Source organism: Neovison vison, chromosome 2 (assembly GCF_020171115.1).
Source record: "Neovison vison isolate M4711 chromosome 2, ASM_NN_V1, whole genome shotgun sequence".
NCBI lineage: Eukaryota > Metazoa > Chordata > Mammalia > Carnivora > Mustelidae > Neogale > Neogale vison.
The window spans coordinates 71392204-71680561 of record NC_058092.1 but is presented as its reverse complement, the minus strand read 5'-3'; the positions used below and the strand labels follow the sequence as shown (position 1 = coordinate 71680561).

The following is a 288358-nucleotide window of genomic DNA, read 5'->3' as shown; positions in this document are numbered from 1 at the left end:
GTCTGGAAAGTGATACTTGAACGTTGTGTTCATTTGTTTATCTTTGCATTATGCATCCTGTTTTAGAACATAAATAATTTGCACAACGGGTTTCCTTTCCGTAAGACGGGTTAATAATAGCTCTTACTTACGCGTGCGGTCATAAGAACAACAGAGGTGATGTATGTAAGCTAATCAGAACAGTGTTGGGCACACGGCTCCCACTCAAAGTCTCTTTTTCAATTGTAGTTACTATGCTGATGATGGTTGACACTGTTTGTGTGTGTTTGGTATGATATGTTTTCTTTCCTTTCAACATGAAGCTAATTCTTTTTCTAAGAACAAAAGTGACACAAGGAAAACAAAATGGAGACTAGCAATGAATCATATTAAACACTTTTAATACCTTGGCTAGATTATTTTAGATCCTTTCTGTATACATATGCACATACATACATGTAAAATGTATTTCCAGGGGAACCTGACTGGCTCAGTTGGAAAAGCATATGACTCTTGATCTCTGGTCATGAGTTTGAGTCCCACGTTGGGGGTAGAGAGAACTAAAAATAAAACTTTCCAAAAAAAAAATGTGTTTCCAAAACATTTTAAGCTACCAAGAATTTAACCCATGAAGTGTCGTTCATTTAGCCACTTGCTTAAACAACAGCTATTGTTGAGAATTGGTACGCCCAGCACTGCTTGGAGAAGGTATTGAGTGAGGCTGTACTGCCTTCTCAGAACTTTGAGACACTGGCTTGAAATGAGTGACTTTGAGAAGCTTATAGGATTTCTGTAAGAGAAACTTGGTTTGCCAACACCAGAATAGTCCTGTAGGCTCCTTCATTTGATCCTCCTCAAGAGCCTTAAGGACATCTGCCCCCACCCCCGATGTACTCCCATCTCAGCCCTCCCCTCCTCCCCAGACCCCATGCCCTCATACCTCAGACCTCCTACCCCCTTTCCCCTACACCTCAGCCCTTCCTTTCCGCCACCCCACCCATGCCCTCACACATCAGACCTCCCCTACCCCCTACCCCATGCCCCTACTCCTCAGCCCTCCCCTTCCTTGATCCCCCATGCCCTTACACCTCAGACCACCCCTCCCTCCTCCCCCTTTACTCCCACACCTCAGCCCTTCCCATCCTCCCTCCCATGCCCTCCCATGTCAGCCCTCTCCTCCTCCCCACCCCTCAAAGCACTTAGACCTTCCCTCCTCCCTCCCCTGCCCCACCTTCACACCTCTCTCCCCTCTCCCCAACACAGACTTTGGTCAAGGTGGTGGGGATGGCCACTATTCCAACTGACCTTCTGAGAAGATTCTTGGGTTGTATGAAAATCGAGATGTTAATTTTTATAGGGAAACATGATTGTCTCAGCAAAAAGCTGATATATTTATTCACTGATAAATATAAAAAGGGCACCAGCAGGACTAGTTGCTGTTTGCATTTAATCAGACTTCATCCATCCGGTGGTAAAGGCCGGCCCTCACACCCAGTGGTGTTCAGGGAGCCGTTTAGGCACTCGGAGCCACTGTGAAGACTGCCAGTAAACCCCGGCCAGATTGCCAGGGAAGGAGTAGTGGGTGTGTATTATTTATGTTCCCTTTTCAAAACAAGCCCAACAAAAGAACAAAGCTTTCCTTCTGCTGGCAATGTCAGCAGCTCCGGCATATGGCGCTCCCTGGCTCTCTCTGCTGAGGGGTGGGCGTCCAGGCTGCTGAAGGTACTGCCCGCAGCCATCTGCCAAGTGCCACCTCTTCCCTCGGAGAAGAAACCTGCCTGTGAAGCAGGACTTCGGGAGGGAGGCAGGCGGAGGAGAGCGGCTTGGAGAGAGGACAGGATCTGGTGACACAGGAAATGTGCTCGTCCAGATTGCTGCTCCTTGCGTGTGTGGTCCAAGTCCCATCTCCAGGAGAGGCGTGAGATGATGCCTGTGAGAGAAATGAAAATGAAGGGCAGGGGCAGGAAGAGAGGGGAGCAGGGAACAGGGAAGCTTAGGCACGTGAGGGAAGCTATTTGTAGGTTCCTGACCACAATTTCTCTCTCCAAGATATTTTGTTATTTCTAGCCTCTCTCACAGATGCTTATGAAAACAGTCACAATGAAACCACCCACAGGGGGTGAAAGCTCTGTTTGCAGAATTGACTTGGGCCACAAAATTAATGTGTCGTTCAATGTGGCATAACAATAATCCTTTTGTGCTCAGGGGTTCTGAATTGAAAGACGGGGAAAATCCAGGCAGAGCTTGTGGCATCAGTCTGGCCCTTTTTTGTGCAATAAACTTGACTTTTGTGTCCCCGTAATCAGACATGTAGCACAGGAGGAGGCAGTGGTAGAAGTCCCAGAGCATTGAGCCTGGGGCGGGACAGGTGCGGGGGTGCACACGTGCAATTGCTTGAGGCAATTACAAATACTTTCCATGTGTGATTTAGAACGTCACAGACTGCGTGCTGTTGGGCGCAGAGGGACTTGCCATTGTCTAGGCACACTGATGCTAAGGGACCTGCACAGATGCACACACATTTTAAAAACCAACACGAAACGCACATTTGTCCCTGGAGATGATATAATCCCCTGAAGACGGATGTTTTCTTGGCTTGAACTCTGAGCTGTGGAATTTATTACCTTAAGCTAAGATGAACTGGGCTGGGCCAGGTTTTCTTCCCCTTTGTTTCTCCTCCTCCCAGAGACCCAGGGGTCTCACCGACTTCCTGAAATGGCATCCTCACACCTGTGAGAGTCACAAGAGGAGCCCTTATCTTCTTGCCCCCAGCATGCCTGGAGACCAGAGCCTTTCAAGAGTTGCTAATCCCTCAGCAAAGAGATAGGCATCTCTTTAAGTTTAAAAAAAAAAAAAAATGAGAAAAAATTAGAGAAATTGGAGCACTTTCATTTTCTAAAGAGAATTTCTCTTCTAGGATAAAAATAACAAGATGTTCCCTGACTTTTGCCTCTCCATCCTTCCCTGGAGGAACCCTTTGGGGTAGTCCAAGGACCTTTGGCCTTTGTAGGTGGGATGCCCTGGGGAATATCCCACTGATGCTGATGTCAGGCAAAGTCTAGGATCTGTTACTACTATTTCTGATGCATCCTGTTCCTGATGTTTGCCTCATGGAGCTCTTTGCGTTGCCTTTCTTCCCAGCCAACAAATAAAATCTGAAAGTATCAAATTTAATTTGCAAGAAAGAGGAGAGGGGGAGGAAATGCAGTACTTGCTAGTTCGAACACGCATTCCTTAATACTAGCTCCAGGTTTGGCCCTGGTGATGCTCTGTCTCCTGCAGGGACCCTCTGCTCCACAGTGAGTGAGTTTTACCACGAGCCACTTGGATCGAAGCCACGTCTGAAAACAAGGCGTGCTTTGGATCCCAGCCCCTCGCAACTGGGGGAACTGCCATCCCTGAGGGCTGGGCTCAGCACACACTTCCTGTAGAGGACCTGATAGTAAGCACTTTAGGCTCGACAAGCCAAGAAGCAAAATTTAGCAACTGTTCTCACTGCAAAGCTAACAGACCTTTGGACATTTTACAATTTACATTTTCAAATGTAAAGACCATTTTTAGCTCTTGGGCTCTACGGAAGGTGAAGGAAGCCAACACATGCTGCCCCTTGGCAGGCTCCCCAGAAGTGGCTGTGCTTACCTCCGAGCCAGAGGACACCCCTCGCCTCTCGGAGTCCCCTGATCCGTTTGAAGGCCACAAAAGTTTTGAAAGAACCTGTCTTTAGGTTGAACTACACTTTGCCTTCCTGTAGTTATTCCTGAAGAATACTTTAAGAACTGGTTTAAATCCTTTTCAGAGCTGATTTAAGTGTCTAGAAGTCTCTTTCGGTGGAAATGCTCCTCTGTTGCTCATTCCCCTTCTTTGCAGCCACGATGAAAGCGTCTGTGAATGTGCTGGAGTCCTCACGGGAATAAACGCTTGTGTTGTGCTGTGAGGCAAAGAAACGGTGAGGAGGCCCTGGGGTTTGGTGGGGGGCGCTCTAGGCCCTACACGAAGTGTCCCTGTGTGGCACTGCCCATGAATTCCTGGTTCTTCTTCCATGTTTTCAGCCCGATCCCTTTTCCCAGGAACGTCACCCATGCCGGTTCTCCTTGTCTGCCCACCCCCTGAACCAGCTCAACCCCCTCTTGGAATTCAACGCTTCTGAGCTTCCAGTGGGCTGGAAACCTGGCTGCCGAGAGAACACAGACCCCAGGAGCCTCGGGGGTGGGGGGGGCTTTGGTATTTGACTCAGATACTTTCTTCAATGACATATTTAAATCATTCGGAGGCAAATTCTCCCTCTTTCTCTATTCCTCTCTCCTTGCCTCCCACTCCCTCCTAAAAACCAGCTAGGTTTTTGAGGAATCCTGAATGCCTGCCAGGAGTGTGGCTTATCATTTGTGTCATTTACCGATTATAAATTCCTCAAGGGCAGTGGCTTTCTTAACATCTGAGCCTTAGATCCTGGTCCAGTGCTTTCCTGGTAGTAAGATTAAGATGCATAGATCATAGGGTTTAGTGACCAAAAGCAATCAAGCCTTAGGGATATGACAGAGGGAGCCAACTTCCCGTATGCTGTCTGTTTCCACAGATCAGTCACCGGCTGTCAAGTAACCTGGATGTCCGTGGTTTATGTAAATGTGAACAGTCTGTGTTCGTCCTGTTGCTCAGGTACGTGTGGGGCTCCGGGCTTGGCGGTGTGGACGTGGTCTCTGTTTGTAGCTCCAGATTCTGGGAGGTAACCATGAGCTTTAACTAATTATACCCTACATCACCCCCAGGAGGTAGGTAATGATTATAGATGTGCTGGGCTGAAGTAACTCAGAATGTCTTAATAATCACTTAATAGAATCTTATCATGAGAAGCAAATTGCATTAAATGGGCAAATGAAGTTGACTGTGAGAAGCAGAGTTAGGAAATAAAATGCTATGGGGGGTTTTATATGGGAAAAATCCAATTAACACCTTTTTAAAAGAGTTGGCCCCATGGCTTTTTCATATCCCTCGCAGTGCCTATCACAGGGTTATGCCCTGAATGAATACTTTCTCAATCAATGTGAAGGAAATTATGGGTAAAGGGGGGGGGTGCCTGTGAAGGGTACGTGGGGGGATGGGGAGGCAGGTGCAAAAGCCATCTGAGATCACAATTCCACTCAGCAGCAAATGGCAAAATGATTTGATTGTGAAGCCACTGGGACAAGCTTTACAAGGAAGACCCAATTTCCCCCTTCATTTTATTCTTAAGCAAAATGGCTGGTATGCAAAATGCCAACCAGGTATTGAGTATGCTCAATGGATGGGCACTCTGTTTATCCAAATCTGGGGAACCATAGTGTTGAAAGGGCCAAGCCTGGATGTTAAGGCAGCAAGATAACAAAGTTGGTGAGAGGAGGGGTCAGGTAGTGTAGGATCCATATAAACATCCTAGGTTTGATGGCTACAATTTTGTGTTAGCCGGGAAGATAGGGAGACACCATGGAAGCTGCTATGAAACTCTCACGACTCTGAAGACACGGAGGAGGCGTGCACAGAATCGAGAGAGCATGTCCAAGATCCACAGGTCCAGCACGATATGCAGGGCAATCAGCGTAAAGCGGCAGACCAAAGCAGCACCCAAAGGTGGATGCTTGTGCCTGAGACTCAAACTGGACCCCAGTTGGAGCAACAAGAAAAACTGTGCTTCAGAAATAGCACACAGGGGGCGCCTGGGTGGCTCAGTGGGTTAAGCCGCTGCCTTCAGCTCAGGTCATGATCTCAGGGTCCTGGGATCGAGTCCCGCATCCGGCTCTCTGCTCAGCAGGGAGCCTGCTTCCCTCTCTCTCTCTCTCTCTCTCTCTCTCTCTGCCTGCCTCTCTGTCTACCTGTGATCTCTGTCTGTCAAATAAACAAATAAAATCTTTTAAAAAAGAAAAAAAAGAAATAGCACACAGGATCATTGGGTCCTAAAGCTGAATCCCACAGCCAGAACACACACATATATGCACATATGTATATATACATTCATACAAATGGAAAACTCCCAACTAGCCCAAGAGGACCCCCTAAGGAGAGCTGAGTAGAAAGGGGAGAAGAGTGAGCCTTCACTTTTCCCACATACAGTTGTGTTACTTGATTTCTTCCTTTTTATAAGGAACATGCATCCAGGTAAAACAACTACCACATAATATGTTAAAAAATAAAATGGGAAGCTAGTAGAAGTGCATATCACTTAATGGAAAGGACACTGGGACTTTGGTGTTTGTGGAGAGAAATTGCCTCCCTTGTTACTTGAAAGATGGACCCTAAAGTTGTTTCATAATGTTTAAAGGGGTGCTGGGATTTATTTTTCTCACAACGAAAAAAAATTCTTTCTTCTGGATGCTCTTGTAGCTCCAACCATACTAGGAGCCTTTTTGTGACCACCGTTTGCCTGCATTTCCTTTACTTAGCACCTCACGTGCTTACTGCAGCGATGCCCTCCTGCACTGCGTGGGGTCCCTAAATCAGCCTCATTTTCCTGGTTCTGAGACCCAGGCACCGCTCTGGCCATTACCACCTAATGGCATGTTCTGTTGCTTATGTTTGTCTCATATCTGTGATGGGCAGACCTCGGGGATGCATTTTCACGTCATTCTAATTGAGCACGGAACATTCTGTTTTTCTGCCCTGTCTGGATGACTAATGAGAGAAAACAAGCAGGTGCAATGTGCGGTCAGGGTCATTTTCCTCCCGTCGAAGACCAGCAGCAGCAGAGGGCACAGCAGCAGAGAAAATGAAGAGGTGACGCACACTTGTCCAGCATCGCCCCAAAACTTGAGTTGCCTGCTGCGGCTTCCTGGACCAGGCTGGCTCTCCCCACAACATCTCCGCATTAATAACCTAATGGATTCTCCGAACTGTGCTCAGATGTGAATCGCCGATGCTTCCAGAATGCAGTTAGGTCTCTCAGCAGAACAGATTTCTGCTGACTCCTTGAGGAATTTTAATAACATGTCATTTAGCAAATTAGAAGGTGAAGCAAATTAAATACAGTAAATCAAAGCAAAGCTGGAAAAACAAAGTAGATGCAAGCAGATCTTTTCAAAGCATGCAGATTTGAAAATGTAAGGTTTCCAAAGGATTAGCAAAAAAAAAAGGGAAAAGTTACCATAGCAACTCCTGAAGTCCTCCTTGCTAGCTAGCCTCCTCGAGGTTTCAAACGCTCCGCCCCATCGAGGGGGAAAAAGTGGGACACGTTTAAGGACGGTTTAGGGTTGGGTTTGTTTGTTTTAAATAAGGGAGATAAAGAAACAAGCTTGCCTGTGGAGGATTACAGTTCACCTTTAAATGCCCTGAGCAGCTCTCTAATGTAGATTTCAGGAGAACAGAAATGCCTTCAGTAATGACGACTGATCACTAGGTGGCGCTGTTGTTCCGCTGCTGGGGCTTTCCCCTCGCTAGAGAAGCATTCTCCATACACAAGCAGGTGCTCTTCCCTGAGCCACCCTAACATCCATGTGTTCAAAGAAGTATCTATAAAGTATCTACCAAGTGGCAGAAACTTGTGGGTTTCTCAACTAAACAGGTGAACAGAACAGTCTGCGGAGCTCCGAGAGCAAGAGAGGCAAGTGATCAAATGCAATAATTACATGATGTGGTCAGATCAGGCTTCTGAAATAGAAAATAATGGTGGGCAACTGCCTTTACACAAACTGGTCAGGAAGACCTTTTTGCTGAGTTTTTAGGCTTCACTCCACCATCTCCCACACACAAAGAGATGGAGGATGAGGACCAAGCAAAGGGAGGGTGGGGGTCACCTTGGCCGGGGCACAAGCAAAGAAAAGAGGAGTGTAGGGAAGGATAAGCAGAGAAGGGCTGGATGGTACAGAAACTTGTAGTCATGGGAAGGCCTCAGTTCAGCTTTTGTTCTTAGGGCCAAGGGAAGCCTATGGAGAGTCTCAGTAGTAAAATGAGGTTATTCAACTGAAATAGTTTGCTTTTCACACAGTTTTAATTCCTGTTTTATCACCTTTATTTTAGATCTGTGGAAACACTTAGGAAAAAAAACACATTCAGGAGAACAATTTCACATTTTTATGCAGCTATGTTTTTTTAATAGTTATAAACTATAGGATATAAAGCTTAAAATTTTTGCTGGTGGGGAAGAGTTGAAGAAGTCGGAGAGAAGCACGCAAAATATTCAGTGAGAGAACACTAGGTTTTGATAAGTCAGAAAGCTGAATTTGGCAGCCCCTCCTCCTAGCACTTCATACTGTGTTGTCATTACTTTCTACCTTGTCTTCTGCCCCCACTAGACTCTGGGCTTGGAGGCAGGAGACACACTTTTAGAGATAAGGACTCTCTTGTCCTTCTGAGTAACAAATTATTAGCATAGGAAAACCGTAGACTCCAATGTTGGAGGGTTGGATGGATGGATGGAGGGATGGATAGATGGAGGGAAGAATGAAGGATGGAAGGAGGAATGGATGGGCAGGCAAAAGGTAAGAGGTGCCACAGCTGGATAAGTGACACTGACTTCAGCATTTTAGTGACACTTTCTCAAAGATAAATCATTTTCAACTTCCAAGTGTAAAACAAAACATTTCTCTGGCCTACTTGCAGATGTACCAAATATCAATTGAGCACCCCCTGTGTATTAGATCAGGTATACAAACATGAGTAAAACATTGCAACAATCCTCAAGCTACTTACGGCCAATAAAGAACATGAGACTGAGCATAACTGATCCACAGTTTATTTTTTTGAGATTTTATTTATTTGACAGAGAGTGAGAACTGGAGAGAGAGCGTACATACATAGAAGGAGAAGGAGAGAGAGAAGCAGACTCCCCGCCAAGCAGGGAGCCTGATGTGGGGCTCGATCCCAGGACCCTGGGATCATGACCTGAGCAGAAGGCAGATGCTTAACTGACTGAGCCACCCAGGTGCCCCAATCTACAGTTTGGAAAGTGTTACGCACACAAAATGAGGTGTGTGGTAGGTGTTGAGAAGAGGAAAACTTTCATAAAAGTGACATGCGAGGGTGCCTGGGTGGCTCAGTGGGTTAAGCCACTGCCTTGGGCTCAGGTCATGATCTCAGGGTCCTGGAATGGAGTCCCGTATCGGGCTCTCTGCTCAGCAGGGGGCCTGCTTCCCTCTCTCTCTCTGCCTGCCTCTCAGTCTACTTGTGATCTCTCTCTGTAAAATGAATAAATAAAATCTTTAAAAAAAAAAAAAGTGACATGCGAGGTCCATCTCAAAGAAGGGGAGCTTTCCTTCTGGGATGACAGAGCCCTGAGCCTCCACTGAAAGCTAGGAGTGGCGGCTTCTTCCTGAACAGGCCGTGCCTAAAGGAAAAGGAATGCAAAACCTTTTCCTACCCTCTCCCCATTTTGCGAGTCCAGGGTGCTTCCATCTCCCAGGGCATCTAGACAGCCCACCTTCCCAGACCACAAGCTGTAGGCCACCATTGAGTATGTTCTGAAAGAATGTTTTTGTTTTTCTGCCCTGTCAGGGTGACTTTCTGTCAATGCTCTGAAGAACGTCCCTCATCAGGTAGGAAAATACAGGTCAAAATACCCCAAAATGTTTGGGTCAGGGAGTCAGCCAGAGCTTCACAAAGCCACGGGGCCTTTTTAAGGGCCTCCATTTTGTTAGAATTGTTTACAAACATGTGATTTCCACCGATAATAGATTTTAGTCCGATTCTGTTTTCTACCTTATTGATGGTTTATGGAAGATTTCAAATGCAGGTTTTGAAATCCATATGGATGGAACCAAGTGGTGGATGGAAGCAAGCGGTGTATAGCTTGTCATCTAGAGCTCGAGTCGCACTCAGAACTCTGCAAGGTTTCCTTTTTAGGATGGGACTGTGGAGAATAACACATTGAGAACAAAGAACGAAACTCCTCCTTTCTGAACCGATTGAAGGCATTTTAATGATTGCACCCCAGCCTCAGCCTCCTCAGCCGGGCAGGTAAAAAGTGATTGCCCCTCCTCTAAAGAAGATCCGAACCAGCCTCTAAAATGAAGCAAAATACCCTGTATGCTGTGTGAAACACAGTAGAGAATCCGGAATGCAGGTGAGCCCCGGCGCAAGTGTGCCCAGAAATGGCAAATCATCCCTCTCCCTACGGTTCTGAACTTGTTTCCACAAATTGCAGGCACCTCGCCGCCAGTAAGATTCCAAAGGAAAGAATGGAGATTTTGTCTGTTCGCCAGTGGTCAGGGACAGCAAGAAACAAGCTGGTGACGTCGGTTCAAATGCACATTCGGTCACTTCTTCACATGCTCAGATTTCCTAGATTTGGTATTCCAGCTACACCAGCGCTTCCGGACACCGCCGCCCCAGCCGAGCAGCCTACAGAAGGGGAAGCGTGGGGCGTTATGTAGTTGTAGGTACGGCAGCCGCAAGGATTAGGTTAGAACCTCTCGCAGTGGGTCAGGTCAGGGCTGGAGGCTGGGGAGAAGCCATAGCTGCTAGGCCATGTCAACCCACCTGGAAGACTCTGTCCTCCACCAGCAGCCAAGGCCACCTCTGTTCCAAGATTCCTGAGACTTTCTGTAGGAGATTTAGGGAATAGTTGAGTCTCAAGCCTTGGGTCTTAGCAAACACCAGCACCACTTGGCTTCATCACAGAGGACCTCTGGCTCGCCTGCTTACGACTCACCATCCCCAGAATTCTCAGGAGCAGAGCTGACCTAGAGAGAATCCATTCTTGGGCCATGGCCACAAGTCTCCATCTGGATCTATTCATGGCCGGAGTGGGGGGGAAGGGGGGGGGTTGATGGTGGTGGTAGAAGCCCACTGCGCTCAGCAGGTAAGGCAACCTGACTCATTCTAGGCTATCTTGCATCCAAGAGCCTTGGGAAAGTGAGTATGAGCAATGAAGAAGTCCGTGTTCTCCCTCCTGCTTCACAGAAGAAAGTGTTTTCTTGTCCTTCGTGAGTAGGATTGCCTATGTAAATATCCAGAAATGAAACCACAGGTAACCAAGCAGTGCTGACCCGCCTGCTGACAGCCTCTTCCAGGACTGGAACAAACTCGTGCATTCCCAGTAAACTGTCAGTCAAGCCAAAACATTTAAGATTTTATTTTTAAGTAATCTCTACAACGAGCGTGGGCCTTGAACTCACAACCCTGAGATGAAGGGTCCCACGGTTGTCAGAGCCAGCCAGGTGCTCCAGGTTAATTGTTACAAAACTTAAGCTGAGTAAATAAAAACTGAATGAACCGCAGCTGACTGAATGGAAACAAGGGTTGTTCGCCCTGTGTGATGGTGTTCCCCTGTGGATTCTCCTGTAACTCCTCTTTGAAATCGACCCTTGAAATGGACCATGTGAATATGTCACAACAGGATGCCCAAGGGGGGGAGGGGCTGACTGGCTTTTATCCCGGAGTGGGAAAGGAGGGCCATGTTCAGCACATGGTCACCGGTATAAATTCATGCTTTTCCCTCACTCCTTCACATTGTCAGCATGCTCCACATTGGTGCTTGCAGACAGCTGGGGCCTTTGTTTGCGGTGGGGGGTAGGGGGGCGCTAGCCAGGAGTCTCTTCCCAGGGTTTCTGCTGCTTAGGACAGTGTCCTGGCCTCAGCTGCTTGGGCCATGGGTGGGGCCGGATCATTCCAGATGGCAGCTACTGAGTGTCTGCACCCCAAAGCGGGTGGCAGGGGGCTGCCTCAGATGTGCTGGAGCTCAGGTTAGTCCAGGAGGTTCCTGGATTCACAGAATCCAACAGCAATAGGCTTATGTAGGGTTCTATTATAACACAATTTTTTCAATATCTCCATAGTTACTACCAGAAAATATTTACTGAGCTAATTTTGACTAAATACCAGGCACAGTGCCAGGCAACAAGTACAAAATCAGCAAGACAGATCTCAGCCCTAAGTGGAATGGAGAATGTAGATAAGTAAACGAATAAATAAAAAGATATTAGCACTGATGAAAATATTGGTATTAGAAGTGAAGGAGTTACTCATCAGTGCCTGTCTGAATTGGCCAATTTGAGCTCCGTTTTGAAGGGTAAGTCAGAGTTTTCCAAGTGAACCTGGCTGGAGACTCCAAGCAGAGAAATGAGAGTGTGGGTGAGTAGGTTGCCTTTGGAAAACTAGGTGCACTTGTTTCTATTCCTGCTTTTACAAATTACCATAAACTCAGCAGCATCAAACCACACCGTCGAGTTCTGGAGGTCAGAAGTCCAACATGAGCTAAAATCAAGGTGTTGCTTTCCTTTCTGGAAGCTCTAGGGAAGGGTCTGTTTCTTTGCCTGTTGTAGCTTCTAGCCACTGCCACGTTCTTCAGCTCATGGACCCTTATTCCATCTACAAAGCCAACAATGACAGTTTAAGTCTTCCGTATGTTCTCTTTTCTCCTCATTATGTCTCTCTCTGACCACAGCCAGAAAAAGTTCTCTGGTTTTAATGATTCATGAAATTAGGTTTAGCCCACATGAATAATCTAGGATAACCTCCCTATCTCCAGGTCCAAAACTTCAATCACATTTGCTAAGTCCCCTTTGCCATTTAAGGCAACATAGTCATAAATTCTGTGAATTTGGGGATTAGGGGGTACACGTCTCTGGGGGGGCCGTACTTCTGCCTCCCATACCGTGCATCAGTTTACCGAGTGACTTAAATGGGCCAGCATGATTAGAAAGGGTAAGTTGGAGTCCGATCATAAAAGGCCCCTATGTGTTGGTTTAAGAAGTACTCAATTTATCCTTTAAGGGACCAAGAGCCACTGAAGGCTGTAAGCTAGGGGTTTCCCTCTTAGAGATGTCTTTACTGTACTGGTTGGTCATAGGAATCAATGGAGGGATTGCTTGTTAGTAAGGCTGATATGCAGACTTGAGATTCTCATTGAGTAGGTCCAGGGTGAAGGTGCAGGGACTGGTTTATGACCAGTCGGCTTTCCAGTGCATGACTAGAGAAGGTAGTGGAGAATACGGCAAGTCTGGAGGTGAGAGACCAGAGAGGAGGCTGTGTCGTGGGTCCCAGCGAGAACTAATGAATGCCTAAACTAACATAGCAAACAGCTCTGTGGATGGAAACAAGTAGGCGGATTTCGGAACATTTAACAGGGAATTTTGGCAGAACCATTAGTGATCTATTGGATGCTGCGCTGGCAATGCATGTTGTAGAATCAGACAGATGTGAGTTCAAATCCTGACCCCGGGCATCCCCTATAAGCGAGTGGACTTTACTGAAATAGTATCACTGAATTCTAGGATCTTTGACTATTGCATGAGGATAATAGTATGAAATTTACAGAATTTATATGGATTAGCAAAAATCTGAGGCGCCTAAAATATAATAGGCACTCAGAAATGGCTGCCCCTCTTTTTTTTTTTTTTTTTTTTTTGACAGACAGAGATCACAAGTAGGCAGAGAGGCAGGCAGAGAGAGAGATGAAGCAGGTTCCCCGCTGAGCAGAGAGCCTGACTTGGGGCTCGATCCCAGGATCCCAGGATCATGACCTGAGCCAAAGGCAGGGGCTTTAACCCACCGAGCCACCCAGGCGCCCCATGACTGCCACTTTTATTATTGTTGTGGTCGTGTTTGATGTTGTTTTATGGTTATAAAAGGCGGTGGTGGCTGACAGAGAGGCTAAAGATAACTCTCGGGGTGCTGGGCTTGGACGGCCAGAGGACTGGAGGGGCCACTCACCCAGACAGAAAATCAAGGAGGGGGAGCAGACTGGGGGTGCAGGGCGATGAGTTTCGGTCCCGAACGAGCTGAGCGGGAGGTGCAGTGGGATTCCGGGTGGAGAGTCCAAAATGGAGGGAGATATACAGGTTTGGAGTCAGAAAAAAAGAAAATCTGGGTAAAAGCTACAGTGGTTTTTCCATGGATCCAAAACTTTTAAAAGATGTCTTTGAACATGAGCCGCAAAACTGTAGGAATCAAAAGAACTACTAATTCATCAAAGCCTTTTTACTGCTTAAATCACTTGGTGTGTTATAATAATGCAAAAGTAATTACCATGTTCCTGTTAACATAATAATACCCTGACAACCGAAAGGCGTGCTTAGACAACCACAAGGCCCTAAACATTCATTCTGAGCCCTCACAGAGCTGTTTGGTTTATGGTTTTACAAGTTTGCTGGAATCGGGGTCACGAGGAGGTTAATAGACGGAGCTAGGATTCCTCTGGGAGCATGGCGGCAGCCCAAGTGCAGTTCTCTGCAGCACCTGGTTCACTCTCTGGCTTTGTTAACCCAACCCTGGGCCACCTGTGAAAGGCCTGCCTGTATCGTTAGCGTGCCCACTTCGGGATCTGCTAATTTGGCTCTCCTTCCTGCTAGACCTTTAAGGCGTCCATTCCTTCTTGGGAATGGACTTGGGAAGAGGTCCAATTCCTGTTTCTCACTGGTACCTGAGGACCCAAGGGTGAAGCCTAGCTGCCTTGGGGTCCCCCAAATCTCTAAGACATATGATCCTTGTGACTTGGAGTTCATCTCTAGAACCTTCCTTTCAGAGTCAACGCTTTGGTAGTCTACAACTAAAATCACTTGGCAGATACCCTCATCTAGGTCCCCTTCCAATCCCTCTAACCCACAAGCAGAAGAGCTCGGGACTGGGAGTCAGGATTTCTAGGACAGAGTGCTGGGCTCCCCATCTTCCAGCTGGGTGACCTGGAACCAGACACGTAACCTCCCACTATAGCAAGATGTATCCATTCCATGTTTTCATTTTATTTTAAATACATATCCCTTGTTCAAATGAAATCTGAAGTAGAAGCCAAAAATACGAAGCAGGGAACAAGGCACTGTGCCGTAGAGGTGTGAGGATGGCAGTCCCAGCATCTGTTCACTTGCCCCCAGCAACCCAGCGGAGCCCCTGAGGCAGCCCTGGGCATCTTTACACAGTACACTGCAAGAGGTCCCTTAGTGTTCTCATGGTCTCCCCTTTAGAAGTTCTGCTCATTCCATCTCCTTACTGGAACCCGTCATTGGCTACCCAGGGGTCCAGAGATCGTGTCTAAACTCAATCTTTCATTTCAGGCTCCCCACAGCCTGACTTGGACTGACGCTTCTGACTTCAAATTCTACTACGTCCACCACTGTGACCCTCTGGTCTCATGATGGTCCCTGAATCATACTTACGTTGTCCTGCCCAACTTTTCTCCCTGACTTACACATGTATTAGTTGTCTGTTGCTGCTGCCCCACAAGACCATATCTCAGTGGCTTAAAAATATACATTTGTTATCTTACAGTTTGAGGTCCGAGGTCAGACACAAGTCTCTCAGGGATAAGTGCCAGTGTTGACACAGACTCCTTTCTCTTCCGGAGTCCTTTCTCTTCCAGAACCTGGTGTTGGCCCTTTCTCCATCTTCAAAGCCAGCAATGTTGGCATCTCTCTGGGCTTTTGTTCTGTAATCACACCTGCCTCTGCCTTCCCTCTTCTCCCTCCCTCTTCTACTTCTGTGGATCTTTGTGGTTACAGTGGGCCACCCAGATAATCCAGAATAATCACCCCACCTCGAGACCCTTAATCACATCTGTAGAGCTGTCTGATGTAATCACAGTTTCCAGAGCCTTGTACAGTTTTGAAGGCCACAGTTCTGCCCACCACACAGCCCCGTAGCCATCCATCCATGCCCTGTGTGAGCAGCAGACTTGACTGGGGAGTGAGGAAGATTGCAGGGATAAATTAATGCTTCATTACAGCCACCCAAACTACTGCAAAGGAACTCCCAGCCATAATCCTGTGGGTCTTCCCACCTCTGAGGGTGGTTCTCTGGCCATTTCCCACACAGAGAATGGTCACCTCATTCTGTTCCTCCCACTGCCTCTGCCCCCTCCCCCTTTTGCTTCTCCACTCTCTTCCTCTTCGCATGGATTGACACTGAGAATTCTAGGTTCTTCTCACTCTGTTACACAAAACACTTAAACTTCCTCCAGCCCTGGGCTTCCAACCTCGGCAACCTTGAAAGGGCTCAGCTGAACAAAATGGCCTCCGTCTAATGAGAGTTACCGCCTCAGAACGTGATTAGTGTTGTCAGTCTCAGTTTGTCCCTCATGGCGGTGACATGATAACATGGTGACTTGTCCACAAACATGGTGCCACTATCCACGTCAGTGCCACATTTATACATTTTCTCTATTTTAGATGAAGCTACCTCAGGAAAATGTTTTAGGAGTTATTGCCGGGTATGGCAAAAGAATGGAAGCTGGAGTTCATACTTTCCCTCTCATGAAAGTAGAGACAGTTGACATGAGTGATGACTCTAAATAAAAATGTGGACTTTTCAAAGACTGGTTAAAAACTGTAAGTTGCATCCCTCCATGGTACTCCAGGATGAACCCTGTCTGCATTTTAATTGATATAATTAATAGATGCAGTCTTAAAATCTATTATTTATTTTTTTCTTTTTTAATTTTTTATTTCTTTTCAACATAACAGTATTCATCTTGGTTAAGTCAGTATTCATCTTGGTTCTTTCCACAGTTTGGTGACCGTGGCCATTGCTGCTATAAACACTGGGGTACAGATGGCCCTTCTTTTCACTACATCTGTATCTTTGGGTTAAATACCTAGTAATGCAATGGCAGGGTCATAGGGAAGCTCTATTTTTAATTTCTTGAGGAATCTCCACACTGTTCTCCAAAGTGGCTGCACCATCTTGCATTCCCACCAACAGTGGAAGAGGGTTCCCCTTTCTCCACATCCCCTCCAACACATGTTGTTTCCCGTCTTGCTAATTTTGGCCATTCTAACTGGTGTAAGGTGGTATCTCAATGTGGTTTTAATTTGAATCTCCCTGATGAATAGTGATGATGAACATTTTTTCATGTATCTGATAGCCATGGCTCCCTTTTAAGCAAAACTCCCAAAAGAGAATTTCCCTTTCTGTATTTTCATTGTTAGTGTATAAGAAAGCCATTGATATCTGTACATTGACTTTGTATCCTGCCACGTTACTGAATTGCTGTATGAGTTCTAGTAGTTTGGGGGTGGAGTCTTTTGGGTTTTCCATATAAAGAATCATGTCATCTGTGAAGAGAGAGAATTTGACTTCTTCATTACCAATTTGGATACATTTTATTTCTCTTTGTTGTCTGATTGCTGTTGCTACGACTTCTAATACTATGTTGAACAAGAGTGGTGAGAGTGAGCATCCTTGTCATGTTCCTGATCTCAACGGGAAGGCTGCGAGCTTTTTCCTATTGAGGATGATATTTGCTGTGGGTCTTTCACAGGTAGATTTTATGAAGTTCAGGAATGTTCTCTCTATCCCTATACTTTGAAGCGTTTATTATTAACACTAATAAATAACCCCCCACACCCCTGCACATGTGGAGTCCTGTTTTTTAACTTGGAAAGGAGATTGCCTTTTCTTTATGTTCTGGGATATAGAGGGTGGGTTGTGTTTCCCACCACCAAGTGAGAATTGGTGTAAAGGGAGGTGAGTGAAATAATAGATATACCCTTTCACCCGGGATGTTGGAACAGAGCATTGGCATAATGGATGGAGTGTTTTAAAGCCACACATTAGTGTTAACATCTGTGCAAAAACAAGCTTTCAAACTGTGAACCAACAGGATTTACAGCAGACTATTAATTCTCATTCTGCTACTGAGTTGGATGTGTATTCTCAACAGTGAGTCACTCACAGACCCGAGTTCCAAGAAACAGCAATGTACAGTCCCTTCCCCCCAAGAAACACCGGGGAGACCTCTGAAAATTAATTCTCACTCTTGTAACTAATGACAGATCTTCCTCCACTTATGATGGGGTTACCAATAAACCCACCATAAGTTAAAAATACTGTACGTTGACAATACATTTAATACACTTAACCAACCCAACAAACATCATAGCTTAGCCTAGCCTACCTTAAACATGCTCAGGCCACTTAGCTCACAGTTGAGCAAAATTATCTCACACAACACCTATTTTATAATAAAGGATGGAATATCTCCTACACTTTATTGTATATTATACTGAAAGTGAAAAACAGAATGGCCGTATGCATAGAACGGTTGTAAGCATGTTGGTTATTTATCCCTGTGATCTGGGGCTGTCTGGGGGCTGTGGCTGCTGCCCAGCACCACAAAAGAATATTATGCATGTATGACCAAGGAAAAGATCAAAACTTTATAATTCAAAGTACAGTTTCTCCTGGAATACAAATCACTTTCCCATGGTCCCAAAGGAACCCAAAGGAAACAAACATTTTGTTTCCTATGGTTGGCAAATAGAACCCTTTTCCTATAAAGTTTGTAAACAAAATGTGAAACTTTCCTTTATATAGTGGGGACTACCAGAAGAGGCCGTCTGTGGAAATGTGAGAGTATTGTATACCTTTTCCAGTAAGACGTGCAGTGATTAGGAGGGCCCTGTTCATTGTGGTCAGGATATAGTGGAGAAACATGGAGAAAAACAAAAGCTTTCACTTCCAAGAGTACAGCTAACTAATCACTTTTTGTTAAGACAGAGGAAGGGTTAAGTCACTCAGTTCCGGGGTTCCGGGGTGGCTCAGTCTGTTTGGCATCTGACTCTTGATCCCAGCTCAAGTCATGATGTCAGGGTCATGACATCATGGCCCTGCGTCAGGCTCCACACTCAGTGGGGAGTCTGCTTCTCTCTCTCCCTACCCGCCACTGCCCCCCCCACCCTGCTCATGAGCACTTGCTCTCTGTCTCAAATAAATGAATAAATCTTAAAAAAAAAAATCTCCCAACTTCAAGAAGTGAATCAATTTCATACCTTTATCACTTCTGCCCACCCAAGCAAAATGAGTATCACCCATGCAATTTTGAATATCACCTTCATCCCTCAATAATTAGCTCGTCATTCATTCATCTGGCAAATACTCATCAGGCACCTACTGGCATTGTGGTTGGTGCAGTCACGGAGAAACATACTTGGCAAGGAGTACATCATTCAGGCCAGAGGGCAGGAAGGGGGAGGCATTCACTCAGGGAAGTGGCTATAGAGCTAGGCCTCAGGGGGAGTGGAGAAGCATTGGAAAGCAGGGGGGTGATTCCACACAGCAGGAGAAGGAGCCAATGGAAGGGGAGAGGTAGAAGGTACAGCGGAGAAAGAGCAATGGCAGGTAGAATTAGATCGGGAGAAGGCGGGGGAAGTTTGAGGTTAGGGACATAGGACGATTGATTAATAGTGAATGAAAGAAAATATTTTTTCTTAATCCTTTGACTCTAGTATAAAGATACCAAAAAGAAATATAATAACCAAAATGAAGGAGGGAACAGTTTTGGAAGAACCTTAGGAACTCCTGGGTCCCTGACAGAAGCAGTCTGGGGATATGGCGACAGGAGTTGGAGGAACACTTTGATAGAACCAGGCACCCAGCCTATAAAGAAGGGGATAGCTTAGCTAGCAAATTAGAGCACAAAATTTAGGGCTGATTTGGAAACCCCTGAACTGAATACTGTCCAGCTGAGGATATGGAGCTGGAGAAGCCAGGTACATTATCTGGAGCTCTGCCAGTCCTAGGGTCTCCAGGTCTTAGGTTCCCACACCTCCTCTCTGCTTAACCTCTTGGGAATTCCAACAACTGTCTTCTCCACCCCTACCCCAGTGATCTGGAGCACAAGGACTCCAGCAAGGGGTTCTGGTGACCTCAGTTCTGGTCCCAGCCTCTGACTTTCCTGTCATAGATTAGAAGTCAGGTTCTGAAGTCTCTTCTGGCCCCAGACTCTATCAGTCTTGTGTCCAGGACACCTCAGCTCCAAGATGGACCTTAATCTCTAGAGGAGTGAAGTGTGTAAACCTGGCGATTCACAGACCTGTACCCCTGGGGATGAAAATACATTATATGTTTATAAAAAATTTAAAAAAATCTCTAGAGGAGAATGTTCCAGCATGAGGATACATCTGAATTTATAGACCAGTGCATCCACAGAAGCATCCTGTGCTCCCCTGAGGGAGCCATGATGAAGCCCCATGACAACCATGTATGTCCGAGAGACTAATCTGTGGTGTTATGTAAAGCTATGGATTGTTTTTTCATTCCTGCTTAGTGTCCCATGGTGTGTATCTACCAGAATTCACCCATTCTTCAGGCGTTGGGTGTACAGTTGCATTGTTTCTATTTGGAGCTATTACAAATAATGCTGCTGTGAGAATTTTTCCATCTGCCATTGGACTCACTTGCATCAAATGTCTGTAGTGTGTCTGGTAGTGGAGTCACTGTCTCACAGGACATGTGTACATTAAGCTCTGGTAGATTTATACCGCCAGAGATGATTGTAAAGTGATTTCACCAATTCTACACTTTCATGAACAATACACTAGAGCTTCTGTACCTTCAACCAACATGCAGTATTGAGAGACTTAAATTTTTGCCCATCTGGTGACCTTGTGGTTTTCATTTTCATTTCCCAAATGAATTGATGCCCATCAGTTGCTTATTGGCACTCAGGACTTCCTCCTATGTGAAGTGACCATTCAAGTCTTGCCCATTTTCTAATTAATTTGTATGAGTTCTTTATATATTTTAGATACTAGTCCTTTGCGTATTTTTTTTTTTAATCTATTCCTTTGAGACAGAGAGAGAGAGAGCATGAGCAGGGGGAGAAGAGAGGAAGAGGGAGAAGCAGGCTCCCGGCTGAGCCAGGAGCCCAATGCAAGGCTCCATCCCAGGACCCTGCGATCATGACCAGAGTCGGAAGCAGACACTCAACCGTCTGAGCCACCCAGGCGCCCCTCCATTGTGTATTTTATATTGCAAATATTTTCTCCCATTCTGTTGCTTGTCTTTTCATTCTTAATGATGCTTTTTAATGAATGGAATTTTAAAATTTTAATGTGGTCTATATTTCAGGGCTTCTCAAATACCTGTGGCAGACCCATTTTGGGGGATGGGGAGACTTTAATTTCCAGTCAGCCATAGAGTGATGTTTCTATGAAATACAATACAAATCATCTAATATTCAACTTAAGTAGAAAACACATTAAAATATTTATTTATAAAAGGAATAAATATTTATATAAAAGGGGGGGGTAAGAGAATTAAGGGATGTGAAAGTTCCAAAGCCAAGTGAGTAGTTTCAAGCTCCTTCATAATTACCTTTGTCTGCACACAAACCCTAAGACCCATGGGCACACACTTCCCTGGTCTGGCAGCCACAGAGGTCGGGCCAGATCACAACCAGTCAGGGGGAGAGCAGCCCATGAAGGCTCTTGCCACCTCCTACCCTGGTTTAGTTCGCTGGACTTTCCACACCAACAATTCAGTCTCTACCTCAGATACCCATGGACCTTGCCAGGTAGCATCACTCAAACCTCCTTGCTAAGGCTGCCCTTTATTTGAGCCAAAAGAAATTGCCCGACTTTGAATTCCATGCCAGTTCTTTTTCTTTATTTAATTTTTTAAGGGGGGGGTGGCTGGAGGAGCAGAAGGAGAGAGAGAGAGAATCTTAAGCAGACTCCACTCTGAGTGCAGAGCCCAACACGGGGTTCAATCTCACAACCCTGAGATTATGACCTGAGCCAAAATCAAGAGTTGAGCACTTAACTGACCGAGCCACCCCCACACCCAGAATCCCATGCCAGTTCTCAGCAGATCTTGCCTGTGTGATGATCACAGTCTTAAGCAGGATAGTGATTTTAAACACATATCCTCCCGAGAGAGAAAGAACGAGGAGGTGTTACTGCCTCAGAGGATCACGCCTTTACAGCTTCCTCCTCTTTTTTTGATGGGCTTCTGGTGAGAAAGTATATTTCTCAGGCAGTTGTAAAGACAAAATGGAAGTATAGAGACAATTACTGTCAAAATTAAGCCAGTCCTTTCTGCTTTCTTCACTCCCCAAACAGGATTTAAGTACTGGCTTGGAGGACTATAGTGTATGCAGTCATTTCCCATAACCATGACAAATAACTACTATAAGGTCAACATTATTTGGGTTGTAAAGTAAAATTCCAGAGTGAGCATGAAACTTTATCTTCATAGCCCAGGCAAAGAAGCGAAGGCCCCAGAGGTTTAAATAATTTCATTCAATGAACAGTGATTTTTTTATAACTTTTTATCGTGAAATAAAACAAAAATACAGAAAACCACACAAAACAAATATATAGCTTAGTAAACTATCACCAGTCAAACCCTTGTCATCACCAGCCAGTTGAAGAAATAGAACTTCCCCAACACTTCGAAGATCCTTCCATGTGCTCTGACTTAAGTAAAGTTATAACTTTACATTTCTTCAAAAGTAACCATGCTGTTGATTTGTACAAATAATGAATGTCCTTATGGTTCTTTATGGTTTCACACCCAAATGCAGGTCCTTAGTGTAACTTAGTCTCACTCATTTAAAAGGTTTTGATAGATCTCTCTTAATCGATAGCTTCTCTTTCCCTTTTCTTTTCCTTACACTTCCATTAAAGAACCCCGGCCATTTGACTTAGGGCATTGGTTCTCAAACATAAACCTGCATCAGAATCACCTAGAGAGCTCATTACAGTATAGATTGCTGGACCTCACTTCAAGAATTTCTGATTCAAGGGGCATTAGAGAGGAGAAGGGAATTTGGGTAAATTGGAAGGGGAGGTGAACCATGAGAGACTATGGACTCTGAAAAACAATCTGAGGGGTTTGAAGCGGCGGGGGGGTGGGAGGTTGGGGTACCAGGAGGTGGGTATTATAGAGGGCACGGCTTGCATGGAGCACTGGGGGTGGTGAAAAAATAATGAATACTGTTTTTCTGAAAATAAATAAATTAAAAAAAAAAAAAGAATTTCTGATTCAGGGGCACCTGGGTGGCTCAGTGGATTAAGCCTCCGCCTTCCACTCAGGTCATGATCTCAGGGCTCTCTGCTCGATGGGGAGCCTGCTTCCTCCTCTTTATGTCTCTGCTGGCCTCTCCGCCTACTTGTGAATAAATAAATAAATAAATAAAATCTTTAAAAAAAAAAAAAAGAATTTCTGATTCAGTAGTTCAGGTTGGGGCTTGAGAATTTGCTTTTCTAGCAAGTTCCCAGGTGATGCAGGTGTGGCTGGTCTGGGACCACACACTGGGACCTGTGGAATTTTCCACAGTTATGGTTTTGCTGATTGCATCCTTAAGATGCATTCAATATGTCCCACTGTCCTCTGATTGGGAGCTGGATTCAGAGGCTTGACAAGATTCAAGTTCTCTTCCTTTGGGGAGAATAGATATCATGTGTTCTTTCATCAGGAGGCCCAGAAGGTGTGGATGGCTCTTTTTTATGATATTAACAGTGATGGATGTTCACTAGATACATTAATTCACTGGTAGTTGCAAATTAGTGACATTCAAATGATCTAATTTAGTTTTCATTTATTAGCTGGAATAATTTTATAAAGTGATACTCTCCTTTTCTACTCTTTGGTGACACAGTAGTAAAGTTCACATAGGAAAGGCAGGATGAACATTTGATTCTTTCCATTTATTTACCAGTTTTCAAGATAATTATAGTTTCCCTATTATTCTCCAAAGTTGACTACTTATTTTTATATTTTAAAAATATTATGAACTCATCAATTCAAGTGTATTTTATGTGATGCATTCATGGTAGTTATTGTCATTTACTGACCTCAAATTACTCCATCTTTGACCAAGGGAAACCTCTTCAAGATGGCCCTTGAGTTTTTTTTTAAGATTTTATTTATTTATTTGAGAGAGAGAGAGAGAGTACATGCATAAGCAGGGGAAGCTGCAGAGGGAGAGGAAGAAGCAGGTCCGCACTGAGAAGAGAGCCAAAGGCAGAAGTCAATCCCAGGACCCTGTGATCATGACCTGAGCTGAAGGTAGATACTTAACTGACTGAGCCACCAAGGCACCCTGGCCCTGAGTCTTTCTGACACAACGTTGTATTTTTGACAGTTTCCTTACCCTCTGGGATAACAGATATTCCAGGATCATTCCAGGCAGATATTTCTTGCCCCCATACCTGAAATCAGCCGTTTCTCCAAAAAAACAATAAGTCTTGGTTTTTTGAAATAGTGTTTCAAGATGATAGTCTGAACATTAGGGGTATTCATAGGTACCTGGGTTTGTCCCTGTTTCTAGAGCTTTTCTGTGAAGATATACAGATGTACACACACCCACACACATGCACACACACACACTTGTTTTTTAAAGATTTTATTTATTTATTTGATAGAGATCACATCTAGGCAGAGACGCAGAGAGAGAGAGGAAGAAGAAGGCTCCCTACTGAGCAGAAAGCCCAATGCAGGGCTCCATCCAATGCAGGGCTCGATCCCAGGACCCTGGGATCATGACCTGAGCCAAAGGCAGAGGCTTTAACCCACTGATCCATCCAGGCACCCCATACTTGTTTTTTTAAATACTTCATGTGTTCCTACTGACATTTCCATCCGCATATCAAAACTATAAATTTCAAGACTCTTTTCTTTCATATAAGAGCTCTGGGTCTCAGGGAACCTGCACAGCTCAGTTGTTAAGCATCTGACTTGGCTCAGATCATGCTCACAGGGTCCTGGGATGGAGAGTTGGGTTCCCTGCTCAGCAGGGAGCCTGCTTCTCACTCTCCTTTTGCTCATCCCCCAGCTCCCTGCCCGTGCTCGCTCTCTCTCTCTCTCTCAAATAAATAAGATCTAAAAACAAAAACAAAAAAAGGACTGATTCTCAAGAACACAGTGGGTGATAGGATTAGAATATCTCATCAGTATTCTCTCGCTTGATCCCACATTAGAGTCTCAGAATAACAAGACTGACGCTATCACCACGAATTATGATTACTGAAAATAGCTACCCATTTTTTGCAATGTTATCCTTCTTCTCCTTCTCGTTTTTTTTTTCCTTTTTTTTTTTTTTAAGTATAACTGCTTTACATCTACGTTGTCACACCGTACCACCCTGACATGCGGTGCTCTCTTCCTATCAGCCGGCAATCAGTCTCAGTTCAACAACGAACAACACCTTCAGTCCTCACCATCAGCCAATACTTCAAAGTCCCTGGAATCATTTTGGCTGTCTCAGGAAGGGCTCAGGGGGACAATATTCTCAGCCTTCTTGCATGCTGATAACAGGTTGTGCTTTTTATACTGGAAAGTCATTTTGTTGGATATAATATTCTTGACTCATTTTCTTTCTCTGAGCATCTAAGATATGTCATTATTCAAAATTCTACGGCATGGAGTGTTGCTGTTGAAAAGTCTGAAGACATTCTATTTTCATTCCTTTATGAGGCACTTGCTCTTCTTGCCTACATGTCCAAAGGCTTTTTTCTTTTCCTTTAAAATCCAGTAATTTTATATACAATGTTGGTCATCTTGGGTTGCTAGGGTTAGTTAAATGGTATCCTCTTTCATGATACACTTTCAAATCTTTTTTTTTTCCCGAGAATTTTTTTTCCTTGAATTACAGTTTTAAGTATTTTTTCTCTGGCATTTTTTTTCCCCTTCAGTGGCTTTTATTATCTGTACAGATTTTTTTGCATGTTTTAAGTATTTGTACTTTCTCTCAATATCATTTTGATTTTTAACATGTTTCTTTTTTTAGCATCAACTTCTCTTAAGACATATTTATTGTATTTATTCCCTTCTGTGTTCTTCATAGCTCAGATATCATATCGAAAATAACTTTTTCTTTCATTCTTCATACTGAGTTCTTGAGTTTTGTCATCTCATTCCTGTGTTTTATCAAATCTAATTTATGCTGTTTTCTCATGTATCTTCTTTTCTGGATGTATTTTAGCTTGCTTTGAAATAATAGGCTACCAATTTAATTTATTTTAAAGGCACTGTCTTTCTTGTGTGCTTTATTGACTGCAAGGGATAAATCTGTCCCTTATTCTCTTTGTAATTTTGACAACTTTCTTTGGGATTTGATCTTGATTCCTTTCTGCGGCTCATTTTTATTTAATATTCATTCAAGATAGCTTTTCTAACACCACAGAGCTCCCCCTTCTGTTTATTTGGTTTTTGTGTGTGTGTAGGTTTAGAAAATGTGAAGAAGTTGTTTTCTAAGATCTGGCAATTTCCTTCCACGACTTTTATGTGTACCTCTCTTTCCTCGATCTCTCTTGTCTGTGTCCTGCTCAACTTTTTGATTCCACTTCTGGAAGGTGTCCTCAGTTTGAGTTCCTATCCTAGGAAACCACTGAAAAGTTTGGAGCAAAAGAAGTGACACAATCTAACTTAAGTTTTACAAGGATCCCTCTGGCTGTTCTGTGAACAAAGACAGCAGGGAGAAAGCCAGAGGTAAACAGGGAGACCCATTAGGAAGCCATCCTACTACCAGAATTGACAAATTTTATGCCTGAGGAAAGCAAGACGCAGATGGTTACTCTTTACTCTGAGAGTGGAGCGTTCCTACCTTCCCTATGCCCAAATGGCACAGAGTGCAGAAATAGTGACCTTCGTTTATATGGAAACATTTTTTGAGTGTTCCCAGACCCTAAAACTAACCTCTCTTAGGCTTTTCTGATACTTCAGGACATATCTTGCTAACAGATGCACGAAAAAAATTGAGATAAAGCACAGAGGCTCGAAGACACAGTTCACAGCTGTGGGCTTCCGGCTGAGCTCCTGAGTATAGTTCCCAGTTGCTCGGGAAGGAGTTTAGTGGCCCTGCTCTGCTTCAGAGGCTGGGGGGAATGAGGGAGTTGGGGGGTGGGGACGGAGGGGACACGCTGCCTCTGGGACAGCCCACTGTGACCTCCCCACTTAATGCTGCTTTCACTTTTCACTTTGTGGTTGTAACCTAAACACGAAAATACTCTTCAGCTCTCTTTCCGTTAGCAGAAGCAGGTGCTAACGTAGGGCTTTCCTAAAAGCAAAGGGGTATAATGTGAACTTTCAAGAAGCAGGGAATGCCCCTGTAACTTTCCTGAGCCTCACAGCTGGCAAGCGGCAGACAATATTTTCAGACCCAGGCGCTTGGATTTCAGAATCTGTAGTAGACAGTTGCCACCTGAGGCTGCCCCCCATGTTTCAGACCTTCTCTACACATTTTTGTAGTTTTCCACGTTATAAGCCCCAAAGCAGCATTTCCCAGATTCCTTGGGGCTACAGGGCAGAGGCCTGTAACTTGGGTTTCACTCATCAGATGCACCCAGATTTAGCAAATACTTCAGGATGGTGCCTAGTTAAATTTTTCATTTGTTATTTTTTTTATTGTGATGTAATTCACATACCATAAAATTCACCCCTGTAAAGTACAGTAGCACTTTACAACGCAGTAGTTTTCAGTGTATTCATCATGCATGTGGCTACCACCAGTATCTAATTTGAGAATATTTTCATCACCTCCAAAGGAAACCCCATGCCCACTACCAGTCATGTTCCATTCTCCCCTTCCTCCCGTCCCTGGCAGGACTCATTTCCTTTCTCTCTTCCTGGTTTTGCCAGTTTGGACATTTCATGTTAATTACATAATATGTGGCCTTTTGTGTCTGGCTTCTTTCATCTTAGCAGAATGTTTTTAAGGTGCATTCATGTTACAGCATGAATCAGGCTTCATTCCTTTTTGTGACTGATAATACTCCATTGTATAGATGTACCAAATTTTGTTTATCCACTCATCTATTGATAGATAAGCAGGTTGTCTTTACTGTTTGGCTATTAAGAATAATGCTTCTAAGAGGGATGCCTGGATGGTTCAATCAGTTAAACACCTGCCTTCAGCTTAGGTCCTGATCCCAGGGTCCTGGGATTGAGTTCCCCATTGGGCTCCCTGCTCCGATGGGAGCCTGCTCCTCCCTCTGCCTGCTACTCCCTCTACTTGTGCTCTGTCTGTATCTCTCTGGCAAATGAATAAATAAAATCTTAAAACAAAAAAAGAATAATTCTACTATGGACATTCATGGGCAAGTTTTTGTATATTCACATAATTTTGACTCTCTTAAGTTAGATCTGAATTTCAGATAAATAATGAAAAATATTTTAATATAATTATAGCTCAAATATTGCATGTGGCAAACTTTTATTTTAAAATTATTTGCTATTTCTCTAAAATTCAATTTTAACCTGGAATTCCATATCTTATCTGTCAACCTTACCGAAGGGAGTCTTGGATAAAGAATGCAAGAGAAATGCAAAACAATGAGAAATGCAAAACAATGCTAACAGTGAATTCCATCAAATAATTAAGAAAGAAATGATACTAACTCTACATTATATCTTCTAGATAATTGAAGAGGGGGAGCACTTCCCAGCTCATTTTCTAAGGCCAGCGGCATTCAGACAAAGACATTATGAGCAAAGAAACTCTGGGCCAATATCCCTCCTAAGCATAGATGCAAAAGTTTTCCGCAAAAAATATTTGCAGCCTGCTCGCCCCCAACCCTGCCATGAGGATAGCTCTAGAAGCACTCTCTGAATTCAAGAGTATCCAGGATGGGTGGTACAAAAATCATTATTCTCGAGTTCACATTCTGCTCATAGATCAAGCTACAGAGAGTGACTTACTGAGATGAACTATTTTGTTCCTGTGTAGAACTCTTTCTTTGTTTTCCAGAATTAGTATTTTAAGATTCCCTATCATAAATGGTGGTATGTATGAAAATCATACATGTACATAAGATGTACACATTTCAGTAGGAATATTATCAAGGGTCTTATCCATGACATTTCATGTTTCTAGGAGACTCAGAATCAAGGAAGACTATATTCTTCTCTGGAATATTAAGTTTTCCTTTTACTTTATCTTATGGAACATTCTAAATCCTGTAATCAATTGGATTTCTCACTTCCTTTATCACTAGAAATACTAAAGCCAGATTTGTGGCTCATCTCCAACAAACAGAAAAGGACATTGTTAACATTTTGTGTGCTAATCTTACCTTTGGCTTTGCTATCCTCTTAACCTTAAGAGTGTCCTATTAAATTTTTTTTTTCAAAAGACATAATCTGTAACATATGTGTGTAAGGTGTTCCAAATTCCTTGTAGAACACTTGGTTCTGTTTCTGCGGGTAGACCAGCCAGGGTTTCTTTACAGTGTATGCTGATAACAGCAACTAGCAGGATCCTTGACAGCCTAGATTCAGAAAACTATATGATATTTTAAATTACTATTTTGAAGGGGGGGGGGAGATGTGTGGTGTGATTGAATTCCAGAATTAGAATGTCAGGCTTATAGCACAGAATTAAATCCTGGAGATCCCTGCTCGATTTCAAAGTAGGTGCTCTTCCTCTTGGTTAATTAGAATTCAATGGCAAATTCTGGTCCCTCTGGAATTTGCCATTTGAGCAGATTTGGGGGGGCAGGGCTTGAGAATTTCAATAAATGCAATTTTCCTGGAACTTCCATGTATCTCCCTTAACTTTTCCTTAAAGCCAGGAGTGATATGATTATTGTGGAGAGGTAGCTATGGATTTTGTATATTGTTTATATTTTTAAAGAGAAAAAAAAATAACCCCAGGGATTTGGCAAAGCCACAGATGCACATCCCATTTTTTTCCAGAGTCAGTCTGCTTTAAAAAATACACAAAAAATATAAACCCTGTGATGGTTAATACTATATGTCAACCTGGAGGATGTTTTTAGATGGGATTCAAGTTTAAATTGGTGAACTTTTGAAAGCAGATTGCCCTTCTTAATAGGGTAGGACCTCATCTAATCAGTTGAAGGGCCAACTAAAACAAAAGACCAACAACCACCTGAAGCAAGGGGGAGTTCTCCAGGCAGCCAGCCTCTGGACCTCAACAACGCATTGGCTCTCCCAGGACTACCAGCCCACACCGCAGATTTTGGGCTCGCTGGCCTCCGTTATTACATGAGCCAATTCCTCGTAATAAATCTCCTTCTCAACATATACACATAACTTATTTCTTCTCTTTCTTTAGAGAACCTTGAGTAAGACAAACCCACAAACCAACCAACCAAAGTCGTGTTCCTACTTCAGAAACAAGGAGTTATAAATTCTACTTTATGTCTATAAAACTGTGAGATATAGCACATTCAGATCTCTTTTTCACTTTGAGAGAAGAGAAAAATAAATTCTTTCAACATGCTTGCAAGACTCCACATGCTTTCAGAATAAACTCACAGAAATATTACTTAAATGCCACTGCAAGGAAAACAGGCAAGTTTTGTTTAAATAGCATGTCAGAGATTGTCAGCCTCTAAAAACAGTGGCTGAGGCCTATACAAAGGATGGAGAAGGCCACCAGGGACCTGGGTTCCTCTGGGCCTCAGCACCCACCACTTTCAGTATGCAACTGCCATGCTCATGAAGACGATGAAAGTTTCACAAGCTTCATACTAGAGAATGGTTAAGGTGAAAAGCTAAAACTGCCTAAACCACTTCCTTTTAAGAGCTGTCTAGGGATGGTGGCTCAGTCAGTTAAGTGTCTGACTCTTGATGTTGGCTCAGGTCTTGATCTTAGGGTTGTGAGATCCAGCCCCACAATGGGCTCCATGCTCCATGGGACATCTGCTTTAAATTCTCTCTCTCTCCCTTTCCTCCTGCCCTTCTCCCAACTTACACGTGTGCACTCTCTCTCAAATAAAGAAAGAAAATCTTTAAAAAAAAAAAAAAAAGAGCTTTCTAGAAGCCCTGCCCAGCAATTCTGCTTACAACTCCAGCCTAAGGCTAAAACCATGTCTCTTCATCACTGTTAGTTACACAGAAAATGCAGTTGGGCTCATTGTCACCTTGAGCAGAATTGGGAATCTCTTGGTCATAAAGAAGGGGAGAACTGATGCTAGGTAGGCAGTAGGAGTATCTGCTACTCGTAATTATGCTCAGGAACTATGAAGTCATTCCTGGGATTTCAACTGCTTGGGTGTCCCTGTGCCCTCTGAGTGTCCGGCAGGAAATTAGCTAAGAAAAAATTCAGCTTTTGTCAATTTCCTGGTTACCTTCCTGTGGACATAACAGTCCTGAGTGCACTGGTTAAGAAAACTGAAAGGTCACCCTAAACCATCAGAGAATCAGTGTTCTGTGCCTTGCTTCAGGATGCTCTGGCAGGAGGTGGCTAGGTGTGAGATGATGTGGGGTGAGGTGAGGTCCACTTCTTCAACATAGCTGTGGGATCCAGCTCGGCGGGCCAATGGATATATTCTGGAACATTTCTGAACTCTCTAATTTTTTTCTATTTTCATCTTAGTGATCCAAGAAGAATTTTTTTTGTATATTATATCAATAAAACTTCTATGATAATATATACTTGAACATTTTAATCGAATCAGACATTACTTAAGGAGGCATTTCTCAGCTTGGAGTTTGCAGACACATTCTTAGGGGCTGTAGCACTGTTTTCCTTCATGTTTCTGGTCAGTACTCAAGTTTGAGCAACCTGCTCCAGGGGCTTTGAGCAAAGGCTTTTGAAGAGAGACCTACCTGGCATCGCTAGTGTCCATTGGCAGCTTAGTTTCCTTGGAGGTGATGCTGAGACACTTGGTCCCGGCACTAAGGATCAAGCCCTTCTCACAACACTGAGTCAACAGGCACTTTAAGAGAATACCACGTAGGGAGAGGGTGGTGGGGTTATGGACACTGGGGAAGGTATGTGCTATGGTGAGTGCTGTGAAGCGTGTAAACCTGGCGATTCACAGACCTGTACCCGCGGGGCTAATAATACATTATGTGTTAATAAAAAATTAAAAATTAAAAAAAATAAAGACTATACCTCAATTTAAAAGGAAAAGAGAGAGAGGGAGAGAGAAAACTACCACGGATGGAAGCAGGATGTACCAGGCATTTGGGGGCGCTGCTCCTGCTAGCAGAGGGAGCTGCCTGGGACATCTTCTGCTCCTTGTGTCCGCTCTTGCTGAAGGGAGCCGCCAGGGGGCGCAACCTTGCTAACAGGAACAAACCAACCCGAGAGCACGGATAAAAAGGCAGGCTGGCTGCGAGAGGAACCCGTGGCGAGGTTACCCAGGACAAGGACCACGCTCGGTCTTATTAATTGTTGAAATCCCAATACTGGGCCACTGACCTGCTACACGTTATTGACTTAATAGTTTAAAGAACTGTATGCTTTCATACAATGAATAAATGTATGATTTACATCATGATGAATGTAATGAATGAGTACATTCATTCATTAATGTATAAATGAATGAATAAATGAATGGTGACCAGACAAAAATGATTAATATTTGGATTCACAATCATTTACTATCCCCTTTCCTGGGAATTTAGTTTTCTGCCTGCTTAGCTTCTCTGCCTCCCTTTCCACCTTCTGAAGAGACTTCTGTCTTCCATAAACTTGTTCTTTGGGCTTTTATGATGAAAAATAGAGAGACAGATGGGTTGGGGGGTGGAGTTTGGCTTTCTGGTGCACTGTATCAGCGCAATTCCCTCTGTTCTCCGTGGATCCTCCCACTTCCCCCATCAGAACCCACAGGGATGATCACGAACACAGAATTCTAAGGCTGAACACGGATTTCTTTGGCGGTTGTCCTCTATCCCCCAAATACGTCTCTGCATAGTAATAAATAGAGGAGACACTAGATCAAGAGCTGAAATAATCTAAATAATGTGGTACTGGCAGGTAGAGGAGTTATGAGGACAAGTTTGAGGAGAGAACCATGAGGCTTATGACAGAGTGTGGGAAAGGCTAGAAAAGGTGGGGATTTGAACAAGTGTCGACATTTGTTAGGATCCCATTTAACGTTCTTTCACAGATCTTCTCTTTTCAGAGATTTTCTTCACCTCCCAGAAAGCTGATAGAATTCCCTTTGGCAATGCTTCTTGAATGTTAAGGCTGCTATGATACTAGAGCGTACTAATCTCTGGGTTTAGAAGGATTGCAGAGTAAGTAAATGAAGAAACAAAAGGACAAATGAAGAATGATAATGTCTCTTCTTCTGTCTCACATTCTAGTGTGAGTCATCCTTGACTTAAGGAGGAAAATGGAGATTGTTAGCTTTCCCTATGGAGACAGGGTAAGTTTCTACCAGGTCACTGAGCTCCGGGAGCCCAAAGAAACTCTGGGAGAGATGCAAACCAGGTGTGGCAATCTTGAGTCACAACTTGGACCTTTCTCCCCACCGAAAACTAGCCAGAATGTATTCTGTTGCTTTTACTAAGAATGCTATTTAATTCAGGATAGATAAATACACAGAGATTATATATGTATCTATAAATACACGGATAGGCATCATTATAGCTAAACAGGTTAAAAAGAAAACCTCGATATGATAAACATGGTTTACTTACTTGAAAATATGCTCCTCTCAGTCATCCATTTTCCCCTCTTGTTCTTAACATAGCTAACTTCTAAAAATATCAGTGGGGGTGCCTGGGTGGCTCAGTGGATTAAAGCCTCTGCCTTCGGCTCAGGTCATGATCGTGTGGTCCTGGGATTGAGCCCCACATGGAGCTCTCTGCTCAGTGGGGAGCCTGCTTCCCCTCCTTTCTCTGCCTGTCTCTCTGCCTACTTGTAATCTCTCTCTGTCAAATAAATAAATTTTAAAAATAAAAATAAAAATATCAATGAAGGGTGCCTGGGTGGCTCAGTCATTAAGCATCTGCCTTCGGCTCAGGTTATGATCTCAGGGTCCTGGGATCCAGTCCCGCATCGGACTCCCTGCTCGGCAGGAAGCCTGCTTCTCCCTCTCCCACTGCCCCTGCTTGTGTTCCCTCTCTTGCTGTCTCTCTCTCTGTCAAATGAATAAATAAATAAATCTTAAAAAAAATCAATGAATAATATTTGAATAAGAAGATGAAGCACTGAACTTTATAAATTAAATGGGTTTGTTTGTTTTTAGTTTAAGTTAGTTTTAGCCACATCAAGAAGGGGCATGGCCAAGACAGTGGCTTATCCCTCCTGCCTCTGCCTGACATCCTGGCCACAGCCTGTTCATCAGGTTCAGGTCGGGGTTGTAAGGTCTGCTTCAGAATTCTCAGCTAGGCCTTTGAGTTAGGGTAGGGCGTGGGTGGGAAGGCAAGCCCTGAGACAGTTAAACTGCTCCCTAAAGCAAGTGATTATTTACTGAGAAAGGGTTGTCTTGGTCTAGTCAGTCTTGAGTTCCACAAGCCTAGCATGGAATAAAGAGGGAGAAGGAAAGAATGAAAGTCATTGCCAAGGCACTGTTGGCCAGGAGGAAAGCCAGAGAGGATTCACTTGTGGCTCTGACGCCCATCTTACCCCTCAGGATCCAGCCAAGCCCATCTTGGCAAGGGCAGCTTGGACAGCAACCACCAAACATGTCTTTGGCCTTCCTTCAACTCTTTCAGCATTTACAATTGTGTTAGAGGTGACCACTTAGTTCCCATTGCTCATATGCCCATAGAGGGAAAAGAATTTCCATTCTACTATCCAGAAGAAAAGAACACGATCAACTTCCTTCTGCCCCTTTGCTACCTCTTCCTCAGGGAATGAGGAGGACTTATCAAACCCATGAACTTGGTAGTGGAACTGAGCACACGTGATTTGCGCGCTCTCTCTCTCTTCTTCTGAGCTGTAAGCCTCCGAAGGCTATGTCTGTCAGCTCCACTATATGTCATAAGCTACAGGGCCTGTTCCTATTGTGGAAAGGTCGCATGTCCGAGCCGGTCCCTTGGTGGATAAACTTTTAGAAGAGGGAGAATTGGGGTAAATTCTACGAATCTAAAGCCACAGATCTAAAGCCATTTTTGTGTCATCTGTATCTTATTTCTTAATTCATTTGAACTTTGGCAGGACCTAATACAGTGACAGATGTGAGGAAGAGAGGAACAATAATAATTATACCACCCTCAGCAATGGCTCAACTTGGCCGACTCAATATCTCTTAACCCATGCTGTTCAAACTGACTAATAAGAGACCAGGTGGCATACGGTGGCTTGCCAGCGTTCGTGAAAAATGTGGGTATCTGATTACTTCCTCACAGATGAGAAAGGTGATGAGTGTTAACCTTTGAGTGGCCAGAATCTCTTACTCCAGTCAGTCACAGAACATGGCTTCCTGCACATCATCAGCTCTAAGGCAGTAGGACAAAACACCAGCCAACCACACTGAGAAGATCTAGAAACCATGGACGGCTACTTAGGGCCATATTTGTGGTTTATATTTGCAGGAATATAAACCTAGATTTTAGTGATGCATCAGTTCACAGAGTTTGGGAAAGATGACCACAGTGCACATGTTGGAAAACCAGGATGCCAGGTCTTTTTTGGCCCTATAAAGATATTCAATAGGAAGAAGAAGGGCATAAAGTCTAATCCTTCTCCAGTTAAGCCTGGGAAGATTAAAAGAGGAATTCCCAGCTATGAATTAAACTCTGAAAGATCACTGTCATTAGAATTTCATATTTGCTAGTCAGAAACATGAAGAGGATGAAGCGGGAGGCAGATTTGCTGCCATTTCAGGGAAAGAAGAGCCAACTGCCAAAAATGGAAGAAAGCCATAAATCTGGGCACTGGCCTAATTGGAAAGTAGAAAACAAAATAACCTATTGCAATTTAGTCTCTGGATGGAAGGCTCTGAAGATATCATAGTGTGCATTACCAACACTCTGTAAGAGAGTCACATGAGAGTGACCCAGTTTGACCTCCAGTGAAACCCTGGTCTTGGTGGAGAGGGACCCAATATGAGGCGGGGCAGGGGGTGGGGGGCACGCGCAGAGAATATGCTGAGTCAGCAATTCTCTTCACACATTGCCCCACCCCGCACTCCCAGCCCGCCTTCAGGCATTCTGTGTTTCCACCTATGAAGGCTGGGACATGGTTCCCTAATAACTTGCAAACACCATGGAAAGGGACTTTATGGTTCTTTGTCAAAGAAGCAGCTTCTTTCCTCAGTTATATTTTTTCCTAGGCTGAGGGGCATGGACACAGTTTTCATCTCAAATGAGATTTGAATAAAGTGTGTCTATAAAACAGCAGCAATCCTGACAGTATGACTAGGTATTTGACAAGAGGTATTTCTTGCTTTTGTTTTATATATTGAATACTCAAAATTACTAATCCCCACAAGAAAGCTCACCTTAATACCCACTTTGTTTAAATTTCATGTGGAAAGACCTTTGACCCTTAACTATTTGAACATTCGGCCGGCCGTAGCAAAACAAACAAACAAAAAACCCCTATAATTTCTATAAAAGGACCTTTCTTTTTAACCAATGACCTGATTCAACTCTGTAAACCCCATAGTTACCACTAATTCATAGAAATTTGACAAAGAAAGTTTCAGCTTTTCACGTTGGTGGAGAACATGGTGATCCGTAAGGGGAAAAAATAACATTATTCTTTACTTTCAGGGAGCTAGAACTTCTGGGAATATGTGAGATTGTAAAGTTAGGGAAATACGTGCCCTTTTGGTTCCTTAACTGCTAGAATACAATGAGTTCTTTTTCTCTTGGTCTTTAAGTTGGGTTAAGAACTATAGGTTCAGGGGCGCCTGGGTGGCTCAGTCATTAAGCGTCTGCCTTCGGCGGGCTCAGGTCATGATCCTAGGGTCCCGGGAATCAAGAGGCCCACACTGGGCTCCCTGCTCATCAGGAAGCCTGCTTCTCCCTCTCCCACACCCCCTGCTTGTGTTCCTTCTCTCACTAACTCTGTCAAATAAATAAATAAAATCTTAAAAAAAAAAAAAAAGGAACTATAGGTTCAAGGAGATGTTTATTTTGAGGAGGGAGTCTCTAATGAGTCCAGTTTAAGTGTATGCTGGTTTAGAAAGCGCCGTGGTAGTGGCAATGTTTTCAGCTGCGGCAGCAAAATTTCTTTATCTTTGTTGTTCACCGGATTTGCGTTAGAATGATACTTTGAAAATTCACTGGACCGGTGATAACACAATGGCATTTAACCTGATACTCAGAGGGCCCAATGCCTTCATGGCCCTGCTCTGTTCACACAGTTACACACCAATAAAGGGCCTTTTCATTCTATTCTTTGCCTGTTCCCTGAAAGCCACTGTTAAGGATTTTTTTTAGTCTCACGTCTCCTAACAACACATTTTTTTAGCCCATAATAACTGATGTTTCTGGCCAAAATCCTGGTTTAATCCTGATTTAATGGTTTTCGAAGTTCATATGCATAGACGGTCAGGTTGGATTAGGAGACAGCACAGCACGGATTGCTCGCTCCTGCTTGTGCCTGAGCTCCTAGTACAGGGCCTGGCACATAGATACTCACAGATCTCTATACAGACATGAAGGCATAAATTGGTAAAGCCACCAGCACGGTGGGATCGCCAAACCTACAGCAGGAGGAGATGACTCAGAACTAAAAGCACAAAATTTACTTTTACTAGCTTCTGTTGGGTTTTTCAAAAAAAGGCCTTCCTTGACACTTGCACCTCCCCCTAAAAATTCAAAGTATGCCAATCTGTGAATGCTATCTGCTTACATGTCTCCTGGTCTGCAGTTACTTGCTCTCACTGGTTCTGTTGGAAGAGGTTTTATGTCTTTGTGGAATCTAATGAGGCATAAATCTTTGTACCTGTAGGTCCACACTGAAGGATCCATCATTCCTTTGGGGACTGAGTTAAAGGTGGACATTCAATATGACCATCATTCTGGATGTTCTGAAACCTGGCCAAGGCTGTTTTAAAGCTAATTATGAGAATCTGTGACGGTTAAATCACTCAGCTATGTCTGTTTCCCATTCATGCCTCATTAGAATGGAAGCAAAAACAACTGAAACATTTATGGACGTATTCTCCATCATTTCCTCCCCTACCCCTTTCATCAGCTACTCTTTCTCTATCTTCTCAGAGAAGGACTATGATAGGAGGAAACAAAGAAGAGGGTACTTTTTCCAGTATGTGAGTTGTAAAATTGCACAGAAAAATATGGGAGGGACTATAGTTGCGGAAGAGCAAGTGTTCCCCAGGTTGCAAGAGAAAGCAGTGTTGGAAATGATAGCTCCCTGGGAAGTTGTCTTGGTAGGTCTTGGAGAAAGACCCTGAACCAGCTCCTGGGCTCATCCTGGACTGGGGAGTAGTGGAGAAGGATGAAGCTGGACAAAACCCCAACTATGATTGTAAGGTGCAGAAGATATTAGTCTTTTCTCTCCCAGGGAGAACCTCAGAAAATAAAAAAATCCCAGCGAAGAAATGGCCTTGGAGAAGCTCACAGATGGCCCACTGGGGTGGGCGCAGCAGTATGCATTCCAAGGACCTAAAACGGACCTAGAGGTAGGTTAGTGACCCACCCAACCTGAAGACAGGAGAAAGAGAGCGAATGCAAAGATGAGTGGGTCAAATGGGATGATGGATGTCTCAGCAGATGGTAAGTGCAAACAGAAGACTTGAGGATCAGATAGACCGTCCGCCACCCAAACCCCCAACTCCAACACTTGGATTTCTAGACACCTCTGCAATTTAGATGCAACTACAAGGAAAATTTGAGAGTATCTTAGAACTGACAGGTTTTTCTATTATCTTGCTAGAAAGCCATGTTAAAAGAGACATTAAAGAGGGCACGTGATGTAATGAGTACTGGGTATTATATAAGACTGATGAATCACTGAGCTCTACTTTTGAAACCGGTAATACACTATATGTTAATTAATTGAATTAAAAATTTTTTAAAAGTATTTAAAAAAGAGACATTATGTTTAGTTGTAGAAAAACAAAGCTGGGGGCACCTGAGTGACTCAGCTGTTAAGCGTCTGCCTTTGGCTCACATCATGATCCCAGCGTCCTGGGATCCAGCCACACTTAGGGCTCCCTGCTCAGTGGGAAGCCTGCTTTCCCTCTCCCTTGCTCATGTTCCTTCTCACTATCTCTCTCTGTCAAATAGATTAAAAAAAAAAAAAAAAAGCCTTAAAAAAAGCGCTGTTTCTTATACATTTGTATTTGTAGGCCAAGATTTAGACCCACAATATTTAAGAAAATTCGAGTTGGCTAACATTTATTGAACACTCATCAAGTGATGTACCTGGCATCGTTTTAAGTGCTTTATGCGTGTTCATTCATTTAGAAGAGAGCTCCTTTGTTTACGAAATTTGATTTGATTTTTACGATGTCCTTATATAAGATCACTTTAAAAAATACTGTAGTGCTGGAGCACCTGGATGCCACAGTCGGTTAAACATCCAACTCCTGAGCCCAGCTCAAGTCTTGATCTAAGGGTTGTGATTTCAAGCTCCATGCTGGGCATAAAGTCCACTTTAAAAAAATATACCGTAGCGTATTTCCTTTTTTAAAAATTTTATTATTTATTTGCTTATATATTTAAGTGGCCTCCGCACCCAAAGTGGGTCTCAAGCTCGAACTTGCACAAGCCAGTCTGGCACCGCACAATAGTGTATTTCTTTTTTCTTTTTTTTTTTTTTAAATATTTTATTTATTTATTTGGCAGACAGAGATCACAAGTAGGCAGAGAGGCAGGCAGAGAGAGAGGAAGGGAAGCAGGCTCCCCGCTGAGCAGAGAGCCCGACGTGGGGCTCGATCCCGGGACCCTGAGATCGTGACCCGAGCCGAAGGCAGAGGCTCTAACCCACTGAGCCACCCAGGCGCCCCCAATAGTGTATTTCTAACAAGAATCATTTCCATTTTACTATTTAGAACTGGATCATCTAAAAAGAGGTTTTTATTCTGGATAAATTCTAACAAATACAAAAGTAGAGAGGATAATATTACAGAACTCCATGTACCCACCTCCCAAGTTTTAGAATTATTAACCATGAATAACCAATCACATTTCCTATCTTGAACCAAATCTTAGAAATCATATCATTTTCTCTCTATATATTCAGTATGTGTCTCTAAAACATGAGGCTTCATTTCATGAAATATCCAGTGTTTGAATATCCCCCATTGTGTCAAGACTTTCTTTCAACATCATTAAAGTCAAGATCTAAACAAAGTCCACACATGACACTTGGTTGATAGGTCTCCTGTCTCTTTTATTCTTTAAGCTTCCCTCTCCTCTTTTATTTCTAACCTTGTATCTTATTTTTTGGAAAATCCGTGTCACCTGTCTTGTAGATTTTTCCACATTGTGGGTTTTGCTGATCTCGGCCTCATCATTTAGGATATTCCCACGGCTGTTGGTTCCTGCAGTGCTTGCTAATCTTGCTAATTTTTCTGACTCTACTCCATCCTTCCATCCTACAATGTAACAGAGCCCTGACTAAAAACAAAACCAATTTACAACGGAAGGTTTGATAGTGGGGGGACGTCATCTTTACTTTTAAGGATGCTGAAGCTTTCACCTGTGAAGTCTAAATCTCTCATGTTTTGCTGAATGAGAAATCCCCACTTCCACCCAACTCCGTAGTCTATCTGGACAGTGATTTGCAGATGACTCACCCCTTGTCTCCGAAATCTGCATTTAAACAAAGATAAACATTAACACACGTAAAGCATTAATTTGTCTTGGCTTTTGTGTCATACTCCTGTGTTTCTAATTTCATTTTGTTTACCAGACAATGTCTGGTGCCCTGGGATCTGTGATATGCTAATCTGCTCCCCATTCACTGTGGGATTGAGGTCATCCCTCCGGGAACAGGCTTTCATCTGATTAGACATATTGAATGGCTGATTTATTTCCATTCTGGCCTCTGTAGAGCAGACAGACAGCGGGCTCTCCCTTGGGAGAAGGTGGGCCTGGTTCTAGACAGCATTTGATATACTCGCAGCTGAGAACTCGGGAAAACAAAGCGGGGGCGGGTGGGGGGATGGGAGGAGGGAGGGTGTGTTGTCTTCAGAGCAGGTAGTTGGCAATTTGCTGATGAGAGAAGCCGTCCTCAGGTTGACATACTATAGTTGACATGTGTGAACTATTATTATTTTAGCTTTGACCTTGTGGGTGATAATAGCGTTGACTTTCATTCAGTCCCTCAGCTGGCCTCAGAGCTCTGCTATCGCTCATGCTCTTTAAAGGCTAACGGCCCTGTTAGGTAAGGCATACAGGTTCTAGGCGGCTAACCACATCCTTAACTTGACTTTGTTATAAATAATTCCCGCTTACATATAGCTTCCAGTCTATTTTATCTCTGGGGTGAATACAGTTATTTTTAATGCATCTGAGTTCTGGTTTATAACAAATGAATTTGCAAGCAGAAAAAAAGCTTAGAGAAATGAAAACCCAGAACCATATTACTGGAGAAAGCACCTCTTGTATTTGAATGTTCTCTTTTGAAGAAAGATATTGGTACACCCAGGAGTAGAAACTGGTGAACACTATTGGACCCACTAGGCCGGGAGGGATATCAGAAGCTTGTGAGTCCCCTTAAAACCGTGGTAAAAATGCCTTTAAAGATTGGAGGGAATGAAAAGGAGGCTGCTTGGGAGGTAGGGAATAATGCTTAACTTTACAGGCTTGGCAGTTTACAAAATACTCTGTCTTGCATTTTCTCATTTGAACTTCATGACAGCCTTGGGGAGTGGGATACTATGACCATTTTTCAGAAAATAAGTGAGGTAAAGGGAGAGTAAATGGATCACAGAGTCAATAAGTAGCGGCATATGAAAGGAGGTCTTTGGAGCCCCTCTGCACACCCCCACACTACAAGGCCTCTGCACTTCATGGGCTCAGCCTCCTTCCCCTCCCCCTGCCCTTCTCCTTGCTTGCCAGTGGGCTCTGAGCTGCTTCTTCTGGTTTCTGTAAGGATGACAGAAACTAGTTTCCAGTCCTCGTTTTCTCTCGAAATATACTGCTCGATATCAGTCTGTTGACTTAACAGGGTCTGCTTGGGCAAGTTGTTTTTCCTCACTGGGCTTCATTTCCTTAATCCTTAAGATTTCATTGTTAAATGCTTTAAGTTTTTAAAGGAAATCTTAAAACTTAAAGCAAATGAAAATATAGCTGCCATTCCTTGAGCACTATTTGGAAATAGGGACTGCATGGAATCTCTTACAGGTGTTGTTGTGAACCCAGAAAAGCCCTGCCATGTTGCTTATGGCTGCTCTCCCCAAACCCAGACACCCCCATCATCCTTCTCCTGAAGCATCACAGTAGCTTCTTCTTTTTTTTAAAAAATATTTTATTTTTTTATAAACATATATTTTTATCCCCAGGGGTACAGGTCTGTGAATCGCTAGATTTACACACTTCACAGCACTTACCATAGCGCAGTAGCTTCTTAATTGGTCTTTCTTCCTTTCCCATCCCTCTTAGCCAACCAAAGCTCAAACTCTCAAGCACTTTTTTCCTCCAGACTCTCTGGTAGTCAGAATAATGCCCCTTACCCTGGAAATGCCTATATTCTAATTCCTGGAGTCGATGAAATTGTTACCTTACATGGCAAAAGGGACTTTGTGGGGTTGATTAAATTAAGGAACTTGAGGTGGGGAATGGCCTTTTGGCTGATCACCCTGGATTATCTGAGTGGGTGCAACGTAGTCACAATGGTCCTTATAAGGAAAAGAAGGTCACGTGGTGAGGGTGGGGTGGAAGACAGGGAGAAGTCATGGAGGGATATGAAGATGCCAGGCTGCTGGCTTGGAAATACTGGCAGTCTCTAGAAGCTAGAAGGGGCAAGGAAATAGTCTCAATAAGTTTATGGAGGATGTATGGCCCTGCTGGCACCCTGCTTCTAGCTCCCTGAACCCATGTTGGATTTCTGCCTTCCATAATTGTAAGATAGTAAGTGTTTATTGTTGAAAGTCACTAAGATTCTAGTAATTGTTACAGCAGCGATAGGAAACTAATACATACTCTACATACTAATACATACGAACACGCCAAGCTTGTTCTGACTTTAGGGCCTTTGCATTTGTTCCCTCTGCCTGGAGTACTCTGTCCTAAGATTTTACAAGGACCATTCCACCTGAAGTATCCTGCCTGCCTGTCACTTTCTGTCACATACTTTATTTTATTTTTCTCATTTTATTAATACCATCTGAAGTTACCTTCTCGACTAATTTGTTTTCTTTTTGTTTCAGCCAACAGCAAGTATAAGGTCCCTGAGAGAAGTGTCTTATCTGGCACACTTTTGTTGCTAGGTCCTCGATGTTGGGGACAGTGTCACACAGTGTTCCTCTGTCTCACTGTAGTCAGACAGTAAGCAATTTCAGAGGAAGGTTAGGAAAAGAAGTAGCAGAACAGGTACACAGACTCGGGTCAGTTAATTTCTAAATATTTATAAGATGGATCTCTTTCTAAGCCACCTCCTCTCACTCTAGAAGGTTTTTTGCGGTACCTTGCTGGATTTGGAAATGAGTGAGAAGTGAAAATATCTCACCATGCCTTTCTCTTCATGGTTACCATTTTGTTAGTTTCCAAGTGAGGAAAAGAATGGATCCATTTTAGAGGTCCTTGTTGACTATGACACTCTAAGACCTTTACAATACCTGGGACATTTTTATTGTATACAGAGTAAATTCAATGTATATATTCTATTTTTGTAATTAGAAAACTCAAATGTCCATTTAGCTCCTTTCCAAGGGGCCAAATCTAAAGAATAATGAAATTTGAGTGATTCCTTACAAACAGAGATTTCTCTCCTCCCCCTACTTGTATGTGTATTAACAGAAACCGTAATGCCATGCATTTGCATGGGGTAACATGGATCTTCTAGAACATGTCTTTTGGCATTTGTCAGGGAAATATGGGTATCAGTGTTTCATAGATGTCAATGAATTGTCCTAGGGTATCTCAAAGAGCTAGGAAATGTTAATAAGTGGAAGGGTTGCTGAGCTCTGAGGGCCTAGGCAGAAGTCTGCAAAGGCATTCCCCAATCTCAGCATCACAGTGGTTGATGTAAGTGAGAGGTAGGGAGATGCAGAAGAGAAGGGGGAAATGACCCCAGGCATACCAGGCATATAGCACTCCCCATGGATAGCTTCCCAGGAGCAGGAGTACTGTCTCTTTCTGAGTCTCTCCATCCAGAATCCCATGAATGGATCTCACTGGGTTCTATGCCTGTCCCTTACCCAACTGCCGTGGCCAGAGGGCACAGTACTCTGTACTTGAGAGTACTGTGGAAGGCGGGAGCAAGGCTTTCTGAAGGGAAACAGGATGTTGTTACCAGAAAAAGAAATAGATGCTGGGCAGGCAAAAGCAACATATGTCCTCTACCTTCCCCAAATGCTGAAGGTGGAGTTTCAGGCACCAGGACTTGGATAAGGGAGATATTTCTGAAGTGCTTTTTTTGGGTCCTCAGATAACACCATGCTACCACCAACCTACTTAAAAAGCATTAAAGAGCCATCTGGCCTGGGCTTGACTATTCTATCCATATTGCTTGCAGTTCTAGCTTAAATCCCTTGGCTTGTAAATCAGGTAGCAGCATTGAAATACGCTGAATTCTGAAAATGTTGAGATTATAAATAGTTTATCCTATTTTATAAAGGCAAACAGCAATTCTGAGAACTCTAGCATCTCAAAGCCTCCAGCAGGGTTTCTGGGTGTCCCTGTCTTATTGTGTTTGTATTATATAGTTTAAAAAAGAGGACATTTTATTATCAAAAATTATTCTTACACTAAACAAACCCTATAGCAAAACTTTCTGTACAAGTAAAAACTCCAAATGCTTATTTCGGTCTCTTTCTGGTTTTTTACAGTAATCTCTACATCAAAGATGGGGCCCCAGCCCACGACCCCAACCAGCCAAGCACCCCTGCTTATTTTTGTTTGTTTCTTTTCTTTTCTTTTAAAGATGTTATTTGTATATTTGACAGAGATCACAAGTAGGCAGAGAGAAAGAGAGGGAAGCAGGCTCCCTGCTGAGCAGAAAGCCAAACTTGGGACTTGATCCCAGGACCCTGAGATCATGACACGAGCTGAAGGCAGAGGCTTTAACCCACTGAGCCACCCAGGAGCCCTTATTTTTGTTTCTTTTATTTTTTTTATTTTTTAATTTTTTATAAACATATTTTTATCCCCAGGGGTACAGGTCTGTGAATCGCCAGGTTTACACAGCACTCACCAAAGCACATACCCTCCCCAATGTCCATAACTCCACCCCCCTTCTCCCAACCCCCTCCCCCCTTTATTTTTGTTTCTTAAGACTATGTTCACTTGAATATTTCAGAACCGTACTCGTGTTTGTTTGTTTGTTTTTACTGCCTCTACTAGTTTTGTGGAAAGTGTGTTAAATTTAAAGTGAGTTAAATTTAAAGCGTTTTTTTTCTTAAGCAAATGAAAAGTGATGGGTATTAATTTTATTGCTCTGGTAGTGTCTCGTGTGTTGCTGATTTGCAACATATAGATTAGATTCCTCTTACCTTTTTCTAAATTTTACCTTACAGAGCCCTTGCTTAATATTATTTTATAATATTTTATTTCTCATTACTTATATTTTATACTTCGTAGATGATTGGACAAGGTATTGAAATTTATTTTACGGACTCTGGTGACAGAATAAATTTGTAATTTAAATATATTACAATCATGTCTTCTATGATTTGTCTGCCATCCACTTTTCCCAGTTCCTATTCCATCTTAAGAACTATATTACAGGGGGCACCTGGGTGGCTCAGTTGGTTAAAGCCTCTGCCTTCAGCTCAGGTCATGATCCCAGGGTCCTGGGATCGAGCCCCGCATCAGGTTCTCTGCTCAGCAGGGAGTCTGCTTCTCTCTCTCTGCCTGCCTCTCTGCCTGCTTGTGATCTCTGTCTGTCAAATAAATACATAAACTCTTTAAAAAAAAAAAAAGAACTATATTACAGGTATCTATTATTTTCATTTATCCTGCATCCCTTTTTCTTTGGTAAGAGCACCAGCCAATTTCACTGCTCCTCCTTTGTTCCACATGGTTCTGGGGGGACTGCTCATTGTGGTAACATTGACTCTGGTGGAGGATTTTAGTAGTGGTCCAGGCTGGCGTGGTTGAACTTGGTCCTTAGGACATAGTGATTGGTCCAAGGTGGGCACATCACCTAAGCTGAAACAAACAAAATCTCTTCCCAGAATTTTCTGAAATAGATACCATTCTCACCTCTTTTTGGTGGCAAGCAATAAGGAAGTGCCCAAGAGCTACCATTATCCATGTTCCCTACCTCGTGGAGAAATCTCGTCTACAGTGGAATAGAATGTGGTCAACTGTGCCAAGGGAGGAAGACGTGAGAGAAGGAGACAGAGAATGTAGGCAAATATTTTTTCAGGACAATATAATGGAAGAAGTAAAAGGCCAAGAGAGGTGAAAATATAGTTATTTTTAAAAATATTTTATTTATTTATTTGAGAGAGTGAGAGAGCAGGGGAGGAACAGAGGGAGAGGGACAAGCAGACTGTGCATTGAGCATGGAGCCTGATGCAGGGCTCGATCCCATGACCCTGAGATCATGATCTGAGCCAAAACCAAGAGTGGATTGACTCAGCCACCCAGGCGGCCAGAGAATATACATAAAGAAGTGCTTATAATGCAAGACCATGGACTCTAAGCTAGGTCAGGAGGGAATAAGAATCTGAGGAATAGAGACAAACAGAGTGAGGGGACAGTAGGGTCAAATGAACAAAGTGCCTAGAGGAGTAGAAGAATGATTTGAGCTGAGGTATAAGAAGGCAAGTGCAGGAAATATAGAAGTAATACACTTGAAACTGAGATAACTGAGGGGTACAGTTGTAAGTGACAGGGTCTAAGGATAACTGGGTTGGTGGCTGAAGGGGAGCAACAGAGGAAATGACCACTGCAAATAAAGAGGCTGAGGAATGGAGAGGCCATGATATTGGATGGACCATTCAGGTAGGAAAATGGAAGAGAGAAAGGGCATACCTGGTGTGGAAACGTCGAAGAACTGTGGGAGTGTCCTGGAAGATGGGAGAGGGCCACCACAAGAGGGTCTAAAGGGACGTGCAGTCTGATGGCCTCAGCTTCAAGGAAGCCCATGGGGGAGATCAAGGAAGAAACCATAGTTTGGAAGTGGCAGGGAGAAGAAAGAAGAGGACCTGTACCACCTTCTGGCCCGGTTGGTACATGGTGTGCGAGAGGAAATGGCTGCCACGCATGAGGGCTGCAGGGAATTCAGCGTCCTCGGGGAAAAGCCAGGTTTCCCTCTGAGCCAGAAGGTGAAGGGCCTGGTCAGAGAAGACAGTGGGTATAGGGCACTTTTCTGATGGCAGAGCCATGTAGGGATCGTGATTTGAGTGGTGAATTTGACTTGGGAAACTTGGGCTTCTTGAGGTCACCGAGATAAATCTCTAGACAAGACGGGGTACCCTGGTGGCAGCTTAAAGTGAGGGGATAATTAATTCTAATTATCCTCAGAACTTGACTCAGGCAACTCTTAGATGAGGAGAAAACAAGAATTAAATTCATTGGAATCCAGTTGATCCAATAAGCTGTCCATCTTTCTTCCTTAACAGCTGGAATTGGGCCCCTTCTTATCCCCACTGATTCTGTCCTGACTTAGGTCCTCATTACTTCTTCCCTGCATTATTATGGTTGCCTCCTAATGGGTTTCTCTTGCTGACCTTGCCTCTCTCTAATGCATCCTCTACCATCTCTGCCAGAGTGTTCTTTCTAAGTCACTCATTTAATCAGGCACTTTCTCTGTTGTGACCCCACTGAGGGCTGCTCTAAATGCTTCAAGATAAGATCCGAATGTCTGGAGGGGAATGGCCCTCAGTGAGCTGACCCTTGTTCTGTCCTGCAGCCTCCTGGAGCCCAACTCTCCCACAGGCTCAGGTTGTTCTCTTTGTCTGCAATGCTCAGCCCCCCTTTTTCACTTGATTACCTTTATATTCATTCTTTTAAAATAGAATTCAAATCTTTGAAAGAGTATACAAGAAAATGGCCAGCCTGGTTATGCTGAGGAGGGAAACTGGGCATCCTGGTGGGGTGGGGGTAGGAAGTACAAGGGGAACCTTTCATAACATGCTCCTTTGCACATTTTGGATTTTATGCCATATGAATGCGTTGCCTCATCTTTAAAAGTAATGAAATGTAAGAAAAAACTTAAAACATCAAATGGACCCAAAAAAAGATATATGTAACTGTTTCCTCCTCTCTCAAATCTTCCTCAACTGGACACTTCCCTCCATTGAGTTATCATTGTGCTTCCCATGTTCCTCTAGCACAGGGTTTATCATTTTATATTGTAATAATTGCAAACAGGTAAGCAGACTTCATACTATCATAGCCTAAAAACTCCTGGAGGAAAGAGACTCAGTCTTAACCATTTTTGACTCTCTGGCACCTTACCTCTAAGCTTTGGTACATAACAGGTGCTTGGTAAAAGTTTGTCAAATTAATGAATGAATAGAATTTCTGTGCAAAAGGGAAACAAAAGATGTGGAAATAATCCTGGTTATTTTTACAAATAATGAAATCAGGCCTAGAGATGTTATTTATTAAGGATTGGTAGCAGAATAAAACTAAGAATCAAAGTTCTCTGGAGTCTAATTCTAGCCCTAGAATAAATTATAAGACTTTCACTCTAGATAGCCAATATGGTGTGAATGGTTTCTACATATTTGACCCGAGGCCCTGGATTTTCAGGAAATTTCTGATTTTCAGTAAACTGCTGGTTTAACCTCCAAAGGACACTTTTATGTATCAGGTCATGGGTCCTAATTTGGCTTCAGAATCATATAACCTAGGTACCTCATAAATTTGACTTTAGAAATCATAAAACCTGGGGTGCCTGGGTGACTCCGTTGTTTGGGCGTCTGACTCTTGGATTTGGCTCAGGTTGGGATCTTAAGGTTGTGGGTTGGAGCCCTGGGTTGGGCTCTGGGCTTGGCAAGCGGTCTTGTTTGTTCTTCTCCCTCTGCTCCAGCCCCACTCACGCTCTCTCTCACTCAATAAATAAAATCTTAAAAAAAAAAAAAAAGAAATCATATAATCTAAGTAGCTCATAGAACAAGCTTATATTCACAGAACTCACAGGAAAATCTTGTAGTACAATTCTTTATCTTAAATGTGGTTTTAAAAGCTGTGTTTTATGTTACGTTTTCCTCAAACACACTGTGTGGTAGGCATAGCTATACACAGTGTCTGTAGGGATGAAAGAACAGCATAGGGAAAAGTGCCCACGTCCACTCGAAGTGGTATATTCAGTTCTCATTTGTCAGCATTTACTTGCGGTCTCTCCAGGGCATGAAAGCAGTGACTAATTTTATTTTATTTTACACAGAAGTCATGTTTTTATGCTTAAATGGTAGTGTTAGTGATTACCTGGGCTAGATTTTAATTGGCCAAGGAAGATCTTCTGGGACTTCATGATCACTGGTCTTCAAACTTTGTGCTTACACACCTCCCTAAAAGAATTTTGAAAAGAACTTGTATCCCTCCTATGTTTTTATGTTGCCACTTGTGATTTTCATCATAACTTCGCAATGGGTGTGATTTCTAGTGTATTGCAACTCTTGAGGTTTTAAAATAAAGTTGTTAGGTCTTTTTCTATGTATCCCAAAGAATTTAAATCCCACAGAAGTTGTTACCCAACATTACTCACTTAGATATATATAAACTAGCCTTTCTTTAAAACAGTCAGAAAATTTGTATTTTTCCTTCTTCTTGAGCTCATTTCTAATTTCCCCACAGAATGGCATTTCATTATATATTTTCATGCTTGAAACATTTTTATCGATCATTACCTCATTCTGTGTAGAGTGGACATTTTAACTACATATTTGCATGATTTTATTCCATGTGATTCTGGGTTCTAGGTGTTAAAAATGTCTCTGGATGAAGTTATCACTAAGATTATTTGTCGTACACAATTGATCAAATGGTGGCTATATTAAAAATTGATAACTACCTTGAAATATAAAATATAAGAACTTATTGGAAATGTATGTGTGACTGAAATGGAAGGGGCCTTTTCTTTTCCAGGGGATTTGTATATGAATATTATTTATATTCTGAGTGTATTACTGAGATCTGCTCCGATTCTTTTCATGCATTTGACACTGTTTGTATGGATAGAAATGTTGAGGTGCTTTGTTCACAAAAATAAGTAGATGGGAATGGGAGGAATTTGCTGTAGCAGTGTTCCTCAATTCTTTGAATTCTCCATTATGTGCCAAAAGTCATGTGATGATCTATCATTCGAATTATTTTTAAAGCTCTGTCAGGAGACAGTTCACCACTTATCATAGTCATCTCTTTCTCAGGACTAACACAGGCTTCTAATTTTCCGTGTTTTTTACACCTGGGTCAAATCACCAAAGGAAGGAGTGGGATCTGTGAGAACGACTTTCTTTTGCTAAGTAGAAAAATGGCAGTTGTGGAAAGGGGGTGGAAAAGAGACCGCAAACCTGTTCTCAGGCAGATACATTTTAGGAAATTGTAGAAATTGAGGCTGTGGAATTCTCTTCAAAATATACCCATGCTCTGTACCACTTGGAGAACCCCATGTACGTGGGCGGAGGGTAGTGAGCACATTTCAAAAATTACTCTTCACCAATCAGCAGGCATTTGAACAAAAATGATTGGACAGCACCAGAGATAAAGGCGGTCCTAAGAGGTTGGTGATGACAGGGTGGTTAAGGGAAGGGGCCCTGTGAGCTCCAGTTCTGAAAGGTACCTTTTGTGTGATTTTGCACCAATTATTTAACCTCTCCCTGCTTAAATCCTGACTTAGAAATAAACGCAATAATGATACCTGCCTTGTAGGGTTGTCGTGAGGATTAAATCAATTCATATGCAAGGCACCTAGAATGCTTGACCAGTAGTAACCACTCAGTACATCATCAGCCTTAATACTAGGAAATGATTAAATATGACACGAAAGTGAGGGCGATAACTCCTGAGGAAGTTAAAATTTACTACTACTTCACTATTACTGAAGTGAACAGGTGTAGTTGGTACATTAGTGAAAAGGGAGGTTTCCACTGCAAATATATGGCAGAGCGAATATTCTCGCCCGGGGTTTGCACTCTTAACCATCAGGCTACCCTGCCTTTCCAAACACAAGGGCAACAAAAATAAATGAAAAAGAAAGTGGATGAGTTGTAAAGTTGTTCTTCTGCAGTCAAAGAGCAGCCTTACGTTAGGCAAAACGTATAGTATGTTTATTTGCATCGCGGAATGAAAAGCGTTCAATATATTCTCTCCTCCTCTTCTGCAAGCACAGAAAAGTCCCATTATTTCCATCTAGGACACCGCCCCTCCCCCCTGCACATATACTTATTACTAAATATATCATCCAACTTTTGGTGCTTAGAGGTTTGGGGGTTTTGCCTTGCTACTGTCACTGGGGCCTCGGGCAGATCATGTTCATCAGTTTTATCTTTGTTAGATAAAAATTAGAGGTTTTTTCCCGATATTATTTTATTTCTTTGGTATTTCTAATTGTCCCCTCCCCCCACCCCATTCTAAATTTGGGTTTTATGTTTGCTAGCATATACCATAAATTGAAAAACACAACAAAGAGCTTGAAACCCCTCATTTGAATAACATCGACTTCAGGAACAGCTGCTAAGATAAAATAAATCCAAGAGAGCTCAGCAACCAAAATGCAATGGCTTTTCTTTTTAAAGGGACAGGCAGATTCACATGTGATTCTCTGTCTTAAGCTGTTACTTTAAATCAATACCATATTTTAATTGATATCGGAGTTTTTCAAATCTGAAATTTGATGTGGGCAGTTTAGCCAGCAGATAGTGGATTCTATTCCACAATATTTCAGCTTGAGCAATTATTTGATGACATCATTGATAGTGGTTTCTAAAGCAGGAAATAAAATCCATCAGGAACCAAGTCTCCAGATTTCTTCTTCACTGAGACTTCAGGAGAAGAAACTTTGCCTAGCAAGATATAAATAATGAAATCAAAAAGAAGTTTAAAAGTAATATAAAATAGAATAAAATAAATAAAAATTTATGAATAAATAAATAAAAAGAATAAAAAGATATGAAGTACTTTGTTGATTGCAACACTCAGCCTTTGGTATTATGATTCTTATTAGAAAAAACTCTTCATTAAAAGAGTTATATAAAAGTCTGGGTTATTATTTTTATTTTATTTTTTTAAAAAGATTTTATTTATTTATTTGTCAGAGAGAGAGGGAGAGAGAGCGAGCACAGGCAGACAGAGAGGCAGGCAGAGGCAGAGGGAGAAGCAGGCTCCCTGCCGAGCAAGGAGCCCGATGTGGGACTCGATCCCAGGACGCCGGGATCATGACCTGAGCCGAAGGCAGCTGCTTAACCAACTGAGCCACCCAGGCGTCCCTATTATTTTTATTTTTTAAAGGTTTTATTTATTAGGGAGAGAGAGAACATGAGTAGAAGGAAGGGCAGAGGGAGAGGGAGAAGCAGACTCCCTGCTGATCAGGGACCACCCCCCCACCCCCACCCACCCCCCGCCCTGCAACATGGAGGAGATCTTGACCTGAGCCGAAGGCAGACACTTAAGTGACTGAGCGACCCAGGGTCCCCAAGACTGGGTTTTAAATGATAAGTAAAAGCCTTCTAAGACTATCCAACATATTAAAATATCATCTTATAGAATGTATAATAATAAAGAGATCATTTATTCTATAAAGATGTCATTTGCTTACAAAAAGATTTATCATAGTTTTCTTTGAAACACCTGGTTTCACTAGAACCTTTAGAATATGATTTGATTTCTGAATGAATAATTTACACATGACTTTTTCTGAAGAATATCTATAACCTATAGAGCAACTACTAGGAAGAAAACGGTGGTATGGTCTAAAAATTTCAAATAGCAAATCATTTTGTGAACAGCTGTATTGAAATATGCTTTAATTTTTCTGTGGTTTCTGGCCTAGTTAAATTAGTAAAGAAAGAAAATATAATTCAGAAAAACAATGATATCTTAGCTATATACATATAACTCAAATTATAGAAACCATTCCACATTTTACCCACTTCTTTAATTATTCTACTCAATCAATCCTTTGTTAATAATCCCTATTCTTCATTTTTCATTTTTTGGCTCACTTGACTATTTCCACTTGTGAGACTTGACTATCATACCCTCTGGTCACTTTATTCAAGTACTATCATATAGGATGTTTTTGGCTGCAAGTAACAACCTAACCAGCAGTGACCACAAAGAATTTATTGTTTACTAAACTGAATGTCCATGGGAAAGGAAGCCTCAGGATGGTTTGGGAGCTCAGTAGGGTCAACATGGACCCAAGCAGCTGGGCTAGTCTTTCAGCCCAAGAAGTCTGACTCAAGAACCTTGGCTACACTCTACTTCTTCCCTAAAATACTTAGACTGTGACTGTTCTGTCTTCCTGGGAGATTCTGAGTTCCTGTTGTGAGCAGGGACCTTATATCCCTCAATGCTTGGCACATGGTAATCATTCAATAAATATTCATTGAACCATTGAGGAAAATTTCAAGTGGAGAGAGACTAGGACTATGTGAAATAAAAGGGTGCGTTGGGGCAGAATTAAATCAGTTACAACTATTCAATTTAATGCTGGACTTTTGTGCTCTGTGGTTTTTAAATAGGTTTCAGTATAACTAAAAAGGATTTGGGGTCATTTATAGCACCCCCCCCACGTCCTTGGAGGGTCTTTTGTTGACTGATCAGTGCTCTGGGTTTAAATTTGCAAGTTTAGAAGAGTAGAATGAGTCAAGTTGCTCAGAGAAAGGTTTAGAAGTCACTGTAGTCAGCAAGGTTAGTTTTATGCATGTGTTTGTGTATGTACTGGGGAGGGGTGAGGGTGGGGGATGGTGGTGGTGAGCAAAAACAAGGAGGCTGAAGGTGACACCCAATAGCAGATATGTATGATAGGTAACGTTTAATTTCTATATTTTATTATTTTTAAAATTCCAATATAGTTAACATACAGTGGTACATTGGTTTCAGGTGTACAATACAGTGATTCAACAATTCTATACATTACTCAGTGCTCATCACAACAGACACACTCATTAATTCCCTTCACCATTTCACCCATCCCTCCAGCCACCTCCTGGTAACCATCAGTTGTCTCCTATAGTTGAGAGTCTGTTTTTGGGTTTGTCTCTTTTTTACTTTGTTTTGTTTCTTAAATTCTATACGGGTATGAAATCATATGACGTTTGTCTTTCTCTGACTTATTTCAGTTAATCTCTTACTCTCTAGATTCATCTTTGTTGCAAATGGCAAGATTTTTTATGGCTGAGTAATAATCCAGTATATATGTGTCTATATAATTATATATTTATATCTATCTATCTATCTATCTATATGTCACATCTTCTTTATTGATTGGCAAGTTTTTAAAAAGTGAAGTGTTATACACTATGTGATGAGACCCCATAAGTTTTCAGTAAAAATATAAAAATCATATACTTAGTAACACTGGATACTAAGGGAGATGAGTTTGTGTCAACGACTTGTGTTAACATGCTCTATGTGTTTTATATCAGAATTCAGGACAGTCCCTCTTCATGTTCAAAATGCTCAAAATGATGGCCCAGTGTGTGTGTGTGTGTGCCCGTGTGTGTGTGTTACGTGTGTTTGCTGCATTTACCAAGGGAAGTACGCTTCTCTCCTGGAAAGGCAGGGTTTGAGAACTACTCTGGTTGATACCTTACCACCTTTCTATGATAGTATCTTATGATCGCTTGAGTGATTTATGCATAGTTGAGTTTTGCACCTCATATTTTAAAATTAACAAGTCAATCTGGGGACAAGTGGAGAGTTGGAAACCAAAGTGTGAGAACTTAATAAAATTCACCTGGCATTCTTGCTCAGAAAGAAACCTTACGAAAAAGAGAAATAGGAGAGCAAAAACCCTCAGCAGACCAGACAACAATCTAAAGCACTAAGAATGGGATGCCTGGAAGGTGATCAGGCCATTGTCTACTGTTCTGCCTGTGTTCCTAGGTGGCCCGGTGGGGTGGGGCAGGTCATGTGGAGGGATAGTTTTGTTTTGAAATCTTCTCCTCAGTGGAGATGAAAAGAAAAGGGAACCGCAGTGGTGGGTTTTTCTGCAAACCCAGTAACACTTTATAAGTGGCTCAGGACTGTCATTTCAAGCTGGATGACTGCTGGCCCAAATCCAGAGGGACTGGCCAGAAGTGAATCATCTTTGGAAATGTGGCACGATGCAGAGAGTCAGTCAGCTAGCGAGGGGAGTCCTGTCTAGCCAAGTGGAACGCCAACTTTTAGAAGTCAGAAAGCAGAGCTGGTGGTCTGGTCTCTGCCTTTTGCCAGCCTAGCGGAGGGAAGATGGCCCCAAGGCCTTACTCCAGCTCCTTGTCTCTGTGGAGTACTCCCTCACCACCCCAGCCCACAGGGAGGACTCTGAAGTCTCTTGGCTCTTGAAATCCATCCTAAACCTATTATGCAGTTAATTACAAACAGGCTTAAATTGATCTTGTAAATAAAATGAGGCCATGAATAAGAGAGTTATTAGTACAATATCCAGTAAGACCTTGTTTATCCATCATGCCACCCCTGGAAAGGTGGTCCTGGCCAGAACACAGAATTAATAAAAGTGTTGCCATTCAGGAGAAGTGACTCAGCCCATCTTCTCATCTGCTACAGCATACAGGCTCTGACAAGAAACATTCTCATCTCCATCCAGAAATTGTTGCGGTTATTGAAGTCATCCAGATGGTATGAATTGCCACAGAAAGCCTTTATAAGTTTGTTCATTACTCTCCAAATTTAAATATACACATCAGGAGAAGCTGTGGGACCTAAAATTTTCCTGTGCTATGTGAAACACTGGTTTCTAAGGCACACATATGAGTAAATAGGGAGTGGGTTATTAATACATGTACTAAAGTCAGAGGCTATTTCAGCAGAATGAAAATATTTTAAAATTACAGGAAGTCATGCTTGTAAAGATTCGTGTATAACAGAAGCTAATGAAATGTAAAGCAGATGTTCCTTCCCTCCTATCTCACTCCCTCCCAATCTCACAATTACTAGTTTGGTCAGCAACCCTTCCGTGCGGGCACGGAGGGGCTGGGGCTGTGGAGACAAGCACACCCAAAGTCTCTGTCTTCATGGGGCTTCCATTCTTGTGGGAGGAGACAGACCACAAATAAGGAAACAAGTCGACAAATAGAATCAAGCCTGGAAAGCTTACCTTATGTATGGAAGTGGGGTCTGAATGATGAAAAAGAATCAGAGTTTAAACCTCTGTGGGAAGAGCCTCCCAGGTGGACTGAATGGTAGGTTCAAAGGGGCCAGAGGACCGAGAAGGGGACCGCTGCATCTCTGGAACTTTGTGTGCCAGAGTGAGATTTCCAAGAGGGGGATGGGGGCCAGATCATGTGTGTACGATTGGGTAGGGAGTTTAATTTCATGCTAAGTACAATGAGAGGTCATTGAAGGTTTTTATTGGGGGTGGGGTGGTGGATTTTCATTTTTGAAAGACTCTGATGTTGAAGGCGCAAGAAGTCTGAAGACAGTTTGGAAGAGATTCGTTCATACACGTACATACCACACAAACATATATATATATGTATATATGTTTTATAAATACTTTAAAAATATATTTATGTATATATACTCATATATACACACATATTTTTTCTGCAACGTTACTGGTATGCATTTTTAAAACTCTTCCTCTTTGAAATTATGTTCAGAGTCAGTTTATTGTCTTAGAAAATCAAACACATCTTGTTTTTTGACCTTTCTCTATCTATCCAAATGTAGTTACTTCGTTGGAAAAACACACGTTTGGCACTTTAACATGGCTCCAGAATGTGTTCATTAGATTTGGCTCAGGATAACTTTTGGATTGTTCCAAAACTCAGATTGATTCTTAAAGAAAGAATTTGTTTCAACAAATTCAGTACCAACTGATGTGATACCTTTTGAGCAGCATCTATGGACTAGGTCATATATACAGCCCGCCAGGGTGATTACTTAGAAATGAAAAACCATTCATTTGAAGTTATGTTTCTTCATTTACCAGATAAGTACTGAGCACCAACCACCAAGTACCAGGTACTGTTTTAGGCACTGGGGATACATCATAACAAGCATGTGAGCAGTCTGGAGGAGATAGGCAGAGACAGGATAGGTTAACTCAGCCGCTCAGTGGTGTTTGGGTTCTGGGCTGCTTTTCCTGTATTTTTCTTTCTTTTCTCTCACTATTGTGGGATGAACCACAACAGCTCCAAACATGTCTTACTCACTGGAGGACGACAAAAGCAAGAGATGAAGAAAAGACTTTTCGGTTCTCAGGGATAAAACTCTTCCCCCAAAGTCCAATACCCTCCCACTTCATATTATATACTCCCCAGAATTAAGTCATATGCTCAGCTTCTAAACTGGTAGTCAGGGGGCACCTGGGTGACTCAGTGGGTTAAGCCTCTGCCTTCAGCTCTGCCTTCTGCTGTCATGATCTCAGGGTTCTGGGATTGAGCCCCACATCAGGCTCTTTGCTCAGCACAGAGCCTGTTTCCCCCTCTCTCTCTGCCTCCCTCTCTGCCTACTTGTGATTTCTCTCGTGTGTCTAATAAAATCTTTTTTTAAAAAAAAGAATAAACAAACTGGTGGTCAGCAAACAGGGACAGAGCATCAAGACAGGTTTAGACCAGTGGTTCTCAAAGTATAATCTTAGGAACCCTGAGGCAGGGGACATTGCCAACTCCCTTTCAGGGAGAATGCAGTCAAATCAATTTTAATTATAAAGCTAAAATGTTATTTGTCCTTTTTACTGCCATTCCTTTATGAGTGTAGAAGCCTGAAATAGTACAACAGACTGAATTCAGTGGATATAAAAATCAAACGACCTTCCATTAGACCAGACATTAAAGAAATCTACAAATTTTTTAAAATCATGACGCTCTTCACCTATAGGAGGAAACTAGTTATTTTCCATAAAAATGTGCCATTTATATTAAGATGTAATTTTTATTTTTTTAAGTAAGCATCTTAAATTTTAAAAATTTCTAATAGTGTAAACATCAATAGATGTAACCCATATAAACAAAAGCTCCTTGAGGCCCTCAATCATTTTTAGGAAAGGAAAGGGTCTCCTGAAACCAAAAAATTGAAAACTGCTATACAGAAAGATCAGACACATCCTTGGGGGTGGGGGCGGGTTGGAACTTTCCAGAGTTCACTTCAGCCTTACCCAAACGTTCTTAGAATCCAGCTCTGTTAGTGGTTAGATCACAAAAGTGTGTGCCAGGCACTACTTACTGAATTGATTGATCTCAACTCTTTTAGCTACCGAAGAGTGAGCACTCCCTTTTTCATTGTGGCGGGGGCGGGGTGGGGATTGGGGGGAGGATGGTCAAAATGAAGCCTTGTTATGTCAAGAAAAAACTGTGACGTGACATTAAGCTGTTTCCTAGGATGGGAAGAGGTGTGGAATTCTGCAGGCAGACAGTGGACATTTCAAAACCCCTTTTGGGAGCAGGAGTAACTCCCTTCCGCCCCCATCAGTATCCTAGGTTAGTGGGTTAGGTAATCACTGGTAGTGATTGGTTTCCTCTTCCCCATTAGCCCTGGGCTCATAGCGTTCTTAGGAAGATGGACCCTAACAGGCTCTTTGGGCGTCCTTCACCTATGCTTAACCAGCATCCAGCCAGTCTCCTGATGGCTTAGGCCAAAAGCAAAGAGGATTTCGTTGTGCTCGGAAGTTGTCACCACAGCGCGCTCATTTTCTTGTCTCAGTCTTTCATCCAGGATTGCGGGTCAGTGCGTGGCCACTGGAGGCGGGGGAGGTGGGAGCACTACTCCGGCCCTTGTTCCTCAGTGTTCATATTTCTTGTTTTTGTCTCATACTATTTAGGTTTCAAAGTGCTCTCAGAAGCCTCCTTAAAATACCAAACCTGTTTCTCCTCTCTTGAGTAAATTCACTGGCTTCACGAAAAACAAAATGCATCAAAGCACATCTTTGTGTTTATAACTCAACTCGTATGCCTGCGATTTCACCATCTGATCCCCTTTTTTTCTCTGGCCTCCTTTCCTCCCTGGAGAATTTTAGGCTGACATGGAATAGGGGAGGAGCGGATCTGACCCTGGCTACCGGTGCCGCACAGGCATTCATTCTCTCTGCACATATTTTGTCGAGTGGGTGTGGGACATTTCTGCATCAACTTGTAGTTCACGAGGGCCATCTGTTAGTACTCTCGCTCTCTTCTGCCCAGGTCCGTTTCTTTGCCCTAATTTTACATCTAATTTAACCTGGGTCGGGTTGTTTGCAACTACAATCCCCGACGCCTGACGCTCCCTTCCCCTGGGCCTGACCTAATTCTGGGTGCCGGCTGTTGTGTGGTTTATTTCTCCACTTTTGCCAGCGCACGTGGGTCTTCTGGGAGCCTCACTTTTGCTTCTCGGGTGGGTGCTGGGGTTCACTGAGGCTCGGAACACGCGCCTTAAAGCAACCACGACTCGCTTCGCCCACGGAGTCCAGGGGCCCCAGCTCTGCCGGCGTAAGGAGGGGGCGGGGAGCAGGACCCGGCCGGGTGAATCACAGGGCGTAACAGGTGCCGCAGCCGCAGCTGCGCCCGCATCCCGCTCCGGCTCTGGGGATAAGGTTTTCTTTTTCTCTAGGTTTTTTTGGAAAGGGGGGGGTGGGTAGGAGGCTCCGGGGGCCAATGCAGGCCGCGGTTGTTCATCGCCTAGCAACTGGCGGAGCCAATGGGAGGCGGCTGGGCCTGCGGCGCTGGCGGCGCGGGGGCGGGGTGGGAACCTTGCGAACCTGCCGATGCAGGGGGTGGCCGCGAGGGGCGGAGCGAAGCCGGGCCGGGGGCGGGGAAGGCGGGAGCCCGAGGCGGAGGCGGGGCCGCAGGCGCTGGGCGCTGCGTGCCGCCGCGCCTGTGCGGGCCCTCGGGGCTGCGCGAGCCGGTCTAGGTCGACGAGCGGTGCGTCCCCGCCACTCTCGGGGGCCGTGACGGTGAGCGATCCCCCTGCGACGGGGATTGTGACGCGCCCGCCCGTAGAGGGGCGGGGGCGCCGGCAGAGTCTGGGTCGGGCGCCGGCGGGGAGCCGGAGGGCGGGCGCGGAGGTGAGCGCCGGCACCTGGCTCGGCGCCCCGCTCCTCGGCGAGAGGCTCGGCGCGGCCGTTGGGGCCGTTGGAGGAGGCGGGCGAGCCTTGACCCCGGCAGTGCCTGGAGGAGGAGGTGGGAGGTAGGTGCCAGCTCGGGTCCGCTCCCGCAGGCGGTTGCCACACTGAGCCGGCGAGAGGGCTCTGGCCCGGGGATCCCAAAATCTTCTCTGGGATGGAGAGAGGGTGGCGCCTGGTGTGGGATGACGAGAGACGCGGGGACGTGGGGGAGGTGGGGGTGGCCAGTTTGGGGCTGCGGTGTGTCGCTCGCGGAGGCTGCGGAGTTTGCCGGCTTCGGGATTTGTTGGGGCGAGCCGCAAGAGGCAGTCCTTAGAATGAGTTACTGAGTGGCCCGTGGCCGCTGCAGGGGAAGAGATCTAGTTAAAAGTCAAGGGGAAGAGCTTACATCATCTGAACGGCAGGCAAGTGTGAAAATATTTTGGTATAGAATTTTATAGTCAAGAACGGTAAACCGAATTGTGAGCTCCCTGCCCGCTTTTGAGCCTATGCTGGTCGCCGTTTTGCAAGTCACTTGGGCCCAGAGATGGAATCAGCTAAATAATCTGTGTTTAGCACATGTAATGGGGGGAGGGATCTTTAGATTGTTACCTCATTCCAAGGTCCATAGTTGTGACTGCCAGAATGTCATCTTGCAACGCCGATGCGTTCTTGTTGAATCGTTGAGAATTGAGATCTCGCTCTGGGAGTGGGGAGCGCCATGGGGAGAGGATTAGAAGAGGCAGTCCTCCAAGAGTGGATCAAAAGTGTAAGTGGAAGCTACCTGCAGTTTGAGATTGTTGGGCTTCCCTGACAACACAGATTAGAGTCTGTCTCTGGAGTTGGTTGTGAATGTTGGATGCCTTGGAACATTGCGTGGCTTGGAAGAAAATTCTGGTAGCTTGATCCAGAACTGAAAGGTAGGTGTGACTTGACACATTTAAGAGACTGAATAAAATTTGAACGGGAGGAGCGATCTGGAGAGAAACAAAAATGCCGTTAGAGTTAAACTTTAAGTCAAGCTGTCTTGAAATTTAGAAGAAGTTAGAGGTAGATTTAGGAACTTGGATTCAGTCAGCAAAAGTTAATCCATCAGAACTCCTCTCCCAGAGCTATCATAACACAGAGGCCTGGGGAGCTTAGGTTATTCATTCACACTAAACAAGTAAAAGCTAATGACCAATCTGACCCTCTGTTGTGCTTGCTGTCAGTGAAAGTTCCTCAAACAAAATGGTTCTTTGAAAAGAGGATTAGCAGCGGGTGGTTAAAATGAAGGCTCTTTGGGGGACTTGTGGGGCCTCTTCAGCTAAGTCATTTTATCCCTTCCTTCCCTTCTCTTTCCCCATCTGTGCCATGAAGATAAAAAAGCCCCAGGATTAAGTAACATGGGTGCAGCAGCTTGAAGATAACTGCAGAGACTGTTATTGTAAGATGAAATGTGAAGATCTCCTCATAACACATCGTGCCTTGTGACAAGACTTGTTAAAGCACATTCCCTTCCAGACATGCTGAGGCGCTATATGAGAAACTACAGTGTTCCTTGTTCAGATGATTTGTCAAAAGTCTGAAGGCCACCACAAAGATGATATTCTTGGGTTCTCAATAAACCTGACCTCCTGCTCTTTGGCAAAGCTGGATATGACCCGGGTTTCATTAAAGTAGACATTTGAGTCTTCTGGGTAGTATGCACCTACAGATTAAAAGGTTGAAAGATACTGACCCAGAGTTGTGTGATTTTAATTGATTTCCCATCCTTAAATTGGAGACATTCCAAAGTGTTTTAAGTGATTGGGGGGTGTGTGTGTATCTTTTACAGTAGTTGTGAATATGTCTTATTGGTTTGACTCTTTGCTCAGGACACCAAGGATTTTGATTCTCTGAGGGCCTTTTTCGTGTCTTTAGTGATGGTGATTATGATTAGCTGGTAATGAATTCACAAGTTAATGAGATGAGCTAGAATAGAGAAGTGCACCATTCATTATTGCTAATGGAAAACAACCTGAAATCTTTACTTTTGATAGTGGGTCAACAGTATACATGGTACCAGCAGAAATACTGAATCCTGCTTTAATAAACGCTTTCAGAGCTGCTTCTTGCCAGGCCTGAAGAGAGAGAAAAGATGAGTGTTGCCTTGAGGAGTTTGTTTTAAGGAAATTAACAGTGCAGTAAGGGAGAGAGAGCAAAAATAGAAAATGAAAATTGCAAATATGACAAGACTTTAGGAAGGGAAATTTCAGCTGTGTCTTGACAGAAGAGAAGGAGTTCACCTGGTGAGTGCATGGTGTCAGGTTCTGCCGAATACACGGTTGAGGAAGTACTGGTGGATTGGTCCTTGGAGGCCCGTGCTGGGTGTGAGTGATGAGGTTAGAGAACAGGGCTGTGACCTTTGACCAGTAGGTGCTAGGGAACCTTTAAATGATAAATGATCCAGGGAAGGTCATTTGAATTTTTAGAAGGGTATTTCCACCAAAATCGGTGACTTGAATGATCTGAAAATGTTCTGAACACAGTCTAAGTAGCATCTAGGAGACATCAGTCCTACTCAGCAATTAAAAACTTGAAAGATATTTCACTGAAGCCCACAGAAACTTGAGGAAGGCAGAAATGATTATTCATACAACCAAGTTTTATTGAGTATGTTTTACTTTTAAGATTGGGGGAATAAGGATACAAAAATAAAAAAGATACAGCTCCATTTTCAAGCAACTTGCAATGTGGTAAGAGCTAATAAAATTATAATGCAGTACAGAATCTTTGTGTCCTAAGGGCCATAGGGAAAAAAAAAGATTCCAGCAGTGTAGGATTCTGAGATGAGAGAAGCCACAAACTCTCTTTCAAATTAAAAACAAGTTCTTAAGTAGAAATTAAACTACAACCAGTTAGCCAGTAATATTTACAGTTCTCATCTGTTAACTCTTGCTTCCCACAGTGCCCTCCCTCCCTCTAACTCTGCTGAGTCAGACTTTGGTTTTGACTATCATACTATTAACTACACAGTCTTAGGTTACTCTTAGAGCTTATTTTCTCTGTGCTTTAGTCTCATTTGTAAATTAGGAATAATAATATCTACTTCTTAGGGTTGTGATTAAATAAGAAAATATGTTAATATCCAGAATGGTGCCTGGAAAAATAAATTTATTGGGTATTTAATATTATTTATATTTGATATAAAAATGCTATAATTGAATAGGAATTAACTCAAGGACAGGTTTTTTTTTTTTTAGTTGCTAGTGAATACATGAGCATCTAATAAAACCTTTCTACATTTAAAGAAGTCTGTTTTCACATTCTGTGAAATGAAGCTTCGTGAGCAAATGATTTATTGTCTCCTTATTTGCTGATCATTTTTCTGAAATCCGATTTTCATTTCTACTGCTCAGCTTTGTCATAAAGTCACTAATTGCCAAATCCACTATATTTTTCTATTCAGATCTTGCTCTTTCATGGCATTTGCTGCTGTTCATCACCCCATCCTCTTTAAAAAAATTTTTTTCCCTTGGCTTTCCTAAAACCCACCCCTGTTTTTATCTCCTATATATCTAGGTCCCTTTGGCTCACCTGCTACATGTTGATGTTCTTTGGGGTTCTTTCTGCTGCCTCTTTTTTCTTTTTCTTTTTTTTTGCCACTTTTTTCTGTATGGATTCAACTACCCGCATATATGTTGATGACTCCCTAATTCTGCCCTGACGTCTTTTTGATCTCCAAGCCCTAGAGTTTTATCTCCATTTAAATATCTTATGAGGGCTTCTTAAACCCAGTAAGTTCTACACTGAGCTCATTATCATCACATACTTAAACAAACCCAATTTTATTAAACTTACTTTTCTGTTCTCTTTATCTAAGTGACTTTGTTCTCTGTCTACTACCAAAGACTGACTTTTACATGAGAGAATAAATGCCTCCCTTTTGTATATGTGCTGCTGAAGCGAGCACAAACCTCGCTTTTGTATACTTGTCATCATGTTTGTCAGTCCAACTTCTGAAGTATTTACCTGACCTTCACAATTCTCATTATCATGGCTAAGACTATCAGCCAGGCCCTGGCCATTAATTGCCTAATTAGGTATAATACTTTTGTGCCAGGGCTGCTAAAAATGGAACCTTAATGTTTTGGAAACATCAAGTTGGGAGAATATTGCTGTAAGTGTATTACTCTAAAGAAATCATGGCACTATAGATGAATTTAAAATCAGGTATAGAATTTAACAAGTGGCCAGTAGCTACCTACAATCCAAGATGGGTACCAGGCATTTCATCTGCTCTTTATCTGAGAGTTAGTCTATGTTATGAGGATCCCAGTCTTGAGTTTGTTGGTCCTTTGCCAGTAGATTTGCTTGTCTGTACTTTCCTATCTACAGGTTGTCATCTTCAACATTAATCTTTTATTCTGTATTCAAGTTCTAGAAATATCCTTGCACGTAAGATCTAAAATATAAACTCAAGAAGACATCCTAGAAATCTTCAATAAATGCAACCCATCACCAGCTGTGTTGTTTTGTAATGAAGAGTTGGGCCCAGAGAATTTATATCATTTACTTGGGATACTTGGTGAGAGTCAAGAGGAGGACAGGATCTGTGAGGCTTTGGAATCATAAATAGCTAGTTTTTATTCTTAGCTTCCATATTATTAAAAGCTAGGTTTTTATTTCCGCCCCCAGGTTTATAAGTAGACAAGTTACTTAATCTCTCTGAGTCTGATTCTTACCTCAGTAAAATGGTGTTCTGTGTCCTCCTTTCTGGGGCCATTGTAAGGATGGCATAGCTGATGACCCACATCAACTGAAAGTTGAGTGCCGCGCACCCCCCCAAGTTTCTTGTAATTAACTAGTACAGAAGTTTCAAGTCTTCCCTCCTTGTCCATGGATTCCATGTAGATCTGAATGGCTCCATAGTTGCTCTGAAACTATAGCCGAAACTGCTTGTTCTTATACTTTTAAGATGGGAGAGTCACTGGCTTGTGACCCCAAACAGGTTAGCCCCTGCCTTGCCAGTTGTCAGGCTGAGGACCCAGAGCTCTTAGTGTGTCATAGCCAGGACTGGGTAAAATTTAGAAGCGTTTGACATATTTGAGGAACAGTGTATATATATATATTTTTTTAATTTATTTTTTATTTTTTAAAAGATTATGAGACAGAGTGCACACACACGTGCATTTGTGCATGCACACGTGAATGGGGGTTTAGGGGTAGAGGAAGAGGGAGAAGCAGATTCCCTGCCAAGCAGGGAGCCCAATGTGGGGCTCAGTCCTGGGACCCTGAGATCATGACCTGAGCCAAAGGCAGCTGCTTAACTGACTGAGCCACCCAGGTGGTCCTTTATTTTTTATTTTGTTTTTTTAATGTAGGCTCCATTTGGAGCCCAGTGCAGGGCTTGAACTCATGACCCTGAGATCAGACCTGAGTTGAGATCAGGAATCAGATGCTTAACCAACTGAGGCTCACAGCCACTCCTATATTAAAAAAAAAGAAAAAAAGAAAGAGAAAGGAAGGAAGGACGGACAGACTTTCAGGTACAAAGAATTAGTTATATGGCTTGGCTTAGGACATATTTTTGTAACTGATCTGTTTACTTAGTTTTAATACTCAGTGCTAGCTACCATAAGTAGGACCTTGACAATAATCTCTATATGACCATTAGGGCCCATCCAACCCTTTGCCCTACTTGTCTCACCTGAGGCAACTGTTTACTGAATTTTTTTTTTTTTTTAAGATTTATTTATTTGAGAGAGAGAGAGGCAGAGTGTGAGTTGGGGAAGGAGCAGAAGGAGAGGGACAAGCTGACTTTGCTGAGCCCAGAGCTGGATGCAAGGCTTGTTTGTATGTTGCTGAGATCAAAACCTGAGCCAAAATCAAGAGTCAGTCACTCAACTTCCTGAGCCACCCAGGCACCCCCTGTATACTGAATCTTATAGCCATCATTCCTTTGGTATCTTTTAAAACATAGCTTTATTGCATCTCTGAGTTTTCCAAACACATTCACGATTAACACCTATGTCACATGCCCTGTCTTCTGAGGCGTTTTTTCACTTACTATAATGCTGAAATTCATCCACTTAGTATTTGCTGACAGTCCTCTAGATTGTGTGTCACTGCAGCTTCTGATTGTGGCATGAGATTCCATTTTGCATATGTGCCACAGTTTACTCATCCTCCTATGGAGGGGTGTTCACGTTGCTTCCAGGGTCATGCTCTTGTGCTCCTTGGCTCCTGTGAGGATGCCACTGTTGATGTTCCTGCCTCTTGGCACGCAAAGGCAAGAGTGTCTCTGAGATTTGTAGCTAGACGTGGACTTGCTGGGTTGTAGAGTGTGTGAATAGGATACATCAATCTCACCTGTCGAATTTGTTTTTGAGAGGTTCTCCCACCCACTGTGGTTTAGTAAGCCTTAGCCAGACACTCTCTAGGACTATTATGTTCAACCTCCACCGAGTACTCTGGAACATTTTTGCATTATTCCTGAAATCCATTCTGCAGCACCCTTAAGAAAGAATCCTTTCAGCATTCCATATTCTAAACTGCTTAAGTAGAATTCTAACTTCTTCTGAAGCACATTCTGTAGAGTAGAACCATGATCTCAAGTTTGATGCATCAGAATCCCATGGAGGTTCTGTTAGAACATTGATTTGTAGGTTCCACTCCCAGAGGTTCTGAATCTTTAGGCTTAGAATGGGACTTGAGAATTTGCATTTTTTTTTTTTTTTAAAGATGTTGTTTGAGAGAGACATTTTATTTGAGATCATGACCTGAGTTGAAGTCAGAAGCTTGACTGACTGAGCCACCCAGGTGCCTGGAGAATTTGCAATTTTTTTTTAAGATTTTATTTATGTATTTGACAGACCGAGATCACAAGTAGGCTGAGAGGCAAGCAGAGAGAGAGAGGAGAAAGCAGGCTCCCCGCTGAGCAGGGAGCCCGATGCGGTGCTCGATCCCAGGACCCTGAGATCGTGACCCAAGGCGAAGGCAGAGGCTCAACCCACTGAGCCACCCAGGTGCCCCGAGAATTTGCATTTTTAACAATTTCTATGTGCTATATTGATGCCACTAGTCCTGGGACCATAATTTGAGAACTGTAACTGATGACTGAATTTGAGCTGAGTCATTGTAAAAGCTACTACAGATACATGATTACAGTATTACAAATCCATGAATTATGGTAGGTTTTGTTGTTGTCATTATTGTTATTCCCATTGTCTTTAATACATTTAGGAATAAAATACCAATGAATGGTAACTTTTTTTACTTGATTTTTTAAAAGATTTTATTTATTTATTGACAGAGATCACAAGTAGGCAGAGAGGCAGGCAAAAAGAGAGGGTGAAGCAGGCTCCCTGCTGAGCAGAGAGCCCAATATGGTGCTCGATCCCAGGACCCTGAGATTATGACCTGAGCCGAAGGCAGAAGCTTAACCCACTAAGCCAGCCAGGCGCCCTTTTCACTTGATCTTATTGGCTACTTTTAACCTTACAAAGTAAAATAGATGTTAAAACAGTGCTTCTTTTTTGTTCTTAATCCTCTTGTAAGAATATGATGCTTTCTTACTTATACATTGGAAGAATTTGAAAGTGGTGGACTATCTCTAAACTGTCATGCTCTTGATTGATATACAGGGCCACCTTGCTGCTTCCCTGGCACCAGTCAAGACTGAATTGAACACCATTCCAAGGTGCAGCGTGGCTGAAGTGTGGATTCTTGTCTCTCACAGTATTAAAGGAGTATACCTCACACTAATACGTCATTGAACTTAGTTGACGTTTGTTCAGCGAATGTTTTACTGGATCCTACCATGGGTCATTTATGATAGTTCATGGCAAAGCAAAGTACAAACAGTACGATACCAGGCCTGTTGACCAGGAGCTCCGTTTAGGTGGTGGAAGAGAAGTTTCAGTACAGAGAGATCTACCTGAAAGCACAAATAGAAGGGAATGGCAGTTTGGGGAAAGCCTGGCAATTTGATGTCTCTATTCACTAGATTTTTTCAAAAATAATTTTTTTGAATTGCTATAACATCTAATGTTTTGTCTGCTCTTACGTAGTTCACATCCCTGTCACTCGTTTGGAATAAGGGTGATCTGATTTGTAATTTCATCTCAAGGTGACTTGGTAGAAAAGTGAGTACCTGTGTGTGTTCAGTTTGAAAAGCAACTCATGTACTATATATTCCCTCAACTCCTACAATAAAGACAGTAGGGTGTAATAGTTAAATGTGTTGGAATCTTGGCTTTGTCACATTCTAGCTGTATGACCTCAGGCAAGAAAGCTCTCTGATTCTCAGTTTTGTCCTCTGTAATGGGGTGGATAACTCTTTGGGCTATTGTGAGAGTAAATGAGTTAATACATGTAAAATGCTTTAAATTGTTCCTTGTAAATGGTTTATGCGTAATAAATTGTTATCAGGATTTGGTAGCATCTTGTTTGTTGAACAAATAGCTGTGAAGACCAGGTGTGCACATTGTTATAACAATGTAAAGAAGACATTTTGATATGAATAGCTCTACTCAATTCCATATGAAGTCCCATGAAAATGTAATAAACATAGATAATAGGCAAAAATTCTCTAATGATCTTCTAGTTCAACCTCCTTATTTTACAGGTGTGGAAACTGAAAATGAGAGAAATGGTGAGCAGCTCAGGGTTGCTCAGGAAATGCTAGAAGTGGCCCTGAGAACCCTAGGCCCTGCCACCTGGACTCATGCTCTTTCCCCATCCTGTGCGTCTTCCCTGATGTGACAGTGCCGTGAAAGACAAACAAAAAACGACAACTAACAAATCATTTGGGGAGCCACGACCAAAACAGATGAAAAGATTAGCAGTAGAAGTCAGTGTACAAAGAAGTATCAGATGGTGTGGCATAACTCTTAAGTACACACCTCTGTGACTTCATCAGCTGCTCTCTTGGAGAGAAATACACCTATCAGTTGCTTGAGTCATGGAAGGTTGGCAGAGTAAGAACATTATTTTTTGAAAAGAATCTCAATAGTTATAAATCAAAGTCAGTCTCTCCCCTCTTTTCTCCTACCAAGTTTAGATTAAAATAAACCAGAGGAACAGTTCCCCTTTGCCAGGTCTGCCAGTACTCTTTCTGTCTTTCCTCTTCACAGCCTTTGGGGTTCAGGGTGGGGAGATGGGGCGAGTCTTCCCTGATGGGCTAGATCCCCACAGATTATGCTCCGACAAAGCAGGGCCTCAGTGTGAAGACTTGTAGGCATGAATATGTGGGAATGGTGCTGGAAGTGTTAATTCATTGGTGGAAAGAATTTATCATTTGTCTAAGTTATTTCCACTAAAGGGTAAGGTTGCTACCATCTGGGATTGAGGTGGGAGTATTTCCACACACAGTATCTCATTAATTCTGCATGAATCCACTGCCTCTAAGAATTTTACAAAATAATCCATGCCCCTAAAACACTCCAGCTATATCAAAATGTACTATTGAAGAAGTGAATGTAGGTTAGGTCCACCCCTCCCTATACCCAGCCATCTCATGCCACAGGATTGTCATATGAGTAACAGTTTGTAACTTTTCTAGACCTTTCTCCTAAATTTAGGTAGTATTTAGATAGTATAATTTTAAAGGAAAATGGTGATCATACAATTCTTATTATCAATAACTTGTTTTTTTTCTTTCTATACATGCAGATCTGCCTTAATAATCCCAAAGTAGCCCATCTTTTAGCTCTACTATCCATATTGGCTTTTGACTATTTGTGGGTGACATTTAGATTGTCTCTAGTTCCTTGCCATTATGATTTGCTTGCTTATTTGTACGATGGGATATGTAGTAATAGATGCCCAAAAGTATAATTGATTAGTGGAAAGGTTTATAGATTGCAAATTTTTGTAGACTACTAGATTGCCATCTAAAACTACCAATTACTGACCGTTGCTAAACATTACTGACCACTGTTCTGTTGCCCTTTAATACTTGGGTATCTTAGTAGCTCTAGGACATTCGTATACTTTCTAACCAATTTTTGCCCAACAGAGCTGCAGATTGATTGGTTAATCTGGAAATAAATATTTCATACTTTTTGTTACTTATGCCATTCTACTGTTAATTTTGGTGGTTGAGAGTGATGCTGTTCACACCCATCGCATCTGCTTATCACTGTAATGGCTTTTTAAAAACATGGGTCCCCCCCCATTTTAAGATAAGCACATTCACTTATAGAAAATTTAGGAGACACAAAAAAGTAAGGATTACCCATGGTTATCTGTGTGTGGGGATTAGTATATAAAGAGATAAAGTTCTTTTTTTCTTAACAGATTGGTTTTGTTTTCTGTTTTTTCCTGTTCTTATATAAAGTTCTATGTGTGTAGAGCAGAATTTATACCTATGTGTATATACTCCTATAATTTGGGGGGTTTTTAATGACCAAATAAGGTCATGTTAGATAATCATTCTGTGACTTTTTTAAATTAATAAATACCAGGAAATGTTCCCAAGTTACTAAACTGTCTAATAATAGCTAACATTTATTGAGCACTTGCCATGTACCCAAGACCCTGTGTTAAGCCCTGTGGATGCATAAACCTATTTAATAAGATTATCAATTAAATTTTAAAACTCAGTGTGTTACTTAGCCATATGATAATCCTTTGAGACTAAAGACTGTTTTTACTCTCCTTTTGCAAATGAGGAAAATGAAGGCCAGAAATCGTTCAGGGCCACTTCATTTGTGGGTGGTGGAACTAGGGTTTGAAACCAGGTGGTCTGACTTTTAACCATGTGCTTTTTTTTTTTTTTTAATTTATTTATTTATTTATTTATTTATTTTCAGAAAAACAGTATTCATTATTTTTTCACCACACCCAGTGCTCCATGCAAGCCGTGCCCTCTATAATACCCACCGCCTGGTACCCCAACCTCCCACCCCCCCGCCACTTCAAACCCCTCAGATTGTTAACCATGTGTTTTTAACCATGATAGCATACTGGTTCTCATACTGCAGCAACAGTGGATTCCAGTGTGTGTTGGAAGCTTAACGTAGAGCTCCCAAAGCTACGAAGAGGGTGGCTTTCTAATGGCAGATTCTGGCCTGGAGATTCAGCAGGATTGTATGCCTCAACCCAAAGAGATGCACACGCAGTTTTTCCCATAATTTGTGTCTTCATGCCATCTCGTGTAGTCCTGGCCCAGCTGGAGGTACCGGTTAGGGAGTGATGGCCGTAAGGATCCAGGGGAGGAGTACTGCTTCCCGGGCCTCTCATCCACGGAAGCAACAGCAGCAGCAGCATGTGCTGGTGAAGAGGATGGGCCCTCGAGTCTGGGGAGGAGGCGGCTAGCCTCTCTGTGCCTTGATTTTCTTAACTGGAAAAAGGAGATAATGTAGGATTGTTGTGAGGATTGGCTTTGTAATACATGTAGAACATTGAGGACAGCATCTGGCACGTGTTTGTTCCATCAGTTCCCTCTCCCCAGGTCCGTGGTGCTTAGTTTTCACCTGTGACCTTGTTACATCCCCACAGCCACCCTCCAGAGAAGATGGTGTCATCCCATTTTCCAGGTGAGGACACCTGGTCACGCTGTGAGCCCAGCTCTGTGCATGCTGTACTCCTGGTTGTCAGTCCCTGGAGCCACAGACCCAGCCAAGAGGGACAGGTGGTGAAGGGAACACCGAGTTTTGAGTTTCAGCCATTCAGATATTTATTCAATTTTAAGTTAGGAGGAATTTGTTTCTGTGGGAAAGTACACTATTAAATTCTGCCACTCCAATGAATTCGTTTGGATTTTAAATTTGTAAAAGATGGTTTTCTCAGAAGTTGAATTAGTGTGTTTCTACACTGATGTGCACACCTGAATGGTTTTGTGTAAGGCAACAGCAGTATATTTAATGGAATTAAAATCTGTATTCTCCTTTGAACAGACATATAGATGGTGGTATTAATTTTTAAATCATATATTTGCTTTTTGAGAGTAATAACATCTATTTAAAATATGCTGATAACAATTTTTAATTTTTATGACATTTCTAAGATAGGAACACTATTTAAAGGTTTTGTTTTAATGATTTTATTTTCTTAGCCTAACAATTTGGTAACTCTGACTTTGTGAGATTTTGCCCAAACGTTTAATAGGTCACAAGTCTTGTACAATATTTAGAAACCTAGATGGTATACTGTTATTGCTTTCCTATATAATGAAAATCTTTTATTTCCTGACACTTGATTGAGGTTTTAGACTTCTGATTAGGTAGGCAGTTGTGCCTTCTCAAGTTTGAATATCAACTGAACTTGAAAAGAATACTTAAAATATTGTACTTGTGTGAAGGAAATCTTATAATCAAGACACTGCTTATGTTTCTGTTGAGCTCTCTCTCAGTTGGTAGATGTGTTAGAGATTTAGAAGATGAAGAAAGTAATACTTTCCTTTTAAGGACTCACATCTTCTGCCTCTTTTCCATTGCTGTTTTCCTTTATCTGCCGGTGCTTGCTGGAGTGAACATTTTGATTTACCTGAATTACTGAGTCTTGCTCTGTTAAGATTAGTGGAGGGAATACAGGAGTGTGAAATGTGCAGTACGTGAGAGTTTAGGAACGATGAAACAAATTAGTAGAGAATCAAGAGAACCTGTGTGGAGGGAATGATGGTGGTGGTTTTTCTGGGCTTGGAAAAAGTGTTAGATTTGGGTTAGGAGAAAGAGGAAAGCGCAGGCTGGAAGTGGGTGGGCCATATGTGGGACGCAGTTCATTTTATAAACATTTACTGAGCACCTGCTTTGTTTCAGACACTGTTTGTTTCAACAAAGATCCCTACCTTGTAGGAAAGCCCATAACTTCCTGTAGAATTTCATAAACCATTGAGGGAGGCATCCATCTATAATAATATAGAGTGATTAATTGTAGTACTGAGTGATATTGTCATAAAGCTGATTGTTGCACTTGTAGTATATGATGTCACTTTAGTTATATTTCAGCTAAAGACAGATGAATTATGGAAGGGACTCAGAAATGTATATATATTTTAAAAATCTTATCTTGGTTATCTATTGTTGCATAATAAATTACTCTAAAACTTTGCAGCTTGAAACACCAGTATTTATTTTCCAGTTTCTGTCAATCAGTAATCTGGGTGTGGCTTGTCTGGGTGCCTGTAGCTGAGGAGCTCTCACCAGGTGGTGGTTGAGGTGTTGGTCAAGGTTGCAGCCATTAAGGTCTAACTCCAGGAGAAAGAATACTTCTAAACTCACTCTGTGACTCTGGGCAGGCTCCAGGTCCTCACAGGCTGTTGTCTGGAGACATCCGTTAACCTTGCCCCACCAACCTGTCATGGGGCTGCTCTTTCATGACCGAAAGAGGGATCCGAGAGACAATGGATGATAAGTGATCCCTAAAGGAAGCTATGCCTTTTAATCACCTAAATTTGGAAAAGAAATCCTGTGACCTCTTGCTGTATTTGATTTGTTAGAAGCTAGCCACTAAATCCAGCCCACAGCCAGGGAGCAGAGGCACCCTAACATGTGTACACCAGTTAACAGGAATAGTTGGGAGCCATCTCAGAGGCTGCCTACCCCCAGATTTTACAAGTGATTGTTGTATATTGAGACCTTGAGACCCTCCTCCCCTCCACCCCCCCCCCCCGGGTCTTCTGGATAAAAGGAAGAGGAATAACTAGCCAAGGAACTTTTCTGATGGGGGGGGGGAGGTGTGATTAACCCGAACCACAAATATTTTTACTGAACATCTATAAACTTTTGAGTTTTGATTTGTTCTAAAATGGGAAGATGAGTTAGTTCACCCTCATTAAACTTTCTATAGAACTGATCTCCTTTCTGAGAATTGTTTTTAAACTTCTTCAAAGCATAGTGTTTCTAAGTGAGAAAAAAGCTGTTGTTTGTGGTGCAGCAGAGAAGTTTATAAGTATGCCTCAATTTAAGTAGTAGGCAAGTCCCCTTAAGGATTGTATGCTCTAATGAGTGGAATAATTTCAGGTGAACTGTGGGACTCATTCTTTTATTTATTTATTTTTTTAAAAGATTTTATTTATTTATTTGACAGACAGAGATCACAAGTAGGCAGAGAGGCAGACAGAGAGAGAGGAAGGGAAGCAGGCTCCCTGCCAAGCAGAGAGCCTGATGAGGGACTCATTCTTTTAAAGAAGTTTGATAGAAATCTTTAGTATTCTTTTAAATAGAGGTTTGCATGCAGTGTAGATATGTTACGTGGTGACAGAGTGATAAAAGCATTTTTGAAGAACAGATCGATGTCCAGGCTTCACAACCGATTAGAAATGGTGGCCTCAGGCAGTCCTGTTAGTGTCCCTGAGCCCAAGTTTTCTGTCTATAATATAGGAAAATATATATGAAAGAAAGTGTTTTGACATGAAGAATGGTAGATTTATGAAACTTATTAAAATCTTCATTTCAGAAAGGGTATAATTATATTAAGTTCAAATGTCTCACTACTTCCCAATTTTCTGTCAGGATTCTAACCTAGAAAATGCTGTTAGATAATTCTTAAGGTCTGCATAATCATTTTTTCCAGGAAAGACCACAGTGCCCTTGCTTATTTACACCTGAAATATGGCAACACATTAGGGAAACCGAAGTAGTTCCTCAGAAAATAGTAAGATAGCATTTTTACTGGAGTTATTGCAGGGTTTCTGCAATTAGTAAGATTTTCTGTTATGTAGCCTGACTGACTGGAATGTACATTGAGAAATTCTTGGGATCAAGGAAGTTTTTTAGGTGCCTCTGTACATGTTATCCTCTAGGGAGGAATAAATGCAAGTCTGTCTGACTTAAAGATTAGGGGGACGAATTCTTATGGATTACTTTATAGATTTTTTTCTTACTTTAAATTATTTCAGGGTTATCCCTCAACAATCTTAGATGAATAAAATGGCTTTTACAGGGTGGCCAAATTGTTTAATCTTCTGGTTTTGCTCATAAAATTCACTCCTGAAGGTGACCTGTCTTAGAATCTGGGTGGCTTCCCTAACCAATGATGTAAAGAGAGAAATGGGGGTTACTTGAACCAAAATGTGATTTACTGTCAGCTTCTTCCCTTTCTTCTTCTATAATGAAACCTGTAATAAAAATGCTAGTTATAACCAGGTTCGTTCTTGTATTACTTGTCATCAGTGTGCATGGTCCACTTTCAAATGCTTCGCTCTGACTTGATTAGTCTACACTGTGGAACTTCACTGTGTGCTCCAGCACTCAGCTTTAACAGAGTCCTTCTTGGCTGCTTTTGTAGCTTTCAGGTTGTAATGCACCTGTGACAGTATTAGGCTTATGCAAAGCAGAGTTGCTTCTGTTACCTTTTTCCTTTTGCTTTTGAAATTCATATTGATTATAATATCTTTATAAAATAGTTTGTAACCTTCAGCAGTGAAATTTGACTGTGCTTGAGCTAGAATAGAGTAACTTGCTTAAATTAGTTTCTCGGTTTTGTCTTGGATGTTATAGTCTGGTTAGGTAACTTTTATCACAAGCCCCCTCCTAATGTGTTATTATGGTGCATCATTGAATGGAAGAGAATTTGTAGAAACTGTAAGATTGTATGAAATCATATACTTTTGGTGACTTTTTTGTTTGTAGTGTAGTGCTTCAAAGTGGAGTTTTGGTTTTCATTATGAACATTTGACTAGACCTGAATATTTCAGAGTTGGTTGTTGTTTTTGTTTGTTTGTTTTTTGTTATTCTAATTAACAGGGCAGGGAACAATTCACTGCCTAAACCTGTAGATGTGGGAGAGCTGAATTCAGAGAGGAAGAGTAACTGACTGAAATTACAACTTTAAAGGATGGGTGTATAGTAGACATTTTGGTGGTTCATCTTTCTGTATGAGGAGAAAAGGCACTTAAGGCAGTGTTGTGTCTTATTTTAAAAAAAAAAAAAAAAAACAGGAGCAAGAAGGCCTTGGAAAAGTGGCTATTTGTATTTTCTTCTGATCCCATCCCTCCCCTCAACCTAACGAATACAGAGAATTAATCCCATGGCCTAACGTGTTTTTATGAGTATATCTGTCTCCACATTTTCTAAGGTGCTCAGCTTTTATTAAGAGCTTTTTGTTGCAGGTTTTGGAATTCTGTCATTTATACCAAACAGATCTGTATCCAGATGATGGTGGTGATGGTGGTGACGAAGACAACCAACTGACACTCATTTCGTGTGTCCCGTATGCCAGGCCGTGTGCTGAGTACTTCTTTATGTGCATGATCTCACTTAATCCTCTGGGGAAACTGTGCAGTGAAAGTCATTATTATGTCACCAGTGAGGAAACTAGGGCTTGGAAAGGTTGAGTAACTTAGCCAAAGTAGAGCTGGGTTAGAGTGGAGGGGTTTATTGTCCTGTAGATCCCGTTTTGTTTATGCCTGCTATCTCTGGAAGTGAAAAGGAAAATCATTGTCATTTCTTGGTACAGACTCAATCTTTATCCTGTTCCTCCTGTGGCTGAAGGCACCCATATAAGGACAGGGGGAAGAGTTCAGGGTACTCTCAATAAGGCACAAGAGTAAAAAATTATCAAGAGTCCATTACAGACTGGGTAACCCCCTGTATGTGTGTGACACTAACATGTAATACACCACACAGCAGCATTTGCACTAGTGTATGTGGCAGGCCATTCTGTGGCCTAGGAGGCATCTTTGATTTCTCTTTTGCCCATATTTCATTCCGTCTTCTAAGTTCTGAAGGTTCTATCTCCAGAACCCATTCCTGATTTATCCATCTGTGTCTGCTTCTGATCGAGCTGTAGTGAAAACTGGCCTTCTTGCCTGAACTATTGCAGTGGCCCAATATCTTCCAGCCTCCCACTGTCGCCCACCTATAATAAATATACGCAAGAGGGTAGAGGGTAGAGGATATTTTTCACACCCTAAAGATCCTGTTGGCTTTCCTGCCTAAAGTCCTTCACTAGCTTTTCATTGCAACTTAGAGAAAATTCAGCTTCCTGCCGTCTATCCTTGTGTTCTGTGCTCCAAAGGCACTGGCCTTCTTTATGGTTTTCATACTTACCAAGTTCGTTTCCATTTTGGGTCTTTGTACCTGCTGTTTCCTCTACCTGGGCTGCTCTGGTCATCAATCATCTTGTGGCTGACTGTATATTATCAAATATCCGCATCCCGGTGCAGCCGTCCTGGGTGAATCTGAATATCCCACTCCAGTACTCTCTCATGTCACTGTATTTTGTTTTCTTTATAGTTCCCATCACTCTCTGTTATGGTAATTTATTGCTTTGTTATCTATTTCCACCCCCCACTAGAATGTGAACTTGAGGGCAGGGCCTCCCCTGTGCCTAAAAGAGTGTGCCTGTCATGTAGCAGCACATTTAAAAATCTATCGAATGAATGAAAATTTTCATCTCACTTCAGCATTCCATTATGAATATTTCTACATAATCTCTTTAAAAAAGATTTATTTATTTATTTGAGAGAGGGAGCAAGCGACAGAAAGCATGAGCAGGGGCGGGAGAGGGTGAGGAGCAGACGGAGGGCGAGAAGCCGATTCTCCCACCTCAGAGCAGGGAGCCTGATGATGCCATGCGGGTCCTGACATCTGGGCTCTGAGCTGAAGGCAGACGCTTATCTGACTGAGCCACCCAGGCACCCCTATTTCTCCACAATCTTAAATATTCAGAATAGGGGTTGTGAAGTCTGATTCACAGTCCAGATCTGGCCTAAAGACTCATTTTACTTGGCTTATTAAAAAATGTTGTCGTTAGGGGCTCCTGAATGGCTTGGTCAGTTAAGTGGCTCCCTTAGGCTCAGGTCATGATTCTAGGGCCCTGGGATCCAGTCCCACATCGGGCTCCCTGCTCGGTGGAGAGCCTGCTTCTCCCTCTCCCTCTCCCTGCTGCCCCCCCGACTTGTGCGTACTCTCTCTCTCTGTGTCAAATAAATAGATAGAGTCTTTTAAAAAAAAATAGCCATTAGAAATATAATTTACATCCAGTCGAGTGCCCAGATCTTAAGTGTACAATATGGTGGCTTGTGCAGCCTTCCCTGAGCTCAAGATGCAAAAGGCTCTCTCACATCTTGCTTCCAGCTGCGTCCCCTTCCCATAGGGTACCTTGCATAATCTTTTTAAGTAGCTCCTCACCTTTACGAATTGCGAGATTTCACATAAAAATCCAGAATTCCAACATCCCTTGAATGATGGAAAGATAGCAACACATGATCTGCTTTCTCTTTTGGCCATTATATGGCCAAATATTATATGGCCATAATAATGTATTATAGCTGAGAAGCAGGTGTCCAAAGTGGTGGCACCAGTGCTCTCCAGTTTGCCTGTAGCCTTCAGTCCTCCTTCTATCCCTAACTTTGAAATCACTTTCCAGTTGCCATTTATAATTTCATTTGAATTTTTTTATAATGGAGAAATATTTATTTCTTCCATTTTCTCTCTAAAAAAGTAGAAAAGTGACAGTAGGCTAAAAATTTGTGTGAAATGGTTACATGGAAGGTTCTTAGACTTGGTCCACTTCATTCATATGTATCGGTTACCCACCCTAATTCCACATGGTTGTGTTTAAAGGTGATCTGTTGTATAAATGTGTCATTTATTTAACTAGGCTCCTGTGGAGCATGTAAGCTAGTTCCAGTTTTTTGACATTATCAAGAGCAATGTGTAGATGAATCTTTGTACAAATCATTTTTTCAAAAGGTTTTATTTATTTATTTGACAAAGAGATCACAAGTAGGCAGAGAGGCAGCCAGAGAGAGGGGGAAGCAGATTCCCTGCTGAGCAGAGAGACTGATGCAGCCCAGTCCCAGGACCTGAGATCATGACCTGAGCCAAAGGCAGAGGCTTAACCTACTGAGCCACCCAGGCGCCCCTGTACAAATCATTTTTTTTCTTTTCTAAGGTTTTATTTAGATTCCAGTTAGTTAACGTAACAGTGTAATATTGGTTTCAGGGTACGCTTCAGGAATTTGCATGTCATCATCCTTGTGCGGGGCCATGCTGATCTCTGTATTGTTCTGATTTTAGTGGATGTGTTGCCAAAGCAAGCACAAATCATTTTTTTCTTAGGATAAGATTTTAAAAGTGGTATTTCTGGGTCAAAATATATTTTGTTTGTAAGATGTGATACATATTGCCAAATTTCTGGTAGTGGTATGAATTGATGTGATCTGTCTGGAGAACAGTGTATGGAAGTGTGCTTTTTTCTATAGTAAATAAAAAAAAATTTTTCTGCTCATGTAGTTAGTAAAAACAAAAAATGAAAATGCTAGCCAAGAAGTTTTTCATCCTCTTAACTGTAGAAATAGCTTGTATTTTATTTTTAAGGATATATTGAAATCTTTTTTAGTACCATGTTTAGTACCATGTTGTACCTTAGATTTACATTGTGAGTCAAATCATGTACTATGTACTTTGTATATGAAGTAATGTGAATACCTTGGTAGAACTTGATAACCCTTTACTCCTGATCCTTAAACACACACACCACACACACACACATATACACATATACACACGGTTATAATGAGCTCTACCGTGCTCTGTATGGGAGTATATGGAAATAAATAATGCAAAATCCTTTTTATCCATTGATTTTATATTTGCTTTTATATTTTTGATTAAATGCTACTGTTTTACAATTTGTTTTTTAAGGAGATGCCTACATAGAAGGGTGACAGCAGCTGGACTGAATGTTTCACTGTTGAACTGGTTCCTCAGGTAGCCTGGCTCTGGTGACTGCTATGGGAGAGTGGATGACTGTTACAGACCCACATCTGTCTTCAGGTAATAGAGCCTAAAAGGAGTGTAAACTAAAGTGGTTTTAATTGTAGTGGTGAATTTTTAAATGAAACCGTAAAATAATTACCACAAGTATTGAAGATGTGACTAGAGAGAGACATAAATAGTTGTAAAATATCTAACTTTTTTTTTTTTTTAAAGATTTTATTTTATTTATTTGTCAGAGAGAGAGGGAGAGAGAGCGAGCACAGGCAGACAGAGGCAGAGGGAGAAGCAGGCTCCCTGCCGAGCAAGGAGCCCGATGAGGGACTCGATCCCAGGACGCTGGGATTATGACCTGAGCCGAAGGCAGCTGCTTAACCAACTGAGCCACCCAGGCGTCCCAAAATATCTAACTTTTATCTTCAGAAAATTTATATGGGAAAGCTAAAAATTGTGCCATAATTAATGGGGTTCAGTGCCTTTGATAGATGATGGTCTGTTATTATTTTGGAGAAGAATGTTTATGTGTTTGAAATAAATTTATTGGCTACTTCAATATGTTGCTGTAATTTGTTCCTTTAATACATGACCTTTGACTCAGGTGATTCTTATCTGTTATTTTTATAAGTCTGAAATACTATAAATTAAAGTAGTATATTGTAGCTTAACATGCCTACTGAGGGCACTCTCGTTGTATCTTCTTGGAAAAAAGTTCAGTTGACTCTTGGATAACATGGGTTTGAAATGTGTGGGTCCATTTATACATGGATTTTTTTTTTTTGATAAATGTAATATAATACTGTAAATGTATTTTCTCTTATGACTTTCTTAGTAACTTTTTTCGCAGTTCGCTTTATTGTAAGCATATACTAATGTAGTGCATATAACATGCAAAATATGTGTGAATCAGCTGTTACTGGAAAGGCTTCTTGTCATCAGTAGGCTGATAGCTGTGCAGTTTTGTGGAAGTCATCAGTAGCACACAGCTTTTCTGCTGCGTGAGCGTTTGGTGCCCCTTACCCCTGTGTTGTTCAAGGGTCAACTGTATGTAGTTTTCATACAAAGAACAGTTTTGCCTTAATTTGAAAATTCTTAAAAATATTTATATAATTCAAAATCTTTGGTAATGGAGGTAGTTTGCTTTGCATGTTTTTTTAAGTTGTTTAAGTAAATGCCTTTTATTCTTTCAGAAAGCAAAAATATCTGTCAGTATACCTCAGAAACAAAGATGTCTCCATCAAGTTTATACTCACAGCAAGTGCTATGTTCTTCAATACCTTTATCAAAAAATGTGCACAGTTTTTTCAGTGCCTTCTGCACAGAAGAGAATATTGAACAAAGTATTTCGTATCTTGATCAGGTAAAAAAAAATTTTGTGTGTGAGAAGCAATAGCCTGAATCATGTTATATAACAAAACATACCAAAGTTAGGAGAAAACACTTGTCAAGCACACGTATATTGTTATGACTTGGCCTGGGACTTACAACATATGAGACAGGCAAAGAACTGTGGTGAGCATTCCATGTGAGTACATGGTAAACGTGTTTATCAGGAGCAGGGTGGCCTCCACATTGCCCTAGAGACTTCTCCCCTGGACTCTCTCCATTATTTTACTGATACACTAAGTTCCTTGCCCAGGACACAGGCACTTGTAGAGTAGAGGCTAAAAAGAGCCTCTCTCAGTTCTCTCAGTTTTTTGTCCTTTGGGATATTTACAGTTTTCTTAACAGGATAGTTTTTATTATTTCTAAGAAAAGATTTCTATCTTTTGTTTCTATACTAAGTCATTTGGTAACCAAACATTTTCTCCTACCAGGAATTGACTACTTTCGGTTTTCCTTCATTATATGAAGAATCCAAAGGTAAAGACACAAAGAGAGAATTAAATATAGTTGCTGTTTTAAATTGTATGAATGAGCTACTTGTACTTCAGCGGAAGAATCTTCTAGCTCAGGAAAATGTAGAAACACAGAATCTGAAACTGGGAAGTGATATGGACCATCTGCAGAACTGCTATGCAAAACTTAAGGTAGAACTTGCATGTCGACCTGTATTTCAATAAGCCACATGTCTCATAAGCTAAGCTAAGTGATAACTGTTTTCTCTTTAACATTTTTGGGGTTTTATACATACATCCTACAATGCCTGAAGGATAGAGGTCATTCCTGAAGGGGGGATCTGTGGTGAGCCGGAGGGGGTAGTTAGTGGCCTCCAAGGTTATAAAAAGGCTGTGAGTTATGGATAATACTTTAATCTTAATCAGAGAGACCTAGGGAAGGTCTTACGAATTAGACTGATGCAGCGTTGTAAGCACTTGAAGGCTGTAATTCTGCATTAAAACTTTATATACATGGGTAACCTTTGCCAAATGTTTTTTAAGTAGCTTGTGAATAATTACACAATGATACTGGTAATCCAGACCTGTTTAACCTTTCCTCTGAGGGGTTGCTTATTAGGACAGCCCAGAGTATAGAATGTTTTCCAGGAAATCTTCTAATTCTTCTCTTTTAATTTGACCTGAGCCAAAATCTGGTATTTTTCTCTGGACAGAAATGTTTGTTCAGTGATAAAAGTTGCTGATCTGTCCTTGAAGAGCTTCTGGATCTGGTATACAATTCATTCAATTCATTGAGCAAAATTTATTGAGTATTTTTGCGCCAGGCACACTGGGTTTCACAGAGGAGTGAACCCGGTCCCTGCTCCCAAGCAGATTGTAGCATAATGGAAGGAGATACGTTGAACCATAATTATTTGCTTCATTAGTTGTTCTTTGTGTGGGAGGTGAGGAGAGGCTTCACAGTTCACATTTGATCTCAGGTTGGAGGAGTAAGTACAAATTTGCTACTGTTTGGAAAAGGTGTTTTAGGCAGAGGGTATATAACCTGTAGAAAGCATAGAGGTAGGAAAGAGCATTTGACTTTCAGGGAATAGTCAGTAGCTCTGTAGGGGCTGAAGTGGATGATGATGATGATGAACGACAGAGGTGACACCGGGCCCCAGGCATCCGAGGATGTGAGAGGCTCTGTGCAGAAATGCGAAGGCACCAAGGAATGTAAGTGAGAAGAAGGTATCATTGGTATCAGGTAGATATCAGCCTGGCAGTATGGTGGAGAAACTGTGGGGAAGGGGCAGATTTGTATTTGGGACAGAGGTGGGGAGCCCAGAAGTCTTGGTGGAAAGGACAGCTGTTAGCAGGCCTTAGCAGCTGCCAGAGCCAGAGAGGTTTTGGACTTGAACTAAGGTAGCACCAGTGGAGATGATAAAAGTGAAATATGAAGCAAACGTGGGAGGTAAAATGGGTAAAGTTTTATGAAAAACTGAATTTGGGGAATAAGAGAGTCATGAATTTAGGAGACCAGCTCAGTATCTGTCTCAGGTTTATAAAGGATGATAGTATGAGATAAGTGATGTAGTAAGGGGTGTGTAGATTTGCAGGGCTGATGGGAGTTCAAATAAAGCGCTGATAATCACTCAAAGTGAATCTGATTTGACATATATGGGACGTAGCAACTGGCCCAGTGCCTCTAAGTTTAGTCATTCCAAATGGTCTGGCATGATAGGAAGTCATAAACATTTTGAAGAAGAAGGTGCCAAAAATTCTGGTAACTTTGGAGTTATCGGAGGTGTGTTCCTAAATTTCACAAATTCCTAACTCTCCTTGAGACCCATTGTTATAGGTATTGTGCAAGTTGTTATTTGTGGTCAGTTATGCCATAACTTGAGTGGCTTTTATATTTTATAAAGATAAGAGGATTTTAAAAATATCCCAGTGGCCTCATGCAGAACTTGGCACATTTCCTCAGGAAATGTGTGGAATGAATTCAAAATGAGCATCTTATCTTGTACTGATTCCAGCAATGCTGCCATTCTCTTCTGGAAAAAAAATCTTCAGAGGTTAGCACTTGCAAGGGAGAACGAATGTTGTGCTGGATTCCCACCCTTTCTGACCTAAAGGGTTCCCACCTTGCTCCACGTCTTCCTAAAGAGCTTCCTAAAGAAGCTCCACATCAATTTGATTCTTTCTCAAAGAATGTACCGTAGACTGTAGAAGTGCTAAAGAGTCCGAAAAGGAGATTTAAAAAGCATCCAGTGGCAACATCACTGGAATAAGTGAAGATTGCTTTCAAGGGATGCACTTTGAAACTCATTTGTATATATGTAAAAAATGTTGGTATTTTAAGAAATTACCATATGACATTTAAACTTAAGTAAATTTATAATCTTACAGTATTGTCTTATATTGTTTTAAGTGAACATTTTGTGTGCCATTAAACAGCAGCTCTAGCTAACAAATCCTAGTTTGTGTACGTTATTTTTACTAATCTTTGAAGAATTCATTTGTTCCAAGTCCTATGTTAATTTTAATCACAGTTGCATGTGGATGTTTTAGGAACAACTGGAAACCTCCAGGAGAGAAATGATTGGGCTTCAGGAGAGAGACAGACAGTTACAGTGCAAGAACCGGAATTTGCATCAGCTACTGAAAAATGAAAAAGATGAGGTGGGTTGTCAGTTATTGAAGATGAAGTTTAAGTGATTTTTTTTTTCCTTTTGGATTTGACATGACCATACCCCACTTTAAAACAAGAACATTAATTCATCCTTTGTCAGACTGGTACGGTGCACCTCTGTGTATAGCATTGCAGCATATTTAACTGAGCTCAGGACCTCTCCTTGGCACCCCCAACCCCAAGTGGATTCATGGAGTTTAGTATATTGGTCCATAGCTTGTGACAGCCAGTGTCCTCTGCTGTCCGTCCTGGACTCTGGTGCATTACAACTTTTTCTTAGGCACCAGGGTGCTTTAAATGCAGATCTTTTATTCTCTGCCATACCTAAACTTAATATCTGACATGCCTCTTCTATCTCTGTATTAAATATTGCCATTGTTCATCCAAACTATTAATTACTTAACTAAATGGGCACAAGAGTTACTATTTTTTTTAAAAAAGCAATTCACATTACAAAACTTATTTCTGATTGTTATCGACATCATGATTTTAATTTCATTTCTGCTACAGTGGCTACTTAGTATTTGGATCTACAGAGTCAATGCATTTGAAATTACCATTTTTTAATGTATATAAGAAGAAATCATTATGTTCTTACCACTCTGCACTTTGACCCTGGCCATGTAATAACTATAAAGACACAATATTTATTTTCAATGTTGTTGTTTTTTTTTTTTTAACTAAAATTAAGGACTTTTAGGGGAGCTTATTTCTTTCATGATTTTATAGTGATTTAGGCAGATTGTTTTGTCATATTTTGACTGTTTAGTAATGCAGTTAGTGGATAGTGAAGTATCTTAAACTGCAAGGTTGCTTATGCATTTCCTTGGGTTGTTTCACTGAAAATTTTGACTAGATCGGCAGATTGCACATAAGTGATTTGAATATAGTTAATCCTTAGTTGGAATTGAGTTAAATATCATCTCCAGCAGAGATTAAAAATGTTTGTATAGAATAGAACACACTTCCTATCTAGGACTTCCTGAGAAGCCGCCATAGATATAAACACCGAGCTGCAGGGCCGGACGCATAATAGGTACTCAGCAAGTGTTAGAGCCGGATGCTGTCTGCTGTTTGGACTTACTCTAATTTGAGAACTGTTCGTGATCAGATAAAAACAAACCTCCTTATGTTCTGTGATGTGCTAGGGCTAGTTTGTCACAGATTAACAAGGAATCAGGTGAGTCAAGTCATTTACACAGTATAAGGAAGTCACTGCAGATAATCAGGTTAATTCTTGTTTCAGACGAAGCTTTAATCACTTTAATACTTCTGTAAGCGTTTCTGGTTTCTAAATGAGCAGAGTCTGTACGTAGCATAAAAAGGAGCACTGGGTGTTATACATAAACAATGACTCTTGGAACACTGCATCAAAAACTAATGATGTGGGCGCCTGGGTGGCTCAGTGGGTTGAGCCGCTGCCTTCGGCTCAGGTCATGATCTCAGGGTCCTGGGATCGAGTCCCGCATCGGGCTCTCTGCTCAGCAGGGAGCCTGCTTCCTCCTCTCTCTCTCTGCCTGCCTCTCTGCCTACTTGTAATCTCTGTCAAATAAATGAATAAAATCTTTAAAAAAAAAAACTAATGATGTATTTTATGGTGACTATCATAACACAATAAAGAAAAGGTAGAAAAATAATTTAGGAAGTTAGCAGCTCTACAAATTTCAGAATTAAGAAGTAAAGACTTCATGTGATTCACCTAATGATACTTTAAAAATTGATTTCCAGTGGTTATTGGGAAGGAAGAATAATCCTAAAATAAACTATTTTATGAGGAGGTGAATGCTAGGACTTCTCTTTTTTGAATTTATAAATCGTACCTGCGGTTATTAATCATAAAGGGATTCGTTTGATCCAAAATGCTTTTTTCCAGGTACAAAAATTACAAAATATCATTGCAAGTCGAGCTACTCAGTATAATCATGATATGAAGAGAAAAGAACGTGAATATAATAAATTAAAGGAACGTCTGCATCAACTTGTTATGAACAAGAAGGATAAAAAAATAGGTAAGAAACCAACTGATTAATATAAGGAGAATAAATAAAGCTAATATGCTAAAAAACAAACGAATAGGTGGAGCATGATAACTCATGAAGTATTATTTTTATGCTTTATGCAGTTGTTTGTAGATGGTGTGCATCCATATAAACTAGCAAAAATAATAATTTTGCTTTGCTTCCTTTGTTGCATATAATTACAATTTTTTTTTCCCCAATTTATTTATTTTCAGAAAAACAGTATTCATTATTTTTTCACCACACCCAGTGCTCCATGCAAGCTGTGCCCTCTATAATACCCACCACCTGGTACCCCAACCTCCCACCCCCCCGCCACTTCAAACCCCTCAGATTGTTTTTCAGAGTCCATAATTACAATTTTTTAAAAAAATATGACAGTTGTAGTTCCACAGAGGAAAAACTAAGCCAGAGGATCTTCTGATCTTCCATAACAAAGAATGGATCATATGAAAATTCAAGATGAGTGTCTGAGTGTCAAAACAAGTGTGATTTTAGAATTGAGTTCATAAAATAATTTATCAGACCAACTCATTTACATCAGTTCCTTTAAATATGTGATGCTGTGCATTTTTGAAGCAGCTAGTCTGAAGGATGGACTGTGAATGTTATGCTTATGGTTGTGCTTAAGGTGAACTTTTTTCTAGTGTTACTCTTCTGAAAATCAATTTGCAACTTCATCCGAGTATGTGCATAATTTCAGGGAAATCACATAGGTGGAAAAGTAGAACTATGTGCACATGCACGTGTGCACACATGCACACACACACACACGCACGACTACCACTGCGCAGATACAGTTTTGCTGGCCTAGGAAGATACGGCACAGGAAATCCAGGCACTGATTCATCAGACAGTGGTTTCCAGGTGGACTGTAGGTCGTGTTCTAAGCCACGGTAGTGTACGGTAATGCCCTGAACTGTGGTTTCCGAAGCTGAGCTTGGTGGGACTTGCTGACACAACAGCTGATGAGCAGGTGTCTCAGGCTGTCCTGTGGCGGCCATGTCTGCTGTCAGCAGGCAGCTTGGTGCTGGTGGCGTGCCCGCGGATCTAGTGGAGCAGAGCCTTTGCACTCAGTCGGCTCGCTTATTTTATAAAAATCACTGAAAAATGAAAGCATAATAAGCAGTTAAGACAGCATTGGAAAATCTTTAGGTAATCAAATTTAAACTTCGTTGGTTAACCTCATGTTCATTCATGAATTAAATACAGAGCAGGAGGAAATGCTGGAAGTATAAAATGTAACACCTGACTAGAGAAGTTTATTAAAGATGTGACTGGTAACGAGCCCTTATTTTATGGGAGTCTGTTTCCTAGTCCAAACCTACCTGGAAGTGAGAGTTTCGTAATGATTTTATCAAGTCTAGACTTACAATAACTTACTGTCTTCTTACTTCCTTCTGATGGCAACTGCTTCCATCCCCCCCGCCAGACAGAAGAGAAAGTAATACACAGGGGCCTTGACTCCTTTGATGATGACAACACAGGGCTTGGCAGACTTTTTCTGTGAAGATTCTCCTAGTAAACATGTTCAGGTTTATGGAGTCTGTAGTCTTTGGTCACAGCTGTTCACCCCTGCACTTGTAGCGTAAAACTATATTAAACACATGGTCTGGCAGTGTGCTAATGAAATATATCTAGAAAATCAGGCAGCTGACCTGCAGGCCATAGTTTGCCAACCCCAATGATAAAATGAATAATGATAATAAAATAATGCTTACCAATCACTTTGTTAAGTGTTGTAACAACTTCTTTTACTCTTCACAGCAACTCTTGGGTAGATACTTACATTATTCCCTCTGTATTGATGAAGAAACAGGCTTCATAGTTAAATAACTGGTTAAGATCTTAGTGCTTCTCAGGGATGGAGAACTAGAACTTGAAATGCGGGCTGTTTGAGCCCAAATCCTAATCTATACCAGGTCGACCTGTGTGTTCAGTCTGTATAGAGTGTGTTAGGGTTTTATACTCTTAAACATATGTATGGTAAGAATTGGTTTTGTTTTGCATGTTCGTGTTCGTAGCTATGGAAGTTTTAAATTATGTGGGGCGAGCCGATGGAAAAAGAGGCTCCTGGAGGACGGGTAAAACTGAGGCCAGGTAAGGTCCAATTTAAATTGATATATTTCATTAGTGTGTTCTTTCTATAACTGCATTTTCATACTGACAGTTTCTTCCTCAGGAATGAAGATGAAATGTATAAAATTCTCTTGAATGATTATGAATATCGTCAGAAACAAATCCTAATGGAAAATGCTGAACTTAAGAAGGTTCTTCAGCAAATGAAAAAGGAAATGATTTCTCTTCTTTCTCCCCAAAAGCAGAAACCTAGAGAAAGAGCAGATGATAGTACAGGAACTGTAAGTGGCTCTTTCCTCTCTAATAGAGTTTCGGATTGCTAAGTCAAACAATTCAGACAGTAGTTAGGTATTCCCATTGGGGACACCCTTGGTATTTTGGACAGAATGCTCATTGCTCTGCTACCCCTAGTCACTGTGACAATAACAACAGAATGTCCCTGTGTGTTTCTAGACATGGCCTGGGAAATGATGTAAGTGACCTTCCAGGGACTTACTCTGTGCCACACACTGTCATAAGCACTTTATGAACATGTCTCATTTCATTTTTCTAATTCAGTGTTTTGCATATCATAATTATCCCCATTTTATAGCTGAGGAAACTGACGCACACTTGTCTCATTAGCCAAGTATCACAGGTGACAGAGCTAGGATTTAAATTCAAGTTTGTCTCAGCCCAGAGTTCATGTTTTTAACCACTGTGCTGAGTATCCTCTAAATAGTTTAGGTATTGTGTACTTTAAGCAGGCTTGACTTTCGGAATGAAGTGTTTATTAACTTTGGGAACCAACTCATCATTCAGTCCAGAAATTTGCAGAATGAACTTTATGTTCTAGTCCCCGGAAAGAAAAAGCAAAAAGGAATTTCGACTCCTTCCTTTGTCTCATTTGGGACTGTTACAACAAACTACCACAGACTGGGTGGTTAAAAACAACAGAAAATTATTTTTTACTGTTCTGGAGCTGGGAAGTTCAAACTCGGGATACTAGTAGGGTCAGTGTCTGGGAGGGTATGTCCTCCTGGTTGCACATTGCCGGCTCCCTGTACCCTCACCCTCCCATGCTGGAAAGAGGAGCAGCTCACCGGAGTCCCTTTTTAGGGGCACTCATCCCACACACGAGGACACGACTTTTCATGACCTCCTCACTTCCTAAAGGCCCCACCTCTGAATACCTGCACATTGGGCCTTAGAATTTCACCATGAATTTGAGGAACATGAACATTCCGTCCATTGCATCATTCAAGAAGCTCTTTTGGGGAGATGGGGCATAGGCCAAAATAATGGTTACACATCTTAGAAGCTGTAATAGGGTGATACAAACGTGCTGAGCAGAGGAAGTGTGGCAATCAAGGAAGGCCTCACAGACAAGAGTGACCTCTGAATTGGCTTCTAAAGTTTTGGGGGTAGAAGTGTGTGACACAAGGAGAGTAATATGTGCGGAGATCTGAAAACAAATCATGTAATGGGGAACATTTCTTTTAACTTAATCGCTTTACATGTTTAAATTCTAGAGTCAGGCAAGTGACTAAAATCTGAAAATAAAGTTGATGGCGACTGCTAATTATCAGCACGTCATCAGAACTTATTTTATAAACCTGTATGAGGGGATTATTTACCTTGTGGTATCACTATTAAGCACATCCCACCTTCTACCTCTTTTTTCCTTCTTTAAAAAAAAAAACAAAAACCAACATTACCTGAATGTCTTTGAAGCTCCCAGTCCAGGACCCGCTTGACCTCTGCCTTTTCTGTCAAAGTCTGTCACTTTTTGTTGTGTGCGTGCACAAAGCCCTCTCCAGAGTGAGCAGTTCCCATTACTCCCGCAGCGTCTGCAGTTTTTGGCCCCACCTTTACTAACATTACCAGCGTGTATTTAGCGCAAGTAAGGAGTAACTCAAGGAGCCCTTTCTCAGATGTTTCAATTCCCCTCTCCTTGCCACTGCAGTCAGTGGGGAGTCTCCTGTATAATTCTTAAACATTCAGGTGTTGACCTTTGGAGACCCAATAATCTCTTAAGTAGATTTCTTGTTTTTAAAAGATCTGCTTTTCTAGAATTTTTTTCTCTTGCAATTTAATTCTATTCCTTCTTTTCTGTTAAGGATTTTGGAGCTGTTCTAGCAAGAGGCATAAGATTAACCTTAGAATGCCCAGGTAGCCTTGAGGTTTCATTAATTTATTATTGTGCTTAAGTATAGCTGCAACACATAGCCAAAATTCAAGTTAATTTTTTATTTTCAGTGTGTGGTTTCAGTTTCATTCAGTCTGGGCAGTGTGAAGCAATTATTGTTCATTTTTTTAAATAATGGAATTGTAGTATTCTGGCGTGCTTTAACACACAGAAGGTGTGGCTCCTTGGAAGAATTCCTGGCAAGTAGCTCCAGAGGCAATTTAGTAGCTCCAACCTGCTTCCCCTGGGAGACCTTGACCTCTGGCAGCCTTTGATACAGTTCTCCCCCTCTGAGTCGCTCCCTCATTCCTGCCGTACCTGCCTGTGGGAACAGTCTGATCAGCATTTCTTTCATCTTTGATCTGTTTTCTTTTTTCCCCAGCAAGATATTTTATTGTTCATATCAAGGAAGTATATCTCTGTCCACTTTCCTGGATGTTAACAACAAATTTAGGACTTTGCAGATTATTATGCAGATATGTGTGTGTGTGTGTGTATAATAATACATATTATTATTTATGTAGCTGCAGATTATTTTGACATAATATATGTTAGTATTGTTTGCCTGTGTTCTTTATCCTGCTTTGATTCTGTATGATTCTTTGTCAGTGGTTTGCTGTATTTTCCTATGATTTAGTGTCTTGGTAGAGTAAAAAGAAAAAGAATCCCTAGTTTTATTTTTTAAAATTATATGAAAAAAATAGGATTCACAATTGCTTTTATTTTGTAGATAACCTCACTGGTTTATTTTTTTAAACAGACTAGGATGGGAGATAAGTTGATCTAACTTCAGATCTCAATTCTACCTCTTGGCTATATGATAATGGGCACTATCTCTACGTCTCTAAGCATCATTTTTCCCACATTGTAACATGATTTGGGAATTAATTAGCATGTGAGAGCTCTAACATAACACTGGACAAGTAGGGAATAACTCTTCCTCACACAGCTCCGTGACTCTTGTCACTAACTATATTTGGATTCAAAGTCATATTTGATGAGGCCTGAATTGGAGAATTTCTGTCTTTAATATTAGGTCATATATGCATAAGAGACAGCACAGAAATGATTTTGATAGGTATCTCTGATAAGCAGTTTGATTACTACTGCCTGAGTATCTGGAGCCATTTTAAGATACTGGTCTTTCCTTCTCAATCTCTCTTGCTTGTAGGTTATCTCTGATGCTGAAGAAGATGCTGGGGAACTGAGTAGGGAGAGCATGTGGGACCTTTCCTGTGAGACTGTAAGAGAGCAGCTTACCAACAGCATCAGAAAACAGTGGAGAATTTTGAAAAGTCATGTAGAAAAACTTGATAACCAAGGTAACTTACTGTCTTGGTGCCTGCAAAGCAGGTTCTTAATTTCAGTCACTTGGAAAGTCACGTCAGGGGCTCAGACCCCGAAGTACTAGAGCTTAGTTTGGTGGTTTGATAATCCACCAAAGCTTCTATCTACTTCTGGAGGTGAGGTTTGAACCTCACTGAGAAATACTTTCCCCTCAGTGAATCTTTCTCTGAACCATCGATTCTGAGTGCAACGTACAATTGAATAAGGTGAACTGAGTCTCTTCCCGATCTTGGAAATTAAGAATTATTATTCGTGATATGGTATAAATATGAGCCTTTTGCTTATTATTCCTAGATATTTGCATACTCCTGGCTCCTACTAATTTATTTTTAAGTTACTTTCAGAATAATAGATGTTTAATATAAAATATCAATTAAGAAGTATATGAAGTAGAATATTCAGGTTTCTGTTTCTTGTTCATGACACTTAACAGTTTGGTGCTTATCTTTCTGGACTTTTCTGTAGGCATTTACAAAATATATATTTTTTGAAGATTTTATTTCTTAATTTGATAGAGAGCACAAGCAGGGGGAGCAGCAGGCAGAGGGAGAAACAGACTCCCCACTGAGTAGGGAGCCCAATGTTGGACTTGATCCCAGGACCCTGGGATCATGACCTGAGCCAAAGGCAGACACTTAACTGGCTGAGCTACCCAGGCACCCACAAAATATTTATTTAAAAATATATAAAAAACTGGGGTGCCTGGGTGGCTCAGCATCTGACTCTTGGTTTCAGCTTAGGTCGTGATCTCAAGGTTGTGGGATTGAGCCCCATGTGGGGCTCTGCACTCAGTGGGGAATGCTTGAGATTCTCTCTCTCTTCCTTCTCCCTCTGCCCCTTCCGCTGCTCATGCACATGCACTTGCGCTCTCTCTCTGTAAAATAAATGAATAAAATCTTTAAAATATATATATATACACACACACATATATAAACAGAAATTGAACATTACATATTTTTTCTACACTTCTTTTTTCATTTAACACTGTATTTTAGACACCATTCCCTGTCACTGCAGATAGTATAGATTTACACTAATGAATGTATTCTCTGTATTTATATTTGTTAAAGTTTGCATGCTTTTAAATCAAGAAAAAGTTTCTGCTCAGTAAATGAAGTCTGTTGAAAGAAAAGTTATTCTAAATGTCAGAAGTCATAAAATCCTACTGTCAATTGTCTTCAGTAGTAAATAGTAATCAGCAACATTTTGTGCCAAAATTAATTTACATGAGATTTTATTGATGTTAGTCACCATCTCTTAGTAAATGGCAAGTGTGTTTAGACTTTGTTGAATAGGAATTTACAAGCTATGTAGCACTGCATCGATCTTTGAAGAAGAGTCCAAAGTAGTTTATGGATTTGTTAATTATTTTTCTCTTTTGTGAATATCGATTATCCATTATTTTAAGATTTTATTTATTTATTTGAGACAGTGAGCAAGCGAGAGAGAGAGAGAGAGAGAGTGTGCGCGAGCAGGGTGAGGGACAGAGGGGCAAGCAGACTGCCTGCTGACCAGGGAGCCCAACGCAGGGCTTGATCCTGGACTCTGGATCATGACCTGAGCTGAAGCCAGATGATTTTAGGTTATTAGGACATAGTCTTGGGTAAGTAGGGATTACAGATTAAATGTTCATAGTAGAACTATTAGTAAAGATACCATTTTAGTCCAAAAATGGTACGAATTTGTAGTTGTCATGAATACCTTATAATAAGTTGCTTTGCTTTTTAAATTTTTTCATACTGCTAAAGTACTATAAATTTAGTTGTATTATTATAGCTTATGAAATTTTTAAAGGGCAAAGGGAATAAGTACCTTTTAGGAATACCTATGAGAGTCCAGAAAGAGAAGTTCTGAAAGCCTTGATTTTTAACTGTAATTCAGAAAGCACCATAAACTGAGTGGTGTAAAAACCTACATCAAATGACTGGTTTTATGTTAGTTTCAAAGGTACACCTAGAAGGTTTTAACGATGAAGACGTCATCTCACGACAAGACCACGAACAAGAAACTGAAAAACTCGAGTTAGAAATTCAGCAGTGTAAAGAAATGATTAAAACTCAGCAGCAGCTTTTACAGGTTGGTGTGAGTTGCCTTTTCAAGCTGTTTTCCTGTGAGAGTGATCAGGATTTTAACTGAGCCTTGCTAGATTGTTCCTCCTGCATCTCAGAAGATCTGGAGCGTTGGTCGTTTTTCTGCTCTCAGCTCAGTTCTTGGCTTGCTGACAGGTACAACGCACGCTGTTCCTCAGGCGGGACTTCCCCAGCTGGAAAATGAGAATCCTTGCTTGCCTTTCTGGTTTTTCATCATTTCTGTCCTTCCCTGAAAGTTTGACCCTGCTTCCCTTGCTCTAATTTTAACGGGGAGCATTGCAGGGACCCCCTGGAACTTACTATGTCTCCAAATTTAATAGCAGCAGCTCGCTACTGCGTGTGACGATGACACCACTTCCCTGCTACGAGACTGTTACTTGCTGGAAGAGAAGGAGCGTCTCAAGGAAGAGTGGTCCCTGTTTAAAGAGCAGAAAAAGAATTTTGAGAAGGAAAGACGAAGCTTTACAGAAGCAGCTATTCGCCTCGGCCTAGAGGTATTTTCAACAAGTAGCTTTCCTTGCAGAGCTTTGGGGAGTTCTAGGGAGGTGCAGCAGACTGCATCCAAGTTCTGCCTTTGGTTGTTTCTTTGTTATCCGGTGTTTGTTTTTTCCAGTATTTTACCAGTGATCTTATAACTGGAAGGGATTATAAGCACGTGAACTACTTTAGAAGGGTATTGTTCTGCCTTTACCAAATTTGGGAATTGAAACTTTTCTTTTTAGAAAACCATAAGCATCCATTATCCCCTTTGGGTGGGCTTTCTACTAGTGAGTGTTTAGCTTCCTACAGGAGATCTCTCTTGGACACTTGTGATCTGGCCACTGTCAGTAGCTACAGCATCAAGACAGTGCGACTGAGAGCCTGTTTGTTGTTTAGGAAGCGGGGGAGGGGAGTATGAATGGTGGAAGCTCCCCCCCCCCCCCCCCCCCGCCACTCAGTGATATGTACATACCCCTTCTACAGCTCGCTTTTTAACTGAACAATTTGTTAACCTACATATTTCCCTTTCAAAAATTGTAGAAGTAATAGTGTTGAACATGGTTTCAAAAATAAAAACCCGTATAAAAAGCCACACAGTGAAAAAATATCACCCATTCTTACGGCCAGTTTCATTCCTCAGAGGTAACAACTAACTTGTAATTCTTCTGGGAAGTACTATTTTAACTTTAATATACTTCAGCCTTTTCCCCTTGATAAAAGTCTGTTGATTCCCCTGCTGTGAAAAATAAAGAATTTCTATCCTTATCATACCTCCCATCTACACTGTTCCTCACCTAAATATGTATATATATATATGACTTCTTCATCATATTATTAACATTTTTAACCTCACTTTTTAAAAACGGTTTCTTATGGTTGACTTTAAGTATTATATTTAATGCTTCCATTTCATGTTTGCTCCTCTTGAGACAGTGTCCGTTTATCCCAATGAAAGCTGAAATTCTTTTTTTTTTTTTTTTTTAAAGATTTGACAGATCACAAGTAGGCAAAGAGGCAGGAAGAGAGAGAGGGGAAAGCAGGCTCCCTGCTGAGCAGAGAGCCCAATGTGGGGCTTGATCCCAGGACCCAGGGATCATGCATGACCTGAGCTGAAGACAGAGGCTGTAACCCACTGAACCACCCAGGTGCCCTGAAAGCTGAAATTCTTGGAGTCACCCTTTTTCCACTTCTCTCGTCCCTCTCCTTCCCAGTTTTTGTCTGTGCTTTTCTTTTTCATTGTCAAGTGTTAGCCTGTGAAGTAATCCAGGTGTAAGTACTTTGGGCAAGACTGAGACTTAACACTTGAAAGCACACTGACAGCATCGTGATTCTGTAAATGTTCATTCTCTAACCTAGTAATACATTTGGCCACATAGAAAATATTCTGTGTTATTAAGACTGCCGCCTGGAAGAGAATCTTTTATATATACCTGTGTAGTGAATCCCTTGACTTTCTTTGTACCTTTATGATTTCCTGGACTCACATTCAGCTTATGTTATTTCTCATGTTATCTTCTTTCTTGGATTCCTTTTTCAATTTGCTATATTATCTTCTTGAGTAATTTTTTTGGTAAGTATTGTGTGAGTGAAAAGTATACTGAATTCTAGAATATCCAAAAATAAATTCATATGATTGGTTTGTCTGGATACAGAATTTAGTTTCCAACTTTTTCTCTCAAAACTTTGAGTTATTCCCTTTCTTCGGCTGTTTGGTTTTACTAGTGAGAAGCCTGGTTATTATATAGCCTACTTATACAGTACTTTGTCAATATCCTGCTTTGTTTTTGCCTTCTCTCCTTCTTTTCTCCATCTTTTTATCTTCTTAAAGTTCCAAAATTTTACTAGGATATATCTTGGCGTAGCTCCTTTTCAGCCTCAAGACACTGTATTTCTTCCATTTAGGGATATTTTCTTTAGTTCTGTATTTTTTCCTTCTCTAACTTTTCTTGCATTCTGGAATGATTTTACTAGGCAAATGGTTGGCCTCTGACTATATCTATAGATTAACTTTATGTTCTGAATTCAGGGATATTTTCTCGCTTTTAACTCTTCCCTTCATCCACTGAGTTTTTATTTTAGATTTGTTTTTTTTCTTGTGTCCTCATTTTTTTCTTTTCCTTATATAGCACTATATTATTTTACAGATGTGTTCATAAATCTGATCATTTGTGTCAGAATTTTTTTAAAAGGGCCTCTTGAACTATCTTATCTCTGGTCAAATCTCTTTATTTTGGCTATTTTTCTGTCATGCTCTTAGTTTTCTTCAAATGTCTGGTGATGCATAATTTTGTATTGAATTTAGGAATGAAAGACTATGTTCTGTTTAAAGTAACTAGCATGGAAGTCCTCCACTGCTGTGAAAATCTGTCTCATCAATAGCTAACTTTCTCAGAAAATTTGCACCAGCATTTTCTGCTAACTTCAGGGAACCTATTTCTGTCTCTGTCTCCCAGCCTGTTCCAAGAGATACTCTGGTTACTTGGTATTCTGTTCCTGGCTCTCTGTAGGAGAACCTGTCTGCCTCTGGGCATTGGAGCCATTGGGGCCAGGGAAGGATGAGAAGGAAGCATGAGCGACCTGAGGGCTGAGGGAGAGTTTAGGATTATCAACTGTTGGAAAGGGGAAAGTCTGACATGTGCCCTCTTGTGGTTTAGTGGTGATGGCTGCCGGCGCTGGTAGATGGTAGAGGCTGAGAGCAAGGCCTGGTAAAGTTACAGCTCCTTTTTCTCAAGGGATTCATTTGCAGTGGATATTTTTCTGTTGTTTGTAATTCTATATTTATAATGTTCTGTATGTTCAGGAGTTTAGCTAATATGCTATGATTTTTGTTTTTGGATTGTCCATTTGAGTTTACTCAAAACAGATGTGAAAATAGTGATGAGTTGTTTATTAGGTGAAATGGATGATTTTTTCTTTCTTAAATATAATTTACTTAAATAAAATTTTTCTTAGTTTTCTAGGTTAATTCATTTGACTTACAAAATCTGTATGATAGCCAGAAAGCAAACACCAACAACTACAGAAGTCATGGGAAATGCCAACAATGTGAATGTTGAAATATTGATCAATATTTCTTTGGTTTGCTTGTTATGATAGAGAAAGGCTTTTGAAGAAGAAAGAGCCAGTTGGTTAAAGCAACAGTTTTTAAATATGACTACATTTGACCACCAGAACTCAGAAAATATGAAACTTTTCAGTGCCTTCTCAGGAAGTGAGTACTTCGTTAACTCTTTAATCAGAAAATGCATGTAAATAGATACTGTCCATTATTAATAAGCAACTTTGGAGATCACCAAATATTTTTAAAACTAGATCCTTAAATGTTTATGGAATATGCAGAAGAGATGGTGAGATTAGATCAACCAGAGTCGGGGGCTATAGGGGCCACCCACCTTAACTTGTTCTACCCCAGACCTCACCCCCTGCAGAAGATCATCATAGTTAGTACCCTTCACCTTGTTGATACCTCACCGTACACACTTACTATGTTCTTTTCTCCCTTCACAGGTTCTGATCGGGATAGTCTAACAGTGCACTCAAGGCCACGGCAGAAGAAGCCTCACGGCGTGTCTAACGGATCTCTGGTTTGCGCATCCAAACTTACTAAGTCTCTTCCTGCTTCTCCTTCTACTTCAGACTTTTGCCAGACACGTTCCTGTGCATCTGAGCATAGGTACTGGTCTGTAGGTGATCTTTGCATGTTTCTGTCCCACTGCTGGGGTTGCATTGTTGAGGGCAAGTTGGCATTTCTGTGGTGTTAGCAATGGTAGTGGCTTTGGAGAGCATTTAGTAGGTTGATCATATGTTGTGCAAGTATTTATTGGGCAGCCATCGTGTAAGGACACCTGTTGGGTGCTGGGAAGACAGTAGTGAGCAAGGTAGACCTGGTTCCATTCTGCTGGGCGTGAAATCATATGATGTTATTCATTTCACTTCACATCCAAAGAACAATTTAAAAACAGTCTTATTTACAGGAATCACTTAGTATTTTGAATTCTTTAATTTTATTAAATAGAAGGGTATTTTCATCATCTTTGTAGAATATATATTTTAAAATTTCTTTTTTTTTTTAAAGATTTTATTTATTTATTTATTAGAGAAGGGGAGGGGGAGAGAGCAAGCACAGGCAGACAGAATGGCAGGCAAAGGGAGAGGGAGAAGCAGGCTCCCTGCCAAGCAAGGAGCCCAATGTGGGACTCGATCCCAGGACGCTGGGATCATGACCCGAGCCGAAGGCAGCTGCTTAACCAACTGAGCCACCCAGGCGTCCCATATATTTTAAAATTTCTTTTGCTATTCCCATTTTATTGGTGTTGAAGGGCAAAGAAATGAGAAAAATGTCCTCATAATGACTGGTAAAAATCTGTGCTCAAGGATGACAGGGTCACAAAAAGTTGTTCCCCAGCCCCAGGAAACCCATATATTTCTTTTTTTTTTTTTTAACCCATGTATCTCTATTAACTGGTACGTTTTGGTATTTTTCTCTGTGTCAAGTTGTTAAATCACCTTATAAGGTGGAAAATCAACATTTTGCCTCAGAGCCTATTCCAAGGTTAATTAGCTAAGCACATAGAACATTCCTAGTGAGAGAGGAATTGAAAAGAGCAAAAGGATACCTTGGAATGTGTGGCGGTGATCTCTCCTCTTAACCAAAGTGGGAGATGGTAGCATGAGGGGCGGTGTGTTTGGCAGGTTCCCTAGAGAGCAGGTTTCGGAGCTCTGGTATGCTTGACCTGTGGTTGTGAGAGGCTAGTCTGGACCTAAGTGTTGAAGAAGCCCATTAGCCCATGGACCAAGAATTGTTGAATAAATGAATTTAAAAATGAAAATATGAAGCTTAAAAAGAATAAGACCCTGTATGTATTGTTAATTTGTAAAAAGAGTAGGACCCTAAATATTGAGGGGCCAAAAAGAGCGTGAGAAGAGTCCTCCAGGCAAGTGTTCCACCTGAGGCGGAACACTGGTGTGTTTGTGGAGGACGAGTTAGTGAGCAAGACCAAGAGGGGAGAGGGAGGTAAAGGGTGGGCAGGCGTCACATCCTGTAAGGCCCTGGGTGAGCAGATGAGGATACCAGCTTTATTATGTAGAAATTCAGCTATCTACAGGTGTAGAGAGAATAAAGTCATGATGCCCTGTGTACCCATCACCCAGCTTCAACAATTATCAACTCGTGACCATGTTGTTCATCCTTAACCCCATTCTGCTCCCCCCATACACATACACATATTTGACTTCTCATTTGTGAAGTATTTTAGTCTGTATTTGTAGGGTTGGATTATTGTTCTGAGGGCAACAGGAAAAGCATTGGAGATGGTTAAACAGGAGAGTGAAAAAAAAATCTGTTTGAAAAGGTGACTGTTTTCTTACGTGGGAAAAAGACTATAGGATCCCATGCTAGAAGCCAGGAAACACAGTTAGGAGGCTCCTGGGGAGTTGCAGTGAGATGGTCACAGTTTAGGCAAGGGTTGTAATATGAAGGCAGACATGATGGGATCTGGAATATATTTTGCAGTTAGAGCCAACAGATTGACTAATGGGTGAGTTTGGGGAGTGAAAGTTTGGGATTTACAATAAAAAAATACTGTAAGGTCAGTATTGTCTTATACAGAATGTTATTAAACTCCCAAATTTGACCAATCAGAACCACCTGTATAAATAACACAAATTCTAGCTACCATTTTCAGCTAATATGTTCTCCATCCGAGAGAGAACATAGCAGTTGCCTCGATTATTTTTATGTCTCAATAATTCTTACTTTTTAATCTAATTATTTTTAGTTAATAAATATTTGCATTAATAATCCTTTAGGACATTATTTTGTGCTAATAAAGTTAAGTCCAGCATTTAGTACCTACATCACAGGGTGTTAGGAGATTTCAGCGACGATACATTTAGAACACTTAAAACAGTACTTGGTTCATTATCAACCATATTGGTCCACATTCAGTAGCAGGCTATGAAAATAAAAATACATGTAAACATATATGGATTATAAAAGTGCTTTTCTCCTTCATGTATTCCGAGGGTTAAACAACATCAGTGACATAGAAACAATTTTTTTTTAAGATTTTTATTTATTTATTTGACACAGAGAGAGACAGCGAGAGAGGGGACACAAGCAGGGGGAGTAGGAGAGAGAGAAGTAGGCTTCCTGTTGAGTAGGAAGCCTGGTGGGTGCGGGGCTTTGATCCCAGAACCCTGGGATCATGACCTGGGCCCAAGGCAGATGCTTAACCACTGAGCCACCCAGGTGCCACCTAGAAACAGAATTTTAAGCATAAAGAAACTCCTTTGAGCTATTCATGTTCATGGTCATTGGCTTCTGAAGATAAAACACAGAATTGAGTTACTAGTTATCAGGAGAGAAGCTGTGGAGCTTCATAGTTTTCAAAATTTTAAGTTATTTGGTAAATTTGGACTCCTTGCTCCTGAAGCACCTTGGATCTGGGTTTGTAATAAGATTATAACAAAATGATAGGAGTATTTATAGCTAATTTCTACATCAACAACCTCATTGCTTCTTCACTGTAGAATGGAAAATTTTACACAAAGTAATTCAGGTACAAAATTACAGAGATAATTTAGTTGATCATTGAGCTCATTTTGTCTGAGATGGCAAGGTTTCCCAGGGCTGAATTATAAGCAAGTTCTTTTTTTCTTTTAAGTATTGGCAAATAAGCGTAAATAAAATTTTTAATTGTTTTGGGTTTTGATTTTTAGATTTAAAACAACTTTTTTTTTTTTTTTTTTTTTTTAGGATTGGCACATTGAGTTTGAGTTAGTAAGCCCAAGTGACAAAAAATGCATAGTTAGGGGAAAAATGTATATTTGTGGGAAAAATTATGTAGGATATTTAGTTGGTAAAAATGTTTCATTTGTTGACTTAACTCCTTAGATCTGAAAGTAGTCATTTAGGCAGATTTTTTTAAAAAGATTTTATTTTTTATTAGAAAAAGAATGGGTGAAGGGGGTGATGTGCAGGGACAGAGGGAAAAGTAGATTCCCCCTGAGCAGGGAGCCTCACCTGGGCCTCCATCCCAAGACCTGGGATCATGACCTGAGCCGAAGGCAGATGCTTAACCCACTGAGCCACCCACACACGCCAGATTTTTTGTTTTGAGGTTGGTCGCAGAATACCTTTCAGATTGTGTCATTGAAGGGTAGCAGCTGTGTCTGTGTGCAGACACTGAGATTGTTACCCCCAGACACAACTGAGTATTGGTGTAAGCGCTTAATGTGTGTTAACTCAGTTCCACCCGCCTCTATGAGGTAGATGCTATTATTATTTCCATCTTTCAACTGAGGAAGCTGAAGAAACCATGACTAGTGAGCTGAACAGGCCAGTGGGGATGAGCCTAAACCCTCTGACTTTAGAGTCTCAACCCCTTACTGCTTGTGTCAGCACTCGTTAAATAGCTGTGCGGGGCAATGGCTGGGTGGAGGAAAGCTTGCATGAGCAAATGGATGTGTGAGGAATAAAACAAGGAGATTATTAAATAGTGGCAGGAAGACAGGGACATAAGGATATATGAGCTTTCAGATTTCACACGTTCTGTCTTAGGCCTCAGCTGTGTAGAGAACGTCAGAGTAGACGAAAGAAATAAATAAGTAGATGGGTAAACAGATAAAAAGGTAGGTAGATAGGCTAAAAGTGACAAATTAGGACGTTTTGAAACACTTCTTTGTTCCTAATCTGTGTGTCCTCAAATTTTACTTAGCATAGGACAAGGGGCAGTTGGACCTTCAGGCAGAGCTTAAGTATAAAAGAAGGAGGAGATGATTATTAAGATTTGTCTTTCTGATGGAGGCATAATACTCCATAGAATACCCAACTTTTGTAGCAACATGGACGGGACTGGAAGAGATTATGCTGAGTGAAATAAGTCAAGCAGAGAGTCAATTATCATATGGTTTCACTTATTTGTGGAGCATAACAAATAGCATGGAGGACATGGGGAGTTAGAGAGAAGAGAGCTGAGGGAAATTGGAAGGGGAGGTGAACCATGAGAGACTATGGACTCTGAAAAACAAACGGAGGGTTTTGAAGAGGCAGGGGTGGGAGGTTGGGGGAGCCAGGTGGTGGGTATTAGAGAGGGCACGGATTGCATGGAGTACTGGGTGTGGTGCAAAAATGATGAATACTGTTAATGCTCAAAATAAATAAAAAATAAATTAAAAAAAGAAAAGATCTTTCTTTCTTTTCCCAACAGCTCCATCAGTGTACTGAACATAACTCCTGAGGAAACTAAACCAAATCAGGTTGGAGGAGAAGGTACAAGTCAGAAATGGAGCATGGCCTCAGGCCCTGCATCACAGGAAGGTTGCTACAGTGGCTGCTCCTTGACCCACACGAACTCCCATGTAGAAAAAGATGACTTACCTTAAACATGCAGCCTGGACTTGTTCTCACAAACACATTCACCAGATTGCACATCTCAGCTGAAACAGGGTGTGTCATAAAGTCATAAAGTCCGTCGTCTCTGATAGTTTAAGATGGTCTGAGGTGTTTGTTTGGACTTTCCTGTTCCTCCCCCAAAGAGCTAAAATGTTGAATCTATTTAAAAGGATATAAAAGCTTTGGATATGTATTTTTAGTAACAGAAGCATCTGGTTCTGTGAATAGAGGAATGTATATGTTTGGATGGGAACAGAAGCACTAGAATGAGTTTCCTCTTATAGGTATTAAAAAATAGCACTTTTAGGAAACTGATTATTGTAAATGTTTTAATTTTGTCTCATATGTAGTTGGCATTGGAAGTTTAGCCTTTACTTGAATGTACACTGTAGATTTTTAACAAAGCAAGTTCTATATTTATTATGTTTAGTGTGATTTGAAATTTCCTCTTTCATATGTTTTAAATAAAGTGAAATTTATGTATGTTTTGTACATAGATATACGTGATTATGTTAAGAGGCTTTAAGATTTAAAAATTTTACACATCCATAATTATAGTATTTCATGCCAATAAAATTTTTTTAGTGGTATTCTGTTTACAGATGTGTTAGAGCCATTGCCACATTATGTTTAAGAATTTTTTGAATGCATCTGAGCAATAAATACTCAAAAGCTGTTCCATGAAGCTGACTTCTTTAGATAATTATCACTAACATTACATTTTTGAGATTTCTAGAGCAGCAGACTTTTATATATTTTGGATATTGTAATTTTTCAAAGAACTTCTGATGATAGGTAGGAGAAGCAAGACAACAAAAGTACCTTGGATAAAACAATTAAAGAATATTGTTTTAAGATATTTGGGATGAGAGAAGATATTTAAGGTACCTGAATGGGGATATTTTCTTTACTACATGAGGACCAGTCCCGCAACCACAACTTCGGGCTTGGTATAATTTGGGGTATGTGCTGCTCATGATAAATCTGACAAGGTTAAAATCACCCGATTTTGTCTAAATATCATCCTACCACTCTGGACAAACTTGAGTCCTCTCGCTTTCGGAACTCCTTGCATATTTCTGCATGTTGTTTGTGACGACGATTACTGTAGGCCCGGGCTTGTTCCCAGAACTTGGACCACAGAGCTTTGGCGCCGAGCCCTATGTGCGCATAGAAGCCTGCACAGATCAGCCCGGCTCGAACCTGCAGGGCTCACCTGCCTTCCCGTTCTCTAGTGAGTAGTCAGCCACAGACATCATTCACCCTGTAGGGCTGTTCTGTTTAAATTCAGCATATGAAAAATGGTCTTATTTTTGTCCTCCACCCACTGTATAGGAGTTTGTGTAGCAGCAACCATTTTTTCAGGGCTGAAAGACTATCACTGAGTATCAGACAAGACATTAGTAAAACTGCCTGTAACACGATAACCACATTTATAGTCTCAAAAAGCTGGCCCTTAAAGGCAAAGCAGTCACTCACGACCTTCAGTGTGATGCATGGTCACTTCTTCACAGTTTTAAGTATTAGAAATGACATAAAATTTCCAAGATCATACCATATCCCAAAAGAAGAAACAGCTGAGCTTTTTTTTTTTTTTTTAATGATTGAGCAGTCACATGATCGAAGAAAAGCAATCAAATTTTAAAAACAGTCCATGATACATTTGTCAGGAACTTTTTTGTCGGGGGTTTCCCTCATAAACTTCTCCAGAAAAGAACACTTTCGTGTTTGAAGTAAGTCTCACTCTAGGGAATAGTGCATTCCATGACAATGGATTTCTACAGAGGAGCATCTATTTTTTGTTCTGTTTCCATTTTTTAAGTTGGTTGCATTCTCATAGTGGAAGGAGAAATTCCCACTTACTTTGAAATCTAAGGTGTGGAGGGAAAATACAGTGAAATAAAAGCCCGGTTCGTTGTACTTTTGATCCAAAGTCTGCACAGATAGCTAGAAATTGTATGTTTGACCTGGGAGCATCCATTTTGCTTTACTATAAATTCCAACTCCAAAGGGATTCCCAGTCACACTGAACTTCCCAGATTATGGGAATGGTTTCTATGTTGGAAAACTCCCGACTTCACACCTACAACTCCTGAGATTTTGCTTTCCTTCCCTTTCTCTGGGTATTTGCAGTGTACTTAACAATCCAGCGATGCTGCGGTCTTACGTTGAGCCATGATTCAGTCATGGTACCACAGGGAACCTTAGCTTTCAAGTCCTCCTAATACTCTTCAACGTTTTCTTGTTCATCAACATGTAAATCCGCAACCTTGCACCTCGTTTGTTTTTACGTGCCATCCATTTTGAATTCCTTTTTTCATTTTGAATTTCCAAAGGACAACAGCAGCCACCAAAATTAAGAGAAAAATTGTATTTCCTACTCCTTAAAATTTTTTATCTTGAATTTATGATGATGAGAAACTTAGAAGAATCATCATACCAGAAAATTAAGATTAAAATTTAACTGAATAAGTAGGTGTTGGGTTTTTTTGGTAGAAGCAATGTAATACATATTTAGATTTGCAGAATAGTCCACAGCAAATTGTTTTCCCTATGGTATAATTAAAAACACTTGTTATTTCAAAAGAGTTCCATGTTTCCTACCTTAGCTTACCAGTCTTGGGTTTAGGTTTGTAGTAACATGGCTATTGTAGGAAAACACATTTCGTGCTGTGTGATGGTGCTAGGTCGTCTGAGGTGTGTATGACCAGAAAGTGTAAGCCAGCAAGCCCATTGTGTGATCGCCCTGTTGTAAGATCTTTAGAGTCTGTTGCTAGGTTGGGTTTAAGGTAAGTATGGGTCACCAAGGCTTGTAAATACACTTTTCTCTGTATTTGTCCTTAATTTGTATCACTGTTTTCCTAAGCATTTATGAAGTACCTGTTGTATGTCAGGACTTACTGCTATGTTTCTAGACAGTTAAGTGCACACACACTACCACTGCGAGCCTCTGAGTTGAATGGGAGACTGGCTATTTAAACCTAAACTAGAACAAAGAATGGGACATGCCATTCAGGCACTTGGTCTTGTAATAGAGCCTGGACTGATTTTTCTGCACATGACAGTGACATGGCTGGGCAGTTAAAGTCTTTACATTATTTCCTATGGGATGTACTGTGTAATTTATCATTTTGTTTTGCTGGGTTTTCATTTTGTTTTCTACGACCAGAATACTGTCCTGCAGGGACGCCTGGGTGGCTCAGTTGGTTAGGCATCTGCCTTCGGCTCAGGTCATGATCCCAGGGCCCTGGGATCGAGTCCCAAATTGGGTTGCCTGCTTCTCCGTCTCCCTTTGTTGCTCTCCCTGCTTGTGCTCGCTCAATGTCAAAAAAGTAAATCTTAATAAAAGATTTTTATCTTTCTTTTATCTGTCTTGCAAAGCAATGTAAGATTTTTCTCCCCACAAGAACATATATTACTATCTAATAGTGCATTTGCAAAGATTTGGGACATGTTAATAAGGAAACTAAAATAGTTTATTCTAGTTCTTTTCTAAATATATTTTTCAGGAGGGATACAAAAATGAAGTGGATTATTGATAAATTATTTGATAAATTTAAAAACTATTTCACTTGACTGGTCAAGATTTTATATTCTTGACATTTACACATAAGTGAATTCAGAGGATTCAGAAAGTACTGTAAATGCCAGTAATAAGTCCCTGGTAAAGGTCCACCTCAGTCTTCTTATATTTAAGATTCAGAAATATTTGTACCTAGTATGCTGCTTGACACATGGTAAAAAGGTAATTTGATAACAAGAAATAAATAATTTAGCACATTGCTTCACTGGCATGAATACACTATCAGATTCTCAAGAGTGTAAGAACCTGGAGGGTGGGAGTCCTATTTCCAACCCCATCTAGCTTAGTTGTTTGTGCAAACTATTTAAGACAGAATGGGCCATGTTACAAAAAAACAAAACAAGAACAATAAAACCCCACAAAATCAGTGTGGCTCAATACAAAAACTCAACTCTTGCTCATGAAATTCTTGATGTGGGTGGGGCAGTCTTCCTCCATCTTCACGTGTGCCATCCAGAGCACGTGGCCTCCAACGTCGTCAAATCAGGAAAACCGCAGCCTACAGGTGGTGCTGGGTGTTTCTACAGACCAGAACTGAAGGAGACCTGCCTTCCACCTACATTGCTTTGTCCAGAACCTAAACATACGGAACCAGCCTAACCTCCCCTGAGACTAAGAGGTATGGACCACGAAGCCACGTGCTGGGCACTGACGGTTTGCTGCTACCTGATGCAGGTGCGTTTGATAGCTCATCCCTTCAGTCATTTAAATAACAGCCGAAACCTATTACCTGGTGCGAGAGATTTATCACTGAATTCAAAGGAGTCAAATATTCTTAATTTTGGAAAGGAATATATTTTAAGGAATGTATTTAAGGCTTCTTTTACCTTCTCTAAACTTTTCATTATCATAAAAAGTCCTGAAGTGTCCAGATGGTAGTTTTACAGGTACTAAAATGTTCAACATTCGTGTCCTCTTTTGATTCCTTGAATAACAGAATATTAACCTTTCTATTTTTAAAGAGTTAGTAACAGACTCAGAACCTAAGACACATAGCTAATAACTGGTAAAATGGGAACTTGAAACCCCAATCTTTTGATCCCTAAATTTCCAGCTTATTCCAGGCCACTACAGTGCCTTTTGGGATCCCTTTTTAAGTGAAATTGTTTGGTTCTTAATCCATAGTTCGCCACTATAATTTTCTGCACTAAAGGTATTGATCATTCAGTCTGGGTGCTAGGCTCAATCTTGTTTTAGGGAATAGTTATCATGATAATCCCATTCAGAATTGAACATTTATCTTTTCAAGACTGGGGAATTAAGGATCTAATTGAAATAATTCATAGGACATAATAACCTAAGGGCCACTGGAAAATTCCCAAGATATACCTAGACAACCTGCCCTTTCTGCCCTGTCTTTGTTCACTCTGCACTGTGTCCATGTGTCATTTCCCTCTGTGACCACAGTCACAATGACCAGAAACACTGTGCACAAGTAGTAAAGAGAATTTTTAAATGTCACTGTGTGGTGAAATGGGCATTGGGGTGCAGTTTTATTTTGTTTTTTAAGATTTTATTAATTTGACAGAGCACAAGTCAGGGAAGCAGCAGGCAGAGGGAGAAGAAGAAGCAGACTCCCCACTGAGTAGGGAGCCCAATATGGGGCTCAATCCCAGGATCCTGGGATCTTGACCTGAGCTGAAGGCAGATGCTTAAGGACTGAGGCCCCCAGACGCCCCTCGTGGTGCAGTTCTAAGTAGCAGTGGAGCAACGCAACAGGAGCATCACACACGGCCCTGTCCCAGCTCCGCTCCACCATCTTGGCAGGAATGCCATCACAGTGGGCAAATACGTGAAAATGATTGTGTTAGCACAAACCTTTAGTTGTGGTCCCTGAGGTTGAATCTTCACTTTTTACATGCCTCAAGATCTTCTTTTGGGGGTAACAGGAGTGGGCTTGACCGGGCCTGGGGTCACCATCCCAGCTGCTAGACTGCTCCACAAACGGCATAACTGGTAGTTACAATGCCATCGTCACAGCAGACTTCTGCCTGAGCCTGACTGTAAGTGGTAGAAACCCAGTTGGAAGTAACTTAGGTAAAAGAATTTGGCAGCTTGTCTCATAAACCACCAAAGAGACACTGGTGACGTGCTCCAACAGAACACGATGCCAAATCCGCAAAGGGTCCCTTCCATCAGGAGAAGGTGCTGGCAAGGCCGGTGGAGGCCGCTGGGCCCCCAGGCCCATGTGAGCAGAAACCCAGTCCTAGAGACCAGGCCAGTGGTTCTCATCCACAGCTATGTGACAAGAAATAAGTGACAGGAGAGTATTAATGCTTGCAAATGAATTCCTTTTTTCAGTGTTCCTTATAGCACATTCAAGTGTTCAAGTATATCCCTGTTATCCTTCCCACACACTGCACTTCATTAGGTCTCTTGAGAACAACAGAGGCCTATTGGGGGAAAAAACAAAACACTAGCCTGGGCAGCCAGACTGCGATCAAGAGAGGGCCCGCGGCCCTGGGCAGCGCTGCCCACCCGAGAGACAGTGGTGCGTGTAAACGTGATCCCATGCTGCCTATGGGCTGCCCCTGTTGGCTGGTTTGCTCCAGAACGAGATGGTTCTCAGACTTAAGTTTGAAGTTCATCACTTCCGCTTCAAGTTCACAGAATTATTCTTCCCACTGAAGTTCGAAAAGAGTCTTCCAAAACTTTTCTCCTGGCCTACGTTTTCTCCTGGAATTCCTCAGAAAAATGGTCTGACCCATTGCTGGCTGACCCCTGGCAGTGGGAGGAGATCTAAAATGAGGTCCCCAAAGCCAGGCAACTGGGATTCTATTGTTGACTTTCTGGAAGTTGCCTGTGCAGGCTACCCTTTTAGGAGACGCAAGGGCACAGTAAAGCGAGAAGAATGGGGGCAGTGGTGTGACAGCTGGTGACAGGAGCAGCTCTGAGGATTCCGCCTTTAAAGCCTACTTTCTATTCTGTTGATACAAAGAGGGGAGAACAGGGCTCTGTCTGCAAACAATCACCTGTGCAGAAGTCCTCTCTTCAGCTCCCAAAGTGGAGTGTGCTTTCAGAGGCTGACCTCACATCACGGAATTGGCTCAATTTAAGATCTGGGAAAATGCAGTTAGCCCTGGCTCTTTGGCGAGGCTTCTGTAGGAGGCTGGTTTTCTTCTCTCCCCCAGGGTAGGATAGTACTTTAGGACATCTCTGTGTTGGCACAGTCCTCTGTGCCAGCTGTCACCTGCAGTAGCTAGAGAGGACACTTGGGTGGGGAGGGTGTCTGAGGGGCCTGCAGTAGAAGGGCTGGGCCCCAGGGCTCCTGCAAGGCGGCTGGAGCTCTAGGTGCAGGTACTGGGCATTTGAACTCCTTCTGGAACCTGCAGGCCCAGGGAACGGGAGCTGCAGCCTACAAGAGTCAGCCCTGGACGCAATGGATCGCTTGCTGGGGGGTAAAAAAACAAAACAAAAAAACCTCTTTCTCCGCTGCACCTGGGGACTTAAATTTTTCTCTTTCAAAGAGAAGAAACCCAAGGTGAAAACTCTAACTTTAGGTGAGTTACTGAAAGAGGCAAAAATAAAATCCCCAACAGGATTCCAAAAGAATTCTCCTTCCTTGTTTTCTTGTTTTGTTTATTTGTTGGTCCTTCCAGGGCACTGCATTTTCACTTGTCCCGTCCTCCAGCTGGTATTTGAAATGTCTGCAGTTCCTGCGTTCAAGTTGGAGAACCTATCGCCCCCTGTCCACAGGCATCCTGGCAGAGACTTGGGTGTGGTGCAGGGAGGGGCAGAGCAGGGTGCCCCGGCAGTCCAGTTTGACCCCTAAAAGGGGTCGGTGTGCTGTTTTGGGATAATACAATCAAATGACGCTACCAGGAGGCATGTGATTCTCTTCCATTTGAGTGTGTACTCTACGAACAGCCAGTGTCTGCGGTAATAACAAAAGGATAAGGCAAAGTATGTGGTGAAACATTCTTACCATTGGCTCAGCCAAGTCAAAATCAGATGCTCATCTTCTGTGGGATCAAGATTAAATATCCGAGTCCTACAGATTCTTTCTGTGTCCTAACCCAGTGCAGGGCTCAGTCTCTGAAACTGATCAAGAAAGCAGCTGTGTGCCTACCAGAAAGTTCAGTCTTCATAAATAAAGCTCAGGTCAGAGTCTTTCTCCCAACAGTGTCTTACAGAGACATGTAGAAAGAATCTTCAAGTGACTCATTTAATATAGAAGCAGCCTATTAAGTTGTCTATTTTGAAATCTCAGTGTATAGAATCTTCAAATGGCTTATACGAGTGTCAGCTCTGTTCCGGCATGTGAAGAGCATTATTAAAAAGATTCTAAACGTATAAAGAATAATGGGCTCATCCTCCCACTCCTGAACATTTAGAGCAGAGTCTGCGATCCTCTACCCCTTTCCCGATGTCTCCTGCATGGGGATGGTGTCACACTGTGCAATAATTCCAAGAAAACACTCCTTTCCCATCTCCTGCTAGAGATGGTACAAGGGCGGGTTGGTTAGGAACCATACTCCAGTCCTGGCCCTGTCATGGCCAAGCTGTGTGCCTTTGGGCAAGCTATTCAACCTCTCTGAGCCTTGTTGTTTATTTTTTTTTTTCAACTGCACAATAGACGATTCCAGCCCAGTCCTTGATTGATAAGATTGAGACAGTGCCACTAGAAGGATCATCTAGTTCAAAGTCTCCTCCATCAGGCTGCCCATACTCCTAGCTCACAGGTTTCAACATTGATGCAGGACCATCAAACAAGTTGAGAAAATTTGCAAATGTAACTTCAAGACTCTTTGGGGCCCAACAGCAAACATGAAACATAACCTCTAGTTAACATTACCATTCCCCGCTAGAGATGAACGAACAGATTAGGAGAGGTCAGATCATCTACTTCTAAGAACATTACTAGTACATAGCATAAGAACAACTCAGGCCTTGTGGCTCAGTTGGTTAAGCGTCCGTCTCTTGATTTTGGTTCAGGGCATGATCTCTGGATCATGGAATCGAGCCCCACGTTGGGCCTCGGACTGGGGAAGGATCCTGCTTAAGATTCTATGTATCCCTCTGCCCTTCCCACCTCTCTCTCTAAAAATAAAAATTTAAAAAAGAACCCAGGCCTTTAACTCTGGGTATTACAGGTTTTCTACCTGATTCCCCAGAAGAGATCAGACCAGCACGGCCCAGCCAGCTTAGCCAGTGTCTCCTAGGAGGTGGTGGCTTTTACTCCCTGAAGCCTTTATTTTCACCGGGCAGAACGTCAAGGGGGAACTCAGCCCTTCGCATTCCCACGGAGGAAATGCTACCAGGCACTGCTGAGCAATATGGATCTCATGAGATTTTCAGTTGGAGGCGAGACAAAGGCCAGAGGATTTGATCTTGTACCCCCATGCCCCACAACATCCTCGTTGCCACAGACTGGGCTCCTATAATCCCCTCTCTCTGCCTCAGCCCCAGCCAAGTAACCCAGAGAGGGAGGGAGGAACATCTACAATGCCGCCTGTAACTCTGACATGGGTTCTCTACTGCAGTCCGACAGCCGGCCACACCCAGGAGAGAGACAACTTCCAAATTCCCGTAAAGGAGAGTCTTGCTTGGAGGCCCCAGTGCGGCTAGAAGGCGGTGGGAGTTGCTTTGAAGCTGCATCTGTAAAGCAAGCACACTGTTTGGTGATGTGTGTGTGTGTGTGGAGGAAAAAGAAGAGACTTCAACGTTCTGCCAGGTGCCAGAGATGGGCCCTGAGACCTACTCCTGCCCTAGGGAGCTCACAGACTAGAGGCAGGAGACCACGAAGGATGAGTCAAACAGCTGCGGGAGAAGCCTGGGAGGAGGTGCCAGGCAGGAGCTGGAGCCACACCACACGGCATTGAAACTTCTAGTTAGGTAAAGCCAACAGTGAGACGGATTTTCTTTTCCTCCCCACCCCACTGGCCACTGCTGCCTATTTGCTCCCTGTAAAACAGCAACTTTAGCTTATGTGCCCCCCAGCTGAGATGAAAAAGACAAGCTTCCTTGGGGCCAGATTAACCCGTTTATCAAGCTAAGAAGCAGCCACGCCTGGCTTTTAAGGGCCAGAGGCTTACTCTCTGCCCTTTGGCCTTTCTGTCTTCTCTTCCCAGCGCCAGTTCAACACCAGGCCTGACTTCTCAAACAGCATTGCTCAGTTTGAGTTCACACTCACCATAATAGACACTGCTGGATACAGGAAAAAAACAAAACAAAACACTAGATGAAAAATACTTTAGCGTGTGCTTATCTTTGAATGGCGAGATTAAAGTTTATAATTTTCTGTGCTTTCAATTTTTCTTTTTTTTTTTTTTTTACAATGAATTAGCATTCCTTTGGAGAACAGAACATACACCAATTTGGGAAATATGGATGAACCGCCAAGGCTGTGAGAAAATGGAAACCCCAGACCAAACCAAACCAAACCTCAGAAGACCAAGCCAGGTCCCCGGACTGGAGCCCCGTTCCTCCGCATCCTGGCTTCTCAAGCTGCAGCCCTTCCTGCTGCCGCACTCTTGCCCCGCGGGCCTGCATCTGCCCCGCACCCGCCCGCCAGAGGGCGCCGTGGGGCCACCGCCCCACATCCTGGCGCTGGCGGCTCACAGCCCGGGCTGCGGGCGAACCCGCGCGGAGGCGAGGCACCCGCTACAGCAAAGGGGACTCGGGGTGGAGTGGCTACCGGCAGACGCGCATCGCACTTCACCCCGCCGAGCACAGGTAACTGTCCTCAGGGCCCAAGCTCCCCCCTCCCCCCACGGTGCAGCTCCAGCGGCAGGCGCAGCCGGGCTGCCGCGGGCTCTTGCGCCTCTCCCCGCGCGCCGCAGCCTCGAGCAAAAAGCCGGCCGGCTCACCGCGCCGCCACCGCACACCAGGGGAGCTCGCGACTGGACCCCACTGCTCCCGGGAGGGATTGCTCTGGGCTTTCGCAATTTAAAAAATTAGGGAAGTAAAACATACACAGTAATATGTAGTCGTGAGAAACCCCAGTCACATCTGTGTGATGTGAAAACACCAGCCTCCAAAGGGCGCCTGGGTGGCTCAGTGGGGTAATCCTCTGCCTTCGACTCAGGTTATGATCTCAGGGTCCTGGGGTGGAGCCTCACATCGGGCTCTCTGCACAGCAGGGAGTCTGCTTCCCCCTCTCTGCCTGCCTCTCTGCCTACTTGTGATCTCTCTGTTACATGAAGAAATAAAAAATCTTATTAAAAAACCAAAACAACAACAACAACAACAAAAAAAACAGCCTCCCTTCACCACCACCTTCCCACCCCCCTCCATAAATAACTAGCAACAGATTCTTAAATGCACTTCTATCCAAGTAGTAAGTCTATCATTGTGGCTTTCTGTATGTCTGTTCATCCAGCCGTCCATGTATTCATCTATGCCTGGAAGAAGATTCATCAAAATGTTAACGGAGGTAATCTGTAGGTGGTAGAATTAGAACGATTCTTCTTTTCTGAGTGTTTCACAGGAAACTGTGCGTGGGAGGGGAGTTGTTACCATATTTAAATCGCACACATCCTGAGGCTGCCCTGACCTCTGCCAAGGGCGGACTCTTTCTTGTGGGCTGCTCCGGGTCTCTTGCGTGGAGAGATGGGGCAATATCACGTCCCGGCTGCACCGAGCAGCCCTGGGGGAGTGGGGCCGGTAACAGAGCCCAGGGTTGTGTCTTTGTGATGAGCGACTCTAAAGGACTTGGCTCCTGCCTACCAGTTTTTACCAGTTTTAAGGGCCGATTCACTGGAAAATGCTGCCGGCGTCTGGGAAATAACAATAGAATCACGGTGATGGTTTTATCAAAACTCTCTGGACTGAGAACCTATTGGAAGGGGCTTTTTTTTTTTTTTCCCTTTGTGATCCTTGAAAAGTGATTTTGAAAATTTTGTTTGATTTTGGAGGCCAGAGAACCCAAGTTCCGAGTTGAAAGCTGGTTTTAACCAACCCTGAATCTTTATGGTCCTTGAGAGTTATGTAGCAACTACAAGTCTCTTCCTCTCTCCTTCCTGGTTTCTGAAAAGCAGAAAAGGGGTTGGTGATCCGTTCTAAAAACACGGAGCCCAACCAGGTCTTCCCGGGATATTTGTGGGGGGCAGGTGTGCAAAGCCTGCAAGGTTCCCTTTTCTTTCTTTTTTTTTTTTTTTTTAAAGATTTTATTTATTTATTTGACAGAGAGAGATCACAAGTAGGCAGAGAGGCAGGCAGAGAGAGAAAGGGAAGCAGGCTCCCCACCAAGCAGAGAGCCCGATGGGGGACTCGATCCCTGGACCCTGAGATCATGACCCGAGCCCAAGGCAGTGGCCTAACCCACTGAGCCACCCAGGCGCCCCAAGTCTCCCTTTTAAAGCTGCTTTTCAAAGGTGGTCTAGTTGGACTTTTGTATATTTAACCGATTTATTAAAAACACGTATATTTTAAAAACTACAACTTTAAAAGAAATTAAAATGTTTGACATTTTGGTAATTAGTGGAGGAAACAAAGAGCTTTCCTTTGCCTGGTGATCAACCATTTCCAATAAATCGTTTATTGAGTACCTGTTTCAGCACCAGCCAACATGATCAGCACAGAGTGAGACAGGATAGAGAACCAGGCTCCCCCCACCCCCACAGGCCCCTCTCACCGCCCCACCCCACACCCGCAGCACAAATTGCAGGGAATCCATAGAAAACCTCATTTGCTTCCAAGATTGTGGGAAAGGCCTAATCCAACTCCAGGGATTCCCAGACTTTGACATTTCACCAACAAATAAAATTCTGAAATAAATTTAGAGACAGAGATGGTGTGCCAGCTTTTAATTTTGCCATGTAAGGTCATTCAAAAAGAGCCTGTCATCTGCTGTCACTACTGTTTGTATAAGACATGACACGCTGACATCAACAGGACATGATCTCAAAATAAAAGTCTTAAAAAAATAAATTTCACCTTTTAAAACATTTTACCATACTTTCTTTAATTTTCCGTGTTTCCAAAGTGAAAATGTTAGCAGCTTGCCTTTTGCCTATTTTTGTGTCTTAGCTGCTAGAGCATAAGAACCATAAATGAGTCTTTATTTGATAGGAACTTTTCTTAAACTATTTTTGGGCTATCATGTTGAATATCAGTGAACAATGCCAAGTACACAGAGATGAGAAATAGTAGATGTTTGGCTGAATTTATATTAATTCCCAATTTATACTAATCCTAAGATCCAACACTAATTCTGTACCCAAACTTTCCAAGTTAGACAAGGATACCACCATTTATTTGATTATTTTTGAAATTTTATTTTATTTCAATTCAGTTAATTAACATATAGCGTATTCTTAGTTTCAGAGATAGAGTTGGATATAACCCACAATGCTTCTTACATCGCGTGCCCTCCTTAATGCCTGTCACCCAGTTTTCCCGTCCCTTAACTCCCTCCCATCCAGCAGCCCTCAGTTTGTTTCCTATAGGTAGGAGTCTCTTTTTTAAAAAAAAAAATTTAATAAACATATAATGTATTATTAGCCTCAGGGGTACAGGTCTGTGAATCGCCAGGTTTACACACTTCACAGCACTCACCATAGCACATACCCTCCCCAATGTCCATAACCCCACCTCCCTCTCTATAGCCCCCTCCCCCGGGCAACCCTCAGTTTGTTTTGTGTGATTAAGAGTCTCTTATGGTGTGTCTCCCTCCCGATCCCATTGTGTTTCATTTATTCTTCTCCTGACCCCCAAACCCCTCACATTGCATCTCCATTTCCTCATATCAGGGAGATCTTAACGATAGTTGTCTTTCTTCGATGGACTTATTTCGCTAAGCGTAATACCCTCTAGTTCCATGCACGTCGTCACAAATGGCAAGATTTCATTTCTTTTGATGGCTGCATAGTATTGCATTGTATATATATACCACCTATTCTTTATCCATTCATCTGTTGATGGACATCTAGGTTCTTTCCATAGTTTGGCTATTGTGGACATTGCTGCTATAAATTTTCGGGTGCATGTGCCCCTTCGGATCACATACCCTTCGTTTGTATCTTTAGGGTAAATACCCAGGAGTGCAATTGCTGGGTCATAAGGTAGCTCTATTTTCAACTTTCTGAGGAACCTCCATGCTGTTTTCCAGAGTGGTTGCACCACTTTGCGTTCCCACCAACAGTGTAGGAGGGTTTCCCTTTCTCTGCATCCTCCGCATCCTCTGCCAGCATCTGTCATTTTCTGACTTGTTAATTTTAGCCATTCTGACTGGTGTGAAGTAGTATCTCATTGTGGTTTTGATTTGTATTTCCCTGATGCCGAGTGATGTGGAACACTTTTTCATGTGTCTCTTGGCCATCTGGATGTCTTCTTTGCAGAAATGTCTGTTCATGTCCTCTGCCTATTTCTTGATTGGATTATTTGTTCATTGGGTGTTGAGTTTGCTAAGTTCTTTATAGATTTTGGACACTAGCCCTTTATCTGATATGTCGTTTGCAAATATCTTCTCCCATTCTGTCAGTTGTCTTTTGGTTTTGTTAACTATTTCCTTTGATGTGCATAAAGTCTTTTGATCTTGATGAAGTCCCAGTAGTTCATTTTTGCCCTTGCTTCCCTTGCCTTTGGTGATGTTCCTAGGAAGAAGTTGCTGCGGTTGAGGTCAAAGAGGTTGCTGCCTGTGTTCTCAAGGATTTTGATGGATTCCTTTCTCACATTAAGGTCCTTAATCTATTTTGAGTCTATTTTTGTGTGTGGTGTAAGGAAATGGTCCAGTTTCATTTTCTGCATGTGGCTGTCCAATTTTCCCAACACCATTTGTTGAAGAGGCTCTCTTTTTTCCATTGGACATTCTTTCCTGCTTTGTCAAAGATTAGTTGACCATAGAGTTGAGGGTCTATTTCTGGGCTCTCTATTCTGTTCCATTGATCTATGTGTCTGTTTTTATGCCAGTACCATCCTGTCTTGATGATGACAGCTTTGTAATAGAGCTTGAAGTCTGGAATTGTGACCAACTTTGGCTTTCTTTTTCAAGGTCTTGGCTATTCAAGGTCTTTTCTGGTTCCATATAAATTTTAAAATTATTTGTTTCATTTCTTTGAAAAAAATGGATGGGATTTTGATAGGGATTGCATTGAATGTGTAGATTGTTTTAGGTATCATAGACATTTTCACAGTATTTGTTTTTCCAATCCAGGAGCATAGAACATTTTTCATTTCTTTGTGTCTTCCTCAGTTTCTTTCATGAGTACTGTATAGTTTTCTGAGTATAGATTCTTTGCCTCTTTGGTTAGGTTATTCCTAGGTATCTTATGGGTTTGGGTGCAATTGTAAATGGGATTGACTCCTTAATTTCTCTTTCTTCTGTCTTGTTGTTGGTGTAAAGAAATGCAGCTGATTTCTGTGCATTGATTTTATATCCTGACACTTTACTGAATTCCTGTACAAGTTCTAGCAGATTTGGAGTGGAGTCTTTGGGTTTTCCACATATCATCTGCAAAGAGTGTTGGTTTGACTTCTTTGCTGATTTGGATGCCTTTAATTTCTTTTTGTTGTCTGATTGCTGAGGCTAGGACTTCTACTACTATGTTGAATAGCAGTGGTGCTAATGGACATCCCTGCCGTGTTCCTGACCTTAGAGGAAAAGCTTTCAGTTTTTCTCCATTGAGAATGATATTTGTGGTAGGTTTTTCATAGATGGCTTTGATAATATTGAGGTATGAATACTTTGAAGAGTTTTGATCAGGAAGGGATGCTGTACTTTGTCAAATGCTTTTTCAGCATCTATTGAGAGTATCATATGGTTCTTGTTCTTTCTTTTATTAATGTATTATATCACACTGATCGATTTGCAGATGTTGAACCAACCTTGCAGCCCTGGAATAAATCCCTCTTGGGTGTGGTGAATAATCCGTTTAATGTACTATTGGATCCTATTGGCTAGTATTTTGGTGAGAATTTTTGCATCTGTGTTCATCGAGGATATTGACCTGTAATTTTCTTTTTTGATGGGATCCTTGTCTGGTTTGGGGATCAAGGTGATGCTGGCCTCATAAAATGAGTTTGGAGGTTTTCCTTCCATTTCTATTTTTTGGAACAGTTTCAGGAGAATAGGAATTAGTTCTTCTTTAAATGTTTGGTAGAATTCCCCTGGGAAGCTCTCTGGCCTTGGGCTTTTGTTTGTTTGAAGATTTTTGATGACTGTTTCAATCTCCTTACTGGTTATGGGTCTGTTCAGGTTTTCTATTTCTTCCTGGTTCAGTTTTGGTAGTTTATATGTCTCTAGGAATGCATCCATTTCTTCCAGATTGTCAAATTTGTTGGTGTAGAGTTGCTCATGGATGTTCTTGTAATTGGTTGTATTTCTTTGCTGCTGGTTGTGATCTCTCCTCTTTCATTCATGATTTTATTTATTTGGGTCCTTTCTCTTTTCTTTTTGATAAGTCTGGCCAGGGGTTTATCAATCTTATTAATTCTTTCAAAGAACCAGCTCCTAGTTTCGTTGATTTGTTCTATTGTTTTTTGGGTTTTATTTCATTGATTTCTGCTCTGATCTTTATGATTTCTCTTCTCCTGCTGGGTTTAGGCTTCCTTTGTTGTTCTTTCTCCAGCTCCTTTAGGTGTAGGGTTAGATTGTGTATTTGAGACCTTTCTTGTTTCTTGAGAAAGACTTGTATTGCTATATATTTTCCTCTCAGGACTGCCTTTGCTGTATCCCACAGATTTTGAACCGTTGTTTTTTCATTATCATTTGTTTCCATCAATTTTTTCAATTCTTCTTTAATTTCCTGGTCGACTCATTCATTCTTTAGAAGGATGCTGTTTAGTCTCCATGTATTTGGGTTCTTTCCAAATTTCCTCTTGTGATTGAGTTCTAGCTTCAGAGCATTGTGGTCTGGAAATATGCAGGGAATGATCCCAATCTTTTTTTTTTTTAATTTTTTTTATTTATTTATTCATTTGACAGACAGAGATCACAGGCAGGCAGAAAGGCAGGCACAGAGAGTGGAAGGAAAGCAGGTTCCCTGCTGAGCAGAGAGCCCGATGCAGGGCTCAATCCCAGGATCCTGGGATCATGACCTGAGCCGAAGGCAGAGGCTTTAACCCACTGAGCCACCCAGGCGCCCCTGATCCCAATCTTTTGATACCAGTTGAGACCCGATTTATGATCCAGGATGTGATCTATTCTGGAGAATGTTCCATGTGCATAGGTAGGAGTCTCTTATGGTTTGTCTCCCACTCTGATTTCATCTTATTTTATTTTCCTCCTCCCTTTCCCTATGAGCTTCTGTTTTGTCTCTTAAATTCCACAAATGAGTGAAATCATATGATAATGTCTTTTTCTGATTGACTTACTTCACTTAGCATAATACCCTCTAGTTTTGTCCACATCATTGCAGTTGGTAAGATTTCATTTTCTGATGGCCGAGTAATATTCCATTGTGTATATATACCACATCTCCTTTATCCATTCATCTGTTGATGGACATCTAGGCTCTTCCATAGTTTGGTTATTGTGGACATTGCTGCTATAAGCTTTGGGGTGCACATGCCCCTTCAGATCACTACATTTGTATCTTTGGGGTAAATTCTCAGTAGTGCATTGCTGGGTCATAGGGTAGCTTTATTTTCAACTTTCTGATCCATGCTGTTTTCCAGAGTGGCTGCAGGCTTGCATTCCCACCAACACAGTGTAAGGGGGTTCCGCTTTCTCTACATCCTCACCAATACCTGTTGTTTCCTGTGTTGTTAATTTTAGCCATTGTCACCGGTGTGAGGTGGCATCTCATTGTGGTTTTGAACCACCATTTATTTTAATTTTAGATTGCTTTTGTTGTTTCTGTTGGGTTTGGACTTTTAGTGTTTTCTAGTAATTGAAGACCCTTTTAGTTGGCTTCTTATCAGTTGAAGGCACTTTGCTAGTGACCACCCAAAGAACTGAGCATTTTGGTATCATATTCTTTCACCTAAAGGGTTTTCCAAATTATGATCATTGCGTTTCAAGAAATAAGTGCTTTGAAAGTGGATTATACTAGCCACCTGCTTAAGTTGAGAAGGGGTGGGGGCAGCAGATGTTGTGGGGGAAGCAGAGGTGAATGGTGAGGGCAATAAGGATCAATTAAAGAGCACCTACATGGCTCAGTTGGTTAAGCATCTGACCTCAGCTCAGGTCATGATCCCAGGGTCCCAGAATCAAGCCCCCAGGTTGGCTCTGAGCTCAGTGAGGAGTCTACTTGTTCCTTTCCTTCTCCTTCTGCCCCTCTCTCTCACTCATGCTCTCTCTCTCTCCCTCAAATAAAATCTTTTTTTAAGAAGTCAATTAAAATGAAAGGGATGCTATATATAATTTTTTAGCCTTTTCTAGAACTGAAGCAGATACAACATTGCATTTCTTGAAAGCAATCAGGAAGGGCATTAAATCACCCAGAAGTTGAAAGCTGTTTGTGGGAGAAGACGCGCCTGATCTTCCATCCTTTACCACACGGATCTTAACCTGCTGGCATTGCCCAAGCCCCGAGGCCTGGCAGCCTAATGACAAGGCAGCCTCCTGGATGGTGAGGGAGACAGAAGGTTTTCTGGGCACAGGCTCTGCTGTATTACAGAGTAGTAATGGAAACCTCAAGCTTAAGTATGACTTTTCCCCCAAACCTAACATTAGCTGGTGTTAAAGTATTTTCACCAGGGAAAGCAAAGGCTTTTAGTGGTTTTACCTTGTCCTGAAATGGAAACTTTGACCCAGGTCGTGGTTGTCTGGGAAAAGGATGCAACCTGAGATTTCCTGAGCTTTTATTTCCAAAGACTCTTCCATCAGAATGGACTTTGCAGAGAATTCACAGAACTTTGGCACTCCCCATCTTCATTCTTGATCCTGTTGCCTCATTCTTTTTTGGTCCAGCCATCCCAAAACCGTGTCTGCAGCTGTCACTTGGACCCACCCACTCCTAAGTTGGGATTTTTATCCCTAACCTCTTTCCAGAGCTCCAGATTTGTATTTTTGTCAGTTGGCTGAACATCTTCCAACGGGTGCCCTAAACTCAGCATATCCCAAATCAAACCGATCAATTCTCCCCACCACGGACAACAGCCTCCTCCACCTTCTGTGTCCCTTCCTTTGCTTTGGTTAGCCATGTTGTCATTCATTCCATTGTTCAAGCTGAGGAGCTCAGTGTCATCCTCACCTCCATCCCTGTCCTTCACCCCCATTTTCTAACTGCCACCAAATCCCATCCTCTCCTGCCCTCCCATGTCTGTTCTCCATTCTCTCATCTCCACCCCACAGTTACTGCCCTGCTCTGGGCCCTCACTGCCTCTCACCTGCACTAGGGAACTGGCTTCTATCTGGTCACAGGATCACAGGAACATCCCACCAGAAACTGTCTGCACAGCTGTCAGGGAGACCCCTGGAAAACATCGCTCAGTTTCCATCTGTCTCTTGCTTGAACCAACCTGACAGCTCATTGCCAGGACGACAATGTCCAAACTACTTGTCATGCCACATCGAGTTCTTCCCATCTGGTTCCCAGCCATCCCCCTGTCTTCCTGGGACGCCCTGCACCATGCATCCTTCAGAAGAGATTACAGTCTGCCCCCCAATTTATGTTGCCTTCTTCCTGATTAAAATCATGACAGTTGCTAATTACAGTTATGTATAGTCTTTCTTGCAATCCAATATGGCCAGGTGACAAAGTTCTGGATAATAGAATGTAAGCAAAAGAATCACGAGAGGTTTCTAAGAATTTCCACAGGAGGGATCTAAAACGTGTCTTTACTCCTTTTCTTTTGCCCCTTTTCCTATCCTACAGCCTGGAACAAAGGTGTGTGGCTTCCACTTTGGAGCAGGAACGTGAGGGGCACACCCCAGGGCAGGAAGAGCAGCCTCCGTGGAGGGTACCATGGAGCAGAATGGCCACAGCCCTGGCTACCTACCTCTGGAATGTTCTGTGGGAAATTGTGGCAGAGCAAATGCATGCTGCCTGCGGCAGGCTCTGAGTAGCTCTTTGGACATTCCTCAGTCATGGTCCTTCGCTGAGTCATGCTCACTGGTTTGATCTCTCTAGAATGGGACCTGGGGGTAGGGGGGTGGGGGGGCTGTGGTGTAAGCAACGGTGTGCATGTGTCCTCCGCATTCTTCTTTGTCTACTCCGTCTGGCACAGACAGAGCAGGCCCCTGGGGAGCATTGCGGAGCTAGTGAGTACTGAGGAGGGCTCCAAAGAAAGCTCCGTCCTCTCTGAGCCCGTGGGGTGGGCTGTACAGACTCCTGCCACTTGCCAGCTGAGGGCATCGGGCACAGTGTGTAGCTGCTCTGTGCCGTAGTTGCCATCTCCGCTGAGCGGCCCAGCAGCACCTCCGGTGTGTTGCGGGCATTAAAGGGCAGTTTCTGCCAAGCACTTAGCACAGGACCCGGCCCACAGATGGAACTGGAAGAGCAGCTGTTACCATTCGTGGTTGTCTTTCTCCGGATTGCGCATGCTCGGTCCCTCTCCTTCTCTCCCCGCCCTGTACTTTGCTTTTCATTAACTTTTCAACTCAGATACATCTTCTGAGCCCCAGGACTGTGCCACACTAACACAGTCTCCATGCCTGGGGGGAGCTCGCTGGCTTTGGTGGAGGCAGGCACGGAAACCGGAGCTGCAGCACAGCTGAAAGGTGGAAGTGCTCAGTTTTCGCGGAAGCACAGGGAGGGCAGGCAGTCACCGTGGGCAGGGGGACTGGTGGAGGACCACCCTGAATGGGAGTGGGGAGGCCAGCACAGTGTGGTCTGGCCACTGCCAGTGCGGTTCAGTAAGACTCTGCCACTGGTTCTCACACTGGAGCAATCCTCAGAATCCCCCGGAAGCCTTTGGTGAAATGCAGATTGCGCGGCTTTCTTCCCTGTGTCTCAGATTTACTAAATCCAGGGCAGGGCATGAGCTTTTGCGTTGTTGTTGTTGTTTTAAGATTTATTTATTTCAGAGAGAGAATGTGCTCAAGCGCCCTTGGGAGTGTGGTGGGGGGGGAGGGGCAGAGGAAAAGGGAAGGGGGAAGTTCAAGCCCACTGACACTGAGCATACAGCCCAAGGTGGGACTAGACCTTATGACCCTGAGCTCACAACCTGGACCCAACCAAGATGTTGCTTAAGGACTGAGTCACCCTGGTGCCCTTCAGGACTTCTGCGTTTTTAAAATTTTATTTTACTTATTTATTGGACAGAGAGAGACACAGTGAGAGAGGGAACACAAGCAGGGGGAGTCACAGAGGGAGAAGCAGGCTCCCAATGCGGGGCTCCATTCCAGGACTCTGGGATCATGACCTGAGCCAAATGCAGCCACTTAAGGACTGAGCCACCTAGGCCGCCCCCTTGAGCTTTTGGGTTTTTAACAAGTTCCCAGGTGGTCCTCCTGTTGCTGGCGGGGACCACACACTGAGCACTGGGAGTGGGAGTAGGGAGCAGGAGTAGTGGGAAGGCCAGTGGACTTCACACACCAGCTCTGGAGCTCAGATTCTGTAATAGCAGCGGCAGTCAGAACTGTGAAGCGGTTTAAGAAGAAGAGCGTGCAGTGAGACCTGTGTTGCTTTGAAGGGTATAGGACTTCAGAAGGGAAGACAGGTCTGGAGTTGAAACCAGGTGAGCCGTGGGCGGTGAGGATCACGCTGGGCGTGGAGCCCCGCCCCGCCGCTCTCCCTTTGCTGCTCCTTCCTCTTGCTCATAAAGGAAGAGGTACAGCCCTTTTTGTCCAGGCTTAAAACTTCCCCTTTCCCCCAGGCCATCATGCTATCTCCTCTGGAAAGACTATCTTCCAGACTCTCCCCATTCCCTTCCTGTTGGACATTGTTTAAACCAAACCTTCAAACACAAAGGAGCTCCCAGAATCCTACTACCTACCAGCTTCTTTCGGCTGCTATTCTTGGTAATTTTTAAAAATACATTTATTTTGGATTTGAGTATATTTGACCTACAATATTCCATTAGTTTCAGGTGTACAACATGGTGATTCTGCAAACCTATATGACCCATTCCTCTCCTGGGCCACTCTGTCCCCACAGGATGCTATTACCATGCCATTGACTCTCTTCCCTGTGCTGTGCCTTTCATTCCCCTGACTTCTTCATTCCCATCCTGGCAGCCTGTGCCTCCCGCTCCCCTTCACCCATTGTGCCTGTCCCCCACCTTCTTCCTTTCTGGCATCCATCAGTTTGTTCTGTGTACTTAGTGGGTCTGTTTCTGCCTTCTTGTTTATTTATTTGTCTTTTTTTGAGATTTCACATATTGAAATACGGATAACTTTTTTTAACCAAAACTTCTCAGCGAATGGTCATTGTGTGCCCCATTTCTTCACCCAGGGTACTGCTCCCCCTAGTTTCATCTGCACCTCCCTGAACAGTGGAATGGTACCTTGTGTTAGGGTCTGTTATCAAAGGAACAAGACTGAGACAAGGTGAGAGTTATGTAAAGCTTTATTCTATGCCAAGTATTAGAGATCAGACTGATCAGCCAGGGGAACGAGACTAAAACAAAGTTAAAGTTATGCAAAGCTTTATTCTATGCCAAGCATTAGAAGTCAGACTGACTGGCCAGGGCCGTGTCGGAAGAGAGCGACCACCCCCAGCTTACAAACTCACGAATTGACTGACTGACCAGTCAGAGCTGCCTCCGAAGAGAGCGACCCCTCCCAATCTTACAGGCTACCTTTTATTGGGTGAAACTGCAACCCATATCTTGGTATCTCAACCCACCGGGTTTGTGTGTCTTTTGTTGATTGGCTAGTTTCATCTGGTCTGGTGACGTGTTATTCAAGATTACCCCGTACCAGGAACTGTTACAAACAGTATTTCCTGGGAAGGCTTTGTCAGTTAACATATTCAGTGTGAATAATAAGATCGTCATCCTTCCCAAGATGGAGTCATTTTGGTTTGGGCAAGACCTTCTCACTGTTAAAATCAGTACTTCATACTGATTAGATGTCTCTATCTGGCCTGACTCGTCCTTGTATTCTGGGCTCTGTTATCAGGAACTAGCCGACTACATTTTACTGGTTTCCTGGACTTGCTTCTAAGTAAGTTTCTCTGGGGTGAGTCAATTTAAGTTTACTCCACAAACAACAGAATGGCTCTTTAACTGAGATGGAGTCGCTCTGGCTAAATAGGTCCTTACACCTTGTTTTTCTTGATTGCTTTAATAGCTTCACCACTCCTCCCACCAACATGTTTTAAAAGAACCCACATACAGAGCTCTGGTAAAAATAGTTAATAAATGTGGCAAATGTCTCAACAGAATTAATTTTTAAGCCTCCAAGCCTTTGTTAACCTTCCATCTGCAAAACTGCTTACAGGAAATCTGTATGTGATGGGAATATTTTATTGTCCCCAAGTTAGCCAGCACAATCCAATTTGTCTGAACTGATGAAATTAAAATAAAATGGAGACTTAGGTAAAATATTCCACAGAGACGTTATGTCTGCTACTCTGCTGGTCCCTGTAGAGCTCAGTTCCTTAGAAACAGGATTGACTCACCTTTACATTATTACTACAATGAAATGTGCATGAATTGTCCATCGTTTGTTTCTACATTTTGGATTTTCTTAAAGGCTTGAAATAAAAATGTCTTGGGAGTCTGGGAGCAGAAGCAAAGACTGCTCTTAAAGGTTCTTCGTTCAGATTTATAAACAAAATGTACTGAAACTTCATCGAATCCAGTTCAAGCTCTTGAATGTGTAATAGGGATTGGCTTCTTTCCTGAAGAAAGAATGTTTCTAAATGTTGCTTATAGCCAGAGACCTCACATTTCTGTTTTGAACTTTTCCCCTTCTTCTGGGCCATTCAGATATTCTGAAATGTTGGCTAAGTGAGTTTCTGATTCAGGCAGGGTGCTGTTTGCTTCATAGTGTCAATGAATTAGAAGAGCTAGGAAGTTTATGGGAACCAGGGACGCCTATTTCTTTTTCCTTTTTTTTTTTTTTTTAAGATTTTATTTATTTATTTGACAGAGACACAGCAAGAGAAGGAACACAACAGTAGAGGAAAAGCAGGCTTCCCGCCAAGCAGGGAGCCGATATGGGGCCACATCCCAAGACCCTGGGATCAGGACCTGAGCCAAAGGCAGGCGCTTTACGACTGAGCCACCCAGTCACCCAGAGAGGCCTATTTCTTATTAGTAAATTCTCCCCTTTTAAATATTTCTCCTCCACTTTCTTCCTGCTGTGGCTTTGCAGAAATCCACAGCTTTCTCAACTGTCCATGTTCTTCCGTAGGAGCAAAAACAATGTTTCTATTTTTTTAGTTTAGGAGAACACCAGCAATTCTTCCACCATTATCAGAATTTTCTAAGTAAGGGCTCCTCTCTCTTTTTAGAGAGAGAGAGAGAGAGAGAATGCTAAGCAGGCTCCATGTTCAGCATGGAGCCCAAAGTGGGGCTCCATCTTATGACCCTTAGATCATGACCTGAGCCCAAGTCAAGAGTCCAATGCTTAACCAACCCTGGCGCCCCCAGGAACCTCCTCTTTTAAACATAATTCTGGATTCATTGACTTTAGAGAGAGGGACAGAGCAGAACACCTGTGATCTTAACTTCAAAGCCCCACTTCCCCTGGATCCCAGGGGCTCCCAGGAGGAGAGACTCACCCCCAACCCTGCAGGTAGAGCAGAGCCCCTGCCGCATTCTGAGGGGGGAGCCCCAAAAGCCCAGTGGGAAGGAGCTTGAGGAGGGATGGGGAGAGGACAGGTGGAGGTGTTTTCTTCCCCTCCAACTCTGGTGACCCTCCCCAAATTAGAAGAGAAAGTTGCTCACATTATTTTATACTTGAGGCGATCCAGTGAAATCCAAGCGTTAATCTTTCTGATTTAGCTGTTCTCTCAAGTGCAAAGGATTTAGAGGTCAATGAAAAGCTGCCAGAATGTTGTCTCCTTCACTCTGGCTTCTGCCAACTTAATTTGAAATTGGCTTTCTCGGGTCTTCTTTTCTCATCTGGGTAGAACCCAGACAGATTTCTGCCTGCAGACGACAAAATCCTGCCCACCCCACCCCAGATCCGCTTCTTCTAGTCCAGGTTGGGAGGTTGGCTCAAAATGACATTGGTGACCATTTGGGCCACTGGGGGTTGTCCCAAGGACAAATCAGCTGCTACCCAGGGCCTGATGGTTTTCCTGAAGACTTGCAGTTTTTCAGAAAGGGAATGGTAGGGAATTGGAGAGAAACAATAATAGCTGAAAGCCTAAAATACCCTGGAATTTCGTCAGGTATGACATCATGGAACTATTACCAACTCTTTGAAAGTTATCCCAAGGCTGTATCCTTATATATATCCTTATATGTATCCTTATGTATATCCTAACACAGCCTTTCACTGGCAGATACTTGCTAAATATTTATAGGATAAATCAATAAACTCACTTAGAATGAACTAAATAAACCCTTGATAAATACTAGGGATGTTCTTTATATTTTCTTTCATTTGTTTTGCTTTGAAGAATGTCTTAGCCATTTCCCACAATCTTGTTTTCAGATTTAATTTTGTTTCCAAACTGATGAATCCAATGGCCACTGGCCCAAAGACCCCTTCATAGCATCAGCAAAGGTGACTGCTTTAATGACATTCTATCGCTCTGATACTGTTAAATTTGAGCATACCAGCGGGAAGCTTGGAAACATTCATGCCTCTGAAAATATGTCAAACACTGTCACGAGCCCAGGATGTTATGTTACATGTTGCAAGCGACTATCAGGAAAACAATCAATGTATGAACTGAAGAGGTGGGTGTGAACGCCACTGCCCCGGGCTTGCTGACATTCCTCTCAGCTTCCTGGTGAAGATGATCTCATGAAAGGTGGAGAGAGGGCCGGGTGTCATTCCTCTCTGCTGCCAGGTAGAGACGGTCAGACAACAGGTGTTCAGATGACCTGTGGAGATAATCGGGTGACACTCTTCCCAGCTGCAGGAGAAGATGGCCAGATTGTTTTTCTCAGATTGCTTGTACTAAGCATTTCTAGAATTTGCCCACCCAGTAAAATGTTAAAATTTTTTTTTTTAATTTTTAGAAAGATTTTATTTGCTTGAGAGAGAGAGAGTGAGAGAGAGAGAGAGAAAGAATATGCACAAGTTGGGGAGTGGCAGGCAGAGGGAGAAGCAGGCTGCACACTGAGCAAGGAGCCTGATGTGGGGCTCAATCCCAGGACCCTGGGATCATGACATGAGCCGAAGGCAGATGCTTAACCGATGGGGCCACCCAGGGGTCCCAAAGTATTAATTTTTTTTATTAAATTGTTTTTACATGATATTCTAACATGACATCTTTTTTCTCCCTAAGTTTATGCTGACACACCACTCTAACATTATCTGTCAACAAAATGGCCTTGAACTGCATAAAAAACACAAGTAACCTTGTCTATGGAAGTAATGCCAAGATAAACATATAAACAAAGGATTTAAGGTTGAGTGTGTCCCTAGCTCAACAAAAAATGGAGACATTTTCTAGTTGTACTCATGTCTTTAGCAAACCTCATTCATTTGGTTGTTCCCCAAGAGCTAAGAATCGAATCTTAGAGAAGGCCGTTCCACCTGTCTCATCAGAGTGGTTGATGACCCTCATGGTCAGGTCACCTTTTCCCATACCTGGGGAAGTGACGTGCTGATAAACTGCCTCAAAAAAAACAAAACCAAACCTAACAGCAACAACAAAAAATAAATTCTGATTGATTTGTGATATTTGCCAACGTCTCCAATATAAGGACTCCTGCTGTGACCATTGTTGCGCTACCAACAGTTACTGGTTTGAAGACTTCCTAAGCACTGGACAGTGAGATCTGGTGAGCTGATCTGGGCTATGTCAGATGCACCTTCATGTCTGTTTTTCTTCTACTCTCCTACCTCTGGGGCTTTATACCTGCTCTTCTGCCTGGAATGTTCCGGAGACCTTTCTCCTTACATTGCAGACTGGCTTTCCAGCTAGCATTATTGGAATCCTCCGGTGAATGAAACAGTGATATAAAGCACTTGGAAGAGTGTCTGGTATGCAATAAATGCTATTTAAGGAATGTTTATTAATATTCTTTTCCTTCACTGACCATCAAGACCGAATTAGGAGTTCATCGTGTGTGTGCTGGGCTCTCCTGTGCTTCTGTCATGTGGTACCCCCCATGCTGTATTGTTCATGGTTCCTTCCCGGCCCTTGTTGGCTCAGGCTTCATAATGTTTACTGTTGCATCCCTGGCGAGCTTGGTGCCTGGAAACCGGAAGACGCTCAATGTATACTCATAGCATAATAACCGGCTAGGTCATTGAATCTGTTGTTTACTACCAGCGTGAATTAGAAATCAAGAGGGTCAGTGTGCATGTCAAGAAATGATTATGAGAAACAGGGAAAGGGGATGATGCAGTGATGATAGCGAAAGAGACTCAATTTTCTGAGGCTGTGTCTGCTTTATTCGTGTTGACAGAAAGGGCATTCTTTGATCCCAGCAGCCAAATTGGGGATGCTCAGTTTGAGGGCTGCTGGTGCTGCCATTGACAGTTACGTTATCGCGCAAGGTGCTGGCTTTCTTGGCATTACAAGAACACTTGTGATTTCAGGAATTCACTTTATGTTTTGTCAAGATCCTTATCTTACATATGTATCTGGCCGGGGGGGGGGGGGGGAGGTAGAGGTTGCTCTAAAATAGCTCTAATGAAACCTTTTTTTTTGATTGACTATAAATGCTTCTTAACCACTTTGGGTTTACAGATTCCTTTAAAAGAATTTGCTAAAAGCTTCTAACGAAAAATACTCTGTGCCCATACATACACCAGTCTTACACACAATTCACTTGTGCACTTCCAAAGAACCCCAGTTTAAAGCTCCTGTCTTCCTGCATTTGTCTGATTTATCTTCGTGACAATTCTTTGAAGTTGGTATGGGTGGGAGCAAAGAATGATGAGTTCATTTGCCCAGAAAACATAATGGTAGCAATTACGTATTTGACCAGGATAACATAAATAGCCTCACCTAGCCATGTGGAGTGACTGTTGCAAACTGAAGTGCTATTTTAAGGGAACTTGCTTTAATTAAGAGGTAATATTTTTATTTATTCATTCATTCATTCATTCACTCATTCTTCCAAGATTTTATTTGAAGTTAAGTTTAGTTAACATATAGTATTAATTTCAGGGGCAGAATTTAGTGAACACCAAGGGCTCATTACACCAAGTGCCCATCACCTAATTACCCCATCCCCCCACCCCCAGCAACCCTCAGTTTGTTGTCTATAGTTAAGAGTCTTTTATGGTTTGCTCCAATCTCTGTTTTTATCTTATTTTATCTTATTTTCCTTTTATTCCTATCTTATTTTATCTTATTTTATTTTTCCTTATTTTATCTTATTTTATTTTTCCTTATTTTATCCTTATCCTTATTTTATTTTCCTGTTTTTCTTTTTTATTTTCCTGTTTTTCTTAAATTCCACATATGAGTAAAATCATGTGGTATTTGTCTTTCTCTGACTTATTTTACCTAGCATAATATATTCCATCTCCATCCATGTCATTGCAAATGGCCACATTTGCAAATGACACACACACCTACATATATATAGATATGTATGTATGTGTATATCTCACATCTTCTTTATCCATTCATCAGTTAATGGACATCTAGACTCTTCCAATAATTTGACTATTGATAATGCTGCTATAAACATTGGGGTGCATGTGCCCCTTCAAATCAGTATTTTTTTAAAAAATATTTTATTTATTTATTTGTCAGAGAGAGAGAGAGAGAGTGCACAAAAAGGCAGAGGCAGAGAGAGAAGCAGGCTCCCTCCTGAGCAAGGAGTGCGATGCAGGACTCAAATTCCAGGACCCTGGGATCATAATCTGAGCTGAAGGCATCTGCTTAATAGACTGAACCACCCAGACATCCCTCAAATCAGTATTTTTGTATTCTTTGGATAAATACCTAGTAGTGCAATTTCTGGGTCAATAGATAGTTCTATTTTTTTTTTAAAGATTTTATTTATTTATTTGAGAGAGAGAGAGTGTGAGAGAGAGCATGAACGAGGAGAAGGGCAGAGAGCGAAGCAGACTCCCCATGGAGCTGGGAGCCTGATGTGGGACTCGATCCCGGGACTCCAGGATCACGCCCTGAGCCGAAGGCAGTCGTCCAACCAACTGCGCCACCCAGGCGTCCCGATAGTTCTATTTTTAACTTTTTGAGGAACCTCCATACGATTTTCCAGAGTGGCTGCACCAGCATGCATTCCCACCAACAGTGTAGGAGGGTTCCCCTATCTCCGCATCCTCACCAGCATCTGTCATTGCCTGACTTGTTTATTTTAGCCATTCTGACTGGTGTGAGGTGGTATCTCATTGTGGTTTTGATTTGTATTTCCCTGATGGTGGGTGATGTTGAGCACTTTTTCATGTGTCTGTCAGCCGTATGTCTTCTTTAGAGAAATGTCTGTTGATGTCTTCTGCCCACTTCTTGATTGGATTATTTGTTCTTTGGGTGTTGAGTTTGATAAGTTCTTTACAGATTTTGGCTCCTAGTCCTTTATCAGATATGTCATTTGCAAATATCTTCTCCCATTCCAAGGGTTGCTTTTTAGTTTTGTTGATTTTTTCTTTGCTATGCAGAAGCTTTTATCTTGATGAAGTCCCAATAGTTCATTTCTGTTCTCGTTTGCCTTGCCTCCGGAGACTATCTAGTAAGAAGCTGCTGTGCTGTCGTCAAAGAGGTTGCTGCCTGTGTTCTCCTTTAGGATTTTCATGGATTCCTGTCTCGCATTTAGATCTTTCATCCATTTGGAATTTGTGTGTGGTATAATAAAGTGTCCAGTTTCATTCTTCTGCATGTGGCTGTCCAATTTTTCCAACACCATTTGTTGAAGGGACTGTCTTTTTTCCACTGGATATTCTTTCTAAAGAATATGAAAGATTAGCTGACCATATAGTCGTGGTTCTATTTTTGGGTTCTGTATTCTGTTCCATTGATCTATGTGTCTATTTTTGTGCCAGTACCATACTGTCTTGATGATTAAAGCTTTGTAATAGAGCTTGAAGTTTAGAATTGTGATACCTCCAGCTTTGGTTTTCTTTTTCCAATATCCCTTTGGGTATTTGGGTTCCATACAAATTTTAGGATTGTTTGTTCTAGCTCTGTGAAAAATGCTGGTGTTATTTTGATAGGGATTGCATTAAATGTATAGATTGCTTTGGGTAGTATAGACATTTTAACAATATTTGTTCTAATCCATGAGCATGGAATGTTCTTCCATTTCTTTGTGTCTTCCTCAATTTCTTTCATTAGTGTTCTGTAGATTTCAGAGTACAGCCTTTTATCTCTTTGGTTAGGTCTATTCCTAGATATGGTTTTTGGTGTGATTGTTAATGGAAGCCATTCCTTGATTTCCCTTGTTGCTGCTTCATTATTGGAGGATAGAAATGCAGATTTCTGTACATTAATTTTATATCCTGTGACTTTGCCGAATTCATGTATCAGTTCTAGCAACTTTTTGGTGGAGTCTTTTGGGTTTTCTACATAGAGAATCATCTCATCTGCAAAGAGCGGGAGTTTGATTTCCTTGCTGATTCAGATGCCTTTTATTTCTTTTCGTTGTCTGACTGCTGAGGCTAGGTCTTCTAGTACTATGTTGAATAGCAGTGGTGAGACTGGACATCCTTGTCTTGTTCCTGACCTTAGGGGGAAAGCTCAGTTTTTCCCCATCGAGAACAATATTCACCATGGGGTTTTTGTTATGGCCTTTATGATGTTGACATATGTTCCTTCTATCCCTAGTTTCTTGAGGGTTTTTATCAAGAAAGGATGCTGTATCTTGCCAGATGCTTCTTTTGAATCTGGTGAGAGGATCATATGGTTCGTATCCTTCCTCTTATTAACGTGGTGGATCATGTTGACTGACGTGCAGTTATTGAACCAGGCCTGCAGCCCAAAAATAAATCCCACTTGATTGTGGTGAATAATACTTTTGATGTAATCTTGAATTCTATTAGCTAGTATCTTGTTGAGAATTTTTGCAACTATGTTCATCAGGGATATTGGTCTGTAATTCTCATTTTTAGTGGGGTCTTTGGTTTTGGAATCAAGGTAATGCTGGTCTCATAGAATAAGTTTGGAAGTTTTCCTTCCATTTCTATTGTTTTTTGGAACAGTTTCAGAAGATTAGGTTATAATTCTTTAGTGTTTGGTAGAATTCCCCTGGGAAGCCATCTGGCCCCGGATTCCTGTTTGTTGGAAGATTTTTTTTATTACTGATTCAGTTTCTATGCTTGTTATGGATCTGTTCAGGTTTTCTATTTCTTACTGTTACAGTTTTGATAATTTATATATTTCTAGGAATTTATCCATTTCTTCCAGATTGCCTAAGTTGTTGGCTCATAATTGCTCATAATATTCTCTTATAATTGTTATATTTTTGTGGTATTGGTTGTAATCTCTCCTCTTTCATTCATGATTTTACTTATTTGGGTCCTTTCTCTTTTCTCTTTGATAAATCAGGTTGGGGGGTTATCAGTTTTGTTAATTCTTGACAAGAATCACCTCCTAGCTTCATTGATATGTTCTACTGGTTTTTATTTTTATATCATAGATTTCTGCTCTTATCTTTATTATTTCCCTTTTTCTACTGGTTTTAGACTTTATTTTCTGTTCTTTTTCCAGCTACTTCAAGTGTAAAGTTAGGTTGTATATTTGAAACTTTTCTTGCTTCTGGAGGTAGGCCTGTATTGCAATATACATCCCTCTTAGGACTGCCTTTGCTGCATCCCAAAGATTTTGGACTGTCATGTTTTTGTTTCATTTGCTTCCATGTTTTTTAAAATTTCTTCTTTAATTTCCTGGTTAACCCACTTATTCTTTAGTAGGGTGTTCTTTTTTTTTTTTTTTTTTAAGAGTTTGTTTATTTGAGAAAGAGCAGGGGCAGAGGGAGAGAGAGAAGCAGGCTCCCCACTGAACAGGGAATCCATTGCAGGGCTCGATCCCAGGATGCTGGGATCACAGTCTGAGCCTAAGGCAGACCCTTAACCTACTGAGCTACCCAGGTGCCCCTAGTAGGATGTTCTTTAACCTCCATGAAATCTTTCCAAATTTTTTCTTGTGGTTGACTTTAAGTTTCATAGCATTGTGGTCTGAAAATATGCATGGTAGGATCTCAATCTCTTTGTCCTTGTTGAGGCCTCGTTTGTGACCCAGAATGTGATCTGTTCTGGAGAATGTTCCATGTGCACTCAAAAAGAATGTATGGATGAAATGCTGTGAATATATCTGTGAAGTCCATCTGGTCCAGTGTGTCATTCAAAGCCATTGTTTCCTCCTTGATCTGCTTAGGTGATCTGTCCATTGCTGTGAGTGGGGTGTTACAGTCTCCTACTATTATTGTATTATTATCAATGAGCTTCTTTAAGTTTGTTATTAATTGATTTATATATCTGGATGCTCATAAGTTGGGGGCATAAATATTTATAGTTGTTAGATCTTCTAGTTGGATAGACCCCCTTTATTATGATATAGTGTTCCTCTTCATCTCTTATTAGAGTCTTTGGCTTAAAATCTAGTTTGTCTGATATAAGGATGGTACTCCAGATAAGGTAATATCTTAAACATTTTATCAAATCCCTAGAACCTCTGCAGTTTCATTTGGACACGCCATGTTAGGAATTGTCATTGCCATTCTTGCGTTCATTGCTCTCTGTTGCAAACAGACGATTGGAGGAGTTGTAAATTGGCCCGAGACCCAATAATTATATCAAATTAAATCTTTTCAATTTTATAATAATAACTGCACACCAAATACATGTGTTATCAATCTGAACTTTCTCATGTTTCTGCTAATGGAGATGGGGTGTTGGCAAAGAGGGCAACAAAAACAATTTTGTTTATATTTGCAGTCCATTTTGGAAACTGCTTTCTTCTCCTAATTTTTTTCCTTGCCTATGCAAATAGTTTGATGAATTTCTGTTCCCTGGAAACAAATCATGGCAGTGGAAGCCAGCAACTCATGTCTTCTCTAAAAGGAAGGATTAAGTTTGGGGTTTCCATTGCCTCTTCTGTTTCTGACATTCCATGGTTGTCTGATTCTGTCTTGGAGACTTTGGAGAGGCAGGAAAAGGCCAACCAGGATTAAACTGTTCTGTAGATAATCAATTATTTGCACTTTAGCAATTAAATATGAAAACCTTCTGTTCTCAATCTCTTACCACGTTTCACAAGAACAGTGAGAGACTGATCTCTAACAATGTTGTGGACAAGTAGACGTGTAAGAAATGAAATGCCGAGTCTTACATAATCCTGTGCATTTCAGGAAGAAAAGTGGAATATTCTGAAACAAATTATCTATGTGAACAACTTTCCAAGAACAAAAATATAAAGAACCTCTTCACCAGAATGAGAATGTTTCTTAGATATCATTGCTGCAATGAATCTATTTGGAGATGACAATGTTATAAGCACCTTGAGAGGTAAGTGTGACTTTAAGAAAACAGCAGATCATTGGGGCACCTGGGTGGCTCAGTGGGTTAAGCATCTGTCTTCAGCTCGGGTCATGATCTCAGGGTCCTGGGATCGAGCCCCGCATCGGGCTCTCTGCTCAGCGGGGAGCCTTCTTTCCCCTCTCTCTCTGCCTGCTTCTCTGCCTACTTGTGATCTGTCTCTCTGTCAAAGAAATAAATAAACTCTTTTAAAAAAAAGAAAATACCAGTATCATTAATGAGTACAGTACCACCCATCTCCTTTTCTCTAGAAGTTAATTCTATTTATTTAAAAGGATCCTCCGGGACATAATTTTGAATGTTGTCAGGAGTTTTCTTTCTTATGTCCAATTCTTCCAAATTCCTGGAGACAGCATAAACAATATACTATATACTGTACCCCTGTGTGTTCACGGGGAAATAACTTGTTCACTCACATGGCACTGGATATCTGAGTTAATTCTCCATATGTCCTATGACTCACTTTGTAACAGTAAACAAATCATACTTAAGAATGGAAAAATCTTAGCAATGAGAGATTGGAATTATCTGGAGCCTTGGCTGAACAGCTTGGAAGAATTTTTTAGAGCTGTTTTAGAGATAGCTTACCTCTATCCTCCCTCCCGTACACACACCCCTAAGACAAGGATCTTGAAAACACAGGGGGAGAGTCTCTGAGTATACACCAAACCCAGAATAAGGAAAGATAGTTCCAAAGAAGGAGCTATGTCCAGCAACACAGGTTGTGATGGCTCTTTATTTCCATACAAGGGAATGTTCCAGGCCCAAGGCACTTTTCAGCCATTGCTCAAGGGTCAACAAACTGCTCCCAACTGCCTTTCCTATCTCTTACCAGCTGTGTTGGCCAAGTTACTGAACCTTGCTGAGTTGTTCCCTCATCTTTAAAATAGAAGGTAATAATAGCAATGACAATAAGAATACCTACTTTGTAGGGTTTGAGAACTACATAAGATAAGGAATACTTTTAAAAAACCTATTAGTATCACATCTAGCACATAAGTGTTCAGTAAATGTTCCAGAAGTCAAGGACCTGAACTTCGGTCTGTCCCCAATGCTATGCTTTCAGGGTGGGAAGGAAGTAGAGACATTCACTTACCCATTTCACAAACATTTATTGAATGCCTTTTATGCATCAGACACCATTGTAAGTAACAGGAATTCAGAGATAAAGAAGAAAAACTAAATCCCTTCTGATGGTTAAGATGCCACTAAACAAATAGATATACGTTGGGGTTGATGAGTGCTTTGAAGAAAAATAAGGCCAAGTAGGGTGATTTCAAGTGAGGAAGAGCCTTTCAGAGAGGCTGGTCAGGAGATCTATGAGGAGGTCACAGATGAGCAGAGGTCTGAAAGGAGTGATGCGAAGAGCCTTGAGAAGCTTGCGGAAGAGTGTTCAAAGCAGAGGGAGTGGCCCCTGCAAAGGCCCTGAGGAAAGAACAAGGTGAGGAACGTCAAAGAATGGGGAGAAGCTGCGGGCACGAGAGACGGCAGGAAAATGACAGGCAGAAGCCTGCATTGTAGAGCATCAGAAGTCATGGTAAGGACATGGATTTAGTCTGGAATGTGTTGGATAAGAATACCATAAAAACGTATTACCATTTCAAAAGAGAATTCTGGCTTCTTTTGAGGGGATAAGAACAGAAGGATTCAAATAGGGGTTATTACAGCTGGCATGGAAAGAGCTGATGGGTATTTGGACTAAAGTGGTGATGGAGGAGACGAGAGATGTTTTGGGGAGAGTTTGAAGATGATGGTTAGACATGGTACATGAGAGAGAAAGGGGGTTTTGCCTGAGCAGGCTGGTGATTGGCTAGGGAATGACCTAGGTGGGGAACACTGCGGCAGAAGCAAGTAAGGGATGGAAACCAGGAGCTTAACTTCAACAGGGTGAGTTTGAGATGCCTGTGGAATATCAAATGGCAGGATGAAGTAGGTCATTAAACACGCAGATCTGGAGCTCAGGCGAGGGATTATGGGGAAGATATAAAGCTGGGGTTCATAAGCATGTAGTTTGTATTTACAGTCATGGGACTGGGTGAAATCATTCAAAAAGTGAGTATGGATTAAGAAGAAAAGAGCTCAAAGATGGAGCACTGGGACACTGGCTCAGAGGTCAGAAAGATGAGGGTGTCCTGCGAAGAAGTCTGGGGAGGAAGAGCCCTCTTCCCACTGACGGTAGCAGATGCGGAGTCCTAGAATGCGCTCCTTTCTGGCCTGCAAGTCCCGTGGCGTCATCCAGGCCTCAGCCCAATGCAGCCTTCGCTGCCGCCAGCTATAAATTTAGAGGGATTAATACAGAATAAACCTAGGGCATTGCCCTACTCAACACATATTCATTAAATAGTATGTATGAATGAATAAGTGAATATTGACAGATTTTATTTTATTCCTCTTTAAATGTTTTCAAACACTTACTTGCATTTGATTTTTCTCCCTGGCATGAAGGTTGCATTTGCTGCATTTTAAGGTCTGTCAGAGGCAATTTTTGATGAAGTCAAAAATCTTTTCTATTAGCTTTGATGGCTTAAACCATCCAGAAATTTATAAACTAATAATGAAAATATTTGATTCTTAAATAAAGGGATGTGCAAATTTTATATCTTGCAATTTCATTGAATAAGATATTAGCGGTACCATCTACTAATAATATGCATTTATTCATTTTATTATGAAACCAAAACTTACGTAATACTTACAGGTCCAAAACACACTCTTAGCTGTGTGTGGGATCTAATCATTGATACCCCTCTAAGAACAGTAATGAAAATTAGTACTAATATGTGTCAGGTACAAAGGTTTTCACATGCATTCCCTTTCTTTCATGATTCTCCTAGCATCTGTGAGAGTGAGACTGTTGTGACCTGTTTCATACAATATAACAATTAAGAGTTAAGTAACATTCTAGTGGTCAAATGATTAGAATTAGGCAGAACTGAGATTTGGACCCAGTTCAGTGTGATTGTGGAGCCTGGACTCTGTCTCGCTCTGCTCTGTGACCCCTTTTCATGAATCATCATCATCATCAATATCAATTTTACTTATAGTATAAAACTGAAAACATCATGCAAGCTTGGCCCACATAAGCATGTGTCTCCAAAAAAAAAAAAAAAAAAAAATCACAGTGAAATTCTGGAATTTCGATGGAAACCGGAGGTAATCCTGTTCAAGATTCTGTCAAAAATGGTAATGTTTTCTGTAATACCTTCTGGAAAGCTCGAGCCCAGAACTGGCCGTGGGTCTCCAGGGAGGCAGAGCAGCACCCCAGGGAGGACCAGAGCGGCAAAGTCACAGGAATGGGCAACCTCAGCGCCCCGTTGCCTCCCCAGTGAGAGCAAAAGCAAACACTCCTGGAAGAAAACAAAATCCAGCTACAGAAGGTCTTGAGCAAAATGAGCCATAATACTGAGAGCAGGGACAGTCGCTGGACAGCCTCTGTGCCCTGAGCCCAGCAAACGTGGTCAGGGGCGGTGAGGGGGTGGAAGGGAGCTCCATGGCATCCTCACAAAGGCAAGGGACTAAAGTTGGTGGTAATCATGCTCCAGTTCAAGACTGAGCTTCACACATCTATTTGCAATATGCTAGAGAGGTATTGTATCTGAATCTATTACTATTCACTGGACGTGTTTTAATGAGATAATATATATATATTAAAGGGCATTGTGGACAGCAGCATGGCAGCTAAAAATAATTACTTATGTCTTGCTGTTAACGATATGACCGTGATCACAAATATTATGAGTAATTCAAAGTGTAACTTAAAAACTCCTTGCCACAGACACTATTGGTTATTTTGCCGTTATTAATTCAATATGTAAATTAAATGGGCCCTATTTCCTATCCTTTTGGATTCTGTCAATAGTCGCCATTCGGTAAGGTTCTTACCTTGTGAGGATGACCAGCTGGACTTTAGCTAATAAATCTGAGCTCAGTGAGGCTAATCGTTCTGTTTATGATTCTATTACTTTGCTCAATTGCTTTGCTTTCCATAATGATTCTACCTGTTGTCAAAATTCTTAATTGATCTTCGCTTATCTTAAATGATTATTATAATTGCTTCCCAGTACTTGCTATTTTAGTTTTTGTTAGATGGCATTTAATGAACCTTCAATTTTTGGTTTTTTTTAATATTAATTTATTTATTTTCAGCATAACAGTATTCATTATTTTTTCACCACACCCAGTGCTCCATGCAAGCCGTGCCTTCAGTTTTGATTATAGAGTTGATTCATTCAAAAGATTTTACTTGGCTCTATTTCTCCGCCTAAAATTACAGCAGGACAGTATCCCGTTTCATCTCGCGGTATCATCTGCAGCTCATTTCCCTTTGTTCAAAGATTCCACTGGAGAGCTAAAACCAAAATTCAAATTGTCCCATGGATATAAGATAGGTCTTATTCCTCAGTGAATTCCAATTCTAAAGGAACACATCTTCCATTGATGAAGAAAACAAGCAGGCCTGAACTAGGATCACCCAGGCAATAGAGATGGGATTTAAGGAATGTACAGTTATGGCCACAGCTGTTTCTCGGTCATGCCAGAACAACTCACTGTAATTTCTTCTTGCATTCGAAAGAGATATTGGGAAAACAACAACAACAACAACAACAACAAAAAACCACTTAGAAGCCAGAATTAGAAAACTTAACATTTTAATCAGAATTTTCAATTGTAAGAACTTTAAAATTGGTTTTGAGAAAACATTTTAATCAGAATTTTCAATTGTAAGAACTTTAAAATTGGTTTTGAAACTCAAACAGTAAGCCATAACATTGCAAAATACTGTTATTGCTTCATAAAGGCACACTCTAAATTATAAACTTTCCTATATGGCTGATCTTATATTTGGTGAAAGCCCAATTATTTCTGAGGACTTGGTCTTCATTCAAAATAAAAGATTACACCCTGAAGCCTTAGAGACAACTCCCTAATGTACTCCTAAGCTGACAAGGAAGCATTTGCAGAGGGTCAGAGGCATTTCTGTCAATTCTGTGAAAAGATTTTGCATCCTAGCATCATCTTGAAGTTTATTCTGATTGCTTTTGGATTCAAAAACGAGATCTGTGAAAAGCAAAGAGAGGCAAAGCGGCCCTAGCAACAACCCCCAGACCAGCAGCTCCAGGGACACCTCTGTCCCTGTTGGTCCCCACTGTCTGGCAGCAGGTGAATGGACACTGTTTTGGCGCTGTCCATGCAGGCAGACAGAAGCCATGTTAAAGTGTTAGGCTGACAAGATGTCAGATTTTCCCTTGAACTTCTCTCCTTTGAGTGCATGGGGACACATGGTCTGAGTCTGGGCAGGCAGGACGGACAAGGCTCCAGTGAGGTGGAATTTCAAGGGATGGATGTAAAGTCTTTTTTTTCATTAAGCAAACTAACTTCACTGGTAAAAGATGAAAGAGATCTGGTCGAACAATACTTTGTGTCAAATAAGACACAGTAGGGGGTTTTAGTGGGTCATGAGTTAGTGACGAGCCAACAGGCACATCGCTGCCCCAAAGCACCAAGGCGTGTCAGCTCCTCAGAGGTAACAGTTTTGCGTGATCTTTGTTGGCTGGATCATGCCTGACCTGGAGGGTACAGATCACTGCGTACCATGTCCTTAAAACTCGTCAGAAAAGGTTCCTGGTGGGGTGGTGAAAAGTCTGAAAACTATGTTATATGAGGAACAATTGAGGGAATTTGATTAATTTAGTCCAGAAAAGGAAAGATTTGGAAAGTGGAAGAAAAGGAAATATTGGCTGTTCATGTTCAACACCTGAAGAGTATCTTGTGGAAAATTCTGTTGTAATAGTTCTGGAGGTTCCCCCCCTCCAAAGGAAAACCCAGGGCCAAATAGGGTAATAGTAGATGATATCCAGCTCAAGGTTACAAAGCTTTTTGTAATTATTCCTTTCCTTAAAGTAGGCTGGGCTGCTTACTCAGTGGGGTGGTGACCTTGTCATACTGGGAAGACCCCGGGAAGGGCTGAATGCTCTTGAGGGTAGGAGGGGAAAATGGCTGTAAGGTGGGACTCTGAGAGCTTCTGTTCAAAGTGTGGTAAGGATGACCCCTGGAGATTCTGGAAGGCATCCTGGCCCACGCTGCACACTCTGAGGGTAGAGTCTTGGACTCTGTCACCCTAACAGTGACTGTTTTCTCCATCGCTGCAAAGCAGACTGTAGCCTTGTTATCTAATTTAAATCACCACCTACCAAAATAACATTGCTGTGGTTGCTGAAAATGGCCCCGGGATCCTGTGTTCCTCTATCTGAACTGGTGACTCATGCTCATGGGCATGAAGAAATGGGGCTCCCAGGCATCTAACCAGGCTGAGCCTTGCTCTTCTCAGCTGTGGGACGGAGACTGAATAGCATACTTAAGATCGTGGCCTTCTGAGCTGCCCTAAGTTCAAAGCCTAGCTCCACACCTTACTCTCTGTGCGAAAGTGTTGTTTAACTTCCGGAACCCCTCTCTCTGTAAACTAGAAATGACAGTGGTTGAGTCTGTCTCATGGGTTGTGGTGAGAATTAAGTGAGCAAAGGGTATTACCTACTTTGAGCAGAGCTCACTGCTATTTTTAAGGTCCACATGAAACGTAGCTTCCCCAGGATGACACCTGCTCCCTTGTTTTCAGACAGCCTCCTTCTGTTCCCTTCTCAACCCTGAATTCCTGAGGCTCTTTTTGCAGTTCTGGAACATTTTGAGGATTTCTGTAGTTTAAATTGGTTGTTTCTCAGCTTTCCCTACTGTTGGGGTTTGGGGTACTTGCCTCTCGTGCTTTCCAGCTTCCAAATATGTTGCTGTCATCTCCTTGTCCTTGTGGGCTTAAGTTTTTATTGGAATTTAAACACGAGAGGAAGCAAAATTAGATGTTTGTATTCGACAGGATGGGAGAGCAGGATAAAAAGTTAGAGATCTTAAAGTGCTGTTTTTCAAAGCTAGGAGGGCACAAGATACCACAGATAGAGATCCGGGCACTTGTAACAAAGCTTGATTAGGATGCTAAGTGGTGGAATTTCTAAAAAATAATGAAAAAAATTTTAAAAGATTATAGTAAGTGGTGGTAAGGTGCCTGTCTTCTGACCCTTCACACAAAGGAAATTTTTAAATAGCAATTTCCCTTGAAACTCTTAGGAGAAAGCTTATATTCTTTCTCTGTCCCTTGCATTTGTAACTCTCCTCCTGTCTTTAAAAAAGAAAATGTAAACACCCCAGGAGGTAATCAAAACATTGCCCACAGGGGCCAAAGAAAAAGAAGGTGTGTAGGAAGGCTTTTTGAAATCCAGACTGCTTGAAATGAGAAGGAAAACAACTCTGTAGGTAGGGAAAGGTGGAGGTATATGAGAAAGGTATAAGGAATGAAAATACATTCCTTTACTGAGGGGAAAAGAAACTAATTTTGTCCTAAATCGAGGTTGGTTTGTTTAGAGAGGGAAAACTTCGAACAAAATTCTGAGTGAAAAAGTCATGGAAGGTTTTTGTGAAGGGGAATCTTTGGAAAGGAGATTTACGGGTGGTCAGGACCAATGAAGATTGGAATAAGTAAGTTTTAAAAGTACGCTGGTAAAAGATTAAAATGTGGTTTTCTCTCTATTTAAGAAGGCAACATTTTCTTGGATTGTTGGTCTGTTCTTGATAAAAAGAAAAAGTTATAAACAAAGGTTTATAATTAAATTTAAAAATTATAAACAAAGGTTTATAAATACATTAAAAACAAGGTTTCTATGTTTTGTCTTTACCAGGTTTATAAGGAGCTCTCATCAGATTTTAACCACGGCAGTTTTTAAGTCGTTTGTTACTTGCAGAGTTGCTGTTTTACTCCGCTGTCTTGGCCAAATGCGTTCCTGCAAAAGTGCTTCATCTTCCAGGAGATTTGTGGAAAAGGCTTTGACAAGTACAGGTTTCTGGTAACTACGATCAATTTGCCTTCACGTAGGAGGGATGATAATAAACCTTCCAAGTGTTCCCCCAAGGCCATTTGCATAGCCCTACAATGTCATGGGATGGTGGCTGGGGACCTATCCCTGGTCTCCTTCCTCACATCAGTACAGTGTACATCAGTGACCATAATATTAACATGAGGGGTTTGCCTCTGCCATAGGACTTTGCTGGAGCTTCTGCGAGGAAAAAGATGGACAGGGAATCCACAGAAAATTCAAGGCCCAGGCGCTGCCATGAGGTTTTGGGTTTCACTTGGTCTGGTAAGAATTACATTGTTCTAAACGTTATGATTAATAAGGTACAATCCTATCCACCCCCTAAAAATGTGAAGGAGGAGCGAGCCTCTGTAGGGATTCGGGGGTTGGGGAGGACTTTGATTCCCGACCTGGCATAGTGCCTCCATCTCTTACTCTGCCGGGTAAAGAAAGGGCACATGTGGGACTGGAGATCAGAGCAGCAAGCTGGTTTTGAGAAAGCAAAAATAGGAGCAGAGCATACTAAAGCTCTGGGCATCTCCTAAGTAGGAGATGTTAATCTAAATGTTAATCTAAATGTTAATCTAAATCTAACATTTAGATTAAATATGTGTGTGACTCCGAAGATATGGATAGACAGAGGGGAGTGCCCCTAGCGTTTTGGTCCCAGTTCTGGCAGGGGGCAGAAACCCAATATACCCCGAGCAGCAGCTCCTAGCAATGTACACAGCGCTCCTCCAGGCAGGGCCTCTCAGCAGCGTGGTCTGGCTGGTGATTGTGCGTGAGCCCAGACTGGACCGTTAACCCTGAATGCTGACAGCTGCACTGTACCAAAGGGATTAGAGCTGTGGCTTGGACAATGGGAGGGCAAGGGGTGGAGGATTACGAATAAGCCCTTGGGGGGTCAAGATGTGTGGGAAGACTCAGTCCATCGGCAAGATCTTGTCTGAGGCAGCCCTCACTGGTTTCCATGCTGCGGCTCACAAGGCACGTATAACCCCTGGCAACGGGGAAGCTGATGCCCTACCTCAGACGCAAGCTTTAGCCAGTCACCCTTCAGTAGGTGCAGCAGACTGGGTGCACAGAAGGAATGGCCATCCCAGTGCCCAGGTGGGATGGCGTATTGCCAACGATGCCAAATTGCCCTTCGAATACAGCGACTTCAGTAATGAGGGAACAGACTGTCCTGTGGGTTCTAAACAACACCCAAGGCAACTGCTGAAAGAATCTGGGGCATTCGAAGTTCCCAACTGGTGAAGAACTGGCCAACTGATTATAGCCCCCCCCAAGTGAAGATGCTGTATATGGCCTGGTTTGTGTGGACCCTGTGTCTGGCCTAATCCAAGCCTTCCCCCGCTGTTGTGTACAACAGTCTGCCGCCATTAGGGGATTAGAGAAACTGAGTAGTGGGCATGGGTACCCGCATCATACAGACAGCACTGGGGAGTTACATTTTGAAGCTCATGATATATAAGACTGGGTTAAAAAAAAAAAAAAAGGAGGTTTTGTCCCCCTTATGATCCATAAGCAACAGGGTTGGTAGAAAGAAAAAAATATTAAAACAGCAGATCAAATTATTAACATCTAAAACTACCTTCACCAGGTTGGTTTTATTCAAATTGATTATTTGAATGATTAATGATGAGGACCAGTTGCCCCATATGTCAGAATGGGGACCCCCTGTCAAGGCCCCCAACACCAAAGAGGTGTGGAAGTGGCAGGAAACAGCCATTGCTCCAACTCCTGACCAGGGGACAACATGCTATGCTGCCGAGAACAGCAAGCCCCATCATGCCTGGGAAAGGAATTCTCTCCTGGACTTTGCAGTGGGGCTGACAGGGCTGGCGAGTTACTTCACATTCCTGCGTGAGGAGGAACTGCTCATTCTCCGCTGGGATCCATTGTCCTGCTGCAAGCTGGACTTGTTGGAATGCATTATGCCTGAAATGGAACATCCACCCTGAGAGAGAAGGGAAGGTGGGGGTCCTGTTCGGGCATATTCTGTCCTCAGTCTATCTCCTCATGCCTGACCATGCTGTGTCTCTTGGCCAACAGGCATAGTATGCACAGCTGAGTCAAATTCCTAGATTGCCAACCTCCCTCTCTCCTCAAGCCGAGGTGGGCACTGTCTCCCTGGTGTGATTATCTGGCTGATGTCTGTGTTCCCTCCACAGGCTCGGAGATGTTAGAGCAGGCATAGAAACCCTTAGTAAATTCTGTCAGCAAGTCCTGAATGATAACCCCCCAAATCTGTCCTTCCTGAACACTGAAATGACTCTAATGAGAAAAACTGTCCTCTAAAATATGATGGTCTTGGACAGTATTCCTACCTCACAAGGAGGCACCTGTGCCATTATCAAAACAATGTCCTCAGCTCATGCCCCATGAGTCTGCTAAGGTATCGTCCTAATTAAATCACATGAGGACACAGGTGAATGCCCTGAGTGGTCCAACTCCCAGCCTAGGGGAATTAATAAGTTGGTGGTTTGGTCCTGGGGCTCTTGACAGAAAGACTTGTCACTAATTTGGGGAATTATTGTCTTCATCTGTGATTTCTCTTACGCGTGCCTGTATTGTTGCTGTGGCGTCTGCCCCTGTTGTAGCAGATAGACAGCAAAAGGGCTGCCTCCATGTTAAGGAAACCCCTTGCCGCCCACTCAAGGCTCACTGTGGAAGAGGGAGGCACCAGGGGTGGAGTGTTGGGGGTGTCATCAAAAAGACATGCCCACCAGTTGACCTGGGAGCACTCTGAGGCTCCTCACCCCCTCCTCTGTCTTTGAACTGTGGGTTCCCCATGACGTTCCTGCTCCCAGAGGCTGCTCCAAGGTCATAACCTTGAGATAGTGATGCAGTATTGAAAACTGCATCACATAATATATGTGACTAAGCCCAGTCAGGACCCCTTTATAAGCTTTTTAAGATTTGGAGAGCTGCTGCAGGAATCCATTCATCCTGCCATCACCCAAGACAAGCCTCATGTGTAAGCTCCTTTGCTCTTATTAAAACTGCCACGTGCCAACCTGGAGTGACCTGCCTCTTTCTTCCATCTCTTCCTGGCCTGTGTGTGCAGGGGCCAGTTTCGGAGCACACCAGGAAAACTCCAGAAACCCCCTCCCCACCACACCCATTCCAACCGTGGTGCTTAGTCATCCCTATCAAGATTCCCTACTTCTCCCCTTGGGGGCCCCGCTTCCACTTTCAAACTGTACAAGGAGTACAAAGGGCCATGACACAAAGGTACAGAGTGTTGAGGGGGTATAAATGGTACCGATGATATTGACTTGGCTGAGTCAACAGGTCTGCTGGGGGCCAGAGGCACTGGCTTGCCGGTGAGGTGTCCAAGGCAGCCTTTCTCCTTCACCCCACCTTCATGTCGCCATTGGCCTAGACTGACTAGCTCTTCCCATGTCAGCCCCTCCCAAGTCCGCTCTGCCGGGAGGCAGGGCCCACCTTGCTGAGAGTCTTGACCTGAGCCAGGAGGTGGAGGAACCCAGTCCTGCTGCGAGTGACTGCTGTCATGTCCCCTCTGCAGCTTGGTCACCTGTGCCTCCTCGCCCGCCCACCACATGGCATCCCCGGGATCACTGTGCTGCTGCTGTCCCTGCTGCCATTCTGGGCAGGGGCCCACTGCCCTTGTCAGGACCCAGCGTTGTGCCAACCCATCACCCAGCACCCTGATTTCGAGGTCAGTGCCTCTCCCTTGCTTTTTCGGGACTGGTCCTTATGGCCTGGTAAGAAGTTAGAATAAACCTGAGCCCTAAGAAGAGGTGGTGTGGGTGCAGTCACCAACTTTGATCACTCCCGAAGGGTCTCTTGATGGATTGCCTTCATTATATGATGAGGAAACTCGAAGAGGTTGAGTAACTTTTCCCGGGTCTCACAATTAGGGCCTGCCTAAAAGAGGCAGGTATTCACAGGCAGGTCAGCCCAGGTCTAACCCTAAGTGAAAATTCCTTCGTTGCCCTCAGGGCCTCCCAGGTGGCACTCTGGGCATACTACCAAGGACCTGTTATGATTAGGTATTTCCGAGGTAGCAAGTTCCACTGTTTTCCAAGAGAATGAATATCTAGTATGAGAGATCTCAGCTCTCCAGGATATCAGAATGCAGAATATTCTCCTTACCTTTGCTTTTCCCTATCTACCAACCCTTTCTTATAGGCCCCTCAAGACCATCCAAGAAGGATGATAAAAATTATTTTCTTTCTATCCACCTAACAATTTATAAGGCTTTGGGGAACTTTAATTGGACACCCTTTCACAGGCAATATGAAAATCAGCTGACACCTAGAGTTTGATGCCTGCAACAGGAGTTGGAGGGGGAAAGGTTTAATCCTGTGAAAAAAGATAGAAACCTCCTTTAACTTTCTGAGGAGCCTCCGTACTGTACTGTTCTCCAGAGTAGCGCCATCCATTCACATTCCCACCAACTGTGCAAGAGAGTTCCCCTTTCTCCGCATCCCCTCCAACACCTGCTGTGTCGGGGGTATTAAGGAGGGCCCTTGTTACGATGAGCACTAGGTGTGGTGTGGAAGTGATGAATCACTGACTTCTACTCCAGAAACCCATGTTGCAGTGCATGTAGGCTCACTAAGATTTAAATTAAAAAACAAACAAACAAACAAAAAAAAAACAATGAATACTGTTATGCTAAAAAGAAATAAAAAATTAAAAAAAAAAAAAGAAGAAGAAGGAGGAAATTTCTTAAAGGAACAGTCAGGAGGCCAGGCAGGGGGAACGCTCACCTCCTTGTCGAGTGCAGACCTGATAGGGAAAGCAGGGTCTTTGCAGGTGGTACTACTTTACTGCCCTAACGGGGTAAAGGCCGCCTTTCTTCCCGGCCACCGCCCAACCACTGGGCCATCCGTACAACTTAGCCAATAAAAAGCCACTATACTTCAAACTCTTGGTTTACTCCAATCGACTTTTTGTTTATAACAGTCTTTCTAACTCCCTCCTCTCCTCTATAAAAAAGTGTTTTTCTCCTGTTTTTTGGTTTTGCTGTAGCTTGTTTGTCCTGGTTTGCAAGTCTCCGCGGTTCCCAAATAAACACTTCTTTGCTGGTAAGATAGCTGACAGTTATATTTTTAAGATTGGCAGTACTTAGCTGAGGTGGGATCCAGAGAAGAACCCCTCCTAACACCCCATCCCCCAGCAACAGCCCAGAGGCTGATAAGGAAAGAGGTGCTGGTACCCACAAGCCTGAGCTCATTGTGTCCTTGCCCACACTGGGGTTTGAAGGTAAGTCTTGTCCTGGATTTCAAGCTCCACGCTTTGTGTCTGAATTTTCTGGACATTATTTGGGATTTGTTGTAGGGCTTTGTTTTTGTTTTTGTTTTCTGGGAATACTCCCTTGGCCCTTGGTAGGACTCCTGTTTGGAACTGGATTGTTCCTACTGGAACTGTGCTGGCCTTTGGTCTGATTCTTTCTGGAACCAGGCTGTTCCTGTTGAAACTGCTGTTGAGGAATTTTTCTTTTTAAAGGAAAACCTGCAGGAAATGGAATCCCAGTCCTCAATCTGATTAGAGCATGCCCCAGCCAGGCTCTGGCTAGTTTTGTTTTAAAACTATGGTCTCAGGGCCTTCGGCTCAGCTGGTGATCTCGGGGTTCTGGAGCCCAGCCCCATGTGGGGCTCCCTGCTCAGTAGGGAGTCTTTGTCTCCTTCTGCACTTCCCTCGGCTCGTTCTCTTTTGCGCTCTCAAATAAAAATCTAAAAAAAAAAAAAAAAATCGGTTTCTCCTGTGCGCATTTATAACTAAATGGACTGACTTAACCAAAATGTAGAGTATCAGTGGCCATTATAGGGAACTTCCATCTCCCTAAACTTGCTTAACTCAAAGTTAGAAAGCTATGGCTCCAAAACAAAAAACTGAATGGGATGATTGTTTTAAATGGTACCTCAAGCCTTCCAAATATTCTCAAGATTCTAAGTTTGCCTCTTTGCAAGATATTATTTCTAATATGAGGCAAACAATTGAAAGGCATCAAAATGGCTTCTGAGGCCCCTTTTCCCTCCCTCATCTTCTTTGCAGACGTGAATCTGTCTCCTCCTTCCTTTCCTGAGTCTCCTAAAAACCACACACTCTTTATTTTAAAAAAAAATTTTTTTTTTTTAGATTTTATTTATTTATCAGAGAGAGAGAGGGAGGGAGCACATGAACAGGAAGGGGAGAGGGAAAAGCAGACTCCCCGCTGACTGCTGAGCAGAGCACCCCAGGTTGGGCTAGATCCCAGGACCCTGAAATCATGACCTGAGCTGAAGGGCAGACACTAACAGGTTGTCCATTTTTAATTAGGACATAGTCTTGAATAAATATGGATTACAAATTAAATTTTCACTATTAAATTAATAGTAGAACCATTAGTAAAGATACCATTTTAGTCCAAAAATAGTATGAATTATCATAAAGGAGAACATTCCTTTGAGCTATGGCAGAAGTTTGACAGAAATATCAGTTGGGGGGGGGTTACTTTGTCCTCTGGGAGTGAGTCTGAAATGCCCAGGAACCTTAAGAGCCAGGGCAGCTGACAAAAATATGGCATCTGATGCATTTTGGACATAGGCATTTTAAGATTTATTTCCACTGGAGATAAGGATAGCCCATTGTCCCCAGAATATTCCAAAGTCATGAGATACCCCCAAAACATACCAACGAACAGTATAAATGTTGCAAATTTTATCCATGGCTAAGGTATGAACTCGAGTAAGGACATATGGTTCAGCCTGTTGGGCAGAAGTATCCAAAATGTAAAGGTGGTTTTTCAGTGATTTCGAAAGGAGTTGTAATAGAATACTCAGTATGATATTTACGATTTTCATCCTTTAGATAAGACCCATCAGTTAACCATGAAAAACCTGTGCTGGTTAGAAGAGTTTTATATAAATTGTCACAGGTATTCAGAGGTAATCTGTCAGCACTAAGCAGTCATGAGGGGTTTCATCTGGATTCAAATGTACTCCTTATTCTGAGATCAGGTACCTCAAGTATCAAACCCGAGTTTGAGAAAACTGCAGTTTTTCTTTGGAGACTTTATGTCTCTTTAAGGCCAAAATTTCAACAGGTGGATGCATTCTTCCTATGCAGAGGTTTGAGAAGGGGAGAAGAGAAACAAATCATCTGTGTATCATATAACAAGGTAGAGCCTGTGGAAAACTCTGTCATCCACATCAGATTTTAGGGTTCATGAAAAGTTAAAGGACTCTGTGAAACCCTGGGCATTATGGTTCAGGTATATTTCCTTTCTTCCCAAGTGAAAGCAAAGAGATATCAGCTGTGTTCATCAACTGGTATACTAAAAAGGTGTTGCATAGATCAATTACAGTGAAACATTTGCTTTCAGTGAGAATCCAGTGTTAGTGACTATGAGGGGGAAGTAGGAGCCACAGGGTGCCAAGAAATAACAATGTTATTTATTGCTTGGAGGTCTTAACGCCAAATGTCTGTTCATGTCTCCTGCCCATTTTTAATTGGGTTATTTGGGGTTTTGGTGTTTGAATTGTATAAGTTCTTTCTATAATTTGGATACTAACATTTTATTAGATATGTCCTCTAATATTAGATATTTGCAGATGACATATCTGCAAATATCTTCTCCCATTCAGTAGGTTGTCTTTTAGTTTGGTTGATTATTTCCTTCAATGTGCAGAAGCTTTTTATTTTGATGTAGTCCCACTAGTGTATTTTTGCTTTTCTTCCTCTTGCTTCAAGAGATCTATCTAGAAAAATGTTGCTACAGCATGGCCGATATGAGAGAAATTACTGCCTGTATTCTCCTCTAGGATTTTTATGGTTTCAGGTCTCACATTTAAGTCTTTAATCCATTTTGAATTTATTTTTCTGTATTATATGAGAAAGTGGTCCAGCTTCATTCTTTTATGAGTAGCTGTCCAATTTTCCCAATACCATTTATTGAAGAGACTTTTTCTCATTGCATATTCTTGCCTCCTTTGTCAAAGATTAATGTCCATATAATTGTGGGGTTATTTCCGGGTACTATATTCTGTTCTTTGATCTATGTATCAGTTTTTGTGCCAGTACCGTACTGTTTTGATTACTACAGCTTTGCCGTGTATCTTGAAATATGGGATTGTGAAACCTCCAGTTTTGTTCTTTTTTTTTTTTTCAAGATTATTTTGTCTATTCGAGGTCTTTTGTGGTTCCATAGAAATTTTGGTAGTATTCTAGTTCTGTGAAAAATGCTGTTGGTATTTTGATGGGGATTGCTTTAAATCTGTGGATTGCTTTGGGTCATATGAACATTTTAACAATATTGGTTCTTCCAATCCATGAGCATGGAATATCTTTCAAGTTATGTTGTTTTCAATTTCTTTCATCATTGTTTTATAGTTTTCAGAGTATAGGTCTTTCACTTCCTTGGATAAGTTTATTCCTAGGTATTTTATTATTCTTGGTGCAATTGTAAATGGGATTGTTTTCTTAATTTCTCTTTCTGCTACTTTGTTATTAGTGTATAGAAATGTAATGGATTTCTCTATATTGATTTTATATACAAAAATTTTACTGAATTCATTTATCAGTTATAGTAGTTTTTTGGTGGAGTTTTTAGAGTTTTCTATATATAGTATCATGTCATCTGCAAGTGATGACTGTTTTAGATTCTCCTTGCCAACTTGGATGCCTTTTTCTTTTTCTTGTCTGCTGTGACTAGAACTTCCAGTACTATGCTGACTAAAAGCAGGGAGTGTGAACATCCTTTTCTCTTTCCTGATCTTAGGGGAAAAGCTCTGTTTATCACCACTGAATATGATGTTAGCTGTGGGTTTTTCTTATATATTGAGGTATTTTCCCTCCAAATTTGTTTGTGGTCGAATGGATGCTGTACTTTGCTGAATGCATTTTCTGAATCTGTTGAAATGATCATATGGTTTTCATCCCTTCTCTTGTTGATGTGATGTGTCTTGTTGATTGATTTGTGAATATTGAACCACTTTTCTAGCCCAGGAATTAATCCCACTTGATTCTGAGGAATGATTTTCTTTAATGTAATGTTGGATTTGGTTTGCTAATAGTTTGTTGAGGATTTTTTTGCATCTTTGTTCATCAGAGATACTGGCCTGTAGGGGTGTGTGTGTATGTGTGTGTGTGTATGTCTTTGTCTGGTTTGGTTATCCAGGTAATGCTGACCTTATTAAATGAATTTGGAAGCTGTCCTTCCTCTTCTATTTTTTTGGACTGGTTTGAGAAGAATAGATATTAACTCTTTTTTAAATGTTTGGTAGAATTCACCTGTGAAGCCTTCTGATACTGGATTTTTGTTCGTTGGCCATTTTCTGATTACTGACTTAACTTCATTGTTGGTAATCAGTCTGTTCACACTTTCCATTTCTTCCTGATTCAGTTTCAGGAGGTTATATGTTTCTAGGAATTTATCTATTTCTTCTAGGTTGTCCCAGTTTTTGGCATATTGGCATATTCTTTCTGTGGTACTAGTTGTTACTTCTCTTTTATTTCTGATTTTGAGTCTTTTTTTTTTTTTTGGATAGTTTTGGCTAAAGTTTATTAATTTTGTCTGTATTTTCAAAGAAGTGGCTCCTGATTTCGTTGATCTGTTTTAATTTTTATTATGTCCATCCTCTTACTGGTTTGGGGTTTTATTTATTCTTTTTCCAGCTCTGTTAGGTGTAAATATAAGTTGTTTGAGATTTTTCTTTGTTCTTGAGATAAGCTGCTATTATCCTAAAATTTCCTCTGAGAACAGCTTTTGCTGTATCCCAAAGATTTTGGATAGTTGTGCTTTCATTTTCATTTGTCTGCATGTGTTTTATTTCCTCTTTGATTTCTTGGTTGACCCTCTTATTGTTTGTAGCATATTATATTACCTCCATGTATTTGTGGTCTTTCTAGATTTTTTTTTCTTGTGGTTGATTTCTAGTTTCATAATATTGTGATCAGAAAATATGCATAGTGTGATTTCTATCTTTTTGAACTTGTTGACTTATTTTGTGTCCTCACATGTGATTTATCCTGGAGAATGTCCCATATGCCCTTGAAAAGAATGTATTCTGTTGTTTTAGGATGGAATATTCTGAATATATTTATTAGATCCCTCTGGGTCAATGTGTCATTCAAAGCCACTATTTCATTTTTGATTCTGTTTAGAGAATCTATCCATTGATGTAAGTAGGGTGTGAAAGTCCCCTCCTATTGTATTGCTGCTGATTACTTCCTTTGTTATTAGCTGCTTTATGTATGGGGTGCTCTCTTCTTGGGTACATAAATGTTTACATTTGTTATGTATTCTTGTGGATTATCCCTTTTATGGTTATGTAGTCTTGGTCTCGTTATAGTCTTTGATTTAAAGTCTTTTGTCTGATTGATACCTGCCTATTGCTGCCTCAGCTCTCTTTTCATTTCCATTTGAATGAGAAATGCTTTTCCATCCCTTCACTTTCTTTTTTTTTTTTTTTTAAGATTTTATTTATTTATTTGAGAGAGACAGTGAGAGAGAGCATGAGCGAGGAGAAGGTCAGAGGGAGAAGCAGACTCCCTGTGGAGCTGGGAGCCCGATGCGGGACTCGATCCCGGGACTCCAGGATCATGACCTGAGCCGAAGGCAGTCGTCCAACCAACTGAGCCACCCAGGCATCCCATCCATCACTTCACTTTCAATCTGCTTGTGTCTTTAGGTCTAAAAGGAGTCCCTTATAGGAAGGATATAGATGGGTCTTCCTTTTTTTTTTTTTTTTTTTTTGGTAGGCTCCATGCCCAGTATGGAGCTCACTGTGGGCTGAAATCAAGAGTCAGATGCTCAACTGACTGAGCCACCCAGGCACACCCAGGTCTTGCTTTTTTATCCATTCTGTCACCTTATGTCTTTTGATTGTTGGAGCCTTTAGTCCATTTACATTCAAAGTAATTATTGATAAGCATGTACTTATTGCCATTTTGTTTCTTGTTTTTAGTTGTTTTTGTAGTTTTTCTCTGTTCCTTTCTTCTCTTGCTCTCTTCCCCTACAGTTTGCTGGCTTTCTTTAAGGATATACTTGGATTCCTTTCTCTTTATCTTTTTGTACATCTATTTCTGTTTTTTTGTTTGATTTGATTACCATTATGTTTATATATAACATCTTAGGCATATATCAATCTGTGTTAAATGGATAGTCACTTAAGTGTGAATCCATTCTGGAAGCACTAAATTTTTACTCTTCTCCCCTTCATATTTTCAATGTATGGTATCCTAATTTACATCCTTTTATTTTGTGAATTCCTTGACTGATATTTATAGATACACTTAATTTCACTGGTTTTGTGTTTCCAACTTTTCTTACTGTCTTTCCTTTCCATTCAAAGAGTCCCTTTTAACATTTCCTATTTCCTATAGCACTGGATTAATGGTGATGAATTCCTTTAACTTTTGTTTGTCTAGGAAACTATTTATCTTTCCTTCTATTCTGAATGAAAACCTTGCCAGATAGAGTATTCTTGGTTGCAGATTTTGTTCGTTTGTTTGTTTTTTAGCACTTTAAATATATCATGCCACTCTCCTCTGGCCTGCAAAGTTTTTGCTGAAAAATCAGCTGATAACTTTATGGGATTTCCCCTATGTAACTGTTTGCTTTTGCTGTTTTTAAAATTCTCTGTTGATCATTACCTTTTGCCATTTTAAATACTATGTGTCTTGATGTGGACCTCCTTGGCTTGATTTTGTTCGGGGCTCTCTATGCCTCCTAAATCTGGATATCTGTTTTCTTCCCAAGATTCAGGAATTTTTCAGCTATTACCTCTTCCAATACATTTTCTGTCCCCTTTCTCTCTCTTCTCCTTCTGGAATCCCTATAATGCAAACGTTATTATGCTTGATGGTGTTATTGAGTTCCCTTTAACTTATTTTCATTTTGGGTTTATATAGGTATGGATGTATGCCTCTTGTTCAGCTTTATTACTTTCTATTAGTCTGTCCTTCAGGTCACTGAACTGATCCATTCTTCTGTTTCTTCTAGTTTACTATTTATTCCCTCTAGTGTTTTTTAATTTCAGTTATTGAGTTCTTAGAAAAGAACCTGTTTCATTCTTTTTGATGTTTTGTGTCTCTTTGTTGAGGGTCTGACAGAGGGTCTTCCCTCTCTTCTCAAGTCCTTAGTGAGTACCTTAATGACTGTCACTTTAAATTCTCTATCAGGTATTTTACTTACCTCTATTTCATTCAGCTCTCTTCCTGTGGTTTTGTCCTGATCATTCATTTGGGACATATTCCTCTCCTCATTTTGACTAACTCTTTGTGTCTGTTTCACTGTGTTAGGAAAGTCAGCTACATCTCTTGCTCTTGAAAGTAATGGCCTTATGAATAAGAGGTTCTGTGGTCCTCTGCAGTGCAATGTCCCCTGTTCACCAGAACCTGGTGCTTCAGGGATGTCTCTTATGTGTGTTGCATGTGCCCTGCTAATGTGGCTGAGCCGTGTTTGTCTTCAGACAAGTCATCATCTGTAATGGCTCTTTTTGCCTGTTGTGGGCAGAGCTTAGTATTTGTGCTGTTAGAGGGTCAATCTGGGGCTGCCTTTGGCTTGTGTTGAGTTTGACCAGGTGTTTTCCAGGGATGCAGTAGCATGGAACTATAGGACACTTTTCTTGTGTGGTCCCCTGAGAAGTTTTGTTTGGTGGGAGGGGCTACCAGGTGTCTGCCCCTAGGCTACTGCCTGGGCTGTAGTTGGATTGGTCTTTATGCATAGTTATCTTCCCCTCTCCAAAGGGGCAGGAGTCATTTTGGAGTGATGCTGGTCCCTGTTGGGGCTTGTAGACTGCCAGGTTTGTGATACCACTTTGGATGGGCCAGGCTAAGGCTGTACTGGAGGGGACAGTTCTGCAGGGGAATGTGGGGGCAGGATGGATGGTGCCAGCAAGGTCTGTACTAGGCCAAAGTGGGAGAGGAGCTGCAGCCATCCAGGAAAACTCCTGCCAAGGCCAGCCAGTTTGTGGAGGGGCAGATGTACAGAAAAACATGGGACCTAGTCATGCTGTTAGTAAGCTAGGTAGATAGTGTTCAAGTAGTATTGTCTTCTACAGTTCTCTGTGTATCTAGACTAGGGGAGGGAAATGGTGCCTACCAGCTCGTTTGTTGTTAAAGCCTCCTAAAGATCCCTGCCCCTCCAACACACACTATTATTAAATCTGCTTCTTGTATATCTCTGGTGTTTTTCAAACTGCTGCTCTATGCTGTGTCTCGGTGGAGCTGTTTGGTGTGCTGTCTCTTTAAGGGTGAGAACTCAGTTGCCTTTTGTGCTCTGGGTCTCTCAGAGCCAAGCCAGCTGCTTTTTTTTTTTTTTTTTAAGTTCCAGGTATTAAGCCCCTTTGATTGTAAGAACTCATGAAATTTGGCCCCTCCCATTTTCAAAGTCAAAGATTATGGGGACTTGTCTTCCAAGAGTGGATTCCTTGTGCCTGGGGTGGGGTCTGTTCCCCACTGTTACCTTCCTCCCATGGACAGTCCTGTAGGTCAGTTTGGCTCCTGACCACATCTCTGTCCTTCCTGCCCTCTTTGATGTGTCCTCTTCTTTTATATTTTGCTGTGGAGACTCTGTTCGTTCAGTCTATGGGTTGTCATCAGGGCTCAAAAATAAGCATACTGGGGTAGAGCAATCTTATCACAATGTACTCTCAGGAGATTTTGTTGGATAAAAATTCCTCCATAAAAAGTCTTCTTTCTCACTGGAAAGACCCTTACTAGGAATTGCAAACTAATCCTTGTGCCACAAAACTCCAGGGAATAGACTCTTGGATTCATGTGACTCGCCTAAAGAAAGCACCAAACTATAACTGGACCTGATGGCATAAAAAAAATAAAGATTTCCTGGAATTGAAGCAGGTGACATCTGATGAAACAGCTTTCTCAGGATGCCTGGACCAGGCCTGTATACCTTTTACTCACCATTGATGCTTCTTTCTCTTTTATGGGAAGACAATGCCTCTTCTTTATTTCCCAAGACCTTGTAAAAGGCAGAAACCTCTTTTTTTGATTATAGCTTTTTGGAAATCGCTTCATCATGATCCTGGGACAAATTGGTTTTCTACCTGCTCTATTTTTGAAGGGTTAGAAAGTTCAGAATTCACAAAAGTCTTTCATCTGAACTATCGACTGACTTTGGATTCTTAACCAGATTCATGGTTTCTGAGTTTGCAACCATAGACTGTATTTTTAATAACACATTTGATTCCAAATGGTTCTTTGAGATAACAATACTGTTGTAAAACATCTTTGAGTTTGTGCTGTTTTGTAAAAAGTTCATCAGCTACTGCTTCACATTTATTCCTGCACTGTAACTTCTCATGATGCCTCGTTAATTCTTTTTTAGTGTTGTCTTCTAGTTTTTATGATTCTGTTTTCATGGTCTCTATAATTGGAGCTTCCCAGGAGGGATACATGACTCCAGGTTTGCCTTCATATGATTTCTCTCCCATAAGTTGGAATAAGTGTCAATAAATATATCAGTGGCTACTTCAGACCTAGAGTCCTGGTTTAGAACCATTATAGAAAATGGAATTGGTATGTTACTTCTGTTTTTTATATATAACTTTTTATTTTGTTGCCTGTTAGACTTTAAAAAAATGTTGTATCCACTAACGTGATGCCAGCTCAACCCTTCGAGATGATTTCTAATACTTAGGACCTTGAGTAGATACTACTTTAGTTGAGAGATCCTGAGAGTTTCTCCCTCCTAATCTTCCTTGTTACTCAAATGTGACCTTTAGGGTGCCTGGGTGGCTCAGTGGTTTAAGCCGCTGCCTTCGGCTCAGGTCATGATCTCAGGGTTCTGGGATCGAGTCCTGCATCGGGCTCTCTGCTCAGCAGGGAGCCTGCTTCCATCTCTCTCTCTCTCTCTCTCTCTCTGCCTGCCTCTCCATCTACTTGTGATCTCTCTCTATCAAATAAATAAATAAAATCTTTAAAAAAAATGTGACCTTTAGGGCCTTCCAACTATAGAAGTACTTTTTCTACAATGTAGGCTGTGGCAACAGGGGAAGACCCTTCCCCGTACTAAGGGACAAAACCACTAAATGTGGAATACTTCCCTCTTGATCAGTTATGCTTTCAAAAAAAGATCTTGATCAAAAGTGGGAAATGTGAAAATTAACAAAAGGAAACCTCACTTAGAATAGAGTTGGGAGGCCAACAGGGGGAGCCGCCATGTCCTGGCGGTTCTGGCTCATCAACAGCAGACCCAACAGAAGATGCCCGGGTACCTTGCACGTGGATACTACTTTACTCAGCAAGAAGGATTTCCTCCTCCCCCAGTTAAGCCCAGGTAATTAGAGACTGTCACAACTTAGCCAATGAAAAACCACTATATTTCAACTTTCTAGTTTTCTCCAGTTGACTTTTTATTTATAACAACCTCCTCAATTTCCCCCTTTCCTTTATAAAAGAGCATTCCTCTCCTTTGTTCTGCAGATTTACTAATGCTGTTCCCATAGCTTGCTTGTCCTGGACTGTAATTCTCTGCTATTCCCAAATAAGCTCCTTTTTTTTTTTTTGCTGGTAAAATAACTGGCAGTTTTATTTTTAAAGCTAACAGTCCAAAGGGCAATTCTTTTTTAAAGACTGGAAAATTTCCAGTTCTCAATCTAACAGATTTTGAAGCAGAGACATATAAATGCCAGTAAAAAGGTATATGTATATAGCTTAGAAGAAGTAAAGGTGGTAAAGTGTTTGTAAAGAAGCTTAGTGTGACAACCCTAACATCTGAAAGACTTATTTATCATGGCCTCCAATACCTCTGTGGTCTTATTCAAGGGAGCAAAATTTTGTTCACTTACATGTTCATGATAAATGGTCTTTTTCGTTTCTGACCTATATTCTTCAAACAAGATGAGACTACATTGCTTATTTTTCCCTTATGTTTTCAGTTGATTCATCCAGTTACATTTTTAGGATTTCTATTATATCACAACCTCTTGGTATTCAAACTTAATCTAAACAAATTCAATCTTAATGATCAGAATTAAAATAGGGGATAAGGTTTGTGATGGAAATATGAGTCTAAAATCTCCAGAAACAATGAGCCATTCCAATTTCACATTCTATTTTTATTTTGGTGGGCAACTGCCTAAGAGAAAAATGGGTTATGCATAGTTAATTCTGAAAAGTAAAAAATAAAAACTTAAGGCTACTGGGAAAATTTAAGAAATGTCTGGTTTAACTCTTATACCCAGTTCTCTGCCACCCCTCACCCATCCATTCTCCTCACCGTGACCCAAGGATTCATGATCTCTCCCCCTTTCTCATTTGTTAATGCAAATCTTATGTCCTTCCCCTGCTTAAAACACTATAATGACTGTCCATTCATCACAAGATAAAATATAAAATCCTCAGTGATCTACAAAGCTGAACTTGATCTACCTACCTTACTTGTCTTCCCTGATTTCATGCTACTTTCAGGATTTCTGTTCTCTAGCCCCATTGATACTAATTTGGTTCCAGAAATTCGGAATTCTTCTGAGGTATTGAGACATTCACCTGTTTTGCGTCCCTCCACTGAGAATGCCTTTTTATGGGTAATCCTCCATCATGTCTAGGTCATTGCCCAGATTTCAGTTTTTCCCCAAAGTGTGTAGTTCTCAGAAGTTTCCTGCCCTACCAGGGAAGCAGGCCCGTTTATATGCTGTCATAGCTGCCTGCATTCCCGTGCAGCCCTTAGCACTATTGTAATTGAACAGTTTATGAACCTGGTCTCTTTAACTTCTGTCACTAATGTCTAGCAATATGCATTCCCTAAACCTTACTAGAATTCAATAAATATTTCCTAAATCAATGAATTAGTGAGGCTTATTTGCTTCTAGAATTATCTGTGGGGGGAAAATACTGGTGAAATATAACGTCCACCAGCTTAGAACTATTCTAAGAAGTCTGTTTTGCCAAAACCATTCATAGTAAATGCAGTATCTGGTATATTTGTATAGGTGGAGTGGCTCTATCTGCAGCAGCCAGAAACAAGTATTAATCAACCTCTTTCTCTTACTTTACTCATTCAATTAGTTATAAAGTCCTATTAATTTTGCCATTAGGATCCTCCATATATGTTCATTTATCTTATTTACCTCTACCTTTCTACAAGTTTAGAGGTCACCATCATCTTTGCATAGATTCTTCTAACAGCTTTCCTGTTATTCTTTCAGTTTTAGTGTCTCTTCCCACTTTAGCTGAAGGTGTTTTTCTAAAATGTATATATAAATGCATACCTAGAATGTATACATTCTCCTTTTAAAACTCTTTCCCTCAGGTTAATGTGCTAATTTCTCTGCAGGTTTACAAAGCCTTTTAGGACTTAACCCTGCCTACAACTCTTGGGCTCTTTACTGCTGTCTCCTGCCAAATTCAAGGTGTCCGCTACATTTAATACGTACTCATGCAATCACCATGCTTTCTCTGCCTTCAGGTCTTGGCTCTTTGCACTATTTCTTCCTGGCCCTACTTTTGAGGCCTGGCTAATTTCTTTCACCACCAGTTATATTAGGACACCTATGTCTTACTTGCTGTTGTACTCTTAATGCCTGGCTTATGATCAGGGTTTAATGTTATTTTGGGTGATCAGCATTGTTTTCTAGGTTCAAGTGATGATGCTTATCTTTGTTGTTTTGGCAGGTGTTTGTTTTTGATGTTGGAAGTAAAGCTTGGAAATTTTATGATTGGTCCCAGATTACAACTGTGGTGATTTTTGGAAAATATGACCCAGAACTTATGTGTTATGCTCATTCACATGGAGCCAGAGTAGTGCTAAAAGGTGAGTTACAGTTTTTACCAGATGTGTCTGGTAAGTTGACTTGTATTGTTTGCCATCCTGACTTTCCAGAAAATTCCCTTTTCATGTTTATCTGGTTTATTTTTTATTGTCTTACAATTAATCTTAGATACTAATTCATTTCACAGATAGTTATTCTTAAAGAATTAAGCTACTATGATTTTGAGCAAAATGTGAATCATGATTAGCATGATGACTTTTAGCTAGTCAGTCTTCAATTTCTACTTCTAATTTGAGAATTATGTTATATATTCATAATGGTTATTTGGGGGATTGAGACTTTATTATTATTTTGGTATATGATTTCTCTACTTGGAAAACTTAAATTGGGGACTTAGTATTCCAAACTAATGAGATGTTTTAAAGGGTTTGTGAAATAAATGTCATTAAACTGCAGAAGGCATATATGCACAAAGGATGTATATTTATTTCTTCTATAGGAGATGCACCCTTAAAGGATATCATCAATCCTAGTTTCAGAGCATCCTGGATAGCTCAAAAAGTTAAGTTGGCCAAAACACAATACATGGATGGAATTAATATAGACATAGAGCAAGAAACTAATTGTTTATCACCTGAATATTATGCATTAACCACTTTAGTCAAAGAAACCACAGACTCTTTCCATCGTGAAATTAAGGGATCACAGGTAAAAGTTCTTTTTTTTTTCTTTTTGGAAACTCCTTATTTTCCATATCAAAATGTATTCATGAAGGTGTGACTAATAGAATCTCAGTTTTACTGAGTAGGAAAGAATTTCAGCACATAAATTCTAAAAATATTTTCTGGAACTTTTGAGGTTCTTATTAGAGAAGTTTTACAGAATTTTAAGGTGCTCTGTTCTCTATCCTTATGAAGACACAGCATTGAGATTGTTCCCCCTACTTGCCTTGCAGCAGGTTAGAAATATTAAATAGGCAATTAGATCAGCAAGAATAAGGAAGTGCTTAGCTGTCCAGGCTCTGCTTTCACCAGGGCAGGACTCCTGCCTAAGAGTAGACATAGTCCTGGGGGAAGTGTCTCACTCACTTCATAGCTCTGAGTTACTTGTAAAGCACCTGATGTCCAAGAAGCTCAAAGGACTAACTTCACAGAGTTAGAGCTATGACAGAGGCCTCCGCATTGCCATAGTGAGCAAGATTAGAGCGGAAGATTATAGCAAAAGGCATCTTGCCAGGCAATATATGGGTAATAAAAGATAATGTGGCCCTGGATCAGTGATCTCAAACCTGGTCGCATATTAAGATAACCAAGGCTTGTCTCCTCCCCTCCCCTTCTTCTCCTCTCCCGGATCCTTTCCTCCCTCTCCTCCTCCCCCTCTTCTGTATCCTTCTCTCTCTCTCTCTTTAAAAGAGAGAGCATGCATGCATGCAAACAGGCAGGAGAGGGGCAAAGGGAGGAGGAGAGAGAAATTTAAATAGGCTCCATGCTCAGCACAGAGCCTGGTACCAGGGCTTGATCTCATGACCCTGAAATCATGACCTGAGCCAAAATCATGACCTGAGCCAAAATCAAGAGTTGGACACTAACCAACTGAGACACCCAGGCACCCCAAGCAAGTCAAACGAATTTTTTGTTTTTTCAGTGGGTATAAAGTTATGTTTACACTACACTATAGTCTATTGAGTGTGCAATAGTATTACATCTGAAAAATAATGTAAATACCTTAATTAAAAATTACCTCATTGCTAATGCTAACCATCATCTGAGCTTTTCAGCAAGTTGTAATCTCTCTGCTGGGAAATGAGCTTGCCTTGATGTTGATGGCTGTGACTGATCAGGGTGGTGGTTGCTGAAGGTTGGGGAGGCAGTGGCGATTTCTTAAAACAATAACGTTTGCTGCACTGATGTACTCTTCCTTTCACAATTTCTCTATAGCATGCAGTGTTGTTTAAATAGCATTTTACCCACAGTGGAACTTCTTCCAAAATTGGAGTCCATTCTCTCAAATCCTGCTGCTGCTAAATTGCCTAAATTTATGTGATATTCTAAATCTTTAGTTGTCATTGCAACCATTTTCACAGCATCTTCACCAGGAGTAGATTCCATCTCAAGAAACCACTCTCTTTGCTCATTCATAAGAAGCAATTCCCATGGAAGTGTTATCATGACACAGTAGCCGTTCAGTCACATGCTCAGGCTCCACTTCTAATTCTAGTTCTCCTGCTAGGTCTACCTCATCTGCAGTTACTGCCTCCATGAAAGTCTTAAACCCCTCAACATCCTTCATGAGAGTGGGTATGAACCCTCCCGTTCCAAACTCCTCTTACTGTTAATATTTTTTTTTAAGATTTTATTTATTTAATTGACAGACAGAGATCACAAGGAGGCAGAGAGACAGGCAGAGAGAGAGGCAGAGAGAGAGGAGGAAGCAGGCTCCCTGCTGAGCAGAGAGCCCGACGTGGGGCTCGATCCCAGGACTCCGGGATCATGACCGGAGCCGAAGGCAGAGGCTTTAACCCACTGAGCCACCCAGGCGCCCCTTACTGTTAATATTTTGATTTTTCCCATGAATCACAAACGTTCTTAATGACAACTAGAATGGTGAATCCTTTCCAGAGTTTTCAGTTTACTTTGCCCAGATCCATCTACAGAATAACTGTCTATGGCAACTGCAGTCCTATTAAATATGTTTCTTAAATAATAAAAGTTGAAATTTGGAATGACTCTTTGATCCCTGGGCTGCAGAAGGGACCTTGTGTTTGCAGACATGGAAACAACATTCATGTCATTGTCCATCTCCATCAGAACTCTCCAGTGACCAGGTACATTGTCAATAAACAGTCACATTTTTAAAAAGATTTTATTTATTTGACAGATAGAGATCACAAGTAGGCAGAGAGGCAGTCAGAGAGGCAGGCAGAGAGAGAGGAGGAAGCAGGCTCCCCACTGAGCAGAGAGCCTGATGCGGGGCTTGATCCCAGAACCCTGAGATCATGACCTGAGCCGAAGGCAGAGGCTTAACCCCCTGAGCCACCCAGGTGCCCCGAACAGTCATATTTTGAAAGGAATCTTTCCTCAGTAGTTCTCAACAGTGGGCTTAGAACATTCAGTAAACCGTGTTGCAAACAGATGTGTCCTCACCCAGGCTTTGTTGTTCCATTTATAGAGCACAGGCTGAGTAGATTTAACATAGTTCTTAAGGGCTCTAGGATTTTCAGAATGGTCAATGAGAACTGGCTTCAACTTGAAGTTATTAGCTACTTTAGTCCCTACTGAGAGACTGCATGTCTTATGAAGACTTGAAGCCAGCTATCGACCTCTTTCTAGGTGTGGAAATCCTAGATGGCATCTTTTCCCAATAGAAGGCTGTTTTGTCTATCTTGAAAATCTGTTGTTTACTATAGCCGCCTTCATTAATGATCTTAGCTAGATCTTCTAGATAACTCGCTACAGCTTCTATATCAGCACTTGCTGTTTCACCTTGCACTTTTTTTTTAAAGATTTTATTTATTTATTTGACAGAGAGATCACAAGTAGGCAGAGGGGGGAGGGGGAGGCAGGGTCCCTGTCGAGCAGAGAGTCCGACGTGGGGCCCAATCCGAGGACCCTGAGAACATGACCTGACCAAAGGCAGAGAGAGGCCTAACCCACTGAGCCACCCAGGCACCCCACTTTTTTTTTTTTTTTTTTAATGGAGAAAACTTCTTCCCTTAAACTTCATGAGACAACCTCTGCTGCCTTAAACTTACTTTTGCAGCTTCCTCACTTCTCCCAGCCTTCACAGAATTTAAGGCCTTATGCTCTGGATTAGGTTATGGCTTAAGGGAATGTTGTGGTTGGTTTGATCTTCCATCCAGACCACTACAACTTTTTCCATATCAGCAATATAGCTGTTTTGCTTTTTTACAATCCATGTGTTCACTGGAGCAGCACTTTCTATTTTCTTCAAGAACTTTTTGCTTTCACAACTTGGCTGTTTGGCATAAGAAGCCTAGCTTTTGGCCTGTCTCAGCTTTTGACATACTTTCCTCACTAAGCTTAATTGTTTCTAACTTTTGATTCGAAGTGAGAGATGTGTGATTCTTCCTTTCACTTGAACACTTAGAGGCCATTGTAGTGTTATTAATTTGTGTTTTTTTATTATTATTGATTTGTTTTAATTTCAATGTTGTGTCTTGGGGAATAGGGAGGCCAAGAGGAGGGATGGAGACAGGGAAACAGCCAGTGGGTAGAGCAGTCAGAACACACACATTTATGGGTTGTTTGCCATCTTATATGGGCATGGTTTGTTGCACCCTAAAGCTCTTACAAGAGTAACATGAAAAATCTCTGATAACAAGTCAGAGCAAATAATGAAAAAGTTTCGTATATTGTGAGAATTACCAAAATGTGACACAGAGAAATAAAGTGAGAAAATGCTTTTGGGATAATGGTGCTGATAGACTTGCTTGATGTAGGGTTGCCAAAAACTTTAAATCTGTAAAAAAAAAAAAATAAGTGCATTATCTGTGAAGCACAATAAAATGAGATATACCTATACCAAGACTAAATAATGAGATTTTTTGAAGGTGGAGACCAGCTCTTTTCTATCTCACACAATGTTAAAAATTGTTTAGTGAATAAATGATACCTGCCTTTCAAAAACTTAAAATTTAAATAGGAAATCTATACATATGAAATATATATTCTATTCCATATAAATAGGTTTAGAGCTACTGGTTTAAGAATCACCAGATAAAATATCTCAAGAGATTGATTCAGTAGGTCTGGCATAGAGCCTAGGAACTGTAATTTTAACCAACTGTGTTGAGAGATTTTGGTACAGTTGGTCAACATGAATTTGAGATTCATTGGAAAATAATAAAGGATGTAAGGATTGATATGCCTGTGGCTTTATATAAATTAAGGAAGTTTTGTCAGTGTAGAATTTGGCTTTTCAGCGGAGTATGACTTATTACTTTCCCCTCACCACCTCTCCTCTGCCAACTACTAGTTCTCTGTATTTAGAAGTCTGTTGTTTTTTGTTCCTTTGCTCACTTTTTTTGTTTCTTAAATCCCACATATGACTGAAATCATATAATATTTGTCTTTGACTTATTTCACTTAGCATAATACCTTCTAAGTCCATCCATGTTATTGCAGAGGGCAAGATCTCATTTCTTTATGGCTGAGAAATATTCCATCATACATATAGACATATAGACAGGGAGGGAAAGTGGGAGAGAGATGGGGGGAGACAGACACAGAAATACTCCCACATCTCCTTTATTCCTTCAACTATGGATAGACACTTGGATAGCTTCCACATCTTGACTATCATAAATAATGCTGCAGTAAACATAGGGATGCATATCTTTTTTAATTAGTGTTTTCATTTTCTTAGGGTAAATACCCTGTAGTGGAATTGTTGGATCATATGACATTTCTAATTTTAATTTTTTTGAGGACACTCCATACTGTTTTCCATAGTGAATACACAAATTCACATTCTCACCAACAGGGCACAAATGTTCTCCACATCCTTGTCAATACTTAAATTTGTCTTTTTGATATTAGCTGTTTTGATAGGTGATATCTCCTTGAGGTTTTGATTTGCATTTCCCTGGTGATTAATAATGTTGAGCATCTTTTTATGTGTCTGTTCTGTTGGCTATTTGTATATCTTCTTTGGAAAAATATCTATTCAGGTCCTTTGCCTTTTTTTTTTTTTAAGATTTTATTCATTTATTTGACAGGCAGAGATCACAAGTAGGCAGAGAGGCAGGCAGAGAGAGAGGAGGAAGCAGGCTTCCTGCTGAGCAGAGAGCCCAATGCGGGGCTCCATCCCAGGACCCTGGAATCATGACCTGAGCAGAAGGCAGAGGCTTTAACCCACTGAGCCACCCAGGTGCCCCCTTTGCCCTTTTTTTAATTGGACTATTTGTGTTTTGGGTTTTGTGTACATTTTTTATATATTTTGGATATTAACCCCTTCTTGCATGTATCATTCACAAAGATCTCCCATTCAATAGGTTTTTCATTTTGTTGATGGTTTCCTTCACTGTGCAAAAGCTTTTTATTTTGTTGTAGTCCCAATAGTTTATTTGTGCTTTTATTTCCCCAGCTGCATAATAGATATTTACAACTGTTGAATCCTCTTATTGGATTCAGTGATCCTTTTATCATTATGTATGCTCACCTTAGTCTCTTTTTTTAAAACTAAATTTTATTATATTTGTGTTCCAAAATTCATTGTTTATGACCATACCGAGAGCTCTATGCAATGCATGCCCTCCTTAATATCCGCCACCAGGTTCACCCAACTCCCAACCCTTCTCCCCTCCAAAGCCCTCTGTTTGTATCTCAGAGTCCACAGTCCTGTTTTAAAGTCTGTTAGGTCTGATATAAGTATTGATAATGCATCTTTTTTTTTAAAGGTTTCATTTATTTAGCAGAAAGAGAGAGAGTAGCAGAGGGAGAGGGTGAAGCAGTTTCCCTGCTGAGCAGGGAGCCTGACATGGAACTTGATCCCAGGACCCTGAGATCATGACCCAAGCTGAAGGCAGACACTTAAAACTGAGCCACCCAGGTGCCTGCACCCTTTTTTTCCCCCTCCCATTTTTTCATCCTGTTATTTTTACCTTTGCTATTTTTTCCCCTGATTATTTTTTTCATCCTGTTACTTTCAGTCTGTATGTGTCTTTAGGTCTGAAATGAATCTCTTGCAGGAATGTACTGATGGATCTTGGTTTTTTGTTTTTTTGGTTGTTGTTGTTTTTTGATGGGTCTTTTTTTTTTTTTAACCCTTTTGTCTAGGTCTTTTGGAATATTTAGACCACTTACATTTAAAGGAATTTTTTAAAAAAGATTTATTAGGGAAAGCATGTGCACAGGTGGGAGGGGCAGAGGGAGAAGGGGAGAGAGAGAGTCTTAAGTAGACCCCGTGTTGAACATGAAGGCTGACACAGGGCTTGGTCTCACAACTCTGAGATCACAACATGAGGCAAAACCAAGAGTTGCACATTTAACCAACTGTACCACCTAGGTGCCCCTTTAGTAATTATTGGTAGGTATGTATCTATAGACATTTTGTGTTCTGATTTTTAGGTAGATTTTTTTCTCCCTTTCTTCTTCTCTTGCTCTCTGTAATGGATGACTTTTTTAGTGTTTTGCTTTATCATTTTTTGGGGGTATTGTAAGTTTTTGGTTTGTGGTTACCAAGAGGTTCATATATAATATTTTAAGTATATAGCTGTCTATAATAAGTTAATGGTCAGTTATGTTCAAACACATTTTATATAAACTTCATTTTTAGTCCCTCCCATGTATATGTGGTCATATTTTATATCTTCCTATTTTGTGAGTCCCATTAACTACTTTTTTAGATATAATTGATGTTACTACTTTTGTCTTTTAACCTTCATACTAGCTTTATAAGTGATTTCTCTACTACCTTTATTGTGTTTCCTTTCACTCATGAAATTTTTCCATTATTTTCTTCTAATATGGCTTTTTTCTTCACTTAAGGGAGTGCCTTTAACATTTCTTGTAACTGTGGTGATAAATTTCTTTAACTTTTGTTTGGGAAACTCTCCCTCTCCTTCAATTCTGAATGATAACTTTGCCAGATAGATTATTCTTAGAGGTTTTCCCCTTGCCATGCTTTCAGTATATCATGCCAGTCCCTTCTGACCTCCAAAGTTTCTGCTGAATAATACACTGATTGCTGGGGCACCTGGGTGGCTCAGTGGGTTTAGCCTCTGCCTTCGGCTCAGGTCATGGTCTCAGGGTCCTGGGATTGAGCCCCACATCAGGCTCTCTGCTCAGCAGGGAGCCTGCTTCTCCCTCTCTCACCTTCTCTGCCGACTTGTGATCTCTCTCTGTCTGTCAAATAAAGAAATCAAATCTTTAAAAAAAAAATACGCTGATTGCTTTAACCTTTGTATGTAACTAATTCTTTTTGCTGCTTTTAAAATTCTTTCTTTAATCTTTGACATTTTAATTATTATTGTCTTGTGGCCATCTTTGAGTTCATCTTACTTGGAACTCTCTGTGATTCTTGAACCTGAATATTTCCTTCCTTCCTAGGTTAGGCACATTTTCAGCTATTGTTTCTACAAGTTTTCTGTCCTCTCTGGACCCCTAGAAAGTGAATGCTTCTTCTTTGGATATCCAAGATAACAACCCTTAAGCTATCCTCTCATTTGGAGCATATTCCTCTTTGTCATTTGCTTGACTTTGTGTTTGTTTCTATGAATTAGATGGAAGAGCTACTTCTAAACTTGAAGTGATCTTTTTGTATGATCATCCCCTGTGTACAATGTAGCACTTAGTGATTTTGTGTGGCTGGAGCTGTGGCTGTCCTTTAGGTTAGGACAACCCTGTTGGATGGTCGGAGGGCAAGTGGGCATGGTCTGGGACAGTCCAGGGCTCTTTGCAGAGGATGCCTTAGCAGGACAGCTGATGCTTAAGGAAGGTGGGGGGTCTTGGGGCATCAGGTGCAGGGGTACCTGGCAGGGTGGCTGGAGCAGAGGCAGGAGGAGGCCAGGGTGTCCCAAGGTGTTTTGCTTGGGGTACCCTGTCAAATCACCTGGAACCAAAGCAGTGCAGGCATGGAGTATTTTAGGGTGTTTTGCACCTGTGTCATTTTAGTGAGATAGCTACATCTGTAGTAAGTATTGGCCAGGGGTGTCCTGTGTTGATTGTACTCAATCTGCATTGGTGGGATGGTTGGGGCTGGTATGGGCTAGGAGCCCAGGGCTTACTGAGGTAGTAGGCTGGCGTGGGTACTCACCCAGACCCTCTTCCTATTCATGCTATCAAGGCAGAAAGGGAAGGTAAACCATGGGGCTCTCCAGGCCTTCTGATCCAAAGAGTTCCAGCAGCTCTCCCACTGTCTAACAAAGTTCTAGGACTGATCTTATATATTCTAGTTGGTCTTTTAAACAGTTGCTTTTTCCCTCCTGTGCCCCAAGGCAGAAAAATCTGCTCATGGTCTTCTTGTGTGTGTGTGTGTGTGTGTGTGTGTGTGTTCATTCTTCCCCACTGCAGTTAGAAGCATCAAGGGGTGGGGATTTCCTTTGTTACTGTGTCTCTCTTGCTGTTCTCTAGGTGGTGTGTTTATTTTCTGTTGTGTAAAAGCTGTTCAGTCAGTCTTCAGTTCTTCAGGAGGAATTGTTCTTTTTTTTAAGTTATTTTTTTAAAAGACTTTATTCATTTATTCATGAGAGACTGAGAGAGAGACAGAGGCAGACGGAGAAGCTTGATTGAGCAGGGAGTCCAATGTGGGACTTGATCCCAGGACCCGGGATCATGACCTGCGCCGAAGACAGTTGTTTAACCGCCTAAGCCACCCAGGCACCCAGGCGGAATTGTTCTATAAAGAGGTATAGATTTGGTGTGTCTATGGAGCAGGTGATTTCTGGGTTTTCCTATATCACCATCTTATACCCTCCCTCCTCAGATGAAAACAATTTAGATTAAGGATAGCAAATACCTGGTATGCAAGCCACCATACTCCTCTCCTGTCAAATTTTGTTCTTGGAAAACTTTTCCTTTAGTCTCTAGATTGCTGTTACTAATAGGTTGAATTAGTGTGTGGTAAACAATTTCTTTGCTAGCTCTGATTATCCTACAGTGAAAGGGCAAGGAGGAAGAGACTGTACAAAGACTTTGCAGTAGGAATATTTCCATGTCTGGGGGGCAAGTAGAACAATTTGGGCTACTCTGTTAAACTCAATTTTAAAATTAAGGGGAGGTACAATTATGAAAACAGGTCAGATTATGGAATATCCAGAATGTCAGACTGAAGTACTTGCATTTTATTCTGTATGTATGTAATGGGTTTACATTGTAGAAAGTGTATGGGGAAGGTTATTCCATAGTAGTATGTATAATAGTCTAGAGGGGAAATGGAGACCAGTATGGACTAATTCAGGTCTAACAACTTGAGATTTATAGTTTGGATTAGGATGATGGTATAACCTTAACACTAGGAAGTGTTTAATAAATATTAATTAATGGAAAGAAAGAGGCAGAAAGTTGTTCTCTGGCAGAACAGAGAAGCCACTCAAAGGAAAATGCGAGATTAGTTATGGGGGGGTGAGAGAAGTCCCCCAAAAGTTCTTAAACTGGCCACCAGAAAAAAAATGACTAGAGTCTAGAAGGAAAAATGAGTTTTGGGGGAAAAATGATTAAGATTATAGAATTATGGTCATTGAATTGAAGAGTTCATCATTTTTTACAGGTAGGAAAACAGTTTGAGATGTTTTTAGTGACACAGACCTAGTTATAATAGAGCCAAGAGGAGAACCAAAATCATTTTGATTTGTCTAATATACTAATGCTGCTTTCTCCAAAATAGGAGATGAACTATGACAGAAAGTGCAGGTAAAAATACTCTTAATGCTCAGGAGGGGATAAGGACTTATACAATGGATTTGAAATTTAACTGTTTAGAGGTGATCATTTAGTTTTTCTATTACTAGAATATAGCTCCTATTTTATAATAGGCGAGGCAGTGATAAAATGGGATCGGATGTGTAAAACAAATTCACTTTATAACCTATTTTGCTGTAGTGCTATTGAGGAAAGCTTGTACTTGTAAAGCTGAACTTCCTTTAGTGCTGATACTTAGACAATTATAAAATTTTGATAAAGTCCTAAAAGGAGTAATAAATTGGCCAAAGTATAAAAGTTTTAACTGAACTATCTCAATTTTTGTAATAATTAATGTGTCTAATGAGAGAAAAAAACCTTTACTGAAGCTTTAGAACATTTGCACATATATAAAATAAGGCTAATTAATATTTGGCTAAGGCAGTAAATACTTTAAACAGACTCATCCTTGTTGAAAATTGGCTCACCAAAATTCATCACTCAAGTTTTATTTGACTGTTCCCATAAAATAAAACCATTTAAGTGATTTGTTCAACATTTTGAGTTAATTTATCCTTATAGCCATATATCCTTTAACTGTAATGTTGTATTAAACCTATCATGTAACGTAATTGTATATCAGGGGGTTAAACTCCCAACACAGGTCAGTCAACTTGTGCTAAGAGATGACCTATCTAGCCTGCATGATATTTAAAAAAAAAAAAAGAAAAACAACCTTTTGTATTTGACTTATTTTAGTGTGGTTTTTTTACTGCCTAGTTGCTTGGAGGCCTCACCATACCCTACTGTCATTACCTATTTCTTTCCTCAGTTGAGTTACCAGTCTAGCCTTTGAAAACATTTAAGTTTAAAACTCCTTTTCTACACAGAGCCCTGCTCCTGGACATCATATCTGGCCAAATATTATCTAGGTCAGTCCAAATGGGCTGAAATATCTTAGAACTGTTCTATACGTGTCGAACCCTATGTTCATATATGTAAACAGTCTTTTCTCTTGGATAGTATGAGGCAAGAAAATATATAATAAAAAAAACAGACAAAATAAGCATATTTGATCATGTTCCATAAAATGGCATGTGTTTTCCCGCAGGTAACCTTTGATGTATCTTGGTCTCTAAAGTACAAAGACAGGTGCTATAATTATGCCGGAATTGCAGATGCTTGTGACTTTCTCTTTGTGATGTCTTATGATGAACAAAGTCAGGCATTGTCAGAATGTACTGCAGCAGCCAATGCTCCCTACAAAGAAACATTAACTGGTAAGAATCCACAAATGATAACTTAAACAATAAGATTATTATTTGTAAGTCATTTGTATACCTTTTCCATTTATAAAGCTGCCTTGAAACATGAATATCATTTAATTTGGAGAGCTTTCAAGTTTATACATTCCAAAGTTTTCACTTAGTTCTTTTAAAAATCTTGTGGGACAGGGCGCCTGGGTGGCTCAGTGGGTTAAGTCCCTGCCTTCAGCTCAGGTCATCAACTCAGGGTCCTGGGATCGAGCCCCACATTGGGCTCTCTGCTCAGCGGGGAGTCTGCTTCCCCCTCTGTCTGTCAAATAAATTACAAAAAAATCTAAAAAAAAAAATCTTGTGGGACAGGTATATTACTAATCCTCTATAATAGATCAGATGATGAGTGTTAAGTTCTCATTGCACTGCTATTCAAGCAGTTGACTACTAACTTCAAGTCAACACTCTTCTCCCAGAATGACATGAAGGAGATCTTTGCTTATCTAGAATTTGACAGGATATTTTTGTTGAAATAACCAAATAGCAAAGATAGTTATAATGTGAGTACCTACTATGCATGATTGATAGAGGATTGTCTTACTTGGCATTTATTAATGCTCATGCTATATTAAAAATGCTATATTAAGGGCGCCTGGGTGGCTCAGTGGGTTAAGCCGCTGCCTTCGGCTTGGTCATGATCCCAGGGTCCTGGGATCGAGGCCCGCATCGGGCTCTCTGCTCAGTGGGGAGCCTGCTTCCTCCTCTCTCTCTGCCTGCCTCTCTGCCTGCTTGTGATCTCTCTCTGTCAAATAAATAAATAAAATCTTTTTAAAAATGCTATATTAATTCTAATTCTATTAGAATTAAGAGCACTTCTGTCATTCATATAATGTGGGTTTTGCATTAGTATCCCATCAGCCAACTGAATAAAAGAGTGCTTGCTATCTTTTGAAGTCAAGTGAAATTTTCTGGGATAATTGGCCCTGATTTAAGTGTTGACTAATAAATAAAAACCTTTTAATTTAGAGATAAAAATCTTAAAGTCTAGCCTCATCACATCCAAATTAACAGTCTAATCATATGCATATGTTATTTAAAAATAAAAAAATTCTAATTACAAAGGAATTATTTAACCCAGTGTTTCCAAACTGTGTTTCATAAAGGAGATACCTGTGTTCTATCAATACAAGGCTCATTATCAAGTATGTTTGAGATTTGGATATTTAGCATATATTTATTTAAAGGCTCTGAAAAATAGCAAATTTAGTTAATCTTGGAACATTCTTTGAGACAAGCGCCCGAACAGGGACTTGAACCCTGGACCCTCAGATTAAAAGTCTGATGCTCTACCGACTGAGCTATCCGGGCTCTCATAATCTTGGAACATTCTTGATGGAAAAACAAATTTATACTGGGCACAAAAGGGAATGACCAGGAATTTGTTCATCTTTCTCTTTGTTGACTAGAGCAAAAGGGGGGCATTTCTTGTCCCTGTCTGTAATTATACTTCTAGAAAGCACAAGTGTTCCATGCTTTAGATATATACTACAAAAAGTTCTGAGAAGTGCTTGGGTAGCTCAGACAGTTAAGTGTCTGCCTTTGGCTCAGGTCATGATCCCGGGGTCTTGGGATCGAGCTCAGCAGGAAGCCTGCTTCTCCCTCTCCTGCTCCCCCTGCCAAATAAATAAAATCTTTAAAAAAAATTATTTGACAGAGATAACAAGTAGGCAGAAAGGCAGAGAGAGAGAGAGAGGGGGAAAGCATGTTCTCTGCTGAGCAGAGAGTCTGACTCAGAGCTTGATCCCAGGACCCTGGGATCATGACCTGAGCCGAAGGCAGAAACTTAATCCACCGAGTCACCCAGGCACCCCCCTGCCAAATAAATTAATAAAATCTTAAAAAAAAAACTCTTAGACCATCCCTGCCAGAAAATTTAAGAACTTTTCCAAATCTAGAATACCAAATATATCTTAGCACCTAATACACACACATTAGCTTGCTTTCCTGAAATGTCATTCTTCCTAGAATTAAATTTTGTGAAATTTTTGCTTCAGTTTGACCTTTTGAATGTTTCTATTATTCAAAAAGAAATAATTTATCAAATGATACAGAATTTATAGTTCTTAAGGGATAATGTTTAGAATGTCATGTTAGGGAAACACTGTTAGTATTTTGCATAAATGTACCTGGCTTTTCAGACTTCAATTCTGAATGGTTGCATAGCTTGTATAAACCCATTAGTAGAATATAAAAAGAAAAACATATGCTTTTTTCTGTCCCAATTTGATTAGGCTACGATGACTACATCAAGATAGGTATTAACCCTAAGAAGCTTGTAATGGGTGTTCCCTGGTATGGTTATGATTATACCTGTCTAAATCTACTGGAGGTAAGTAAGGATTATTTCTTACATAATTTTTTTCTTCCTATTCTTTAAAGCCTGTTTTAAGTTTGAGACTAAAAAGTAGTTTATTTTTTAATTTAATCTCATGGAAGTTTCTGAGTATTATATATTTCATTTCAGTAGTGAAATTTAACTTTTATACTGTATAGTCCATCTGTTTAGAGTATACATTTTATTTCTAATATAGTTTTTCTGATTTGGTTCCTAAGATTTGCTTATATGTATAACATGAACATTTTTGTATTTCTAGGATCGTGTTTGTACCATTCCAAAAGTCCCTTCCTGGAGGGATTCTTGTGGTATTACTTCAGGACATCAGGTGCCCTATAAAGTAATTATGAAGCAAGTCAATAGTTCTGTTTCTGGAAGCCACTGGGATAAAGATCAGAAGGCTTCTTACTATAATTACAAAGTAAGATTTTTCACAAATTATGAACCTTTATTTTATCCATTTTCTTTTAGGGTACAATATACAGATTACTGTTTATATGAGTAAACTTGTCTAATCAGGACTTTACTTTGCTGATGAGCAGTTCAAGTTATGGTAATAATGGAACTGCTCTACATGGGCCACTTGTCATATCATAAACAGGATTGCCTTAATAGTTGATAATTATCAACTGTGGCTTTGGACCAAAATAGGTTACTAGGTCTGTCAAAGTAGCCTAAGGATTCTGATGAGACTGTTTTATAGGGAGCTCATAGCATGATGCTGAGACTAAGAAATGCATTAGTGGAAAATGGTATAAACAGAAACTTAAAGAAATAGAGTACATGACCAGAGCAATTCTGTCAGGTAGTGTTTGATAAAAAGGAACTGCTATACCAAAGAGGCAAAGAAAAGTTACATTTTTCATAAATGAGACTTTTCCACACTTCAAAAATCTAATTACAAACCATCTTCAAATTTACTTTAGATTTTGTCACTGTGAAAGGAGCCCTAAAATGTTATGATGTAAGTTGATTTCAATATGAACTTACATTCTTTATTATTCTGGTACCCATTTATGAAAAAACTGTAAACATTTATATTTAATATTTTAACTGGTATACAGGCATGCACATACATATCAATTATACAGAAAACTTTGATGTAGAGCTTTCTAAATCTTGAAAATTACATACCTACTCATTAACTAGACTTATAATTTATATAACTAATTAAGATATTTATTAAATTAGGGTATATTATACTCCTGTCTTTGCCAAACAGTTAATAGTTTATACTCTTTTTGTAGTCCTTGACTTATTTTTACCTTGATGAAAAAAACACCTTCTTTAAAGTTTTAGAATTCAGGAAACATTTTGATAAGCCTTTGAAGGCCGTGCATTTAATGGTGTTTTAGACAACAATCTGGTTATAAAACTTTCTTTTATTGTGAAATTCCATAGCAAGCAAAATCAAATTTCTTGCTGTGACTCAAGAGAATCATTCTGCTTTTTTATGCTCTTTCATCATACACTCAATATTCTTGAAAGCATATATATTCCATGATCATGCATATGTTAATCTTACATTTGACTTAGTTTTTCATCCTTCACTATTTTGAGGCATATGAAATTTCTTAAAAGTATCAAAAAGGCTCAAAGTAGCCTTTTTGCCATAATAATGGCAAAATTCAGAGATCTAGGACTTTGGGTTTGCCCCTAAATCTGCAAAAATAAGTTCTACAGTTGCCTTTTAATAGTGAATCATAATTTAAAATTTTAAAGAATGTGAGATATGCTTGTAGTGAGTGAGTCTACTTAAATACCCCACAGTTTATTCATTATCAAGTGCCTAATGTCCTGTAATCATCTTAGGGGACTATTCTAATTCCAGTGGTGCTACCATAAACAACCTATTACTGGTATCTACTGAGAACTGCCTTTGAAAGTGTCCCAGATGTTATATAAAAATCAGTAAATTATTTTAAATCACAGGCCATTATATTTTTTAGTTCTTATCTTTTCTTCTTTTCCTTAACCTTTTTGCCTAGTTCTGTTCCTCTTTTATCCCTTATCCAATAGAATACCTACCTTCTAAGAGAGACAGTGTTAGTACTAGATAGAGGCAGTTGATGCTGGGGAGGACTTTACAGGCTAGTTTATGGTTCTTAATTCTGTAAGACCTATTAAAGGAGATATTTTCCCCATTATTTGGCAAAATCATCCCCTGAGCTCCTAACTAGGCAAATTTTCGGGAACTAAAAAAAAAAAAAATGCATAAGCTGGGTTTAGAGGACCATAGCAGTGATCCTCCTTAACTATGTCTGTATATCAGAATTACCTAATGGGATAGTAAAACACAAAACAAAGACATGTCCTAGGTTCCAGCCCTAGAATATTTTGATTAAGTAGGTTTCATGTGGGTCCCAGGAATTTGTATTTTGAAAAGCTCCATGAGTGACTCTGATGGTTGCTAACCATCAGATCAGACCAAGGAAGAAATCTCAGGACATGAAGGAACGAGAGCATGAGAAGGACATTAAGTATAGTACAGACTATATTACGAAGCTCATTTGTGTAATCTCTGCTGTTGTGAAAGTACTACAGTCATATCTAGAAAGTATCACATACAGAACCATTAAAGCATAATGTACTGTGCCCTAAAATTTCTATTTACTTCATTGTATCCTTTTTGAATCATTGGATTTAATATTGTACTAAACAGTTTAATTTATTCTTATAGGATTCTTCTGGCCATTTTCATCAAGTGTGGTATGACGACCCTCAGAGCATTTCTTTAAAGGCGGCATACATACAAAAGCGTGGCTTACGAGGCATTGGCATGTGGCACGCAAATTGTCTTGACTATTCTGGAGATGCTGTAGCCAAACAGCAAACTGAAGACATGTGGAAAGTCTTAAAACCAAAGCTGTGACAGATAAACATCTTCTGTCAAACTATTAAGATTTAGAAAAAATGATCAGTTTAAATCAGTTTCTTGAAGAGAATACAAATGTCATGTCACATATTTTAGTTATTCTACTTAAAAGCAGATAAAGAAATGCTTTGTTTAAAAACAAAGGTAAGAAGTCAACTTACTATATTACTCTTTTATGTTTAACACTATAATTAGGAAAAACTTTTTAGGATTTTATTATGCTAATTTTAAAAATATGTGTAATTGGAAGTAGAAATTATTTGCTCAGAATAAAATTTTTAAAAACCTAGACTTGGAGAAGCACTTTGCTCTATACTTTTTGTTCAATAAGTTTAAAACTTGCAATTTAGTATCTTTTAGGTTCATCAAGCTGATGCACTTAAACTAATTTAATTAAGTCTCCAAAAGGGAGAAAAAGGATTAAAATAAGTAATATTTTGAATTAGTATTTTTCACTGAAACTATTTTTATGAAGTTATAGCAGAAACTTTATTTACCCTTCTAGTTATTATTCCTTCATTTATGAACATCTATAATTTATTTCCTAGCTAGTTTCTATTGGCATTTTATTTTTAATTTTCTAAGGACATTGGTTTCTCAATTATTTTCTCTGCACAATTAAAATTTTTCTAAGTGTACAGAGGTCTCTGTTTTCTTCAGGGTAATTAAGAATATTGTGTTACACTTATATTAGTTCCTATAAACACATTAAAATTTTGCTTCCTTGAATTCTGGTTTTACATAAATCTGCCTTCCCTGTATAGTCTCCCTGCCTTCAAATTGGAATAAATGATGATCCAGTCATCTGTTATTGAGACTACTTCATTTTCTATTTACTCATTTATCACAGAGAAAAACCAACCATTTTCCATAATATTAGCTGAATTAATACTGTCTGTATTTCTAAAATTTTAAATTCTTAGATACTAATCTGTATCATAGCATGGATGTAAGTTCAATATCCCTATTTTATATTCCCAGATTGCTTTTAATTAAAATACAATGAACAAACTGTCTCTATTTAAAAGAGAAAATTATATAGTACTATAAAATATGTAATATTTAAAAGCTTCAAAAATAACCAAATAGGCACCATTTTGCTTTTTTACATCTAATATTTCCTGAAACACTTTGTAAAACCCACATGAAAAGTGAAAATATATAAAACTTATGATTTATATAAATTACTGCACCAAGGAGAACAATGGTTAAATTTTTTGACAAGTTATAAATTAACATACCTAATGGAGACTGTAAAGATGTGTTAATTTTCTTCTGTGCCAGTTCAGCTTTCAATGTGCGTAAATCTGAGACTGCTTGCTTTCTCATCTATAAAAAGAATCAACTTTCAAAAATGAACTTTCATCTTACCCTTCTAAAATTGAGAGAGGCCTAACGAAACACTGCTAGTGAAAATCTAGACCTGCACTATTCAGTACAGTAGCTACCTGCCACGTGTAGCTACTTACATTACATAAAATTTACATAAAATGTATATTATATATTACATAAATATTACATTATATATTATATATACATTATATATTATATATTACATAATATATTACATAAAATTTATATTATATTACATAAAATTTAATAATCAATTCCTTAGTTACACAACAAGCTACCCTTCGAAGTGCTCAATATCCGCATGTGGCTACTGGTTGCTGTATTAGTGCAGATACAGAACATTTCCATCATTGCAGAAAGTTCTAATTGGACAGTTCTGATTCTAGATCTATTTTTGATAAAGAAGTGAACTTAGAGCTTTCATATAATTATATGTATATGAAAATAATCAGAGCATAATTACTCCCAGAACAGGTAAAAAAAACTAAAAATTAAATGGCGTTCAGTGGTTTGTCAGACTTATTTATGGATGACTTAATATATAAAAATTACTTTTAAAGTATTAAGACTCTGCACTGATTCAGAAGGTCCTTTTCCTTTAATTCATAGTGAAATTCTACTAATTTTACTTTGGCCTTGTTTATAACCTTTACACCTTTACACAGGGTTCAATTCCTGCATTTTTCTCACTCATACTCTTGGTTGTTAAGATAATGATTTTAAGACAATCCTTTGCTATCCTTACACTAAATTAAATTTTGATGCCCAAAAGTAAACACTAAAACAATTTATTTCAAGATAAATGTTACCTGATTAGGAGAAATGCAAATTACCTTAACTTCTATTATAAGTTTCATTTTGTCAGTATCCAGTTTTCTCTTAAGTTGGTCAATTGCATGCTGTACTTCAGTGATCTGGATGATGAGGTAATTCTGTGTGAAATACATAAAGACACCCTTATTTAGTAAAACATCTGTTTTTATTGCCTTGTAAACTATTAAGTGATAATTCCAAAAAGGCAAATCATAACCTATTGCATAAAATAAACTCATTGCTTGGAGTAAATTTCTTATGTCTTAAGGACCAGATTCTCTTCTGTTCTACCACCTTTATTCATGTTTTATAAAAATAAGTAGATATCTGTACAAATTGCCATTAAATTAGCACCACAAAGGCAAGAACTATTACTACAAAAGGAATATACTAGGTTTAAGATACTAGGCTTTTGAAATTGTCAGTATACTTTATTAGTTGAATCAGTTTAGTATTTCTTTAAAATACTTAATAATGAAATACTATATTTTATATAAGAAGACTTTCTGGTTATTTTTGTTTAGAAAGGTTTTGAAGTATAGTAGTCCCCAAAAACTATTAAAAATTTTAAGCTGTCATTGTGAAAAAAATTGATAAAACAAAAAATCAGCTATGCAAAATAAAAAGTATCTGCTAAAATGGATAACTTGAGCCTATTTGAGTTTTACATTAGGTTTATCTAAAATGGTAAACTTTTACTCATAGAAACAGAACAGATTCCGGGGATGGATTGGTAGAGAATCAGGGGAAATGGGTGAAATTCTGAGGATATAATGCCCAGCATGATAACTATAGTTAACAATACTGTATTGCAGGGGCGCCTGGGTGGCTCAGTGGGTTAAAGCCTCTGCCATCGTCTCAGGTCATGATCTCAGGGTCCTGGGATCAAGCCCTGCATCAGGCTCTCTGCTCAGCAGGGAGTCTGCTCCCTCCCTCTCTCTGCCTGCCTCTCTGCCTACTTGTGATCTCTGTCAAATAAATAAATAAAATCTTAAAAAAAAAAACAACCCAATACTGTATTGTATATTTGAAAGTTTCTTAGAGAATAGACCTTAGAAGCTCTCATCACAGGAAAAATAGTTTATAATTAAACTTATTGTGTGAATCATTTTATAATATATACATATATTCACTTTATCCTAATGTTATATGCCAATTATATCTCAATAAGACTGGGAAAAAATAAAATAGCAAACTTTCAGTATTTCATCATGTCTAAAGTCAAATCCATACTCTTAATCGTAATTAACATGCAATCTTTTTTGGTCAACCAACAAAAATTGATAAATGGCCTTGAATTTATTTGTTTATATACATGATAACTCAATTAAAAAGTGAACTTCATGTCTCTGATCTATCAAGGTTCAATACTATCTCAGGAAAAAAGATCAAAATATAATTCAATAATTTTCTTAGAATACCAGTACCTTTATATTCTGTGGGTGTTATTAACTAGTCCCCAGCTAAAGAAAAGGAATGTAGTGCAGACTTTTGACCCCTGCCATATTGCATCAGGTATTCATCTCTTTCCCATAGATTCAAAGAATCTGGGGACCCTATCCCCAGGTACCAAAGTAGATCCTAAGTAGTCTAAATAAACACGGAGTACTCCCTGATAACTACTATTAATCCAGGTTCAACCTGGTTGAACCCCCACTGGGCTAAAGGAAAAGTTTTATATATTCTTTTTTGGGAGGCATATAGTCCTACTAGCTATCAGAAACTCTACTGGTACCATGAGGAAAAGCAGTCTTATAAAGAGGCCAACTCTGAAAATAATAGGGAAGAACTACTGGAAGCACCTAGCCCTTTAAAGACATCATGAAGCTGCTGATAGTATTTTCTCAGCACCCATTACAGGAGGTCATAAATTTTCTTATTGTTGAAGCCAGGTTAAGTCAAGGTTTTGTTACCTGTAGCCCCAAGCATCCTACATATGATAATACTAACAATGATAAACCACGTATTTTGAGTAGAACGTCTCTAACATAATACGAACACATTTAGTAATAAGTACCTTAGAGTCTGTGATGTTTGCCAAATTCTTTGGTCTCATCTTGATCTCCCTGGATTCAAGTTGCATGAGCAGTTTTTTATAGTAAAGTTCCAAATCTTCTCTAAGTTTTGTTAAAACATCCTCTAGTGATGCTGTGATTTTCTTTGTTTCCAAATATTTTTTCTTCCAACCATCACAGGCTATAAAAAAGCAGATTATAGTGTAAGTCTGACTAAAGGATTAAACTTTTCCATCTGGAAAGGACCCTAGAGTTAATTTAAACCCTTCTGCTCCCCTAACCTTCTTCCCTCATATGTTGAGGAAATTAAAGCAAAGATTGAAATGTTTATTAGATAATAAAAGGATTTGCCTTACAAATATAGTAGTGATAAACACATGAACCAAACGAAGTTCTTTAAATTTGTAGTTACTTCTGAAAAATCTTCATTGAAAATACCACCTATAGCAAAACGTGTGTATTTATTTTGATCACTTTTTTCCAGAGAAAGGCGTACTGTTTTTTCAGCCCTCCAAAATGACTTATGTTTTATAAAGTAAGCTGATTCTGATTCATCACTTATTAAAATTATTCCAAATATATTACCAAAACTTATATAGGACAGGAATTTCTTAAATCTGAGCCCCTTAGTTGAGAAAATTAGAACGTAATACTGCCAGTTTAGGCTCTCACTTTGACACCAAGGAGATTCTAAATACAAACTTAATAGAAACACAAATGGCATGCTATTATATCAAAATATGTGTTTATTTTTAAAAGATTATAAAGAAATGAAAACACCAATTTAAAAAGTCTATAAGGAGATTTGATTAAAATTCAAGAGTTTTATTTCCCTCATGCCTTATACCCAGTCCTTCAGTAAGTTCTATTGATACTATTGCCAAAATACTTCCAGCATCTGGCACATTCTACCTTCTTCAAAGCTATGTCCCTAGTTAATCCACTATCATCTTTTTTTAGGATTTATCTTGAGAGATAGCATGCATATATATGTGTGCTCAGAGGGAGAGGGAGAATCTGAAGCAGACTCCCTGCAAGCACAGAGCCAAAAACATGGGGCTCAATCTCTGAGGTCATGACCTGAGCTGAAATCAAGAGTCAGATGCTTAATGGACTGAGCCATCCAGGCACCCCCACTATCATCTTCTGAAAGTCCATTAGGTTTCTAATTGGTCTCTCTGCTTCCATTCTTGCCTCTGTAAAAAGAACAGGCTATTCCATATAGCAGTCATTCTGATCTTTTAAAAATATTTTTTAAATCCTATAAACCTCTGGCTTAAAAATCCTCCAATGGCTTCCCACCTTACTTAGAATAAAATCTAGATTTCTTGAATGAGACTATCTGTTCCTTGCTGACCTCTTGATTTTATTTTCCTCTACATTACTCTGTATTTCGTTCCAGCCACACTTGCCTCATTTCAGGTCCTTACTACTGCAAAGCTCGTTTCCATCTCTGGACCTTGACATTTTAGTGTTCCTTCTGTTCAGACTTTCCCCCTCACCTATTTTCTTATCTGCCTGCCTCCTTATTAATCATATCTTTATGACACCACCTCAGTGATGCCTTCCTTGAAAACCCTAGCTCAAGCAGCTCTACTGTGCCATCACCCTTTACTATTCTCTTTTAACTGACTTCTGAGCTCTGCTCAGTAGCTCATACTGTCTTATTTGTTCACTCTCTGTCTTTTCCCATTTAGAAGCAAGCTCCTTAGGAGCAGGGCCTTGTTTATCTTGTTTGCTGGTGTACCCTCAACATTTAAAACAATGCAGGGAATTGAGGCACATAACCTCAGTAAATATTTGATGGCTGATACATGGCCTTCTATCTTGAAACATTCCTGTTGAAATAGAAAGTGAATGATCATTCTCATTTTATAAACAGCAAAAGGGAGGCACAAAGAGAAGAAATAAGTAAAAGATAGATCTGGTATTAGAATCTTGGTCCTAAGATTTTTAGTCCATTACTCAAATTTGTCTGATAAAGTCTCTTTGAACAGTACAACAAAGCTGAGTCATTGCCACCATTTCCAGAGTAACACTTATTATGAGATGGAGCCTGCAGAAGTATCTCTGACATTATGTCTGTAACTTTTAGTCAGTTATAGTACTAAAGAAATAGTCTTGCTGTAAATTGAGGATCCTAAAACCAGTTAATTCCATATATACCTTTTATTCATACAATCCTCAAATACAACTCAAAATGTAGTCCTTTCAAATCAACATCTCTCAACCCATTATTCTATACTTTCTCCATTCTGTCTCATTTTTCCATTTCTACCAGTCCCAATAACACTTGTTTCTAATTCTGTTGCAAGAAAACAAGCTATTTTTCTACCTAATTTCTCTCATTCGTTCATTCACTCAAAGCAGATAGACATATACCACAAAATTAACCATGTAGGGAAGACAAAGATCCTGAGATTGCTAGAGTAACTGATTCTAGAGTATTCTAGAGTATGAATCCTGAGATTCTAGAGTAACTGATACCTAAGCTGAGATTGAATGATTAGTAGGAAAAAGCCAGGTGACCTGGGATGAGGGTAGATAGAAGGAAAAGAAGATGTAGCCGGCAGAGGGAAAAACATTTCTGAAGGCCTATAGGCAAGAAGAGGCACATTTCAGATTCTAGCATCCTTAACACTTTTCCTGGAAGCCTTTCTTGATCTCTCCCATTTAATTTGGGTGTTTTTCCTCTGTACTTCTAGGTGTACAATTCTGTAATTCCTTTATCATAGCATCATCAGGATGCATCATTGTTTTCCTGATTATCATTTCCTCACTGGACTATAAGCTCTTTGAGGGCAGAGTCAAAATTGTGTCTGCTTATTATTTCCTCAGCCCCTAGAACAGTGGCTAAATTTAGTAGACAATAATGAATAAATGAATGCCAATTATAAAAAATATTTGAACTTAAATTAAAAACTTTCTGTAAAGCATGTTAATGATAAAATATAGAGTGATAAAAGGTGTAATAAACTTTACCATGATATTGCTTCAATTTTCTCTGTTCACATAGCTTTTCAACTTTTTTTAGAAGTTCTTCTCTAATTCTTTCCAAATATCTTCTTTCTTCCTTTACTTGTTTCATCTGTTCAATAATCTTCTCTCCTAAAAGGTAATAACCTTTTAGGTGTAAAACTTAAGAGTACTTAAAATAGCAAGAGTAAATTTTACCCAAAAGTCTGTTTTTTTGTTTTTGTTTTTGTTGCATTTGCCACCATGGAAAATACTGAGGAGTCATTTCAGTTTCTAACAGGAACAGAATGAGGGGATTTTCAGATATGTAAAGAATATAGTATGTCTCTTCTACATTTACATATATGTGTAGAAATTAGGTAAAGTTGAAGTAATTATGCATCTTGCTTTAATTCTTTTGGTAAATTTATCTTTGACCTAGACATGTTGTTCTTGATGTATTTTTATATATAAAAATCTCATTAATTTTTCAGAGAGAGAGAGAGAGTGTGTGTGTGAGCAGAGGGAGGAAGAGAGAAAAATCTTAAGCAGACTCTGCACTGAACACAGATCCCAATGTGGGGCTCACTCTCACAACCCTGAGATCATGTCCTCAGTGGAAATCACGAGTCAGATGCTTAACAGACTGAGCCACCCAGGTGCCCCCCAAAATGTATATTTTTAAAAGCCCAAGTAACATTAGTGATTGTTAAACATATGCAGTAAAAACATATCATTCACATACTTTGAAATAACATTTTTGTGGTAAAATACACATCAACAGTTTTAACTACTTTTTTTTTAAAGATTTTATTTATTTATCTGACAGAGAGAAATCACAAATAGACAGAGAGGCAGGCAGAGAGAGAGAGAGGGAAGCAGGCTCCCTGCCGAGCAGAGAGCCCGATGTGGGACTCGATCCCAGGACCCTGAGATCATGACCTGAGCCGAAGGCAGCGGCTTAACCCACTGAGCCACCCAGGCGCCCCTTAACTACTTTTAAATGTACAGTTTGGTGGCATTGTGTACATTCATGATGCTTTGCAACCATCACCACCACCTATCTCTAGAACTTTATCTTCCCAAATTGAATCTCTCTACCCAGTAGGCAATAATTTTCCATTAATATTTAACTTCACCTCACAGAATCATCTGTACTTACAGTGTCAACATACTTACTTTCAATCTGTAATAAAGATATATCAATTATTCCTGGAGAAAGAGCAGGTTGACAAGGAAGTGAAGGAAAATCAATAAGATCTGGTAGGGTGATACACTCTTTTTTATCTATCTGTAAGCAAACATGAAAATCAGTAGGATCTGATAGGATAACACATTACTTTTCACCTATTTGTATTTGATAATTCACAACAGCAATGCATTTTTTTTTTTTACTGATATGGTGACAAACTCCCAAATCTGTATTTGTAACTACAGATTATCTCTTGTGCTCCAGTTTCTCCACTATTCCTTGGACATTATACACAAGCACTTCATTTAAAATTAAGAGTGGAAAAAAAAGGAATCCATTAATCCTTCCTAAACATGATTTCCTTCCAAGATTTCTTAGTTACTTATAACTTCAAAATTTTTCTAAGACGACTACTGATTTTTTAAAAATTGGGTCAACTTTAATCATTTATATTCTCCTTTGAAAATTAGGAAATGTATTACATTTTCAAATTTTAGGAAATATTTTATTCTCATATCCTTTATCTGCTCTGTATTTGTGTTTGTATCACCTTCACCTTTCCTAACTTTTGTGTTACCACCCTTTTATGATAAAGTACCTTAAGCCTTACCAATGTTGACGTTTTTCCCACTAGCACGTCATAGATCTTGAGTTGTTTTCAGTTCTTTCTGCTAGGTTTTTCATTTCTGTAACTTCTTAGTTTCTCCTATCTTCATTAAGGCCTTACTCCTCCTTTGTTTTATTGTTCTTTTTCTAGTTTTTAAGGTTAAGCTCAGATTCTAATAAAATAATGGCAACCACCTAAATTACAATTTTTCCATATATCTTCCCAATTACTATAAAAGGAAAGCAAATAAAATTACCCATAATTTATGTCTACAGCATAAGTAGGACACAGACTCCTTTAATTTACACATACTTTACTTTACATATACATGGGGAAATAAACACCCTAGATGAGGAGAGTGCGCTCAGGAGCCCACACCTACAAGCAGATGGGACTGTGCATTAGTGACTACTATACAAAGATAACACAATAAACATGATTTTGTCTTGAAGGAGAGGACCCCATGTGCAGAAGAAATACTGAGAGTAAGGATAAGATCTTTTAAATCAGAGCACTTGATGAGGAGGCCAGAAGAAGGGGTTTATAAAATATAGGGGGCCAGAGGTGGTAATTATGGGAAGACAGATTCTAGGAGAGAGGAAAATAATTGGAAGAGGGTGTTTCTTCAGGGCCAAGTGGTAAAAGAAAGTGGCCAAGATAGCTCTGCTGAATTAAATAGTAGAAGAGAATTCAACGAAAATAGACACAAAAGACCCCATTTAAAGATAAATTGCTGCACTTCACTACAGCAACAGAAGAGGGAGCTCCTGATCTAAGAAGCAAAAGAAACCACCAAACAGCATTCCCTGTCCTCTGTAAGAACACCTGTTATTACTTACAGGAAAAATCCAACACAAGTAAACATAAACAATATCTCAAAATAATCTAGCATTCATACAGATTTATTTTTTAAAACCCTCAAAACAGAGAAATAAAACAAAACAAAATAGGCAGCCCTGAAATAGAGAAAGACTTAACAATAGTTCCAATATAGATTAAACATAATTAAGCAAGCATTTGCAGATACCAACAAACAAAATAAATCAGAAATTTTAAAACTCAGAATAAAATAGGAAAAACAAGAGGAAGACGTGAAAGTTGGCTGAACTGAAAAAAGAAATGAAAGGATAAACAAAATTGTCGCAGAAATGAATAGATTAGTATCTAATAAAGGAAAAAAATATGGCCCAAAAGAAAAGGATAGTGGAGAATACAAATAAAAAGAGCAAAGAATATGAAACACAAAAATTAGTAAAATATGTCTGTTTTTCTATTTTAGTAAAATATATGTATTTTACTATTTTTATTTATATCTATTTTATATGTTATTTAGAGAAAGTAACATATATAAAAGGCAAAAAAGAAAACAAAACAGAATGGATCTGATATCTGAATTGTTTTCTGAAATTACAATTTTGTTTACTTTTATTTTTTAAAAGATTTTTACTTATTTATTTGACAGAGAGATCACAAGTAGGCAGAGAGGCAAGCAGAGATGGGGAAGCAGGCTCCCTGCTGAGCAGAAAGCCCGATGTGGGACTCGATCCCAGGACCCTGAGATCATGACCTGAGCCGAAGGCAGCGGCTTAACCCACTGAGCCAACATGATCAACTTTAAGGATAATTTGGGAAATTAAAATTCAAACCATGGATAGCATTAAGCTATCCACTAGACTGTCAAAAATTTTAAAGCATGAAGATAGCATGTTTTATTAATATCCAGAAACAACAGAACATTTATTTGCTCTAAAACCCAAGGGCTCTGAGCTGTGATTCTCCTACCAGAGCTTGCCTCAGACTCCATTCAGCATTCCAGTCTACTACACATCAGGCAGTACTGTATGACCTGGCCTTTACAACCTAAGTGGCAACTTGCAGTGTCTCTCAGATCACCTCCTGAACCTTCTCTTGCTTTGGGCCCCAAGTTGGCAGTTTTTTAGATTACTTGATTTTAAAAAAACCCAAACAAACAAAAACCCAAAACTGAAGCAGCACATCCAAATGTGGCAAATCTTTCTCCAGCTTCCAAAGAGGTCCATCAAATGACTGATTCTCCGTGAAAACTAGGGCAAGATATATAAACCTCACTTTCACTCTAAAAGGCATACCTCAATATGTCTCACCCATACCACGGAACACCCAAAAATTTCACTGAAATGGTTGACTCCTGAGCTTTCTTGAGGCTTATCTCCCATCCTCTAACCTTAAACATTTTACGCTGCAGTTTTGTAGATATATTGTTGCAATATTGCATTTAAACAAAAACTTTAAAGTCATACCTGATTGTCCTCTGTTCTAATGATATTAACTCCATCATCTTCATTTTTCCAAAGAAACGGACTTAAAGGGAATGACAGATTTGAAAGTCATGTTAAAAAATGATTTCATGAACATTAGCTTTTTGCATTTTACATATCTTACTTGATATTCTGTAAACACAAATGTAACATTAAAACCTTAAAAAGCCTGAGACCAATAGCATATTATCTTTAATGATCATTAAACTCATTAATGATCAACACAAACTATGTTTGGTATGAGTAAGAAAATCATATTTACTACAGCTAAATTCAAATCACATTGTACTGTCTATAGCAAAGTAAAATAATTAAAAATTTTGGAAAATTTTATTTATAGTTCTTTTGTGAATGATTGTTTATAAAATCCCTTATCTTAATTTCAAAATACTATATGCAAAACTGTTGTCTAAATACTATAATTCTGAATGAAATGATTCCATATGAAACTTAAGCATGCTGGTTAGTTTACCCATAACCTAGAATCTAAGTGAGGCAGAAAAATTAATTCTAAGAAAGTCAAGTAAAGGCAAATTTTTCTGTCATTACACTGCCCTGATAAAATAATCACAATGGAAATAAATTTAAGTGATAAATTATTGATTATATTGGATTATTATTCATTATATTGTTCATATATAACAGTAGATTCAAGGTCATTTTTATTAAAATATTACTAATTTCACTCATATGTTTGTTCTGATTAGAAGTCCTTGTAACAGTACTCTGGATATCTCTTTCTTATAGTTTAGACTATGACACATAGAATCAACATCTGTAGTAATTACCTTTTTTTGTTGCTAAAATAATCACTATTCGATTCCAATGATCCTGGAACTTCAGAATTTCCAATTTGATTTTTTCCAGTCTGGTTTTCTTTTGGAGTGGCTTTCCCCCCAGCTGATGCTGCTGTTCATCCATGGCAAATAAAGTTCATAATATTAAGAAAATAGTAAAATGAAAGTTCATACAAATATGTATATATATATATATATATGTACATACTATAATCTTGTCCCATGTTTCAGAATTTCCATGAACTCTACTATTCATGATATAAGGCAACAATTTCCAAAGTGAATTTCATGAAACAGTTTATGTGAAGAATTCTTTGGTCAATTCAGTTTGGGAGAAAACGGATTAAGGAACCCTACCAAGAATACAACCCTGCCCCGCTACACACACACACTTGCAGGATTTCTGTTTTTATGTACAATGTGAATCTGCAAGATGGGGATAAATTGGGTTTTACTCAAACTTAATTGTCTTCAGAAAGTTTTTGCCAAAAGCATCTTTTGAAATTGTATTGAGGAAACTTCTCTGGAAAATGCTGCTATAAATAGAGCATATAATGTCATTTATTATTTCACATACATTTCTAGCTATAAAATCTCCCTTCATTTTAACAAAATTTCCCCACGTAGGAAAACTATGCAATGCCTTTAAAATGTTAACATTAATGTTCTCTATATGATCTATATGAACAAAAGATCTATCAACCTGAAAGTGTTAATACAGCTATTTTTCCCTTGGAAAAATCAAATTTTTTAATTTAGAAAAAATTAATAGTCATGTTAATAATTGAAAAATCATTTATAATGGTTGCCACAAAATTTTGCAACCCATACCGATTTAAGTTTAGTCTAGCTGCTACATTTCCCTTTGAAATATACATTTCAAATGCACATTTGAAAATCTTTTTAGAACAAACAGGGATTTTCTAAAGGATATATTCAATGCAAAATGAACAAAAACCAGATATATCAGCTATTTTAAAGCTAAGAGTAAAATACCAGCTCCCCACCCTGCCAAAGAAAGAAATAACAATGCAAAATTCAGATTTTGAGTAATTGTGATAGGGATATGGCTAGTGGATCTCATTCCTAGTAACAGTATAGAGCATGATGACTGCAACATTCAATACCTATGCAATTTAAAAACATAAAGAAAGGTCTATTCACTTTGAAAAAAATCATAATAGTGCTTTGAGACGTGTAGTAATATATGCATAAAATGTTGCAAATTCAGAGAAAAGGAAGTGATAACCGTGAAACTATGTTTTGAACTGTGAGATGTTTGCCTGAAAAAGAAGAGTGTAAGAATAATTCATGCAAAGAAAATGGCATTTGGAAGATACAGTGTACCAATATATGCAGTATTTTTGACAACAGTGAAAAGTTCAGTATGACTCTAGCACAGTGTTATAAATAAAGCATGGCCTTTAGTCAGACACACAGGAGTTTAACACTGTCACAGCAGGTGTTATTTCTCTAACCCAAGTCTCCTTATTTATTCCTAAAATGGCAAAGTATATGTAAAGCACGTAGCACAGTACCCAATCCTCGGGAGTTTCTTGATTTCAAGTTCTGATTTCTATTCCCTACTGCATTTCATAGTTTAGGTCTTATTACCTCGGTCTATTGTCCATAATGTAACCTAAGTTGTTTTTCCAGAACTGAAATTCAGCCATGTTACTCCCATTAAAACAAAAGAGGAAAGAATAGCCAATGGAAAAAAAGACCATCTCTTCAACAAATGGTGTTGGGGAAATTGGACAGTCATATGAATTTCCCCAACACAATTTCCCCAACACCAAGAAGAATGAAACTGGACACTTTCTTACACCACACACAAAAATAAATTAAAAATGGATGAAAGGCCTCAATGTAAGACAGGAAACCATCAAAATCCTAGAGAAAAACATAGGCAACAACCTCTTTGACATTGGCCAGAGTAACTTCTTACTAGAGATGTCTCTGAAGGAAAGGGAAGCAAAACCAAAATGAACTCAAAAACAAATGAACTCAAAACCAAAATGACTTCATCAAGATAAAAAGCTTCCACACAGCAAAGGCAACAATCAATAAAATTTAAAGGCAACCTTTGGAATAGAAGAAGATATCTGCACATGCTATATCTGATAAAGGGTTAGTATCCAAAATCTATAAAGAACTTACTGAACTCAATACCTGTGAAACAAATAATCCAGTTGAGAAATCAGCAGAAGACATGAATAGACACTTTTCCAAAGACATACAGATGGCCAACACACACACATGAAAATACGCTCAACAGCACTGATCATCTGGGATATACAAATCAAAAGTGCAATGAGAAACCACCTCATACCTGTCAGAATGGCTAAAATCAATGACACAGGAAAGAGATGTTAGCAAGGATGTGAAGAAAGGGGAGCCTTCTTACACTTTTGGTGGGAATGCAAGCTAGTGCAGCCACTCTGGAAGACAGTAGAGGCTCCTCAAAACATTAAAAACAGAACTACCCTACAATCCAGCAATTGTATACTACTAGGAATTTATCTAATACCGATTTGAAGGGACACATGCATCCTGATGTTTATTATTAACATTATTAATATTATTAACATAGCATTATTAATTATTAACATATAGCATTATTAACAGTAGCCAAACTATGGGAAGAGCCCAAATGTCCATCAACTTATGAATGGATAAAGAAGTTGTGGTGTGGGGACACACACACACACACACACACACACACATATAAATATATAATGGAATATTACTCAACCATCAAAAAGAATGAAATCTTGCCATTTGCAACAATATGGATGGAGGTGGAGTGTATTAGGCTAGGTGAAATAAGTCAGAGAATGAAAAATACCATATGTGCAATTCAAGAAATGAAACTGATGATAATCGTGGGGGGTAGGAGGAAAGGCAAACAAACCATAAAACAGACTCAAATATAGAGAACAATCTGAGGGTTGCTAGAGGGAAGGTGGGTGGGCAGATGGGTTAAATGGTGATGGGTATTAAAGGCAGGCCCTTGTGATGACCACTGGGTGTTATACATAAATGATGAATCACTAAATTCTACTCCTGAGACTAATATTACACTAACATTATTAGTGTAATATTATTAATATTACACTAATATTAGTAATAACTAATATTACTAACCAGAATTTAAATAAAAACTTGAAACAAACAAACAGAAGCTCAGATGGCTTTTCATTGCCTAAAAATCCCTTAGTTTTGGAACCAGGGCTCTTGCAGTCCCTACCTTCTCTCCAGTTGTACTTCATGGTATTTCTTCCTCCCCTTCTACCCCCAAACTGTATTAGTAGTAGTAGTAGTAGTAGTAGTAGCAGCAGTAGCAGCAGTAGTAATAATAGGAGTAGTAATAGTAATAATAATAATAGCTAAAAGTTACAGAACCAATTACTCCATTAGGCAAATCCTGAAAGCTCCATTCATATCATCATCTATGTGAAAGAAGCCTTCAGGCATTAGGCAGTGAACAATCTGCATGGCCAAACATTTGCAGCCCTGGGTTTGCAACCTGGGTTTGAAGTCAGAGTGCAAAGCACTCCCTATGTCATCTTAAAGAACTTGGGCTTTAAGGAGCAATCAATGAGTCTTTCAAAGGTTTTCAAGCAGGGAGATAAATAATCCAGCCTGTAACAAGAATAATGATGCTGACTACATTCTGGAGGATAGACTGGAAAACAGATTATAAGCAGCAAGGAGGCTACAAAATGGTTTTCAAGTTTCCTTTACTCTAAGAATCTATTATTCTATAGTGAGGAATATTTCAAAGTTTGAACAAATAGAATAACAATGACCAAAGTCTGAACAACTAGAAGAATAATGAAACCAAACAAGAAAGCATACTTGTTTGGAGGCAACAATAAAGTATTAAACACATTAAAGTCGAGACACAAAAATGTAGAGGTGTGTAGCACAGACCCATGGGAAGGAACAGAAGATATCTAATGGAAGGGAATACCCATTTTGATATGAAAATGGGTAAAGCATTACTCTTTTCTCCTTTATTAAAGAACTTGTAAAACATACTATGTACTGCCTTCCTAGCTATATTTGATAATATAATGCTAGACCTCAGATATTTTGCATTCTCATGCACCACAAAAGAGTAATTTGGTATTTTAAGAAACTGTACAACAATCAAATGGGAAGAGTACATGTGGAAAAAAATTAAGGAACTTTATCTCACATCACATGTAAAAATTAATTCCTGATAGATTAATAAATTAAATTGGAAAAGCAAACACAAAATGTTTGAAAGATAATACATCTCAGGGTAGAAAAGGGATTTTAAAAAAAATATATAAGTAACACTACCCATAAATGAAAATACCAATAAAGTTGATTATATTAAAATTTAAGAAATGCAGTTCCATTTTTGGTTAGAATTATAGAAAGATGAAACAGTGCTCCAACTTGAACAAGGAGAAAAAGGTACATAACCTATAAAATAATAACTTTTCTTGAATTCATTGGAGAATTATATTTGCAAGAAGTTGAATTCCAATTCCCTTCTAGGGGAAAATTGTTTCCTCTATGGCAGAGCACAGGAGGAAGGGGTAACTACCATTAAAAGAAATAAGAAAATAGTTAAAATTTTAAGGCATTCTAAAGGCCAATGTAGGTTACCAGGATAGTTTAGAATCTCTGGGATCCTAAGACACAAAGGACATCAATACTTAATAGCAAGCTTCTTCCCATATGCCTGTATCATACTCACAAGAAAGACTGGGGGTAGAGCAGGTAAACTGAAAGAGTCATCAGTGGCACATAGGTATGAAACCCCATCCTTCTCAACACTATCCTTTCATACAAAGGAAAAGACTAAGCTGCTGTGGGGAGGAAGAGGAAACTCACCCATTTCAGAACCCATGCAAAAATCTATTGCGACTCATGGAGGAATAGAGGCAAAAGCCATCAGCAAGCAGGTGACTCTCCTTCCAACAATATTAGCTTTGAAAAGTCTTTGGGGAGGGGATAGAAAACCCTCTCATCCCCAGTTAGAGGCAAGGCCTAAAGGAAGGGTAGGAGCCAAAGCTGTGAGGATCATCTTGAGCCCAGGATCATGCACTGATATAAAGATTAGGTTTATTATCACTGGGTGGGGAGAAAAAACTCTCTCTTAAATATAAAAAGTCATTTTTCTCCTTACTTTTTGTTTCTTTAAAAGTTGACTAACAGTGTAAATTAAAAATGGTAAAAATGTATTGTGGAGTTATACACAGAAGTAAAATATATGACAACAACAGCACAAAGGAACCGAGGGAGGAAATAGTAATACTGCTGTATGGTTCTTATCTATGATGTTGTATATAATTTGAAAGTAGACTTCAAATTAAAAGTGTATATAATGTATACCTTAGAGCAAATCTTTTCTTAAAGTGCAAGATACTAAATATTTCAGGCTCATGGACCATTTGGTCTTTATCATAACTACTCAAGCCTGTCATTATAGTGTAAAAACAGTCATTGAAAATATGTAAACAAATGGGTACGGCTGTGTTCCAAAAATATTTATTAAAAACAAGCCAGAGGTATGGATTAAAATAAAATAAATTAGGGGTGTCTGGCTGGCTCAGTCGGTGGAACGTACAACTCTTGATCTTGCGGTTGTGAGACTGAGTTCCACATTGGGTGTAGAGATTACTTAAAATTAAAAAAAAATTTTTTAAGTATAAATATAGGTATTTGCTTACCTCTACCTTATAGCAACCACTAACAATTTTCTAAAATAAGAAATTGTAAGACAATAGTGGATATATAGTGAGCAAAGAGTAGAGATAAAAGTTAATCATAAAAAACTTCTCAATCCAAAAAAGGCAAGAAAATGGAAAAACTAGGAAGATAGAAGACACAAGACAAATAGAAAACAAAGAGTAAGACCTGAGCTGAAGGCAGAGGCTTTAACCCACTGAAGCCACCCAGGCAACCCCCAAATGTTCATATTCAGAGTAAATAAATTATGGTATAGTCATAAATGAAATATTATACAATGAAAAAATGAAATGGTGTTTTATGTGTGAAAGATGACTGAATCTTACAATGTTGGACAAAAGAAGCAAGTCAAAAATAAAATACTTTGAATATGTTTCCATCTTAATGCAACCCAAAACATACAAAAACTAAACTATTGTTAAGGAACACATATTCAGGTTGTAAAACTGTAAAGAAAAGCAAGAAAACAATGATCACAAAAAAACATAGTAGTAGTTATCTCTAGGAAGAAAGAAGATGTGACTAGAGGAGGACACACAATGTTGAAAAGTTCTTAAAAGAAAAAGAATAACAACAAGAAACACAGCCTTAGAAACAACTATTAAACTTCTTTTAAAAAAAATAGGACAAATGCACAAAGCACTTAGAAAAATGTTGCTCGCAGCAGTATTCATAATAGCAAAAACATTGATACAGGGTTGGGTACATAAATTATGCCACAAGAAATTCTATAATGATGTAGATCTGTATTTATTGATAGGAAAGATATACAATATATTCTAAAATATAAAGAGGGTCTAAGAGGGCCTGTATCCTCATTTTTAGAAGCTAAAAATATTTATTACATACAAGAACTAAAAAAAATAACTGGAAGAACATACACCAGAATGCTAACAAAAGCCATTTCTGGATTGTAGAATTATTTTTAAACTTAATTTTCTTCTTTATATAGTTATTGGTGTTTCCAGAACTTTTTAAAAATGAGCATATGCTGGCCAGCATACTTCTTTTTGGAGGAAAGCATCGAGAAATTAATATAATTTAAAAACTACATTTTCACAAAATTCAAGGGTTAAATATTCCCACCAAGGATTTTTTGTGTGTTTTGTGCAAATATCTGGCCAGTAGAGCTCAGTTTATGAAATATGACACTACTCACAGCTTTATGTAGGGCAAATGCCCACTTCATTAGCTACTTGACCTTGTACTTTTCAGGAATGCTGGGATTCCACTCTGAATTTTTTTCCCCAGGTATTTTCCCCCTTTAAGTAATATCCTGACTAGAAAGCAATATTTAACACTGTAGCAGACACAAGCCTAGATCAATGAGGTAAAGATTCTGAGTATCTCACTGGCATTAAATAAAATAGGTAGATCTCATCCACATGTCTCATCAGAAATAATAAACCACATCAGAAGGGAGCTATAAACTTACAATGTAAGAATGACTATAACTGAAGATGGAGAAAAATGCAACTGATGAAGAACATGCATATTTTGCAGCTGTAACGGATGTTGTCATCAGTTGGAAGGATTCATTTATAAATATCTAGTGTATTTGTTTTTCCATCATAAACAGTTTATTTCTTTATGCAACATTTTCTTCAATAAGTTCTTAAAGTTCCAGCTTTATTTATATGTTTAATTTTGTTTAATTATCTACCACTTTTTTTAAAAAAAAAAAAGATTTTTTTTTTTTTTTATGAGAGAAGGAGAGATAGCAAGAGAGGGAACAGAAGCTGGAGAGGGAGAAGGGGCTGGATTCCATAAGATGCTGGGAATCATGACCTGAGCCAAAGGCAGATGCTTAAAGACTGAGCCACCCAGGTGTTGCAAATATATACTTTTTAAGAACTGAACTATCAATAAATTGATGAATGTAATCATATAAAGATTTGTGATTCTTTGAAATACAAATGTCTCCCAGAATCAAAGTTGCTTTGCTTTGGTTTGATACAGTTGTGGTTAAGATCCTCTCACTCATAGTAATACTACCAAGGTTCTATGCAGTGATCACTTCCTTTATCCTTTGGCCTTAACTTTATCTGAAGCTATTACAAAAGAAGGTAGTAGAGTTTACTTAAGTGCAATAAGTATTTTTATTTGGCTTTTTCACATACTAATTGTTTTTTTTTTTCTCTCACTTGGTGAAACTATTTTTTAAAAACCCCAACTGGAACTACAGCTTTCGTTTGCTATTGCTACATTTATAAGGCTAGATTTGCCCAGAATTTGCTTACAGGCCTGACTACTAAAACGTACTATAATAACCTCTTTGTTTTTCCCATTCCGGTTGAAATCACCTTCTTCCTGATTCTTGTTGAGAAGCTCTTTCAAAGTGTTTACTAAAAAACTGGGATCTGTTCCAGGTTCTTCCTTCAACAAAGTTACTCTAAGTGGTCTGTGGATTATTCCATCAGCCTCAGCAACACCATTATTAGTTTGCCGCCCATCTAAAGCAACAGTTGATGCTGAATAAATATTTCCTAAATGATCCATTATAGGAAGCAAATATAATTCCGGTTGAAGAGCCTAAAACATACAGAAAATTTTATAAAAAATTAGTTTGTAATTTAAAAAACAGTAAGTTAAAAAATTAATGTAAGTTTAAAATGTTACATTACATACATATGGAGGAGCAAATGATTTGAGTTTCAGTTCTGATTCTTGTTTTACCTTCACCTAGAAATAAATGACCAAAAAAAATCAAGCTTCTGTATGTTTTCAGTTATTTTTATTCCTTTTTTTTTTTTTGTAGAAGGCACATATCTGTGACATAAAAATCAAATCTAAAAGCTGGTAACTAAGGCTAGAGTCTAGAAAATGTAGAACATAATCCTATTTCTATTCACTGTACAAAACATAAAAGAAATTCTATGTCATTTAATAGGTTCTATAATCATGGCTATGATTATACGGTTATACGATTATATGGCTATGATCATATATGATTATAAGTCCACTTACATGGACTCACTTTATGTCAAGCACTATTTTAGGTGCTTTACATATATTAGCTCAGTTAATCTCCACAATTCCATGTGATAGGCACACACACATTACATATTAGACAATAAGACTGAGGAAAGAGAAGTTAAATAACTTGCCCATGATTTTATAACTAGGAACTTTCCAAATTGGGATGCAAAACCAGATAATCTGGTTCCAGAGTCCAATGTTGTAAATTTTATTTCCTAAATATATAGCCCATAGAGTTCATTTGTTTTTCATCCATCCATCCAACCATTCATTCAACAAATACTGAGGGCATACTATGGGTCAGGAAGACCCAAACTATGGGTCAGAACTATGGGTTCTATATGGTGGGAGATATGATGGTAAACAAGGCAAAGTCCTTGTTCCCGTGTAGCTTATATTCTACTTAGGAGAACAGATGTTAAATAAACATGATTTAGGATAGTGAAATGTGATTTATGAAAACAAAAACCTGATGTAATAGAGATTAACTTAAGAGAAAGAACATCTAAAAACTAGGTGGTCAGAGAAGGCCCTCTTGAAAATATAATACTTGAGGCTGAGACCTGAATTATGAAAAGAAAAAGAAAGCTATTTGAAAATCTTAAGGAAGTAATTTCCAGGCAAGTGCAAAGAACACAAATCAGAAAGGAGTTTGTTGTATTTGGCGACCAAAGATTTTTGTGTTTGAAATGGAAAACTAAGAAGAAAAATAGCAACAGATAAAATCTGAGAAGGAGCCTGCCTATTCCTTAAGCCCTCTATATCTCTGGCTTAACCACTACAAAGTCTCCTAATTAAAGCCTGCTAGTTACAATCCCTGCCTCTAGTCTTTGAGGGCTCTCATCGTGTCATCTTTTGCTTAAAAACTCCCAACACTTCAGAAACAAACAAAATTCATTAATCTGGCTTTCAAGACTTTCAGCAAATCACTTTACAATTTATTCTCTACTATTCCGTTTTATATCATGTTCCAATAAAAAGGGCAACATTTACTCTTCCTTAATTGCTTGTTTTTCTACTTCTGTGCTCATTCTATTTTCTCTGCTTAGAAAGCTTTTCCCACCCAACAGTTTTGCTAGGTCAAATATTTATCTTTCAAGATCCAAACTGAACATAGTTCTTTTCTCAAAGTTCTCTATGTCCTCTCTTCTCCTGCTAGAAGTAATCCCTTTTTCTTCTGAATATACAAAATACACTATTTTAATTATGTATTTTCTTGCACACTACAGTGAATACTCTCTAAGGGCTGGATCCATAGCCAGTTTTTTTTTTTTTCATTTTGTTTCTAGAAAAACACCAATAAATATTTGTTAAAAAATAATAAAATATTAGAAGGATTTCAGAAGTTGATTTAAATTATCTTTATTTAGGTCTCTTTCAACCCAGGATTCTGCAATTGATAATTTGTATTTTAGATATTATGAAAAAGAACAAAAAGGATAATTGTTTTTTCTTCCTTGAGAAAAACTTAAAGATAGATATTTAACCATACTGAACAGACTTCAAATGACAAAAACTTCATATCTAGCTGCTGATCCTGAGAATTCCATGCAGCAAATTCCTTTACAGTACTACTTTGATGGAAAATGCTTTTTTCCCCCACTATCATTATTTAATTTGTCCAAAAAACACTGAAATACCTCTAATTTAATTTTAGGCACTGGTTATAAATATAATAGTGAATTAAATAAAGTCCCTGCTCACAGGGAGTTATAGTCTAATGGCAGAATCAGATGTTAAATATAAACAATCACATAAATACATACTAATGACATAATATGTTAACTAGAGGGGAACAGGAATATACTGCATTTTTAATATAGAAAGTCTTTTTGATTTAAATGTAGTTAAGAGAAACCAGCAACTTGGGAGATCTGATGGCCTGCTAGATTAAGAATTTCAAGTAGGAAAACTCTACTTAGAAAATCCCACCATTAGGGGCACCTGGGTGGCTCAGTGGGTTAAGCCTTCAGCTCCGGTCATGATCTCAGGGTCCTGAGATCGAGACCCACATCTGGGTTCTCTGCTCAGTAGGTAGCCTGCTTCCCCTGCTCTCTCTGCCTGCCTCTCTGCCTACTTTTGATCTCTCTGTCAAATAAATAAATAAAATCTTAAAAAAGAAAAGAAAATCCTGCCATTAAACCACAGAAACTATAAACAGGAGTGTTCAACAGATAATAATAGCTGAAACAAACAAACAAAAATTGTTGGGGTCCTATAATTTCACATCGAATAGGGCTAGCTGTGGCCCAAACAATGAAGCCCATTGTTGTCCAGAACACAAGTACTTACTTAAATGTTTTAGGGGACACCTCGGTGGCTAAGTTGGTTGAGTGACTGACTCTTGAGCCTATGACAGGCTTGCATTGAATGTGAAGCCTGCTTAAGAGTCTCTCTCTCTCCCTCTGCCTCCCAGCAGCTCATGCACACACATGCACATGCTCTCTCTCCATTAAAAAAAAAAACTTTAAACACTCATTTAAATTTAAAAATACACATTATTTATATAATAACATTTTAAGTTTGTCTTCCTTTTCTTCCCAAGGAAAGCATAGCCCAAAATATCCCCCATCATTTTAGTGCCCAGTAATATGCCAATAAGTCCCATTTTTTCTTGATGATCTATGTTTTTAGTGATTTTTCATTTTGTTATAATGGATATTACTTATCCCATTTATAGAAGTGACTTGACAAGAAGCTGAGTTGACAAGCATTTAAAAAACACAATTTGTTAAGTTATGCTTTCTTTAATCAAAAGGAAAAACAACTTTTTAAAAAGATTTTATTTATTTATTTATTTGACAGAGAAAGAGAGATAGGCAGAGAGGCAGACGGGGGTCGGGGGCAGAGCTGGGGAAGCAGGCACCCCGCTGAGCAAAGAGCCTGATGCGGGGCTCTATCCCAAGACCCTTAGACAATGACCTGAGCCGAAGGCAGAGGCTTAACCTACTGAGCCACCCAGGCACCCCCAAATGGAATAAAATTAAGAAAACTTACCACAGCTAGATTATTTCCAATGCATTTCAGAAATAAAAATTTTTCTGCAACAGCATCTTCGCCAAGGAACTCACCAAGTCGTTCTCTCAGGGCTTGTAAAGTTAGGTGAGGAGATACTCTGAAATACCATGACATTGCCTTATAATGGAAAATGAAACAGGTTTCAGCTATACTACAAATTCTATAACGTTAGCTATCTCAAACATAAATACTAATTTAATGTATCATATATAGCTCAATTTATTTTTACATTGTCTGGCACTTTATAGAACTTCAGGAAATTTAAAAAAATAAAATGATTATACAAATAAATACTGTTTATAAAAGTCCTTTCTGTACTGAAAAGGAAAATGGTTATCTACTTTTCTCATCTGCCTCCAAACTGTATTATTAAAAAAAGAAAACTCTGCTATGGAATTTATATACTTTTATACATAAAGAATGATTAAGCCACAAATATTTATTTTGGAAGCTTGACAGGATGATCCAGTGCTTAAAAATTTCTTTGATAATCAAATACTGTCGGACTCCCTGTCTTTGTTCATTAAGAATACTTCACTCCTCAACATCTAAAATTTAAAGCCATCATTTATGCTACTGTTTTGGGTTTTTGTTTTTCTAGGATTTTATGGGAAACATTATATAATTAATTCATTCAACCACAAAATATTTATTGAGTCCCCACTATATATCAGGCATTGCTCTAAAGGATGGGAATACGGCAATCAACAAAAGAGACAAATATCTCTGCCCTTACAGACTTTATAAATCTAATGGTGGGAAAGAAAATTAGACAAACTAAAACAAAATATAATTCATAAGACAGTGCTAAGTACTATGAAGAAAAATAAAGCAGGGAAGGGAAGGTAGCTATAATTTTAAATATAGTGATTAGAGAGGATCTAAACAAAAAAGTAATATTGAAGCAAAGAGTTATAGAAGAGATAGGATATATTAGGGCAGAAGCAGCATTCTAGACTAAGAGAACAGCAAGTAGACAAGGATTCTGAGGTAGATTCATGTCTGATGTGTTCCAGAACAAAAACGACACTAGTATGCATGAAGTGATGGGGAAGATAAGGAATAATGTCATGTGTGCTTCCTATGTGTACGTATACTTACATGTACATATATGTAAGTTTATATACACATATAGTCTCTTTCTATTTTGAAACAGTTCAGTAAAAAAGTCATTGTGGATTTACTGATCTAACCACTATTCAGAGATCTTCAACAGGTTTCCAATTTCAGATAATTTCTCTCTTAATTCTCTCATTCTCTTCGTGTGTAATGAGAGTAATATACCTGTTATACCCTTTTATCTGGGTGGCAGTGGCACCTATGGCACATATGTTACCTAAGTAACATATGTTTCTAAAATACTTATTAACTGTTATATAACATTATTTATTGATAGTATTAAGTTAGAAACTGGATCCATCATACAGACCAGAGTGTCTCATTTATAATGTAAATTTCCAAAGAAACATTTTTCTCTGCAGAAAAAAAGACTGCTTTTTCAGGCATTATAACATGACCACAAAATACTTGCCTTATAAATCCAGCTGAAATGAATTTGTTAACAACTTCTATTGAAATGGTATTTAGCTTATAGTTCCACGATCCTTCAGGGACATAAAAAACATGAAGTTCCACCAACTAAATAAATAAATTGAGAAGAACATCAGTTAAAATATTTTTAAACTGAAAAAAAATCAACCGATCTCCTCTAAAATTTTAAGCTTAATAAACGTAAGAAATAAACATGGAATACATGTATTTTTCTGAGCAGACACAGAAAACAAAATGAAGAGCCAAAATTTTGGTTAGTTGGCTACTTGGCACTTGGAACACATCTCCTTAGAAACAATGTCACAGATGTGGTCCTAGGGTACCCTAACATCTCTGACACAGGTTTCTTTCTGCAGCTTGGAATAAGAGTATCAGCCCACCAAGATCAGTTTTCTGGTTACCAACCTTTTCCTCTCCCCTGATCCCTACCTACTCAGTTCTGTTCAGGTGATTTTGTGGAATCCTTATACTTTACATATTGTCTGCCTAACATAGTTGTGATGATTGCTAGTTCTCAGCAACTGCAAACGTGTGAATACTGTGGTTTAGGAAGTATTCTTGTTTCCCAGAATTCTAGGAAGAACCTATTCCTGATGGTGATAGGGAAGGAAATGGTTGTTCTTACATAGGTCATGTCTGTCAGCTTAGCTTGCCTATGCTTATAAAAACAACTTTCTTTTCTATTAAAGTTTTGTTAAACCTCAATTAGAATACTTTGTTTAGAAGAATATTTAGATTACTACAACAGAAACAGGACAATTATAGCAAATATTCCAATCTTTTAGTCTAAGGAAGTTATTCATTGCATATTAAAATTTAAATGATTATACTCTATAATATTAAATATCTGAGAAAAACTTTAAATAGTTGAATATAACCAATCATTAAAATTAGAAATTTTTAAATTGAACTGAATGTTTTGCTCGTTTTTATAGACCAAGTAAATTATTTCTATACATTTGATATATGTATATATCTGATGTCAAGCTTGCCACATGCTGTATTTTGAACACCAGAGCATTTAAAAAATAATTCCCCAGCTACACTATACTATTCATAGCTAACACTATACTATACTATTAATACTATAATATTTAATAGCTACATAATATTTGCAAAACCTTCAGAAGACTTAAATATGACCTTATCCTTTATATAAATGCATTAATATTTTCTAGGAAAAATATTTATTAAACATTTTACTCTATTTTTGTATAAACCAAGTAAATTCTATCAATATTTTTATAATAATTCATGAACTATAATTCAAACTGTTTGTATAGATTTAATTCCATAACTGAATGAGTAGGCAATACAGAGAAAATATACATAATAAAACATTTCTTTAACAAAATTTATAGTGAATTTGTGTTTATTCATTCCCTCAGTAAATATTTACTGAATGTCTATCATGTGCCAGCACTGGTCTAGGCATTAGGAATACATAGTCAATAAGACAAAGATCCTTGCCTACGTATAGTTTTACATTCTAATGGGGTATCAGGGCAAGAAGAAGGGTGAAACAAGTGAAGCACTCACCTCAGGTACAAAATTTAAGGCTATGCCAAAACCTCACTAATCAAGACAAATAACATTAACAAAAAAAAAACTACTCAGGGCAAAAAAGTTCACGATAAACAAAATCTCAAAAATTTAAATAATGACAGAATTTAATACTAGAAGTAAAGCCTGAGGAAAAAGGAAAAAAATATGAACTTCAGTACATGTTTCTTTGAAAATATATATTTCTTGATGGTCAACTGTTTTCAGAATAACCTAGTAGTTGAAAAAAATACTGAAAACTTCAAAAGGATGTATTAAAATTCAAAACATTATGTTAAAGTCAAATATTCTATTTATGTCAAATCATGAATTTGTTATAATTTTACTTTCCTGGCTTTCATGGAAGCTCATCAGTAATATTTTCATCAAAATTATTAGCCATTTAAAAATATACTAAAATATATGTTTATGGGCACATATTTTGCCTTTTGCTTCAGGCTCCAAAATGGGTAGGCATGGCACTATCAGATTCTATTTCCACTTAAAATGTTGCTATTATGGATTTCTTGCATCAGTTTTTCATTTAAAAATCTTTTATTGAATTATTTATCTTAATTATGAAGGGTTTTTTTGGTGTGTGCCCTTAAATTTTGTACCCAAGGCAAGTGACTTATTTGCCTTAGACTAGTCCCAGACCTGTGAAGGGCACAAACAATAAACGATAAATATAAAACACTGATAAGTTATACAGTATATGAGAAAGGGGTAAGTACTGGGGAAAAGGATAAGAGCAGAGTAAAGAAAATTGGATGCTAAAAGGGGAAGTAGGTTTCAGTTTTAAATAGCCTGGGTAGGTCTTATGGAAAAGGTGAGATTTAAGACTGCAGGGGAAGAAACAATTAGCCAAGTGCTGATGTAGAGGGAGAGTTCCAAGAAGACCTAAAGCAAAAGTCTTTTTTTTTTTTTTAAGATTTTATTTATTTGATAGTGGGGGGGTGAGGAGAAGTCGGGGTGGGGAGGGAGCACGAGCAGGGGTAGGGGCAGAGGAAGAAGCACAGTCCCTGCTGAGCTGGTTCCCAGGGTCCTGGGCTGATGGTGGACGCTTAACCAACTGAGCCACCCAGGCACCCCTAAAATGAGAGAGTGCTAGTATGATTGAAGCAGAGAACAGTAAGAGATAAAATAATAAAAATGAGGAGTACAAGGAACAAAATAAATAGGGTTTTTCAGGCCACCAAAAGATCTTATTTTCAGAAAATGGGACGCCAATACAGGGTTTTAATAGAAGGACATCTGACATTCATTTTATAATTTTAATATGAAAAATTCTAAACATACATACAAATAAAGGAATAAAACTCTGAATACCCAAATACCTACTAAGTAGATTCAAAAGTTAACATCATACCATATTTACTTTCCCTCTCTCTCCCTTAAAGGCAGACTGCCACATGCAGGCCTTATTTGGATGTGTTTGAAGTATGGGAAGCTTGACTACCCTAACTTCTCCTACATATGGACCTTGAGAGCTTGTTTGGAGGTTCTAGCAGGCAAGCGCAGCTGCTCCTATGCCCTTGACTGAAGAATGGTCCTTCTTTATTGGGGAAGGTCCTCCTCTTCAACATAGCATGCAGCTTTGGAAGGGATGAACATGGAGCTGTGAGGGAGGAAGAGGACACCCACCTCAGCCAGCCAGATCAGCCAAATCAACCCTGGTGATCAATGGGCTGACAGATGTCACAGATTCTCTCAGATCCTCTATCCCATTCTTGATAAACCATTCAAAGTAAATCAGATGTCGTGAAAATATACTCCTAAGTACTTTGGCAGCCATTGCCTAAAAATAAAGATTTGTCCAAAATAATCACAGTACGATTTTCACATTTAAGAAAATTAACAATCCCTTAATGTAAAATAATATCCATTCCATATTCAAATTTCCTCAAATGTCCATTTTTCCTCAATGTTTTTTCAATCTAGAATCCAATCAAAGATATCTTTGCATTGGGTTTGTCACATACTTCAATAACTTAATGTGCAAGTTCTTCCAGACCTGTATTCTTTTTCCCCCTTTTCATGGCATTAACTTTTTGAAGAGACTGGGCCAGTTATTTTAAAAAATGTTTTACATTCTGAATTTACCTTATAATCTCAAGATGGCATTTAACTTAATTCTCCAGTTTTTTTTAAACATAGTATAATTTTTAAAATCATTTTTTAAATCATGAGAAGTGTATTCTTTAATCCCCATCCCCTATTTTCCTCATTCGCCCAAGACCCCTCCCCTCTGATAACCATCAGTTTGTTTTCTACAGTTAAGAGTCTGTTTCTTGGTTTGTCTCTCTCCCCTTTTCTTTTCTCATTTACTTTGTTTCTTAAATTCCACATGAATAGGATCATATACTATTTGTCTTTCTCTGACTGACTTTGCTGAGCATTATACTCTCTAGCTCTAACCATGTTGTTGCAAATGGCAAGATTTAATTCCTTTTTATGGTTGAATAATATTCTGTGTATATAAAGATATATAAAAACTTCTTTATCCAGTCACCTACCAATGGACACCTGAGCTGCTTACATAGATTGGCTACTATAAATAATGCTGTAATAAACATAGGGGGTGCATGTACTCCTTTGATTTTTTGGTAAATACTCAGTATTTTGTATTCTTTGGGTAAATACTCAGTAGTGTGATTACTGGATTGAAGGGTAATTCTATTTTTAATTTTTTTAGGAATCCCCATACTGTTTTCCATAGTACCAGTTTGCAGTCACACCAACAGTGCAAGAAGATTCCTTTTTCTCCATATTCTCTTCAATGCTTGTTATTTTTTACTTTAGCCATACTGACAGATATGAGGTGATATTGTGGTTTTGATTTGCATTTCCTTGATGATGAGTGACGTTGAGCATCTTTTCATGTGTCTGTTGGCCATTTGGATATCTTTGGAGAAATGTCTGTTCATGTCTTCTGCCCATTTTTCATTAGATTGTTTTTTGGGTATTGAGTTGTATTAGTTTGTTGTATACTTTGGACACTAATCCTTTACCAGGCATCATCTGCAAATATCTTTTCCCATTCCTTAGGTTGTCTTTTAGTTTTGTCAATTATTTCCTTTACAGTACAGAAGCCTTTTATTTTGATGTACTCCCAATTGCTCAGTTTATTTTTGCTTTTATTTCCCTTGCCTCAGGAGACATATCTAGGAAAATGTTGCTATGACTGATGTCAGAGAAATTACTCTCTTCTAGGATTTTTATGGTTTCAGGTCTTGAATTTAGGTCTTTAATCCATTTTGAGTTTATTTCTGTGTATACTGAAAGAAAGTGGCCCAGTTTCATTCTTTTGCATGTGGCTGTCCAGTTTTCCTAACACCATTTGCTGAAGAAACTGTGTTTTTCCCATTGTATATTCATTCCTTCTTTGTTGAAGATTAACTGACCATATAATTATGGGTTTATTTCTGGGGTTTTCTGTTCTATTCCATTGATCTATGTGTCTATTTTTGTCAGTACCATACTGTTCTAATTGCTACTGCCTTGACAAATGACTTGAAATCTGGAATTGTGATTCCTCTAGTTTTGTTTTTATTTTTCAAGATTGCCTTCGCTAGTGGTTCCACACAAATGGAACCACTTTTGTGGTTTCTTTTGTGGTTCCATACAAATTTTAGGATTGTTTGCTCTAGTTCTGTGAAAAATGCTATTGGTATTTTGATAGGGATTGCACTAAATCTGTAGTTTGCTTTGGGTAGTACAAAGATTTTAATATTTGCTCTTCTAACCCATGAGCATGGAATGGCTTTGCATTGTCTTGAATTTCTTTCATCAGAGTTTAACGGTTTTCAGAGTATAGGTCTTTCACCTCCTTAAGTTTATTTCTAGGTATTTCATTGTTTTTTGGTGCAACTGTAAATGGGATTATTTTCTTAATTTCACTTTCTGCTTTTCATTATTATTTTATAGGAATGCAACAGATTTCTACACATTGATTTTGTATTCCATGAATACTGAATTCATTTATGAGTTCTAGTAGCTTTTTGGCAAAGTCTTTAGGGACTTCTATATATAATATGTCATCTGCAATTAGTGAAAATTTTACTTCTTCCTTCCTTCTGCCAATTTGGATGTCTTTTATTTCTTTATGTTGTCTAATTGCTATGGCTAGGACTTCCAGTACCATGTTGAATAAAAGTGGTAAGAGTGGACATCCTTATTGTATTCCTGACCCTGGAGGAAAAGTTGTCACCACTGAGTATGATGTTGGCTGTGAGTTTCATACAAGGTCTTTATAATGTTGAGGTATGTTTCCTCTAGGTTTACTTTGCAGAGTTTTTATCATGAATGGATGTTGTACTTTGTTGAAAGCTTTTTCTGCATCTATTGAAATGATCATGGGTTTTTTAGCCTTTATCTTATTACATTACATATCACATTTATGGTTTTGTGAATATTAAATTATCCTTACATCCCAGGAATAAATCCCACTTGATTGTGGTATATGATTTTTTTAATGTATTGTTGGATTTGGTGTGCTAATACTTTGTTAAGGATTTTTGCATCTATATTCATGAGAGATTAGCCTGTAGTTCCTCTTCTTCTTCTTCTTCTTCTTTTTTTTTAACAGTGTCTTTATCTGCTTTGGTATCAAGTTGATACTGGCTTCATAAATTGGATTAGAAGTTTTCCTTCCTCTTGTATTTTTTGGAGTAGTTTGAAAAGAATAGGTATTAACTCTTCAAATGTTTGGTGGAATTTGCTTGTGAAGCCATCTAGTCCTGGACTTTTGTTTTTTGAGAGTTTTTGGATTACTGATTCAATTTCATTGCTTGTAATTGGTCTGGTCAAATTTCCTATTTCTTCTTGCTTTAGTTTTGGTAGGTCATATGTTTCTAGAAATTTATCCATATCTTTTCAGTCGTCCAATTTGTAGGCATATATGTTTTCATAATATTATATTACAATTGTATTTCTGTGGTGTTATCTTTCCTTTTGCATTAGTGATTTCGTTTATTTGGGTCCTTTTTTTAAATGAATCTTTCTAGAGGTTTATCAATTTGGTTGATCTGGTTTCATTGGTCTATTTTTTTTAACGTTATTCTTTATTTCTATTCTATACTTTATTACTCCCTTCCTTTTGCTGGGTTTGTTGTTCTTTTTCTAGCTCCTTTAGGTGTAAGGTTAGGTTGTTTGAGATTTTTCTTGCTTCTTTGGGTGGGCCTGTATTGCTATAAACTATAAATTTCCCTCTTAGGACTACTTTTGCTGCAGCCAAAGATTTCTGACCATTGTGTTTTCATTTTCATTTGTTTCCATGTAATTTTTTATTTCTTCTTTCATTCTGAGATCCCTATAATGCAAATGTTATTATGCTTGAGGGAGTCACTGAATTCCCTAAGACTATTCTCAATCTGCATATTTTTCCTTCCTCTATTTTTTTCAGCTTAGTTACTTTCCATTACTTGTCTTCCAGGTCATTAATTTGTTTCTCTGCTTCATCTAGCCTGCTATTTATTCTATTAAATGTATTTTTAATTTCATTTACTGTGTACTTCATCTCTGATTAGTTTTTTTTTTTTTTTTTTTTAATCTGGTTGTTAAGGGACTCATTGAGATCCTCCACTCTTTTCTCAGTCCGGGAATATGTTTATGATCCTTACTTTAAATTCTCTATCAGGCATATTACTTATAGATTACATTGTAGTCTCTTCTATTGGTTTGGTCCTGTTCTCTCATTTGGGAGAAATTTCTCTGTCTCATTTAGTGTGTCTGTTTCTCTGTGTTATTTTCTGTGTCTGTTTCTCTGTGTTAGGAAAGTCAGCTACTTCGCTTGCTTTTAACAATAACAGCCTTATGAAGATGAGATCCTATAGTGTCCTGCAGTGCAGTGTCCCATTCCCCAGCACCTGGAGCTTCAGGAAGTGTGTCCTATGTGTGTTGCATGTGCTCAGCTGTTGTGTTAGTCATCTGCAAAGGCTCTCCTTGCCTACTGTATCATTTTGTCCCCAGCAGGAATGGGGTGCATTTTAACAAGGCATATGGTCATCTGCTTATGAAACAAGACCTGTTCCTGCTACTGTCAGAAGTGAAGTCCTGCAAAATGCATGGATCAGCAGATTTGGTATTGGCAGGGTTTGCACCAGTCTTCTGGGGGAGGAACCTGCAGCACTCGGACTAAAGCAAGTGGGACTGGGAAGGGCTGATATGTCAAAGCATGAGGGTAAGGGCTTGGTGCAAGCAAGTCAGGTAACAAGTTTTGGTACCACACTGTTCTTATAAGTGGCCACTGTTTATTCTGGGGGATGGGAGAGGTAAATGGCTCCTGCCAGATCCTTTGTTCCTAGAGGGGTCTCTGGTGATCCCTATGTCTCTGGGCTATGCTCTGAGATAAGCAGATCACTCTCCTTCTCTCAGCATTTTTCAAATTGCTGGTTCTACCTTGTGTCTGCATGCACTGTTTTGTGAGCTCTTTATGGGCAGGGAGTCCACTTCCTACTGCCCTCCCTCCTCTCTGAGTAGAGCCTACTGATTTTTAAAATTCCAGGCTTTCAGCTGCACTGGTTGTTAGAACTCAAGAAATTCAGCTCCTCTCATTTACAAAGGCAAATATTACAGGGCTTCATCTTCCCTATTTGTGGCCTCCATGGTGTGAAAATCTATTTTCTGTCCCTCTGCATACCATTGGTTCTCTGCCTATTTAAGATGGCCATGGTCCATTTTGCTCTCAGATTATGTCTTTGGCCTTCATATCTCCTTTGGTATGGCTTCTTCCCTACCTTTAGTTGCAGTTTGTTCTGCCAGTCTTTTTCATGTCATTTTCTGGGTTATTTACATGGACATGAATATTATCTAGTTGTATCCATGGAATGAGGCAAGCTTAAGGTCCTCCTATTCTTCCATCTTCCCACCCAACCTCATTTCACAAGCATTTTTTAAATGAAGTACTCTATGTCTTGTAAACATTTAACTGTATAGCCTTCAACTGATGCAAATTAATCACCTGGGAGCAAGAATACTTTATAAATGGTACCCTGCCTTTCATACTGCTTCACACTAGGACATATATAATGTCCTAACTGCAAATTGTGCTATATGTAATAACGATTAAAGGGATAACAGATTAGGTTGTAAGGGACAAGAAAATGGAACCTGTTATGAAGCTATCTGAATAATTAAAGTGTGAAATGATAGTGGCTCACTCCAATGTACTAGCAGTAGAGATGATGGGAAGTGGTCAGTTTTTTTAATATAATTTGAAGCTAAAGTAGTACTTTGGAAGTGAAGTTTGAAAAAGAATTACAACTCCAAGGCATTTAGCCTTAGATACTCAAAGAATGGATTTGCCATCACCTGAGAGGGAGAAAGTCAAATAGAACATGTTTAGGGGAGGGGGAAAAGATGCATAATTCAGTTTGAGACATGCTAATTTTAAGATGTCTACTGGCCATCTGAGTGGAGATGTCAAGTAGGCAGCTGAAAATACAAATCTGCAGTTTGGGAAAGAAGACTAGATTGGTGATATTAATTTGAGGATCCTTAGCATCAAGCTGGTATTTAAAGCTATCATACTGAATGAGATTATGAAAGAATGAGTACAGGTACAGAAGAGAACAAAGAGCTGGTCCCTGAAATTCTCCAATATTAGAGATCAAGAAGAAGAAGAAAGCCCAGCAAAGAAGACTGAAAATGAACAACAAGGGAAGTAGAAGGAAAACCAAGATATGTGTATGCTAAAAGTCAAGTGAAGGAATTATGTCAAAGAAAAGTGATGAATAGTGTCAACTGTTTGGCACAGATAGATTGGAATATACGGGATAAGAATTAAACAACAGGGGCACCTGGGTGGCTCAGTGGGTTGAAGCCTCTGCCTTCGGCTCAGGTCATGATCCCAGGATCCTGGGATCGGGCCCCGCATCGGGCTCTCTGCTCAGCGGGGAGCCTGCTTCCTCCTCTCTCTGCCTGCCTCTCTGCCTACTTGTGATCTCTGTCTGTCAAATAACTAAATAAAATCTTTAAAAAAAAAAGAATTAAACAACATATTTAGTAATGCAGAAGTGAATTTAACAGGAGCAATTTTGGTGTAGTAGTGGAATGAAAGTGATTACAGATGGTTTAAAGATAAAATGGAGAAGGTATTGAGGGTATGAAAAGGTATGAAATAGTTGTCTAGAACAGTAGAAAATTGAGTTGAGTGGAAGACAGTCTGATTGCCTACCAGTAAAATGTTCTAGTTTAGATTCAGGTCTTGAATTTAAAGTGAGAATAGTCTTCATGTTGGTATACTTTTTTTCCAGCCATGTCCTATTGTAGGCATAAGTACAGTATAGGTAAAGAGTTCAATAAACCAGGGTTTTTGTTTTGGCAAGTAGTATGATAAAATGAGAGAGATGCAAAGGTCAAAAGTATGAGCAAGAGAGTAATCAAGACTGCTCTATGGTCTATGGTATTTAAGCTATGGAGGGCATCACAAGGTGAAGAATTTAAAAAAAAAAGTGATAGGATCAATGCACTGGGGGTTCCAGTACAATAAGCTAGAGATAAATGAACTGTAATAAAATAACTATACTCAGACAATGAGATACATAGTGGAGTTAATATCTAAGACTTCATATAATCCATATTTTTTCTTTCTCGGAACTCTTCAAAAGCAATCTTAAGCAAGTCTTATATTTTCATTTAAAAGATTTTCTTACCTCTGAGGAGGAAGGTCGGCTTGGACTGAGGGGCATATTCACCAGTGTCTGAATGGGGTAATTATCAGTTGGAATTCTGTGGGGTTTTTTATCTTTCTTCATTTAAGTAGTATTTATAAAGATTTTAACAGATTTTTGACTTCTTTAAGATAGCATTCCACTCATTTCTGGTCTTTGATTCATGTGAAAAGTGAAAAGAAAAACACAAAAGGCTTTAAAATAGACCAAAAGTGAAAACTTTAGGAATGTATACACTCTTATTATAGTAATTTAAAAAGACATATTATTAGTAAATAGGACTGGTAATGCAATAAAATAGTAATGCAATAAAATATATCCTATACAACTAAATAGAGAGCTGAATTATGATAGACTTATGATCAGAGCATATATTACCATTTTAAACAATTCATTTTAGAATAGAAACAAATTAGAATACTATTTAGAATATATGAATTTAGAATACTATTCTAAACAATTAATTTTTAAGTTTAAAAATTAAAGTTAAATATATATAGTATTTTACATGAAGTAGAACTATGTTTCTGGAAGTGATAAGACTAAATTTGTACAAATGACTATAGAATGATGTGAAACCATTTTACCCCATCTATTTCTCCCTAGGCTTAGATGCCTCAATAGTAAATGTGATTATTCCAGATGAAAATGCCAGTCTTGAATTATTTTAAGCTATGTTTCTGTGTTGTTTCCTGTATTTTTCTCAGAGGATTTAAAGCATTTTACAAGAATACCCAGTAAAATTTAAATTATAGGGGTGCCTGGGTGGTTCAGTGGGTTAAAGCCTCTGCCTTCGGTTCAGGCCCTGATCCCAGGGTCCTGGGATCAAGCCCCGCACCGGGCTCTCTGTTCAGTGGGGAGCCAGCTTCCTCCTCTCTCTCTCTCTGCCTGCCTCTCTGCCTACTTGTGATCTCTGTCTGTCAAATAAACTATTTTTTAAATTTTTTATTTCTTTTCAGCATAACAGTATTCATTGTTTTTGCACCACACCCAGTGCTCCATGCAATACGTGCTCTCCCTAATACCCACCACCTGGTTCCCCCAACCTCCCACTCCCCCTGCCCCTTCAAAACCCTCAGATTGTTTTTCAGAGTCCATAGTCTCTCATGGTTCACCTCCCCTTCCAATTTCCCTCAACTCCTTTCTCCTCTCCATCTCCCCTTGTCCTCCATGTTATTTGTTATGCTCCACAAATAAGTGAAACCATATGATAATTGACTCTCTCTGCTTCACTTATTTCACTCAGCATAATCTCTTCCAGTCCCATCCATGTTGATACAACAGTTGGGTATTCATCCTTTCTGATGGAGGCATAATACTCCATAGTGTATATAGACCACATCTTCCTTATCCATTCATCCGTTGAAGGGCATCTTGGTTCTTTCCACAGTTTGGTGACCGTGGCCATTGCTGCTATAAGCACTGGGGTACAGATGGCCCTTCTTTTCACTACATCTGTATCTTTGGAGTAAATACCCAGTAGTGCAATTTCAGGGTTATAGGGAAGCTCTATTTTTAATTTCTTGAGGAATCTCCACACTGTTCTCCAAAAAGGCTGCACCAACTTGCATTCCCACCAACAGTGTAAGAGGGTTCCCCTTTCTCCACATCCTCTCCAACACATGTTGTTTCCTGTCTTGCTAATTTTGGCCATTTTAACTGGTGTAAGGTGGTATCTCAATGTGGTTTTAATTTGAATCTCCCTGATGGTTGATGATGATGAACATTTTTTCATGTGTCTGATGGCCATTTGTATGTCTTCATTGGAGAAGTGTCTGTTCATATCTTCCGCCCATTTTTTGATATGATTATCTGTTTTGTGTGTGTTGAGTTTGAGGAGTTCTTTATAAATCCTGGATATCAGCCTTTTGCCTGTACTGTCACTTGCAAATATCTACCCCCATTCCGTGGGTTGTCTCTTTGTTTTGTTGACTGTTTCCTTTGCTGTGCAGAAGCTTTTGATCTTGATGAAGTCCCAAAACTTCATTTTCGCTTTTGTTTCCTTTGCCTTTGGAGACATATCTTGAAAGAAGTTGCTGTGGCTGATATCGAAGAGGTTACTGCCTATGTTCTCCTATAGGATTCTGATGGATTCCTGTCTCACGGTGAGGTCTTTTATCCATTTTGAGTTTATCTTTGTGTACGGTGTAAGAGAATGGTCAAGTTTCATTCTACATATAGCTGTCCAGTTTTTCCAGCACCATTTATTGAAGAGACTGTCTTTTTTCCACTGTATATTTTTTCCTGTTTTGTCAAAGATTAATTGACCATAGAGTTGAGGGTCCATATCTGGGCTCTCTACTCTGTTCCACTGGTCTATGTGTCTGTTTTTATGCCAGTACCATGCTGTCTTGGTTATCACAGCTTTGTAGTAAAGCTTGAAATCAGGTAACGTGATGTCTCCAGTTTTATTTTTGTTTTTCAACATTTCCTTAGCGATTCAGGGTCTCTTCTGATTCCATACAAATTTTAGGATTATTTGCTCCAGCTCTTTGAAAAATACCGTGGAATTTTGATCAGAATGGCATTAAAAGTATAGATTGCTCTAGGCAGTATAGACATTTTAGCAATTTAGTATCGATTGTTCTAGGCAGTATAGACATTTTAACAATTTAAATATTTTTTTAAAATTTAAATTATATAAATATATAATAAGAATTTAAAAATAAGGTAGCTGAATTACTATAAAAAAGAATAATCAAAGTTGGGTAAGCCTTAAGGATATAAAAAGATACCAATACCAGAAAAGAAGTCTTTCCAAGATTTCAAAGCATTGATCCACCTTGATTTATATTCAATTAGTGAGTAAATCAAACAAAATTTAAAATTTCTGTGATTTGGTACTGATTAAAGCTTTATGAAATCATACTAAAGATCACTAATTGTTCTAATGGTATCAAAATTTAAAAATTATACCGTGGGACAAAACATCTTTTATTTTTATTATTTTAATTCTTTTTTGAGAGCAAGAGTGTGCACAAATGGGGAAGGGCAGGGAGAAAAGGAAACAGAGAATCTTAAGCAGGCTCCACCACTCAGCACACAGCCTGATGCGCACATCAGGCTCAATCTCACAACACTGGAATCACGACCTGAGCCGAAAGCAACTAGACACTTAATTGACTGAGCCACCCATGCATACCATAACATCTTTTAAATCAAGTTATTAAATCAAGTTAGTTTCATACTTCAGACCTAAAGACATAAACAGACTAAAAGTATAGGAATAGAAAAAGATATTCATGTAAATGGAAGTTAAAGAAAAAAAAAGCAGGGGTAGCAATACTTATATCAGACAAAAGAGACTTTAAACAAAGACTGTAACAAGAGACAAAGAACATTATGTAATGATAAAGTAATCAATCCAAGGAAAGGATGTAAGAACTGTAAATATTTGTGTACCTAATATAGGAACACCTAAATACGTTAAGAGAAATAGGAACAGATATGAAGGGAGAAATTAACAGTAATACAATTAATAGTAGGAGACTTTAACATCACACTTACATCAATGGATACAGCATTCCTTCCATCAAGAAGGAAACTGGCTTTGAGTGACATTATACTAGATGAACTTAACAGGTATACAGAACACTCCATTCAAAAACAGCAGAATATACATTCTTTTCAAGTGCACATGGAACATTCTCTAGGATTGATCACTTTAGGCCACAAAACAAGCTTCAATAAATTTAAGAAGACTGACATAAAAATCAAGCATCTTTTCTGATCACAACAGTACGAAACTATAAATTACAAAATACATAAAAAATAAAAACACTGGGGAAAAATACAATCATGTGGAGATTTGATAACATGTTACTAAACAACCAGTAACCAATAAAGGAATCAAATAAGAAATCAAAAAAACCAGGAGACAAATGAAAATGGAAATACAATTGATCAAAGTTTTTGGGATGCAACAAATGCAGTTCTAAGAAGAAAGTTTATAGAGGTACAGGTCTTACACAAGAAATAAGAAAAATCTCAAACAATCTAATCTTATACCTAAAGGAAGTAAGGAAGAAAGGAAATCAAATCAGAGTGGAAATAAGTGAAATAGAGGCTAAAAAAAAAATCAATGTAACTAAGAGTGGATCCTTGAAAAGATAAACAAAATTAATGAACTGTTAGCCAGATTCATCAAGAAAAAAGGCGAGAGGACTTAATAATATCAGAAATGAGATATATTTCTTCATCAGAGAAATACAAAGGATTATAAAAGACTACTATGAGAAATTATATGGCATCAAATTGGACAACCTAGAAGAAATAAATTCATAGAAACATACAGTATGCCAAGATTGGATAAAAAAGAAAAACTCTGGACTGATTACTATTTATTTATGTATTCAATCAGTAATCAAAAAGGTCCTAACAAACAAGTTAGGACACCAAGTGGATTCACAGGTGAATTTACCAAACATTTAAAGAATAGTTAACACCTACTCTTCTCAAACTTTTCCAAATAGATAAGATGAAGGAAAACTTCCAAAAGCATTCGACCAGGCCAGCATTAACCTGATACCAAAATCAGACAAAGACAACACAAAAAAAGAAAAAAACCACAGTCCTCTCTCTCTGATACAAATAGATGCAAAAATCTTTTACAAGATGTTAGCAAACAAATTTCAACAATAAAAATTTAAAATTTAAAATAAAAAATTATTTAGCACCATCAAGCAGGATTTATTCTACAATTGTGCTCCAATATGCACAAAGCAATCAACATAAGAAGTCACACTGAGAAAGCATAAAAACCATATGATCATTTTGATAGATGCAGAAAAGGCGTTTGAGAAAATATAACATCCATCCATGATAAAAACTCCCAATATTATATGTTTAGGGAGATAACCTCAACATAATAAGGCCACATATGAAAAAGCCACAGTTAACATCATACTCAATGGTGAGAAACTTAGAGCTTTTCCTCTATGCTCAATTACAAGACAAGAATGCCCACTTTCATTGCTTTTATTCCACACAGCACTGGAAGTCCAGGTTGCAGTAATCAGAAAGAAAAAGAAATAAAATGCATCCAAACTGGTAAGGAAGAACTTAAACTGTCACTATATAGAGCTGACATGGTAATATACATAAAAAAAACCTTAAAGACTCCATTAAAAAACTGCTAGAACTGATAAATGAATTCAGTAAAGGTGCAGGATACAATATTAATAAACAAAATCCATTGTATTTATATACACTAATAATGAAGTAGCAGAAGAAGAGATTAAGAGAACAGTTCCATTCACAATTGCACCAAAAAGAGTAAAATACCTAGAAATAAACTTAACCAGGAGATGAAAGACCCATACTCTGTAAACTATAAAACACTGATGAAAGACATGACATTGATAACACAAACGGAAAGGCATTGCATGCTCATGGAAGAATATAATATTATTAAAATGTCCATACTACCTACCCAAAACAATCTACAAATTCAATGCATTCCCTATCAAAACACCAACAAAAAGCTAAAACAAATAATACTGAAATTTGTATGGAACCATAAGAGATCTGAAATAGCCAAAGCAATCTTGAGAAAAAAGAACAAAGCTGGAGGGATCACAACGCCAGATTTCCAGATATACTGGAAAGCTGTAGTAATCAAAATAGTATGGTATTGGCACAAAAAGAGACACAGAGATCAATGAAACAGAACAGAGAGTCCAGAAATAAAACCATGCTTATATGGTCAATTAATCTACAACAAAGGAGGCAAGCATATACAATGGGAGAAAAGATAGTCTCTTCAACAAATGGTGCTGGGAAAATGGGACAGTTACCAAAAAAGAAAGAAAGAAAGAAAAAGAAACCAGACCACTATCTCAACCTATTCGAGATCTTAAAATATCAAAATATGAGACCTTAAGAAAACACAGGCAGTAATCTCTCTGACATCATCCTTAGCAACGTTCTTCTAGATATGTCTCCTCAAGTAAGGGAAATAAAAGGAAAAATAAGGGCGCCTGGGTGGCTCAGTGGGTTAAAGCTTCTGCCTTCAGCTCAGGTCATGATCTCAGGGTCCTGGGATCGAGCCCGCATCGGTCTCTTTGCTCAGCGGGGAACCTGCTTCTTCCTCTCTCTCTGCCTACTTGATCTCTGTCTGTCAAATAAATAAATAAAATCTTAAAAAAAAAAAGAAAAGAAAAAGAAAAAATAAACTATTAGGCTTACATCAAAATAAAAAGCTTTTGCACAGTGAAGGAAACCATCGACAAAAAGGCAATCTATTGAATGTGAGATTTTTGCAAATGATATATCTGATAAGAGGTTAATATGCGAAATACATAAAGAACTTACACAATCTACACCAAAACCACAAGTAATCCAACAAAACAATGGGTAGAGGAGCTGAATAGACGGGTTTTTCCAAAGAAGGCATATAAAGGCAGCAGACACATGAAAAAACGCTCAACATCACTAATCACCAAGGAAATGCAAATTGAAACCACAACGAGATACCACTTTACACGTGTCAGAATGATTGGAATCAAAGAGACAAGAAAAAAGTGTCGGTGAGGATGTGAAGAAAAAGAATCCCCCATGCACTGGTGGTGGTAAGGCAAGTGGGTGCAGCGACTGTGGAAAACACTAAGCAGGTTCCTCAAAAATTAGAAATAGAAACAGCACATGATCCAGTAATTCCACTACTAGATATTTAGGCAAAGAAAACGAAAACACTGATTCAAAAAGATGTAGGCACCGCTATGTTTATTGCAGCATTATTTATAATAATCAAAATATGGAAGCAACCTGAGTCCACTGATAGATGAATGAAGATGTGGTATGTATATACATACAATGGAATATTACTCAGTGATAACGAATGAGATCTTGCCCTTTGCAACAATATGGATAGAGATAGAGGGTATTAAGCTAAGTGAAATAAGTCAGACACAGAAAGACAAACACCAAATAATTTCACTTATAGGCAGAATCTTTTTTTTTTTTCACTTATAGGCAGAATCTTAAAAAACAAACGAATGAACAAAAAAACAGATGCTGAAATACAAAGAACTGATGATTGCCAGAGGACGACAGGGAGGTGAGTGAAATAAAGGGGATTAAAAAGTACAAACTTCCAGTAATAAATCATGGAAATAAAAAGTACAGCATGAAAAATACAATCAATAATATTGTGAGAGGGCACCTGGGTGGCTTAGTGGGTTAAAGCCTCTGCCTTCGGCTCAGGTCATGATCCCAGGGTCCTGGGATCAAGCCCCACATTGGGCTCTCTGCTCAGCAGGGAGCCTATTTACCCCTCTGTCTCTCCTTGCCTCTCTGCCTACTTGTGATCTCTCTGTCAAATAAATAAATTTTAAAAAAATATTGTGAGAACATTGCTGATAGATGGTGAGTACACTTACTGTGGTTAGCACTAATATACGCAACTGCTGAATCATGTTATATACCTGAAATGAATATAATATTTTATGCTAATTACACTTCAGTAATAATAAACAATCTCATATAACAAATGAGCAGAGGAGTGGTGCCTGGGTGACTCAGTCAGTTAAGTGTCTGACACTTGATTTCAGCTCAGGTCATGATTTCAGGGTCCTCTGATTGAGCCCCACTGGATGTTAGGTCTGCTTAAGATTCTCTCACCCTGGGGTGCTTGGATGGCTCAGATGGTTGGACATCTCCTTCAGCTCAGGTCATGATCTCTAGGTCCTGGGATGGAGCCCCACATAGGGCTCCTGGCTGGCTCAAAGGGGAGCCTGCTTCTCCCTGTCTCTCACATGAATAAAACCTTTAAAAAAATTCTCTCTCCCTCTGCTCACATTCTTTCTCAAATAAATAAAATCTTTAAAAAAAATTGGGCAGAGAACCTGAACAGGAATTTTTCCAAAGATGCACAAATGGCCAATAGACATATGAAAAGATGCTCAACATCACTAATCATTAGGGAAATCAAAACAGCAAGGATAGTACTTCATAACTCTCAGAATGGCTAGTTTCAGAAAGACATGAAATAACAAGTGTTGTCAAGGATACAGAGAAAAGGAATTCTCATGCACTACTGGTGGGAATAAAAACTGGTGCAGCCATTGTTGAAAACAGCATGAAGTTTCTTCAAAAATTAAAAATAGAATATAAAAAATAGAAATACCTACCATCTAGTAATTCTGCTACTTCATATTACCCAAAGAAAACAAACACAAAAAACTAACTTGAAAAGATATGGACCCTTGTGTTTTTTTTTTTTAAAGATTTACTTATTTGAGAGAGAGAGCGAGCAAGCACATCCATGAGAAGGGGGAGGGGCAGAGGGAAAAGAAGCAGGCTCTCCCTGAGCAGGGAGTCTGATGTGGGGCTCCATCCCAGGGCTCTGAGATCACCACCAGTGCCAAAGATAGACTTTTAACCAACTGAGCCACCCAGGCACCCCCATGCACCCCTATGTTTACTGCAGCATTATTTACAATAGCCAAAGTATGGAAGGAGCCAAGTGTCCACCAATAGACGACTATAAAAGAATATGTAGAATATTACTATGTAGTAATTTGTAGAATATATAGAATATTACATATATGTAGAATATTACATATAAAGAATATGTAGAGTAATGGTATATTACTCAGCCATGAAAAAGAATGAGATCTTGCCCTTTTCAACATGGATGGACTTAGAGGAGATTATGCTAGGTGAAATAAGTCCAAGAATGGCAAATACAGTATGATTTCACTTATAGGTGAAATCTAAAAAACAAAGGAATGAACAAAACCAGAAATAGACCCATAATTTTAGAGAACAAACTTAAGGTGGCCAGAGGGAGGCAGGTTGGGAGGACAGACACAATGGGTGAAGAGAAGTGGGAGGTAAGTTTCCAGTTATGGAATGAATAATTCTCTGAGCTGAAAGGTACAGCATGGAATACAGTCAATGGTACTGTATGGTGAGAGGTGGTAGCTATACCTGTGAGCACAACATAATGAATAGAATTGTCAATTTAAGAAAATTCTGGAAAGCTTTATTATTTCATTATGAAATGAGGCATGGGTACCTGGATGGCTTAGTCATTTAAGCATCTGCCTTTAGCTCAGATGGCAGATCCCTAGGGATCTGGGAATAGAGCCCCACATCCAGCTCCTTGCTCACTGGGGACCCTGATTCTCCCTCTCCCTACCGCTCCCCTTGCTTGTGCTTTTTCTGTCAAATAAATACATAAAATCTTCAGGAAAAAAAAAATGAGGAAACAGAGGCTCAGCGAAATTAAAGTGGCTCGCCTGGGATTACCAAGGTAAGTGGTGGTGCCAGAATTTACACCTTGGTTTATAAACCTAGTCATTACATCTATCGTATGAATTCATATACTAAAGCACAATTGTACATTTTTGTAAAACGATTTAAACTGTTTAGTAAAGAAGTTAGGTTTTATTTTTCAACTGGGGTAAATTATATGTGGATTTTCTCACCATACAAAAAATGTGTAATGTCTTAGTGATGAAATTATTCACATTTATTGAAAACATCAGGGTATTTGTTGATGTACTTGAGTTGCTGAATAGGAAACACTTGTCCTAGGTGCTGTGCCATAATAACTGTTTCCACGGGAGAAACACACTTTGGCTGAGCGTATTTTGCTTGATTAGATCCCACTGTTTCTCTCTCCAGGAACTCTTCTGAAGGTCAATTTCAGGCAGCAGGTAATGAGATACAACTGAAACGTAGAACAAACTTTCCCGAAACACAAAAATGTTTTGTCAAGGTATAATAAGCGTTAATCCCCCAAATGAAACGGATAACAAGAGGAGATGGTTGTCATCTTCATCAAGTACCTTGGCTTGTTCACCTCTTCGAGAAAACCAAGAGGTAAGAGGCGAAAGAAGCTAGATCTCGAAAAGCGCTTTTCCCTAGCAAACCAGCACCCCTGCTCCGGGCTCCCACAGGTCAGTTACGGAAACCTCCGTGCCCGCTCTCCGCCTCAGTGGTCTGACCGCGGAGAGGAGGCTGTAAGACCGGCCGCCCGTTGAACAAACTCGAGTCACTTAGAGACACGTCTCCAAGGAGACAGGGTGTCGGTGACTCGCACCCGGTACTTTTGGCTCCCACACACCCTGACTGGGACCTTCTCTTCCCTCAACCTCTGCCACCAACGCCGTCAGCAAAGCTAGAACCTCCTTGTCACCCCGCCACCACACTTTTATAAACTCCCTCAAGCACCTGACTTCCCTCACCAGCCCTCTTCAGGGTCCCCCCCTCGGGTATCGGCGGCTAATCACAAACTTTTCTTTTTACCTCTCCTAAGTTGGCCTCTCGGAGAGGAAGGAGAAGACGGGCGTCCCCCTCGCGCTCGGGTCCCTTAGCTACTCTGCCCACAGTCCGCTCCGCCCCTTCTCGCTCCCTTCCACCCTCGCTCAGGCTCGGCTGCCCCAGAGGGTGAGGCGCTGGAACCTAACGCGGAGGAGGAACGCGCATGCGCGCCGCGGGTGGAGCCGCTGGGCAAAGAACCGGAAACTTAAGAGACAAAGTTCCGAGCCCCGCCCCCCGCCGCGCTGCCCCACCGTCTGGCCCCGCGGACCCACGAACGGACAGATCCACGCACGCACGAAAATCTGCCCCGCTCCTGAGAGCGCCATGTCTGGTTCCTCCAGCGTTGCCGCTATGAAGAAAGTGGTTCAACAGCTCCGGCTGGAAGCCGGGCTCAACCGCGTGAAGGTGAGCGGGGGCGGGCAGCCGAGGGGGAGGGGAGGGCGGAGGCGGAGGGTAGGATCGGGCGGCCGAGGTGGCTGGGATCCGCGGCGCTGGAGTCCTGCTCCCGCTTCGCTTGGGGAGGGCGCGCTTGGCGGCGAGGATCCGGGAGCGACCAACTTTAGAGAAGTGGCGGCGCGGGTTGGCGCCGTGGCTTCGGGGGTTGCTTAGTGCGCCCTTCCGCGGCCAGGGCTTTCCAAGGCGGCTGGTCCCGGGGCTGAAAGGCGGCTTTCCGCATTCCGGTCGCCCTTCTCTCTCCCTCCCTCTGCAGTGACTCGGTGGCTGGCTTGGGCAACAGCTGCTCCTCCGAGCGCCGTCCGCACCCTTCCAGTCGTTAGCTTACCAGACTCCACCCTTTCTTTTCACTGGACAGTTTTATCTGATTTTTAATTTAGAACAGAATCTGTTTTCAAGTTAGAACGCTCCCAAACCCTCTACTTTTAATACTAGATTCTTACCTCCCGCTCTTCTTACCCATCGAACACAGACTTGAAAACGAATTTTTGTAAACGCAAACTTGAGGTTAAAGAAGCACGTTTGTTTTCAAAACGTCCCCAGTGCCCCAGTTACCACTGGTGCCCTGTACAGCCTCGTACAAAGCGTGCATTTCATACCTATTTGGCACAGTTGGCTGTGATCTGACCTTGGGAATATCTGCTAGTTTGCATATCTTACTGATTAGGGTGGACAAGTTTTACTTGTTTTGCTGTCTGGTTAACACTGACCTTAGGGATTTACTTTGGGGAAAAATAAACCTTTTGTGTGTGTTGGTAGGATAACCTGACGTTGAAATGCTATTCCAAGTTTCTCCTGATTTTTAAAATCAGTAGATTGGCTTCTTTCTGGAGGAGGTCAGCTTACAAGTGAAACACTCCTTGTAATTAAGAAACAGAAGAATATAAATCATGCACTCCGTTGAAAGAAATAGCCAATTTCCAAGATGACTTGCTTATGTACTAGAGGCTAGTGTTTACTTCTCTCTGAAGTGTTCTGTGGAGTAAGCTGCCTCCCATTTACCTATTTCCTTAAATAGAAATGTCAGGGACCTAGCATACTCAGTTGTGGTCACCTCAGGAGGGAAGGGAAATTCCCATCAGTTTTGGTGTGGGATTCCCCTCCCATCCTGGGCTTAATTGCTGTAGACTCCCTTGCTGTTTGGAATCCATTTGTCTCATATCCAGATTACTTAACTCATCCCTGTGGTTTATGGTCAGTCTTGGCTGGATTTAACTCTGAAATTGAAGTCAAATGTTTAACCTTTACATTATCATTCAGGTGTGCCTTTATCATAGTTGGAGTGGCTCAGGAAAGAAAAATTATGGAGTGGGGCATAAAAAGGGGGACTGTTAAGTGTTCAGTAGGGGTACTTAGTCCTTGTCTCAAAGTGAAATGGAAGCCCTCAGAGTACTATGAGGGTTTCACTGTGAAAAACCCAGCTACTCCAGTAACTCTGTAGAGTGATGCCTGCTTCCTATAGTTCAGTTCTTCAGGAGGCTTCTGCTCAGGAACCTTAAAGCCACCATATGTGATTCGGTTTTAGAGTTCTAGTTCATCTGCAAGGGGCTGTAGCAAAGAAGGGAGTGAATCCTGCTGTGGAACTTTCAGTGAGCTTTTCTTTAAATCTGTTGTAAAGTGTAGTTAGTTTGATTTTATTTTCTGTACCTATTTTATCCATGACTGTGCTAGATGCTTTTTTTGGGTGATCTTTAACTAGCACAGTTTATTGTTAAACCTTTGTTTGAGTACTCTTGATAGAAATTTTCACAAATGCTCGACAAATCCTACCATATGTAGTGTGACCATACATTGTATAGCCAACCCAGGACACTTCTGAGAGTGAAAGAGGGCACTAATAATTCTGCCAGGATTATAGGGTTTCAACATCCTGGATGGTGAATATTATAATGCTTTTGGGGCTGGCAGCTTGTTTGACTTTTAGAGTCTTTGTCTTAGTTCTCCTCACTGCTTGGAATTTTGATTGGTTTCTCACTGATATTTATTTACCTGGCTGTTTGTCTTGTCATTGAGATTTCAGTTTAAACGTCACCTCCCCCAGAGACTCCTTCCCTTAAGGCACGATCTAACCACTCTTTACCAAAGAGTTCCTTGTCTGTGTTTTCCTCTGAACTGTCACCTCCATAACAAGGACCTGGCTGTTCTTGGTATTCTCAGTGCCTAGAGTATATTTGGTTCATACTAGCACTTGAGAAGTTTGTGAAAGGGAATTAGTTAAGTTGGAGCCTGCCTCCCCTTTAGGCAGAAAGTTAATAGATACTTTATCCTTACTGCTAGTTAACGTGAATGAAACCAAGTTTTAAGATTGTGCGGAAGATTACCATGCATACCCCCGCACTTTAGCTATACCTTCTTTTGGTGGGTCAACAGGGTGGCCATTTTTTGTAACACTCGGTACCAGGTATTTACATACTACTTTACACAGTTGCTAAATAAACCTATGGAACTCATTATAACTCTGGACTATTGGATAGGCCAAACATACAGCTAGGTTTCAGATTTGAGATTCATCTCAGGATCATGTATCTTTTTACTAGGTAGATGTCTGGGCTACAGCAGTAATCTGCAGGATTTCTTCTTATAGAGAGTATTTGTGATGCTCTCACCTCCCTTTCAAAGGCAAATGCCCAGCTGAACTGGACACCTGCTCTCACCCTCCTTGGGGACAGTTGAAACTAAAATGATTATTTTTCCCGTCTTCCTGAAACCTCAAGACTAAGGATATTATATTCATTTGGGGCATCTTTTAGTTATTCTTGTTCTACATATGAACCATTCAGTTCTTTGTTTTGGTATCCTATATCACCTTATGAGGATATATACAAATAGTAGACGTTTAAGTGATACTTAAGTCCCATTTGAGTGGCATTGCATATGTGTATGAAAATAGTTAAAAGCACATTTAAGCAAATACCTTGCTTTTTAAAGACAGGCGCTGCTCAGTGAAGTTATTAAAGTAATTCGAAGTTTGCTATCAGCCTTACAGTCGCATGACACTAAGCAGAAAGCTGTCACAGTTTTGTAACCTCAAACAGCAGATGGTACATAATACCAAAACAATGAACGGAATGGTTCAGATTTAGAACATAATGTTCACGGTAGCATTTTTCCAATAATATTGCTTTCAAGACAAAGTAACGGTTGGCTAGAACTTTAACACATTTTTTATCGAACGTACTGTTTTTAATAAAAAGCAATGTGTTGAGTAGCCTGAAGGTGGAATACCTCTGAAGTTTATTAATAAACTAGAAAGATAGGTTTTATTTTGCAGATATACTTAGATCATTTGATGCTTTTAATAAGCAAGCAAAAGAAAACCTACTATAAACTAATTCTCTGTACATGTAGTGTTTTGAGTATGAGCTCAATATATATACGACTGTTGACCTTCATTTAGTATATATCTTCTTTTGACCTAGTAAAATGTTTACATGGGTGCCTGGGTGGATCAGAATCTTTTTAAAATAAAAAAGAAAAGTGTTTATTGCAGGTATTTCAGGGATTTGAAAAAACCTTCATTAAAACCTTATCTCCTCTTCCCACTACCCTCTCTCCTTTGGTCTTTTGCAGGTTTCCCAGGCAGCTGCAGATCTGAAACAATTCTGTCTGCAGAATGCCCAACACGACCCCCTGCTAACTGGTGTGTCTTCAAGTACGAACCCATTCAGACCCCAGAAAGTCTGTTCCTTTTTGTAGTAAAATGAATCTTTGGGATGGTAAGTTTCCCTAAATATTTAGAGTTTTTTTTTTTTTTTAAAATCTGCAGTGTTTATGGGGATTTTTAAATACTACCAACTGATTTGGATTAATTCTGATGTCATTCCTCTAATAGAACCCAGCTATAGTGCAGCATAGCAAAGAATTAGGAGTTGGGAATGCAAGAGAAAATCAAGAGATGGTTGAATAAATTGACATGGTGTCAACATTTGTAGTGGGGAATAACATATTTTAGTCTTTATTCTTGTTAAGTAAAGATAGAAGGAGGGAAATGAAGTGTATGAGTTCATGGTGGTAGGCAGTGGATATGATTTCATAAGATTAAGAAACTAAAGAATTTGCCAGTTTAAGGCATGTGTCTCTGTATCAATCTTTACTTTCCAGATCAAATGTCAGTGTGTGCAAAAATGTATAATGTTAACCAAGAGAGATGTGACCAAAAAACATGCTGTGGAGAATTTAAAATGTAATGCAAGGGTGCTGCCTTTTATAAATACATGGTACTTTAGTCAGAGATTTACTCACTAGTACTGACCTATGAGAAGCAATCTTAAGTGCTTTAAAAAAAAAAAAAAAAAGACTGTGTGGCACACACCCTTTACAAACATTCTAACTCCTCAAAGTTCAGGAAGCTGCTTCTTAAAATACCATGTTACAGAATTGTGCCCTCCCTCATTAAGCTTTGTAGATTTGGTAGTATCCAGGAAGGCAGCATGTTTCCAGTAAATAAAATGGTTAAATGGTTAAAATTGGTTAAGATTTTGAAACACCAGAAACCACCTTTGAGTAACAGGTTTTCCGTGAGGAAGTAATTCGTATGACAGCTTAACACATTCATTTTGAATAATAGTTCGTTGCCTCTAGCAATATTAATTCTTCATGGCAGTTTTTAGAAATTTCATATTTTTATGGCTTATAAAATATTCTTTTTTAACCTCTTTTCCCTTTGTATTTACTTTACAAAGTGGTTTGTTTTCATTTGATATAAAATAGTTAAGCCTGGCTTCTTATCTGGGTCTTAACAGTTTCGTTTTACATAAGTCTACAGATGGGTGTTTAAATGACTTGCTCAAAGTTATAAATATAGCTAGGATAGGAACCCAAGTTTCCAAGTAAAATAATTGCTACTAATCCTGGCAGTATAATAAAATAAGTTTGTAGATACGATTTGATACACCTTAGTCCAGGAAAAGGACATTTGGATGTAATAGTATTTCTGCTTAAACCTCACTATCTGCAAATCCCCTTGTTCACATGCAGATTCTCAATAGGTCTGAATTCTAGGGGTGAAGTGTTTTTTACAGACTCCCAGATTATAATGCTGCTGGTCCTGGGTGGCCCTTAGTGAAATGGCCTGGATGCAAAGAATCTACATTCAGTCTTTATTTTCACATCTTTTACAAATATATAGCTTTTATAATTTAAATTAAGATAGTGTAGCTAATTTAGCAATAGGTAGAGTACAAGAATTATAAAAATTACCATGATCACACAATCACTGTTAATATTATAATAGATCATAATAGAATATATTAGATTAGATTTTAAGAGGAAGAAATATTTATGGGCTGGTTTACAAACACTGAGGATCATAGTATGTACGGTTTTTATTCTCTTTTTAAAAATCACTTGAATTTTCTTATTTCATTATTTGCATTAAAAATTCTTTGTAGGGGCGCCTGGGTGGCTCAGTGGGTTAAGCGTCTGCCTTCGGCTGAGGTCATGATCTCAGGGTTCTGGGATCGAGTCCCACATCGGGCTCTCTGCTTGGCGGGGAGCCTGCTTCATCCTCTCTCTCTCTCTCTGCCTGCCACTCTGCCTACCTGTGATTTCTCTCTGTCAAATAAATAAATAATATCTTAAAAAAAAAAAAAATTCTTTGTAAATGAGATTTTCAGTTGTTGTATTATAACTTAAACATCATTAAATGTTGATATTTCCAAGCTTGAAGCTACATTGAGGCAAATATCTTGGTCCTCCTACAGAACCAAATATCTTGGTCCTGTAGTTTACCTCTTTCAGATAAATTTCTAAAAATAAAATTATTTAGGGATGCCTGGATGGCTCATTTGGCAACTTCTGACTCTTGATCTTGGCCCAGGTCATGAACTCAGCTTTGTGGGAAGGAGCCCCTCTTGGGCGTAGTTGGCCTGTCCTTCTCCCTCTGCTCTTCTTCCCTGGCTTATGCTCTCTCTTGCTCGCTCGCTCTCAAGTAAATAAAATCTTTAAAAAAAGAAAAAAAAGTAAAATTATTCAATAAAGGATGGCATTTAAAATTTAGTAACACTTCATAACTAGGAGCAGGCTTTCCACCTGAACCTTGAGAATGCTCTTTTGTTGAGCTCTTGCTAAACAGTTCTCAGGCTGTTCCTTATTTTCTGCCTATCTAGTTTTTAAAATTTGCCCTAATTCAGATGTTAATTGAAGCTAAACATTTTGTCACCACTGATTCTGTTTAAGCTTCTTGAACATTTTTGTTTTAAAATATCAAAAATTTTCAAGTAGAACCATGTATCAAAAAGAAATTTTAAAAAAGATAAACTTTTTCTCCCCTTCCATATAGATGTTACTCTCTTTTAAGGAATAACTACTCTATTGTTTTTGAGATTTGTGTTGATCCATGTAAATTGTTTTACCTGCTATAGAGTATTCAACAATATGTATCAACCCTGGTTTATTTATCTGTTCCCTTATTGAGTTACATTTAAGCTATTTCTAGTTCTTTGCTATTAAAACACCACTACAGTCAATATCTGTGTACGTGTTTCTTTTTTATGTATAGGTTTATCTAGGTAAACGGAAGTGAGACTGCATCTTTCCTTAGTAGATATAGCCAGACTCCTCTCATCATTGCCAACTGCTCATTTTCTAGGGATGTCCAGATTTTTCTGAATTTGAGTTTTATATTAACTTTTTAAAAATTAGGACATAGAGTATCTTTGGGAGTGATCTTGGCAAGTTAATCTTTAAAAGTCCGTTATTGATAAACCAGAAGTGATTTGTACTTCAGAGGAAGTTACATTTTATATACCACAGAAATCTCCTGTTTTATCATTTCCCCCCTAGAAACCTTGAGATGCGTCTGCCTTTAATAAAACAAACAAGGGGCGCCTGGGTGGCTCAGTGGGTTAAGCCTCTGCCTTCAGCTCAGGTCATGATCCCAGGGTCCTGGAATCAAGCCCCGTATCGGGCTCTCTGCTTGGCAGGGAGCCTGCCTCCTCCTCTCTCTCTTCCTGCTTCTCTGCCTACTTGTAATCTCTGTCTGTCAAGTAAATAAATAAAATCTCTAAAAAACAGACAAACAAAACAAAACAAAAAACCAGGCTTAGTTTGGGGCACCTGGGTAGCTCAGTCATTCTGATCTCATCCGTCCTGAGATCAAGCCCGAAGTCATAGTCACTTGGATACTCTGTCCAATGGCCACACACACACCAGTGCTCACTCTCTAATAAATCTTTGAAAAAATAAAACAGGCTTAGTTTAACTGAAAGCACTTTATAAGCTGACATGTAAACAAATGTCCTTGAAGTAATAGAAAATGTATTACTCTTCAGAAGAAACTATTGTGCTTTGGTACTTGACCCTAATTCACTCTTTTCTTTTCCATTTCAGGTTTTCTAGACCACTTTTCATGAACCAGTGACTATTCAAAGGAGAACTAAATTTGAAGCCTGTACAAAAAGCTTATCCCTGTAACACGTGCCATACTATATAAACTTTTACTTTTGTCAGTCCTTAACATCTACCTCTCTGAATTCTCATAAATTTCTATTTCATAAGGGTAATTGTTTTATATACACTGGCAGCAGCATACAATAAAATACTTAGTATAAAAGTTTTTTGGTTAATTGCTGGTATTAAATAGGCTATGTATTAATTTATTTTGAATACCTAAGATAAATGACAATTTCCCATTGTTATTAAGAAGGGGTTAAGTTTTAGTGCATTTTCCTACCAGCTCATCTCACAAAGATTTATGCCATACATTTATTTGAAAGACTGTAGGGAAGTTGCAGCCTTTTTTTTTATCCTTTCAAGGTCAGGAGGAAGCTGATGATACTAGTTCCTACTCATGAGTTATTTGCAGGATAAACTTTGTTTTAATAAACTCCTAAACTCTAGGGTGTATTACTATTACACCTAAAAGTGAATTACTTCTTAATAGATTGCTCTCCTAATTAGGACAGTAAAGACTGGACATAGGAATGCCATTAAAAGATGTTAAGAAAAACATCACAGTTTCAAACATTTCTTGAGTGGAATACTATAGTACAATGTAGTAAGGTACAAAGGACCAAGAAGAGAACCACAATTTAGCTTCAGTAATTTGCAACTGTTAAGTCCTTGGTAAACCTATTGCTTTAAAATTTTTACCATTCTGAAAGGCTTAAGGAAATATTAAAACATCCCACAAACTTGGCCTCCTACCATATAGTCATGCAAGAAACAAAGTTATGTGCCAGGTCCAAGATTAGTCTGATAGAAAATCATTGGGTTAGTGTCTACCAAGAACTATTCTATTTTCTCTCCAGACCACATGTCCCATGAAAGTACACATGGGAAAGTTAGTTTGAATCTTGATTCCAACTTAAAATTACCTACAAATAAGAATTTTTAGGAAACTTAAGCTGCAACTTCTAAATTCACCAAAATGACTTTTATTTGTATTTGCTACAGTGAATGGCACTTGGTATTTTGTCCACATATGAAAAGGTTTATGAAACCAGTAAATGACTTTCTGAAAAGGGTCTTCTGTCATAAATTCAAGATAGGTCTGTTTAGCACAATTCAATACTATTCCTTCAGTATTTCATAAATGGAATTTTCTTCTACTTGTATCCATTTCCCGGGGCTGAAATTAGAAGGGGGGGAAAAAAAGGTAAATAATTTATAGGTTAACAATCCTAAAAACAAAACAAAACAAAAACAAAAAAAAACCTTCTGGGTCCATTTCAGAGACTGGTCCACTTTCGAGGACCACTGATCTTTAGGTAATTCAAATGAACCAGAGTTCATCACCAGACCAAACTACCCTATCAGAAATTTGCTCTTTTGAACTTACGGATGTCAGAAGCATAACTTGAGATGTAAGTACTCAAAGCATAATGTACATGGTTTCCTTCTCATTCCATTCAAAATGATCTAAGTGGCTTTTGAAATAAGGCACGTTACCTTATGGACCCATTCATATTCTCCATATTTAGAATCAAAGGTTCCTTTCTGAAGAGATCTTAATTTTAAGGTAAAACGTGGTCCAAGTTCTTGAATTCCCACTTTCTTTTCACTCTTGAATATGTACCTTCAAAGATAAATGAAAGAATTAAGGGAAAACAGTTTCAATGAATCAAATGTAATTTCTTCAATGTGAAAAGAGTTCAAAAGAAAATTTATCTCTCATCTATGATATTTGTCACAATACATTGGAAAACGTTTACACTGAAATGTATTTCATGATTTAAGTCAAAGTCCAAGGAGTTAAAGTACCTTCCTCACCTATGAAATCTGAAGAAGATATAGTCCCGCTGATTGTGGAATGTGGCAACCTGCCTTCCAATAAATTGCGGATTATGGGGAAAGAGAGATGCAAACATACGTCCAACTGAATGACCCAGCCTCGTTGTAAAGTTATTCAAAATTATTTCAGGTATGTGTTCTGTAGGGTCCTTCCCTCTTCTCTGGAAAAATGAGGGGAAAAAAAACCACACAACACAACAAGGAATTAATCTATATCCTGATACTGCAAGTTCAAGTTTCAGAATTTACGTGACAAAGAAAAATTTTAAAGGCGTCTTTCTTGATGACAAACTATCATGTATGAGTTAACAATCTCATGAAATAATAAAACATCTAAAATTATTTGCAGTGACTACCAAAAAGTTCTACTAGTAAGTAACCTGTTTCATAGTAATGAAGGCTACTGCCTGTATGCCAGAACTCAATTACAGTCTCCTAAGAAAACTGCCAGTAGATAAAACTTGATTTAAGCAGGACAAATGCCATTATAAAATGCCAATTCGATATGTAAGTTAGAGTTGACTAACCATATACAGCAAGCAGATCAAAGCCAATTAAGGGATGAATAAAACTTACCTTAATTTCTTTACGCAAACGAACACTGCTCATTTTAAAATGAGCAGTTGGGCCATTTGGCAAGTGACTTAGAATTAATCCATCTGTTCAGAAAGCTAAGAACACATTGAACTCTGTAATTTAAATCTTAAATTGTATAAATACCTGGTCCTCTGTATGTCCAAAGGCTCCTAAAATTTGTAGCTAGGTGAAGAGGTAGATGCGTGTATGCCTCTGGGTTAACAAATTTCCTTACCATACTCAAAACTAAAGCCCCATAAGTCAACCCAAATATTAAAAAAACAACAACAAAAAAAACCAAACCAAACAAAAAAACAGATTAAGCTATAGTAGTCCCACTTTTTCTCTTCACAATATAACAAATGAGTCATCACCCTCAACAGGGTATGTTGGGTATTCAACTAAACTAGGTGAAAAGAGCTTATGCCCACTACCCTAACAGGAATGGTAAGACAAGATGGGATTCTAGCATAATTTTAGCACAGCAAACAAAAAAGTTTACCTCCATGTTCAGAGGTCTTATAGCCCTAAAAACGCACTTTTATACATAAACAAGTACACACATATATATGTGTTTTTTTTTAATGGATTTGCAAGGTTAATACATGCTGTCAGCTTTGAATACTGTCCCATAAGACTAGAGACTCCGCCCTCTTCTTGAAATCAAAGTTATTAGTGTCTCTCAAAAGACAAGTTCTTATTCTTGGGATTACTGTGCCACAAATTAAAATCAACTAATTAATAACCATTTACTGATGATCTATTACAGAGATTTCTGCCAGCACACTAAACTATAAATTAAGTACTTCAATTGGTAGGGTTAGCAGCCCAAGGGCTTTAAATGTCTGAAATGCAGCTACCTATATACAACATTCCTCAAGTCTTCGTAACACAATTTGATTCTTCCAAATACTGAACCTGTAAAGAGGTCAGAATCAAACTATTCCAAATTATCTGCACACAGTTTTACAAAACAGATGTTGCCATCTTTTTATAAAGGCATCAACATTCAACCATTTAAAAAAAAAAAAAAAGCAAAAATACATTCTCCCATTAGCCCATGGGTTATCTTCAACTTCCTCCTTCCCTTACCAAATCCTACTTACTGCTTTTACCCTCATAAATTCCTAACTTCCATAGCCACCTCTTTACCCTTCCGGCTATTCTTAATTGAGGTCCTTGAGAATTTCCACCTACATTAAAACGTTGGTCTGACCTCTCTCACCATTCCAAGTACATTTTCCAAGACTGTAAATCAAGTTTGTTTAAGTAACTCTCATTTTATCTGTACCATGGTTTCTCATGCTAAGTGAAAAACAAACTAGATACCCCTTGTCTTGACAGCTGTAGCTAACTTCGTAATACTCTCACCGCTGCTCACCTAGAGAACAAAGACATCAGTACAGCTCTCATGTGGCCCCAAACCACCTTTCTAATCTCTAATCTCCCTTTATGCCTCCCTATTTTTCCTAACTGGCAGGCACTGACACAATCTCTTGTACACTACACATATTAATCCTACTATGTATTTTTTGTTCATGCTATTTCAGATACCTGCAATATTTAACTCACCTATTAAGGCCCACTTCACCAATGAGTTCCTTTATGTTTGTTACTGTCTTATATATGCAGGTGCACCCATGTTGGATGCGTATTTACAATTGTTAGATCTTGTTCAGCTGTCCCCTTTCATTATGATACAGTGCTCTTCTACATCTCATGTAGATTTTAAAGTCTTAAGTCTGATATAAGCATTGCTACTCGAGCTTTTTTTTTTTTTTTGACATCCATTCGCTTGATAAATGTTTCTCCATCCTCTCACTTTCAACCAGCAGGTATCTTTAGGTCTAAAATGGGTCTCTTGTAGCCAGCATAAAGATGGGTCTTATTTCTCTATCCATTCTGAAACTGTGTCTCTTTTGATTAGAGCATTTAGTCCATTTACATGCAGAGTAATTACCAGTAGGTATGTATTTAGTGCCATTTTACTACTTGTTTTGTCACTGTTTTTGGAGACGTTTCTACTCAGAGCCCCCTTTAATATTTCTTGCAGGACTGGTCTAGTGGTCACAACTCCTTTAAGTTTTTGTTTGGGAAGCTCTTTTCTCTCTTCTTCTATTCTGAATGATAGCCCTGCTGTACAGAATGAACATTATTGGTTGAATATTTTTCCCATTCAGCACATTGAATATACCATGCCACTGCCTTCTGCCTTGCCAAGTTTGTTGAGAAATCTGCACCAAGACTTCCCTTTTAAATTAGGGGCTTTTTTTGTCTTACTGGTTTTTAAGACTTTTTTATCACTATATTTTGAAAATTTAATTACAATGTATCTTGGTATCGGTCTGCTTTTGTTGATTTTGATGGGAGTTGTCTATGCCCCCTGGATGTGGATACCTATTTCCTTCCCCAGATTAGGGAAGTTTTCAACTATTATTTCTTCAAATTAATTTTCTGCCCTTTTTCCTCTCTCTTCTTCTGGCACTCTATAGGTATTATTATGTTTGATGGAGTCACTCAATTCCCGAAATCTGTTCCCGTGTTCCATAACTCTTATTTCCCATTCCATAACAGCTTATTAATTTCCCATTCCGTAACAGCTTATTTCCCATTATTTTGTGTCTTCTGTATCATTTATCCATCCATCTGCCTCTTCCGTCCTGTTTCCAATCTCAGTTATTACATTTTTCATTTCTGACTCTTTAATCTCTGTGTAAGGACCTTCCTGAAATCTTCCTTTTTTTTTTCTCAAGCCCAACGAATATCCTTGACTGTTGTTTTAAATTCTCTAGCAGATGTGTTACTTTTATCTGTTTCACTTAGATCTCTGGCTGTAACATTATCATCTTCTTTCATTTGGGATAAATTTCTCCATCTGGCATTTTGTCAAAGTCTCTGCCTTCTTTTGTGTTAGAAAACCCGTTATGTTTCCTGCTCCAAACAGTAATGGCTTTATAAGTAGAGGTCCTATAAGGTCCAGGGCCTGGCATTTTAGGGGAGTGTCTCTGGTGTGTGCTCTACTGTTGTGTTTTGGCTGCTCTGTCCTTTAGGCCAATTATCTGCAGAGGCTCTCCTTGCCTGCTGTGGGCAGTATTTGGTCCTTGACCAGAATGTGGTGAGTTTTAACTAGGTGTGCTCTGATCTGTTTGTGAAGTGAGACCTGACAGTACTTCCACTAGAACTGAAGCCCTGCAGAACTCTGCTCAGGAGACATGGTGCTGGTCTTCTAGGGAAGGAGCTTGCCATGCTGGGACTGAAGCAACTTAATCAAGAAGTGCAGTACCGCTGAGGCCCACTTCAAATGCCACCTCTTTTTATACAGTTAAAATTAAGCTTTAAATCTCACCTGCCACTGTTACTTAAATTTAGCACCTGTCACTTATTTGAGTTATAATCATGTAAATGACCTTCTTCCCAACTAATCTGTTAACTCTTAGAAGACAGACTTCTTACTGATAAATACTAGTGCATATACACAGCAGATTATCAGAATTTTGAGTTCTTCCTGACTTCTCAAATTTCATAAGGTATAGCCAAAAAGAATTTCTGGATCATTTGCACACTGAAAAAAGTCATGAAATCTCAGGGGGCTAAGAAAAGTAACGGTAATTTCTTCTAACCTAAATCAAGACTTGAATCCTTCCTAAAACATTCCCACTGAATTGTTTCTGTCAAAAGAAAACTACAAAATCCAAAATAATTCCTAAGTACCTGCACTGTACAAAAAGCTTTCCTTATGTTACTGCTAATTCCTAACATAAACCATGAAGAACAGGAGTGATTATCCCTATTTCAATAACAAGGAAAAGGGGTTGAGATGGGTTAGGCAGATTAGCCCAAATTTCAGAGCTAGGTGGCAGACCTTAAGGGTGGGATCACACCTGTGCACAAACCCTAATGCACAGGAGGCAAAAGACTGAGGTGAAACTTTTAATACCTTCCCAAAGGTCAAGAATGCAAAACAGTTTACAAGTTGCCAAAAGTACAGCATGAAGACTTACCTAGCTCAAATTTCCATTTAGAAATACCAAATAGAGGATGTAGGTCTCTCCAGAAAAAACTTCCATGCTTTCCCCTATACCATAACATTTACTAAAATGCCTACAACAAATGAGGCATTAAACCTTGGAAACATACATTTAATGTGATCTTTGCAGGAACCCTAAAGATTTGGTACTATCTCTTATTTTAGAGTATGAGAAAACCAAGTACCCAAGAAACTTGAAAAAATTGCAAAAGCAGCAAGTAATGAAGTCTGTATCTGACATCATACCTGTCTGACCCAAAGCCACTAGACTACAGTTTAGACAGTTGACAAAGCTCTTTTGTAGAGGAAATCAAGTTTGTATCTCCATAAATTTCTACCATGTGGCACTATTCTTTTATAGCAGCCCTTCCAGTATCTTATCATGCCCCCATATTCTAATTTCCTACAGGCCAAATATCTTCAATTCTTTCAACTTTTCTCCAAGCATCATCATTAGGAATCATGACTTAGTATTTGTAAGCCCATGTTAAGCCTCTAGGAATCACACTAACATTTCTATTATGTGCCTACAAATTATTCTCCTTTAAATTATTCTACATGTTTTTTTCCCTGGGTCATGGCAAATACTAACTAGCAGTCCTCTTTCCTTCTCCTTCCATTTGCCTGTCTTATTATCTTGCTCAGAGTAGCAAAGTCTCATTTACAAGTTGTGCAGATATTCTTTGAAAGCAGGATATGTGACCTTATTCAAAGTTTCTAGGCCTTAAATCTTTGTAACCAAGATGGACTTCCAATGCCCCTTACCGATGTCCTTATTAGTCTTAAAGACCATTCTCTTTTCAGAAAACACAAAAGCAATTTAGGAGGTCTGCTTTCCTAGCTTCTTCCAACACTTTGCCATCAACTGCATTACTACACATCAAATAGGAAAGAAAATGAAGTATCTTTGAAATTATTAAAATCAACATCCAGTGGTGTCTGGGTGGCTCAGTCGTTTAAGTGTCTGCCTTCGTTCAGGTCACGGTCCCAGGGTCCTGGGATCAAACCCCATGTCAGGCTTCCTGCTCAGCAGAGGCCTGTTTCTCCCTCTCGTCCCAGCTTGTGCTCTCACTATATCTGATACTATCGGTCTCTTCAAATAATAAATAAAACCTCAAAAAAAAAAAATCTAGGGAAGATTATACCTATAAAAATTCTATTCATTAGGACTTTAAAAAACTGCATAATTCCATACTTAAAACTTACAATCAAGGGATACCCATCACATGCTTATGTGTGTGTGCATATATATATTTATGTGTATAGGAAATATAATCTTATACTTGAATTAATTAGTCTAGTTATTCCTTAATATAAATTTGGTCTTTTTACTGATGGTACCTTAATGATATGAACTTACCCTACACGGTATTAATACATTTTGGGAAAAAGACAATATATAAGGAAAAGAGAACATAAGCTTTCTAAAGGCAACAGATGGTGTTAAGTGAAACTTAGTGCCTATATAAAATACCTAAACTAAAAGAAGGATACAATGTTTATTGAACTGATGAATGCCTGCTAGCAGCCCTAAAATGGTAATACTTTTTTAACTGCCAAAAACAGAGAGGAACACAGACCCTGCCACTTTATTTTGGGAGACAGTTTTAAGGCAGCAGCAACTACATTAAAAACATCTCTTCTGGAATAGTTAAATATTCAAGAGATTTTTGTTATTTTGGGTACATTAACCCATAATCTAATTTCTGTAATATGGTCAACAAAAACATTACATTAGAAAGCTAGCTTTAGTCTATTTAGTCTCTGGAAAGCAACTCACGTAAAGTGGATAATGTCTTTAACCTATACTGAAAATAGTAAGGCCCTAAAAGGTATTTATAAGGTTTTTAAAACATAGCTTTTAAACTATTTTTTAAACTATTTAAAAAAAAAGGAGTGTTCATTGATTGAAAAAAAATGTTATTCTGGCAACAGGAAAATCCTGTCCCTATCTTTTATGAACCCTAAATAATTTTAATAACTTGACCCATGCAAATAATCATCTTCAAAATTAATAAGCTCACAGGGGAGCCTAGGTGGCTCAGTTAGTTAAGCTGCCAACTCTTAATTTTGGCTCAGGTCCTGATTTCAGGATCCTGGGATTGAGCCCTGTGCCAGGCTTTACACTCAGGGTCAGGGGTGGGGCAGGCAGTTCCTTAAGGACTCACTCTCTCCCTTTGTTCCTCTCCCTGCTTGCTTCATGCACACTCTCTAAAAATAAATAAATAAATCTTAAAAAAATTAAATTACATTAATGAGCTCAGAGGCACTAGTTGATCAATAAGGAAAACAACAGCAATAGCGAAAACAAATCTAGGCATCTTTATATGCTCTCTCATCTCCAAACAGGAAAAAAATACCTTGGGTTCATGTCACATAGTTGCCTCAGATCTGAGACTCACAGAATAAGGATAGAGTATTCTTGGCATCTGAAACAGCAGCAAATACATAATATGGGCTCAAATATCTACCTCAAAAATGTAACCCTGTGACACCACCTCTGGTAACATAAAATCTAGCCATATCAGACTACCTGCAGATCCCCAACTGGGTCAGCTCCATCAGGCCTCTGCCTTTACAAATAAGTGTATCTGCACTGGGCACTCTTTTTCAACTTTATTCACCCATATTCACCTTAACTGAGCTTAGGCATCTTTTTCTGTCAAGTCCCTCGTCCCTGATATCCCCAGGGCAGATTTTACCAGACTGTGCACTATATCTTGTATTTCTCTCTTTAACTGAACTATCCACGCTGTAGTTTTGTTAGTTTACTTATCTATTTTCTCTTAGTAGATTATAAACTCCCTGAAGCTCCTATTTATTTCTCCATCTTTTACTAAGGATTAAAATAACGTCAGCCTGTAGCATTTACTTGATGAATACTTGCTAAATGAAAAGAAAAAAATTAGTTCATAGAATCTTGGATAGATACATAATTTTCTAGCTTAAAAAATTATATGTTCTTAAAGTTACAGAAAACATTTCCTTATTCTTTCAAATGTATTTTAAAAAGGGATGAAGGTGAAACAAGAAAACTTCTTTAATAAAACAAAAAAGGATACTTGGTGTTTTACGATCTTCATTAATAACGATCAGATCTGTGAAATCTCTTGAAATGCACTGTGGAATAATTTTTTTCAGAGTCAATCCTCTTCTGTAATAAACATGTGAGTTTGGTATAACTGTGGAGAGCTGTTCACAGAGTCGTACTGTTCTCTGCAAAACAAAGTAACAGAAATCTTTGACAGTGAGAAGGAATAAAAGTCTTAAGTGATATACATTTATAAGGTAAGAAGTAATGATTAATGTGTTATTAATAGAGAGCAAGGGCAGGGAAGAATGGAATCTGAACAGTATTTAATCCTTTATTAAGGCTGATCATCCTAAAGCACTGGTTCTCAACGGGGGGTGATTATGCCCCACTGGAGAACATTTGGCAAAAGAGGTTATAACTGGTGGTAGTGATGGGGATGGGTAGTGGTATCTAGTGCACAGAGGCCAGGCATGCTGCTAAACATTCTATAATGAAGGGGATCACCCCCATAATAACAAATTATGCAGCCCAGAATGCTAATAGTGCTAAGGCCGGTAAACTCTACCCTGAAGAATCATGCTTAGAAATGTATAATTTTATTTAGCTTATTCATAGGCATTATCTATTGAAATTACTAATAATTTAACTGAGATCTTCTGAAAGGAGTTCTTTTAAATAGTCTATGTGGGAAAGTTAAGAATTCAATAACTATACTGATTGATATGCTTACCCCATGAGGTCTATCTGATGTTGTGATGAGAATCTTAGGAGAAGTTTGTCTGTTGAAGTAAGAAGCAAATTCATCTGTAGCTTCATCATAGGCAACCTGTGAACAGAAAAAAATCTAATTTTTAAAAATATTTTATTTATTTGACAGAAAGAAACATACCGAGATAGAGAACACAAGCAGAGGGAATGGCAGAGGGAGAAGCAGGCTTCTTGCTGAGCAGAGTCCAATGTGGGGTTTGATCCTAGGACTCTAGGATCATGATCTGAACCAAAGGCAGACGCTTAACAATTGAATCACCCAGGCGCTCCTGGAAAAAATATAATTTTATATCAAACATACTCTACTATTAGGTCAAAATTTTAAAAGTAGCTCTAGCAGGATTCTATGGCACAGACTATCTTCCTGACTGATAGGGGTTTTAAAGAAAGCCAAGAGGGACTTATATTAATGGCAAAATGAACAGGCTGAATGATTTTCTATCTGTAGAATACAAGTATAAAACTGGAAAAAATTGTCAAAAAACAATTTCAAGACACAAATTGAGCTGTGTTTATTCTTTTAAAATTTATTTATTTGAGAGAGTGTGTAAGCGGGGGGAGGGGCAGAGGAAGAGGGAGACAATCTCAAACAAACTCTCTGCTAAGAGCAGACCCCAATGCAGGACTTGATCTCATGACCCTGAAATCATGACCTGAGCTGAAATCAAGAGTGAGATGTTTAACCAAATGAAACTCTGGTGCCCTGAGCCATATTCATTCTTGAAAATGGCTAGGGCTATGGGCAAGGACATCAGGAATCTTGCTAAGAACTATTCCATTTCTTCCATCAACATGGCTGAGAAAATACTAACTTTATTAACTTTAGGTTTGATGGTAGGCAAGAACCAGCAATCTTGAATCTAAGGGTGGTGGACTAGATTGGGGATAGGTGGGTCTGAAAACCCTTGCTTTGCTAGTCCAAGGTTACTGGGCCAGTTCAGGGGAGATGTGGACCAGTCAGAAATGCAGAGCTAAGGAAGTGAAAGAGCCACAGAGGGGCTGAAATAATCTCCACAAAATCCATACACATACATATGTGAGAGTTCTAAGAAACCAATTCACATGAAAGGCCAGGGAGGCTTGAGAACTGGCTCCAACTTTGAATGCAATCCTCAACCCACACTCAGCTCAGCTGACAGAAGTTTGGAAGCTCAAGGTATCTCAACACAGTATCTACCCAAAGCATTTATAAGGTAAGAAGTAATGATTAATATGTGTTATTAATAGAGGGCAAGAGTAAGGAAAGAATGAAATCTGAACATTAAGCCACACAAACACAGGGACAATCTCTAGGGAGGCAGGTTAAAAACAATTAAAAAAAAAACCCAAAACAAAAAAAAGACAAGTAGAGACATACAATGCTGATAAAGGAAATTCAACTTTTAATGTTTATGGGCCCTGCTCCTAGGCTCCCAAGGAATGACTTCACTGAACTTCAAAGCAAGGGCTCTCTGCTCCCAACACACACTATATATTTGCTTTTTTTTTTTTTTTAAGATTTTATTTATTTATTTGACAGAGAAAGAGATCACAAGTAGGTAGAGAGGCCGGCAGAGAAAGATGGGGAAGCAGGCTCCCTGCAGAGTAGAGAGCCCGATGTGGTACTTGATCCCAGGACCCTGAGATCATGACCTGAGCCGAAGGCAGAGGCTTTAACCCACTGAGCCACCCAGGCACCCTATATTTGCTTTGTTAACAAATACCTTTCTAAAAGAACACTTTAAAGTAAAGGTGAGTAAAATTCTCCCTAAGTTCTGTTTCTATACCTCCAAAGCCTTCAACCTTGCACACACTGAAACCATAAGATCAAATTTGTAATTTTCTGATTGTCTTCTGTCATGATGATTTATAATTCTTGATGTAACAAAAAATATATATAACCCTGTATTAGGGTTTCCTTCTCCAGAGTACTCTTCTTTGTCAAAAGTGTATATCCCGTAAAGCCTTCCTCAACTGGACTCTCTTTCTTTTTCCTTTTCTTTTTTTTAATAGAAATTCTAAAAGATTTGTTCATTTTGCATTGAGTCATTACACAGATAGATAGATGGGGAGGATAGAGTCATTACACAGTTTAAATCCAGGCAAGTTACTAGAACAAAAAAATCAGTAACTCAAAAAATAAAAAAGTCCAGAGTGTCCAGCTTTCAGCCAAAAAATTAGGTACTTAGTATGACTAATAATCAGGAAAAAAGCAATCAATAAAAACTGTCTCTGAGCAGGTCTAGATGTTGAATTTAGTGAAAATTTTAAAGCAGCCATAATATTCAAGAAATTAAAAGAAAAGAGGGGCTTAATGTAGATCTATGATGGCAAAAGAATCAATGAATTTGAAATCAGATTAATAAATACCCAATCTGAAAAACAGAGAAAACAATCATTAAAAAAGGAACAAAACTACAGAAAACTATAGGACTATGTTAACCATTTTAATAGTGTGAAAAGGAAGTCTTTGGGGAGCATCGGTGGCTCAGTCCATTAAGCGTCTACCTTTGGCTCAGGTCATGACCAAGCCCATGCCAGGCTCCCTGCTCAGGGGGGAGTCTGCTTCTCTCTCTCCCTGCTCCTTCTCTCTCTTTCAAATAAATAAATACAAGATCTTTAAAAAAAAAAAAAAGAGAGAGAGAGAAGAAAAGAAAAGGAAGTCTTTGAAGGAAAGAGAAGGTAGAAAAAAGTATCTGAAGAAATAATGGGTGAAAAATTCCAACATACGGCTATAAGCTCAACAAACCCCAATAGGACAAAAAGAACAGTAACATAAACACATCAATGTCAAACAACAAGGAGCCCAAACCAGAAAATTTTGAAAGAAAAAAGAAAAATCATATGCAAGGGAGCAACTATTAAAATGGCTGATTTCTCATCAGAAATTATGAAGGTCAAAATGTAATAGTGTATGTTCCAAATACTAAAAGAGTAAAAAGTCAACCAAGAATTCCTTAATTTGCAAAATTCTTTCAAAACTGAAGGCAAAATAAGCATATTTTCAAATAAACAAAAATGAGATAGTTAGCTATCAGATCTATTATAAAAACAAAAGCATAAGGAGATTCTACAAGCTCAAAGAAAATGACACCAAATGGTAACTCAGATCCAAGGAAAAGAAGAGCACTATAAATGGTAAATACATAGGTAACCATAAAAGACCTTTTGTGTGTGTATGTGTAAACTTTCAAGCTATACTGGTGTAACCTATTATACTTTTATCAGCATCATGTCTGTATTTACTTGAAGCAGATTGTGATAAATTGAAGACGTTATGCTGTAATTCCTAGAGAAACTGCTAAAAGAATTCTAAACATATAACTCAAAAGATTACAAGGAATTAAAATAGCGTACTAAAAAATATTTTTTAATATAAAAGCAAGCAGTCAAGGAGAAACAATAAAAATAAATAAAATGTATTTAAAAAAGCAAAATGGCAGATGTAAATATAACTACATCATTAATTAACAGTAAATACTAATTGTTAGACTGAATAAAAGAGCAATATCCAAACATACACTGTCTGTGACATTTTAAATTCAAAGATATAAACTCATTAAAAGCAAAAGCACAAAAAAAGAACAGTAACCATAAGAGAGTTTAGGTGGCTATGTGAAATGAGATAAAATAGAAACTAAGTAAAGAAATGTTGCAATAAACAATTTAAGGGAAGGGACAACAAGGGATATACTGGATTATAAATCAATACATTATGAAGATTTAATAATTACAAATGGACTCACACCTGAAGGAAAGTAAAAACAAAAAAAAATTTAAAAATAGGTATGTACCTAACAAAAGAACACCCAAAGACATGAAGTAAACTGAAAGGAATGGAAGAAATGAGTAACTCAAAAATTATAATTAGAGATTTCAATATCTTCTCAGTAACTTGACAGAATTAGAAATTCAGCAAGTACACAGAAAATAGGAACAACATAATCAACTAACTTAAACAACTCTCTTAACAATCTACTTCGAAACAGCAAAATATACATGTTTTCCAAAGGAACACACAACATTCTTCAAAATAGATTTTGCGCTAGAACACAGAATAGTTTCTTTACTTGAAAAGGACTAAAATCAACAGAGTATGTTCCAGAACCACAGTAAAATCAAGTTAGAAATCAACAGCAGAAATATACCTGCAAAATCCTCAAGTATTTAGAAACTGAACAATATACTTCTTGATAATTGATGAACCAAATAAGAAATCACAAGAGAAAACAGAAAATATCTCGAACAGAATGAAAATGAAAACACAACAAACATATCAAAATGTATGGGCTATGGCTAACCCAGTGCTTAGGAGGAAAACCATAGCTTATGTGATTATATTAAAAAGAAAGAAAAGTATAAAATTAGTAACGTAAGCTTCCATTTTAAGAAACTAGAAAAAGGGGGCACCTGGGTGGCTCAGTGGATTAAAGCCTCTGCCTTTGGCTCAGTCATGATCCCAGGGTCCTGGGATGGAGCCCCACATTGGGCTCTCTGCTCAGCAGCGAGCCTGCCTCCCCCCCCTCTGCTTGCCTCTCTGCCTACTTGTGATCTGTCTGCCAAATAAATAAATAAAATCTTAAAAAAAAAAAAAAGAAACTAGAAAAAGAATAAATGAAACCTTATGTAAGTAGAAGAAAAGAAAGAATACGGATCAGGGGACAAAACTAATGGAATAAAACACATCAAGCAAAAACCAAACCAAACCAAACCCTGATGAAATTACAAGAATGAATCAATAATTCTTTCATTATAAGAGATACTTAGATTTCAACAATAAGAAAGGAAACACATCTTAAAACTTCCTTTATAGAAAGGAAGATGAAAAACAAGTTAATCAAATAAAAAGAATAAATTCAAGAGAGTAACAAGAAATAAATGATAAGGTGAGATGTAAATAAATTAGAAAACAAAGTTTCAAAATAAAGATGATCGGAGAAGTACTTTGAAAGAGTTAACAAAATAGATATTATCTCTGGTAAAAAGCCTAAATAAATAATAATAGGAATGGAAAGGAGCATTACTGCAGTCTCCCTTATATATACAGATATACATATTCTAAACAGAGTACTGACAAACCAAAACAATGTGAAAAAGATAAAACATCTTAATTAAATTAAATTTATTCCAAGAATGCAAAAGAGATTTAACATTAGAAAATCTATTTCATTCCTACATTCACACAATAAAGGAGAAAAACTGCATTCATCTCAATATTTGCAGAGACAAAGTACATAATTATCTCAACATTTGCAGAAAAAGCACCTGTAACATTTTACATTCATTCATGATAAAACAACCAACCCTGCCAGCAAGAAAATGAATGGATTTTCCTTAACTTATAAGAATCTACCATTAAAAACACAAACATTAATGTTACATGTTAGAAGCATTCTCTTTAAAATTAGGAACATGGCACAGATAACACTATTGCTATTTCTATGTATTTGACATGCTAGAGGTTCTAGTCAGCACAAAAGAAATTATCAATGGACTGAAAGTTATTTGCAGAAATGATTAGCTAAGCATGAAATGAAAACAATATTTAGACAAATTATTAGAAACAAATTTAGGCATACTGTTTAGAATATCACAATCCAAAAATCAATGGATTTTTATAAATCAGCAAATAAAACAATTTTCAGAAATGTGATTTACACTAATAAAAAACACAAAATATCCAGCAATAGCTCTAACAAGATTTATGTATAAAACTTGCTTGAAGAAAATCACTGAAATGCATTTTTTGTATAGAAGACCTACCTAAAAAAAAAACAACATATAAATAGAACCCCTAAGTTATCTACTTTAACACGATTTATAATTTTATATGGCAGACCAAAGGTTCACAAAGTGAATATTCCTAAAGAGAGAGATTAGAGGATGGGGGTGGAAAGAGGCATTCTGCTCTAACCGATATCAAAACTTAGCATGAAAATAAGTAAGTGATAAAGCAACAAGCTGACCAATTGCTCAGAAAAAGGCCAAGTATATATGGGTACTTGATTTATGACACAGCATTATAATCCACTGTGGGAAAGGTTGTAGTACTGGAAAAATGGTGCTGGGGAACTGGTTACATATGGTGGGGGCAGGGGAAGAAAGAAAAATTGATTTAATTTCTCATGCCAAACAAAGAAATCCATTCCTGATAATTAAGCACATAAATGCGAAAAAAGCACAGAAAAAGTAAAAAGAGCATCCACAAATTGGAAGATACTTACATATGAAAGATTAGTATCCAAAATATAAAAAGAAGTCCTACAAATCAGTAAAATATACTATAGGATTAAAAAAACTGGGCAAAAAACATGAGGTGGCATAACTGTAGCAAAACACAGTGCTTACCTGTAAAGATGCTCAACCGCATTAGGAATCAAGGAAATGCAAACTCAAACCACAATGCGATAGTCCTTTATCACTACCAAAGTATTGGTCAGAATGTAGGTGGCCAGAAACACTGCCCTTATTCTATGCAAGTGAAAAATGATACAAGCACTAGTTTGGAAAACATTTTGGCACCACCATATAAAGGTGAATATTTACACACCTCATGACCTAATAAATTCTCCCCTAGGTAAATATTTGGGAAAACTTCATATATATGTAGCCTCTAAACACCTGTGAATTCCAATTTATCTCCAGTCAAGACCCCTTTCGTATCGTGTCAACGACAATTCCATCCTTCTATCCGTCTAATTAATTACTCAGGCTAAAACCCTCGATACCGCCTTTGAATCCTCTTTTTCTCACATCCCACTTCCTATCTATCAAGAAATTCTACTGGCTCTAATTTCAAAATATACCTGGGGGAAAAAACCCAAATCTTAGAATCAAATTGATTCTCAACACCCATTGTAACCACTATAGCCCAAATCATCATCATAATCTTGGATTGCTTCAGTAGCTTCCTAAGTACCTATTTCCCCCTCTCTAAATTACATTTTCAGTATAACAACCAATTACCTTTAAAAATCTATCTATCATATCATCCCTCTGTTCAAAACATCCAATGGTTCATTGCACTAAGTATAAACCAAGCCAACCAAGCCACTGCTCTGGCCTCTGCTCTTCCCAATACTGGCCCTTCTTCTATAACCCTCTCTCTTGCTCACTTAATTTCAGCATACTGGCTTCCTTGCTGTTCTTCCAAAACATACTAAGCATGCTCCTCCTGCCTCAGAACTTTTGCACTGTTTGTGCACTAGCTTTTACACTGGTCATTCCTTGGAAACCAAGTGGGGCAGAACTGCAAGGAGGCCAATTTCTCTACATCCAAAAATAGCTGATTTCTTTATATCCTTCAAATCTTTGCTAAAAGGTCATCTTCTCAATGAAGCCTACCCTGACAATCATTATATAGAACTGCAACCCTAATCAACAAAAAAAATGGCCACTAGATATGAACAATTGATTAAAAAGAAAAAAAGCATAAAAAGATATTCAACCTCATTCACAACAAGTGAACAAAAAATTAAAACTACACTGAGATACAATCACCCATAAGACTGGAAAAAATTATTCGTAATTGCAAAATCTTGAGTGAAAGTTTGAATAGTACACATTTACATAATCTCAAAGCATAACCCCTCCCAAATACTTATTACAAAAGGGAAAAACAGAAGCTATAATGGGAAAATCAACAATGTATGACTCTTAATAATAGCATCAAAAAGAATATAAGATCATATCTAACATATACCTGTCAAAAATACATAAACTGAACATAATCATGAGCAAATATGAAACTCATATTAAGTGACATTCCATAAAAAATACCTGGATTGTACTCTTCAGAAATGTTAATGTCATTAAAAACAAATAAAGTCCAAGGACCTGTTCCAAATTAACAAAGGTTAAAGTCATAATAGAACTGAATCCATGAGCTGGAATTTATCTTTTGCTAAAAATGATGCCATTTGGACAACTGTAGACATCTGAATAAGCTGTCTAGACTAGATAATAATCAATGTTAATTCTGTGATTTTGATAACTATACCCTGTGCTTATTAAGAAAAACATACTTGTTTACAAGTAAAATCCACTAGATTATGTAGGAGTAAACAGGCTTCATGTCTACCATTTATTCTCAAGCATTTCAGAGAACACAGAAGAAAAGCATGTGTGGTACAAATTAAAATTTAGGAAATCTAGGTGACGGGCATACATGAATTCCCACTTTTCTATTAAGTCTGAAATTATGTCAAACTAAATAAATCGTACACACACACACACACACACACACACTCCTATACATACAAAACTGCAAACTCTCTCTACTTCAGATAGTCCTCAATCTACTTTATCCAGATTCTTCTTAGGATTTATTTATTTTAGGGGAAGAGAGAGAGCACGCACATGTGGAAAGAGAGGGAGAGAGAAAATCTCAAGCAAACTCCCTGCTAACCACAGAGTCTGACCTGGGGTGCGATCTCACAACATTGACATGATAACTTGAGCTGAAATCAAGTTGGATGCTTAACTAACTGAGCCACCCAGGCACCCCTCTTTCACCCTAGTTTTTAACTGTAGTAATCTACCACCCGCTAACACATAATTTATTTTACTTTGTTCACTGTTTATCTCTCTCCCTAGAATACAAGTTCTGGGTGGGCTGATATTTTGTGTGTATATATGGCAAAGTGTTTGGTCCACTGGTGGAATCCAAGTCCCTAAAACAGATACCAATACACAGCAGACGATCAATAAACATTTGCTAGAAGAGTGACAGACTGACTGACTGAATGATCATATCTAGAAATGTTAAGGAATGTCAAAAACAGTACTATCTGAGAGCAAATATAACCAAAACCAAATCTGCTATACCAAAAATAAATAAATAAATAAATAAAGTTTAAAAACCTTGATTCTCTCACTATACTGTCACCAAACAAAGGGCAAATGTGAAAAGTGACAAGTGGATGATAATCTTGAAACCAAGAGTTTTATGAGGACACAGAAAATATCACCAAATGTTATCCTTATATCAAAATGTCTAATACTACAAAAATCTATAGTATGAATAATGCTTTTCGAATGATATTAAAAACAGAAGTACTATATAAGATACTAAATGACAAAAGTTTACCTAGGCATAAAATATCATACATTTCTAGAGAACAGAAATATATTTCTATTTTCTGCCTTCTTCTAGAACATTTGAGAAATTCAACTATGACATAATCTATAGCAAATAATATGTCAACATTATAGCTGAATCAGTCCATTATACAATTTCACCACCCAGTATTTTTAAGTGTCAATATGTGAACAAATGATTTATCAACTTATATTTATTTAAAATAAATTTATTTAAAACTTATAACATTACCTCTTCATCATTAGGATCTACTACAGTTTCATCATATACTCTCTGGTTGTCAATGGTCTTTGGTACAGGCTTTGGTGGAGCCTAAATAAAAGAAAAAAAATTAAGTTTTTAGAAGCAATTTACATAGCTAATTTTGCAGTCTGATTGGGGAAGATTAACAGAAATTTCCAAATAATCCAAAACCCAAATCTGTTCCTCATTCATCCCAATAATACTGAGTAAAAGGTTTTTAACTCTGAGCAGAGATATAAACATCCTAGAAGAAATGTGAACTGAATGAAATGACTTAATACCATGCAAAAGTACCTGAAAGAAGAAACTGGAATTAAAAGAATTATCCACTAAGAAGAATATTAAACAGAATGAGAAAAATTACAGTTCAACCTTAACCAACATGGATTTGAACTGTGCAGGCCCATTAACAAGTGAATTTTTTACAGTACAAGACTATAAATGTATTTTCTCTTAACATTTTCTGAATAACATTTTCTCTAGCTTATTTTACAGTAAGCATACAGCATATAATGCACATAACATATAAAATATGTGTTAACTGATTATTTCTCAGTAAGACTTCAGATCAATAACAGGGTATTAGCAGTTAAGTTTTTAGGACTTTCAACTGTGCAGGAGTGGAGATGGGTCTGTCTGGAACCCAACTGCCATGTTGTTCAGGGGTCGGCTATACAAAGGTATATCTAGCTTTATTCCAGTACTTCCAGAAAGCTATGCAGAAATAAGTAACAAAGCTACAAGTCTATCTAATGAACTAGAAAGTTTGAGGCATTTACAGTAAGGAATGAAAGGGAGCATATAAAAAATATGCAACAGCACTAATATTAGTGGAAATGAACAGCAAATAGGGCAAATATCATACAAAAAGTTAATGACTATGACACTTCAACATAATGGAATACTATTAGAAATGGCAACATGCACCCTCAGCTTAGACCAAAAAATTTGTAAATGAAATGCTAAGGAGCAGGAACAGAGAACTATAAGCACACACTGACTAAAATAAATTCAAAACATATGTATGCTAGCAGAGATATGAAGAAGTATGAACTGATAAACTATTTGGGATTTTATTTATTATTCTATGAAACAAATACTGAGTTTTGAAATTTTTTTTTTAAAGGAGGCAGGTCTAGGAAGTCATCTTTCAGTAAAAGAAACAAGAATGATGAAATTTCCCAATGGTGATCAGCATATTTGCTGTTATTGACTGAGTACTGAGAGTTGAGACTAATGTTGCCTGAGAAGATTCTGCACATCAGAACAGTCTAATACTGGAAAGTCTGGTAAGTACTAGACTGGGATGCTTCCCCATTCCCAAAGTCAGAAGGATGAGTCTCTGTTTGTCAAACACATAAAATTAAGTAAAATAAGCACACTGAAGCAGACATACAATTTACGTGAAATTTTGAAAAAAAAAAAATGCAAAACACCACTATTGTTTTCATCATTTAGGAACACAAAAAAAAAGTGCACAGGAACAAAACACGGCAATTTCTTAAGTGGTTATCTTTAGAGGGGAAAGCAATCAGGAAAGAGCATACAAAAGACTTTGAGTATATTTGCCAATGCACTGTTTCTAAGCTGGGTTTCTAAGCTGGGTTTGTTATTTTATTTTCACATCTTTTATACACTAGTAATATTTTATAATAAATTTAAAAGAAAGTGATATGACATAAATATCAGAGAGCATTCCTCAACATAAGACAGAAAGCAGATGGCTAAAGATTTTACTTACCTTATCACCAAGAGCTTCTCTCTCTTTCTTAAGTTTTTTCTTAATTGCCAACTTTTCCTAAAAAGTTTAAAGAAAGAACAATATTGAGAAACCGCCAGTTACATCACAAACACATACTGAACTATACATTACTAATGCTATGAATACTTAAACTGAGAAATCTTTGTAATATATTAAACATCCTAACACAGATTTTCATACCTAAATTATTGTAAACCAAATAAGCTGGCCAATCAGTAAAACATAAGTATTTTGCTCCTTCAAAACGATCTAAATTGGCAAGCTCAAATATTTAAAGTTTTACTAGCTTTACCTTTAACTATAAAGTCTCAACTTAAGTAAAAATGTAAAATGTATGCTTAAAAAAGTTAACAAGTTTTTCTTATTTCATTTTATATTCCTAGTAAGTTGTGTTCTCAAGAAAACCATGGGTATGCTGCTTACATCTTTTGGAAAGTACTAAAAATAAATGAGAATGGGAGATACATTTTCAGATTGTTTCCAATAAACCACCATTTGTTATCCATAAATCTTACAATCAAAATATGCTTTCAAAATTATTAAGAACTTGCAGGGTGAATTACACCTGTAATTACTGTAAATCTGTACCTTCCCGAGATTCTGAATAGAACGCTTAATACGCAACATAAAGTACTCACCCCTCCCACCCCCCAGTGCCTATCTACCCTCCACCCCTCATCAAGTTTCAGATTACAGATTCCAGAAGACTTCTAGGAGACCCTTCCGGCAAACCCGCTCTCCTAGAGTGAGTTAGAGTATATATTCCGGTAGCACTCTGGCGCTTATAATGAGTAAGGCACAATCCACGGCCTCAAAAAAATCCAGTATCTAGTAAGAGGAGCCAGGCAAGTGAAAAGATTATTATGTGTGTGAACTTTTACGACGTACAAAGATAAACAGATGCTTGCTTCCAATTGCAGTTTAACCACAGAAAAGTACCGTGATCTTGAGTTTTATTTATCGCTTCATATTTATCCCTAGAACAGTATGAAGACAACCCTATAAATACTACTAGAAACTTTGCATAAATAATTTCTGTAAATGTCCGGGAATCAGAGAAGCATCACTTTGGGTTTACGTAGTGCCCGTTTTACGGATTCTACGAATCAGCCAAATTTAGGCGGACTGGGCTAAACACAGAGATGGGAGAATTTCGCGTTCCAGGTCTGGAGGGATATTTCGGCTTCTACGAGAGCGCGACATCCTGGTTTCATTCTCAGAGGGAGAACCTAGAGGGGCTGAAAAGGAAGAGAATCCTTGACGCTCAGACAAAAAGCTGAAATCTAGAGAATGTTTCCAAAGCAGTGCGAGGGGACCAGGACACAAAAACTTCAGCCTCACTCCTCCAGATTACCTCCTCCCGCACGCCGGGAAGGCGCGACCACGTAAGTGCTATTCCCCGCCCCACCATCACGCGCGCGCGTGAATAATGCGGCGCATGCGCTCGGCCGCCGCCGCCCCGTCCTACCTTACGTTGCTGCTGTTTCCACCGCGTGAACATTAAATGTCGCCGTTGTTTGTTCTTAATTTCCGAAATGCTGAAGCCTGGGGGGAAGGCGGCCGCTTTCGGGGGTTGGACCCCGCTTTCCGTCGCTCCATCCTCAGCAACTGCAGCCTCCTGGGGTTCTTCGGCGGCCGCTTTCCGTTTCAGGCCTTTCTTTCCTCGGCTGCCGCTGTTAACCCCGGTCTTCGCCATGGTGTTTGCTTCCAGGCGTCTGTACGGAAACGGAAACAGCTGTCCCTCGTGACTCCCTCACTTAACCTTTTACTTCCGGGGTCAAAAAGTTCTTAAAGAGAAAGGTGGAGGACTTTGTGATTTTTTTAGCCATTTAAGAAGGTGGCAAAATTTAGGGGTGCCTGAGTAGCTCCTTTGGTTAAGTGGTTAATCGTCCTCCTTCAGCTCAGGTCATGATCCCTGAATTCTGGAATTGAGCCCGTCATTAAGTCCCCGCTTAGCGGGGAGTCGCATTCCACCTCTGCTCCTCCCCCTGCTCATTCTCTCTCGTTCCGGCTCTTAATATATAAAAATCTTAAAAAAAAAAACAACAAAAAAAAGTGGCGAAATTTAGCTTTGAGAAAAGTTTAGGGGGGGGGGGTTTGCCCTGCTGTCTGAATACTGAAATGATGAGTTTGTGGAATCCTTTATTGAGCATCTACTATGTGTCAAGCCCTCAAAATATTAGAACAGAGCAGCCTTTGCTGTATAAAGTTTTTGTCTTACTGGAAGAAGATCTGAAATGAGCACACAAATAGTGTGGCGAGCTAAAAAGTAACACACGGTAGGGAGAAAATAGAATAGGATAAAGGAAGATCAGAGGTTGCACCTTTTAAATAGGAGTCTTAGAGTTGCCGTCATTGAAAAAGTTAACATTAAGCAAAGATTTGAAAGAGGTAGTGGGTAAACTTGGCAGTTATTTGAGGGAAGAGCTGTTCATATGAGTAAAGCTGTTTATCTAGGAGAAAAGCTGTCCAAGCAATGGAAACATACAATTCCAAGACTCCCAGTCAATAGTAAGCATGATATGTTTGGGTAACGCCATGGAAGCTAGGATTAATATGAGAAAGGAGGAGAGTAGGTGCAGGAAGTGTTTAGAAGTAACAGATTGTGTAGAATTTTGTAAGAACTTGGGCTTTTCTGTGAGATGCACATCTCCTGGAGGATTTTGAGAAGAGAAACAACGTGATTTGACTTAACATTTTGAAAGCACCATTCAGGCTTTTCTTCAGAGAATAGATTTTATTTATGGGAAGGAAAGTGAAAGAAGGTGAGAAATGACAATGGCTTGAACCAGAGTGGTTCTAATGGAGGTGGTGAGAAGTGATCCGATTTCTTTTGCAAGGTGGGGTTCCTGATGATTGAATGAAGTGCATGAGAGAGAAGTTAAGGATGAACCCCAAAACTTTAGAACTTAGTGACTGGAAAGATGGGTTCCCATCATTTGAGATGAGAGAGACTTTAGGTAGAGCAAATTTGAAGGGTAAGATCAAGATTTCAGTTCTGGAAGTAATTGGGTTTGAGACACTTAGCAGTCAACTGATTGTTGTTGTCAGTTGGGCTGTATGATTATGTAGCAGGAGAGAAAGGTATGGACTAGAGATAAAAATGTAGGAGTTATTGTCATATAGATAATATTTCAAATAATTATAGCGAGTGTGGATAAAGAACTGAAAAAGAGAAGAGGACCAAGTACTGATCACTGGAACAGTCATACATAAAGAGCTGGAGAGAAAGGGGGACCCAGTAAAGGAGAACGAGAAGGGAAAATGAAGAGTGTCATAGAAACCAACAAAGTGTTTACACAATTATTAAGTTTTTCTGTATTCCTCATTTTAGTTTTATGAAAATGTCCTCCAGAGACCAAAGAATTCCTTTTGGTTTATTGTTGGAAACTGCCTTAATTTGAAATAATACATTTCATTATTGACATTGAGTGTTTTGATAATTCAGTAGTTTGGTGTCCATACTGCATTTTTTTAACCATTTAAGTTCTTTTAGATAGAATATTGAAAACATCAAAACTGCATTTTCCGGGATACAAACTCCACCAAAACCTGCTATGAAGCCCGAAGTCCAAAATTGTGATTAGAAAACTAAAACCATAATCCTTAGATACAAAACTGAATCTGACATATACAATACAATAGGAAGGAAAAAGTATTGAGCTTTAAAATCACTGACATATGGGTTGGGCTGCAATAAGTCATAAAATATTATACCACTTATTTAAAGAGGAATAACCAGCTCAAAAACGAGGAGGAGCAAGAGGAGGGGGAAGCAAGAGGAGACAAACAGCTTCTATCTAAAAAATATAGACTGAAAAAATATTGTGGAAGTATCTTCTAGTCTTAATATTTCGTATCCCTATATTTAATACACCCTTTCCTCATAAGAATACTAAATAAACCTGAAATGGAATTAGATAACTATCTTAAATTTATTCAGAGTTACCATACAAATGAGACCATAGCTGCTTAACATAGAAACTTCCTATTTTTCCTTCATGGCTCATTTGTAATAACATTGTGTGAGTTGAATGAAAGGATTTCTGTGATCAGAATAAAATCTGAAAAAGTCACGAAAGAATTGGTCAATTCAGCAAATATGTATTTAAGCTACTCAATAAATGGACATGTGAATGACTATGATGGAAACTATGGGCTCTATGTTCTGTGTTCAGACCTTTACTCAGGCATCTGAATGCTATAAAATCTGAACTAAGTCACATAATCTCTGTGAGCCTCAATTTCTTGATCTGTAAATGGGGCTAATTATACTGCCATGTAGAAACACATCCAGTAAATGCTAACTAGCTGTTTTTATAATTCTAGGTGTAAGAGACTATGCCAAACATTGTGGAGGAAAAAATACTTCATAATTTCCCTCAAGTAGCTTATAGTTTAGAAGAAGAAGTTGAAGCACAATTCCAGCGTATGTATTGAATAATGTCAGTGGAGAGTGCTTCTTAACTTGATGTCCATTTCAGCCACTTGTTTTTTTCTAATTGCTTCATTGTCTGCTATTTTCAGAACACATTCCCAATAGAGTATTTGTTATTTTAAAGTAAAATGCTTATTTTAAATGTTTAATAATTTTTTTTGCTTATTTTAGTTCTGGTATATGAGATACCCTGAAATACAACTCCTAGACACCCAATGAATTCAATGATCCAAACTAATAAATGACCACGGTTCTGTTCAGAATATTGGATCTATTATTTTACAGTGTGACTTAAGCTCTTTATATCACAGAAATTATTACAAAGGTACAAAATATAAATCCATTGTTTAAGAACAGGGGGCACCAGTTTGAGGTTTTATTTACAATGTGGCAAACAAACACAAAGTAAATTAATGCTTCCTGGACTTGAATTATGCCATATAATTTGTTGGTAAGAACTGTTAAAGAAAAATCCAACATGAAGGCCACAGTTCGAAAACCACCACTCATAGTCATGTAACCAAAACTTAAACTATTCTGATTTCCCCAAAATACTGACTGGCCTAAAACAAAATCTAAGCTTTTCTCAGGTCAGTGTGCACCTTGTAGCTTCCTAGCCTATCAGCTACACACAAATAAGCTTACACAGTGCTACTATGGTAAAAAGACTAAGTTTTTAGTAACCAATCACATTTTTAAAAAACTCCCAATGTACTTTCTCATTCAGGCTTTACAAACTGAGCTGCAGCTGCTAAAAGCTGAGCTCCTAGCCCCTTTTAGCTGAAGTCTCCCTTCAGTCTGTGAACAGTTTTGTTTCTTGCTCAATAGAATATTCATATCAAACAAAGCTCTTGGAATTTTCTTTTGACAAGAACAGTAGACCTATTACAGAACTAGCCTCTCCTCTGTGGATGTTTCAGAGGTACCCAAGAGCTGTTTCCGGCACTTAAACTACTTATCTCAAGGAATGTTGAGAGTTCTCCTTTTTATTTGTTCTATACTTAAAGCTATCTAAGTGATTAATGAGGTTTGTTCCTCGGGTCCTAGGGCTTTACTAACCCAGGCAGTAGGTTGAAAAGTTATTACGGGGATTTACAGTGTCAATATGTCTCTCACAATAGCCGCTCTCCTTTGAAAGAAGTTAAAGTCAAGAAGAGCAGAATCGGTACAATTTTGGGAGGAGATGTTAGAGTCATACCCCTTCCTACTGGAAAATGAATTGGTGACTCAAACACGAAGACTTTCCAAATATTAAAAACCCGAAGAGTAATCATATGGTAAATACTGTCATCTCTGTACTCCACACTATGAAAGAGACATAACACATGTGCTGGCCTTTCCAGAAACCAGAAATATATTGGGAAACCGGAAGTTTTATTCCAGAAATAAGTCTTCAGATTGTGACTTTGGAATAATTTCTAACCATTCCCTTGAAGCATTTTTAACTTTTTTGAGCATATTCTAAGCTTGGCCATGATGCTATAGGATACAAGGGCAGTTCTTGTATTTTCCAAGTAGCTTGGTCCTTAATGGCAAGGTGAGCTGTTTGGATAAACAGAATTTTTTCTGCCTGCTAATATTTCTGTAGTGTATACAGTTCCACATATTTCTTGTCTGATGATACACTTATATTTTATTTTTTAAATTAATAGGCTCCCCACCCAATGTGGAGCTTGAACTCAGGACCCTGAGATCAAGAGTCACATGTCCTATCAACTGAGCCTGTCAGGCTCCCCTGGTGATACATACTCTTGACTCTCACCTGACCAGGGAAAGTAGTACCACAAACTTCAGTTTCACTAAAATATAATCTCCTAAAATGATTTCTGATTGGTTGAGTTCATCAAAGGAGCTTTTATTTATATCTTTGATTCAAATGTATTTGGTGTCTCTGGCTTATGTTTCTGATAATGGAGTAACCATAAACATAACTTAAATAACAACCTGGAATGGCATTTATGTGTTTAAGAATTTTTTCTGTTGATTCATTCATTCAACACATATTTATTAAGTAGTAATTTGTATCAGTCCTCTGGCTATAGCAGTCAAAAATAAACTACTCCCTGTCACCAAAGAACACCAGTTGGGAAAGACAAACACACAAGCAAATCCAAGAAGTGTAAAAGGTTCTATGACTGCTACCTTGTTGTATCATCAAGACAAAATTTAGAATTACACCTTCTCATATCTTTTAAGAGCCAGATTAAGTATACTTCTAAGTCCCTTGTTGGTAGCTGAGGACATATTTTCTGTAAAATTTAACCCAGGAAAGTGATTAGATCCACCCAGACTAGAGACACAAATATTTGTTTCTTTTGTTTTCAGCCAATACTGTTTAATTTTTCTTCATATTTTCATTTTAATTTTCCAGAACCTTAGAAAGAATTTCTACATGAAATAAAATATTCTCTACTATACACTTCATGAACATAAAATATGACACAGATTTTGGGCAACTATCAGAGACACAATATTTAAAATAAAAGGGTGTACCTGGGTGGTGCAGTTGATTAAGTGTCCGATTTTTGGTTTATAGCTCAGGTCATGATCTTAGGGTTGTGAGATGGAGCCCCGTGTTGGGCTCCATGCTCAGGGCGGAGTCTGCTTAAGATTCTCTCTCTTTCCTTCTTCTTCCCACTGTTCTGTCTCTCTCTCTCTTTTTCAAATGAATAAAAGAAAATAAAAGAAAGATACAATGTATGTTAACTAAGTAGAATTTAAGTAAAAATTTAAAAAAATGAAAAGTAATGCAGCATAATCCTTAGTTTAGATAGCATTTCTCAAACTTTTTGCCTCAGAACCCCTATACACTCTTTTTTTTTCTAAGATTTTATCCATCTATTTGACAGACAGAGATCACAAGTAGGCAGAGAGGCAGGCAGAGGGAGAGGGGGAAGCAGGCTCCCCGATGAGCAGAGAGCCCTGTGCAGGGCTGGATCCCAGGACCCTGGGATCGTGACCTGAGCCGAAGGCAGAGGCTTTAACCCACCCAGGTGCCCCACCCCTGTACACTCTTAAAAATTATTGAGGACCTCAAAGAATTTTTGTTTATTTAGATTATATCAATATACACCATATAGAAATTAAAACTGAGAAAGAATTAAATATGTATTTATTTATCTAAGAACAATAAAGAAAGTCATTTCATGATAATATGCACACTCTATGGAAATGACTGTATTTAAAAAAATTAGTGAGAAGAGTGGCATTTTTTACATGTTTTGAAAATTTCTTTTATGTCTGGATTAATAGGAAATAGCTGGATTTATACCTCCTTCTGCATTTAACCAGTTGTGACATATTGTTTTGGATGAGGTATATAAAGAAAATGTGACCTCAGGGCGCCTGGGTGGCTCAGTGGGTTAAAGCCTCTGCCTTCGGCTCAGGTCATGATCCCAGGGTCCTGGGATCGAGCCCCACATTGGGCTCTCTGCTCAGCGGGGAGCCTGCTTCCCTTCCTCTCTCTCTGCCTGCCTCTCTGCCCATTCTCTGCCGTTCGTTAGCAAAGAGCAACATTATCAGAAGACTTGAATATATTTGGAGTCTAGTTACAGATGCAGCGCAAGAACTGCTTTGTCGGGTTCTTCCACCCTATTAATTTGTGCAGGATACAAGCTAGCAATCCACCATATGTTGGATCCTAAGGCGCATCTAGAGGGATCCAATGTTTATACTATTTATTGCTTTTGACTGAGGTTTTTTTTCCTTCTGGATCAACTGTGAAAGAGAATGTGTTCTCATAGCTTCTCTTTTCAATTTTTCTGAAGTTTCCTTTTTTTTTTTTTTTTTCCTGTAGATCAAATAGAAATAAAAGACACCTTGGGGTGCCTGGGTGGCTCAGTTGGTTAAGCGTCTGTCTAATTCATGGTTTCAGCTCAGGTCATGATCTCAGGGTTGTGAGATCAAGCCCCAAGTTGGGCTCTGCACTCAGCAGGGAGTGTGCTTGAGATTCTCTCTCCCTCTCTCTCTTCCTCTGTCCCTCCCCTGCTCACATGCTCATTCTCCCTCTAAGATAAACAAACAAATCTCAAAAGAAAGAAAGAATAGACACCTTATTTATCCCTTTACACTCTAATAGGGATGGTAAGAGCTTATATAATGTTAGTCTGCCTTCACAAAAATTGAAAATTATAAGCTTCATTTAGGGGAAATAACAAATAATAGCTTTCTTGAAACAAAGAGTAGCTTTCTTGAAATTTCCATCACAAGAACCAGGCGGACCCGCTGTGACACAGAGGTTAGAAGATGAGCGATCGAGGAACAAAAGATGTGTTTATGAGATCAGCATTAACAATAGTGATATGGGCAGAAATGGCAAAATTGGATTATACTCTTATCCCATCTATTTTTTTTTCTGATGTCATTCTTACTAGATTGATACTAGGGTGAAAAAAACTTCAGGAATGAAAGGAGATCAGGAATGAAAACACATAAATGCCATTCCTTGGTAAGTGATCAGATTCCTAAAGTTCCATTATGTTCCAATTATACTCCAGGGAGATATTATTAATTCAGTTTCCCTATAATTATCTCTTCTTTATTCTAAAGGAATAAAAGAGTTCAGGATACAGATTGATATATTCCAAAGTTTGCCTTAGTTTAAGGCAGTTTTTCTATGACAGAGACATGATAAGAAGTTCCAGTGTTCTTCAGGGATCACTAGATGCTGGAATACCTTGTACTTGCTAAAACTTTGCAAAAGTGGGCCATCAGCAAGAGAATGTGTGCAGCATCTTAGAAGATGGGTAAAAATGCAGAATCACAGGGTCCATCTTTAGACCAACTAAAAGACCCCTAGATGATTCATAAAGATGTTAAAGAAACACTGCTGAAGAAGATGTGTATTACATTCCTCACCCCTATTGATATCTACTGATCAGCCAGAGGCCTTGTTTCAGGCCACAAATTAAAGGCTCATTTACAATGATATTTTACTATTGTTAAAAACAATATTTTATTATTTTACAAATGATTGCATTACTTGAAGATAGAATAGTGAAAATCATTATGGAAAATTAATATATTTGTTTTATTTGCCAACTTAGTCCTTGCACACATTTGGAATGAGATTTAACAGGTTCCCTATCTGACTGATAGGCAACATACCAATCTAAGGACCATAATTGTACCTTGTCAGAACAAAATGATTTTACTTTCTCTTAAGCAACTATCAAAAAAAAGGAATTTTCAAAAGTGCAGTACCAGGACCAGGAGCATCCGCATCTTGGAAGTCTTGGAAATGCAGATGCCTGGGCAAGCTCAGGCTCTTGAATCAGAGGCTCTGGGGAAAGGTTTCAGAAACCTGTGTTTTATTAAGCTCTCCAGGAGATCTTTTTTGCATACCCAAGTTGCAGACCCACTGATCTTGATCTGTTATCTTCTGATTCAAATAAGCAGACTATTTAAGGTTTTGTTTCTTTAGTAATTGTGGTACTTAAGCTTCCCTAACTGGAAACCCAATCAGCCTGTATCTGTATCTTCATGTAGGAAAATGTAGGTGCCCACCCTATGTGATACCAAAATAGTTATTCTCCCGGATATAAAAAAAAATACCCTAGCAAAGACGATAAAGCGCATATTGATGCAATCATAGTCTTTAGGTAAATAGAGATAATGATTGACTATAAGATCATGCTTACTTTTTGCTCAAGTTAGTAAAGAACCTGACAATGTGATATGCTCAGGTGGCTCTTAGACTCTCAATTTATTTTTACTCACATTAATATTTTGACAATGATTAGCTTCATTGCCCCAAAATGGCTGATTTTCAAATCTCAGCTGAAAGACATTAAAATTTCTTTGCAACGTGGTATATGAATTGAATCATGGAACTGGAAAAAGGCAATAGCAGAAAATTAATGAGCGCTGAATGAAGTCCAAAGTTTAGTAACAGTAACGTGCCACTATTGGTTCTTAGTTTTGAGGAATGTGGTATGGCAAAATAAAAATGTTAAGATTAGGGAAAACTGGATGAAGGTGTATAGGAGCTCTCCATATTATTTTTTGCAATATTTTCACAAATTTAAAATTACTCCAAAATTTAAAAATGATTTAAAAAAAAAATCAACTCTGCCTGATCCTTCACTTAACACAGCTGTTGAAGTATTACCAGATAAAAGAAATGAGAGAACTGCTCTCCACCAACCCAGGCTGCCCATTTGTCAGGTAAAGCACATTGTTTAATTCGTTTCCTTGGGGTGCCAGCGAGGGATGGCAGCTAATGGTCACCAAACACATTTGCTAAGTATATAGGACAGGCAATAAAAGCAGAAAAGGTGCTTGCTCTACTCTTCTTTCCTTGAACTTTTATGTATTGTTCCTACTTGAGTACTTTGTACTTGGTGATATGTTGTTTTAATAATAATCCTCAAATCATTTCATGGATGACTGTTCCCATCCACCCCCGCCCTCCTCCAGAGCACTTAATGCAGCCACTGCAGGAAGTAGGCATTCAGAGCTCAGATTTCTCTGACTAACTGACTGACTCAATGTGCTACCTGTAATTATATTTTAAAATTTAATCAGGGCAGTTCTAGGAACTCAAGGGGATAAAGTCAAAATCAACTACTCAAGTTAGGTTTGCATAAATTGTCTAGAATGAATAGACCTCATCAAAACTTGTCAAAATGCAGAATTTGTCAGTGGAAACCAGAATATCAAAAATTTAAATCATCCATATGAAATACATGAAGACTGAAGGTGAATAGTTCATGGTGAAGTTAACATTTCTAAAATAAATTTTGGGCTGAACAGAAAGTTACCAGTCTTGTTTCTTCCATGCTTTTTATTTTATTATACTTTCCTTTTTAAGGTAATTAAGGATCAAAAATACTATCTTGCCTTGACTCTTGATGTGTGTTGAGAAAATCTGAAAAATGTGTGTAAGAGAAGGAACCCATTCTCTATGTGTTCCTTGGTAGTATTTCTGTAAATAAAAATGAAAGCTACTTAAAAATATCAAGAATTGGGGCTTCTGGGTGGCTCTGTCATTCAGAGTCTGCCTTTGGCTCAGGTCATGATCCCAGGGTCCTGGGATGGAGCCTCGCCTCAGGCTCCCTGTTTGGCAGGAAGCCTGCCTCTCCCTTTCCCACTTCTCCTGCTTGTGTTCCCTCTCTTGCTGTATCTCCCTCTGTTAAATAAATAAATAAATAATCAAGAATTATGATACATCTAACATTAGAGATACTCAAAATATTTCCAATATATCATCTCAGACCTTCTAAAATTCTTATAAGTAGATGCAAGGTAGGAATTATCACCATTTTTCCAATGGGAAAATGACAATTCAAAGAGACAAAAAAAAACCAGCACTGATAAAAACCACAAATTATAATTCTTAGGCCATCGCTCTTTCAACTAATCATGAGTCATGCCTTTAGATCCATATTACTTAAATTATTAAATGAACACAACCCCATACATGTGCATATAACTCATTTTCTTTTCTTGACTCTGCAGTGAATGATCAGGAACAAAGAACTTGAAGTGCAGTGTGGATCCTTTAAAAGAGTCAGACACATAAAGTTTGAAATAGTGAATGTAAGAGCAATATTTGTTTTACACTGAACTCCTTCAACCTGTTTCTCTTTCCCATATTGTAGAGCTTGATACAGTTTTGGCAAAATGAATTACTTTTTAAAGATTTTATTATTTATTTGGGAGGAAGAGATAGCAAGAGAGAGCACACGCATGGGGGAAAGGGAAAAGCAGGCTCCCCGCTGGCTTGATCCCAGGACCCTGGGATCATGACCTGAGCCAAAGGCACACTGAGCTACTCAGGGCCCTGGCAAAATGAATTTAAGCTAAAACAAACAAAAAACAAAAAATACACACACACACACACACACACACACACACACACACACATATATATATATATACATTTGTTGTATTATTTCCCAAATATGTAATTAAACTAGGGAGACTTTCCTCAGGGGTTCCCAATTACAGAAAGTGGGAAAAAATTATCTTTATGATTCCTGGAGGTGAGGTAATAAACTGAAATTTATTTGATTGACACAATTACAAAATTAATGGTCTAGAGACCAGGAGAATGATTGATTTATCTTCCAGGTTTCTTTCTCTGGAATAAAATTTTTTTCTCAGGAATAAGATTTTACATGGGCCTTCTAGCTTTCTATAAAATGAGGACATGCCTAACGAACTTGACATAGCTGATAAAAGACAGAACCTGTAAGGTCTCTGTATGGTTCTCTGATGTGGAAGGAGTCACCTCTTTTGACACCTTAACAATGTACCCCACAGCCTCTTGGTATTGGGGTCCATGTACTTGTGTGTGGCCCTCTTGGGAAGGTACCAGCAACTTCTTCAAGTGTGGCTTTCTTCTCTGGTGTCTTCTGGGAAATCTGAACATCTTGCCAACCCAACTGGTGCTACTTCCCTCTGTTCTCCAATTCTTGCTCCTCTGCTGAGGCAAACTAGCCAGTCTATTGCCTTAGTAGATGTCCAATCAGCAATGAGATGCTTTTATATTTTTCTTGAAGGCTTTTCTTTCTTTAAAATTAATTTGGATTTTCCAACTTGCCTTGTGGGAGGGGAAGAGGCACATCATTTGCCCCGGGTCTCCCTTCATGTTCCTCTAGTATATGTGTGTGCATGTGCTCATGGGCACACACACACACACACACACACACACACACACACACTGCAGGGAAGAAGAGAGAAGGAAGGGAGACTGATGTTTGGAATAGCAACACCAGTTCTGCTTCATCTCAGTAACCCACTGATTATCTTTAGATGATGAAGGTTTGTTGATGCCTGTTGTCTTCAGCTTTGGAGCTTTGGTAGCAATTCTGAGAACACAGAGAAAGAGAACAGTTTACCATCCTGAAACACTGACTATGAAAGATGAGGGCAAAGAAAGTCAATGGTGATTTCCCATTTATTTCCTTCATTCTGAAAAGGAAGGGATGATGAGACAGGGAAAAGTCAAGAAAGGACCAGGTAGTCAGGGTAGCGGAGAGGCCCTGACTTTGATTTTGCATATTTTAAATATGAGGTACTTCTTAAACATCTAGCTAGAGTTATCAACTGTTATCAAATGGCCTGATGCTCCAAGAAGTCTGAGCAAGAAGTAGAAATTTAGGAGTCATTGATATATAGATAATAATTGAAGTCATCAACACTTGTGTAACCAAGTATAGAGGGTATAGCATGAGAAGAACTGTAGGTCTAGGACTTCTCTTTGAAGAACTCCAACAGTTATTCTGTTGAATAGAGGAGTATAACTTGGTAAGAGATTGAGAAAGACTAGTAGAAGATAAACAAGGAGGATGTGACAGAATAGAACCCAAGAGATGAGAAGAATCATCAACATGTTGAATGCTTCTGAGAGATGAAGTAAAGTGAGGACTAAAACATCCATTGGATTTAACAACCTAGAGACCATTGGTTCAACCTAGAGACAGTCATTTCAAGGGAGTGGAAATGGAAGTTAGATTGAAGTGGGTCTAAAAAGCAATGTGTAGTGAGAAAAGGAAGACAGAGTAGACAAATCCTTTCTCAGTTTGTTTGTTGGGGGGGGAGGACAGTGACAGGGTGGTAGTAGGGGGAGTGAGGAGGGTTGAAGGAGAATGTTTCAGAGGTGAAGAGACTGAGTATGTTTGAAAGCTGATGCAAAGGATCCAGTACAGAAGACATTAGGAATTAAACACATAGAGAAGGCACTTGGGGTGAGATCCAGAGCACAGGAAGGGGACCAACCTTAGATAGGAAAAGGGAAAGTGAGAACGTAGTGGTGTAATTTTACATAGATGTGTAGGTTTCAGTTTGGGAAACTGAGAGAGTTTCTGACCTGTTGAGGTAGTACAGAGGAAGTCATAGGGTGAGATTTTAGCTAACTGAAAACAAAGACTGTTCATTATTATTGCTTTGCCATCATCAGTGGAAGCCTTTATTTCAAATTCCATTTGACTTAAGGCATTTGCCAAGGTAAAATGTCTCTCTAACCCTCCAAGATAACCTCACATATTGTTTCAAACATACTGAAATAGTGCAGCTACTTTTCCATAGCCAGTAATCTCATTTCATTCATTATTATACATCCCAACAAAGCTAAACCCTAAGAGACTGGGGAGGAGGAAAATACATTTCAGTGATTTCGGGAGTCTTAAGGCTTGATTATCATTAAGATCACTTAGCTTTGACCCTGAACCTTAAAGCTAGTGATTATTTTCATGACCACAAAAATATCAGTTTGTAATAAAAACTATAGAAATAAGTTCGTATTTTCAAGCACTTTCCCATATAAACAAAGTGGCCATTTGGAGCCTTCTAAAAAACTTATAACATGTCTCATTATATCGTTTTTACTGAGGGACCAGCATGCTTAGAAAACCGGAAAACCAGTTTTATCTAGCACTAGCTTTAGCTGGACTTACATACTTAGGTGAGAGGCAAATTACTTAAATTCCCTTTAATGAAAGTCAGTTTTAGAGTAAATGAGTAGAGACTTTCTGATACATGACTGATTAGTAAACCTTGTAGCTCTGATCCTAGGAAACGAGACTGACTAAAAATGTAAATACTGACTCATGAACCAACTGGATTTATTAGTTAGTTTTAGTTCCCCATGTTAAGTGGGGCAAAAAATTGTTTTTCAGAAAGGTTGAGATTTTTTCCCTGCCTTCTTTGCAAACTAAAAGGCAGCCTTTTGGGGGGCCACTCAAATTAAGTAACCCCTTTGGACTCATATTTGATTATTTTCCAGTTACTAAACTCTTATACAAGAAAGCATATTCAACTATCCCTGAGTGGATTTGGTTTTGTGTTTATTCTCTTTGTCCCCACTTATTTATCAGTTCCTCAGGGTTATCTCAATTACAATGGTTTTGAATTGTTTCTTATGGCCCGATAATTACTTCACCAAGAACCTGAATCCTACTATGATGAAAACAAACTCATGGTTACGCGCATTGTTATTATATTTCTCATTTACTTTGTTATTTTACTGACCAAAAAATTGTGATAATGTGGTAGGAAGTACATTTTATTGCAAGAATAATGGCAGCTAACATTTATTTATAGCACTGTTCACATGCCAAGCAATGTTCTGAGTGCTTTACATCTGACTCATTTAATTCTCTCAACAGTTCCATGTGTTGGGTACTACTGTGAGTCTCATTTTTATAGATTATGTATCTGAATCACAGAGAAATTAAATTAAATATTTTGCCCAGAGTCATTGGAACCCAATCTGGACCAGATCCACACACAGGCAACCTGGCTCCTGCATATTCTTAGGGGCTACAGTATAAAATGATCCACTAAATGAAACTGCGTGTTTCACTAATAATTAAAAAGATGATAATATTTTGGAGTATAGGGGCGCCTGGGTGGCTCAGTGGGTTAAGTCTCTGCCTTCGGCTCAGGTCATGATCTCAGGGTCCTGGGATCGAGCCCCGCATCGGGCTCTCTGCTCAGCGGTGAGCCTGCTTCCCTCTCTCTCTCTATCTCTCACTTTCTCTGCCTCTCTGCCTACTTGTAATCTTTGTCAAGTAAATAAATAAAATCTTTTAAAAAATATATTTTGGAGTATACACTTTACCACTTCATACCTGAAATGAAGATAAATAAAAATTTGCAAAAGTAAATAAGGCAAATAAAGTAGGCAGTAAGTGGTGCACTATACTTGCAAGTGGACATGGGGATTAAGGAAGAATGAATACTTGGAGATTCTAATGAAAACCTTTCATCCCACCTAGACCACTTTTCTCTCCCTACTGATGGTCTGCATATCACTAGTAGAGACTTACTTCTTTAGCTGATAATGCTGCATGACTCTCATACTAACGCCTTCTGTGGCAGAGTGGGCCCTTGGTGAATACTGGTGTCTGATTGGAAAGTACATTAGTTCATTCAACAACCATCCACTCAGAACCTACTCCCCAAAAAGCTCATGGATCTGTAGGGGAGATAAACACACACACAAATAACTACAACCCAGGAGAATAAATTTAAAAATAGAGGCATATGGAAGATGTATGGTAGGAGTACCAAAATGAAAAAGAGAAGTAGTGGGAGGAAAGGGTGTTAGGAATAAGAAGACATCAGAGAGGCATCCCTAAAACAGAAGTGTTTGAATAGTGTGGGGGAGCTCTCCAGGCAGACCAGGAATAGGGAGAGCCATTCTGAGCAGAGGGTGTGGCACATGTAAAGACTCATAGATATGAAATAGGATGATGTGTTCAAAGAACTGTAACTCCCATTGTATTATGGGGACATAAGTTTCAGGGAAGGAAGGGAATTAAAGACGAAACTGGAGGAAGTGGGAAGGACTAGAAGAGCAGGAAGGAATTTGGAATTTTATAGGAAAGAACAAAGAGTCAATAAATGGTTGTAAGCAGGGAAGTGACAGCATGTATCGAATGCTCAGTCAGATTGAGCTCCACCTTCTTCCAGTTGATTATCACACATGAATAATGTTTTAAGCAGTAATCAAACATATGAGATTTTTGTATATCTTAAGTGGCCATCTGTAGTGGGCATATTCTGCTTACGTCTGCCTAGCCTCCATGCTTTCACTTTTTGTAATTATACCTCATTTTTTCTTTGGGGTATTAACACTTCCCTGATGCCTACAATCCCCTACAATGATCAAACAAGCTATCAGACTGTCCTTAGCTGAAAACTGAACAAAGGCTCTGAGAAAGCCTCCTTCATTTTCTCCAGGAGCTTCAGTTTTGTGAGAAGTGACTCGAGAACCAGAAAAAAGATTATAGCTGATCCACTTGATGTCAGTACCCTGGAGGAATCCCATACTTCCTGTTGTCCTGGCCTCCAAATTTACCTTAGTTTTCCCCTTCTGAAACTAGGTGCTCCCAGATTGCCTTTGATTCTTTGAACTTCTCCATAACCTTCCAGTACATTCCATTTTTGCTTGATGATAATACATTCTTTTTTTGCTCAAACCAGGTGTAGTTTGTTTCTAAGCCAAGAACCTTGATTTAATACCTCCCCAGTGGTGAAACTCTGCTCAACTTTACTTACTGAAAATAGCTTGAAACTTTGTACTAAGGTGTTTTATTCCCACAAGCTTAGACCCAGCAGGTAGCCCTTTCCTCTGTGGGTCTTGCTGCTGGCCTAGTATGCTGGCAAGAAGTAGGATTAGGTTTGCTTTGCTCTCAGAACCTGCAGACCTCCTCCGTTCACCTTCTCTTCTCCCCTCAACCACCCATGTAGAACAAGGGGGATCTCTACTTGTAAGAACCCTCTTCCCTGTTTATTTCTGGCCAAGACACTTTTTCAATATTTAGCATAGAGACTTTCATCTCTTTCAAAGAACTACTGTGTTCTTCCAAGGTCCTGGAAGAGTAGTCAAAGATTTGTAGGCCTCTTCTACTTTCCACTTTGCCCCAGAGCTACTCAGAGTCAATAAGCACATCATTTTCTACATCCTTGAACTGGGAAAAGTTTGGACATAGATGAAAAATGAACACAAAAGAAGAAAAGAAAAGAAGTTCACACTTCCAAACACCTCAGTGGTTTAATAATAAAAATAGTGGTACGTTTCAAGACATCTTTGTTATCACTTTGTAGTATTTTTTGGTGTATTTTGTTTTATTTAATATTTTACTCATGAGTGTACATTTATTATTAGATGTATTAGATTGTTTTCTTGGGTCTATAGTGGCTCTTTTTTGTCAGTATAATGCCAGCAATGATTATGCCTGTGTCCAAAGATGAACAATCTTTATGTATTTTCCAAATCATCTGAAAGAGCTCTTGGAAGCCACTCTTCCTTCCTGTCAGAGTGTTTGGGGCACAGTCTGTCCCTCTTAAACTTTGGCTTTTGGGTCACTGGCAAGATGTTGTCTTAGTCATCTTTCTCATGAACACCCTATGTCTGCCATTACAAGCTTCCTGTATGCATTTATGTAAATAAAATCCAGATGGGGAAATGTATAGAGGTGCAATAAATGACTGTATTTGATCATGTGTCAGAACTGGAATTTAGAATGGTGGACTTCCTTTTCTAAGGATCCACCTCTGCCGCATCCAGCAATATTTCTCACCAGCTTATACAGATCTTTTCATAGACCCAGTCCTCAAGGGAGAAAAACAGTTCTTTCTCTAATCCTGATCATACTCTCATTTAGAGACAATTAATGTTGTTCCTTTCTCTGACACAGAAATTTGGAGCCTTGCCGTACATAGAGGATGGAGGTGAAGAGGAGGAGTTAACAAAAACACATAAAGTATCACATGCCTTCTCTCCTCCTTTTACATCTGCATCTCCACCATCATCTTCCTCCTGCCCATGCCTTTCTTACTCAGGATGTTTTAGCTGATGAGGGACATTTCACAAAAGTCACAATGTTTTGTTTTGTTTTGTTTCTCACCATAGCACATACTCTCCTCAATGTCCATCACCCGGCCTCCCTATCCCTCCCCATTCCCCACCCTTCAGCAATCCTTAGTTTGTTTCCTGAGATTAAGAGTCTCTTATGGTTTGTCTCCCTCCCTGGTCCCGTCTTGTTTCACTTTTCCCCTCCCTTCCCCCATGACCCCCTGTCCTGCCTTTCAAATTCCTCATATCAGCAAGATCATATTATAATTGTCTTTCTCTGATTGACTTATTTTGATTAGCATAATACCCTCTAGTTCCATCCACATCGCTGTAAATTGCAGGATTTCATTTCTTTTGAGGGCTGCATAGTATTCCATTGTGTCTGTGCGTGCGCGCGCGCGCGTGCGTGTGTGTGTGTATACCACATCTTCATTATCCATTCATCTGTTGATGGACATTTAGGTTCTTTCCATAGTTTGGCTATTGTGGACATTGCTGCTATAAACATTTGGGTGCATTTGCAATAATACCCTCTAGATCCATTCATATTTGGGTGCATTTGCCATAATATCCTCTAGTTCCATCCATGTCATTGCAAATGGCAAGATTTTTGGTTTTTGGTGGCTGCATAGTATTCCATTGTACATATATACCATATCTTCTTTATCCATTCATCTGTTGATAAAAGTCCAGTGGTTTTGAACATGTTCTTTCAATATACATAATAGAGCTATTGCTCATCATTACTTAGGTTCTTCTAAACAGAGAACTACTTCTGACTGCTTTCTCATTACCAGTAGTAAAGTTATTTTTCTAAAAGGATGACCCAAGAGAGGAATCAAAATTTGAATCCACCTCTTGCTACCATCATCAGATGGAGCTAGCTTGTACTTGTGACTTTGTAATGTCATTTTCTATTCTTGTTCATGTTGATATATATGATATATTATATATATGATTATATATCACATATATGCAAATTATATATTATATATAGGTAAATATACATATTTATGATTTCTTTTAACCTGTATGCCCTTAGAATTATTTGAAAATTTTTGTTTGATTTCTGCTGTTTTCTTTGGATATGGATGTAACTGATAGTATTATAAATGGCATTTTGGTCAAGAGGGATGGCAAAGAAAGCCTAGTTCATTCCTTTTATTGAGGCTTTCCTTCTAAGGAGAAGCTACACTGAGATGAAGGTAGCATTGTTTATGCTACCAAATGTTATGTGATTGTGGTGTTCTAGTATTTTGTTATTTTTGAACTTTCTGATAGAAAAATAAATATCTTTCTTCTTTCATCTAGTCACCTTAGAAGGGGAGGGTAAGAGGCAGTTTCATCCAATGATGGCATTTCTTTCTTTGGAGATTCGTTTTAATAATCACCTCAGCTTTGATGTTTATGTTTCCATATTCGTTGCCATTCCTTGATGCTGGAGGTGATTTCCCTCATAACCTTTATCCTCATAACTTTACTCCCCAGAGGCAAAGGACACGCTTTGTGCCTGCCTATATTATGAAATACCTGGGTTTGTCTGACCCATCCCTCCATAGGCTGCACCACCCAGGACTCTATGAAAATGAAGTTGCCACTAACTGGAGGCCAGTAGTAGTCTTCTGGGTTCAGATGAGCCTAAACCAACATGGAACTCCAAAGGCCAGCCTATAGAGGGTCATCTCTGAACCTCCTTGAAGTAAGTTTTCAGCCAGATTATTACTTATTTCAGTGTTGGTTTTGAGATGCTGCTTCATTGAATTTCTAAAAATTTGATGCTTGGGGATAGAGAGATAGATAAATAGGTGAGGGGGATTAAAAGGTACAGTGTTCTAGTAAAAGATAATTCAGACATGAAGATTTCATGTACAGCAGAGAATAAAGTCACTAATAGGCAACAGCTTTGTTTGGGACAGATGGTAACTATACTTGTTATGGTGGTGATTTCATAATGTATGTGAGTATCAGATCACTATGTTGTACATGGTACACCTGAAACTAATATAATATGGTATGCCAACTATTCTCCAAGTAAAAAATTGATGCTTAGCATAGATGCATGAGGTGTTTAAATGTAGGACTTCATGGAATGAGGGTGATCATTAGGAGGCTCTCCCTTCTTTTCTCTACGAGCTTCTTTTCCCTTTGTTGATATTTTAACTCAGGGCCTTGGGAGAAACACTTCCTAGGAATTACCTCCATTTATTTTGTTACAGTCCAGCCAGTAAGAAAAAAGAGAGTTGAAGGGGAATGGAGATGAAATTTAAGGACTGATGTAAAAAAGTATACATTTTAGGTTTTATGTGGCTCACTGCTCATCTTTATACTATAATCCATTTGATTCTCACAGGTTACCCCAAATATTCTTTACCATTTATTCATTCAACAAACATCTATGAAAGTAGGCTCTTTTCAAACAAAGAGGGAGAGATTTCTTTTTTTTTTAATATTTTATTTATTTATTTGATAGACAGAGATCACAAGTAGGCAGAGAGACAGGTAGAGAGAGAGGAGGAAGCAGGCTCCCCACCCAGCAGAGAGCCCGATGTGGGGCTCGATCCCAGGACACCGGGATGGTGACCTGAGCTGAAGGCAGAGCTTTAACCCACTGAGCCACCCAGGCGCCCCTGAACTTGTAATTTTATTTTAAATTAATTAATTTATTTATTCAACCAGAAGTATTTATGAAATGCCTCCTATGTGTCAGGCTCTGTGAAGAAAGGAGACAAAATCCTGTGCTCCTGGAGCTTATGTTCTCGTTGAAATCTCTCCCTCTTCAACGAGAACATAAGCTCCAGGAGCACAGGATTTTGTCTCCTTTCTTCAAAGTGCCTGACACATAGGAGGCATTTCATAAATACTTCTTGTTGAATGTATATCAGTGTGCTATTTAAAAAAAAGAAAGAAAGAAAGAAAGAGATTCATTTTGGAGTAAGAGTTGTCCTACGTACACTTAGTCCGGAATTGTGAATAGTGGAAGGCCTATCATCCAGAAAAGGACCCCAAAGGAAGCTTGAGGCATCCAAGTGTCAGAGGAGGTATGCTCCTTTATGCTCAGACGGGGTGGCTATTTTGTGTTCCAGATTGGTTTTGCCTCAAAGGAGGCATGTGGTGAATTTCATCTTTTCATTTTCACTCTTGTTTGGAAGATACAAAGACTCTGATCTATAAAAACAATGAACTTGTTTTATTTATTGGGTTTTTTTCCTGTGTTCATTGAATGCTTATCTCTAAGGAATTCCAAGATAATTCCCAGATGGTTGTATTATGCCTGGCAACTCAGCACAGAAGTGTGAGCCGAGGCAGCCCTGGGGTGGACAGTGTACATCTGCCTATATAGCTCCTCAGACAGGGACAAGCTGACTTTCACTTCAGTTTCTGAGTTTGGATTTTGTATTTGCTGTTCCTCTCTTTCTGTATCCTTTTAGGGCCAGTTGTAAAGAAAGGGGGATTTGAAGATGGGGATCTAGGATGTGGGTGGAGGACTTGGCTGGCACTCTCTCTGTCACCCACTTTCTTTCCAGTCTGTCTTATTCAGGACATCTTTTTTCTCTTTGCTCCTCCAGCAGCAGAGTCAATGTGGAGAGCAAATGCACACTTGGCCAAGGGCATTCCCTACGTAGGAGGATACTATCATCTCCGTTTTGTGGTCTCAGGAGTCAAGACTTCAGAGTGACTTTTCCAGGTTACACTGTGTTTGCAGTGGGAAGACCAGAAATTCTGTCTGAAACTTGAGCCATTATACTGCTCTATAAAAAGCACACAACAGAGTCTAATACTTTTATGTTGCAGTTGAAGTGTTATGGGATTTCATTTTATAAGAACCTTAAATCCAATACATAAATCTCTCTCTGGTCAGGAAGGCTTTGTATTTTGGCTTTTTTTTTTCTCCCCCAACTCATCAGAGTTCATCCAAGGCAAATATTTCTAAATCAGCCAGTTGGTTAGAAGAGACACTGCAGTATAGTGGGAAAAGCCTAAGACTAGGAATTAGGATCTTGGTTCTGGATTGGATTTCATCGCTCCCCAGCTGGATCCAGATTCTGTGCCTCATTTCCTTGGTTTATAAACTAAGGGAAGAGCATGAAATGGGCTGCAGCAGCACATTCAGCACATTCAGCTCTAATGGTCTGTTTAGGCTCCAGACCTTTAGTCTCTTCTTTCTACATTCTTGAATGGGAAAGAATCCTACCATCGGTTCCCTTAATGTTAGTACAGTCTGAGCTACACTGAATCTAAACAACCTCCTTAGTTTATAGAGGAAGGAGGTGAAAACAGAAAAGTTACGTTGCTTGTCTAAGTCACACAGCTAACCAGCCGAAGCCTGACATTTTTATCAACCAAGAATTTTTTTCTCAGAAAAATTCTTATCTTTTTGTGGTGGTGATGGTAATAATGTGTGTAGAAGAAACATAATTTTTCACAAAAAGGTGGAACTCCTATTTTGGCTAACATAGCATTGCCTTGCCTGGGTCTCTTAGTTGCTTAAGGATCCAAACTTGGGTCAGCTCAGGGTCCTGAGATCCAGCCTGGTGTCAGGCTCCACATTCAGCATGGAGTGTATTTGGGATTCTCTCTCCCTTTCCTCAGTTCCTCTCCCTGTTCATGTGCATGCTCACTCTCTCTCCCTCTCTCTCTCTCTCTCTCTCTCAGATAAATAAATAAATAAATAAATAAATCTTTAAAAAATATAGTAGTGACTGTTGTGCAGAGGTTTTGTTGGTTGCTTAAAAGTTAAACACAGACCAGTAACTCCTGAAGAAATAGATTACCCTGCTCTTTAAGAAACCAACATCTTAACATTTTTTCCCTTGTTACTTGACTTTTAAAATCATGTTCATTGCTCACATGGTAAAGGAGATCAGAAAAATCTATTTGGAAAAGCAAAAACCAGGAGTTCCGGTCAATGCATGGGTTTTAGAAAATCTGATGGATGAGTAGCATGAGCTGGTGTGAAAATGACAACTCTGTCCCACACATGGTTTTCCTGCTCTGGAATGAGTATTGTCTGAGTAAGAACTCACCCAGCTCTCAGAGGCTGGCTCTTCCTGACTTCTCTATTTCTTTGTTCAGTGTCACTCTTACCCAAGTTACTTACATGTCAAACTTTAGTCATTTCTAACCCTTCCTCTTTCTTCGATAATATTACAACAGTCTAAACTCTATAATAGATTCCTTCTTTGCAGTATGTCTTACATCAGTTTTCCGTCTTTGTCCTATTATTTTTCACATATGTCAGATGAAGTTGTATTTTTATAAAGATTTATTTATCTATTTATTTATTTGACAGAGAGATAGAGAGAGAGCACAAGTAGGCAGAGCAGCAGGCAGACGGAGAGGAGAAGCAGGTTCTCCATTGAGCAGGGAGCCCAATGCAGGGCTTGATCCCAGGACCCTGGGATCATGACCCAAGCAGAAGGCAGCCACTTAACCAACTAAGCCACCCAGATGCCCCTAAAGTCATATTTATTAAAAGATTTATTTATTTGCTTTAGAGAGTGTGTTTGAGGATGAGGGGCAGAAGGAAAGAGAGAGTGGAGCCTGACGCGGGGCTCCATCTTACTACCCCGAGATCGTGACCCGAGCCGAAACCAAGAGTTGGATGTTCAACCGACTGCACCACCCAGGTGCCCCATAAAGTCATATATTGTGAGCAGTTAAGAGCATAGGTTTGGAGTCAAGCAGAACTGGATTTGAGTCTTAGCTCTGCTACTTTCTGCCTATGTGTCATTCCTGAACCTCACTGACCCTGAGTTAACTTCTCTGTAAAATGGGGAACACAACTGTAATGGTCTCAAAGGCTTGTTGTGAGAATTAGCTGACAGGATGTATGTAAAGTACTCAGTCGAATGCCCGGCACATGATCAGTGTATAGCACATAATAATAAATGTCACTGCTCAGCTCTTCAAATTCATTCTACTTTCTGCCCTCCGGTGAATCCTCTTAAAGTCCAGCTCTGACATTCTCTCTTCCTTACTCCAAAGAGAGTCCTCATCACAAGGTGATTAAATGGTGTCCTTTGTAGTCGGACTGCCTGCATTATCATTTACAAGCTGTGTGATCGTGGGAAGTTTCTCAACTTCTCCCCACCTCCCTTCTCTTATATATATAATAGGAATAATGGTATTTACCTCAAAAAGGCTATCATGAGGTTTAGTATTAACAGTTCATATTTCAAAGTACCTGGTACATAATATGTTAATATTAATTTTTGATAAATAAAAACTTAGGCTGGTTTCTTTTATTTATTGTATTTATTTCAGAAGCATGTTCTATATTAATTTCTCTGGTGTTGCTCTTTCTTCGACCTGGAATGGAAAGTGGTTTAATGGAAAGAGTACACTTGCAACGTGGGGAGAGTAGCACGTTTCACTTACATGCTAGCTTTGAGTTAGTAGTAGCAGTAGTAGTAGGAGTAGGAGTAGTTACTGGATTATTCACAAATATTTCAAGGCTTTGTATGATTTCAGTGTGAGAATGACTAGTTGTGCCTCCCATGAGTCCTGAAGGCACAAATGGAGACCCATCCTTATACTTGGCCACAACAAAGAATTCATAGTCATTGATAAGAATCACGATGCTTTCATAAAAAAACACACAGCTTAGGGTAGAAGATATACTTTCTTTTTTTTTTTTGGAATGAATAAACCATATTTATTTAAAACACCAGACAATTGTCAAAAGCTGGTATTCTATTTATGATGCTAGTGAAAAATTGAAATTTTGTACATTCATTTTTTTAAATAAACATATAATATATTTTTATCCCCAGGGGTACAGGTCTGTGAATCGCCCAGTTTACACACTTCACAGCACTCACCAAAGCACATACCCTCCCCAATGTCCATAACCCCACCCCCCCTTCTCCCAACCCCCCTCCCCCCAGCAACCCTCAGTTTGTTTTGTGAGATTAAGAGTCACTTATGGTTTGTCTCCCTCCCAATCCCATCTTGTTTCATTTATTCTTCTCCTACCCCCTTAAGCCCCCATGTTGCATCACCACGTCCACAATGGAATACTATGCAGCCATCAAAAGAAATGAAATCTTGCCATTTGCGACACGTGGATGGAACTAGAGCGTATCATGCTTAGCGACATAAGTCAAGCGGAGAAAGACAACTATCATATGATCTCCCTGATATGAGGAAGTGAAGATATACTTTCTTAATGTTGATGGCTAAAGAAAAGAATTCTCCATGACACTTCATAAATTGTGTTTTTCTAGTTGTTTTATGTAGTCCTCACAGCGTTCTCTGAGGTAGGCACGATTATTGTCCTCAACTCTTTCACAGATGAGGAAGCAAGGGCACAAGGAGGTCAAGTAATTTGCATGAGATCATGTAGTTCATAAATGGTAGGTCTGTGATTTGAAACCTGGGCAGTCTAGCTCTGATATCTACACCCTTGACCATTATACTAAACACTACTCTTGTTTTAGGAGTTACTATTCAAGTATATCCAAATTAATTTAAAAATAAGGTAACTCACTGTATTGAGTTAATTTCATGCAGTTTTGGAGAATTAATTCTATAAAGACCCAAACCATTGTTCAGATGTATATCTTTCTGATAGTTTGGTTTGATACAACAAGAAGATTGAGACTGTCTTGAGCGACGGAGTCAAGCCACTCAAAGCTTTAGGGTGGCACAAGGTTTTACTGGGGGTCTGTCAGTGGTGTTAAAGGGGCTCTGAGCCGCCACCCTCATTTCAACCAGGGTAGCCTTACTTTATTCATTTAAAAATTGGGGTTCTAAATACGATTTATTTTGAAGAAAGCAATCTTTGCTTTAAGAAGTGAAAAATAACTGATCTAGAGAAATAAATGTGTAACATATTTGGGAGGGAGCTCTTATTAAATATTTCCGGTCAGTGAACTGTCAATGTGAGTTTGTCAGTAGTGTGTGTAAAATTATACTTTTAGAGAGAAACTGGAGTGCAAGAAACATTGCAGTTATGGTAAGCAACACATTTTTTAAAAAAATTTTATTTATTTATTTGACAGACAGAGATCACAAGTAGGCAGAGAGGCAGGCAGAGAGATAGAGGGGAAAGCAGGCTCCCACCGTGGGGTTCCATGGTGTAATGGTTAGCACTCTGGACTCTGAAAGCAGGCTCCCTGTTGAGCAGAGAGCCCGATTCGGGGCTCGATCCCAGGACCCTGGGATCACGACCTGAGCAGAAGGCAGAGGCGTTAACCCACTGAGCCACCCAGGCGCCCCAACACATTTTTTTTAGATATACATTTATTGATGGTCTGTGGCACAAGGGGAAATGATAATATTCTCTAACAAAACCTCAAGTACCCAACTTGGACTCACAGAATAGTCACTAAGATGTTCTTGTACTCAGTGGCTCATTCCTTAAGTTCTAGTGATCTATATGGTCAAACTAAGTACTGGGTCTCCTTGTAAACACCATGTTTCCTTGTCTTTATTGTTATTCAGGAGCACATATTTAAGCTCTCTTATTTATGTGTAATAGAAAAAAAATTATATCTGGCCCCAATGGATTTTGTACTATCTTGACTGTTCAATTTTTTTGAAAAATCCTGCTTTTTAATACTAAGGCATGCCCAGTTTATCCTGAGATAGAAAAGTTTCCTGTCATTAGCTTTTTATCAAATTAAAACACATGTCAACCTTGATTTGGAATGGAGGAGAGAACTGAAGAGGAAATAAGCAAGGACTGGAAGAGTGCTCCTTGGATTTACTTCGAAGGATCCAGGGAGTGCTCTAAACACAGCTGTTCTTCTCCAGACCAACTCGTCAAAATACAAGTCATTAGGTGTATGCTTAACAAGAGAAACAAAAGCAAACATGAACTCTCAGGACTACATCAAAACAAAAAGCTTCTGCTCAGCAAAGGAAATAACCACAAAAATAAAAGGCAACCTTCAAAATGGGAGAAGATATTTGTAAATGACTGATCTGATAAATGGTTAGCATCCAAAATCTCTGAAGAACTTAAAAAACTCAACACCTGGAAAACAAATAATTCAGTTAAAAAATGGGCAGAAGACATGAATATTTTTTCTAAAGAAGACATCCAATGGCTAACAGACACAAAAATATGCTCACATTACCAATCATCAAGGAAATACGAATCAAAACTACAATGTGCTATCTCCTCACACCTGTCAGAATGGCTAAAATTAACAATACAAGAAACAACAGATGTTGGCCAGGATGCAGAGAAAGGGGAACAGTCTTACACTGTTGGTGGAAATGCAAACTGGTGCAGCCACTCTGGAAAACAGTATGGAGGTTCTTCAGAAAGTTAAAAATAGAGTTACCCTATGATCCAGCAATGATACCATCAGGAATTTACCTAAAGGATACATAAATACTAATTCAAAGGGATGTACACACCCAGATGTTTATAGTAGCATTATCAACAATAGACTATGGAAAGAGACCAAATGTCCAGCGACTGATAAATTGAAAAAGACAGTGTGAAGACACACAGACACACAGAGACACACAGAGACACACAGACACACACACACACACACACACCCCACATATAATGGAATATTACTTAGTCATAAAAAAACAATGAAATCTTGCCATTTGCAAAAACATGGATGGAGCTAGAGTGTATTAAGCTAGGTGAAATAAAGTCAAAGAAAGACAAATACTGTATGATTTCACTCATATGTGGATTTTATGAAACAAAACAGAAAAACATAGAAAAAAAAGAGTCAAACTGTAAAACAGACTCTTGGCTATAGAGAACAAATGAAACATTGGGCTAAATGGGGGTGGGGTGGGTAAATGGTCTAAATGGGTGATGGGGATAAAGGAGGGCACTTGTGATGAGCGTCAAGTATTATATGTAAATGATGAATCACTGAAATCTATTCCTAAAACTAATATTACACTTTATGTTAACTAACTGGAATTTAAATAAAATGAAATAGAATAATGAAACAAAAGCATGAAACTACAAAAAGTAAAAGGAGAATGCCTAAAAAATATTGTTATCTTCAAAAAAGGGTACAATGCCATTAACAACCAATATCATAGGAAGCAGGAGCAATTGCGGTGCTAATTATTTAAAACTCTGTAGTTTGCTTGGCCTTAGAATGTGTTGCATTATTACCCTGTAGTGGATTTTCCTTCCTAATTATGACTGGCTTTACACAGGTGGTATTTATAATGACTTCAGTTTGAGAAGGACCCATCAGCTGGGAGCAGCCAGAATGGGTTTGGGAGATTCCTGATAGCAGCAGAAAGCCAGGCTGGTATTAATATTCTACATAGAAAACGTGCGGAATAGTAATCCACACAGGGAATAATTGAGAGTTGATTTCACAAGCAAAACCCGTTTCTCTGGTTGATCTGTGACTTTGTTCAGCTGTAACTCTAATCTCCATGGCATGCCCTGTCAATATCTTTATCTCTAAGAGGGAGTTAATAAGAGACTGATAAAGCAGGAGAAGGGAAATCCTCAGTGCCCACACTAGCTCTGCCAACAAAGCCCCGGAACGCTGTGGACTTAACTTAAATGAAGGAAGACTACTTCCTGCTGAAACAAGTTTAACACTTGAAAATGTGTACACTATAAAGGCCTGCTTTTTTTTTTTTCCATTTAAAGTTACCTTTTAAAAGCGTTCTTAAAAGAAAATCTTATTGGAGATCCTGTGGAAGGCAAAACCTGGATCTGAAACAAGGTTGTATTGAGTGAACATTCAAACAGAGCACCTTCCAGGGGGTTTTATAAAGACGTTTGTGTTGGGTTTCTTGCAATAACTTTTGTTCAGAAGGTAAAGAGTTTTGGAGAAGCTGAAAAAATAGTCATATGGAAATTATGCTGGTTCTTTCTGTAGTGGTTTTGGGTGTATGATGATGATTCATAACCATGACTTAGCTAAGGAAGTGGAATCTTGAGTTGTTTTTTTTTCTTTCTTTCTTCTTCTTCTTCTTCTTTTTTTTTTTTTTTTCCTGAGCAACACTGCCTCCTTGTGTAAGAAAATTACCTTCCAGCCCAATTAGTCAATAAAATTTGGGGGAAATATTTTCATTTGAATTAAGTAGCTTAAACAACTCAAACCAGGTAGGGTGCCTCATTGAAGTAAACATCTTTGTGGCCATGCTTGATAATTTCCATTGATAAGACCAACTGTCGTCTTCTTCTTCTTCTTCTTCTTTTTAGGGACTGTTTGTCCAATTTGACATTATCTATATTTTTTTGCTTTTACTTTTACTCTTTTTCATTATGCCTTTAAAGTGATAGAGAGGAACAGAGAAAGTGGATGAAATACAAAGCAATATTTTTCTGTTCATTACATCGTCTTGGAGAGTTTTTGTGGGAAAATAGAAACCTGGGGGGTGGGAGGGATGGGATGGCTGGGTTATGGACATTGGGGAGGGTATATGCTATGGTGAATGCTGTGAATTATGTAAGACTGATGATTCACAGACCTATACCCCCGAAATAAACAATACATTATATGTTAATTAAAAAAAAAAGAAACCTCTGGGTAAATGAAAAATATTTGCTAATCAGAAGCTTCAAATGATTCAGGTGTTCTAACTGTATCAAAAGCAGTTGATCCGAAATAATAAATCCTATTTACATATTTTCTCATTTTTTTTCTGTTTATTCTTGGTTCAGGAGATTGGTACTATTTGACTTCAGGCAGGCACGTCATTCAACAAATATCTATGTGTATTAGATACTAGGCATTATTTTAGATGTTGGGGATAATGCAGAGAACAAAACAGAGGACTATCTTTCCCCTCACAGAGCTTATCCTCTAGTGAGGGGACAGATAAGAAAGATACTAAGGTAAAATATGTATTATTTTAGATGGTGTTTAGTGCTAAGGACAAAAAAAAAAAAAAAAAACAAAAAAACAAAAAAACAGAGGAAAGGGGCCTGGAATTCCAGAGTGAGAATAATAGTATGGTGTTAAATAGGGCAGATGGTAGATGTTGAGCAGGTGACATTTGAGAGAAATTGTGGAAAAGCAGAGCGAACCCCAAGGATATTTGGGAGAAGAATGTTCCATGCGTAGGTAACAGCAAGTGCAAATGTCCTGAGCAGGGTGTGCTGCGTGTGTGTGTGTGTGTGTGTGTGTGTTCCTGGCTTATTTAAGGGCAGTGTGGCTGGAGCAGAGTGAACAAGGTGCAGGGTCATAGAAGATAAAGCCAGGCAGGATCTTACAGACTATGTAAGGATTTGGGGTTTAGGCTGCTGTAGGGTTTTGAGCAGAGGAGTGAGATATTCTGACACCTTTTTAAATAGAATAGAATAAAAGCAGATAAAGGTAAAAATAGAAAGGGTGGCTAGAAGGCTGGATTTGGGCTTTATAATCAGCCATCTTCTCTGAAATATGCACGCCCTCAGGAAGCAAGAATTTGTTAGTAATGTAGAGGGTGCCTCTCGTGATCCAGGTTTGTCATTAAGAACAAGTTACTGCATAATAAAAAAGTTGAACACGAAAGCAGGGAATAATCTTTCAAAATATTCAACAGTTGGCTCAGCAGTAATCATCAAGGAGATTGTTATTTAAACAAATGAATGATGAGATTTGGGAATAGACATGTAAATATGATTGTAATTAACATCCTGTATTTGTAGAAACGGATCCCGTTTCTCAGAACGGTGACTTACGCAGAAAGAAATGTAGAACATTTAGGAGTAGTTCATCCTCTGAAAAAGCAGGCCCTTCTTGACTGTGTTAATGTAGCCCCAAAATTCCAACCAGGAAGAACTTTTGACAAGAAATGGAATTAAAAACTTTCGTTCCTTTCTTTTATGTATAGAAACTCAGCCTTCACACCAGTTCTCCTTTGCAGAAGTCTTTATTTACATTGTAATTGTTTATGTTTTCCTAAAATTACTCTAAAGGCACTGCATTGCCACTGTACTAAGTTCAGTTTATTTATTATTTGTTAATTAAATGCACTGCATTGCCACTGTACTAAATTCATTTTATTATTTATTCAGTGTGTTATTTAAATGCACTGCATTGCCACTAAATTCAGTTTGTTTTTGTAATTAATTATTGGAAAGCTTTAACATTGCTGCCCCATAAGCTTGTCCTTGGAAGCAAACTGTGGTTTCTATATGCACTGCTAGCAAGGAGGATAGCCTATTTTTAGATTTACAGAGATCCCTACAAACCTTCCACACAGGAGTCCTTGATTCTGGATATTAAAGCACACGATAAAAGTGATGATGTTCAGCTAACACCAACATGAGAATGCTCAAGGATTCACCTCCTGGCCCCTAGAAAACTTTATTAAGTTTTGGTGGTCTCAGGTAAGGAAAGGATTTAATGATCCCATGGCTTATTACCCATAAGAACTTTTCACTATTGGGCCACCTGGGTGGCTCCATCAGTTAAGCATCTGCCTTCGGCTCAGGTCATGATCCCAGGCTCCTGGGATCGAGTCCCTCGTGAGCCTCCCTCATAGGGCTCCCTGCTCATCGGCGAGAGTGCTACTCCCTCTCCCACTCCCCCTGCTTGTGATCAATCTCTCTCTCTGTGTCAAATAAATAAAATCTTTAAAAAAGTATTTTTCATTATTTGTTTATTCAACATCTATTTATTCAACACCTATTAAGGGCAAACGGCTGTTGAGAAAATACAGATATTCAAGAATCAAAAAAAATATATAGCCTAATAAATGGGTGAGTTATCTTCAAGCTATACTTTTCTACTAATAATAACTTTACCTCTGTCCTGAGGCCTTATTATTCACAAGCTGAAAATGAATCCTGGTCACATAAAATATTACAAAGATAGAATGTTCCCTTCTCTATATTGACTGTCGATTTGAGAATCACGGTCTTCTCCCTTCCTCAGGCTTAGAATAGACAAGGATCAAATAATGCTCCTTTTCCTTCCCCTTCCCATCCATGACCAAAGTTCTTGAACATTTATCTCATCTTATCTAATTGGAGTTGCTGATTTCCTCTGATTAGCCAAGCCTGTTTGTTTGACACAAACCTAGTATTCAAAGCGTTGAGGAATTTTTGTCAATTCTGGGAGGAATTAGCACCTGTGTCCCTTTAATTATGTTTCCTTGGATACCAGAAAAAAATTCAAGCTTTTTGCCTAAACTGTGTTTAGGGCCAGTCTTACCTAAAGCAAGGAATTTTCCCAGGTGCTCATAGCCTTGTTCAAGGTCCTTATCCTCTGCAGGCTCTCTGAGCCCCTGTGATGTCCCTAGGCAGTTTATGTTCTCCCTCAGGATCAGTTGAGAGGTCCCCTTCCTCCTAGAGCAATCAAAACCTCTCCCAGCTGCCGTTCCTCCTTCAATCCTCCATCTAGAATCTTACAGGAGAGATTTTTGAACAAACCAACCCTTGTGGATCTCCCTAAACCACAGCAAAATCACAATATTCCACTTTGGGGGATGGCTACTCTATAGATTTATAATCATAGCGTATTTTTTAAAACTAGAAGGAAACTTACACCTTTTCTATTTTTGTTTGCTATTTTTAATTAGCATGATCTTTGCTTAAAAGAAACCTTATTTAGAAATCTAGCATATGAAACAAGTAAAAGTAGAGCTGTGCTAGACAGAAGGGCAACGGGTCCCCAGCCTCCTCCAACTTCTTCTTCTCACCTTCCTGTACACCCCCAGAGCTGCCCAGACACCACACAAACACTCTCCCACAAAGACCTCGGAAGACGGCCCGATTTGCTATAAGCGACTTATCCAAGAGCTTTATTTTATACTTCTTCCTGCCTTTGGAGGTCTGATCTGTGTCCTGATGAAATTGAGGCTGTTGCTTACCTGCCCCCAACTTACCTGGAGGGCAAGACACCAGCCCCCTGACAGCCAGAGGCTTGACAACCCTTCACCAGAGTGTCATGAGGGTAGGTTTGACGGATAAGGGTCCTTGAAACTATTCCAAGAGCCTGCACTCAAGTGCTAAGTTTTCTCTCATTACAACATTGCACTCTTAAAAATATTTAGCAAAAAATAGAAACTTGTGAAAATGTCCTCCTTTCCAGTGACTTTGGTGGGGAAGCACTTCCCTGTGAGTTTACAAAGACACAAAACCTTTCTTATTCTCACTTCAGCTTCAGATCAGCAAAATCCAGCTGCATTTCCTTTTGTATTAATTACCTCTGTCCTCAGAGGAATCTGAGCTCATTTTCATTACTTTAATGGAAGTGGAGGGAGGATTGGCATGAAGCTACAGCGGTGATCGTGTTTGGAGAGGTCTGTGTTAGAGAAGAACAAATTGTTTTATTTACGTGGCCCACATGACAATTTAGGACATAGAAGATAATCAGGAAAGCTTGATGTTGGCAACTTCATTTAGTTTAGGTTCTGATTTTATTTTTTTTTAAGGTTTTTATTTATTATTTGACAGAGACAGCGAAAGAGGGAACATAAGCAGGGGGAGTGGGAGAGGGAGAAGCAGGCTCCCCACCATCAGGGAGACCGATGTGGGGCTCGATCCCAGGACCCCGGAATCATGACCTGAGCCAAGGCAGGCGTTTAACGACTGAGTCACCCATGCGCCCCTAGGTTCTGATTTTAAAATAAAACCCAATGTCGCCAAACTATGGAAAGAACCAAGATGCCCTTCAACAGACGAATGGATAAGGAAGATGTGGTCCATATACACTATGGAGGATTATGCCTCCATCAGAAAGGATGAATACCCAACTTTTGTAGCAACATGGACGAGACTGGAAGAGATTATGCTGAGTGAAGTAAGTCAAGCAGAGAGAGTCAATTATCATATGGTTTCACTTATTTGTGGAGCATAACAAATAACATGGAGGACATGGGGAGTTAGAGAGGAGAAGGGAGTTGAGGGAAATTGGAAGGGGAGGTGAATCATGAGAGACTATGGACTCTGAAAAACAATCTGAGGGGTTTGAAGTGGCGGGAGTGTGGGAGGTTGGGGTACCAGGTGGTGGGTATTATAGAGGGCATGGATTTCATGGAGCACTGGGTGTTGTGAAAAAATAATGAATACTGTTTTTCTGAAAATAAATAAATTGAAAAAATTAAAAAAAAAAAAACAACCAATGTTTAACGGTGAGGGAAGAGGAAGGGAGCAATGAAGGCTTCTTTTTTTTCCTTGCTGGTAATTAGATTTTGCTGTGCCGTTAGACCACACCTTTCTGGGGAGGCTGCGGGGTAGAGAGAAACACATGAGCTTTCAAGTCCTTTATTCATTGCTTTTTTGGTCATTAATATATGTTTACTCTTCCTGCCTTTTCTCCTTCTTTTCTTAACAACACGTGTTGATGCTCATCTCCTTCAGTTTATATTTGCAGTCTCACTGTCTGTCCCCTCAGTACTGCCCAGGGAGTCTTTCAGACATCTTTACTAGAAGATTTAGCAGGTTTGATTTTCCCTTTTCTCTTAAAGCAACTGTTCTAGCAGTAAAAACCTTTACCTGTCTCCTTAAACCCTCATCTCAATGTGGTCCTCCAGAAATCACCACGCCGGACCGCCATCTGCATATCCTCTCCTGCTGTCCGGCTGTCCCAGAAATAGATTTGCTCTACTCTGTTAAGGCTCAGCCTGTGGGACACCAGGGTGGCTTAGTTGGTTAAGTGTCTGCCTTCGGCTCAGGTCATGATCCCAGGATCTTGGGATCGAGTCCTGCTTCAGGTTCCTTGCTCGGGGAGGAGTCTGCTTCTCCCTCTGCCTCTCCCCCTGCTTGTGCTCTCTCTCTGACAAACCAATAAATATAATCTTAAAAAAAAAAAAAAAGACTCAGCCTGTGCTCTTGATCTTTTCCCTTCCCAACTTCTCTTGAATCTGTCTGAACCACTCATTCTTCTGTCTTTCCCTCTTCCCCAGCTCTTCTTCATTTTCCTCCAAATGTATTCAAGTCAGCTGATCTTAGGGAAGTTTCTTCTGCCCCACTCTCTTCTGTGGGAACCACCCTTTCTCTCTTCTGCTTCCCTATCAACTACTCATTGGGGGTCACCAGGGATCTGCTAAATAACAAAGCCAGCGGTTTCTTTAAGTTCTTAGACTTGGTGGTTTCCCTTTGGCTTTGGACACTGTTAACTTCTC

At 39.5% G+C, this 288358-nt stretch overlaps 5 protein-coding genes, 1 long non-coding RNA gene and 1 other non-coding gene across 13 annotated transcripts; 4 read left to right on the top strand and 3 right to left on the bottom strand.

Moving 5' to 3' along the window:
* Positions 1-4124: 4124 nt before the first annotated feature.
* Positions 4125-5659, top strand: LOC122898755. Its single transcript, XR_006383046.1, has 3 exons — positions 4125-4200; positions 4553-4632; positions 5416-5659. It is a non-coding gene; the product is annotated as an uncharacterized LOC122898755 (long non-coding RNA).
* Positions 5660-59313: 53654 nt separating this feature from the next.
* LOC122900136 (SSX family member 2 interacting protein) lies at positions 59314-102922 on the top strand. Of its 4 annotated transcripts, none has more exons than XM_044238589.1 (14): positions 59314-59374; positions 79081-79212; positions 80340-80509; positions 80967-81179; positions 83541-83651; positions 85535-85670; positions 87704-87779; positions 87862-88039; positions 91097-91247; positions 93212-93348; positions 93683-93856; positions 96939-97053; positions 97350-97515; positions 102053-102922. In XM_044238589.1, exons 2-14 carry the CDS (start codon positions 79170-79172, stop codon positions 102225-102227), a joined length of 1845 nt encoding a protein of 614 aa, XP_044094524.1. In that variant the 5' UTR covers positions 59314-59374; positions 79081-79169; the 3' UTR covers positions 102228-102922. The 4 variants fall into 4 exon arrangements, with proteins under 4 accessions (XP_044094524.1, XP_044094526.1, XP_044094525.1 ...); XM_044238591.1 differs by having other exon boundaries at positions 59347-59607; positions 102030-102152; XM_044238590.1 differs by having other exon boundaries at positions 59348-59607; positions 93686-93856.
* Positions 102923-112382: 9460 nt separating this feature from the next.
* CTBS (chitobiase) lies at positions 112383-177864 on the top strand. Its single transcript, XM_044238585.1, has 11 exons — positions 112383-112495; positions 134984-135140; positions 142892-143056; positions 143251-143350; positions 146598-146750; positions 160658-160796; positions 161255-161463; positions 172225-172393; positions 174661-174758; positions 175024-175185; positions 177445-177864. Exons 3-11 carry the CDS (start codon positions 142986-142988, stop codon positions 177634-177636), a joined length of 1293 nt encoding a protein of 430 aa, XP_044094520.1. The 5' UTR covers positions 112383-112495; positions 134984-135140; positions 142892-142985; the 3' UTR covers positions 177637-177864.
* Positions 172177-223516, bottom strand: SPATA1 (spermatogenesis associated 1). 4 transcript variants are annotated; one of them, XM_044238581.1, is made up of 14 exons: positions 223415-223516; positions 213143-213314; positions 202927-203033; positions 201375-201492; positions 198027-198080; positions 197702-197930; positions 189660-189780; positions 188854-188914; positions 185955-186066; positions 184803-184928; positions 181823-182001; positions 179826-179924; positions 178881-178968; positions 172177-172373 (listed from the first exon to the last, which is right to left on the bottom strand). In XM_044238581.1, the coding sequence occupies exons 2-14, from the start codon at positions 213242-213244 to the stop codon at positions 172345-172347; spliced, it is 1425 nt and encodes a 474-aa protein (XP_044094516.1). In that variant the 5' UTR covers positions 213245-213314; positions 223415-223516; the 3' UTR covers positions 172177-172344. The 4 variants fall into 4 exon arrangements, with proteins under 4 accessions (XP_044094516.1, XP_044094518.1, XP_044094519.1 ...); XM_044238583.1 differs by having other exon boundaries at positions 189660-189777; XM_044238584.1 differs by lacking the exon at positions 213143-213314 and adding an exon at positions 205971-206106 and having other exon boundaries at positions 201375-201512; positions 223415-223478.
* TRNAK-UUU lies at positions 173665-173737 on the bottom strand. The gene has a single exon. It is a non-coding gene; the product is annotated as a tRNA-Lys (tRNA).
* Positions 223517-223666: 150 nt separating the features above from the next.
* On the top strand, positions 223667-231434 carry GNG5 (G protein subunit gamma 5). The gene is made up of 3 exons (XM_044238587.1): positions 223667-223834; positions 227453-227598; positions 231212-231434. Exons 1-2 carry the CDS (start codon positions 223754-223756, stop codon positions 227576-227578), a joined length of 207 nt encoding a protein of 68 aa, XP_044094522.1. The 5' UTR covers positions 223667-223753; the 3' UTR covers positions 227579-227598; positions 231212-231434.
* An 803-nt stretch (positions 231435-232237) lies between these two features.
* Positions 232238-254352, bottom strand: RPF1 (ribosome production factor 1 homolog). Its single transcript, XM_044238586.1, has 9 exons — positions 254071-254352; positions 252582-252638; positions 250829-250909; positions 241481-241576; positions 240779-240932; positions 233690-233772; positions 233093-233274; positions 232772-232898; positions 232238-232451 (listed from the first exon to the last, which is right to left on the bottom strand). The coding sequence occupies exons 1-9, from the start codon at positions 254296-254298 to the stop codon at positions 232410-232412; spliced, it is 1050 nt and encodes a 349-aa protein (XP_044094521.1). The 5' UTR covers positions 254299-254352; the 3' UTR covers positions 232238-232409.
* Positions 254353-288358: the final 34006 nt, after the last annotated feature.

Excerpts from the sequence above, each read along its gene's own strand:
- LOC122900136 (XM_044238589.1), top strand. The coding sequence starts at position 79,170 with ATGGGAGAGTGGATGACTGTTACAGACCCACATCTGTCTTCAG. Across the intron at positions 79,213-80,339 it reads AGACCCACATCTGTCTTCAG|AAAGCAAAAATATCTGTCAG; the intron begins GTAATAGAGCCT and ends TTATTCTTTCAG. Across the intron at positions 80,510-80,966 it reads GTATTTCGTATCTTGATCAG|GAATTGACTACTTTCGGTTT; the intron begins GTAAAAAAAAAT and ends TTCTCCTACCAG.
- CTBS (XM_044238585.1), top strand. The coding sequence starts at position 142,986 with ATGCGTTCCTGCAAAAGTGCTTCATCTTCCAGGAGATTTGTGGAAAAG. Across the intron at positions 143,057-143,250 it reads TTGACAAGTACAGGTTTCTG|GACTTTGCTGGAGCTTCTGC; the intron begins GTAACTACGATC and ends CCTCTGCCATAG. Across the intron at positions 174,759-175,023 it reads CCTGTCTAAATCTACTGGAG|GATCGTGTTTGTACCATTCC; the intron begins GTAAGTAAGGAT and ends TTGTATTTCTAG.
- SPATA1 (XM_044238581.1), bottom strand. The coding sequence starts at position 213,244 with ATGAAGAAAGATAAAAAACCCCACAGAATTCCAACTGATAATTACCCC. Across the intron at positions 203,034-213,142 it reads GCCGACCTTCCTCCTCAGAG|TTGGTGGAACTTCATGTTTT; the intron begins GTAAGAAAATCT and ends TTATTTATTTAG. Across the intron at positions 188,915-189,659 it reads TATTTTAGCAACAAAAAAAG|TCCGTTTCTTTGGAAAAATG; the intron begins GTAATTACTACA and ends ATTCCCTTTAAG.
- GNG5 (XM_044238587.1), top strand. The coding sequence starts at position 223,754 with ATGTCTGGTTCCTCCAGCGTTGCCGCTATGAAGAAAGTGGTTCAACAG. Across the intron at positions 223,835-227,452 it reads CCGGGCTCAACCGCGTGAAG|GTTTCCCAGGCAGCTGCAGA; the intron begins GTGAGCGGGGGC and ends GGTCTTTTGCAG.
- RPF1 (XM_044238586.1), bottom strand. The coding sequence starts at position 254,298 with ATGGCGAAGACCGGGGTTAACAGCGGCAGCCGAGGAAAGAAAGGCCTG. Across the intron at positions 233,773-240,778 it reads TGAAGATCGTAAAACACCAA|ATGGATTAATTCTAAGTCAC; the intron begins GTATCCTTTTTT and ends CTTTCTGAACAG. Across the intron at positions 232,452-232,771 it reads AATATGAATGGGTCCATAAG|CCCCGGGAAATGGATACAAG; the intron begins GTAACGTGCCTT and ends TTCTAATTTCAG.